Source organism: Pongo pygmaeus, chromosome 20 (genome assembly GCF_028885625.2).
Source record: "Pongo pygmaeus isolate AG05252 chromosome 20, NHGRI_mPonPyg2-v2.0_pri, whole genome shotgun sequence".
NCBI classification, from domain to species: domain Eukaryota; kingdom Metazoa; phylum Chordata; class Mammalia; order Primates; family Hominidae; genus Pongo; species Pongo pygmaeus.
Window position 1 is genome coordinate 3,203,558 of NC_072393.2, and position 265,511 is coordinate 3,469,068.

The 265,511-nt window shown below is 56.0% G+C and overlaps 9 protein-coding genes and 1 non-coding gene across 19 annotated transcripts; 5 read left to right on the forward strand and 5 right to left on the reverse strand.

The window, feature by feature from the left end:
- Positions 1–31,769: 31,769 nt before the first annotated feature.
- On the forward strand, positions 31,770–140,585 carry NFIC (nuclear factor I C). Of its 5 annotated transcripts, none has more exons than XM_054461792.2 (11): positions 31,770–31,924; positions 53,723–54,254; positions 95,979–96,050; positions 104,271–104,345; positions 105,006–105,129; positions 105,805–105,929; positions 120,525–120,650; positions 124,025–124,209; positions 125,305–125,458; positions 127,932–128,017; positions 134,164–140,585. In XM_054461792.2, exons 1-11 carry the CDS (start codon positions 31,922–31,924, stop codon positions 134,179–134,181), a joined length of 1,500 nt encoding a protein of 499 aa, XP_054317767.1. In that variant the 5' UTR covers positions 31,770–31,921; the 3' UTR covers positions 134,182–140,585. The 5 variants fall into 5 exon arrangements, with proteins under 5 accessions (XP_054317767.1, XP_054317770.1, XP_054317769.1 ...); XM_054461791.2 differs by lacking the exon at positions 31,770–31,924 and adding an exon at positions 38,755–38,889; XM_054461793.2 differs by lacking the exons at positions 31,770–31,924; positions 125,305–125,458 and adding an exon at positions 38,756–38,889.
- A 6,632-nt stretch (positions 140,586–147,217) lies between these two features.
- Positions 147,218–154,045, reverse strand: SMIM24 (small integral membrane protein 24). The gene is made up of 4 exons (XM_054464982.2): positions 153,890–154,045; positions 152,302–152,413; positions 151,903–151,962; positions 147,218–148,219 (listed from the first exon to the last, which is right to left on the reverse strand). The coding sequence occupies exons 1-4, from the start codon at positions 153,954–153,956 to the stop codon at positions 148,066–148,068; spliced, it is 393 nt and encodes a 130-aa protein (XP_054320957.1). The 5' UTR covers positions 153,957–154,045; the 3' UTR covers positions 147,218–148,065.
- A 1,542-nt stretch (positions 154,046–155,587) lies between these two features.
- On the reverse strand, positions 155,588–156,941 carry SMIM44 (small integral membrane protein 44). The gene is made up of 2 exons (XM_054461805.2): positions 156,702–156,941; positions 155,588–156,551 (listed from the first exon to the last, which is right to left on the reverse strand). The coding sequence occupies exons 1-2, from the start codon at positions 156,901–156,903 to the stop codon at positions 156,304–156,306; spliced, it is 450 nt and encodes a 149-aa protein (XP_054317780.1). The 5' UTR covers positions 156,904–156,941; the 3' UTR covers positions 155,588–156,303.
- A 6,729-nt stretch (positions 156,942–163,670) lies between these two features.
- DOHH (deoxyhypusine hydroxylase) lies at positions 163,671–178,747 on the reverse strand. Of its 2 annotated transcripts, XM_054462045.2 has the most exons (6): positions 178,571–178,747; positions 173,235–173,720; positions 169,301–169,646; positions 166,785–166,861; positions 164,974–165,211; positions 163,671–164,519 (listed from the first exon to the last, which is right to left on the reverse strand). In XM_054462045.2, the coding sequence occupies exons 3-6, from the start codon at positions 169,572–169,574 to the stop codon at positions 164,200–164,202; spliced, it is 909 nt and encodes a 302-aa protein (XP_054318020.1). In that variant the 5' UTR covers positions 169,575–169,646; positions 173,235–173,720; positions 178,571–178,747; the 3' UTR covers positions 163,671–164,199. The 2 variants fall into 2 exon arrangements, with proteins under 2 accessions (XP_054318020.1, XP_054318019.1); XM_054462044.2 differs by lacking the exon at positions 178,571–178,747 and having other exon boundaries at positions 173,263–173,393.
- Positions 178,748–178,993: 246 nt separating this feature from the next.
- Positions 178,994–209,602, forward strand: FZR1 (fizzy and cell division cycle 20 related 1). 2 transcript variants are annotated; one of them, XM_054462047.2, is made up of 14 exons: positions 178,994–179,199; positions 195,641–195,743; positions 198,513–198,638; positions 198,765–198,828; positions 198,904–199,031; positions 199,616–199,698; positions 200,208–200,391; positions 202,114–202,179; positions 203,037–203,139; positions 203,234–203,418; positions 203,734–203,967; positions 204,612–204,716; positions 205,739–205,840; positions 206,114–209,602. In XM_054462047.2, exons 2-14 carry the CDS (start codon positions 195,675–195,677, stop codon positions 206,153–206,155), a joined length of 1,491 nt encoding a protein of 496 aa, XP_054318022.1. In that variant the 5' UTR covers positions 178,994–179,199; positions 195,641–195,674; the 3' UTR covers positions 206,156–209,602. The 2 variants fall into 2 exon arrangements, with proteins under 2 accessions (XP_054318022.1, XP_054318023.1); XM_054462048.2 differs by having other exon boundaries at positions 178,995–179,199; positions 205,739–205,831.
- On the reverse strand, positions 193,916–193,984 carry LOC129021292 (small nucleolar RNA SNORD38). Its single transcript, XR_008496016.1, has one exon. It is a non-coding gene; the product is annotated as a small nucleolar RNA SNORD38 (small nucleolar RNA).
- A 744-nt stretch (positions 209,603–210,346) lies between the features above and the next one.
- Positions 210,347–215,589, forward strand: TEKTIP1 (tektin bundle interacting protein 1). Its single transcript, XM_054462055.2, has 4 exons — positions 210,347–210,566; positions 214,605–214,843; positions 214,933–215,058; positions 215,207–215,589. Exons 1-4 carry the CDS (start codon positions 210,484–210,486, stop codon positions 215,386–215,388), a joined length of 630 nt encoding a protein of 209 aa, XP_054318030.2. The 5' UTR covers positions 210,347–210,483; the 3' UTR covers positions 215,389–215,589.
- On the reverse strand, positions 215,585–228,682 carry MFSD12 (major facilitator superfamily domain containing 12). 2 transcript variants are annotated; one of them, XM_054462049.2, is made up of 10 exons: positions 228,196–228,682; positions 222,424–222,634; positions 219,552–219,696; positions 219,277–219,459; positions 218,890–218,982; positions 218,707–218,799; positions 217,676–217,846; positions 217,495–217,589; positions 216,247–216,377; positions 215,585–216,119 (listed from the first exon to the last, which is right to left on the reverse strand). In XM_054462049.2, the coding sequence occupies exons 1-10, from the start codon at positions 228,491–228,493 to the stop codon at positions 216,097–216,099; spliced, it is 1,443 nt and encodes a 480-aa protein (XP_054318024.1). In that variant the 5' UTR covers positions 228,494–228,682; the 3' UTR covers positions 215,585–216,096. The 2 variants fall into 2 exon arrangements, with proteins under 2 accessions (XP_054318024.1, XP_054318025.1); XM_054462050.2 differs by lacking the exon at positions 217,676–217,846 and having other exon boundaries at positions 228,196–228,636.
- A 15,119-nt stretch (positions 228,683–243,801) lies between these two features.
- HMG20B (high mobility group 20B) lies at positions 243,802–249,952 on the forward strand. Of its 2 annotated transcripts, none has more exons than XM_054462054.2 (10): positions 243,802–243,880; positions 244,177–244,232; positions 244,578–244,686; positions 245,268–245,471; positions 246,413–246,533; positions 247,142–247,188; positions 247,436–247,508; positions 247,775–247,990; positions 248,844–248,976; positions 249,382–249,952. In XM_054462054.2, the coding sequence occupies exons 2-10, from the start codon at positions 244,195–244,197 to the stop codon at positions 249,392–249,394; spliced, it is 954 nt and encodes a 317-aa protein (XP_054318029.1). In that variant the 5' UTR covers positions 243,802–243,880; positions 244,177–244,194; the 3' UTR covers positions 249,395–249,952. The 2 variants fall into 2 exon arrangements, with proteins under 2 accessions (XP_054318029.1, XP_054318028.1); XM_054462053.2 differs by having other exon boundaries at positions 243,803–243,880; positions 244,037–244,232.
- Positions 249,953–256,172: 6,220 nt separating this feature from the next.
- Positions 256,173–265,150, forward strand: GIPC3 (GIPC PDZ domain containing family member 3). 2 transcript variants are annotated; one of them, XM_054465777.2, is made up of 6 exons: positions 256,173–256,708; positions 257,375–257,560; positions 257,696–257,876; positions 260,925–261,037; positions 261,314–261,408; positions 261,522–265,150. In XM_054465777.2, the coding sequence occupies exons 1-6, from the start codon at positions 256,484–256,486 to the stop codon at positions 264,895–264,897; spliced, it is 4,176 nt and encodes a 1,391-aa protein (XP_054321752.2). In that variant the 5' UTR covers positions 256,173–256,483; the 3' UTR covers positions 264,898–265,150. The 2 variants fall into 2 exon arrangements, with proteins under 2 accessions (XP_054321752.2, XP_054321753.2); XM_054465778.2 differs by having other exon boundaries at positions 261,314–261,395.
- The last annotated feature ends 361 nt before the right edge of the window (positions 265,151–265,511 follow it).

Consider the following 265,511-nt stretch of genomic DNA (forward strand, 5'->3'; position numbering starts at 1 on the left):
GTTGCCCAGGCTGGTCTGGAACTCCTGACCTCAAGTGATCCACCCGCCTTGGCTTCCCAAAGTGCTGGGATTACAGGTGTGAGCCACCGCACCTGGCCCTGTATTAACTTTTGATAGATATTCAACCTACAAATAGGAAAGTGTATCTAGTATAAAGGTACACCTCAAAAATTGTCCCAAACCAAACACATTTATGATTTGTGTAATCAGGTCCCTGAACTCATCAAGAAAAATAATATTTCTGCTTCCCCCACCACCCACAAAGTCACCCTGATCCTCCCCCTTGGTCTCTAACTTTCCCATGGTTAAGCACTGGCTCGATTTCTCTCTTCATAAATTAGTACAGGGCACAGTGGCTCACATCTGTAATCCCGGCACTTTGGGAGGCTGAAGCAGGAGGATCACTTGAGGCCAGGAGTTAAAGATCAGCCTGGGCAACACAGTGAGACCCCAAAACATAAATATATGTTTATCTCAGACATAAATAACAAAGTAAATTAATCAATCAGTACTACCCACTGTGAACTACATGTACACTAAATCCCATAATGACAGGATTTTTTTTTTTTTTTTTTTTTTGAGATGGAGTCTGGCTCTGTCGCCCAGGCTGGAGTGCAGTGGCGTAATCTCGGCTCACTGCAAGCTCCGCCTCCCGGGTTCACACCATTCTCCTGCCTCTGCTTCCTGAGTAGCTGGGACTACCAGTAGATGGGACTACAGGCACCTGCCAACACGCCCAGCTAATTTTTTTTTGTATTTTTAGTACAGACGGGGTTTCACCGTGTTAGCCAGGATGGTCTCGATCTCCTGACCTCGTGATCCGCCTGCCTCGGCCTCCCAAAGTGCTGAGATTACAGGCGTGAGCCACCGCGCCCGGCCATGACAGGCTTTTTGTCCTCAGCATAAAGCTTGTAAGATTCATCTGTGTTGTTAAATGTTTTTGTAGGTTGAGTGTCAGCAAATCTTTTCTTGTAAAAGGCCATATCGTAAATATTTTAGGCTTTGTGGACCAGGCAGTCCCTGTTGCAGCTACTCACCTCTGTCCCTGTAGTCAACAGGCGGCCACAGACAGTATGTAAGTGAGTGGGTGTGGGTGTGTGTACCAATAAAACTTTATTTATAAAAATAAGTGATGGGCTGTGTATTAGTCAGGGTTCTCAAACAGAACCAATGGGGAGTGTTTGTGTGTGTGAGAGAGAGACAGAGAGAGAGTGATTTTAAGGAATTGTTGGGTGCAGTGGCTCACGCCTATAATCCCAGCACTTTGGGAGGCTGAGGCAGGAGGATCTCTTGAGCCCAAGAGTTTGAGACCAGCCTGGGCAACATGGTATCCCATCTCTACAAAACAACAACAACAACAACAACAAAACCGTAAAATACATTTGCCAGGTGTGGTGGTACACACCTGTAGTCCCAGTTAGTTGGGAAGCTGAGGCAAAGTTGACCCTAGGAGCTCAAGGCTGCAGTGAGCTGTGATCACACCACTGCACTCAAGCCTGGGTGGCAGCACAAGATCCCATCTCAAAAAAAATAAGAAAAGAAAAGAAAAAGAAAAAACAATTGGTTCACTTGATATGGGGGCTAGCCAGCCTAAAACTTACAGAACAGGGCATCAGGCTAGACACTCAGGTGAGTCAATGTTGCAGGCCGGGAGCGGTGACTCACACCTGTAATCCCAGCACTTTGAGAGGCCAAGGTGGGTGGATCACCTGAGGTCAGGAGTTCAAGACCAGCCTGGTCAACATGGTGAAACCCTGTCTCTACTAAAAATACAAAAATTAACCGGGCAGCCGAGGCACAAGAATCATTTGAAACCTGGGAGGCGGAGGTTGCAGTGAGCTGAGATTGCACCACGGAACTCCACCCTGGGCAACAGAATGAGTCTCTGTCTCCAAAAAAAAAAGAAAAACAAAAACCAAAAAAAAAAAAAAGAAAAAACGAAAAAACAGAAAGAGAGTCAGTGTTGCAGTCTTGGGTCCAAAAACTGTAGGGCAGTCCCCGCGGTCTGGAAACGAGGACTGTTTTTTTTTTGATGGAGTCTCGCTCTGTCACCCAGGCTGGAGTGCAGTGGCACGATCTCGGATCACGGCAAGCTCCACCTCCCGAGTTCAAGCGATTCTCCAGCTTAGCCTCCCAAGTAGCTGGGACTACAGGCACACGCCGCCACGCCCGGCTAATGTTTTTGTATTTTAGTAGAGACGGGGTTTCACTGTGTTGCCCAGGCTGGTCTCGAACTCCTGAGCTCAGGCAATCGTCCGCCTCGGCTTCCCAAAGTGCTGGGATTACAGGCGTGAGCCACCGTGCCTGGCGAAATGAGGATTTTTATGTCCCAGTCTTGAGGCAGAATTCCTTCTTCTCTGGGAAACCCTGAATTTTGCTCTTACATCCTTCAACTGATTGGACAAAGCCCACCCATATTACAGAGAGTCGTTTCCTTCCCTTAAAGGCAACTGACTCTAGACATTCAGCACATCTGCAGAATACCTTCAGAGCAAAACATGCAGATGCCTGTTGGAGCAAACAAACGGGCACCATGGTCTCGCCCCATGGCTCCATGCAATCAACCATCACAGTCTGGATTTGATCCGGGGCCATGGGTTGACAGCTCCAGTGTCCACGTGTTCCTCGGCTTAGGATGGGACCATGTCCTGATAAACTCTTCATAAGTTAAAAATATCATAAGTCAGCCAGGTGCGGTGGCTCAGGCCTGTAATCTCAGCACTTTGGGAGGCTGAGACGGGTGGATCACCTGAGCTCAGGAGTTCGAGACCACCCCAATCAACATAGTGAAACGCTGCCTCTACTAAAACACAAAAAAGTAGCCGGGTGTGGTGGTGTGTGCCTGTAGTCCCAGCTACTCAGGAGGCTGAAGCGGGAGAATCACTTGAACCTGGGAGGCAGAGGTTACAGTGAGCCATGATTGTGCCACTGCACTCTGGCCCAGGTGACAGAGTGAGACTCCGTCTCAAAAAAAAAAAATCATAACTTAAAAATGCATTTAAGCTGGGTGCAGTGGCTCATACCTATAATCCCGGCATTTTGGGAGGCTGAGGTGGGAGGATCACTTGAGGCCAGGAGTTAAAGAGCAGCCTGAATAACATCATAAAACCCCATCTTGGCCGGGCACAGTGGCTCATGTCTGTAATTGCAGCACTTTGGGAGGCCAAGGCAGGCGAATCACCTGAGGTCAGGAGTTTGAGACCAGCCTGGCCAACATGATGAAACCCTGTCTCTACTAAAAATACAAAAATTAGCCAGGCGTGTTGGTGCACACCTGTAATCACAGCTACTCAGGAGGCTGAAGCAAGAGAATCACCTGAACCCCGGAGGCAGAGGCTGCAGTGAGCCAGGATCGCCCTGCTGCACTCCAGCCTGGGCAACTGAGTGAGACTCTATCTTTAAAAAAAAGAAAAAGAAAAAACGTATGTTAGAATCATCCGTCTTCGTTTCCTGGGCCTTCCTTAACAAAGTAGCACAGCTTGAGTGGCTCAAACAACAGAAATGTATTTCCTTTTGGTTCTGGGGGCTAGAAGTTCAAATTCAAGGTGTTGGCAGGGTTGATTCCTTCTGAGGGCTGGCAGGAAGAGTCTGTCCCACCCTTGTCTGTCCTTGACCTGTAAGATGACGCCTTCATGTACACATGACGGTGTCCCTAAGTGCATGTCTGTGTCCAAATTTTCCCCCTTTTTATAAGGACACCAGTCAGTTTGGATTAGGATCTGGACTAATGGCCTCATTTTTTTTGTTTGGTTTTTTTTTTTTTTTTTTTTTTTTTTAGACGGGGTCTCGCTCTGTCACCCAGGCTGGAGTGCAGTGGTGTGATCTCGGCTCACTACAAGCTCTGCCTCCCGGGTTCACACCATTCTCCTGCCTCAGCCTCCCAAGTAGCTGGAACAACAGGCACCCGCTACCACGCCCAGCTAATTTTTTGTATTTTTAGTGGAGATGGGGTTTCACTGTGTTAGCCAGGATGATCTCGATCTCCTGACCTCGTGATCCACCCACCTCAGCCTCCCAAAGTGCTGGGATTACAGGCGTGAGCCATCGTGCCTCGCCTCTAATGGCCTCATTTTATTTTGATTACCTCTGTAAAGGCCCTGCATCCTAATAAAGTCACCTTCTGAGGTCCTGGGGGTTAGGACTTCAACATATGAGTTTGGGGGCAGCACAGTTCAACGCATAATCACCCTGTTGTCCATGTGGCTTTTTTTTTTTTTTTCATTCCTGTTTCCACCCATTCTAGTGTGGATGTTCATTTCATTAGTTCCAGTTCTGGGCTCTCACAGATAAAACTGATATGAACATTTCCATGCATGTCTTTCAGTATATAGATGTGCCCTTCCTTCCTTTCTTCCCTTCCTTCCTTCCTTCTTCCCTTCCTTCCTTCCTTCTTTCCTTCCTTCCTTGCTTCCTTCCTTCTTTCCTTCCTTTCTTCCTTCTTTCCTTCCTTCCTTCCTTTGTTCCTTCCTTATTTCCTTCCTTCCTTCCCTCCTTCCTTCCTTCTTTCCTTCCTTCCTCTTTTCCTTCCTTCTTTCCTTCCTTCCTTCCCTCCTTCCTTCCTTCCTTACTTTCCTTCTTTCCCTCCTTCCTTCCTTTCCTTCCTTACTTTCCTTCTTTCCCTCCTTCCTTCCTTTCCTTCCTTACTTTCCTTCCTTCCCTCCTTCTTTCCTTTCCTTCCTTCCTTTCCTTCCTTCCTTTCCTTCTTTCCTTCCTTCCTTTCCTTCCTTCCTTCCCTCCTTCCTTCCTTTCCTTCCTTACTTTCCTTCCTTCCCTCCTTCCTTCCCTCCCTCCCTCCTTCCTTCCCTTCCTCCCTCCCTTCTTGCTCCCTTCCTTCCTTTCCTTCCTTCCTTCCTTCCCCTTCTCCTTCCTTCCTGCCTTCCTTCCTTTCCTTCCTTCCTTCCTTTTCTTCCTTCCCTCCTCCTTTCCTTCTTCCCTCCCTCCCTGCTTCCCTCCTTCCTTTCCTTTCCTTCTTTCCTTCCTTCTTTTCCTTCCTTTCCTTTCCTTCCTTCCTTCCTTCCTTCCCTCCCTCCCTCCTTCCTTTCTTCCTTCCTTCCCTCCTTCCTTCCTTCCTTTCCTTCCTTCCTTCCTCTCTCCCTCCCTCCCTCCTTCCTTCCTTCTTTCCTTCCTTTTTTTTTTTTTTCAGATGTAGTCTTGGTCTGTCTCCTACCCTGGAGTGCAATGGCACAATCTCAGCTTGCTGCAACCTCCGCCTTCCGGATTTAAGCCATTCTCCTGCCTCAACCTCCCGAGTAGCTGGGACTACAGGCACATGCCCAGCTAATTTTTGTATTTTTAATAGAGGTGGTGTTTCACCTTGTTGGCCAGGCTGGTCTGGAACTCTGGACCTCAAGTGATCCCCCCACCTTGGCCTGCCAAAGTGCTGGGATTATGGGTGTGAACCATCATGTCGGCTGGCTTGCTTGCTTTTCTTTCTTTCTTTCTCTCTTTCTTTCCTTCTTTCTTTCTTTCTTCTTTCTCTTTCTTTCTCTCTTTCTTTCTTTCTTTCTCTCTTTCTTTCTTTCTCTCTTTCTTTCTTTCTCTCTTTCTTTCTTTCTCTCCTTCTCTCTCTTTCTTCTCTCCCTCTCTCCTTCCTTCCTTCCTCCCTTCCTTCCTTCTCTCTCTCTCTGTCTCTTTCTTCTTTTTTGAAATAGGGTCCTGCTCTGTGGTCCAGGCTGGGGTACAGTGGCATGACCATGGTTCATTGTAGCCACAAACCCTGGGATTCAAGTGATCCTCCCTCCTCAGCCTCCTCTCAGCCTTCCAAGTAGCTGAGACCACAGGCATGTGCCACCATGCCCAGCTAATTTTTTTCTTTTTTTGTAGAGTCGGGGTCTCACTCGTTATGTTGCCCGGGCTGATCTGGGACCCCTAGGCTCAAGCAATCCCCCCAACTGGGCTCAGCCTCCCAAAGTGCTGGGATTATAGGCGTGAGCCACTGTACCCAGCCAAATGTCCCCTTTTCATTAGGACACTGGTTTTTGGACCAGGGTCCCACCCTACTCGGGGATGATGTCATCTTAACTAACTCCATCTGCAAAGACATTACTTCCAAATAAGGTCACCTTCTGAGGTCCTGGGTGTTAGGACTTCACCATATGAATTTAGGGAGGCGCAGTCCAACTCATAACCACCCTGTTGTCAATGTAGGGGGTTATTTTTCTTTTTCTTTCTTTTCTTTTCTTTTTTCTTTCTTTTTTTTTTTTTTTTTTTTTTTTTGAGACGGATTCTCGCTCTGTCACCCAGGTTGGAGGGCAGCGGCATGATCTCAGCTCACTGCAACCTCTGCCTCCCCGGTTCAAGCAATTCTCCTGCCTCAGCCTCCTGAGTAGCTGGGATTACAGGCGCCCACCACCACGCCCGGCTAATTTTTGTATTTTTAGTAGAGATGGGGTTTCACCATGTTGGCCAGGCTGGTCTCAAACTCCTGACCTTGTGATCCGCCCACCTCGGCCTCCCAAAGTGCTGGAATTACAGGCGTGAGCCCAGCCGGGGGGTTCTTTTTCATTGCATCCATTCTCGTGTGGATCTTCATTAGGTTGCTTCCAATTTGGGGCTTTTATGAGTAAAGTGACTATGAACATTCCCATGCATATCTTTTGCTATATAGATATGCCCTTCCTTCTTTTTTTTTTTTTTTTTTTTTTTTTTTGAGACAGGGTCTCCATCTGTCACCCAGGCTGGAGTGCAGTGGCTCAGTCACAGTTCACTGCAGCCTCAACCTCCCAGGCTCAAGCAATCCTCCCACCCCAGCCTCCAGCCTCCTGAGTAGCTGGGACTACAGACACTTGCCATGCGTGGCCAATTTTTTCTCTTCTCTTCTTTCTCTTCTCTTCTCTTCTTTCTCCTCTCTTCTCTTCTTTCTCTTTTCTTTTCTTTTTTTAGACATGGGGTCTCCCCATGTTGCCCCGGCTGTTCTCGAACTCCTGGGCTCAAGTGATCCTCCAGCTTTGGCCTCCCAAAGTGCTGGGGTTACAGGCATGAGCCACTGCATCCAGCCCAAGCATTGTTAATAGGGCTACATACAACATAGGTGAAGTTCCTGCACACAGTGGGACCACAGAGACGCTGTCATCATTTGTGATTGGCTCAGGGAATCAGGCAATGAATTGCCCGTCGGAGAAGACAAGGAATAGAACAGAGGGAAGAGAGAGATTAAAGGTTAAAAGCACTGGGCGCTGTGGCTTACGTCTGTAATCCCAGCACTTTGGGATGCCAAGGTGGGCAGATCACCTGAGGTCAGGAGTTGAAGACCAGCCTGGCCAATATGGTGAAACCCTGTCTATACTAAAAATACAACAATTAGCCAGGCATGGTGGCATGTCCCTGTAGTCCCAGCTACCCAGGAGGCTGAGGCAGGACAATCGCTTGAACCCAGGAGTTGGAGGCTGCAGTGAGCCAAGATTGTATCACTGCACTCCAGCCTGGGTGACAGAATGAGACTCTATTTCAAAAAAAAAAAAAAAAAAAAAGGCTGGAGGGAGCTGTGTGTTGCCTGACAGGTCCGCGGGGGACAGAGATCCCTCCTACCCACCTGTTTCCCCCTAGTTCTGTGCCAGTGGGGTCCACAGGGATATCAGGAGTAGCTGCTGGTGGGTTCAGTTGCTTTCGAGGTGCTGGGGACAGGTGGCTGCAGGCAGAGTGAGTGAACTGTGGGGTGGACCAATACAAGGGCCACCTTGTGGGGTAGTTTGGGGGGCTATCTGGGTTCAGGGAGCCTCCACAGCCCCGTCCCTGCCTCCCAGAGCAGCAGGTACCTGCCTGGGGACAGTGGGCAGCCAGGCCGGGAGCTAGGGGGTTGGGGAATCCAGCTACTCTCTCATCCAGTCCCAGCTACTGCTGCTGGCCAAGGCCATGACCTTTCTCCCAGATCTTGGAGCTGAGTAACAGTTACTGGAAAAATAAGTTGGCCATCTGGGGGTGGCTACAGCCCCATTCTCTTGGGTCCCCAGCCTGGCTGCTAGAAGTGAGGGTACCAGGGCTGGGCTGTCTGTCCCATACAACAGTACCATAGCCACCGATGTGACCAGGCGGGGTACCTCCTCCCCGTCACACTCTATCCCCACCATGCCACACTTCCCCCGGTGCAGGGGCCTGAAGTGACAGCCCCCCCTCCCATACCCGGACACCCAGGAAGGCGTGATGGGTGGGTGGAGAAAGAGTCCCGGGCATCCCTGGCAGCCCTGAATGTTTCCTCTGGTCCCAGTCTCAGAGACGCCCATGCCTGGGAAGAGCAAGTCAGCAACTCGGCCCAGAAGGAGCCTTTGACAGCGAGGAGGGTTGCATTTGAATTTCAGCTCTGTCACTTTTTTTGCAGGGTGACTAAGCAGATCACTCCTTTTCTCTGAGCCTCAGTTTCCCCCTCTGGAAAAATGGGAATAACGAAGCACCCTCCTGGCCAGTTTTGCGATGCTCAAATGCAATACAGTTGTGCTGAGTGTAAAGCGTGGTCCTGAGAGGGCACTCAATACACGTGAACAGTTCAGCCCTCAGTTCTCGAAATATGTTCAAGGTACCCGCTGAGGGTCCAGCTCTGCCCTAGACACAGGAGATCTAGCAGCAAATAAAAGGGACACAGACACCTGTCCTTCTCGAGGGTTTGGGACTCCAGGGAGAGACACAAACCATGAATTAAAATGTTAATGTCCAAGAAGGATGAATGCTATAAAGAGAAATGAAACTATCGTTAGATCTTATTATTATTGTGACTGTTACTGTTGATACCCAATTGATCATGATTATAGCCCTGATTCCAGCTTCCACAGTTATTGGAGGCATGCAATTATTTAGCGCCAACTGTGTACCAGGCTCCAAATACCTATAGCCCCACAAAATCATTTCCCAGAAGAGAAACCAAGGTCTCAGGTCTGTCCAAGGTTGTGAGCTGGCTGTATAGGGCACGCCTGGGAGTGGATCTGCCAGATGGCATGATTCCCGGACCTGCCCCCACCTCCCAGGGGGAGCTGGCATCCTCCCAGCTAGACCTGGCCCCCCCTTGGAGCTTCCCCAACCTGGGGATACAGAAGGGCCCCCACGGGGAGGGAGGCAGGCAGGGCAGGCAGTGGGACAGAGCAAGGAGGGAGCAGGGCGTCTGCCACCCGCCCCCACGGCTGCCTGGGAAACGCCAGGGCCTAATCCTGGCTCAAGAGGACACGTTGTACCAGAGATTATATAAACCGACCTCTCCCTTTGTTTGTTTAATTCTTTCAGGCTTTTTCCCTCATCCTTCTCTCTTTAATCACTCTGCCAACGGGGCTGGGGGTGGGGTGCTCTGAGCTAGGCCTCTTCCAGGAGGGAGGGGGCTGCAGACCCAGCACCCCCGACTCTGGTCACACCCCTACCTGGTTTCCCAGCCACCCAGCCCTGCTCCTCCCCCAACCACACACACCAAGTCCTGCCAGTGGCAGGGGCGTGGGGCTGGACAGGCTTGGCCAGTGGAGTGAGTCTGAGAGGCCAAAGCCAAGGGCACTGAGTCAGGCTTGGACTCTGCTGGGCCCCTAGGATGTGGCTTCTCCACTTGGCACTCAGCTTCCTCTTCCAAAAAAATGGGATCCCTGTGGTCCCAACCCCCAGGTTGTTGAGAACACGCCCATGCAAGGAGTGAGCATGGCCCATGGTGGATGCCAGGTGAGAGCCGCTGCCTGCCCCCAGCCCACACTGCAGACACCCAGGGAACAGTTTTGCCCTCAGACTGGCTCTGGAGCACTGTGGCTATGGTGGCCAATTGGGCCTCCCAGATGTCCACGATACCCGGTGGGTGCTCTGATGTGGAACACTGGGCACCATCACCCAGAGAGGGCAACCAGGGGTGTCCGGCTTTGTGCTCACCCACCGCTGACCCCGAGCCTGGCCCTGGCCCTCACCGAGGCCCAGTATTTCCATCTGTGTCCTGGGGAGGCCAACACGAACCTCCCCACCATGAGGGCAGTCCACCCACAGAGGGGCCTGGGTTCCCATCCTGACCCCTCCTTTACCACTTCTGCCACCCTGTGCTGCTTGGTTGCTCTGTGCCTCCATTTCCCCATCTGTAAAGTGGGGATCATCATAGCAGTCAGACCCCCCAAGAGGATTAATCGTGTTAATCCTTATAATGCATTTATTCTTAATTTATATTACTTTTTTTTTTTTTTTTTTTGTAGAGATGGGGTTTTCCCATGTTGCCCAAGCGGGTCTTGAACTCCTGGGCTCACGTGATCCACCTGCCTTGGCCTCCCAAAGTGCTGTGATTACAGGCATGAGCCACCGCACCTAGCTATGCATTTTAGAACAGACCCTGACATATATTAACATGAAAGTATCTGCTAACTAAAATAAAATAACAACAACAAAAATAAGTAAAGAAATGGCCGGGCGCAGTGGCTTACGCCTGTAATCCCAGCACTTCGGGAGGCCGAGGCAGGTGGATCACCTAAGGTCAGGAGTTCGAGACCAGCCTGACCACTATGGTGAAACCCCGTCTCTACTAAAAATACAAAAATTAGCCGGGCATGGTGGCGTGCACCTGTAGTCCCAGCTACTCGGGAGGCTGAGACAGGAGAATTAATTGCTTGAACCCGGGAGGCGGAGGTTGCAGTGAGCTGACATTGCACCACTGCACTCCAGCCTGGGCAACAAAGTGAGACTCAGTCTCAAAAAAAAAAAAAATTTAAATTTAAAAAAAAAGTAAAGAAAGAATCCAGGCCCATTGCACACATGGGAAACTGAAGTTGATGTTCCCAAAGCAAGTCAGAGGCAGGGCTGGGAGCTGAGAAACCAGGCTGGGAACCTCTCACCCTACACCCCCATGGAGACCAGTGGAGGGAGGCTGGGGGCGGGGGACAGAGAACTGAGGTCATGGTGCCAGGTCCCAAGGGGCCCAGGCTCACGTTCCTGCCTGATGGCTGCAAGCTCCCAAACATCCCACTCCGAGCCTCTCCTTCCCTTCTGTGTACGACAAGCCCCGGGTTGGCACAGGGTGGGCGGGGTGTCGGGGCGCCCGGCCACTCCCAGCCCTTTACATAACCTGCGGCACAGCAGGAAATCAAAGTGCCAACAACTGCCTCCTCAGTAACCGACAGGCTCCCTCTGTAACCGACTTCCTGTCGTTACCCACCCACCTTGGGTACCAGCTGCCTGCTCCCTACCTCCAGTGGCAGACGGATCCCGTCCCTGACCCCGGGGCTTCCTCCCCAAGGAAGGGCCCCCGTACCCTAGGCTGCTCCATCATGTGACCCTGAGCCAGTGTCCAGCCAGCTGTGGCCTCAGTTCTCCCATCCAGATGTGTCCCTGGTCTGCCAGGACCGTCACCCTGCTCCTTTCAGCCACTGGCTGGGAGACTGCATACTGGCTGCCCCCGACCTGAGGCTGGAGGTCAGAGGGCAAAAGGCAAAGGCCAACAGTTTCCCTTTTTTTTTTTTCTGAGACAGAGTCTCGCTCTGTTGTCCAGGCTGGAGTGCAGTGGCACTATCTTGGCTCACTGCAACCTCTGCCTCCCAGGTTCAAGCGATTCTCTTGCCTCAGCCTCCCTAGTAGCTGGGATTACAGGCATGCGCCACCATGCCTGCCTAATTTTTTTTTTTTTTTTTTTTTTTTTTTTTGTATTTTTAGTAGAGACGGGGTTTCACCATGTTGGCCAGGCTGGTCTTGAACTGCTGACCTCAACTGATTTGCCTGTCTTGGCCTCCCAAAGTCTTAGGATTACAGGTGTGAGCCACCATGCCTGGCTGGAATTCCCTTTTTTAATTAATTTATTTATTTTGAAACAGAGTATCACTCTGTTGCCCAGGCTGGAGTGCAGTGGAGCGATCTCGGCTCATTGCAACCTCTGCCCCCCAGGTTCAAGCGATTCTCCTGCCTCAGCCTCCCGAGTAGCTGAGATTCCAAGTGCACGCCACCACGCCCGGCTAACTTTTGTATTTTTAGTAGAGACGGGGTTTCACCATGTTGGCCAGGCTGGTCTCGAACTCCTGGCCTCAGGTGATCCACCCGCCTCGGCCTCCCAGAATGCTGGGATTACAGGCGTCAGCCACCGCACCGGCCCAGAATTCCCTTTTTAGAGCGAGAGAAGCAGGAGTTGCCTCTCACATCGAGGGAGGGAGACTCTGGTTCTTTAGGGCTTTTCAAAGCTGTGGGTAGGCGGTAGAGGGCGCCCCCCACCCAATGGTGCAAAGAGGAGACCCCAGCCCTGCCCTGGAAGGGAGTGCGGGATTGGGGGGAAGGTCTCTGGGGCAAACAGCCACAGTCGTATGACTGTCCGCATTTTATAGATAGGGAAACTGAGGCATTAAGCAAGGCCGCCATCTGCCCAAGGTCCCGTGGTCTGTAAGTGGTAGAGCCAAGATTTGAACCTCTGAAGACAGGGGTGTTGGTGGAGGGGTCAGGGAATGGGACCTCCGTGGGCTCTGTAGGGCTGGAAATCACAATATCTCTGCACAGACATGGGTGACGTTCCCTTCCGTGCTGTGACCCCTGCCAGGCATGTTAGCGAGTTCCTCTTAGACAGATGGAGAAACTGAGGCCCGGAAAACAGGAGCAGCTTGGGCAAGTTCATTCATGGGATATAGTGAGAGAGGCTCGGCTGGGGAAATACCCTCAGCTGGGAGGACTCCAGGACCTGCAGGCAGCATCGCCACCCTTCATATCGCCCACCTTGTGAGGTCCTAGCACTCCAGGCCTCAGTTTCTCCATCTTTGAAGGGATAGATGCCGGAAGGCTGTGACTGCGACCTTGGAGGCTGGCTCCCTGGGGCTCTGCCAGGCTGCGCATGAGGGCCTGGAGTGTGTGGGCAGGCTCTGGAGAGCCAGGTGATGCCTGTGCCCACACCCACGGTGCCAGGCCTACGGGACAGAGGGGCTGGGGTTGATTCTTCTGCCACGCTCTGTGGTCTCCTTTCCCTACTGGGCAGGGCCAAGCTTGGTTCCACGTCTTCATCCAAAGCTGCACAGCACGCGAGCGGGAAAACCAGGGCCAGCTCAGCCAGCTCCAAAGTCCAGCTCTTTCCACGGTGTCCGGAGGGTTTCAGAGAACTCAGGGCACTAGCTCCCTGGCCTGGAGCCCCAAGGCCCATGGGCAAAAGGCTGCATTTTCCTGAGCCTCAGTTTCCCCGTCTCCCACAAGGGCCATCATCCACCTGCTCATTGCTCTGCGTCTTTTTTTTTTTTTTGAGACGGAGTCTCACTCTGTCGCCCAGGCTGGAGTGCAGTGGTGCGATCTCGGCTCACTGCAAGCTCCGCCTCCCGGGTTCACACCATTCTCCTGCCTCAGCCTCCCGAGTAGCTGGGACTACAGGCGCCCACCACCACGCCCGGCTAATTTTTTGTATTTTTAGTAGAAACAGGGTTTCACCATGTTAGCCAAGATGGTCTGGATCTCCTGACCTCGTGATCTGCCCGCCTCAGCCTCCCAAAGTTCTGGGATTACAGGTGTGAGCCACCACACCCGGCCCCAAAGTGCTTCACTTTTAAGAACAAGTAATGTGTCCAGTGAGGGAGAAACATTGGGTAGATGTCCTGCTCCATGGATCGTCAAACCCAGGAAGTGCTACCAGCTGTCTATCCCTCATCCCTCTTGCTGCTGGGCTTCTCCTCCCCAGCCGTGTGGAAGATTGGGAGGGAGGGTTGTAGGGGTGAGCCCAAACAGACCCTGAACCACATCCTGAGCAAGCCCCACCTCTTGGGAGAGCTGCAGGAGGGGTTGGGGGCTTGACTCAGCAGAAACACAAGCAGCAGCCTCCACGCTTGGGATCTGAGTCCCACCATGTTGCCCTGCACGGCCTGGGTGAGAGTGTGAGGGGACCTAGGAGCCTGCGTGTTGCATGTGGCCAGGGATCCCTGGGACAGACCCCTTCCTCTCTCAGCCTCAGTTTTCCCATCTGTAAAATGGGACAGGCCAGGCGCGGTGGCTCACGTCTGTCATCTCAGCACTTTTGGAGGCCGAGGCGGGTGGATCACCTGAGATTAGGAGTTCGAGACCAGCCTGGCCAACATGACAAAACCCCGTCTCTACTAAAAATACAAAAATGAGCCAGGTGTGGTGGTGCATGCCTGTAATCCCAGCTACTCGGGAGACTGAGGCAGGAGAATAGCTTGAACCTGGGAGGCAGAGGTTGCAGTGAGCCGAGATTGCAACACTGTACTCCAGCCTGGGTGACAGAGCGAGACTCCATCTCAAAAAAAAAAAAAAAAAAAAAGAATAACACTGGCTTTGGGGGCTGTGTGCAAAGAGGTGACAATGACAATCAATCCCAGGTGAGCCATGGGGGGCTGAACCAAGGAGGCTCTCCCTGCATCCAACCCAGACGTATTGATCACACACCTACCATGCCCTCTTGTCGAACCCAGGGCAGCCTGGAGAGGTGGGTACAGGGGTCACCAGGCAGAGGACAGAGAGCCCAGGGGCAGGACAGAGACACTGAAGCAGAGGGAGCCTGAGTTGGCCTCGGACTCAATGTGTGACCGTGAGTTGGTGCCTCAGTTTACATATCTGTAAAATGGGGTGAGAAGTGGCTGTCAGGAGTCATAAGATGGGACTCATCTGTAAAAGTGCCTGGCACATGGTACATGCACAATAAACGTGTCATTGTCCTCGTCTCCTAACACTGTAACGAGGATATTTATTCATTTATTTATTTATTTATTTATTTATTTATTTATTTTCGAGACAAGAGTCTCATTCTGTTGCCCAGGCTGGAGTGCAGTGGCGCGATCTTGGCTCACTGCAATCTCTGCCTCCTGGGTTCAAGCCATTTTCCTGCCTCAGCCTCCCAAATAGCTGGTACTACAGGCGCATGCCACCATGCCCAGCTAATTTTTGTATTTTTAGTAGAGACGGGGTTTCACCATGTTGGCCAGGCTGGTCTCGAACTCCTGACCTCAAGTGATACACCTGCCTCAGCTTCCCAAAGTGCTAGGATTACTGGCATTGCCACCACACCCGGCCATGAGGATAAATGAAGCCTGCCCTATACTCAGGAGACTGAGGTGGGAGGATCACTTGAGCCCATGAATTCAAGGCTGCAGTGAGCTATGATCGCACCCCTATGCTCCAGCCCAGGCGACAGAGCAAGACCCTCTCTCTACAAAAATTAAAAAATTAGCCAGGCGTGGTGGTGCATTCCTGCACGCCTAGTTACTTGGGAGGCTGAGTCGGGAGGATCTCTTGAACCCAGGAGTTCAAGGCTGCAGTGAGCCATGATTGCACCACTGCACTCCAGCCTGGGCAAGAGAGTGAAACCCTGTCTCTAAAAAAGGCCAGGCGCGGTGGCTCACGCCTGTAATCCCAGCATTTTGGAAGGCCGAGGCGGGGGGATCACCTGAGGTCAGGAGTTCAAGACAGCCTGGCCAACATGGCGAAACCTCATCTCTACTAAAAAGACAAAAATTAGCCAGGTGTGCTGGCGGCCGCCTGTAATCCCAGCTACTCGGGAGGTTGAGGTAGGAGGATTGTTTGAACCCAGGAGGCAGAGATTGCAGCGAGCGAGATCATGCCACTGCACTCCAGCCCGGGCGACAGAGTGAGACTCTGTCTCAAATAAATAAATACTAAAATTAAAACATTTTAAAAATGTAATAAAAAGCCAGCCCTCTGAAGGACTGGCCCATCGTAGCAAGTCAATAAATGTTTGTTGAGTAAATAACAAAAATAATGACGCAGCTCCTTCCTTGGGCATGATGTCTTCCCGTTTCCGAAACTGCTAAATTTCTGCAGCTGGGTTCTCAGCACTGTGGACATCTGGGCCAGATCGGCATGTGTGTGTTGGGGAATGTGCTGTGCATGGCGGGAGGTTGCGCAACATCCCTGCCTCCACCTACTGCATGCTAGCAGCAACTCCCCCCACCCACCCACCCCTGTCCCAGTCATAACAACCAAAAATGTCCCCAGACATTGCCAAGTGTCCCCTGGGGGGCAGAATTACCCCGCTGAGAACCACTGCCCGGCATCGTGGTTACTGTTCAAAGTTCCCATTTAACAGAAGAGAATAAAGGCTCAGAGAGGGGCAGGTCTAGCGCAGGGTCACACAGCACAGTGGGGAGGAGCCAGCTTCTGCGCTGGGCATGACTCTGCGCATAGCCGAGCAGGGGTTGGGGCCAACAACCCCTACCATGCCAGGGTTCCAGGAACTGCCAGCAGGGGCCCAGGCCATGCCACTGTTGCAAAATCTGAGGGCGGCATGCCGGCAAGCCTGAGCAGTTGCCACGGCCTCAGCCCCGCGGGCACCGCCATGAAAGAAAAATGCAACTCACACCTGGGCACCGGGACAACCGGTGGAACCTCAGGCGTGGGACGGCTGCCGGAAAGCAGGGCCCAATCAGAGATGGCTGCCTTGCTGTGTGGCCTATCAGAAGATGGCTGCATATGTCCTGGCCAATGAGAATGTCCCAGTGAGGAAGGCCACGCCCCCCAAGTGAAGCCCATTGGCCCCATGAAAGGGCTTGAGGTGGGTCCCTTTGGTCCTAAAATTACTTCTTCACTCTGTTGGTTGCAGACGCAGGTCAGCTGATGCTTCCTGATGTGTGGGCACTGAGGGTCGATCTGGGAGAGCAACCTTCTCAGAGGTGTACCGCCCAGACTGTTACCACCTAACCAGAGCCAGGATTCTCCTTAACATTTCAATGTCACTTATTAAACCTTTATGCATTTATTTATTAAATAGAGACAGGGGTCTAGCTATGTTGCCCAGGCTGGTTTCGAACTCCTGGCCTCAAGTAGAATTCCCACCTTGGCCTCAGATTCCCAAAGTGCTGGAATTATGGGTGTGAGCCACCACGACCTCCCTCATTAAACATTTATTGAGCACCTGCTATGTGCTAGTCACTGAGGATGTGAAGATGAACAAGGTGGATGTAGAGAAACAGCCACATTGGAGGAAGGGCATTCCAAGCAGAGGGAACAGCCCATGCAAACAGCCTGGGGCAGAATGGCACCTGATGTTTTGAAGGAACAGCGAGGAGACCCATGTGGCTGCAGCGGAGGGAGGAGAGGGAGAGAGGGAGGAGGCGAGAGCAGAGAGGGACAGGGTGGGTCAGGCAGGGCTTTGTGGCCCTCGGGGAGGACTCTGTCTCCTGGAGGGCAGTGAGGAGCCATGGAGGGCTTTAGGCAGTGGGGGGATGTGTTGTGGGAGTAGAGCTAGGTCCTTTCCCTCTCTGAGCCTCAGTCTCCTCATCCATCAAATGGGGGAATGAGAATGCCTACCTGGGGGCTGGATGCAGAGGGGAGGGAAGAACCCCGCACAGTGGCCGGCACATGGCAGGTACATAGCTCCCACCAAGGTCCAGCCTCGTCATAGCCCGCCTGGACCTGTGCCATCCCCTCCGCCCGGATGCTCCCACTCCCACTCTCGCCCCTCCATGGCCTGTCCTCCCTGAAGCAGCCAGAGGGCGCCTGTGAACACCCAAGTCAGGGCCCATCCCTCCTCTGCCCACAGCCCTCTACGGCTCCCACCTCCCTCAGGATCAAAGCCCAAGTCCTCCTTGCAGCCTACAAGGCCCTGTACAACCTGTTCTCTCCCCTCCCTGCCCTCCCCTCGCCACTTACTCCTTGTCACTCTGCTCCAGCCACACAGGCCTCCTCGCTGTTCCTCCAACACGCCAGGCGCCATCCTGCCCCAGGGCCTTTGCACAGACCTGGAACGCTCTTCCCCCCCGACCCACCCCCCACCCTGCTCCCCATGGCTCCTCGCTTGCCTCCTTCAATTCTCAGCTTCTTAAAATTGCACCCTTGGCCGGGCATGGTAGCTCACGCCTGTAATCCCAACACTTTGGGAGGCCGAAGGGGACGGATCACCTGAGCTCAGGAGTTCAAGGCCAGCCTGGCCAACATGGCGAAACCCCATCTCTACTAAAAATACAAAAAATTAGCCGGGCGTGGTGGTGGGCGCCTAAAATCCAGCTACTGGGAACCTGAGGCAGAATTGCTTGAACCCAGGAGGAGGAGGTTGCAGTGAACTGATACTGTGCCATTGCACTCCAGCCTGGGTGACAGAACGAGACTGTCTCAAAAAAAAAAAAAAATTGCACCCTTAAGCCGGCCCCACTCACCTCCCTCTTTCCCTGGCCTCCTTCCCTCAGTAGGACTCAGCAGCACGCTGTCCACTTTCCTTCCGTGTCCTGGTCACTGCCTGTGTCCCCCGTCTGATTATCAGAGCGACGAGGGCAGGAACTTTCTTTCGTTCTTAGTAGCAGCAACCTCAGAGCCCAGAACAGGGCCTGGCACACAGCAGGTGCTCAATAAATGCGGGTGCATGAATTGCTGAAAGGCGGCTGCTATTATCCTTATCCCCTCCATGTTCCAGATCAGTCCCTGTCCCCCTTTTTGCCCTCCTTCTCCCACTCCAGCCACCCTCCCCAGCCCTGGGGGAACCCCAGAGGTCCTTTGGGTGGGAGAGGGAGGAGCAGGTAGGACCAGCCACCTCCAGCAGCCTTCAGCCCCTCGTCACACCAACGGCCAAGCAGGAGTCCCAGTGCTTTTCTTCTTGAATCAGAGGAGGGGGCATAAGCCCGGCAGTGGCCATGCTTGTGTAGGGGGAACTTCATGCCACAAGGTTGCCTGAGCTCAGTTCTGGCCAGGGGCTGTCCTGTGGGATGGCTTCCCTGGAGATGGTGGGGATGGGTCTATGTGGGTGGGTGCAGAAATGCCGCGGGGTCCCGACCCCACACTCAACCTGTAAGCCCAGCTCAGACCATCTTGGTGCGGGAGGTAGGCAAGGCCCCGGCGAGCCCCCTCTTTCCCTATTTCTGGCCCAGGGTCCCCGCCTTTAGCTCTGGACTCCACCAGCAAAACCCCAACGCCACGAGGTTTTCAACGATGAACAGATAGTCACAGGCGGTGGGGGTGGGGGCCGAGCTGAGTCTGAGGGGACCCAGGGTCTCTGGAGCAGTCCTGCTGCCCTCCCAGTGGGGAAACTGAGGCAGGGTGCCCCCCCCCATGCCCCTGTGCCTGGGGCTGGGAAACCGGTGCCATCCTCGGAAGATCCCCAGAGCGGCCACGTCATAGTTGGCGAGGGCAGCTCTGGGGAGGGCGAGGTTCGGGCCCACTGCCATGTCAAATTCCTCCCGGGAGCGGTGGGGGAAGGAGAGGCAGTGCTTTTTTTTGTCTCCCCTGCATCCTCACCCCCACCAACTCCGCGACAGAATCAAAAGGAGGAGAGAGAGAGCTGTTAGCAGGAAGAAGGAATTGGAGCCAAGCCGAGGCTGGGCTCACCCTGAAAAATCACACTCTGGGCGGGAAGAGAGGACAGAGGCTCTTCCACCCCCTTTCCAGCATTTTGCAAAGGCGGAAAGAGGGTGGCCCGCTCAAAGGGCATCAGACGTGGCCTTCACGGCCCGCAGCTGGCAGCTGCCACCTCTCCCACGAGTGGCGCGACAGGCTTTCTACCTCCAGACCTCAGCTTGGGCTGTCCTCTCCTCCTGGAATGCCTTTCTCATCCACCTCAGTCTCCTCCCAGGCACCACCTGGGATCTGGACTGCAAGTCCCCATGGACCTACAAGGCCAAGAAGAGTCGCGTTGCAGCCTAAGGCCAAAATAAACCCCAAAATCAGTAATATGTAATTGATCTTTATTTAAATATTGGTACTTCATTCATTCTGGATCTTCTGCAATCACTTTTATTCTTAGAAAGTTTGTGTTAAAACATGAGTTATCAGTTGGGTATGGTGGCCCCACCCACCCAGCACCCAGTGTCAACCCAGCACTTTGGGAGGCCAAGGCAGGAGGATCGCTTGAGGCCAGGAGTTCAAGACTAGCCTGGGCGACATAGCAAGACCCCATCTCTACAAAAATTTAAAAATTAGGCGGGGCACAGTGACTCATGACTGTAATCCCACCACTTTGGGAGGCCGAGGCAGGCGGATCACTTGAGGTCAGGAGTTCGAGATCAGCCTGGCCAACATGGCGAAACCCCGTCTCTACTAAAAATACAAAAATTAGCTGGGTGTGGTGGCGGGCGCCTGTAATCCCAGCTACTCAGGAGGCAGGAGAATAGCTTGAACCCAGAGGCGGAGGTTGCAGTGAGCCAAGATTGCACCGCTGCATTCCAGCCTGGGAGACAGAGCGAGACTCCATCTCAAAAAAACAACAAAACAAAAAAAGAGAGAGAGAAAATAAAATAACTCCAGGGAGGGGCAAGGGCTATGCGTATCTGAACTCTGTCCCAGCCCGTGGAGCTGCGCAGGGACGGAGGGGCCCCAGGCACAGTGGGGCCGGCTGCACCAACCTGGTCATCGATCTTTGTTCCGGGAGCTTCAGCACTGAGTTTTCAGGGAAGGCACGGCTGCCTGGGTTCCTTCCTAGTGCCGGAGCCCACTCTCAGGGGCACGACCCCAGCAGATCCGGCCACACCAGCGGTCCCGTCATGTGACCTTGGGTGACCCCTTTCCTTCATCTGACGCCTCCTCTATCAAACAAGGTAATAAGGGCTCCCCTGCCTGGCCTGGGGCTGTCTGTGCACAAAATGGGATAATTGCCAGAACCCATGGCCTGACTACCTAAGCTGTTATTAAGGCTGCAGACCTACCTGTGGGCCTCAATTTCCTCATCTATAAAATGGGCTTAATCATACCTGCTGCTGTTAACCTCTCAGGGCTCTGGAGGATCAAGGGGCACTGAGGATACCTTGCAGAGGAAATGTCTGAAGGCCGAGCAAATTCTGCACAAGTGGCCACAGCGGCTTTTCTTGTGAGGTTGCCTTCCCCCCACCCTCAATTTGTATAACGTCCCTTGCTGAAGTGTGGAGAAAGAGGAAAAAATATAGCAAACGAACAGGCAAGAAACAGCCAACACAGCCACAGGCATTGTTGCTTTTTTTTCTTTCTTTTTTTGAGACAGAGTCTCGCTGCGTTGCCTAGGCTGGAGTGCAGTGGCGAGATCTTGTCTCACTGCAAGCTCCACCTCCCGGGTTCCAGCGATTCTCTTGCCTCAGCCTCCCAAGTAGCTGTGATTACAAGTGCGTGCCACCATGCCCAGCTAATTTTCGTGTGTTTTTTTTAATAGAGAGGGGGTTTCACCATGTTGGCCAGGCTGGTCTCGAATTCCTGACCTCAGGTGATCCACCCGCCTCGGCTTCCCAAAGTGCTGGGATTACAGGTGTGAGCCACCATGCCCAGCCCATTGTTGCAATTTTAACACCTCTGTTCTCCTGTTCCCGAACCTCATCCCTCAGTTTCTTTCTTTTTTTTTTTTTTTTTTTTTTTTTTGAGATGGACTCTTGCACTGTCGCCCAGGCTAGAGTGCAATGGCACGATCTCGGCTCACTGCAACCTCCACCTCCTGGGTTCAAGCTATTCTCCTGCCTCAGCCTCCCGAGTAGCTGGGATTATAGGCGCACGCCACCACACCCAGCTAATTTTTGTATTTTTAGTAGAGACGGGGTTTCACCATATTGGCCAGGATGGTCTCGATCTCTTGACCTTGTGATCTGCCCACCTTGGCCTCCCAAACTGCTGGGATTACAGACATGAGCCACTGTGCCTGGCCATCCCTCACTTTCTTTTCCTGCTCTTTTTTGCTACTAAGAGATAGAAGGTAGAGCCATTGGGGCTTAAGGAGATGGGCTTTATGAGTCAACTTGCCCAAATTCAAATCCCAGACTTAACACTGGCTGTGTGGCATTGAGGAAGTGCCTCAACTTCTCTGCGCCTCAGCTTCCTCATCTGTAGACTGGGAATGATACTATTAGGTTGGTGCCAAAGTAATTGCAGTTTTTGGTCAGGCACGGTGGCTCACGCCTGTAATCCCAGCACTTTGGGAGGCCGAGGTGGTGGATCACAAGGTCAGGAGTTCGAGACCAGCCTGGCCAACATGGTGAAACCCCGTCTCTACTAAAAATACACAAATGAGCCCAGCGTGGTGGCACGTGCCTATAATCCCAGCTACTTGGGAGGCTGAGGCAGGAGAATCGCTTGAGCCCTGGAGGCGGAGGTTGTAGGGAGCCAAGCTCATGCCACTGCACTCCAGGCTGGGCAACAGAGTGAGACTTCATCTCAAAAAAATAAATAAATAATTATTATTTGGTAGAGACGAGGTTTTCCCATGTTGGCCAGGCTGGTCTCAAACTCCTGGCCTCAAGTCATCTGCCCGCCTTGGCCTAGTTTTGGTATTTTTATTAGAGACGAGGTTTCACCATGTTGGCCAGGCTGGTCTCGAACTCCTGACCTCAAGTGATCCGCCCGCCTTGGCCTCTCAAACTTTTTACTTTGTTTTTAGTCATGAGGTCTGCCTCTGTTGCCCAGGCTGGAGTGCAGTGATGTCATCATAGCTCACTGGAGCCTCAGCCTCCCTGGGCTCAAGTGATCCTCCCTCCTCAGCCTTCTGAGTAGCTGGGACTAGGGGTGCACTCCACACACACAGCTAATTTTGAAATTTTTTGTAAAGATGGGATCTCTCTAGGTTGCCCAGGATGATCTCAAACTCCTGGGCTCTAGTGATCCTCCTGCTTCAGCCTCCCAAAGTGCTAAAATTACAACTATGAGCCACCCTGCTCGGTTTTGTTTTTTTACATTGTTTAGTGGTAGAAAGAAGTCAAAAGAATACTTTGTGACATGTGAAAAGTACATGTGATTCACATTTCAGTGTGTGTAAAGTTTGATTGGCACACAGCCACGTTTATTCATGCCCATGCTGTCTATGGCAGCTTTTGTGCACTAGGGCACAGCTGAGCAGGTGCAATGGGGATGATATGTCCTGCAAATATGAAAATATTTATTCTCTGGCTCTTTACAGAAACAGTTTGCCCACCCCTGAGTTAATGTATCATGAGGACTTTGAACAATACCGGGCACAAAATGTGCTTGGTATTGTTATTCAAAATGTGTTTCAGGCCAGGCGTGGTGGTTCACTCCTGTAATCCCAGCACTTTGGGGGCGTGGTGGTTCACTCCTGTAATCCCAGCACTTTGGGAGACTGAGGAGGGCAGATCACCTGAGGTCAGGAGTTCGAGACCAGCCTGGCCGACATGGTGAAACCCATTTTAATCTCTACTAAAAATACAAAAATTAGCCAGGTGTGGTGGTGCATGCCTGTAATCTCAGCTACTCAGGAGGCTGAGGCAGGAGAATCACTTGAACCCATGAGGCAGAGGTTGCAGTGAGCCGAGATCGTGTTGCTGCACTCCAGCCTGGGCGACAGAGCGAAACTCCATCTCAAAAAAAAAAAAAAAAAATGTGTTTCAGGCTGGGCGAGGTGGCTCATGACTGTAAACCCAACGCTTTGGGAAGCCAAGATGAGAGGATCGTTTGAGCCCTGAAGTTCAAGATCACCTTGGACCACAGAGCAGATACCACCTCTACAAAAAAATTTTTTAAAATTAGCCAGGTGTGGTGGTGCATTCCTGTGTAGCCCCAGCTGCTCAGGAGGCTGAGGTAGGAGATCCCTTGAGCCCAGGAGGACAAGGCTGCAGTGAGCTATTATTGCACCACTGCACTCCAGCCTGGGTGACAGAGCAAGACCCTGTGTCAAAAAAGAAATGTACAAAGGTAAAAAAATATATATATGGTTGGCCAGGCGCGGTGGCTCATGCCTGTAATCCCAACACTTTGGGAGGCCGAGGCGGGCAGATAATGAGATCAGGAGATGGAGACCATCCTGGCTAACACCGTGAAATCCCGTTTCTACTAAAAATACAAAAACAAAATTAGCCAGGCGTGGTGGCGGGCGCCTGTAGTCTCAGCTACTCGGGAGGCTGAGGCAGGAGAATGGAATGAACCCAGGAGGCGGAGCTTGCAGTGAGCCGAGATCATGCCACTGCACTCCAGCTTGGGCTACAGAGCTAGACTCCGTCTCCAAAAAAAAAATATATATATATATGGTTCATACAAAAATTATATCCTATGTTGTTCCCTATAAACATCCCATCATCATTATGTCTCCCAGACCACTGACAATTTTTGGAAGCCTCACTCTGCCATCTCATGAAATGTCCTCCACAGTCCCCTACTATTGGACACTTAAGCTGTTCCCAGTTGCTAAGACGGAGCTGCAGGGACAGCCTCTCGTTTTAAGCTAGATTTGCTTTTATGTAACAATCACTTCTATGTCATTCACTATGTGTTAAGTCCTATCTCTGGGCACTTTGCAAATATCAACTTATTTCATGCTCACTCCAACTCCCATAAACTCCCCATTTTGCAGATGGGAAAACGGAGGATCTGTAGGTTGAAGTGACTTGCCTAGGGTCACGCTACCAGGATATGAACTCAGGCTGGACAGGTCCTGTCCGTGCCCTGAGACGCCTTTCTCCTTCCCTACAGTAGAGACCCAGGAGCTAAATCACTCTGTCAAAGGGGAACAAAAATTCTTGCCGGAAGTGGTGGCTCACGCCTGTCATCCCAGCACTTTGGGAGGCCAAGATGGGTGAGTTACTTGAGCCCAGGACTTTGAGACCAGCCTGGGCAACATGGTGAAACCCCATCTCTACTAAAAATACAAATATTAGTTGGGCATGGTGGTACATGACTGTAGTCCCAGCTGCTCAGGAGGCTGAGGTGGGAGGATCGCTTGAGCCCAGGAGTTGGAGGCTGCAGTGAGCCATGATGATCCAACTGCACTCCAGCCTGGGCAACACAGTGAGACCCTGTAGAAAAAGGAAAGAAAGGAAAGAAAAGAAAGGGAAGGAAAAGAAAGAAAGCAAATGATCATGCAATGAATTTTACAGAAATGCACTTGGTAGGGGACCCATCCCATTCCTCAGCCTTTGACCAAGAAGCATATGTTTTTATTTTATTTTAATTAATTAATTAATTGATTTTTTGAGACGGAGTTTTGCCTTGTCGCCCAGGCTAGAGCGCAATGGCATGATCTCGGCTCGCTGAAACCTCTGCCTCCCAGGTTCAAGCGATTCTCCTGTCTCAGCCCCCTGAGTAGCTGGGATTACAGGCATGTGCCACCACGCCCGGCTAATTTTTGTATTTTTAGTAGACACAGGGTTTCATCATGTCGGCCAGGCTGGTCTCAAACTCCTGACCTCAGGTGATCTGCCCGCCTCAGCCTCCCAAAGTGCTGGGATTACAGGCATGAGCCACCACACCCAGCCTATTTTATTTATTTTTGAGACAGGGTCTCACTCTGTTGCCCAGCCTAGAGTGCAATGGCATGATCATAGCTCGCTACAACCTCTGCCTCCCAGGCTCAAGCCATCCTCCCACTTCAGCCTCTGGAGTAGCTGGGACCACAGGTGTGCACCACCATGCCCAGCTAAATGTTTGTATTTTGTGTACAGACGGGGTCTTGTCATGTTGCCCCAGCTGGTCTTGAACTCCTGGCCTCAAGCAATCCTCATGCCTTGGCCTCCCAAAGTGCTGGGATGACAGGCATGAGCTACCACGCCTAGCCAGAAGCAAATATTCATATAAAAGTTCCTCCATGAGGCCGGATGTGGTGGCTCACACCTGTGATCCCAGCACTTTGGGAGGCCGAGGCGGGCAGATCACCTGAGGTCAGGAGTTTGAAACCAGCTTGACCAACATGGCAAAATCCCGTCTCTACTAAAAATACAAAAATTAGCCGGGTGTGATGGCAGGTGCCTGTAATCCCAGCTACTCAGGAGGCTGAGACAGGAGAATCGCTTGAACCCGGGAGGCAGAGGTTGCAGTGAGCCTAGATCGGGCCATTGCACTCCAGCCTGGGTGACAGAGCGAGACTCTGTCCCAAAAAAAATACATAAAAGCTCCTCCAGGAAGGTTCCCAGCAACTTTGTGAGAGTCCAGGACTGCAAACACCCCCTCTGCCATATCTAATTGTAGGTCAGTGGGCAAGTAAATCATCATACATCTATACAGTTCAATCCCCATCCCCAATAAAAGAATGTACAGTCAGATCTCAGATAATGATGCCGAGTGAAAGACGCCGGACACTAAGAATGCCGCTGGCCCCAGCTATGCTCATCTGCTTCCTTATTGCCTATGGCTGCTTTTGAGCTGCAGCGGCAGAGTTGATGAGTGAGTTGCTTTGAATAGTTAGTAACTCTCCAGGCCTCAGTTTCTGCATCTGCAAAATGGGGGTGACTGCTGGGCACGGTAGCTCATACCTGTGTTTCCAGTGCTTTGGGAAGCTGAGGCAGGAGGATCGCTGGAGCCCAGGAGTTCTTTTGAGACCATCCTGGGCAACACAGGGAGACCCTATGTCTACAATTTTTTTTTTTTTTTTTTTTGATGCAGAGTCTTGCTCTGTCACCCAGGCTGGAGTCCAGTGGGGCGATCTCAGCTCACTGTAACCTCCGCCTCCTAGGTTCAAGCAATTCTCCTGCCTTAGCCCCCCAAGTAGCTGTGATTACAGGTGCCTGCCACCACCACCACGCCTGGCTAATTTTTGTATTTTTAGTAGAGATGGGGTTTCATCATGTTGACCAGGCTGGTCTTGAACTCCTGACTTCAGGTAATCCACCTGCCTCAGCCTCCCAAAATAGTGAGATTACAGGCGTGAGCCACCATGCCTGGCCTACAAATCATTTTTTTTTTTTTTTAATTAGCCAGGAGTGGTGACACACCTGTGGTCCCAACGGCTCAGGAGGCTGAAGTGGGAGGATCACTTTAGCCTGGGAGGTCGAGGCTGCAGTGAGCCATGATCATGCCATTGCACACCAGCTGGGAGACAGAACAAGACCCTATCTCAAAAAGTAATAATAATTATTATTATATATGTACATATAATATATAATACATATAAGAGATTTTTGAAAATTATGTTGTTTTAGAGATGGAGTCTCACTGTGTTGCCTAGGCTGGAGTGCAGTAGCATTCATAGCCATGATCATAGCACACTACAGCCTGGAACTCCTGGGCTCAGGTGATCCTCCTGCCTCAGCCTCCTGAATAGCTGGGACTACAGGCCTCAGCCACTGCACTAGGTCTTTTATTTATTTATTTATTTATTTATTTGAGATGGAGTCTCACTCTGTCGCCCAGGGCAGAGTGCAGTGGCATGATCTTGGCTCGCTGCAATCTCCGCCTCCCAGGTTTAAGACATTCTCCTGCCTCAGCCTCCCAAGTAGCTGGGATTACTTCGAACTCCTGACCTCAAGTGATCTGCCCACCTCAGCCTCCCAAAGTGCTAGTATTATAGGCATGAGCCACTGTGCCCGGCCATTCTTGCCTTTTGCATAGAACAGTCATAAATATCCTGGGTCATGTTTCCTGTGGATATTTATCTAGGAGAGCAAAGGCTATGTTATTTGGTGCATGCATGTTCAGCGTTGTGGCTGATGTCGGTCTGTCTTCCAGAGAGACTGCAGTGTGGAAGAGCTTTGTGTATCCATGGCTTCTGACACTTGGTATTGCTGGACATTTTAAACTAAGGGGGCAGTGAAATGGGAATAAAATGAGGCCTGTGACTTTATCATACGTGTCCTGGATTCCTAACAACGTTGGACATCTCTTCATGTATTTGTCGGATGCTCGTGTTTCCTCTTTTGTAATATGCCTTCTCAGGCTTTGCACTTATTTATTTATTTTATTTTATTTTATTTTATTTTATTTTTTTGAGACGGAGTCTTTTTCTGTCACACAGGCTGGAGTGCAGTGGCGCGATCTCGGCTCACTGCAAGCTCCACCTCCTGGGTTCATGCCATTTTCCTGCCTCAGCCTCCTGAGTAGCTAGGACTACAGGCTCCTGCCACCACGCCTGGCTAATTTTTTTGTATTTTTAGTAGAGACGGGGTTTCACCACGTTAGCCAGGATGGTCTCGACCTTCTGACCTCATGATCCGCCCGCCTCGGCCTCCCAAAGTGCTGGGATTACAGGCCTGAGCCACCGCGCCCAGCCTGCACGTTTTTCTTTTGAGTGGTTGTCATTTTCTTGTTGGAACTTCATTCTTTTTTTTTTTTTTTTTTAAGAGATGGGGGGGGCGGTCTCACTATATTGCCCAGGCTGGTTTCAAACTCCTGACCTCACATGATCCTCCTGCCTCACCCTTCTGAGTAAGGAACTTGATTCTTTTTAAAAGCCTGTATGAAATTCCACTGGAACGTTTTCCTATTCTTTACGGCTTGCATTCTCAACAAGGACAAAAATTGGTTCATGGCAGGGGAAGGGGTGAAAAAAATCTTACTCTTTTAATGTAAAAAACACAGCAAAACACTGATATACATATAGTATATAGGCAAATATACAGGACATCTATGTTACTAAATTTTCATGTGGGGTGATTAGGAAAAAAATGTCTAAAAAGATCTGTGGGGTGATAATGACAAACAAGGTGTTTTTTTTTGTTTTGTTTTTTGTTTTTTGTTTTGAGACAGAGTCTCGCTCTGTCGCCCAGGCTGGAGTGCAGTGGCATGATCTCGGCTCACTGCAAGCTCTGCCTCCCGGGTTCACACCATTCTCCTGCCTCAGCCTCCCAAGTAGCTGGGACTACAGGCACCTGCCACCACACCTGGCTAATTTTTTTGTATTTTTAGTAGAGACGGGGTTTCACCGTGTTAGCCAGGATGGTCTCAATCTCCTGGCCTCGTGATCTGCCTGCCTTGGCCTCCCAAAGTGCTGGGATTACAGGCGTGAGCCACTGTGCCTGGCCTCTTATTTCTTTATTTTGAGACAGTCTCACTCTGTTGCCAGGCTAGAGTGCAGTGGTGTGATCTCAGCTCACTGCAACCTCTGCCTCCTGGATTCAAGTGATTCTCCTGCCTCAGCCTCCCAAGTAGCTGGGACTGCAGGCACCCGCCACTATGCCAGCTAATTTTTGTATTTTTTGTAGTGATGGAGTTTAGCCATGTTGGCCAGCCTGGTCTCAAACTCCTGACCTCAAGTGATCCACTGGCCTCAGCCTCCCAAAGTGCTGGGATTACAAGCGTGAGCCACCACACCCGGCCTCTGTTGATTTTTTGAGACAGGATCTCACTCTGGAGTGATCTGCCCAGGCTGGAGTGCAGTGGCGTGATCACAGCTCACTGCAGCTTCAATCTCAAGGCTCAAGCAATTCACCCACCTCAGTCTCCCACGTAACTGGGACTACAGGTGTGTGCCACCACGCCCAACTCATTTTAAAAATTTTTTGTAGAGGTGAGTTCTCACTATGTTGCCCAGGCTGGTCTCAAATTCCTGGCCTCAAGCGACCCTCCCACCTCTGCCTTCCAAAGCACTGGGATTACAGGTGAGCCACGGAGCCTGGTCCCATATATATATGTTTTCTCAAGTTTCGAATAAACTCCCAAAATTTAGACCATAAAATCTGAGCCTGTCTTAGGCCTGTGCCACACAAGCCAAACTGCTTTTTACAATTCATACACCCATTCAAGCAATGATGAAAATGCCTGTTTCACCACATCCTCACCAGCGCCGGGTTTTATCCATTTACAAATCTGCAGTGACTTTGAGGAGTGCTAAAACATGGCAGATTCTTATTGTTTTTCCACCTTTCTTTGGTCTCTGTAAGGCTGAACCTTTTAAATAGGTTTGCTCATCAGGCTGTCCCTGGGGAATGTTCTAGAGTAGAACATCAAGTTGACCCCTATGGAAAAAGGGGTCCCTTCATGTAGAGGGGTAGAAATTTAGTTGTGTTGTAGCCTATAGTTATGCAGAAAGAAGAATTTGCAAGCAGTGCACTTGGATATGTAGCCTAGGGGAATTTCCAGCAAGGTGTTGAAAGCGCAGCCTGGTTTCTTCTCTCTGCTTGTTATAAAATGTGAGAGGAAATAGACAGATTGAGGGAAGAAGTGTGAAGTAAAAAGGAACCAGGACTTGATGATCTGGGAAATTCTAAGCCCATTCAGATCACAAAAGATGCTAAAATTAGATGCTCCCGACCATCACTACTTCTCAGCTCGGTGACCTCAAGCGAGTGTCTAAACCTCTCTGAGATTCAGTTTCCTCGTCTGTGAAATGGGCTTGATGGTAATAGCACCCACTTCAGAGGGCTGCGGTGAGGGGTAAGTGAGTAGCTTCATGTCAAGCACTTCACGCAATGCCAGGCAGGTGCAGGGTTCGTAGGGAAAGTAATGGGTGAGAGGCACTATTACATCAGTGCTCCACTGTCCCTACACCCCTCATTACTTCCTGGCTGCTATCAACCCATCCCTCCCCTCCCCTCCTCACCCCCAGGTACCTAATTCCCCGAGGCAGGGGAGCGGGTGAGGATTCAACCTGCGGATTAGCAGAGGCCGATTAGAGACAGGCAGGAGGGGGAGAGAGGAGGGGGGTCTCTAACCCACTAACCCTTCCCTTGCCGGTCCTGCCTCAGGTTTGCGGGAGGGGTGGGGGCCTGCAGAACCTCGGTGCCTGCCACACCCCTGGAGAAAGCATTAGGGTCCCTGCTGGTTGACCCCAGGTTGACCACTCTCTGGGCCTCATTGGTTCCTTCTGAACTATGGGGCGAAGACTGCAGAAATGAAATGGGAAAGCCTCAGTGTCTGAAGATGAGGGCACAGGGTAAATGCCTCAGGGCTGGCTGATACATCCTTCGCGTAGACAACACTTACTGAGCACCTACCATGTGGGCAGAGCTGCTGGCATCACCGTCGCCTAGAACTGCTCAGCTCCCAGAGTGCCAGACTCAACTTCCAGAACCCCCAGACTCAGCCATCGCTCCGAAGGGGCGCTCCGGGAACTGATTCTCCTCCCGGGGTGCCACCTGCTCCCACCCCACCCTGGCGTCCTCCCTGGGGGAGCAGGGAACCACTCTTCCAAAGGGGTCCCTGAAATCCTGGATCCTCAGTGTGTGTGGTGGGGGGCTGGAACTAGGGAAAGACAGACAGAAGGGCCATAGCAGAACCCCTTTCACCCGTCAGGTCGGAGCAACACTCCCCCCCCCCACCCCCTGCAACCTCCCCCAGCTGCGCCAGACGCAGAGCCAGTGGGGGCGAGGGGGCGGCGCCTACTCTGCGGCTGTCAGAGGAGGGGGACTGCGGGAGAGCGCTTGGGGGGGGCGCTGCGGCAGCCGGTCCCAACCCGAAGCGGCTCTCGCGGCAGGGGCGGGGGCGCTGACCCACCTCGGCCCGGCCCCTCCTCCGCTGCGGAGGCCTCGCCATTAATCCTGACCGGGGGAGGGGGCGCCCGCTGCCCCCCACTTCCTACGGGGCCCGCTGCGAGCGCTCCCCCGCCGCCCCTGCCTGGAGCCCCTGCGGGACCCCCAGGGGACCCCTGCCCCCAGGTCTGTCGCCCTCGGTGTCGGAGTCTCTGTCTGTGTCCCCGTCTGTCCCGTCTCCCTGCTGTGCGTGTGTGTAGCCGCGTGTCCCCTGGACACCTGCAGTCACCGGCTAGGGCGGCTTGGGGGGGGGTCCCGGGGGTCGGCGCGTGGGTCCCTCTGAGGTCTGGGTGTCTTTCTGGGACTGTGCGTCTGTGTGATCTCGGGGTGCCAGCCCCACAGGCTGCGTGCGAGTGTGCGTCTGTGTTGACCTCCTGCAGAAGGTGTGTGTCCCAGATGCCCCACCGGCTTCGAGCATGGGTCCCCGTGTGCCCGGCGGACACCCACGGGCCGTGTGTCCGTCACACGCTGTAGGCGCCGCGCGTGGGGATCTCTGCGCGTGTCCGTGTGCGGTATGTGTGTGTCCGTGGCTGAGTCGAGGAGGCCCGGCCCGCCGGTGTCCCCGAGTCGCCTGCGCGCGAGTGTGTGTGTGCGCGTGTGTGTGCGCGCGCGCCGCGGCGAAGGTGGATCCGCTCGCTCCGCAGCGAGCCCGGCCGGGGCCCCGCGACCTGCAGCCGCCGCCGCCACCGCCGCCGCCGCTCTCCGGGCCTCCCCTTGTGCGGGCCGGGCCGGGGATGGAGCCGCAGCCGGAGCCGCCGCAGCCGGAGCCGCGGCGCGGAGCAGCCTGAGGCGCGGGCGGCGCGCGGGACCGGGGGGAGGGCGGGCCGAGGGGAGGGTCCTGCGGGCCGGGGGGGCGGGCGCGGCGCGCCCCCTCCCTGGCGCGCTCGCTCCCTCCCCCGCGCGCCCTCCCTCGCCGCCTCCTCCCGCCGCCTGCGGCCCCCCCTCGCCGGGGACCGAGCGCGCTCGCTCAGGCGCCGGCCTCGCCTCCTCGCAGCAGCGCCATGGTACGTCGCCGCACCCACTTTCGTTTTCGCCCGGGGACTTTTTGGGGTGGTGCGTGGGCTCCGGGCGAAAGTTGCAAGATCTGGGGGGACGGGGGCGGGGGCCGCCCGGAGGAGGGGCTCGAGGCGGGGACCCCCACTCGCCAGTCGCCACGGGACCCCTACCCATGATCCCCCCCCCCGCACCCCGGCTGGGGGCGGAGCTGGCGCGCGGGGCGCCGCGGGAGACCCCAAATGGGGGGCCCCTCGCAGGCGCCGCGGAGTTGGCGGGGAGCGCGGGGCCCCCCGGAGAAGGCCCCCGCAACCTCAGGCCGGGCCCCCGCCCCCTCCCCGGGCCAGACCCCAGGCGGGAGGGCGCGGCCCTGAGCGCACGACCCCCGAGCGCGCAGTCCGTGGGGGAGCCCGGGCCAGGGAGGGGGCGCACGGCGGGACGGCGCGTGGGGCGGGGGTCGCGGCGGCCCCCGCGGGGTGCCCCGGCCCGGGCGAGCGCGGCGCGCCAGCTAGCGGAAAATGGCCGCTGCGGAGAGGGGCGGAGAGCGCGCCGCGGCCGCCGCCGGGCGCCTTGAACTTGGAGCCGGGCGGGCGGCCGCGCTCGGCGCCGCGCAGGAGCAGCCGCCCCGCCTGCCCTCGCCCCGCCCCCCGCCCCGCCCCTTGGCAGACCCCGGCCCCGCTGCCGCGCGCGCGGTGTCCCCAGCTGGGAGGGACCCCCGGGTCTCGGCCCGGCGCGCCCCAGGCCCGGGAGCGGCGGTGCCTGCACTCGGGGTTCCGGTGTCCGGTCGACTGGCGTCGGTGTCGTGCGCACCTCGAGGGGTGCGTGGGAGCCCCTGCGCTCCGTAACGGGCCGGCATTGGCGTCTGGGGGAGCGTCTGGGGTGTGCGCGGCGGGGTGGTAGTGTACCTGCCTTGGGGCCGCGGGTCCCGGCGTGTCGGCTCCGCCGCTTTCTGTGTCCGCGTGTGTCTGCACATCCACGTGCTGGCGTGTGTTGTGTTGTGAGCGCCGCCCGCATTGTGCAGCTGCGGGACACTTGTGTCTTTGGATAACTGGGCGACTGTGCGCGCGTCCCTGTGAGACGGTGTTGTGAAACTATGGCTGGGCTGCGTGTCCGCGGAGCCGCGTGTCCCTGGGTGACCGTGGGGTGTCCCCGTGTGGGTGTGTGGCGGTTGGGGGGGTCGCCAGGGAGTGGAGAACTGTCGAGTGGCCGCGTTCCAGGGGGCAGTTGGGTGCCGCTTGCAGTGTGCGAGTGACTGGCTCTGAGCGCCCCCCTAGGGAAGGGTCTGCCTTCCACTCCCGGCCTTGCCTCCCCCAGTTCCCTTTTTCGTGTAACTGGGGACTGCCTGGGCGGCGGAGGAAGAGCGCTCCCTCCACCTTTTCAAAACTCTGTCCCTTTATCTACCCCCTACGTCCCCTCCACTTCCCCCAGCCTTCGGGGGTCCCCCGTCTGCTTGGCTCGAGGGGGTCCTGGCTGGAGGTTCGGGCGCGAGGTGGCGCCGGGACGCGATCACTCGGCACGCAGACGTCGCTCGCCAGGGGTTGCGCTTGCGCGGGGACCTGCCCCGAGGGGGCGGGGCGGCAGGGGTTCCCCCCTCCCTGAGAGGCCGTGGAAGTCCCGAGGGGTGGGTGGTTACAGCAGCACAGGGGTTAGGACGAGCCCGGGAGGTAGCCAAGGAGACCCCTATTATCCTATGCTGGAGAGAGCCTAGGGGCACTGGGACTGGTCCCGCAGTCCCGCCTCCAGCACTTGCCCCCAATGGACCAGAGGCCGTGGGCACAGAGAGCTGTTTTCTCACCTCCAGGGAAATCCCCGCCGCTCCCCACCCCCACCCCACCCCCAGTGCGTTTGATATAATTTTCTAAATATAAAAAGCCCAAGGCCAGGCTGGTCTCTCTCGCTTTCTTCTTGACATCCCATCATGGGGGGCTGTTTGGGATGTCAAGAAGGAGAGAAAACCCTCCCACAATGACACAGAGACCTCCCCCAACAATACTCAAGGTCATTCTCGGGTTGTCACCATCCCCCACACCCACTCCCAGCCTCAGACTCACAGTACTCTCCCTCCGCACTCCCGGAGGGACGGTTGGACGCCCTGGCCTTCAGCACACGGCATGGCCCTCTGTCCCCATTTTGGGTCCTGTGCACAGTGGGACACACGTGCATGCAGTCATAATTACACACACACACACACACACGACACTCCCTCACGGTGCCTGTGTCTGCATGACTCTGCACACACAACCACACAGAGACTCATAGGCCTGTCTAGAGACAGACGTCACACACACAGGCGTGCACAGACACACACGGGCAGACGCACTCATAGACACAAACACCGCACTTGCGGAGAGGTAGACAACCACATCTCACCCTCCTGCCCTTCCCTGTCCCCACCGCGTTTCTGCAGGGCCGAGAGCCTAGCCCTGGGCAGAGCTGGTGCAGGAGGAGCAGGGAAGTGGCGTGCTGTGTGTCATTGTGATGGTGCGTATGTGACTCTGTGTGTGCCTGTATGGGAATACCAGGGGGGTTCCACTTGTGGGTGTGTGTGTGCTTGTAAGAGTGTGTGGTTTTGTGTGGAGTGTGTGTGTGATTGTGGACAAGTGCCCACGTATTTGTGGTTGTGTCTGCACTTGTGTGGGGGCAGCTATGTCCATGTGTTGTGCTTGTAAAGAAGCGTCCTGTGGGGAGTTGGGAGGGTGTGTTTGTGGCTGTGTGTGTGCCATGTGGGTCGGTGTGTGTGTGTGTGTCTCTGCTCACCCCTCTTTGAGGAGGTATTTGAGGTCGGGTGTGGGGAAGGCTGTGATGATATATGGGTCTGTTTTTGTGTGAGTCTGTGCATGTATTTGTGTCTTTGAGTGTGTATGTAGCTGTGTGTCGTGTGGAGTCTGTGTCTGCAGCTGTTTGAGTCTGCACGATGTGTGTCTGTGGGTCTCTGTAGGTTGTAGTGTGTGGTGTGTGTGTCTACCTGTACCAGCCTCAACGGCCTGTCTGACCTTTGACTACTCGACTTTAACATCCCTTTCTATAGCCTCAGTTTCTCATCTGTAAAATGGGACCACATGGGACCCTTGCAAGGTTCCTGGGGAGCTGGCATTGTGAGCCCCTTGCTGAGCAGGTGCGGGGCTAGGGGAGGCTGACTGCACACTGCACTGCTGTATAATCATTTGCCTGCAAGATTATGCCCTTTATTATCTGGCTGTGGTGGCTGTGGGGTTACCATGGGGGGCTGGGGGTTCCTGTCTACCCTGCCTGAGCTGCTCTGTGAATTGCATTCAACTTTTTAAGTTTTCCTTTAATTACTGAAGCCATTAGTGATCATATGAAGAGGATACAACTGTATCCAGAGGAAAAAAATCCGACCTTTCTGATCACCCCCATTCCTGGGTGGAACCCCACTCCAGAATGTTACCATCTATATAGTTGGAGCATTTGCAGGAGTGAGAGATACACATTCTTATAGAGGATACATGTGCATATGTGTATATTTCCATAAAGGATGTACTTGTGGAAATACTTGTGTATTTCCATAAAGGAGATATATGTATATGTATGTGTGTGTGTATGTATATATATATATGTTTTTTTTTTTTTGAGACGGAGTTTTGCTCTGTTGCCCAGGCTGGAGTGCAATGGCATGATCCCAGCTCACTGCAACCTCCACCTCCCGGGTTCAAGCGAACCTCCAGCCTCAGCCTCCTGAGTAGCTGACATTACAGGCACCCTCGCCCATGCCCGGCTAATTTTTGTATTTTTAGTAGAGACGGGATTTTGCCACGTTGGCCAGGCTGGTTTTAAACTCCTGACCTCAAGTGATCTGCCTGCCTCGGCGTCCCAAAGTGTTGGGATTACAGGCGTGAGCCACTACACCCGGCCAAAGGAGATGTGTGTGTGTGTGTGTGTGCGTGTGTGTGCATCTGTGGGTATGTAAAGGATACTATGTATATTTTTATAAATACATGTGTACTCTTTAAAACCCTAAATGAGATCTTGAATTTCCTTGCTGGGTCTACAGCAGTGGGGTCTCAGCCAGGGGTGATTCTGTTCCCATGGGATACTTAGCCATGTCTAAGGACATGTGTGGTTGTCACGACTCGGGGGTGCCCCTGGCATGGAGTGGGTGGAGGCCATGGACTCTGCTCAGCACCCTGCAGTGCCCAGGACAGCCCCAACCCAGAGAGCGATCCAGCCCCAGTGTCCACAGTGCCGAGGGGGAGAGCTCTCCAGCTTCCTGTCCCCCCACTTGTCTCTTGGGGACATTATGAGTTGGGAGCCGCTGGTTTTACTCAGCTGCATAGTGTCCCGGCCTGTGCTGGGATTACTATACCGGTTCCCCACAGATGGACAGCATGGCTGCCTCCAAATTGTGGGCATTAGTTTTATAGGTGGCAGTCAACTCTTTTGTGCTCCTGTATCTGGGACAGTTACAGAGATGCCGAAGAGTGAAATAACTGTAGAGAGAGTGCTTTGAAAAAAAAAAAAAAAAAGAGCCAGATTGTGCTGGAAAGTGCCAGGAGCTAAATCATGCACCCATCTTCTGGGCCCTCCACACGCAGGTCCAAATCTACCAATTGTCTTTTTAAAGAAACTACGATGTACAGTTCCCTGTTGTAACCACGAGCAGGTATTTGCTGACTTGCCTACAACCTTGGAGGGTTATGAGCTGGCGTCGCCCCATTTCACGGAGGGAGAGCCGAGGTGCAGAGAGATGAAGCTGCTGGCTGGAGGAGACATAGACCCAAGCAGGGACCCTGCACTGCAATTTAGGGAACCAACTGTGTGTGCTGCGGGGGGCCCTTCCCACCCAAACTGGGATATACGCTGCTGTTCGTACACTTGCAGAAGCTTCTCCCTGCAGCTACCACCACCAATAATATTCACACACCCTTCCCACATGCTATGTAAAGACTCCAACCTTCCCCACCTTCCAAGATGCGTCCTGTTACCATAGTCATTTTACAGATGAGGACACCGAGGTTCCAAGAGGGGCAGTCTCTGCTCTCTAAACTTCACCTTCCAAAGGATTCTAAGCTGCTGAATGAAGGTTGCAGGCAGGGTGGTCTGTACAGGGGAGGGAGGGTGGAAGGCTCGGGGTCTGGAAGTCTAGGAGGATTGTCTGAAGTCAACTGCAACTTTTAAATGTCTGTGAATTTTAGATTTCACCCTATATGTGTCCCTAGCGTGTTTTAATAAAATATTGCTTCACGTTATATTAGTATGTGGATTTCCAGATACACTTCTTACCATTTAATTCAAATGTTCCCCACAGCTGCACAGTGGGTTTAAAACACACAGACACACACGCACATTTATGGAGCGTTTGCGATGTACTAAGCACTGTTTGAATAATGTCACCGTGATGCAGAGAGGAGCCTGTGGGGGGCCTAGGGAACCTACGCTCCAGGAATTCTGCTCCCTCCTAGTTTACCTGTCAGGCCCTGGGCAAGTGGCTTCCGTTCTCTGGGCCTCAGTTTCCTCTCCTGTAACGCCTGAGGATAATGGGTGCTGGTATCTTCTGTGCCCCTGGGCCTGGGGCACCTGCCCCATCTTGGTGAGAGGGTATCATTTGTCCTTGGGAAGCTCAGAGAGATGAGGTGAAATGGCCAAGCTTTCTAAGAATGTGTCTTTAGTGGACATTTGACCGAAGGTCAAGGCTCTGCTAAGGTCATTGTCCTTATCCCCAGCAATCCCACAGGATGGGCACCTTTAAGCCACTTTATAAGGGAGAACCTTTCGGGTGGGAATGAGAAACACAGCAGCCTCTGAGCTAGCCTGGGAGGATCCAGGGAGTGAACCGGGGGAGGGTTGGGGCCCTGTCATCAGATGCCCTGGGGGCTCAGACGGAGGCAGGCCAGGTCTCTGCCCTGTTATTCTAGAAGGAGAACAGAATGTGGGCTCCGGGGCCAGATGGCCTGGCTCCAAGCCACACTTGCCATACCTCAGTCTTGAGATCTGTGAAAAGGGCACACCCCTGAGGCAGGTGGAAATTATTGGATACCCAGGGGGAGGCTGCAAGGGTTTATCTGGCCAGCTGGAGATCCCGCCTGGACGCTGTCCTCCTGGGGTGCTGGAGAGACACTCAGGCGAGGCCACCCCGCCCCTGCCCCTTGGGTGCTGGGTGAAGAGAGCAAATTCTGGAGCCTCCCGTGTTAGCCTGGGCCCTTCTGGCCAAGGAAGGGACGGCTGCACACAAGCCCCTGTAGCTGGGGACCCGCAGCCCCTGCCTGGCTCTGGGGGGAGAAGGGAGCCAGGGTGCTGTGGGACCAGCTCACCGTGCACCCAGGGTCGTACATCTTTAAGGGGAAAGAGGCGCGCTGGCCGGCCTCTGCGCACGTCACTTCTTCATTCCTTCCCTCCCCCCCTCCGGCTCGTTCCTCCAACTTCCCGGCCAGCTCGGGGGTGATGGGGGGGGTGGGGAGGGGGGAGCCTTAAAAATCCACCTCTGGCCCCTCAATGTCCAGAAACAACCCAGTCCCCCCTCTCCGCTTGATCCGATTGGGGGTCACCCTGCAGTCCTGGGGTCCCGGTCTAGTGCCCTGGGGCATTGCGTAAATACGGGAGGGGGGGTCCTGAGACGTCGGGGGAGGCTCTCCTTTCTCGCTCGCGCCCTTTTTTCCCTCGTTTCTCTGAAAGTTGGGTGTTGAGAAGTGGGAGGTTCAGGGTGGGAGGGTGTCAGAGGGTAGAGAGAGAGACAGAGAGACAGAGACGGGGGAGAGAGGAAGAGAGAGACAGAGAGAGAGACAGACGGAGGGAGAGAGGGACAGAGAGCGAGGCGGGTGGCGCGAGAGAGGGAGAGCAGGAGGAAGGAGGAGGGAGATCGAGGGAGGAGGCGGCGAGGAGAGCGCGCCGGCCGCGGGGCGGGGGGGGGCGGGGGGGTGGTTTGGAAAAATGACTCAGTAAGTTCAGCGCGCCCGCTCCGGCCGGCCCTGCGCCTCCCGCCGCGCCCGGGATGTATTCGTCCCCGCTCTGCCTCACCCAGGTACGGTCCTCGCCCAGCCCCCGCCGGCGCCCCCGCGCCCCGTGCCCCGCGCCCCCCGCATCCCAGCCCCGGAGTTTTGAAGCCGAAGGAGGCGGGACGAAAAAGGCGCGCGTCCCTCCCGCCATCCCTGCCCGGGATGCCCTCCGCGCCGAGGGCTGGGGTCCGGTGGGGGGATGGGCAAGCTGGGGCACCCCCCCCCACCCTTACCTACCGCGGACCCCCTACGCGGGACTCCCGCCCAGCCCCCCCACCCCCAACTCTCGGGACCTCTCCCGGATGTGGGGCTTGGTCTGCAGATTTGCGCCCCCCCCTACTCCGACGCACTCCGCACCCCCGCCTCGACACTCGGAAAGGTCGGGGTGGGGGCTGGCCCCCCTCCAGCAAGGGCTCTGCGGGAAGCCCCCCGCCTGCCTCTGAGAGGAATCTAGGGGGTCGTGATTGCACCCTGGGTCTCCCCAGCTGGAGAGAAAGGGACCTCTCATGTGTTTCCCCCATGTCCCCCCACCAAGGTTGTGCGGGCCACCCTGGCCCTCGGCCGCCTTTCCCCCGTTATTGGCCCACGTGTGCATGGAGGGGGAGGGGGTAGAAGAAGTTGGAGGCCCAGGAGGGGGAAGGGTGCTCTGGCGGCCCGGCTGGGTCCCCCCCCCTTTGCAACCCCCCCAGCACCGTCCCGGTATTTTCGGTATTTTCGCTGCATCGATTCTGGATTCTGGATTCTGGATTCTGGAGCCGCCGCCGCCGGGAGGAGCGGGAGGCCCGGTGCTCTGGGTCTGGCCCGGGCACTGCGGCGCTGCGGACGCCCTCGCCAGCCCGGCACCTGCCCCTGCCCCTGCCCCCTCCCCCTCCCCCTCCCCCTCCCGTAGCCTCTCACCCCTGGCCGCACTCCCAGACTGCCCCGGGGCCGAGCCTTGTGCAATGGCCGAGGGGGTGTGTGGGGAGGGGGCGGCTCCCCCCGGGGACTCCTTCCAGCCCAGGCTCCCGGGGACCCCGAGGTCTGCAAGTTCCGTTTTCTAGACCGCTGCTTTCCTCCATACGCAGTGTTCTGGAGAGGTTCTGGAGAGGCTGGAGAGGTTCTGGCCTCAGTTTCCCCTGAAGTGACGTGCGGCTAAGGCCGGTTCTGGAGAGGGGGCAGTATGGCGGGCAAACTGTAAAGTCCCGGCACGTGGGGGGTGCGATTCCAGCGAGGGCCAGGCTCGTCTTAAGGAGCACTGTGTGGGGAGTATATGAGTCCCCGGCTTCCGCCCCAGGGCATGGTGCAGCAAGGGACCCCCCACGCCAGGCATGGTCCTTGGTAGGGTCTTTCTCACCGGCCCCCTGCAGCTGACAGGGAATGTGGGAGCTGGTGCTGAGGGGGTCTGAGGTCTGTCCTACCTGTGATCCCCTGAGTGACCTTGGGTAAGTCCCTGTCCCAGCCTCAGTTTCCCTTTCTGAGCAGCTTTGGGGAGGGGTTCCCGAAGAAAGCATCTCTTTGAAGTTCTCCAAGAACAACTAGGGTTTGAGTGGGCACGCTGTGTGACCTTGGGCAGGCTTTGAAGTCTCTGGGCTTATGGGGTGACTGAGGTGTCCCCGCTCTGTCCTCGCCAGCTGGAAGGAGCCATTTGGGAGGGCTGAGCGGAGGGGAGGCTGTTCCAGGCTGGGGAGGTTGGAAGGCTGCCTGTGCACCCTGGAATTCCCCCATCAGGGCTGGTTGGGAGACATCCTGGTTGCTGGGGAGGGTTGGGGGGTAGTAAGAACCCCAGTCCAGGCTTTGCCTCAGAGAATTGCTAACTCGGCCTCAGTTTCTCCAGGAACAGGGCAAGGACCAGCCAGGAGGGCTGTCTGTGGAAACCAAAAAACGGAGAGGCTAAAAACTAAAAACTATCCAGGGGTGCTGCGTGCAAGAGACAGAGATGAGAAGACAGAGACGGGCAGAGACGGAGGCAGACAGCTCCCAGGCCAGGATGGGGACAGCGAGTCCCAAGTGCAGGGGGCTCCCTCCTCCCCTGTGATTCTCCCCTCTGCCCCGCCGTCCACCCCAGCCCTGGAGTGGAGCTGGGGACCCCCTTTCCAGTTTCTCTTCAGCCTGAATGTAATCCCCACTGCTCCCCCAAGGCCCAGCCTGGTCTGGGGTAGCCAGCGGGGCGGGCTGGGGGACTCAGAAGGACCCTGAGTGCCCCATGCAGGAGCCTCCCACCCAAGTCCTGGCTGTCTGACTCAGTTTCCCGAATCACGTCCCCTCCGTTTCTCTCATCTTGGTCTCTTTTTGTCTATCTTTATCTCTGTCTTTCTCTCTGTTTTGCTCTGACTCTGTGTGTGTGTGTCTGTTTCTCCCTGTCTCTCCATCTCTGTCTGTCCCTGCCTCTGTTTCACTCCCAGTCACTGTTGGTCTCTTTCTGTCTGTCTTTCTCATCCTCTGTCTCTCTGATGTCTCAGTCTCTCCCACTGTCTCTGTCTCTTCATGTCTATCTCACCATCCCTTTCTCCTCTTTGTCTCTGCACGTCTCTTTGATGTGTCTCTGTCTCTCTGTCTCTCCCTCCCTTTGCCCTCTTTGTGTGTCTCTCCGACCTGTCTCTGTCTGTTTCTCTGTCTCTGTCTCTCTGCCCCCTTCCTCTCTCTCTCTGTGTTTCTCTCCAATATGTCTGTCTCTTCATCTCTGTCTCACCTTCCTTTTCTCCTCTCTCTGTCTCTGCATGTCTCTCCTTACTCCTCTCTCTCTGTCTCTCTCTGTCTGTCTCTGTCTCTGGGCCTCCCTCTCCCCCTTTTCCCGGCTAATTTTACAACCTGAGCCCAACCGAAAATAGCTCTCTTTTAGCTGATCCGACCCGCATCCTTCTCGGGAGCCGAGGCTGGCGAGGGGTGGGGGGCATCTCGGTGCCAGCCCGCTCTGTGCCACCCGGGCCCGGCCCGCCGAGGGGGGAGTGGGCGCTGGCGGCCCTGGGGCATTCTGGGAGCCCCGGGCTGGGCTCGGCGGTGACTCAAGCGCTTTTTCACTTTTACTCTTAAGAGGAACTGTGTGGAGCCCGTGGCTCCCATAAATCCTGCCGGCGGGAAGGCCGGCCTCCCCGCGCCTGCTCTGGGCCTCCCTCCCTGCCTCCCTCCCGCCGGCGCCACCGCCACGTTAGTTATTCCGGGTTTGGGGCCAAGTGCCTCTTGGCCGCAGCGTGGCGGGTTCCCCGGGCCACCTCCATCCCGCCACCGGGTCCCTGCCTCATTCATTCATTCTTTCCTTTATTCCTTCGTCCCATGCCCTCTCGGAGTACAGTGTGCTTTGCTGCCATTTCTCCAGCAGGGTAACTGAGGCTGGGAGAGGCTGTCCTCCCACCCCAGACCCCCGACCTTTGTTGGATTTTCTAGATCTTCCTTAAGCATCTCCTGGGCCCTGGGGATAGGTGGGGGTGGGGGAGGCAGCAGGGTCCAGGCCCAGTGTAGGTTCTTAGAGGGAGCTTGGGGGGTGCCTACCAGGAGCAGGGGGCCTGCAGCCCCTCAGTACTGGGAGAGGGGCTAAAAGTCAGAGAGGGCCAGGGCCTGCCTGAGGTGGCACAGTGGGGCTGGCAGAGCTGGGGTTCAGGCCATTTTCCATCTGGCGGCTTGGGCAGGTGGGCGTTCTCTCCCCGTGTACCCCCGACCCGGGGCCTGGTGGCCTCTGATTCACTCTCTACAAGGCGCCACCACTCTCCCGGTGTATCTCCCTCTCGGTCTCTCTGTGCATCTCTCTCTGTTTCTCCCCCTCCTCTCTCTGCGGCGGAGGTGCCTCTGCGCGCCAGGGCCAAGCGCCCTGTAAATCACCAAAGCTGGGATTCTGGCAGAGTCAGCGTTCTCCTCTCTCTCTCTCTCTCTCTGTCTCCCTCCCTTTCTCCCCCCATCTTGCTCGTTTCTCCTCTCTCCTTCTCTTTCTCTCTCCTCCTCTCTCCCCCTTCTCTCTCCCTCTCCTCTGTCTCCCTTTCTCTCTTTCCCTCTTCCTCTCTCTCTATCTCTCCCCGTCTCCCTTCTCTCCCTCTCTCCTTCTCTCTTCTCTCTCTCTGTCTCTCTCTTTCTCTCTCCCTACCTCCCTCTCTCTCTGTTCCTCTTCTTCTCTCTCTCTCTCTGTCTCTCTGAGCTGGTCTCCCTCCCTGTCTCACACCAAATGGATGGGAAACAGTGCCTGGGCTTCCTGCCCCGGCCACGGCCCACCCCCCACTCTCCTGCGTGTGTCCACGCTGACCTCACCTGGGTGCCGGTCTGCCCTGCAACACACAGTGTGCCGGCACCCATGTCCTGACCAGGACACATCCATGACCACACACTGGGCGCACATGCGTGCACACTCCCTGACACCCACACGGACGAGGACACAGCTCTGCCTGCCTCGGATCTGCCCTGATGGGGATCACCAACACACAGACCTAGAGTGCCCCTCGGATCTGCCTGAAAATCTTGCTCAGGAGGCTCCAAACCCAATATAGTACCAGGTGTAGAGAAGGTGCCAAATAACTGCTATAGAGTGGTGCCAAATAAGTGCTGCTGTGCTTGTGATTGTTGCTAAACTAATTCCCCTCTTTCCTGACTCTGGTGGGTGACCTGCCCCCACCCCCGGACTGTTTCTTGCCCTGAAATGAAGTCAGCAGAAACCCCCACTTCCTCGGGGCTGCTCAGATTCAGGGAGGCAGCACAATTTTTTTTTTTTTTTTTTTTTTGAGGTAGAGTCTCGCTCTGTCGCCCAGGCTGGAGTGCAGCGGTGCGATCTTGGCTCACTGCAATCTCCAGGGAGGCAGGACATTTCTGAGGTCCACACTGCAGGGCTTGGTACTCAGTAGGTGCCCAATAAATACCTGTTGCGTGAATGAATGAATGAATGAATGAATGCTTTTAGTTGAGAGCCGGGACTTTGGTCTTCCCGAGCCTCCATTTCTCCGCCAACATAAAATAAGAAACATAATGGCACTTTCCTCAGAGATATCGAAGTACCTTAGTCCAACACCTGGTATACAGTAGGTGCCAAATAAGTGCTGCTGTGCTTGTGGTTGTTGCTAAACTAGTAATTGCATTGAACACCCCAGAGGCATTTTCCAATTTCCCTCCCTTCCCTCTGTGTGTATTTGCGCAGCGTAAGCCCAGCTTTGGGCTGGATGACAAGGACAGTGGTGACCTGGAAAGGCCCAGGCTCAGACCCCTCTCCACTGTGGCATTTCTGTTAGTCTTTCTTTTCTTTCTTTTTTCTTTCTCTCTCCTTCCTTCCTTCCCTCCCTCCCTCTTTTCTTCCTTTCTTCTCTTTCTCTCTCTCCCCCCCCCGCCCCAGAGTCTTGCACTGTAACCCAGGCTGGAGTGCAGTGGAGTGATCTCAGCTCACTGCAACCTCCGCCTCCTGGGTTCACGCGATTCTCCTACCTCAGCCTCCCAAGTAGCTGGAATTACAGGCACGCGCCACCACGCCCGGCTAACTTTTGTATTTTTAGTAGAGACGGGGTTTCGCCATGTTGGCCAGGCTGGTCTCAAACTCCTGACCTCAGGTGATCCACCTGCCTCAGCCTTCCAAAGTGCTGGGATTACAGGCATGAGCCACTGTGCCCGGCCTCTGTTAGTCTTTTCTCCCTGCCCAGCCCTGTCCAGGGTCTCCCTGAGTTTGACCCAGCCCTGTGTGGGTACCAGCCTTCCTTACACATGGGGGTGCATGGATGAGGGGGGTCCCAGAAGCAGAAGATGGGAGCATTGCTTCAGTGGTCTGGATGCTGGAGATGCTAACAGATCAAGGCTGTGCCCTTGTGGGACTGACAATCTAGGCCAGGTCGGAGGCGGGCAGGAAACAAGGTGACCAGGACTCCTTGAGGATGTGGCGTGCGACCGACCTCGGGGATCAAACAAGGGGAAGGGAACCACGTGGGACTCGGAGAGTGTGCACGGTGCAGACCAGGTGTCACTGGACGCTCTGGCCGGAGACTGTTTGCTCAAGAGGCCCAGGAGTGGGGGGTGGGGTGCCAGGAGGCGCAGGGACCAGTCCCAGCTCAGTTCCTTCCTGACTGTGTGACTTGGGTGGAAGATTTCATGCCTCAGTCTCCTCCTCGAGGTAGTGGGTACAATGATAGTGCCCACTTTCATAGTAGGCTTTTTTTTTGTTTGAAATGGAGTCTCGCTCTGTCGCCCAGGCTAGAGTACAGTAGCACAATCTGGGCTCACTGCAACCTCCGCCTCCCGGTTCAAGCGATTCTCCCGCCTCAGCTTCCCAAGTAGCTGGGATTGCAGGTGTGTGCCACCGCACCCGGCTAATTTTGGTGTTTTTAGTAGAGATGGGGTTTCACCATGTTGGCCAGGCTGGTCTTGAACTCCTGACCTCAGATGATCCGCCCGCCTCGGCCTCCCAAAATGCTGGGATTACAGGTGTGAGCCACCATGCCCAGCCCCCATTTCGTAGTAGACGTGATAGCTCAGCAAACGCTCAGCCTCTAAGAGGTACAGCCTCGCTCCCTGCCTCTCTCCTCCACCTCCAGGCCCCTCTGGCTCAGCCCTCATTGTCCTCCCAGAACATCAAGGCACAGAGGGAAGTAGGGGACCCAGGGTTCATTTTGCTGACTCACTGCCTTGGCAGAGAGTTTGAACCCTGTGGACTCAGTTTACCCAAATTCCTCACTGTGGCCCACAAAGCCCTGCCCAACCTGTCCTTGTCCCCTCCTCAACCCTCCCCTCCTCTCTCTTTCCCCCTTGCTCATTCTGCTCCAGCCACATGGGCCTCCTCGCTGTTCCTCTAACACGCCAGGTGTGGTCCTGCCCCAGGGCCTTTGCACGACCCATTTCTCCATCAGAAAAGCTCCTGGCCTGGAGTGCCATCTCTCAAGACTTTGTTCAGGTGTCTCCTCCTGCAAGAGACCTTCCTGGACCACCCCAAGCTAAAAAACACCCACCACCCCAGAGATTCTCTGGTCCCTCAAACTCTTAAATTTCTTCAGAGCCCTTTGCCCAACTTGACGTTTTATTACATATTTTGCTGATTTTAACCATCCGTCCCTGCCCCAGATCTGGATCCAGGTGAGGGCCGAGCCCAGGTCCCTGCCAAGTCCTCGGCACCGTGCCTGGGACCGGCATGCAGCAGGCACTCACTAAATGTTTGCTGAGCAACAGAATGAATCTTCTGTCTCTGGGAGCCATTCACATGTCCACAGGCTGTGATTCTCTGAGCCAGGGGAAGGAGCGGCCCAAGGTTAGAGCCTGACGCTGGTGCCTGATGGGCCTGGGATTGTCCGTGTGACCATGGACAAGTCATCCGACCTGGAGAAGACGGCATTAGAACTAGGGCTTTGAAGTATGCGTAGAAGTTTGGGATAAGTGCTAAGTAGGTAATGAGCTAGATTCTCATGAAGGATTGTTGAGTCACTTTTACTTGGAAACTTTTGGTTTGGAAATTGGAGTTTCATGTCCTGGTTTGCCGGCCTGGACTTTCAGGGTGTGAGGAGCACAGGGAGGTGAGTGAGGGGCGCCACCCAGTGCGTGCATGGTCATTCAGCAAGGTCTTGGGTCCAGATGTCTCTCTCCCAGCTGCTGCTGCTCTCTTTGGCCAGTAAGTCCCAGTGGGCTAAGCTGGGGTTTCCAGGAAAGACCTGGCCTTGTTCCCCTTCTCCCCATCACCTTGCAAGGAACAAGGTCACCAGGCAAGCTCCCCTGTCTCCAGCAGGCTGCAATATTCCTTTCTGCCCATTGTACAGAATGACAGACTGAGGCTTATCTGAGGTGATCTGTTCCCCAGCCATTCAGATGGTGAAAATAGACATTACTGTCACCCAGCCACCTTCTCCGACAGTGGGTGCCTCAACTCTGGGCCTCAGGATTGGAGACGGGGAGGTGATAGAACTGGATGGTCCTGGCTAGATCTGGGAAACCCTGGGTTGAGGAGAAAAGGCTGCTTGAAGGAGGGGACACTGGAGATAGGGCGTTGAGGGATGTATAGGAGTTTGTGAGGATTTTCAGTATCTAGCTTGTCTTGGTTATCTCTTTTGCCAGTTGGGCCTCTGAGGGCAGTAGGAGGTCCCTGGGGAAGAGGCCCTGGTTATTGCAGGTCATGTGGGACAAACAGAGTGACAGCCGGCCAACCGGGCCCTGCCTCTCACCTGGTCTGATCCCCTGGGGAGGACAAGGGAGGATGGGGCAGCAGGTCCATGACCCAGTTACAAGCTGTTTGTCTTCCTGCCTCTGTAACTAGCCGGGGTCACCACTGACGTGGGTGCCCACCCCTGCCCGCCTCCCTGGCACCTGTCCCCGGAAAGGGCACAGAGAAGGAGAGGAACATAGAGAAGGGAGGGGCAGTTAGGGAGGCAGAAGGGAACTCAGATCTAGGAGGGGCCAGATGAGAAAAGGAATTCAGAGGAGAGGGGAAGTGGGGAGGGGGAATTCAGAGAGAGAGGGGGGTTGGGGAGAGAAGGAGTTGGGGGGACAGTGATCCCTGCCCCCATCATGGATGCCCCTGTCCCTTCCAGCAGCCTCTTATCACAGCCCCAGTAAGCGCCAGAGCTTGGGTGGCAGCCACAGCCCCAGCTGGACACCATTGTCCGGGCCTCCTGCCCACCTGGCATCCCCTCCACAGGCAGGTCCTGCGCCTCTATGGATCCTCTCTGCCGCATCGCCCCCACCGCCCCCACTGCCCGGCTTCCCTGGCCAGACCATCTGGGCTCTGGTCCCAGCTCTGCTGACCGGCTGTGTGACCCTGGACAAACCGCTCCCCATCTCTGGGTCTCATCCAGTCAGGGGCAGGGACGAGACTGGACAGGGCCTGGGCCGGGCCCCCTCCACCTCCCCTTTGCCTTAGCAGGTTGGCTGGGGAAGCGGGGGCAGCGGAAAAGGGCCCTGAGGTCCGGTCCCCGCCGCAGCTGTTACGGTGACTCACGCTTTGGGGGACATTGGGGTGGGGGAGCTTCGCTGGTACAAGCTGACTCTGGTCTCACTGGGTGGGAGGCTATTTTCAGAGCCTCAGTAATAGGTGAAATCTGATGTCCCACCCCTCCCCCCCGAAGCACCTCACGGCCGGAGGTGGCCCAAGGGGACGTGGAGCACAGAGCAGGGAGGGTGATCTGGCAGCGGCTGCTCTGCCCATCCCGGCCTGGAAATGGGACCGAGTCCAGCCACATCCGCTGGCACACACAGTGGGAGTCCAGGGTCAACGTCTCCCTACCTTCCTGAGACCCCAATCTTACAGAGAACAGGCTGTTCTCAGAAAGGGACCCGTGGCCTTCCAGGGGGTCAGGGCCCTGGTTCTTATCCTCACACTGGCCCCGAGACCCTGTGGGACCTCAGCCAGGTCTCCGCCCCTCTCTGAGCCTTAGTTTCCATGCCACGGAACACGCAGCGGGGCCTCAGGCTGTTCCCTGCTTCCTGGAAGATTGTCTGCAATCAAAATGATCATTGCAGCAATCATGTCCATAGTAATGAAAATACCCCAGCGTCCTGGAGGGGCCGACGCAGGAGGATCGCTTGAGCCCAGGAATTCGAGACCAGCCTGGGCAACATAGCAAGACCCCCATCTCTACTAAAAGTACAAAAATTAGCTGGGCATGGTGGCGCACCTGGAATCCCAGCTACTTGGGAGGCTGAGACATGAGAATCGCCTGAACCCAGGAGGCAGAGGTTGCAGTGAGCTGAGATCATGCCACCGCCCTCCAGCCTGGGCAACAGTGTGAGACACTGTCTCAAAAAAAAAAAAGGAAAGAAAGAAAATATCCCAGTGCCTTGGGAGGCCAAGGTGGGAGGATCACTTGAGCCCAGGAGTTTGAGAGCAGCCAGGGCAACATAGTGAGTGAGACTCCATCTCTGCAAAAATAAAAATTAGCCAGACATGGTGGTTTGCACCTGTAGTCCCAGCTACTGAGGAAGCTGATGTGGGAGAATTGCTTGAGTCCGGGAGTTCAGGGCCCAAGTGACCTAAGACACTGTACTCCAGTGAGACACCTTTTTTTTTTTTTTTTTTTTTTTTTTTTGAGACGGAGTCTTGCTCTTGTTGCCCAGGCTGGAGTGCAATGGCATAACCTCGGCTCACTGCAACCTCTGCCTCCCTGGTTCAAGTGATTCTCCTGCCTTAGCCTCCCGAGTAGCTGAGATTATAGGCGCCTGCCACCATACCTGGCTAATTTTTTGTTATTTTTAGTAGAGATGGGGTTTCACCATGTTGGCCAGGCTGATCTCAAACTCCTGACCTCAGATGATCCACCCACCTCGGCCTCCCAAAGTGCTGGGATGACAGGCGTGAGCCACCACACCAGGCTGAGACCCCCATCTCTTTAAAAAAAAAAAAAAAAAAGGTAATAAAAATCACAATAGCCCCAGCACTTTGGGAGGCCGAGGCGGGTGGATCTCGAGGTCAGGAGATTGAGACCATCTTGGCTAACACAGTGAACCCCCATCTCTACTAAAAAAAAAAAAAATACAAAAAATTAGTCGGGCATGGTGGCAGGTGCCTGTAGTCCCAGCTATTCGGGAGGCTGAGGCAGGAGAATGGCGTGAACCCAGGAGGCGGAGTTTGCAGTGAGCTGAGATCGCATCACTGCACTCTAGCCTGGGTGACAGAGCGAGACTCTGTCTCAAAAAAAAAAAAAAAAAAAATTCCAATAGCAATGTAAGTTGTAATGGTAACAATCATCTCATCATTAATAACAATGTAGTCCTTTGAAAGCTGGGGGGAGGAAAACAGCTTTCTGTGCTAGGAAGGGATCACCCCTGTCCGAAATGCCCAGCCCAGCCTGGTCAAGGCAGGGAGATGGAAAGGCAGTTTTGCTTCTCTTTCTCTTCTTGTTCCTTGAATTTATTCCACCTTGAGGCTGAGAAACCAGGTCCCGGATGTTTTTAATTTGTTTTATTTTATTTTTTATTTTTTTAGAGACAGGGTCTTACTCTATCCCCCAGGCTGGAGTGCAGTGGCACAATCACAGCTCACTGCAGCCTCGACCTCTGAGGCTCAAGTGATCCTCCCACCTCAGCCTCCTAAGTAGCTAGGACTACAGATGTGCACCACAGCAATTATGCCCAGCTAATTATTTTTGTAATTTTTAGTAGAGACGGGGTTTCGACATGTTGGCCAGGCTGCTCTCAAACTCTTGGGCTCAAGTGATCCGTCCACCTTGGCCTCCCAAGTAGCTGGGACTACAGGCGCGCACCACAAAAATTATGCCCAGCTAATTTTTGTAATTTTTGTAAAGATAGGGTTTTGCCTGCTGGGCACAGTGGCTCACGCCTGTAATCCCAACACTTTGGGAGGCAGAGGCAGGTGGATCACCTGAGGTCAGGAGTTGAAGATCAGCCTGGCCAACATGGCGAAACCCCATCTCTACTAAAAATACAAAAATTAGCTGGGCATGATAGTGTGTGCCTGTAATAGTATGTGCCTGTAATCCCAGCTACTCAGGAGGCTGAAGCAGGAGAATCTCTTGAACCTGGGAGGCGGAGGTTGCAGTGAACCGAGACTGTGCCACTGCACTCCAGCCTGGGTGACAAGAGTGAAACTCTGTTTCCAAAAAAAAAAAAAGAGAGATGGGGTTTCGCCATGTTGCCCAGGCTGGGATTGAACTCCTGGGCTCAAGTGATCCACCCACCTCAGCCTCCCAAAGTTCTGGGATTATAGGCGTTAGCCATAGTCCCCAGCGGAGATCCCAAATGCTATGCAGACTCGGTTTCCCTTGCTGGAAAATAGGAAGAATGGGAGGGGCCTCCCCACACCCAGACAGGGAGCCAGGGGCCTCCCACTGCCCCACATTTCTCTCCAAGGGGGTGCTGTTATTTTCGTGGGGAGGTCAGATGAGTGCAGGTTCCAGTCCACCTCTGCCCCCCATGGCCGGGTTCCCCCTCAAGGCCTCAGTTTCCTCATCTGTAGCATGGGTGTTGTGACTGCGCTCAGACACCGGTTCATCATGATTTGGGAGTAGGTTGAAGTCCCAGCTCTGGCCCAGTCTCAGCGCCTTCCCAGCCCTCGGATTTTCCATCTCCAGGATGAGTCTGCAGGGAACGGGGTGGCCCCTCTCCCCAGCTCTGAACCTTCGTGGCTGAGCGTCTGCTTCTCTCGTCTCAGTTTCTGTATCAGCATAGTGGGTTCATGGAAAGGGGAAAGAAGGGAGAGGACTCTACCCAGGATCTCTCCTCCCTCTGATTAATCCTGGTGCACTTGGATCTCTTATCTTTTGATGCAGAAATCTCCCCACCCTTCCATCAGCCCCCAACCTCCAGGCGGGCCTAGTGTCTGCCTGTGGACCTCAGCCAAGCCTGTCTGTACATCTGCTCTATAGGAACAAGCTTTTGTAGTCAATTTTTGTTTTTTGTTTTCCCAAGACGGAGTCTTGCTCTGTCACCCAGGCTGGAGTACAGTGAAGCGATCTTGGCTCACTGCAACCTCCGCCTCCCGGGTTCAAGCAATTCTGCCTCAGCCTCCCAAGTAGCTGGGATCACAGTCATGCGCCACCACGCCTGGCTAATTTTTGCATTTTTAGTATAGACAGAGTTTCACCATGTTGGCCAGGCTGGTCTTGAACTCCTGACTTCATCATCTGCCCGCCTCGGTCTCCCAAAGTGATAGGATTACAGGCATGCACCACCGCGCCCCACTGGATTTTTTTTTTTGAGACAGAGTCTCACTCTGTCGCCCAGGCTGGAATGTAGTGGCGAGCTCTCGGCTCACTGCAACCTCTGCCTCCTGGGTTCTCCTGCCTCAGCCTCCTGAGTAGCTGGGACTACAGGTGTGTGCCACCATGCCCAGCTAATTTTTGTATTTTTAGTAAAGATGGGGTTTCACTATGTTGGCCAGGCTGGTCTCAAACTCTTGACCTCAAGTGATCCGCCTGCCTCAGCCTCCCAAAGTGCTGGGATTACGGCGTGAGCCACTGTGCCCAGCCTCATTTTTTTTTCTTTCCTTTTTTTTGAGTTAGGGGTCTCACTTTGTCACCCGGGCTGGAGATCAATGGTACAACCTTGGCCCACTGCAGCCTTGATCTCCTGGGCTGAATTGATCTTCCCACCTCAGCCTCCCAAGTAGCTGGGACTACAGGCATGCATCACCACGCCTAGCTAAGTTTTGATTTTGTAGAAATGGGGCCTCGCTATGTCATCCAGGCTGGTCTTGAACTCCTGGGCTCAAGCATTCCACCCACTGTGGCCTCCCAAAGTGCTGGGATTACAGGTGTGAGCCACCATGCTTGGCCACTGACCCTAGTTTTTTTTTGTTTTGTTTCCTTTTTGGGGGGACGGAGTCTTGCTCTGTCGCCCAGGCTGGAGTGCAGTGGCGCAATCTCAGCTCACTGCAAGCTCCGCCTCCCAGGTTCACGCCAATCTCCTGCCTCAGCCTCCTGAGTAGCTGGGACTACAGGCGCCCACCACCACGCCCAGCTAATTTTTTTGTATTTTTTTAGTAGAGACGGGGTTTCACTGTGTTAGCCAGGATGGTCTCAATCTCCTGACCTTGTGATCTGCCTGCCTTGGCCTCCCAAAGTGCTGGGATTACAGGCGTGAGCAACCGTGCCCAGGCTTGTTCTTTTTTTTTTTTGAGACAGTGTTTCACTCTTGGCACCCAGGCTCCCAGGCTAGAGTGCAGTGGCGCAATCTCAGCTCACTGCAACCTCTGCCTCCCAGGTTCAAGCGATTCTCCTGTCTCAGCCTCCTGAGTAGCTGGGATTACAGGTGTGCTCCACTATGCCTGGCTACATTTTTTTGTATTTTTAGTAGGGACGGGATTTGCCATGTTGGCCGGGCTGGTCTCGAGCTCCTAACCTCGGGTGATCCACCTGCCTCGGCCTCCCAAAGTGCTAGGATTATAGGTGTGAGCCACCGCGCCCAGCCTTTTTTTTTTTTTTTTTTCTGACAGTCTTGCTCTGTCGCCTAGGCTGGAGTGCAGTGGCACCATCACAGCTCACTGCAGCATTAAACTCCTGGGCTCAAATGATCCTCCCACCTCAGCCTTCCAACTAGCTGCGACTACAGTTGCAAACTACCATGCCTGACTAATTTGTGTTTTTCTGGTTTTGTTTGTTCGTTTGTTTTGTAGTGATGGGGTTTTACCATATGGCTCAGACTGGTCTCAAACTTCTGGGCTCAAGAAATCCTCCCTCCTCGGCCTCCCAAAGTGCTGGGATTACAAGCGTGAGCCATTACACCCAGCCCAACCCTAGTTGCAATAGGCAGAGAATAGGTCCCTGACATCTTTGTTCTCCCAACCTCAGTTTTACCCGTCTGTACAATGGGTTGTCCATGAGCCTCCACCTGGCCCCCTTAGCTTGCTCCGTCTGCATGCTGGGGTTCAAGATAGGTCCTCCACGGCTGGGCATGGTGGCTCACACCTGTCATCCCAGCATTTGGGGAGGCCAAGAGCCAAGGCGGGCGGATCACGAGGTCAGGAGATCGAGACCATCCTGGCCAACACGGTGAAACCCCATCTCTCCTAAAAATACAAAAATGACCCGGGCGTGGTGGTGGGCACCTGTAATCCTAGCTACTCGGGAGGCTGAGGCAGGAGAATCGCTTGAACCCGGGAGGTGGAGGTCGCAGTGAGCCGAGGTTGCGCCACTGCACTCCAGCCTTGGCGTTAAGAGCAAGACTATGTCTCAAAAAAAAAAAAAAAAAAAAGATGGTCCTCCACAAACTTCCACCTTGATTTGTGCCTCTCACATAGTCCAAGTCTCAGTTTGCTCCTCTGGGCGATGGGTTCTTGCAGGTCCCTGATAAACTTCTCCTGGGTCCCCGGGGCCTTCTGTGTGCCTCCGGTGGCGTGCACGGGTCTGCAGCGACCCCCTGCCCACCTCTGCCGAGCCCCTCCCACTCTGCGGGTCTGTCCAGGGCCCCTCCGACCTCAGCCTTCGGGGCCGGGCAGTGGGTCCTCCCTCTGCGTCCCTGGCGCCCCTGACCTCTCGCCTCTCCGGCCTGCAGGATGAGTTCCACCCGTTCATCGAGGCCCTGCTGCCTCACGTCCGCGCCTTCGCCTACACCTGGTTCAACCTGCAGGCGCGGAAGCGCAAGTACTTCAAGAAGCACGAGAAGCGGATGTCGAAGGACGAGGAGCGTGCGGTCAAGGACGAGCTGCTGGGCGAGAAGCCCGAGGTCAAGCAGAAGTGGGCGTCGCGGCTGCTGGCCAAGCTGCGCAAGGACATCCGGCCCGAGTGCCGCGAGGACTTCGTGCTGAGCATCACCGGCAAGAAGGCGCCGGGCTGCGTGCTCTCCAACCCCGACCAGAAGGGCAAGATGCGGCGCATCGACTGTCTCCGGCAGGCGGACAAGGTGTGGCGGCTGGACCTCGTCATGGTCATCCTGTTCAAGGGCATCCCGCTGGAGAGCACCGACGGCGAGCGCCTGGTCAAGGCCGCGCAGTGCGGCCACCCGGTCCTGTGCGTGCAGCCGCACCACATCGGCGTGGCCGTCAAGGAGCTGGACCTCTACCTGGCCTACTTCGTGCGTGAGCGAGGTGAGGTGCGGCGGCCTGAGCGCAGCGGCCAGAGGGGAGGGTGTCTGATGGCGGTGACACGGGGCCAGGAGGGCCTGAGGGAGGAGGCCGGTGCGTGTAGGTGTGATGTGGTGGTCTGAGAGGGGAAGTGGGCCTTGGAGAGTGCCCAATGGGGGTGACACGGGGCAAGGAGCATCTGAGGGAGGAGGCTGCTGGGTATAGATGTGATGTGGTGGTCTGAGAGGGGAGGCGAGTCTAGGAGAATATCTAAAGTAGGTGACATGGCACAAGGAGAGTCTGAGAGAGGAGGCCAGCGCATATAGATGTGATGTGGTGGTCCAGGCGGGGCAGCAGGCCTGGGAGAGCATCTGATGGGGGTGACATGGTGCAAGGAGGGTCTGAGGGAGGAGGCTGGTGCGTGTAGATGTGACGTGGTGGTCCAAGCGGGGAGGCGGGCCTGGGAGAGCGTCTGACGGGGGGTGACATGGGGCAAGGAGGGTCTGAGGGAAGAAGCCAGCATGTGTAGATGTGATGTGGTGGTCTGAGGGGGGAGGCAGGCCTAGGAGAGCATCTAATGCGAGTGACATGGTGCAAGGAGCGTCTGAGGGAGGAGGCCAGTGCATGCAGGGCCCAGGGTGGCTGCTGATGGGATGTGGAGGTCAGATGGAGGAGGCAGGCCTAGCAGAGGTCTCAAGTGAGAGATGGTACAAGGAGGTTTTTTTGACGGAGGAGGCAGGTGGGCTGTGGCGCTCCAGTGGTAGAGGCAGGATCTCACCCTCACGTCTGAGGGAGGAGGCAGGAAGGCCCTTGAGGTCTCGGGGATGAGAATGTCCTAGATGGTCTTGGACGCAACGGACAGCCTTGCTGGGAGCAGCGGTGAGGAGAGGAGAGGGACAGGCCATCCCAGCCCTCCGAGGAGAGTCCGGAGAGTCCTGGCACCACTTTCTGTGAATGCTTGTTGGTTGATTGACTCTCAGACCATGCCAGCAGAGGCCTGATGAGCCTGGCCCTGCCATCGGGGTGTTTGCCGGTGGTCAAATGCCTGATGTTGAGACCAGCAAGCTTTGTGGGGGTGAGGAAATCCAAGGCGGCTTCCCAGAGGAGGTGCAGCTGAGCTCAGCTCTGCAGGATGGCCAGGCCACAGTGAACAAGGAGATGCCCCAGGGGGCCTGGCAGGAGCGTGGAGGTGACAGGCCTGATGCCTGTGCCTCTGGTCCCGGTGCTAAGAGCAGGGTTGGTCCTGTAGCTTCTTGGCTGTGTGGCCCTCTTGGACTTCAGTTTCTCCTGCCTGCCAAATGGTGGAGATGATCAGAGTCCGTAGCTGGATGGGGCTATGGGAGGTTCCAGAAGATCATGCGTGTAGCCACGTGCGAGGTGTCAGCTGCATCCCAAGACTGGAGTGGGTGCACAGCACACCCCTGCCATGCCCATCCAGGCCGTGTCTGGAGCACGCATGAACCCCCACACACCCAGGGGCTGCCAGAGCACGTGGGACGGGTGTACACCAGACGCAGACCCACGCAGGTCACCAGCCCAGCCCCAGCCCAGGCAGCACTCTATAGAAACAGGCAATTGCACAGCCTGAGAGGGAGGGGCATTTGCCGGAACAAGGGGGACCCTGGGGCCAGACCGCGCATGCTCCAGACATAGCCCTTCTTTTCCCCAGCTGTATGGACACATCCCTTTTCTGTGCCTCAGTTTCCTCCTTGGTGCAATGGGAGGAACAGCCATGCCACCTTCTAGAGCTGGCACAAGGGTGAGACAGGGTCATGGGTTCCCAGGCTCTAGGGTGTGTGGAAGAAGAGCAGGGCAGAGTTACCCAGTGTTTTGTTTTGTTTTGTTTTTTCCCTGGAGACAGGGTCTCGCTCTGTCACCCTGGCCGGAGTGCAGTGGTGCGATCTCGGCTCACTGTAGCCTCGACCTCTCAGGCTCAAGCGATCCTCCTGCCTCACCTTCCCAAGTAGCTGGGACTACAGGTGCACACCACCACACCCAGCTAATATTTTATTATTATTATTATTTTTGTAGAGACAGGGTCTTGCTATGTTGCCCAGGCTGGCCTCAAACTCCTGGGCTCAAGCCATCCTCCCGCCTTGGCCTCCCAAAGTGTTAGGATTACAGCAGGCTAGAGCCACTGCACCACACCAGTTACTCAGTCTTTTTTTTTTTTGGAGATGGAGTTTTGCCTGGTTGCCCTGGCTGGAGTGCAGTGACGCAATCTCGGCTCACTGCAATCTCCACCTCCCAGGTTCAAGCGATTCTCCTGCCTTTGCCTCCCCCAGTAGCTGGGATTACAGGTGCCTGCCACCATGCCTGGCTAATTTTTGTATTTTTAGTAGAGACGGGGTTTCACCATGTTGGCCATGCTGGTCTTGAACTCCTGAACTCAAATGATCCACTGGCCTCAGCCTCCCAAAGTGCTGGGATTACAGGCGTGAGCCACCGCGCCCGGCAGTTACCCAGTCTTGATCTTGATTCTTTGACCTTGACTTTAGCGTCTCTCTCCTCCCCCACCCCCACTGATGAGCAACAAACCTGCTGGGGTTGACTGTGAGGGGGCACTGGGGACGGTGGGGGCAGAGAGGTGGGCCAGGCGACTGCCTGTTGGGAGCAGGGGCCACCGTGGGGACGGAGGTGCTCATCGTCACACAGGGCCAGACCTCTCTGCCACCACACATCTTCCTCACCCGGGGCCCCGCCCCCACCTCCTCCACGCTGAGCTGATACAATTTTGAAGCAGCTTTCTGCTGCAGTCAGCACAACCTCTGGGCGCCTCCCCACCCCCACCCGGCCCCTCCCGCCTCTGCTCAGCAGGCAGGCCTGTGCCCCAGGTCAGGTTGGCCTCTCTGAGTGAAGGCTGCACCGTCCCTCGCCCCCAGCCTGCCCCCTTCATCCCCAAGGGAATCCCTGCTTCAATTGGCCCCAGCAGGCCACACCCTCCCCCAATTGGTCCCAGCAGGGCACACACCCCCCCCAACCCTCCCACCTGCCACTGCGGGTGCTCCAGCTCCTCATGGGGGTAAGAGCTGGGCCTGGACTCCAACCCTAGCTCAGCTGCCCACCGGCTGGGTGATCTGGGGCCAGTCACTCACCCTCTCTGTGCTTCATTTCCTTGTCTATAAACTAGGGGGCTCAAAAATGGTTGCCTTGTGGGAAATGTCAAGTGCCCAGGGTGAGGGCTCAGTAAACCACCCACGAGGCATCGTGAAGACCAGGCACTAGGCACGGGGCTAGGGCCCTTGATGGTTATCCTTACCAACATTATCCTCTTCGGGACTGGTTTGTTTGTTTGTTATTGGTTTGGTTTGTTTTTTTGGTTTTTTTTTTTTTGGTTTTTTTTTTTTTTTTTTTTTGAGGCAGACTCTTGCTCTGTCTCCCAGGCTAGAGTGCAATGACGCAATCTTGGCTCACTGCAACCTCTGCCTCCCGGATACAAGCAATTCTCCCGCCTCAGTCTCCCGAGTAGCTGGGACTACACATGCCTACCACCACACCTGGCTAATTTTTGTATTTTTAGTACGGATGGGGTTTCGCCATGTTGGCCAGGCTGGTCTCCAGCTCCTAAGCTCAGGTGATCCACCCACCTCGGCCTCCCAAAGTGCTGGGATTACAGGCGTGAGCCACTGCAACCGGCCTTGTTTTTTGTTTTTTGCAGAGATGGGATATCACTATGTTGCCCAGGCTACTCTCGAACTCCTGGGCTCAAGTGATCCTCCCGCCTTGGCCTCCCAAAGTGCCGGGATTACAGGTGTGACCCCCTGCGCCCGGCCCATCCTCCTCATTCTGATTATAATCTCCCACTGCCAGACCTTTCCTTATGCATTCCTTGGACATAGGATGTCTTTCCCATATGGAAAACCCCAACTCCGGCTGGGTGTGGTGGCTCATGCCTGTAATCCTAGCACTTTGGGAGGCCAAGGCAGGTGACTCTCCTGAGCTCAGGAGCTCGAGACCAGCCTGGGCAACATGGCAAAACCCCATCTCTACCAAATATACAAAAAATTAGCCACCTGCCTGGCTGGAAATTCTTTCCCATTCTCACAGCTGCCCTGTGAGGCAAGGATCATTGCTGTATGCATTTTTTTTTTGGGGGGGGGGGGTAGGGTCTCACTCTGTCGCCCAGGCTGGAGTGCAGTGGCGCGATCTTGGCTTACTGCAACGTCTACTTCCTGGGTTCAAGCGATTCTCATGCCTCAGCCTCCCGAGTAGCTGGGATTACAGGCGAGTGCCACCACACCTGGCCGATTTTTGTATTTTTAGTAGAGATGGGCTTTCACCATGTTGGCCAGGGTGGTCTGGAACTCATGGCCTCAAGTGATCCACCCGCCTCGGCCTCCCAAAGTGCTGGGATGACAGGCGTGAGCCACCGTGCCCGGCCTGTTGTATGCATTTTACAGAGGAGGAAACAGAGGCTCAGAAGAGGGATCTGACCTGCTGGGGTCACACAGCCGAGACGGGGCCAGGTAGGATTTGGACCCACAAGCAGCTTCTGCCTCTGCCCTGTCCTTGATACCTGCCTCATCCTCCGTTAATGTCAGAAGGGGATGGGTGGAAATTGTGGTGTGTGAGGGGGCAGTCTGCTGGCGTGGTGTGGTCACCTTCTGGCAGGGTCGTGTGAGGACCCCACAGGCTGAGGTCTTATGTAGGGTCCCCAGGCTGTGGCTGGCCTCCAGGCCTCAGCGCTGATCCCAGTGGTTGTCACCCTAACAGCAGGAAGACTGGCCACCGGCTTCCTTTTCTGAACCGAGAGTCCCCTTGGCTGTGGAGCGTCCCGGCCCAGCCAGAGTGCAGTGTCTGGCTTTCATTGGCCCTGCTGAGCAGCTGAGGCCCTGGGATAGAGGGAGAGGGAGGGACGGGCATTAGGCATAGGGCCTTGGCTGGCCTCTTGGAGGGGTGCAGGGTGGATGGTGGTGGAGGGGCACCTGCCACGGGGCTGAAAGGAGCCACCACTTGTAACATCACAAGTGAGAGAGGGGGCCGGGCGCGGTGGCTCACACCTGGAATCCCAGCACTTTGGGAGGCCGAGGCAGGCGGATCACCTGAGGTCAGGAGTTCGAGGCCAGCCTGGCCAACATGGTGAAACCCCATCTCTACTAAAAATACAAAAATTAGCCGGGCGTGGTGGCGGGCGTCTGTAGTTCCAGCTACTCGGGAGGCTGAGGCAGGAGAATTGCTGGAACCTGGGAGGTTGCAGTGAGCCAAGATCGCGACACTGCACTCCAGCCTGAGCGACAGAGTGAGACTCTGTCTCAAAAAATTAAAATTAATAAGAAGAGGGTGTCAGGGAACGGCAGGAAAACAAAGCAGGGAGGGACATGGAGGGGGGCTGGGGGCCACTCTGGATGGGGAGGGCTTCTCTGAGGAGGCATCTTTGAGGTGAGGCTTGAAGGGGATGAGGGAGTCTGGAGAGGCTGGACGGAGGGAGCAGTGGGGGGGTTACAGCCAGTGCGAAGGCCTGGAGCCCAGGAGCAGCACGTGCTGCTGGCTGGGATGTTCAGGGGGTAGTGAGTAGCGAGGGCCGTCCTGTGGCCTTCCAGTGAGGGTGACCAGCCGGGGGTGGGGCGGGAGAGGGTGACCCGGGTGCTCTCCGACCTGCCACGTGCTGGGGAAGGAGCCTGCAGGAACCAGGGCCCAGAGAGGGAAGCCGCCTGCCCGCCCAGGGCCTAAACCCAGCCAGGCCTCCCCGCCCCCTCTGGCAGCCCAAGAAATCTGAGGCGCGGGTGGGCACCGTGCCAGGGCTGGGTGGGGGAGGGGCTGCCAGGCCCGCCCGCCCCAGCAGCTGCCAGCCCGCCCCGAGCCGCCAGCCCAGATGGTGCCCATCTGCTGACGCCGCCATGGGCCAGCCTCCCGTTCCCGCCTTGCGTCATGCCAAGCTCCTGCAGTCCAGCGCCCAGAATGGTGCAGTGGGCAGAGCCCGGCCCGGGAAGCTCACAGCACGCCAGAGAGGCTGCCCCGGGTGCCCTGGAGAGGGTGGCAGGAGAAACATGGGAGGGGGAGGTCCCCAGCGCTTCCTGGATGGAATTGGGGAGCAAGGACCCCAACAGCGATAATGATGGCGGCAAACACACATGGAGTGCCCTCTGTGTGCCAGGCTCCAAGGCCACTGCTCACCCTAACTGGTTTAATTCTCTCCCCCATCCAAGCAGGAAGGGACTTTGGCCTTCTCTCGTGTTCTAGTGGAGGAAGCAGAGACCCAGAGTCTTGGACAAGAGTCATTTGTCCAAGCTCACAAAGCTCCTCAGGGGCAGAGCCAGAATGAGAATCCAGAACCCCTTTGAAAAAGGGATTGAGGCCAGGCGAGGTGGCTCCCGCCTGTAATCCCAACACTTTGGGAGGCTGAGGCAGGAGGATCACTTGAGGCCAGGAGTTCGAGACCAGCCTGGGCAACATAGCATGACCACGCCCCACCCCCAACAAAATTTTTAAAAATGAGCCAGGTGTGGTGGTGTGTACCGGTAGTCCCAGCTACTCGGGAGGCTGAGGCGGGAGGATGGCTTGAGCCCAGGAGTTGGAGGTTGCAGTGAGCTGTGATCCCACCACTGCACTACAGCCTGGGTGACAAGGCAAGACCTTATCTTTAAAAACCGTTTTTTTTAAATGTGTGATTGAGGCCAGGTGTGGTGGCTCACACATGTAATCCCAGCTACACAGGAGGCTGAGGCAGGAGAGTCGCTTGAACCTGGGAGGCAGAGGTTGCAGCCAGCTGAGATCGCGCCACTGCACTCCAGCCTGGGTGACAGAGTGAGACCCTGTCTCAAAAAAAGGGAGGTGGTATTGAAACCCCTTAAACCTCTTTTCAACAACAAACTAAAAGTGCCCTTTGAGGTTATCTAGTGGAAGCCACACCCTCTGAGTCATACAGATCATACAGTGCAGGCCGTGCACACTCAGGGAGTAAATGAATGAATGAATGAATGAATGAATGAGGTGAACCCTATGGAAGGGGACCAAGCCTGGGGCCAGGGTGTCCATAAAGCTCACCCTGAGCTTGATGGCAGGAGAAAGGTTCTTAACCTGGGAGTGAGGGGCCTGGGTCAGCCACAGCGCCGCCCTGGTTTGCTGTGTGGCTTTGAGAAAAGTCCTGCCCTCTCTGGTCTGGGGTTGAGGGGAGTGGAGGGTGGGAAGGGGCGGCCTTGTGGGCCACAGACAGGAGCAAGCCAGGTCTTCACTGAAAGCCTCCCGTCCTCTTCTGTCTTTATTGATCTTCATCCCGGTTGTGGGTGCTGCACTGGGGAGAAAGGCCATGAGCTCAGGTGACGGTGCCTGTTTATTTGTATGATGGACAGAATTTGTGTTCCCGTGTGCTCCAGGCAGTGTGGGGCGCATTCTTCTCTTTGAGCCTTAGTTTTTGCCTCTGTAGAATGGGAAGAATCAGAGCTGTGCCCGTTGCATTAAAGATTGGAGTCAGTGGTCTCTGAGAAGCATACAGGAGGCACTCAATAAATGCTCATTTCTGGCCAGGCGCAGTGGCTCACGCCTGTAATCCCAGCACTTTGGGAGGCCGAGGCGGGTGGATCACCTGAGGTCGGGAGTTCGAGACCAGCCTGACCAACATGGAGAAACCCCATCTCTGCTAAAAATACAAAAAATTAGCCAGGCATGGTGGCACATGCCTGTAATCCCAGCTACTCAGGAGGCTGAGGCAGGAGAATCGCTTGAGCCCAGGAGGAGGAGGTTGCAGTGAGCCGAGATTGCGCCATTGCACTCCAGCCTGGGCAACAAGAGTGAAACTCCGTCCCAAAAACAAAACAAACAAACAAAAAAATGCTCATTTCCTCCCTGGATTCTCTCCCCAACCCCAGGAGGGAAGGAGGGAGGTCCCAGTGCCGCTGTAAAACCCTAGACCTCCTTTTCCCAACCCAGTGAGCCAGTGGGGGCACCAGTGACCCAGGAGTGGCTGTCGCCAGAAGCTGGACCGAGTCACCCTTTCCAGGTGTCTGGACAGCAGAGGGGTGGAGGGGTTCCTGGCAGCAGCAGCCTGGTATCCCCCCAGGGCTGGGCAGCCAGGTGTGCCAGCCGTCTGTCTGTGCAGAGAAGGTGGCTGCCGGGCATGAGTCGCAGACGCCAGCTGATGGTGTATTTATAGCAACGGCAGGAGTCCGCGGGGCACACATCAGTGGTAAAGAGGGACGGGCAGGTGGGGGTCCAGCTCCCACAGCAAACAAGAGCCCACCAGGACTGGCCAGGGAGCTGAGCAGAGTGTCAGGGAGAATGACGGGCATGTCGTGCAGCCGGGAGGCTTAGGATCACACCCCTCGGCTCAGGAACTGCGTGATGTTTGACAAGTGACGTTGCAGCTGTGGGCCTCAGTTTCCTCCCCCATCAAATGGGGATGATAATAATCCTGCCCACCTAATAGGGCTGCATAGGATCCAATTAGTGCATGAAAAGCGTGAGGACAGGGCCAGGTATACAATAAGCACTCAAAAGTGATTTGTTGCCTAAAAAAGGGAGGGAATCCCAACATGGGCTACAATGTGGACACATCTTGAGGATGTCACACTCAGTGAAATAAGCCAGACACAGAAGGACAAATCCTGTGTGATTTCACTCCTAGGAGGTCCCTAGAGTCGCCAAATTCACAGAGACAGAAAGTAGGATGAGGCGTGCCAGGGGCTGGGGTGGGGGCTGGGGAGAGAGTGTTTCATGGGGACGGAGTTTCAGTTTGGGAAGATGAGAAGATTCTGGAGAGGATGGTGGCAATGGTTATACAACCCTGTGAATACGCTTAACGCTGGGTTAATGCCACTGAACTTAGAAATGGTTAAAAGAGAGGCAGGAGGATTGCTTAAGGCCAGGAGTTCGAGACCAGCCTGGCCAACACAGCGAGACTTCATCTGTACAAAAAATTTAAAAATTATCTGGGCGTGGTTGCACGCACTTGTGTTCCCATCTACTCAGGAGGCTGAGGCAGGAGGATCGCTTGAGCCCAGGAGTTTGAGGCTGCAATGAGCTATGATCACACCTCTGCATTCCAGCCTGGGCAACAGAGCAAGACCTTGTCTCAAAACCAGAACTACCACCCCCTCCCAAAAATGGTAAATTTATGTTATCTAGATTTTACTACGATCTAAAAATGTAGTTCTAGTTGTGAATAATGACAATAACAAGTAATAATGTTATATCTATGGCTGGCTGTGGTGGCTCACGCCTGTAATCTCAGCACTTTGGGAGGCTGAGGCGGGAAGATCACTTGAGGTCAGGAATTCGAGACCAGCCCGCCCAACATGGTAGAACCCTGTCTCTAATAAAAATACAAAAATTAGCCAGGCATAGGCCAGGCACAGTAGCTCACGCCTGTAATCTCAGCACTTTGGGAGGCTGAGGCAGGCAGACCACGAGGTCAGGAGTTCGAGACCAGCCTGGCCAACATAGTGAAAACCAGTCTCTACTAAAAATACAAAACCTAGCTGGGCGTGGTGGTGCATGCCTGTAGTCCCAGCTACTTGGGAGGCTGAGGCAGGAGAATCGTTTGAACCCGGGAAGTGGAGGTTGCGGTGAGCTGAGATTGCACCACTGCCCTCCAGCCTAGGCAACAGAGTGAGACTCCGTTTCAAAAAAAAAAAAAAGTTATATGTGTAACAATGTAATAATTAGTAACATGTCATATATAATCATGGAACAATAACCAAGAAAAATAGTGTCTGCGGTAACAGCACGTAGTTATTATTGTCATTATCATGATCGTCATCACTGTAGTTCTCGTCCAGCTCTGCCCTGCAGACAGCTGTGTAACCCTGGGTGAGTTTCTTGCCAGCTCTGTGCTTTACTGCCTCATCTGTGAATTGAGCATAGGGGGTGCCTAGCAATTTAAATGAGATAATATCCCCTTTTTTTTTTTTTTTGAGATGGAGTCTTGCTCTGTCACCCAGGCAGGAGTGCAGTGGCATGATCTTGGCTCACTGCAACCTCCAACTCCCAGGTTCAAGTGATTCTCCTGCCTCAACCTCCCGAGTAGCTGGGATTACAAGCTCATGTCACCACACCCGGCTAATTTTGGTATTTTTAGTAGAGAGGGGGTTTCACTATGTTGGCCAGGCTGGTTTCGAACTTCTGACCTCAGGTGATCTACCCACCTTGGCCTCCCAAAGTGCTGGGACTACAGGCGTGAGCCACCGCACCCGGCCTAAATGAGATAATATCTATGAAAAAACTAACCCTTTGCACGTGATAAGTGCTGGGAACTGGTGGGCTCTTTGAGGAGTAGGTCCTTCCACCACCCCGCAGATGCCCCTACGCAGCAGAATGCTGGTTTCTGCATGAATGCATTTGCGTGGGGACTCCTGAGACAGCCCCTAAGGGAGCCCTCATTCACCCGGGTGGGGCCCGGCCCTCCCAGAGCCAGTGGGAAGGGACGGCGCCTTGTTGCACCTGTGATGCCCCCCGTTATGGCTGGGCTGCAGTTGTCACCCTGGCCCTGTGCCTGGCAAGCCAAGGGGAGGCTGAGGGCAGCTAGGGACAGCTCTGTGCCCACAGTCCCCTCCAGCCAGCTGCCAGGCCAGCCCCCTCCCTCCAGCTGGGTGTGGGCAGGAAGTCACAGATGGTCAGGGTTGGTGAGGGGTGAAGCAGGGGGCATTTGGGGACACCGGATGTCTTGTCCAGATGGGGAAACTGAGGCCCAGAGAGGGGCGAGGCATTGCCCAGAGTTGCCGAGGAAGGGCCTTGGCTCTTGTCCCTTCTAAGTCCCATCTTTATTGTTATTTTTTATTTTTTAGAGACGGAGTTTTGCCCTGTCGCCCAGGCTGGAGTGCAGTGGCGTGATCTCGGCTTGCTGCAACCTCCGCCTCCTCAGTTCAAGCGATTCTCCCGCCTCAGCCTCCCAAGTAGCTGGGATTACAGGTGCCCGCCACCATGCCCACCTAATTTTTGTATTTTTAGTAGAGATGGAGTTTCACCATGTTGGCCAGGCTGGTCTCGAACTCCTGACGTCGTGATCCACCTGCCTCAGCCTCCCGAAGTGCTGGGATTACAGGTGTGAGCCACCGCACCCAGGCTGAGTCCCATCTTTAGGTCCGCTTGGCTGTTCCAAGTCCACCTGGAGGGGTGGTAGGGCCAGCAAGGAGGGACCCTAGGGTCTCAGGGCAGAGGATCTGCCGGAGGAGAGGGAGAAGGGGGTTCTGAGGGGAGGAAGACGCGAGAATCCCAATGCTGAAGTGGTTTCTAGATTCTCCAGGGCATGAGTCCTGAAATCCCCAAGGCCTGAGTTCTAGAATATCTTCCACTGGGGTCCTGACCACACAGGTGATTCTAGAATTCTCCTAGGTGAGTTCCAGACCCAGAGATCCAGGAGAAATAGAATGTTGGCCGGGCGTGGTGGCTAACACCTGTAATCCCAGCACTTTGGGAGACTGAGGAGGGCAGATCACTTGAGGTCAGGATTTCAAGACCAGCCTGACCAACATGATGAAACCCGGTCTCTACTAAAAATACAAAAATGAGCCAGGCGTGGTGGCGTGAACCTGTAATCCCAGCTACTCTCAGGAGGCTGAGACAGGAGAATCGCTTAAACCCAGGAGGCAGAGGCCACAGTGAGCCGAGATCATGCCACTGTACTCCAGCCTGGGCAACAGAGTGAGACTCTAACTCTTTTGCCCAGACTGGAGTGCAGTGGTGCAAACACAGCTCACTGCAGCCTTCAACTTCCAGGTTCAAGCGATCCTACCACCTTAGCCTCCCAAGTTGCTGGGGCTGGGATTACAGGCACATACCACCATGGTTGATTTTTTTTTTTTTTTTTTTTTTTAGTAGAGATGAGGTCTCACTACGTTGCCCAGGCTGGAGTGCTGTGGTGGAATCATAGCTCACTGCAGCCTCAACCTCCCAGGCTCAAGTGATCCTCCTCCTTCAGCCTCCCAGGTAGCTGGTAGTATAGGCGTACAGCACTACACCTAGCTGATTTTTTATTTTTATTTATTTATTTATTTATTTACTTTTTGAGACGGAGTCTTGCTTTGTTGCCCAGGCTGGAGTGCAGTGGCGCAATATCGGGTCACTGCAACCTCCACCTCCCGGGTTTAAGCGATTCTCCTGCCTCAGCCTCCCGAGTACCTGGGATTACAGGCGCCCGCCACCACACCGGCTAATTTTTGTATATTTAGTAGAGACGGGATTTCTCCATGTTGGCCAGGCTGGTCTCAAACTCCTGACCTCAGGTGATCTGCCTGCCTCGGCCTCCCAAACTGCTGGGATGACAGGCATGAACCACCGCGCCCGGCCTTATTTTTATTTTTCATAGACAGAAGGTCTCACTCTGTGGCTCATGCTGGGATTTCAGGCTCTTTGAGCTTTCTTCCATATTGGTTAGGGCTGGAGCGGGACTTCACTGTGGCGGGAGGTATTTGGGCTCAAGGAGAGCAGTTGTGGGGACTGGTGGTGACCCCCAGTTACTGTCTGTTGTGCTTTGGACACCAGGCATGGGAAGCCTGGCTGTAAGTAAGTGTGTGTTTCCAAGAGGCTGTTATGGGGCCTCGGGCACATCCTCACTGGGTCTGGATCCCAGCCTGTCTACCACCAGCCGTCCCTTCTGGTGGGCAGAGCTATGTGAGAACTTCCCACAGGGACACCACGGCCGCTCGTAGCCCAGAGCTTACAGAGCTTTGTTCAAAGGCAATGGCCCGGGGCCGAGCACTGCGGCTCACACCTGTAATCCCGGCACTTGCAGAGGCCAAGGTGGGTGGATCACCTGAGATGAGGAGTTCGAGACCAGTCTGGCCAACATGGCGAAACCCTGTCTCTACTAAACATGCAAAAATTAGCCAGGCGTAGTGGCACATGTTTGTAGTCTCAGCTACTCGGGAGGCTGAGGCAGGAGAATCACTTGAACCCAGAAGGCGGAGGTTGCGGTGAGCCAAGATCATGCCATTGCACTCCAGCCTGGTGACAGAGTGAGACTCCATCTCAAAAAAACAAAAAAACAAACAAAAAAGCAGTGGCCGTCATGATCGGTTGTGGCATCTAGCGGGAGGCAGGGGTGTCTGCATGTGTGTTTGGGGTGCATTGTGGGGGGACTGCAGGTGTATTGAGGGCTTACCAAGTGCCTGGCTCATCTGAGCCCTCCGGAAACTACATTGTTGGCCACTACCTCACCGTCTCACAACCACCCACTGAGGTCGGAATGATCATTAACGGCATTTAACAGATGGGGACACTGAGGCCCAGAGAGGCAAAGTCACTGGCTTGGCCCAAGGTCACATAGCTAAGGAGCAGAGTCGGGATTTAAATCCAAGCCTGGGAGATCCCAGGGCCCACAGTGGGCACCACATAAAGGGGCTGTTTGGGGTATGGCAGGGACTGCCCTGGAACGTTCTGGATCCTGCCTTTGGGCCTACAGGGCTTTGGTGCCGGTGAGCGGGCCGCAGGTTCAGCTGGCTCAAGGAGGAGCTTCGGTGCTGCAGCTGGGCTGGGGGCTGGGCCGGCCTCAAACCCCTGGACCTGGGAAATCAGGGAGGTGTGAGCTGCATCTAAGGTCAGATGTCTCTGGGCCTCTGTCTCTGTCTCTCTCTCTCTACCTCTGATTCTCCCCAAGCTGCTTTGTCTCAGTCCCTGTCTATTCCCACCCCACCTCACCATCTCTCCCAGCCTTGCGAGTCTCCTCCCAGCCCCCCATCCCACCCAGTGGGCTGCCCGGAGGTGGCGGCAACGGGGCAGCTGAATGGGCCTCTTGTTCCTGGCCACACCCGCCCCTTGGGGTCACCCTGGGACATGCCCAGGCAGCGTGGCTACCTTAAAGGGCCAGTGCCCAGAAAGAATGTGAGCGGGGGAGGCTGCGTCCACTCCCAAATCCCACCCCCTCCCAAAGGTGGACCACTCATGTGTCTGACGGGGGTGGGGAGCTGTGTACCTACACACCCTCGTGGCTTGGAGGAGGCCTGTCTGGAGAAGGAGATGTGATAGGGTTTGGGTTTGACCTTGGATAAATCCCTTCATCTCTCTGTGCCTCAGTTTCCCCATCTAGATCAGGGGGCTCCTTGGAGCCACCCCTGTGGGTTGCTGGGCAGATGGCATATTATCTGGGATTTTGCACACAGTTGACGCTCTTCCTGTGCCCACTGTGCATTGATAGAGCACCTGCCGTTTCAGCCCAGCATTCATCCACTGTGCAGACTTGGCAATTCCTTCTTCACCTTGCTCCGTGCCTCAGTTTCCCCAAATGTAGAAAGAGGCAATGGCTGTCTTAGCTTCACAGAGAGCTATGCAAGGATTGAGTCGGTTTGTGGAATTAGAGGGTATTAGGGAGAAGGGCCTGAAACACTGCCAAGTGTCACCTCCACTGGTGCACTTATTGAGCACCAGCTGCATACCAGGCCTTGCTGAGGAAGCCTCACTGCAGAGGTTGCAGTGAGCTGAGAGGGGAAGGCCACCCAGCCTGGATCTCACTCTGGTGTCATTGCCTCCTCCCTCTGCTCAGGGCTGTGCAGCTTCAGGCTGCTCCCCTGCCCTCTCTGGGCCTCAGTTTCACCTTCAGAGCAATGGGAACAGCCCCATCCTTTCACACACTGGAAACCATCACCTTCTCCTGCCTGAGAGGGGGTTGTGCTGTCTCTGGGAATCCCAGGCATCCCCCAGACAGGAGTCAACCCAGAGGCCCTCGGACCCGGGCTGTACCCTGTGACTGCTCCGGGCGGCTACAACGCTACCGTGCTCCAGGCCAGCCCCACAGACAGCCCGGGACAGGTTGCTGCCGGATGGACAAGCCTGTGCCTCGCTGCCTTATGTAACCAGTTTATGCAAGGGCAGCCGGCCCGCTTACATAAGGGGAGGCCGGGCCAGCACCCAGCTGGGGAGGGGGAGGCTCTTAAAGGGACCGGTGTCCCCCGCGGCTCCCTCCACGGGCACTGGTGCGAATTCATAGGCGAGCTGCGGACTCCACTCTCAGCAAGGCCATTAATGTCATTATGATTATCTTTGTGGATGTTGTTTATCATCACTATATTCCTTCCCCAGGGCGGGGGTTCAGCTGAGCGGAGGACCACGCCCAGCGCTTGGGCAGAGGCTTGGGCTGTGACGCTGGCTCTGGGTGTCACCTGGTTAAGTCCCTGTCTCTGAGCCTCAGCCTCCCCTTCTGCACAGTGGGGCAGTGCAGGAAGGCGTGAGGTCCTAGAGGGTCCTGGCCCTGCTGCCTGTTCAGTGTGTGGCCTCAGGCAGTGGCATCCCCTCTCTGGGCGTCAGTTTCCCCATCTATAAAATAGTGCCTGCTCTGTGGGGTTGCTGAGGGAGAGTCGATAAGACACATTAAGAGTTTACATGCCCGCCGGGCATGGTGGCTCACACCTGTAATCCCAGCGCTTTGAGAGGCTGATACAGGAGGATCACTTGAGGCCAGGAGTTCAAGACCAGCCTGGGCGACATAGTGAGATGCCCATCTCTACAAAAAATAAAACTTAGCCAGGCATGGTGATGTGTGCCTGTAGCCCCAGCCACTCGAGAGGTCGAGGCAAGAGGATTGCTCTAGTCTGGGAGGTTGAGGCTGCAGTGAGCTGTGATTGGGCCACTGCACTCCAGCCTGGGTGACAGAGCAACACCCTGTCTCAAAAAATAAAAATAGGACGGGCATGGTGGCTCATGCCTATAATCCCAGCACTTTGGGAAGCCGAGGCAGACGGATCACTTGAGGTCAAGAGTTCCAGACCAGCCTGGCCAACAAGGGGAAACCCCGTCTCTACTAAAAATACAAAAATTAGCTGGGTGTGTGGTGGGAGCCTGTAATCCCAGCTACTGGGAAGGCTGAGGCAGGAGAATCATTTGAACCTGGGAGGTGGATTATAGTGAGCCGAGATCGTGCCACTGCACTCTAGCCTGGGCGACAGAGCAAGACTCCATCTCAAAAAATAAATAAGTAAATAAAAATAGGCTGGGCACAGTGACTCACACCTCTAATCCCAGCCCTTTGGGAGGCTGAGGCGGGAGGATCACTTGAGCCCAGGAGTTTGAGACCAGCCTGGGCAACATAGCAAATCTGTCTCAAAAATTGTTAAAAACATAAAGAGTTTAGGACAGCACGGAGCACAGACACTGTCAACACTCATCCAGTGGAACCACTTTGCAGCCAATAAATATTTAGTAAGCTCCTACTGTATGCCAGGCACTGCTCCAGGCCCTGGGATACTGCAGTGAACAGGACAGATAAAAATTCGGCCCTGGCCAGGCACGGTGGCTCACACCAGTAATCCCAGCACTTTGGGAGGCCGAGGTGGACAGATCATGAGGTCAGGAGATCGAGACCATCCTGGCTAACATGGTGAAACCCTGTCTCTACTAAAAATACAAAAAAAATTAGCCAGGCATCATGGCAGGCGCCTGTAGTCCCAGATACTCAGGAGGCTGAGGCAAGAGAATGGTGTGAACCTGGGAGGCGGAGCTTGCAGTGAGCCGAGATCACGCCACTGCACTCCAGCCTGGGTGACAGAGCGAGACTCCGTCTCAGGAAAAAAAAAAAAAATCCTGCCCTGGTGGAACTCACAGTTTGGTTCAGGCGATGGGCAAAGAACAAGAAATAAATGTCAGTTTAGGCTTAGCGCAGTGGCTCACGCCTGTAATCCCAGCACTGTGGGAGGCCGAGGCCGGCAGATCACCTGAGGTCAGGAGTTCGAGACAAGCCTGGCCAACATGGTGAAACCCCGTTGCTACTAAAAATACAAAACATTAGCCAGGCATAGCGGTATGCACCTGTAATCCAGCTACTGGCAGGGGCTGAGGCAGGAGAATCACTTGAACCCGGAAGGTGGAGGTTGCAGTGAGCCAAGATTGTGCCACTGCACTCCAGCTGGGGCCACAGAGCGAGACTCCGTCTCAAAAAATAATAATAATAATAAAAAAAGAAATAAATGTCAGTTTAGTGATAAGGACTATCAAGAAAAATAAAGAAGGCCAGAGGAAAAGAGACGGATGGGCTGTGCTGGGGAGGTCCCTGAAAGGCTGTCCGAGGACCTGACATTTGAGCTGAGACCTGAGAGGTGAGGAGGAACCAGTTATATGAAGAACTAGGGGAAGGCGTTCCAGGCAGAGGGCACAGCTGGTGCAAAGGCCCTGTGGCAGGACACACCTGGCACTTTGGAGGAACAGTGAGGAGGCCCATGCGGCTGCAGCAGAGTGAGGAGAGGAACTGAAGGAGGAGGGGAGGGCAGTTTGTGCAAGGCCTGGTGGGCAGTAGGAAGGACTTGGGCTTTGACCCCAAGGCAGGTGGGAGCCATAGAGGGCTATGGGCAGAGGAGGGACCAGCCCTGACTCAGGTGCTCACAGGCGCCCTCTGGCTGCTGCAGGGAAGACAGACTCGGGGGGGTGAGGGCAGGAGCTGGGGACCAGGGCAGAGTGGACCGCCTTGGTGCAAGCAGGCGGTAGCAGGGACAGAGGCAGAGGAGGGGGCAGAATCCAGATCAACTCCGACGGCGTGAGGATTCAGTTGCTCACCTGGGTCGTTTATACCTTATCTGAGGCTGGCCCTTGCTCTCCTTGCCCCGTCTCCTGCCTGCAAGCCGCACCTGCCTGGGCACATGCAGAGAAGGGAGCGGCACAGCACTGGGCACGCCTGGGAGCTCTCCTGCAATCAGGACTTTGTTAGCGGGCAAGCTGGGATATGGGTCCTGGTGCCTGGGAGGCCTGTGGGGCTCTGGGCTCCTGCCAGGGTCCCAGCCCCAACCCAGGTACACCACCCACATGGCAGAGTTATTCTCTTTTTTTTTTTTTTCTTTTTTTTAGAGGGAGTCTTGCTCTGTCGCCCAGGCTGGAGTGCAGTGGTGTGATCTCAGCTCACTACAACCTCCGCCTCACGGGTTTAAGCGATTCTCCTGCCTCAACCTCCTGAGTAGCTGGGACTACAAGTGTGCACCACCTCACCCAGCTAATTTTTGTATTTTTAGTAGAGACGGAGTTTCACCATGTTGACCAGGCTGGTCTCAAACTCCTGAACTCAAGTGATCCAACCGCCTCGACCTCCCAAAGTTCTAGGATTACAGGTGTGAACCACCGCACCCAGCCTATTCTCATTTTCTGTTTTTGAGACGAAGTCTCGCTCTGTCACCCAGGCTGAAGTACAGTGGCACGATCTCAGCTGACTACAACCTCCGCCTCCAGGGTTCAAGCAATTCTCCTGCCTCAGCCTCCCGAGTAGCTGGGACTACAGGCATGTGCCACAATAGCCAGCTAATTTTTGTATTTTTAGTAGAGATGGGGCTTTGTCATGTTGACGACCAGGCAAGTCTCGAATGCCTGACCTCAGGTGATCTGCCCGGCCTCAGCCTCCCACAGTGCTGGGATTACAGGCTGGAGCCACTGCACCCAGACGTTCCTTCCTTTTAATGTCTCCTCCTTCCACTCCCCCATGTACCATCTCTCCTTGTCTCTCTTTTTCTCTCTGCTTCATCCCTCCCTCTCAACTTTCTACAAATATTTATTGAGCACTTAGTCTGTATCAGGCCTTATTCTAGCCACTGAGGGCACAACAGAGATCTAGACAGACAAAGCCTCTGCCCTCAAGGAGGTGACATTCCACTGGGGAGATGAGCAAACACCCATGCAGTCACTAAGCAACTAAGCAAATCCATAGGCAATCACTAACCTCCTCTGAAGGAAAGAAAACAGAAGGCTGAGACTGAGGGTGGCCAGAGGCTGCTTGAGGTGAAGGGGCTCAGGGTAGACCTCTGAGAAGGGAACATTTGAGCTGAGACCAGGAGAGATCTCAAGAGAGAGAGCAAACAGTTAGCTGTTTAGACAGAGGGAACAGAATGTGCAAAGGCCTTGAGGCAGGTCCGGGCCAGGTGCATTGGAGGAACAACGAGGAGGCCCCTGTGGTTGGAGCAGAGTGAGTGACGGGGAGAGAGGGAAGAGGGGAAGGCAGAAAGGGGACAGGACAGGTTGTGCAGGGCCTGTGGTCCTAGTCCTCCACTTTGAATACTCCCCCAAATCTCTTAATGTTCCTCACATTCCTTTCCCTGACAAGCATTTATTTTGCACCTGCTGTATACCAGATCCTATCAGGAGAATCCCAAATAGTCATGCAACAAGTTCATATTGGGTGCCTACCGTGTGCCAGGCTCTGCTGGAATAATCACACTCATTTGGCTGCAAGCATTTATTGAGTGCCAGCTGTGTGAAAGCATTTATCGAGCACCACCTGTGTACCAGGCTCTGGGGAGAGAGGCCACATGAAAGCTTGGGAAGGAGAAAGTTTCCTTCCACCCCCTTTCAGGTTTGTGCCCTCTGGTTTCCAGCCCCCTCCCACATTCAAGGCAACATTTAAACCTCTGGGTTCAAGTTCCGTTGTCCAACTGCGTGGCCGTGAGATCTGGGGCATGCCCCTTCCCCTCTCGGATCTTCCGTTTACCCCTTTGTAAAGCAGAACACTCCACAATCTGATGTGATTGCAACTTGACATCTACTTTTTGCAGCAAGGGAAACTGAGGCACAGAGCAGGGCGGAGATGTGTCTACCTCTCCCTCCCCAAGACAGACTGGCATGGAGCCTATTCTCCTGACCCCACGCCAAAGCCAGGGCGTTTGGTATTTTGTTTTTTCTTGGAGGCCCAGAGAGGGGCAGGGCTTGCCTGAAGCCACACAGCACCAGGCAGGCCTCGGAATTGCGGAGAGCCCTCCCCTGGGCGCCTGCCCAGGCTCCCGCGCCTTCCTCCTGCCTCCTTTGGCTGGGCCGCCAGCCTTGCCTCCCGTCCCCCGGACTCCCCGGGGGCTGCCCAGTTGGAGACGCGCCCCGAGAAATATCAGAAGGAAGGGGAAGCCGGGAGGGGCCTCCGCCTCCTCCCGCCACCCCCCGCCGCGCCCGGCCGCCCCCACCCGGTGCCCGACATTGGCAGAGAGTGTCCTCGGGCGCTTCCGCCTGGCCCTGCCTGCCTCGTGTGGCCACTGATCCCTTCCGGAGCCTCTCCATGGGGACGCCCTGTGTGCGCTCAGCCAGTGGCACATGTGGCTCCCGGGGCTCCCTTCTCCACCCCTCAACCCCCGGCCTGCTCCTTTCCCCCCATCCCTTCCGGAGCCTCTCCATGGGGACGCGTGCGTGTGCGTTCAGCCCGTGGGCACATGTGGCTCCCAGGGCTCCCCCCGAGGCCTGCCCTTCTCCCCCCGACACAGCCGCCGAGCCAGGCCTGCCAGGAAGGTGTTGGGAGTGGGGGGGCGGGGAGGCCTCAGCCTGGCGGCTGGAGAAGCCAAGAATTTGCTCCAAATGTAAACAGCGGGTTATTTTCAGTCCACTCCCCCCCACCCTGGGTGGCGTTGACACATTTGACATTGGCGGGACCGGGAGGGGGTGGGGGTGAGGGTGTGCGTGCGGGTATTTTTAACCTTGCTCCTCACATCCCTGGAGTGGCTGGTGCCGAGTGGCAGATAATGGGAAGGGGGCGCGGAGGCGTGGGGAGCCCTGGGTAGCCGTGCGCGGGTGGGCGCTTGGCAAGGCCGCCCTGCTGTTGGCACCACGTGTTTAACCCCTCAGAGGCTGCAGAAGGGCTGGGGGAGGTGGCCCAGGGCCCAGGGGTGCCCCAGAGGCTCCCTCGTCACCTTCTCCTAGTGTCCCCCCACCCCCACCCCACCCAGGAGGGCAGGGCCGGGTGCCCGAGGCCGGTGCCAGCCTGCGCCGCCCAGACCTACAAAATGGCCGCCAAGGCCCGAGAAACATCTGGAACAGGGGAAGGGAGAGGCGAGAAAATGGCCGCCAGAGGGATGATGTCATGGGCGGCGTGGCCTCCCAGAGCGTCCCCAGCACGGGGCGAGTCCCTACCCGCAGGCCTCCGAGCAGGGGCCCTGTGGCCTCCAGGGACCTCCAGACCCACTGCCCAGGCCGGACACCCGCAAAGAGTGACACCGGGGTCCCCAGGGGTCCCCAAAGGCGGCCCCGAGACCTGGGGGAGGGCGAGGCCAGCACTGGGCCTCCAGTCCCAACAGCCCGATGCTGGGGACAGTCCGGGGGCGGTGGTGGCCGCTGACCTGACCCGCAGGACACCGAGGCGTCCACCAGCGCCCGGGAGGGCCCGGAGCCAGGCCATGGAGCCGGCGGGGGCTGAGTGGAAAGAAAAAAGAAACTTTTCTTTGAAAGTGATTCCGAAGCAGGTTGGCTCGGGCCCAGGCGGCCCGGCGGCAGGGGAGAGGGAGATGGAAAGTATGGGCCAGACTTAAGGAACGCAGGAAGGACGAGGCCGGGGAGGCCCGGGGTGGAGGCCGGCGTCCCGGAGGGCACCCCGTCCACGCCTCTGCCTCTCGGGCCCCCTAGGTCACATCCAGATTTTCCTCCCTGTCCCTGGGGCGGGCGGGGAGTGCGGAGAATATCTATGGGCTTGTGTTTTTTCCTCCTTTGATTTGTCCAGACAGGCTGTGGACAAGGGCTGGGCGGGGGTTTTAGGTCATCTGCACTGCCAGGATGTGGAGGCTCAGAGAGGGAGAGTGCTTTTAGTGAGGACACACAGCACTGGCAAAACTGACAGCTGCTTCCCTCCTTAGAGCACCTTGGGGAGGAGGAAGTTCTCTATGGAGGATCAGGGTCCGTATTGGAATTCCTTTCTATTTTTAATTTAATTAATTAATTAATTTATTTATTTATTTTTGAGACGGAGTTTCACTCTTGTTGCCCAGGCTGGAGTGCAATGGCACGATCTCGGCTCACTGCAACCTCCACCTCCCAGGTTCAAGCGATTCTCCTGTCTCAGCCTCTTGAGTAACTGGGATTACAGGTGCCTGCCACTACACCCACCTAATTTTTTTTTATTTTTAGTAGAGACAGGGGTCTCACCATGTTGGCCAGGCTGGTCTCGAACTCCTGACCTCAGGTGATCTGCCTGCCTCGGCCTCCCAAAGTCCTAGGATTATACGTGTGAGCCATCACGCCCGGCCCCTTTTTCTTTCTTTCTTTCTTCCTTTCTTTTTTTTTTTTTTTGAAACAGAATCCTCCTGCTCTGTCACCCAGGCTGGAGTGCAGTGACTTGATCATGGCTCACTGTAGCCTCGACCTCCTGGGCTCAAGCAGTCCTCTCATGTCAGCCTCCTGAGTAGCTGGGACCACAGGCACGCACCACCATGCCCAGCTAAATTTGGGTTTTGTTTGTTTGAGATGGAGTCTCACTCTGTTGCCCAGGCTGGAGTGCAATGGTACGATTTTGGCTCACTGCAACCTCCACCTCCCAGGTTCAAGCGATTCTCTTGCCTCAGCCTTCCAAGTAGCTGGGATTACAGGCACCTGCCATGATGCCCTGCTAATTTTTTTGTGTTTTCAGTAGAGATGGGGTCTCACTATGTTGCTCAAGCTGGTCTGGAACTCCTGACCTCAAGTGATCCGCCTGCCTCGGCCTCCCATAGTGCTGGGATTACAGGCATGAGCCACCGTGCCCTGCCTATTTTTTTTTTAGAAATAGGGTCTCACTATGTTGCTCAAGCTGGTCTGGAACTCCTGGCCTCAAGTGATCCTCTTGCCTTGGCCTCCCAAAGTGTTGGGATTACAGGCGTGAGCCACTGCGTCCAGCCAATTCTGTGTGTTTTTCACTGCTCTGTCACCAGTACCTAGGACAGGGCCTGGTACACAGTAGGCGCTCAAGACGTGTGTTGGATGAAAGCATCACAGTTTTCTCCTGAGGCTGGGGTTTGCACAGATGCTGGCACAGGATGGGGACAGAGGCTCGGGAAATGCAAAGCAGGTTGCAACGTAACTGGACACACACGGGAACTCTGTGGTCACATTTCTCCGAAGGGATGTGAGGAGGCGAAAACTCAAACTTCCCTCACTTCAAGCGCAGATTCTGTGCCGGGAGCTGTGGACGATACACCACATTTGAACAGAAGCCTGAATAAAGCAAGAGAGTGAGCCAGGCAGGCATTTGCAGGGATGGTGTTCCAGGCAGTGTGCACAGCCCGTGCAAAGGCCCTGAGGCAGGACCGTGCCTGGTGCATTGGTGGAACAGTGAGGAGGCCTGTGTGGCTGCAGCAGAGTGAGCGAGGGGGAGAGAGGGACGAGGGGAGGAGGGGAGGCAGGGGGCAGAGGCAGGCTGTGCAGGGCCTTGAGTGCCATGGGGAGATGGGGAGAACTTGGACTTTTAGATATTTGGTTTTTTGTTTTTTGTTTTTTGTTTTTGAGGTGGAGTCTCGCTCTGTCACCCAGGCTGGAGTGCAGTGGTGTGATCTCGGCTCACGGCAAGCTCTGCCTCCCGGGGTCACGCCATTCTCCTGCCTCAGCCTCCCGAGTAGCTGGGACTACAGGCGCCCGCCACCACGCCTGGCTATAGTTTTGTATTTTTAGTAGAGACGGGGTTTCACCGTGTTAGCCAGAATGGTCTCGATCTCCTGACCTCGTGATCCACCCGCCTCGGCCTCCCAAAGTGCTGGGATTACAGGTGTGAGCCAGCGTGCCTGGCCCAATTGTTTGGTTTTGTTTTTGTTTTGTTGTTATTGTTGTCGTTGTTTTTGAGATGGAGTCTCGCTCTGTCACTCAGGCTGGAGTGCAATGGCGCAATCTCGGTTCACCGTGCCCTCCTCCTCCCGGGTTCGAGCAATTCTCCTGCCTCAGCCTCCTGAGTATCTGGGATTACAGGCATGCACCACCACGCCCAGCTAATTTTTGTGTTTTTTAGCAGAGACGAGGTTTCCACCATGTTGGTCAAGCTGAGCTCGAATGCCTGACCTTGTGATCTGCTTGCCTTGGCCTCCCAAAGTGCTGGGATTACAGACGTGAGCCACCGCACCCGGCTGAAGTTTTACATATTTGTAGACCCAGACACGGTCCGGGGTGCTGGGGACTAGAACAAACGTTTGCAGAAAGGGCTGGGGAGGGTGTTCCAGAGAAGGAGATGTCAGAGCTGGGCTGCGAAGTATGGCTGGAGGTTTCCTGGGAGGGAGAGAGGCAGGGAAGACGGCATAGCAGGAGCTCAGAGGACTCAGGCCCAGGTCACGCGTATATTCCATTGCCTTCCAGGACAGAGAAAGTTGAACCTTCACCGGGTAATGTTTAAAAATGGCCGGTGACACCCAGTAGCTGGGAATTCCAGGGCCTGGCTTTGGTTCTCTCTTTAGCTGGCTGAGGTTGGGAGGCGGACGTGGCAGCCGGCAGAGCCAGCAACATTTGGAAGCCGGCTAGCGTTGGAAAATCAACCAGGCGAGCTCACGGTGGCGGCCGATGCTGGAAACCTGGGCTCTGTGAGGTCCAGCAGTTGCCCTGCTGGGGCCCAAGTGGACATTCTAGGCCTTCTGACAGCCCGTCAGGTTTTTAAATAAGTGTGATTATGGTTTCAGCAAGTCCTGTCCTTTCTACAGCCAAAAGATCAATTCAATATGGCCACTCCATGCAATGCTGGGCCACCCCTGCTGGGCCAGGGTGTTGTGTTCAAGCCAAGATTCCCAACACCTGAGAGTCCAGAAGTCACTCGGCAGTCAGAAGTTTTTTTAAAAATTGCTTTAACTGTGGTCAGACACACATCACACAATTTTTTTTTTTCTTGAGACAGGGTTTCACTCTGTCACCCAGGCTGGAGTGCAGTGGCACTATCGTAGCTCACTGTGCAGCCTCAAACTCCCAGGCTCAAGCAATGCTCGCACCGCCTGAGTATCTGGGACCACAGATGCAGCGCGCACCACCACACCCAGCTAATTTTTTTTTTTTTTTTTTTTTTTTGAGACGGAGTCTTGCTCTGTCACGCCATCTCGGCTCACTACAACCTCCGCCTCCTGGGTTCAAGCAGTTCTCCTGCCTCAGCCTCCCGAGTAGCTGGGACTATAGGCGACCACCACCACACCCGGCTAATTTTTGTATTTTTAGTAGAGACAAGGTTTCACCATATTGACCAGGTTGGTCTCGAACTCCTGACCTTGTGATCCCAAAGTGCTGGGATTATAGGTGTGAGCCAGCGCCCCTGGCTGACATCCGGCTAATTTTAAAAAATATTTTGTAGAGATGGGGTCTTGCTCTGTGGTCCAGGCTGGTCTCGAACTCCTTGCCTCAAGCGATCCTCCCACCTCAGCCTCCCAAAGTGCTGGAATTATAGGTGTGAGCCACTGTGCCCAGCCCAGAGACTTTTGAAAGTCTAAAATGGATTGTATCATAGGTCACATCACTCCTCTTCCCACTGCAGGATAAAACCCGGGTTTCTCACTGCAACGCACACGGCCCCGAGTGGTCCTGCTCCCCTCTCCGTTCCTTCCTCTTTCCCTTGCCTACCAAGCTGTAGCCTGGGGTCTGTCTCTGCCCTTCACGCATCCATCTTCATTCCTGCCCCGTGGACCTTGCCCTTGTCACCGAACCTGCCTGGAACGCTTTCACCCCAGCTCTCCACACGGCTGGGCTCCTTCTCCTGCTGGAGAGTCACCATCACGTCCTCAGAGAGGTTCTGCCTGAGTCCTCCCTCCAACGCCGCCCCCAAAGCCATTCTGCCTTCGGCCAGTTTCATTGCCTCCGTAGAACCTAGAACCATGTGAAATGATCTGAGGCTTTCTCCGTGCGCTGGTCCTGCCTGTCTCCCTCCCCACTTGCTTCTCTGCCATCCCCGCAAGGCCTGGCAGAGTAGTAGGTGGTCAGTAAACACCTGTTCCGTGAGTGCCGGGTGTGCGTTGACCTCCTAGTCACCAACGGTGGAAGCTTCAGCCACCGGACACAGCGAGTTGTCCCTTGCAAAGGGGGTGGGTGCTCCCGGGCGGGAAGGGTGGGGCCAGAGCCCATGGCGATGCTTTTGTCATGAGCTAGGATGGACTGAATTTGGGCTCGTGGCCACGGACAGGAGAGAACAGTTTGTCCGTGCCGTCCGTGCCATCCAGCGTGCGTGGCTGTTGTGCATCATGTGTTTGCTTGAGCAAAGGCTACAGGGTGCAGTGACATTCCTGGCTGTCCATGACACCTCACGGACCTGGGAAGTCAAGAGACCTGGCTCCCGGCCAGATGAGGGTGTCATTTGAAATACAATTTGCTGGCCGGCTGCGGTGGCTAACACCTGTGTTTCCAGCACTTTGGGAGGCAGAGGTGGGAGGATAGCTTGAGCCCAGGAGTTTGAGACCAGCCTGGGCAACATAGGAAGACTGCGTCTCTATTTTTTTTTTTTTTTTTTGAGACGGAGTCTCACTCCATTGCCCAGGCTGGAGTGCAGTGGCGCGATCTCGGCTCACTGCAACCTCCGCCTCCCGGGTTCACGCCATTCTCCTGCCTCAGCCTCCCGAGTAGCTGGGACTACAGGCGCCCGCCACCACGCCTGGCTAATTTTTTTTTTCGTATTTTTAATAGAGACGGGGTTTTACCATGTTAGCTAGGATGGTCTCGATCTCCTGACGAGGCGTGATCTTCCCGCCTCGGCCTCCCAAAGTGCTGGGATGACAGGCGTGAGCCACCGCGCCTGGCTGCGTCTCTATGTTTTTGAAAAAAGAAGGCCAGGCATGGTGACTCACGCCTGTCATCCCAGCACTTAGGGAGGCCGAGGCAGGTGGATCATTTTGAGGCTCAGGAGTTCGAGACCAGCCTGGGCAACATGGCAAAACCCCATCTCTGCTGAAAATACAAAAATTAGCCGGGTGTGGTGGGCGCCTGTAGTCTCAGCTACTTGGGAGGCTGAGTCAGGAGAATCGCTTGAACCCAACAGTCGGAGGTTGCAGTGAGCTGAGATTGTGCCACTGCACTCCATCCTGGGCGATAGAGTGAGACTCTGTCTCAAAATAAATAAATAAATAAATATTAAAAATTAAAAAAAGAAATACAATTTGCTCTCCAGAACCAGAGCCTCTCTTACACTAGCAAGTGTGTGGTTATCCATGCTACGTGGTGCTGAAAGAGCCATTTGTGTCTCTCTGAGAAGGAGCTATTTGAGGAACATCCTGAATGAGGGGAGAGAATGAGCCATGCAGATAGCTGAGGGAACAGTGTTCCAGGCAGAGGCGCAGCCTGTGCAAAGGCCCTGAGGCAGGACCATGCCTGGTGTGTTGGAGGAACGGCGAGGAGGCCCCCGTGGCTGGAGCAGAGTGAGGAAGGGGAGACAGGAAGGAGGGGAGGGCAGGGAGGGGACTGATCGGGCCGGGCAGGGCCTTGTGAGCCACGGGGAAAAGGTGGGCTTTTCCCCACAAAGAAGATGGGAGCCATGGAGGGCTGCGGGCAGAGGAGGGGTAATGTTCATTTAACTCCTGGAGCTTGGCAAAATGCTATCATCAAAACAGACTTTATCACAAAACCTATAGCTTCCCCTCCGTAAGCTCCTCTGAGCATAGCAACAGAGCTGTAAGGTAAGGCAGCGATTGGAAACGCCCGCTTTATAGATGAGCGGAGAACCGCTGGAGGTTGGAGGCTCCTACAGAGGAGGTGACTGGTGCAGGGCCAAATGGCCAGATTGTGCTGTGGCTGGAACTCCATCGAACACAGGTTTCAGGGTGCAGCCCTCGTTTCCATAAGATACCCCGAAATCAGACAAGTCTGGGACTTGCCACCTCTTCTTTAAAAACCCCAGTGCTGTTTTTGTTTTTTGGTCTTTTTTTTTGAGATGGGGCTCCCTCTGTTGCCCAGGCTGGAGCGCAGTGGCTCAATCATAGCTCACCCACTGCAGCCTCGACCTCCTGGGCTCAAGCAGTCCTCCTGCCTCAGCCTCTTGAGTAGCTGAGACTACAGGTGTGCACCACCACACCCAGCTAACTTTTTTTTTTTAAGTAGAGATGGGGTATCCTGTGTCACCCAGGCTTGTCTCGAACTCCTGAGCTCAAGTAATCGTCCCTCCTTGACCTCCCAAAGTGCAGGAATTATAGGTGTGAGCCACCACGCCCAGCCCTCCAGTGCTTTTTTTTTTTTTTTTTTTTTTTTTTGAGACAGAGTCTTGCTCTGTTGCCCAGGCTAGAGTGCAGTGGCGCGATCTCGGCTCACTGCAACCTCTGTCTCCCGGGTTCAAGCACTTCTTCTGCCTCAGCCTCCCGAGTAGCTGAGACTACAGGCATGCACCACCACGCCTGGCTAATTTTTGTATTTTCAGTAGAGACCAGGTTTCACCGTGTCAGTCAGGCTGGTCTCGAACTCCTGACCTCCAGTGATCTGCCCTCCTTGGCCTCTGGGGATTGCAGGTGTGAGCCACCACTCCCGGCCCTCCAGTGCATTTTAAAGGCTCCGAAAAGAAAAGTCCTACATTGTCCTGAAAACTCCTCAGTGATGCTGAACCTTTTTGACCTGTGAACCCCAGGTTTGGGTAAAGTCTGCTCACATCCGGCGGCACACCCATAGGAAACCCCCAGCCCGGCTGTGAGGAGCATGAACTTTGATTCACCAGGTCCTTGGCCTGGCTTTAGTTTCTCCTGTGTCTGTGTTTGCTTGTGCAATCATGAATATATATTGACCAGCACCAGGTGCCAAATTGAACAGTTTGTCCGTGCTGTCAGTGCCATCCAGCGTGCATGGCTGTTGTGCATCATGTGTTTGCACTGGACTGAGCTCAGCTGCAGAAAGCAGCACATTTCAGAGGGTGTCTACCAGGCCAGGAGAAAACACACAAACCGCAAACATTTTAAAGCTTGTAATCGACATCGTATAAAATTTGAAAAGATGTTCATTTATATGTTTTGTTTTTGTTTTCTTAAGACAGGGTCTCAGTGTCGCCCAGGCTGGAATGCAGTGGTGCGATCATAGCTCACTGCAGCCTCGAGCTCCTGGGCTCGGACGATCCACCCACCTCAGCCCCCAGAGTAGCTGGGACTGCAGGCACAGGCCACCATGCCGGGCTAATTTTTATATTTTTGTAGAGACGGGGTCTTGCTCTGTTGCCCAGGCTGGAGTGCAGTGGTGTGATCTCAGCTCACTGTAGACTCAAACTCCTGGGTTCAAGCAATCCCCACCTCAGCCTCCCAAGTAGCTGCGACTACAGGCACGTGCCCCCATGCCCAGCTAATTTATTTTTAGTTTTATTTTTGCTAGAGAGGGTGTCTCCTTATGTTGCCCAGGCTGGTCTTGAATTCCTGACCTCAAGCAATCCTCCCGCCTCGGCCTCTCAAAATGCAGGGATTACAGGTGTGAGCCACTGTGCCCAGCCCGTTCATATGTTTTAAAGAGAGGTGCAGACAAAACTGGGTTGGTGCATCCACATCCCTCTCTGTGTGATGTTGGGTAATTTGCTTACCCTCTCTGGGTATCCTGGAGATTGTCAGCCCCAGCCAAAGATGGTTAAAAGGCATTGAACAACACCTAGGGCAGAGCCTGACATCTGGAGCTCATTAAACCATCTGTACATGCAGATGTCGTTATAATTATTATCAATGCTATTCTCTCACTCCACACCCCGACTCCCACCTCAGTGGGCCCAGGTGGGGGTGCTCTGAAATTTCTCTAGCTTGGCTGAGCGGGAGGGGCTGGGGTTCTGCTGGAATAAAGCACAGAGGAGGAAGCCTTGAAGGATTTGTTCTGTCCCAGCTGTCCCCAGTATCACAGTTAGCCACACGGATGGCAGAAGGGACCTTTGACAGTGGACACACGGGCTGGAAGGTCCCAGCCTGGGGCTCACTGCAATCTCCGCCTTCCAGGTTCAAATGATTCTCCTACCTCAGCCTTCCGAGTGGCTGGGATTACAGGTGTGTGCCACCACACCCGGCTAATTTTTGTATTTTTAGTAGAGATGGGGTTTCACCGTGTTAGCCAGGCTGGTCTTGAACTCCCGACCTCAGGTGATCCACTCGCCTCAGCCTCCCAAAGTGCTGGAATTACAGGCATGAGTCACCGTGCCTGGCCTTGGGGCTTTATCTGACTGGCTAGAGAATGGGATTCAAACACCAGGAATCATTCCAAACCGCCAATGAGAAGGAGCCCTGGAGTGAGGGGAACTGAGACCCCTCCTAAAAGAATTTACAGGGTGTCACACAATCAAAATTACAGCAGAGGCTCAACTGTAAGACGCCAGGGTAGCTGATCATTGGTTCTAGACCCATCACTACCAGCTGGTGTTCTGTGAGTTTGAAGCCATTGCTGTCTAGCTTTGTGCCTCAGTTTCCCCAGCTGGCGATTACCGTCCCCCATATGGGGACGGTAATCACGTGTCTGCTGCAGAGGAGTTACGAAGATTTGTGAGGCAATGGAGGCAACATTTGCAGCCGAACCTACTCAAGGGAATTACTCACTGCGCATTAATTTGTTGTTTTTTGAGATGGAGTCTCGCTCTGTCGCCCAGGCTGGAGTACAATGGCACAATCTTGGCTCACTGCAGCCATCCCCCGGGTTCAAGCAATTCTCCCGTCTCAGCCTCCAGAGTAGCTGGGATTACAGGCACGCACCACCACGCCTGGCTAATTTTTGTATTTTTAGTAGAGACAGGTTTCGCTATGTTGGCCAGGCTGGTCTCAAACTCCAGGCCTCAGGTGATCCTCCCGCCTCGGCCTCCCAAACTCCCTAGCACTTCGGCGATTTGAAATGACCCTCTTGATTTATTTGCTGACTTGTTCATTTCCTGTCGTGTTCCCGTTAGAACATCAGTGCCTCGAGGGGAGGGATTTTTGTCCATCTCTGTCACCGCTGTGTCCCTTGGGCGTCTGGCATCTGGGTGGCTCTCTGCAATCTGCTTGCTGAGTGATCAAAGGAAAGAACTAATGGCAATATAGTGCAGCTCCAATGTACAGATGAAGAAATCCAGGCTCAGAGATGTGGAAGTACTTGCCCAAGGCCACACAGCCGGAAGCCCGCCAACTCTTTTAGTAAAGGGCCAGTGACACTGTAAACATTTTAGGCTTTTAGGCAGGTCACATGCGGTCTCTGTTGCCTATTTTTTCTTTTGTTTATAACCCTTTAAAAATGGAAAAGACAGGCCGGGCGCGGTGGCGCACGCCTGTAATCCCAGCACTTTGGGAGGCCGAGGCAGGCGGATCACGAGGCCAGGAGTTCAAGACCAGCCTGACCAACATGGCAAAACCCCGTCTCTACTAAAAATACAAAAATTAGCTGCGTGCCTGTAGTCCTAGCTACTCTGAAGGCTGAGGAAGGAGAATCACTTGAACCAGGGAGGTGGAGGTTGCAGTGAGCCGAGATCGCGTCACCGCACTCCAGTCTGGGAGACAGGGCGAGACTGCATCTAAAATAAAATAAAATAAAATAAAATAAAATAAGGAAAAGACCATACTTAGCTGACTGTGCAAGAACAGGCAACCCCTTCTAGTTTGCTCGTCTAATGTCAGAACCCACGAACTGATTCCAAAACCCCCTCCACAGAGAATCTAAAATGCTGCGAACCCTAACTCTGTGATGCTGATCTAATAGTCCTTAGTTTGTTTTTTTTGTTTTTTGTTTTTTTGTTTTTATGTTTTTTGAGACAGAGGCTCGCTCTGTGGCCCAGGCTGGAGTGCAATGGCGTGATCTCGGCTCACTGTAACCTCCACCTCCTGGGTTCAAGCGATTCTCCTGCCTCAACCTCCCAAGTAGCTGGGATTACAGGTGCCTCCCGCCACACCCGGCTAATTTTTGTATTTTTAGTAGAGACGGGGTTTCACCACGTTGGCCAGGCTGGTCTGGAAATCCTGACCTCATGTGATCCACCCACCTCGGCCTCCCAAAGTGCTAGGATTACAGGTGTGAGCCACTGTGCCCTGCCAAGTGCTTAGTTCTTTAGTCTGGAGTGCAGTGGTACGATCTCGGCTCACTGCAGCCTCCACCGCCCAGGTTCAAACGATTCTCCTGCCTCAGCCTCCCGAGTAGCTAGGACTATGGGTGCACGCCAGCACACCCAGGTGTTTTTTTTTTTTTTTTTTGGTACTTTTAGTAGAGATGGGGTTTCACCATATCGTCCAGGCTGGTCTCGAACCCCTGACCTCAAGTGATCCACCTGCCTCGGCCTCCCAAAGTGCTAGGATTACAGGTGTGAGCTCTACCACGCCCTGCCAAGTGCTTGGTTCTTTAGTCTGGAGTGCAGTGGTACGATCTCGGCTCACTGCAGCCTCCACCTCCCAGGTTCAAACAGTTCTCCTGCCTCAGCCTCCTGAATAGCTAGGACTATGGGTGCACGCCAGCACACCCAGCTAATTTTTTTTTTTTTTTTTGGTACTTTTAGTAGAGATGGAGTTTCACCATATTGTCCAGGCTGGTCTCGAACCCCTCACCTCAAGTGATCCACCTGCCTCGGCCTCCCAAAGTGCTGGGATTACAGGTGTGAGCTCTGCCATGCCCGACCAAGTGCTTGGTTCTTTCTCGACTCAATCCTGTTTTGTTCTACACAGGTCAGGTCTGCCTCCACTCCCCCCACCCCATGCTCCACCCATTGGCCTCTGAAGCCCAGAGATGGGCAGGGGTTTGTCTGAGACCACACACCAATAGGGGCAGCAGAGGAGGATGGGAACCCAGATCTGGTTCCCTCTCAGCCTACACCCCTGTAGCCCCCCAACCCCTGCAAACTTGTTATTTAAGCCTCCTCATTACAGGGATTTGGAGCCGAGGAAGTCCTGCTGCCTTCTAGTAAATGCTCTCCCTAGACAGCAATCTTTGATGGAGGCTCTGGGAGAAGTTGTTCAGTGATGTGCATTTATCGAGCGCCTACTGTATACCTGGTGCCAGTATAGGGTTGGGTGGAAGGGTCTTGTCCACCTACAGTGTTTCACAACCCTTTTTTCTCCCCCATTATTGCCTTCCCCAGCCAGGCGAGGTGACTGACACCTGTAATCCCAGCACTTTGGATGGCTGAGGCAAGAGGATCGCTTCAGCCCTGGAGTTTGAGTTCAGCCTGGCCAACATAGTGAGACCTCATCGCTACAAAAAAATGTTTTTAAAAAATTAGCCAGATGTAGTGCCACAAGCCTGTAGCCCCAGCTACTTGGGAAAGGAAGGCGAGAGAATCACTTGAGCCCAGGAGGTCGAGCCTGCAGTGAGCTATGATGACGCCACTGTGCTCCATTGTGGGCCACAGAGTGAGGCCCTGTCTCAAAAAAAAAGAGCCCTTTTAAACATTTTTTCCCTAATCACTCCCCTGTGAAATTTTAATAGCATAGGTACATTTTATATACCTATATATATAAAAAAGTACCTATGCCATTAAATATATATAATATATATTATATATAGGTATATAAAATATATATGTCATATAGATAGGTATATAAAATGTACCTATATGGCCTGTAGGTATATAAAATATACTTACGCCATTAAATATATATTTAATATACAAATATATGTGTTTTTTTCTATACTGTAACAACATATGTCTGTACATTATTATTATTATTATTATTATTATTATTATTATTTTTGAGACAGAGTTTCACTCTTGTTGCCTAGGCTAGAATGCAATGGCGTGATCTCGGCTCACTGCAACCTCCACCTCCCTGCAACCTCCGCCTCCCAGGTTCAAGAGGCAATTTTCCTGCCTCAGCCTCCTGAGTAGCTGGGATTACAGGCATGTGCCACTACGCCTGGCTAATTTTGTATTTTTAGTAGAGACGGGGTTTCTCCATGTTGGTCAGGCTGCTCTCGAACTCCTGACCTCAGGTGATCCGCCGCCTCGGCCTCCCAAAGTGCTGGGCTTACAGGTGTGAGCCACCGCGCCCATCCTACATTTTTTTAAAAACATAAAATTCTGGCCACACATGGTGGCTCACACCTGTAATCCCAGTGCTTTTTTTTTTTTTGAGACGGAGTCTCGCTCCATCGCCCAGGCTGGAGTGCAGTGGCGCGATCTCGGCTCACTGCAAGCTCTGCCTCCTGGGTCCACGCCATTCTCCTGCCTCAGCCTCCGGAGTAGCTGGGACTACAGGCGCCCGCCACCACACCCGGCTAACTTTTTTTGTATTTTTAGTAGAGACGGGGTTTCACCATGTTATCCAGTATGGTCTTGATCTCCTGACTTCCTTATCCGCCCGCCTCGGCCTCCCAAAGTGCTGGGATTACAGGCATGTGCCACCACGCCCGGCCTAATCCCAGTGCTTTTGGAGGCCTAGGCAGGAGGGTCACTTGAGCCCAGGAGTTAGAGACCGGCCTGGGCAATATAGTGAGACCCCCATCTCAAAGCAGAACAACAACAGAACTTCTGAGCTAGACAGACAACTTTGCTTTCAATCTGACACCAGCTTTGGGAAATACACTCTGCGCACTGGGCCTTGGTTGACCAACCTCACAAATTGTGCAGATTTAATCAGATGGGGTCAGGAAGTGCTAATTCAGCACAGAAAAACTCAGCAGATGGAAGCTGCCTACTGGGGTCTGGGGAATCTTGGAGCCGTGGAAGTTAGCCAGCCTTAGACATTATGCACTTTATACACATCTGCTCAGACCGAAAGAAGGTCCATTTTAAGGCTGGGTGTCTACTAAGTAGGTGGAGGAGGAGGAATTATCCGTGCCTCTTTTTCTTTTTTTTTTTTTTTTTTAAGTCTGGCTCTGTCGCCCAGGCTGGAGTGCAGTGGTGCGATCTCGGCTCACTGCAAGCTCCGCCTCCCGGGTTCATGCCATTCTCCTGCCTCAGCCTCCCGAGTAGCTGGGACTACAGGTGCCCGTCACCACGCCCGGCTAATTGTTTTTTGGGTTTTTTTTTTGTATTTTTTAGTAGAGACGGGGTTTCACCATGTTAGCCAGGATGGTCTCGATCTCCTGACCTTGTGATCCGCCCGCCTCAGCCTCCCAGAGTGCTGGGATTACAGGCGTGAGCCACCGCGCCCGGCCGCCTCTTTTTCTTTTCTTCCAGTTTTTCATGGAAGCAGCCAGGGCAACACAGTGCACTAGAATATTCCTCACTGATGGCAAAATAGTCTGTGCTGTCCAACTTGGTCACCACCAGCCACATGTGGCTCTTTGGTGCTTGAAATGTGATTTGTGCAACTGAGCAACTTAAAATTTAATTTTCTTTCTTTTTTTTTTTTGAGACATAGTCTCGCTCTGTCACGCAAGCTGGAGTGCGGTGGCTCCATCATAACTCACTGCAACCTCCACCTCCCAGGCTTAAGCCAGTCCTCCCACCTCAGCTCCCCGAGTAGCTGGAACTACAGGCATGCCACTACACCCAGCTAACTTTTGTATTTTTTGTAGAGACGGGGTCTTGCCATGGTGCCCAGTGTAGTCTGGAACTCCTGGGCTCAAGTGATCCTCCTGCCTTGGCCTTCCAAAGTACTGGGATTACAGGCATGTGCCACCACGCCCCGCCTAATTTTATTTCAGTGTAGCTAACTTAAATGTAAAAAGTCATATGTGGCTGTGACTCTCATACCGATGGCTCTAGAACATGAGGAGTTTTCAGGAGCCAAATGATGGAAGAATGGTCAGCAGGTGGTTGAGAAATATTCCCAGGTTTTAGAGATGATTTAAAATGAGACGGCTGGCTGGGCGTGGTGGCTCACACCTGTAATCCCAGCACTTTGGGAGGCCGAGGCAGGAGGATCACTTGAGGTCAGGAATTCAAGACCAGCCTGGCCAACATGGCAAAATCCCGTCTCTACTAAAAATGCAAAAATTAGCCAGGTGTGATGGCAGGAGCCTGTAGTCCCAGCTACTCAGGAGGCTGAGGCAGGAGATTTGGTTGAACCCGAGAGACGGAAGTTGCAGTGAGCCGAGATCGTGCCACTGCACTGCAGCCTGGGCGACACGGCAAGATTCCATCTAAATAAATAAATACATAAATACATAAGATGAGACAGCCAAATAAAAAGGAAGGAGATTCTGACCAGGCTACTCACATGGGTGAACCTTAAGGACATTAAGCTCAATTAAGAAAAGCCGGACACAGAAGGACAAATCCTGTGTGAGTCCACTCCTAGGAGGTCCCTAGAGTTGTCAGATTCATAGAGACAGAAAGTAGGTTGGCGGGGTCAGGGGGTGTCAGAGGCTGGGGAGGGGATGGGGAGTGAGTGTTTCACGGGGACAGAGTTTCAGTTCGGGAAGAGGAGAAAGTTCTGGAGAGGATGGTGGTGATGTCTGCATAGCCACTGGAATGCATTTAATGCCACTAAGCTGTGCATGTAAAGATGGTTCAAATGGTAAATATTATGTATGTTTTACCACAATAAGAAATTAAATTAAAAATTAAAATGAAATGGCATATATTTATAGCATATTATTTTTGAAACTACACTAATTTTGGCCAGGCATGGTGGTGCTCACCCATGGTTCCAATTACTCTACAGGCTGAGGTGGGGGGATTGCTGGAGCCCAGGAGGTCCAGGCTGCAGTGAGCCATGATTGTGCCACTGCACTGCAGCCTGGGTGACAGAGCAAGACCCTGTCTCAAACACAAACAAAATTAGGCCGAGCACAGTGGCTCACACCTGTAATCCCAGCACTTTGGGAGGCTGAGGCACGCGGATCACTTGAGGTCAGAAGTTTGAGACCAGCCTGGCCAACTTGGTGAAACCCCATCTCTACTAAAAATACAAAAATTAGCTGGGCTAATTAAAATTAGATTAAAAAAATTAGATTACAGGTGGCACACACCTGTAACCTCAGCTACTCAGGAGGCTCAGGCAGGAGAATCGCTTGAACCCGGGAGGCAGAGGCTGCAGCGAACTGAGATCACACCATTGTGCTCCAGCCTGGGCGACAGAACGAGACTCCATTCCAAAAAAATAATAATAATAATTTAATTAAAAAACACATAAATTCCTAGGACTATAGGAAAAGAAGAAAACTTCCTTAACCCAAGAAAGGCAGCTACAAAACCCCACAGCTAACTCCGTACTTAGTGGTGAGAGGCTGGATGTTTTCTCCTGAGATCAGGAACAGGACAAGGACATCACTTTCCCCATTTCTGTTGAACATTGTACTGGAAGTTCTGCCAGACCAATAAGGCAAGAAAAGAGGCTGGATGTGGTAGCTCACACCTGTAATCCCAGCACTTTGAGAGACCAAAGAGAATGGATCGCTTGAGCCCAGGAGTTCCAGACCAGCCAGGGCAGCATCGTGAAAACCCGTATCTACAAATAATACAAAAATTAGCCAGATGTGGTGGCATGTACCTGGGGCCCCAACTACTTGGGAAGCTCAGATAGGAGGATGGCTTGAGCTCAGGAGTTCAAGACTGCAGTGAACCGTGATTGTGCCACCTTACTCCAGCCTAGGTGACAGAGCAAGATCCTGTCTCAAAAACAGAGAAGAAAAAGAGATCAGCCTGGCTAACATGGTGAAACCCCATCTCTACTAAAAATACAACAAAAATTAGCTGGGCGTGTGGGCGTGGTGGCGCGTGCCTGTAATCCCAGCTACTCGGAAGGCTGAGAATTGCTTGAGCCCGGGAGGCAGAGATTGCAATGAGCTGGATCGTGCCACCGCACTCCAGCCCTGGCAACAAGAGAACAAGAGTGAGATTCCATCTCAAAAAAAATTAAATTAAATTAAAAAATAAAAAATTTAAAAATTTAAAAAAACAAGTACAAAATAACACCATCAAAGACAGTAACAATAGCAATATTAATCAAATAGCAATAGTAGTGAAGCTGCCCTCTGCCTGGTGAAGCGCTTACTATGGCAGCCATGATTCTGGGAGTTTTATTAATAATTCATTCATCACCTTTTTTTTTTTGAGATGGAGTCTCACTCCGTCGCCCAGACTAGAGTGCAGTTGGCCCGATCTGGGCTCACTGCAAAATCCGCCTCCTGAGTTCAAGAGATTCTCCTGCCTCAGCCTCCTGAGTAGCTGGGATTACAGGTGCCCACCACCACGCCCAGCTAATTTTTGTATTTTTAGTGGAGACGGGGTTTCACCATGTTGGCCAGAATGGTCTTGAACTCCTGACCTTAGGTGATCCACCCGCGTTGGCCTCCCGTAGTGCTGGGAATACAGGCGTGAGCCACCGCGCCCAGCCAGTGTTTCATTCATTACCATCTTGTCCCTCATAAACAGCTTCCAAGAGAGGGTGCTATAGTTGTGTCCATTTCACAGATGAGAAGAGTGAGGCGCGAATGCATCCGAGGCCCCATTCCCTGGCTGCCCGATTCGCAGGCTCATGCCGGGAGCCACCGTGGGGGCCTGGCACTTAGTAGGTGCCCAAGAAACATTCTCCCTTCCCAGGGAAACACCCGGACGCCAGCTGGGCATTGCAGCCTGCTGAGACGCCAGCTGGGCACTGCAGCCTGCTGAGTCTGTGTGGGCTCTGGTTCCGGAAGAGGGTCCTGTGCCCACGGCCTGGAGCCTGGACGGCCGGCTGCCCAGGCTGGGTCCTTCCCAACGTCAGGGCCACCGGTGCCCAGCCTTGAGGCAGTCCAAAGGGAACTGGCCAGCTCCGAGGGGCCGCTGGCTGCCCCAGCCTGGGATCGGCTGCAGGGCTTGGGGCCGAGCTGGGCACACTCCCCTCAGCTGCTGTCCGGCCCAGATGGCCACGGCTGGGGCAGCCTAGCTGGATGAAGGGCTTCTCTCATCTGCTCCTCTGTTTCCTGATGAGGAAACTGAGGCACCGGGCCTTGCTCCTGTGCCGTTTATGGCATCTTTGGTCTTGGCAATCAGTGGGTGCTGGACACACACTGTGTGCAAAGCCATTAGCACAGCGCCAAGCTAACTCCGGAGGCTCCGTGCACTAGGAAATATCATTGCTTTGATCATTCCCACAGCAACCCTGAGAGTAGTCTCCATTTATTTTGTTAAAACAAGGTCTTGCTCTGTCACTCAGGCTGGAGTGCAGTGGCATGATCACAGCTCACTGCACCCTTGACCTCCCAGGCTCAAGTGATCCTCCTGAGTAGCTGGGACTACAGGCGCCTGCTACCATGCCCAGCTAATTTTTTCCTTTTTTTTTTTTTGAGATGGAGTTTTGCTCTTGTTGCCCAGGCTGGAGTGCAATAATGGCGTGATCTCGGCTCATCACAACCTCTGCCTCTGGGGTTCAAGTGATTCTTCTGTCTCAGCCTCCCAAGTAGCTGGGATTACAGGCGTGCGCCACCATGCCCGGCTAATTTTGTATTTTTAGTAGAGACGGGGTTTCACCATGTTGGTCAGGCTGGTCTCGAACTCCTGAGCTCAAAGTGATCCACCCGCCTCGGCCTCCCAAAGTGCTGGGATTACAGGAGTGAGCCACTGCACCTGGCCTATTTTTTTGTATTTTTTGTAAAAGCGGGGTCTCACTATGTTGCCCTGGCTGGTCTCGAACTCCTGGTCTCAAGCGATCCTCCCGCTTCGGCCTCCCAAAGTGCGGAGATTACAGGCATGAGCCATTGTGCCACTGCCCCTGGCTTAATCATCATCTCATTTTGCGGATGAAGAAACTCAGGCCTTGAAAGGAAAGTGAGGCCGGGCGCGGTGGCTCATGCCTGTAATCCCAGCACTTTGGGAGGCCGAGGCAGGCGGATCACCAGGTCAGGAGATCGAGACCATCCTGGCTAACACGGTGAAACCCCGTCTCTATTAAAAATACAAAAAAATTAGCCAGGCATGGTGGCAGCCTGTAGTCCTAGCTACTCGGGAGACTGAGGCAGGAGAATGGCGTGAACCCGGGAGATGGAGCTTGCGGTGAACCAAGATCACGCCACTGCACTCCAGCCTGGGCGACAGTGAGACTCCGTCTCAAAAAAAAAAAAAAAAAAGAAAAAGAAAGGAAAGTGACCTGCTCAGGAGCACAAAGACCCGGGGGCTCTCGGAGACAGTACTTGGCTCAGGTGTCTGATCCCAGCACAAAACTATGGATAAAATAACCCTGGTGAAAAAGCCCATCACGGGGCCTGGGAGGGAGAACATTGCTTGTGGTTCTGACCCACAGCTTTCCTCGTCTATGAAATGGATACAGCCAGGCACGGTGGCTCATGCTTGTAATCCCAGCACTTTGGGAGGCTGAGGCGAGAGGATCACTTGAGGTCAGGAGTTCAAGACCAGCCTGACCAAAATGGTGAAACTCCGTCTCTACTAAAAATACAAAAATTAGCCAGGCGTGATGGCGCACGCCTGTACTCTGGAGGCTGAAGCGGGAGAATCACTTGAACCCGAGAGGCGGAGGTTGCAGCGAGCCGTGATTGCACCACTGCGTTCCAGCCTGGGAGACAGAGTGAGACCCTGTCTCAAAAAAATAAAAATAAATAAATAAAATAGAAGAAAGTAATAATGGGGTAGACTCTCTCGTGATTGAGGTCTCCAAATGCCCTCAAGTGCTTCAGGAGTATCCTCTCCTCACTACCTCCCAGCTCTGATAAGGCCTGGGCAATGTTTGTGCCCACGTGGAAGATGAGACACAGGCTCAGGACAGTTAGGCGACTTGCCTGAGGTCACACAGCGATTGCATCCTGGCCTTGAGGTCTGGTGGGTGGGCAGGAGGGGCGTGATTCTTTTCCCGTGGCTTTCAACGTTGGTTCCTGCCACCTTCGTCTTTGACCTGGGTGATCCATGGGTGGGGCTGGGGAGGGGGGTCTGCCTGGCTGGGCTTGTCACCTGCCCCCCAGCTTCAGCCCTCCATAGAGGGGTCAGGGCTCCAGAGGGGGCGGATGTGACTCGTCCTGCATCCAGGCTGCCAGAGCCGATAACGCTGAGCTCAGCGTCTGTCTGCCTGCGCGTCTGCCAAGGAACCTAATTATTTTTAGATAAGATGGAGGGGTGGGCGCCGGGGCAGAGGGAGCACCCAAGCCAGGCGGGCAGTGGGAGCGTCGCCCATCACAGAGACCACCCCTCAGCCTCCTCTCTCTGTGATCCCTGAATGGCAACCCAGGACTAACAGCCGGGTCCCTGGGACTACAGGGGCAGAGGCTGAGGCTAAGGGACGTGACGTCTCCAGGACTCACCTCTCTGGTCCTCAGTTTCCCCATCTGTAAAACGGACATAGTGATAGACCTCCTGCATAGGGCTAAGGCGGGGCTGAATGACTGAACCTCATTTTATTATATTTATTTTATTTTATTTATTTTGAGACGGAGCCTTGCTCTTGTCGCCCAGACTGGAGTGCAGAGGCATGATCTCCGCTTGCTGCAACCTCTGCCTCCCGGGTTCAAGCAATTCTCCTGACTCAGCCTCCTGAGTAGCTGGGATTCCAGGAGCGTGCCACCATGCCTGGCTAATTTTTGTATTTTTAGTAGAGACGGGGTTTTGCCATGTTGGCCAGGCTGGTCTTCAACTCCTGACCTCAAGTGATTTTCCTGCCTTGGCCTCCCAGAGTGCTGGGATTACAGGTGTGAGCCACCGTGCCTGGCCGTTTTGTTTTATATTTTTTGTTGTTTAATTTTATTTTCTGAGATGGGGTCTTGCTATGTTACTCAGGCTGGCCTCCAACTCCAGTCGCCCAGACTGGAGTGCAGTGGTGCAATCCTGGCTCACTGCAGCCTCCGCCTCCGAGGCTAAAGCGATTCTCCTGTCTCAATCTCCCAAGTAGCTGGGATTACAGGTGTGCACCACCACACCTGGCTAGTTTTTGTACTTTTAGTAGAGATGGGATTTCACCATGTTGGCCAGTCTGGTCTCAAACTCCTGACCCTGACCTCAGGTTATCTGCCTCCCTTGGCCTCCCAAAGTGCTAGGATTACAAGCGTGAGCCACCGTGCCCGGCCCTAACTTCATTTTACAGATGAGGCTCAGAGAAGGCAAGCGACTTGCTCAGGGTCGCACAGCAAGAAAGTGGCACAGCTGGGATTTGAACATCAGTCTGTTAAGACTCCAGGTGTCTAAGTTCTTACCCATGACTGAGGAGCCCTTGCAGAAGCAGAGGGCTTACCCAACATACAGGTACACTGGCGCTCACAGGGCCTAGCTGGTGTTTGCAGGGTGCCTGGCCAGATGTCCGTGACCCTCTAGGGCAGCAGCCAAAGGAAGGGCCCAAACAGAGACCCCGGGGCCTGGGTGTGTTTCGGGGCCACTGTCTGTCTCCACAGCACCGGCCCAGCTCAGGACTGGGGCCACCAGCATCAACGCCTCGTCTGCTCCTGGGATGGGGTCTCTGTGACATCACCGATGTTTCTTCCCTCTCTTTGCAGACGCAGAGCAAAGCGGCAGTCCCCGGACAGGGATGGGCTCTGACCAGGAGGACAGCAAGCCCATCACGCTGGGTGAGTCTGGGGGCAGCGTGGCGGCGAAGGGCGGAGGGCACAGCCCTGTCCTCGTCTTTTATTTGGGAATCATTTTCTTGGCACCACTCAGTTTACAGATGAGCAGACTGAGGCTTGGAGAGGTTTAGGGGCCTGTCCAGGGGCTACCAGGGAACTGGGTTGGAACCCACGACTCTGAGCTCCCAGCTTCTGGGCTCTGAGGTGCTCACCCCATGGGAGACCCCGGAGGGTTCTACAGTCCCATGGGACGTTTGGGGATTTTTGTTTTGTTTTGATTCATTTATTTATTTTGAGATGGAGTCTCGCTCTGTCATCCAGGCTGGAGTGCAGTGGCGTGATCTTGGCTCACTGCAACCTCCGCCTCCTGGGTTCAAGTGATTCTTCTGCCTCAGTCTCCCAATTAGCTGGGATTACAGGTGCATGCCACCATACCCGGCTAATTTTTGTATTTTTAGTAGAGACGGGGTTTCACCATGTTGGCCAGGTTGGTCTTGAACTCCTGACTTCAGGTGATCCACCTACCTCGGCCTCCCAAAGTGCTGGGATTACAGGCATGAGCCACCGTGCCTGGCCTGTTTGTTTGTCTTAGAAACGGTCTCATGCTGCTGCCCAGGCTGGAGTGCAGTGACACCATCCTAGCTCACTGCAGCCTGGACCAGCTGGGCTCAAGTGATCCTCCTGCCTTAGCCTCTCAAGTAGCTGGGACTATAGGTGTGCACCACCGTGCCTGGCTATTTTTTTTTTTTTTTTTTTTTTTTTGAGATGGAGTATCACTCTGTCGCCCAGGCTGGATTGCAGTGGCGCGATCTCAGCTCACTGCATCCTCCACCTTCTGGGTTCAAGCAACTCTCCTGCCTCAGCCTCCTGAGTAGCTGGGACTACAGGTATATGCCACCACGGCTGGCTAATTTTTGTATTTTTAGTAGAGATGGGGTTTCACCATGCTGGCCAGGCTGGTCTCAAAACTCCTGACCTCGTGATCCACCCACCTCGGCCTCCCAAAGTACTGGGATTACAGGTATGAGCCACCGTGCCCGGCTTTTTAAAAAAATTTTAAATTGTTTTTGTAGAGACAGAATCTCACTATGTTGCTCAGACTGGTCTCAAACTCCTGAGCTCAAGTGATCCTCCTGTCTTGGCTTCCCAAAGTGCTGGGATCACAGGTGTGATCCCACCCAGCCCTCATGGGGTGTCTAATAGATGGGTAGGACAGTGTAATTCTATGTTGTAGGGATAGGAAGTGGGAAAATTTACCTCACTTAGACCAGAGCAGTCACTTCCATCCTAGCCCCCAGCTCCTGCCCTTGTCCCCCACTGTTTGTCCTTCTCACTATGGCCAGAGGACGCCTGTGAGCCCCCAAGTCAGGGCCCATCCCTCCTCTGCCCACAGCCATCCATGGCTCCCACCTCTCTTGGGGTAAAAGCCCAGGTCCTCCCTGTGGTCCACAAGGCCCTGCACAACCTGTCTCATCCCTGCCCTGTCCTCCCCTCCTCCCTCTCTCCCCCTCTTCCACTCCCAGCCACACAGACCTCCTCGCCGTTCCTCCAGTGCACCAGACCCAGTCCTGCCTCAGGGCCGCTGCACATTCTGTTACCTCTGTCTAAACAGCTAACTAACTGCTCACTTGTTCTCTCCAGATCTCCCCTGGTCTCAGCTCAAATGCCCTTTCTCAGAGAGGTCTACCCTAAACCCCTTCAGCATATGCAGCCTCTGGCCACCCTCAATGTTTTTTTTTTTTTTTTTGAGACAGAGTCTCGCTCTGTCGCCCAGGCTGGAGTGCAGTGGCGCAATCTCGGCTCACTGCCAACCCCACCTCCCAGGTTCACGCCATTCTCCTGCTTCAGCCTCCCGAGTAGCTGGGACTACAGGCACCCGCCACCACACCCATCTAATTTTTTGTACTTTTAGTAGAGACGGGGTTTCACCATGTTAGCCAGGATGGTCTCGATCTCCTGACCTTGTGATCTGCCCGCCTCAACCTCCCAAAGTGCTGGGATTACAGGTGTGAGCCACCGCGCCCGGCCTGGCCACCCTCAATCTCAGCCCTCTGTTTTCTTTCCTTCAGAGGAAGTTAGTGATTGCCTATGGATTTGCTTAGTTGCTTAGTGACTGCATGGGTGTTTGCTCATCTCTCCAGTGGAATGTCACCTCCTCCAGGGCAGAGGCTTTGTCTGTCTAGATCTCTGTTGTGCCCTCAGGGCTTAGAATGGGGCCTGGTGCAAAGTGGGTGCTCAATAAATACTTGTAGAAAGAAAGGAAGGAGAGAGGGAGGGATGAAGCAGAGAGAAAAACACGAGAGAGGATATATGGGGAGAGGAAGGAGAAATGAAAAAGAAGGAAGGGGCCGAGTGCAGTGGCTCACGCCTGTAATCCCAGCACTTTGGGAGGCCAAGGCAGGTGGATCACCTGAGGTCAGGAGTTCAAGACCAGCCTGACCAACATGGTGAAACCTTGTCTCTACTAAAAATACAAAAATTAGTCGGGCATGTTGGCACACACCTATAATCCCAGCTAGTCGGGAGGCTGAGGCAGGAGAATCGCTTGAACCCAGGAGGCAGAGTTTGTGGTGAGCCGAGATTGTGCAGCCTGGGTGACACAGTGAGACTCCGTCAAAAAAAAAAAGAAAAGAGAGAGAAAGAAAGAGAAAAAGAAGGGCCGGGTGCGGGGGCTCACGCCTGTAATCCTAGCCCTTTGGGAGGCTAAGGCAGGTGGATCACCTGAGGTCAGGAGTTTGAGACTAGCCAGATCAACATGGAGAAACCCCGTCTCTACTAAATATACAAAAATTAGCTGGGCGTGGAGGCACATGCCTGTGATCCCAACTACCTGGGAGGGGGAGGCAGGAGAATTGCTTGAACCCGGGAGGTGGAGGTTGCGGTGAGCTGAGATCGCACCATTGCACTCTGGCCTGGGCAACAAGAGTAAAAACTCTATCTCAAAAAAAAAAAAAAAAAAGGAAAAGAAAAAGAAGGAAGGGGCCAGGGCGCAGTGGCTCACACCTGTAATCCCAGTACTTTGGGAGGCCGAGTCAGGTGGATGACCTGAGGTCAGGAGTTCAAGACCAGCCTGGCCAACATGGCGAAACCCCATCTGTACTAGGAGGACACAGGAGGCTGACGCAGGAGAATTGCTTGAACCCGGGAGGCGGAGGTTGCAGTGAGCCGAGATCACGCCACTGCACTCCAGACTGGGGGATAGAGTGAGACTCTGTCTCAAAAAAAAAAAAGGAAAGGAAAAGAAGGAAGGAAGAGAAAGCGAGTGGGTGAGGCCTCCTTCTTGGAAGGACCGGAACAGGCGTGCACAGGGAGGCTGAAAGGTTCTCGGAGGTTCACAGGCCTGAGGCCACTCCTCACTGGCCCCTGGTGACTCCTCCGTCTGTGACCCGGGTCCTCCTCGGCCTCCTGTGATCCCCAGACGCCTCTCTCCAAGCCAGATGTTGGAGGGAGGTGGGGGCAGCGGCGCTTGGCCTGGTCCCCTGGGGAGCTTGGGCGTCTGGTAGAGGAAATCACGTCCTCCCAGCTCGCCAGGGAGTCCCCCAGAGATGGAGCTGAGCAGGCGCTGCACAAACAGGAAACCCCGGTGGGGGGAGGCGGAGGGGGCGTGCTGACACCAGCTGGCCAGCTGGGTCAGCAGGAAACGGCTCTGGCCACTTCTGCTGGACACTCGGGGGCCACCGCTCTGTCCTCTTCAGAATGTGTGGCCCTGAACCTCCCAGCGCGGGGCAGGGTTCATTGCCTTCACTCAGCAAATGACTGTAACCGGGGGCCGGGTGCGGTGGCTCACGCCTGCAATCCCAGCACTTTGGGAGGCTGAAGCGGGAAGATTGCTTGAGCCCAGGAGTTCAAGACCAGCCTGGGTAACATAGCAAGACCCTATCTCTACCAAAAAAAAAAAAAATTTATATATATATATACATATATATGTGTATATATGTATATATGTGTATATATATATATGTATATATATATGTGTGTGTATATATATATATGTATATATATATAAATTAGCCAAGCATGGAGGTGCATGCCTGTAATCCCAGCTACTTGGGAGGCTGACGCGGGAGGATCGCTTGAGCCCAGGAGTTTGAGACCAGCCCGGGTAACATAGCAAGACCCTGTCGCTACAAAAAGTAATAATAATAATACAAAAATTAGCCAAGCGTGGTGATGCGTGCCTGTAGTCCCAGCTACTTGGGAGGCTGAGGTAGGAGCATCACTTGAGCCCAGGAGTTCGAGGCTGCAGTGAGCTATGATTGCACCACTGCACTCGAGCCTGGGCAACAGAGCAAAACTCTGTCTCTAAAAAAGAAAGGAAAGATTGTAACAGGGGGACTGGCGGGGGTTTGGGTCTGCAGAACTGGACACAGCCCTGAGCTCCCTGCAGCCCGTGCTGCCCCCTGGGGTCCGGGAAAGGAACTGCTCCCACCGCCACCCAAAAGCCAAGAGCCTGTCCCACCTCCAAACCGACCAGGCTCCCTGGCTCTTTCCGCTCCAACCCTGCTGGCCTGCAACTTGCCAAGTGCATTTCTACCCTGGGGGCCTTTGCACGGGCTGTTCCCAGTGCCGGGAACATCATGGCCCTCAGGGAGGTGATGAAACATCATCCCCATCAGAGAAGCCAACAGTCACGGGGCGGTTGCCAGGCGCTGTTCTTGGAGCTTTGCAGATTTTAACAAGTTCCTTCCTCTTATCCAGTCTCATCTTGAGGTCTGTAAAATGCCACCATCTCGGTCAGGCTTTTCTCTGAGCCCTGGGTGTAAAATAGCCTCCCTCCCCACCCTAGCTAGTTCCCCACCGGCCGCCTGCCTTACCACAGGCTGATGCACCTCGCATTTGACTTAATGAGCTTTTAATTTGTAGTAAAATGTGCATAATGTACAATGTATCATTTTAGCCATTTTTAAGTGTCCAAGTCAAAGTGCACTAAGTACATTCACCTCTATCTAATTCCAGAAACTTTCTTTTTTTTTTTTTTTTTTTTTTTTACCCCCAGGCTGGAGTGCAGTGGCGCAATCTTGGCTCACTGCAACCTCCACCTTCCTGGTTCAAGCAATTCTCATGGCTCAGCCCCCCAAATAGCTGGGATCATAGGCACACACCACCACACCTGGCTAATTTTTTGTATTTTTAGTAGAGATGGAGTTTCACCACGTTGGCCAGGCTGGTCTCGAACTCTTGACCTTAAGTGATTCTCTCACCTCAGCCTTCCAAAGTGCTGGGATTACAGATGTGAGCCGCCGAGCCTGGCCTAATTCCAGAACATTTCATCCCCCCTAAAAGAAACCCCATCCCCATCAGCCACCACTCCCCGTCTCCTCTCCCAGCCCTGGTGCCCACGCATCCCCTTCCTGTCTCTCGGGCTTGGCCTGTCCTGGACATTTCAGAGAAATGGCTCCCGCCTGTAATCCCAGCACTTTGGGAGGCCAAGGTGGGTGGATCATGAGGTCAGGAGTTCGAGACCAGCCGGACCAAGATGGTGAAACCCCGTCTCTGCTAAAATCCAAAATTTAGCCAGGCACGGTGGCAGGTACCTGTAATCCCAGCTACTTGGGAGGCTGAGACAGGAGAATCGCTTGAACCAGGGAGGCATAGGTTGCAGTGAGCCAAGATTGTGCCACTGCACTCCAGCCTGGGCGACAGAGTGAGACTCCGTCTCAAAAAAAAAAGAAAAGAAAAGAAAAAGAAAGAAAGAAATGGCATCACACACTGTGTGGCCTTTTGTGTCTGGCGTCCCTCACTAAGTGATGTCCTCAAGGTGCATCCATGTTGTAGCCTGTGTCAGAGCCTCGTTCTTTTATTTTTATTTATTTACTATTTTTGAGATGAAGTCTCACTCTGATGCCCAGGCTGGAGTGCAATGGTGCAATCTCGGCCTGTAGCTGGGACTACAGGCGCCCGCCACCATGCCCGGCTAATTTTTGTATTTTTAGTAGAGATGGGGTTTCACCATGTTGGCCAGGCTGGTCTTGCACTCCTGAGCTCAGGTGATCCACCCACCTCAGCCTCCCAAAGTGCTGGGATTACAGGCGTGAGCTACCGCTACTGCGCCCAGCCCAGGGCCTCATTCTTTTTCCTTTTTTTTTTTTTTTTTTTTGAGACAGGGTCTTGCTCTGTCACCCAGACTGGAGTGTAGTGGTGCAATCACAGTTTACTGCAGCCTCAACCTCCAGGGCTCAAGCGATCCTCCCACCTCAGCCTCCCAAGTAGCTGGGACTACAGGTGTGCACCACCACGCCCAGCTAATTTTTGCACTTTTTGTAGGGATGGGGTTTCGCCATGTTGCCCAGGCTGGTCTCAAACTCCAGGGCTCAAGTGATCCACCTGCCTTAGCTTCCCAAAGTGCTGGGACTACAGGCACACGCCACCATACCCAGCTAATTTTCGTATTTTTTGTAGACACAGGGTTTCGCCATGTTGCCCGGGCTGATCTCAAACTCCTGAGCTCACGAGATCCACCCACCTCAGCTTCCCAAAGTGCCGGGATTACAGGCATGAGCAACCACGCCCGGCATCCTTTTCACAGCTGAGTCCTATTCCAGTGTGTGGATAGACCACGCTGTGTTTATCTCTTCATCTTTTGAAGGGATATTTGGGTGGCTTTCCAGTTTGAGTTGTGGTGAACAGTGCTGCTAGGAACACTCGTGGACTTTTGCTGACCTATTAATCTTGGCTGCTGTCTGTCGCTCACACTGGACTTTGAGTCTCACGGGGGCAACTGCTTCCGTCTGTATCATCTCCTGCTGTGCCGGGGCCCAGCTCAGAATCAGACACTGTGGATGCTTAGTAAACGCCTGTTGAGTCCATGAATCCCTCCTACAAGGACGTCCGAGGGCAGGACAGGGCTGTCTCCAAGCTGTCTGAGGTTGGCCAAGGCTCCCGACCTCTCGGGGACAACTTCGATTTCCAAATCTGTGAAATGGGTCCAAACCACTCCAGTCAAGAGAGGACAGTCTCCCTTCCTTTGATATTAGGTAGGAGCAATGCTGGGGACACTGGGGGTTTTAACTGTGGCTTGTGGGCCCCCCATTCAACCCCCCATTTTAACTGACCCATTGCTGGGTGCCAAGCTCTGGTCTAGGCATGAAGGACACTGCAGGGTCGGGGCAGACAGACAACTGCCCACATGGACCTCCCAGTCTGAAGGAGAGAAGAACAAGAAGCCAGAGTATCTCGAAGGGTGACAGTGTGCAAAGCAAGCCAGCCGCCCCTCCCAGGCAGTTGGATGCAGATCTCACGACAACCCCGATGGTGGGATTGATGGTTTCACTTTTGCGATTAGGGAAACTTAGAGGCTGAGAGAGGGAAAGTGACCTGCCCCAGATCACACACCGAGGCAGGCGATGGAGCCGATGTAAGCCCAGGCTTCTGCTTTCCACTCATTTTGTTGTTGTTGTTGAGACGGAGTCTTGCTCTGTCGCCCAGGCTGGAATGCAGTGGCGCGATCTCGGCTCACTGCAAGCTCCGCCTCTCGGGTTCACACCATTCTCCTGCCTCAGCCTCCCAGGTAGCTGGGACTACAGGCGCCTGCCTCCACGCCCAGCTAATTTTTTTATTTTTAGTAGAGATGGGGTTTCACTGTGTTAGCCAGGATGGTCTCGATCTCCTGACCTGTGATCCTCCCGCCTCGGCCTCCCAAAGTGCTGGGATTACAGACGTGAGCCACTGCACCTGGCTCCGCTCGTTTTTTAAGAGAGGGTGTCGCTGTTTCCCAGGCTGGAGTGCAGTGGCACAACAGTGGTTCATTGCGGCCTCCACCTCCCAGGCTCAAGTGATCCTCCAGCCTCAGCCTTCTGAGTAGCTGGGACTACAGGCACGGACCACAACACCTGGCTAATTTTAACACTTTTTATAGAGATGGGGTCTCACTGTGTTCCCCAGGCTGGTCTTGAAGTCCTGAGCTCAAGCGATCTCCTGCCTCGGCCTCCCACAGTGCTGGGATTACAGGCATAAGCCACTGCGCCCGGCCTGCTGTTCACTTGAATGCAGCATTCCACAGCATGGGGGAACCCGGATGCAGGCTGTGTGAAGGCCCACGCTGGACAAGGACCCCCCAACGGGGCCTTCCCCATCAGACTGGAGCTGTCATTCCCCCACTGCACGGCATGGACAGGGGGAACGCCCAGGCTCGGGCCAGCCCCCAGGAGTCCAGGCAGCCCTGGAGTGTGGGGAAGGGAAATAGGCCCGGCTCAGCCCACTGACCTCGCTGTCTTCCTGTTCCAGACACGACCGACTTCCAGGAGAGCTTTGTCACCTCCGGCGTGTTCAGTGTCACTGAGCTCATCCAAGTGTCCCGGAGTGAGTGTTCCCGTCAGCGCTGAGCTGGGTCGTGGAGAGGGGAGGGGGCCACAGGGAGGAAGGAGCCCACCCCCCTCACCCTACTCCTTGTCCTTTCCAGACACCCCCTGTGTCACTAAGCCAAGGTTCCTAGAAAGGGAGGTAGCCAGGCCCTTCCCAGAGCCCAAGGTCAGGGCTCCCTCCCACCTCTCCAGGAAACAGAATCTAAATGCTGGATGGCAACTAAGGAACCTTCTGCCCCAGCATCCCTCTTCCTCCCTGGGGCCTCCATTGTCCTGTCCCAGGAGACCCCAAAGGACCCCGCCCCTCCTGTCCCCTTGCTTTCCCAGCACATTCCATCACACACCATCTGAATCCCACCCAGCGAGTCCTGGGCGCTGTCCTTCTTTAGCCCTGACTGACACCTTCCCTGTCCAGATCAGCAGAGCCTGGCCTCCAGCTCTGGCTACGCCTCTGCCTCACAGTGTGCTCTTGGCCTCTCCCCACGGCCTTGGTCCTCTGATCCACAGAATAAAACTGGTTTCAGCCACCCTAGGAACCGGGCCAATATGGGAAGGGGGTCCCCCTTTGGACTGCACCCAGTGGCTTTCCCTACCTCTCTAAAGCAAACCGCAGCACTGGGCACTGCTTCCTGCCTCACTCTCCTGTCACCCTCTGCAGCACCTGTGGTGACCGGAACAGGACCCAACTTCTCCCTGGGGGAGCTGCAGGGGCACCTGGCATATGACCTGAACCCAGCCAGCACTGGCCTGAGAAGAACGCTGCCCAGCACCTCCTCCAGTGGGTAAGTACCCAGGTCCCCACCTCTGGGCATTTCACAACCCCATTCATCAACCCATCCCCTCTGGCCTGAGCTGACTCATTCCTCTCCCTGGAATACCTCTTTTCACGATTCACCTGGCCTGAGAAACTCCTACTCATCCTTCAAAACCCAGCCAGCCCCACGTGCCTCTTCCCCTAGCCCTGACAGCCCACCATGGGCTCCCCCAGCCTCAAGTCCTGCAGACTCAGCTAGCCCTTAGGACCCTCCCCACCCAGAAGAATGCAGACACAGGTTATTGCTGAGATATGCTTTGTGACCTCGAGCAGGTCACATTGTGTGTGCCTCAGCTTCCCCATCCATAAAATGGGATCATACCCCTAACAGGCAGTTCTGAGGACTACAGGTGGCCAGGGGATTAGCCAGGCTGCCTAGGTTTTGGTCTCCACCATACTAGCTTGGTGTTCGACCTCTGCTGAGTCCCTCCCTGCCTCTGGCCCAGGTGTCCCATCCAAGCAATGGACATGTTGGAACAGGCGTTCATAGGGAACGGGCTGAACGCCCGCACCTCCCGCGATCTCTCGCAATACTACCGCCCTCACCCCGCCCACTTAAGGACCGGAAGTAGCCGGGCCCGCCGTCGCGCCCCCCACCCCGCGTCTCCCTGGTAACCAGCCTCTCCCCTCCCTCGCCCATAAGGAGCAAGCGGCACAAATCGGGCTCGATGGAGGAAGACGTGGACACGAGCCCTGGCGGCGATTACTACACTTCGCCCAGCTCGCCCACGAGTAGCAGCCGCAACTGGACGGAGGACATGGAAGGAGGTAGGGCTGGTGGCGGGGGCGGAGCCGGCCTTCCGGTCGGAGTTACCGCGGCGGGAACTACGTCTTCCGGCAGCCACTGCGCGGGCGCCGCGGAGCAGGAAGCCGGCCTGGAGCCGCGGGGCCTCCTGGGAATTGTAGTCGCGCCGAGCTGCGCTTGGCTGGAAGTACGGTCCGGGTTCGCATTCTCGGATCTCTTTGGTTCCGCTGAGGCCAAGGAGGGCAGAGACTGTCCCCTGCCTGACTTTCCTGCCCTCCAGCCGTGAATGCCACCTCTCTGTGGGGTCCCCGAGCTGCAGGATGCACTCAGTAGTGACTCTGATCAACAGGGCGCCTCCTCCTGGGATCTGTCATAGAATCCCTCGTCTGTAGGGACCCTGTTTGTCCTCTTCCCCTCTAGAAGGTCCTGAGATGCCGGATCCCTTCTCATTGGGGTCCTTCTTGAAGTTACTTTTTTTTTTTTTAACCAGGTTCCCATCTCCATGGAATCTTCTGGTTCTGTAGGAGACTCGTCTCATTTCTGTAGGGTTTCCATTCCCATGGCGTCCTTTTCTAGGAAGATTTTATCCTCTTGCTTTTCTGTCTTCAGAAGGGTCCTCTCTGGGGTGTCTTTCTTTTTTTCTTTTTTTCTTTTTTTTGAGATGGAGTTTCGCCCTCCAGGCTGGAGTGCAATGGCGTGATCTCGGCTCACTGCAACCTCCGCCTCCCGGGTTCAAGCGATTCTCCTACCTCAGCCTCCCAAGTAGCTGGGATTACAGGCATGCACCACCACGCCCAGCTAATTTTTTCTATTTTTAGTAGAAACGGGGTTTTGCCATATTGGTCAGGCTGGTCTCGAACTCCTGACCTCAGGTGATTCGCCTGCCTTGGCCTCCCAAAGTGCTGGGATTACAGGCATGAGCCACCGCGCCCGGCCTGTTTTTGTTTGTTTGTTTGTTTGTTTTTGAGATGGAGTCTCGGTCTGCTGCCCAGGCTGGAGTGCAGGGGTGCAGTCTCGGCTCACTGCAGTCTCTGCTTTCCGGGTTCAAGCGATTCTCCTGCCTCAGCCTCCCAAGTAACTGGGATGACAGGTGCGTGCCACCACACCCGGCTAATTTTTTTATTTTTAGTAGAGACGGGGTTTCACCATGTTGGCCAGGCTGGTCTCGAACTCCCGACCTCAGGTGATCCACCCGCCTCGGCCTCCCAGAGAGCTGGGATTACAGGCGTGAGCCGCTGCGCCCAGCCTGGAGTGTCATTCTTACAGATTCTTGTTCTTTAGGGTCTGCAGCTTCACAGGGTCTTTTTTCCATTGAACGCCAGCTCCTTGGGATTATATGTGTATTTCGTGTCTCTCCAAGCGCTTTCTCTAAAGATTTCCCTTACTTGGGGTCCCCGTCTCCACTACAGTTCTCATCTAAAGAATCGCTTTTACTCTAAGGTCCTGCTCTCAGGCCGGCCGGCACCTGTGACTTTCAGGAAACTCTGCAAAATGGCCTGTGGGCTTGTGTTATGCTGGAGAGGGTGTCCCTGGCGTCCATCCTCAGATTCGCAACCGACTTCGTGCCCCTAAATTTTACAAGCATTGCTCTGTGCAGTACCTTATCCTCAAGGGCCCCAGGGGGCAGCCCAGTGGATACATACGTGGGGTCTGTATTCCACCTGTCGGGGTCCATAGCTCAGCCCTTACAGCCTTCTGGTGACTGCAGCTTTCTGAGGCTCCCTCGCCCTGCCCACTTAGGGACCGAGTCTCGTCATCTGTAAAATGGGGGTGTTAGTACCTGTAGTACTGCTTGCCTGGGGTTGTCATGGGGATTAAGTGAATTAATACATCTCATGTCCATAAAACAGGCCTGGCACATAACACATAGGCACCCGATAAATGTGGAAATTTGTGGCTTTTATTTTTGAGACGGTCTCACTCTAGCCGGGCTGGAGTGTCATAGCACAATCATGGCTCACTGCAACCTCAACTTCCCAGGCTTAAGCAATCCTCCCACCTCCGTCTCTTGAGTAGCTGGGACTACAGGCAAATGTCACCATGCCTGGCTAATTTTTTTTTCTTTTCTTTTCTTTTCTTTTTTTTTTTTTTAAAGAGATGGAGTCTCGCTGTGTTGCCCAGGCTGGTCTCAAACTCCTGGGCTCAGGTGATCCTCCTGCCCCAGCCTCCCGAAGTTCTGGGATTATAGGCGTGAGCCATTGCCTCCAACCAGATTTGTTTCGTCTCCATTCTTCCTCTCTCCTCCCTGTACCCATGGGGCCTACTTTCTTTTTTGAGACAGGGTCTTCCTCTGTCACTCAGGCTGGAGTGCAGTGGTACAATCACAGCTCACTGCAGCCTCGACCTCCCAGGCTCAAGTGATCCTTCTGCCTCAGCCTCCCAAGTATCTGGGACTGCAGGTCCATACCGCCATGCGCCATTAATTTTTTTTTTAATTTTTTGGTAGAGATGGGGTCTCACTATGTTCCCTAAGCTGGTCTTGAGCTCTTGAGTTCAAGTGTGATCCTTCCTCCCACCTCGTCCTCCCAAAGTGCTGGGATTCCAGGTGTGAGCCACCATGCCCAGCCCCTCTTTTTTTTTTTTTTTTTTTTGAGATGGAGTCTTGCTCTGTCACCCAAGCTGGAGTGCAGTGGCAAGATCTTGGCTGACTGCAACCTCTTCCTCCTGGGTTCAAGCAATTCTCCTGCCTCAGCCTCCCAAGTAGCTGGGACTACAGACACCCACCACCACGCCCAGCTAATCTTTATATTTTTAGTGGAGACGGGGTTTCACCATGTTGGCCAGGCTGGTCTCAAACTCCTGACCTCAGGTGATCCACCCGCCTCGGCCTCCCAAAGTGCTCAGATGACAGGTGTGAGCCACTGCGCCCGGCCACCTGTAGGATTTTTAGAAGCAGTATAACATTAGGATTAAGAGGTCAGATTCGGGCATTGGAGAGACCTGGGTTCGGATCCCAGCCCTGCCCGTGTCCAGCTCTGTGTGCTGTGTAACCTGGGGCACATCACGTAACCTCTCTGAGCCTCAGTTTCTTCATCTCCACAATGGGGGTGATGTGAATAATAATTGTTCTTTGGGAGCTGCGGGAGGAGGAAGGGTAGGATGTGTGTGAAGCAACCGTCTGGCCCATGCGACATACCCGGGAAACGGGAGGTCATTGTCATCCACATCTTTATAACATTCCTGTCTCTGGCCGAGTGCGGTGGTTCACGCCTGTAATCCCAGCACTTTGGGAGGCTGAGGCAGGTGGATCACGAGGTCAGGAGATCGAGACCATCCCGGCTAACACAGTGAAACCCCGTCTCTACTAAAAATACAAAAAAAAATAGCCGAGTGTGGTGGCGGGTGCCTGTAATCCCAGCTACTCGGGAGGCTGAGGCAGGAGAATGGCATGAACCCGGGAGGCGGAGCTTGCAGTGAGCCGAGATCACGCCACTGCACTCCAGCCTGGGAGACAGAGCAAGACTCCATCTCAAAAAAACAAAAACAAAAACATTCCTGTCTCTTTCTGGCACTCTTGGACGCATCTGGTTGTGACATTTCAGGTGCTAAGGCCCCTCCCTTCCACAGTGTGGGCTCCCAGAGCGGGAACATTCCTAGAGGGTCTCCATCTCTCAGGGGACCTGTCTCAGTACTTATGAGGTTCTTTTTTTGTTGTTTGTTGTTTTTGTTTTGAGATAGAGTCTTGCTTGTTTTGAGAGATCACGCCAGTGCACGCCAGCCTGGGCAACAGAGTGAGACTATGTCTCAAAAAAAAAAAAAAGTCACTTCTGTTTCGGTTTTTCTTTTTTGAGACGGAGTTTCATTCTTATCACCCAGGCTGGAGTGCAGTGGTGCAATCTCGGCTCCACCTCCTGGGTTCAAGTGATTCTCCTGCCTCAGCCTCCCGAGTAGCTGGGACAACAGGCGCGCGCCACCACAACCAGCTAATTTTTGTATTTTTAGTAGAGACAGGTTTCACTATGTTGGCCAGGCTGGTCTTGAACTCCTGACCTCAAGTGATCCGCCCGTCTCAGCCTCCCAAAGTTCTGGGATTACAGGCGTGAGCCATGGAACCCAGCTGTCACTTCTCATTAACTCTGTAATTGATGAGGATGTCAGAGTGTAAATTGCATGCTAATTAAAGTGAAAGATGAGCCAAAGCAACCCTGAGAGGAAAAATTGTAGCTTTAAGTCTATTTATTAGGAGAGGAGAAAGGTGGAAAATAAAGAATCTAGCTTTCAACTGAGAAAACTCAAAAAGAAAACATTTTAAGAGAGAGGAAATGTCAGAGTCTCTGGAGCTCAGTCTGACTTTTCTGCCCGGCTGCTCACCAGCAACCCCTTCCACTGGGGAAAGAGGTGGTAGCAATGGGGAAGGACAAAGAGGAAGCCCCCACCAGCTTCTGCTCTGTGATTGGGAATCACAGAGCTAGCAGGGAATGTCAGAGGAGGTCTGTGCTCCTGCAGCTTCCACTTGATTACCTCAGGGGACGGCAAACTCACTCCCTCCTGAGGGTTTCATCCTCAGTGTAAAGCCCTCCTGTGTGCTGGCCCTACCTGAAGCCCTGGGAACACAGAGATGATCCAACCCACTCTCGTCCCTACCTTCCAGGGGCTAACAGCCTAGTGAGGGAGATGGGTTTTTATCCAGGTCACTACAGCCCAGAGGAGGAGGCACAGAGGACAGTCGGGGGCACAAGAGGACCCTGATAGAGCTTAGAAGAAAAGGGAGGACTTCCCCGAGGAGGAGAGTCAGGGTGACAGAGCAGTGAGGAGCTCGGACAACTGGCTTCTCTGCTTCTCCAGCTGTGTGACATTTGGCAGGTTCCTTAACCTCTCTGCCCCTCAGTTTCCTCTGCTATATGATCAGGTTGCTGGCCGGGTGCAGTGGCTTACAATTGTAATCCTAGCAACATGGCAAGACCCCATCTCTACTTAAAAAAAAAAAAATTAACATCGCATAGTGGCGTACACCTGTAGTCCCAGCTCCTTGGGAGGCTGAGGTGGGAGGATTGCTTGAGACGGGAGGTCAAAGCTGCCCTGAGCTATGATCATGCCACTGCACTCCATCCGGGGCAAAAGAGAAAGACCCTGTCTCAAAAAAAAAAAAAAAAAAAAGGCTCACCTGTAATCCCAGCACTTTGGGAGGCCGAGGCAGGCAGATCACCTGAGGTCAGGAGTTCGAGACCAGCCTGGCCAACAGGGTGAAACCCCATCATTACTAAAAACACAAAATTAGCCGGGTGTGGTGGTGGGCACCTGTAATCCCAGCTACTCGGGAGGCTGAGGCAGGATAATCACTTGAACCCAGGAGGCGGAGGGTGCAGTGAGCTGAGATTGTACCATTACACTCCAGCCTGGGCAACAAGAGCGAAACTCTGTCTCAGAAAACTCTGGCTTGATATCCCAGTGAAGAGAAAACACTGGAAGAATTTTTTTTTTTTTTTTTTTTTAAGTCAGAGTCTTGCTCTGTCGCCCAGGCTGGAGTGCAGTGGTGCAATCTCGGCTCACTGCAAGCTCCGCCTTCCGGGTTCATGCCATTCTCCTGCCTCAGCCTCCTGAGTAGCTGGGACTCCAGGCGCCCGCCACCATGCCTGGCTAATTTTTTGTATTTTTAGTAGAGACGGGGTTTCACCATGTTAGCCAGGATGGTCTCGATTTCCTGACCTCGTGATCCGCCCTCCTCGGCCTCCCAAAGTGCTGGGATTACAGGCGTGAGCCACCGTGCCCAGCCAAACACTGGAAGAATTTTAACACCCGTGGCCCAGGGCTGGACTTTACGTAAAGCACGCAGTTGGGGCGTGAGAGCTGGGTTTATTATTAATTCGCGGCTAAGCTACAACTGGGATGATTTAAGTGGATTTCTCCACAGGGAAGATGATGGGAGGGCAGTCCCAGAAGGGAGAATCGTGGTTTCAGGAGCTGCACTGTGGATGTTTGGGGCCAGATCATCCTCTGGGGCGGGGCTGTCTTGGGCACTGTTGGGTGCTGTGCAGAGTTCGTGGCCTCTACCCATGCCATGTCAGGAGCACCCCCCAGTGGTGACAACCGTAAATGTCCCCAGACCTGGCCAAATGTCTCTTGAGGGCAGAATCTCCCCTATATATAGCCAGTGGCATATGCAAAGGGCCTAAACGGAATGGGGAGAAGGTGCATGACCCCTGGTCTGGGCCACTCTTTTGTTTTTCTTTTTTTTTTTTTTGAGACGGAATCTCTCTCTGTCGCCCAGGCTGGAGTGCAGTGGTGCGATCTCGGCTCACTGCAAGCTCCACCTCCCAGGTTCAAGCGATTCTCGTGCCTCAGCCTCCCGAATAGCTGGGATTACAGGCGCCCGCCACCACGGCCGGCTAATTTTTGTATTTTTAGCAGAGGCGGGTTCTCACCATCTTGGCCAGTCTGGTCTGGAACTCCTGACCTCAGGTGATCCACCCACCTCGGCCTCCCAAAGTGCTGGGATTACAGGCGTGAGCCACTGCACCCAGCCTTTTTTGTTTTGTTTTGTTTTGTTTTGTTTTTCCCAAATAGTGACTTGCTCTGTCACCCAGGATGGAGTGCAGTGGTGCGATCACCGCCCACTGGGCTCAAGCCATCCTCCTTCCTCAGCCTCCCAAGTAGCTGGGACTACAGGCACTTGCCAGCACACCTGGCTATTTTTTGTACTTTTTGTAGAGACAGAGTTCCCTGTGTTGCCCAGGCTGGTCTTAAACTCCTGGGCTCAAGCGATCCTCCTGCCTCCACTTCCCAAATTGTTGGGATGGCAGGTGTGAGCCACCACACCCGGCTGGCCACTTTTTCTCTATGTCCCTTCCCAACATTTTAGTCCCAGACAGCCCTGTGGAGGTGACTGGCAGGCACCTCATTTTGCAGAGGGAAACCCTGAGGCTCAAAGAGGTGACGTCACCTGCTCCAGGTCACCCCAGCGGCAAGCGAGTGCCCAGGGACACAGAACCACTTGGCCGTTCCCAGCGGCCCCACTCAGGGCACGTCGCTCTCTTTGTTTCATAGGGCATCTGTGATGTCCTAAGCCGGGTTATTTCCCCTCCCCGGCAACACTCTGTGAGATCAGGGCTGCCCCTGACCATCAGTTGACAATTGGGGAAACTGAGGCCCAAAGGTCCCACAGCAAGGAAGGAGCAGAGCCCCGAGCTTATGCCCAGTGCTTCCTGGGCCTCTCTCCATCGGCGTGGCCTGCATCAATAAACATTTCACAGCCTCTGAAGTCCCAAGGGGGATGCCTCGGAACAGGCCTGGCTCCTGGGCTGGAGCGGGGTTCTTGAGGTTCCCAGTGGGGCCCAGCTGTAACCTCATTGCTGGACTGAGGCAAGAGCCAGGGGGCCCAAGGGAAGGGCCAGAGGGGCGGGGGGCACGGGGAGGGCTGGAGGGGCTAGGGGCACGGGGAGGGCCAGGTTTATTGTTGCAGCCTGCAAGGCTGTCCCAAGCCGGGTGCCTCCGCAGAGGGAGGACAGAAAACAGGAACCCAGGCAGGCAGGGTCTCTCCCGAAGGTGCCCTTGGCCCCTGGCCACCACCCTGGGATGCTCCTCCTCCTCCTCTGCATCCTCCCCCGCCTCCTCCTCCTCCCCCTCCCTCTCCCCGCCCTGTCCAGCTTCCTGTCTAGACAGCCCCCAATTAGCCGCTCATTAAGGGGGTTAAGCTGATTAGAGCAGCTCTCCCTTCCTCGGGCGGCCTTGGGGCCTTTTCTCCCGGGCAGTGCTCAGCCAGTCCCCCACCCTGAGGCTCACAGAGGTCTGGGGGGATCATGCCAGCCCCATGCTAGGCAAGACCCCCACACCACGCCTCCAGGCCCCACATTCCAGCCTCTAGGCTTTGCCCGCTTGGGGCCTGGGCCAGGAGTGCCCTTTCTCCTGGCCACCTCCTCCCGAGGCCTCCCTGCTTACCCGGCTGCGTGGGGTGGAGGGAAGGTGCCTTCGAGCAGCCTCCACTGTGCTTTGTTTTTACTGCTTGCGTAGCTTCCCCTTGAAGGCGACACAGGTCCCGTCCACAGGCGGTTATTACACAGGGCGGGGCAGGCAGCCCCCATCCATTCCTCTCCTCTGTCACCCCGGGCTTCCCCCATCCCTTTTTTTTTTTTTTTGAGTCAGAGTCTCGCTCTGTTGCCCAGGCTGGAGTGCAGTGGCATGATCTCGGCTCACTGCAGCCTCTGCCTTCCAGATTGAAGCAATTCTTCTGCCTCAGCCTCGCAAATAGCTGGGACTGGGACTACAGGCGCCCGCCACCACGCCCAGCTAATTTGTGTATTTTTAGTAGAGATGGAGTTTCACCATGTTGGCCAGGCTGGTCTCGAACTCCTGACCTCAAGTGATCCTCCCGCCTCAGCCTCCCACAGTGCTAGGATGACAGGTGTGAGCCACCGAGCCCGGCCCGCCCATCCCTTTTTTTAACCCCAGGGTGGAGGCTAGTGCAGTGTGGCCTGGGGAGGGACAGAGTTGGGTTCCAACTCCACCTCCACCCCTCCTTGGCTCTATGGCCTTAGGTGAGTGACTTCCCCCATCAGGCCTCAGCCTCCACATCTGTGAAATGGGCGCAGCTCCTGTAAGCTCTGCACGGGGCAGCTGTGAGGACCACATTAAGAGAGGAGGCTAGTGCCTTCACAGAAGGTCCTCACCCAGGGCGATGCTGCCCCACCCCCAGGGACACTGGCCGGTGTCTAGGGACATCTGTGGTTGTCACAGCTGGGGGTGCTCTTGACATGGAGTGGGTCGAGGCCAGGGACGCTGCTCAGCACCCTGCAGTGCCCAGGACAGCCCCTCCCCAGAGAACGAGCCAGCTCCCATGTCTACAGTGCTGAGGCTGAGAAACGTGTATTAATTATGTGGAAAAAAACTCAGGCTGGGCATGGTGGCTCACACCTGTAATCCCAGCACTTTGGGAGGCCAAGGCTGGAGGATCACTTGAGCCTAGGAGTTTGATAACATAGGGAAACCCTGTCTCTACAAAAAAATACCAAATTAGCTGCACGTGGTGGCGTGTGCCTGTGGTCCTAGCTACTCGAGAGGCTGAGGTTGGGAGGATCGCTTGAACCCAGGAAGTCAAGGCTGCAGTAAGCTATGATTGCACCACTGCACTCCAGCCTGGGCAACAGAGTGAGACCCTATCTCAAAAAAAAAAAAGAAAAATAAAAAAGTCTGCCCCCTGCTCACACCAGAATAAACTCCCAGTGTGGCAGACGATGTGTAAACCAGGGGGACCCCCAGCTCCTGGGACTCACCTCCTCTCTCCCTCTCCACTCAGGGTGTGGATTTCAATGTGTGCAGCCTCCTGGGACCTCAGCAGGCAGAGGATCATGGGACGCAGAGTCTCTTGGGGGTCTGTGGAATCCTCTAAGACAGGGGGTTTTACCTAGGGGTGATCCTGCCCCCAGAAGACACCGGGTGACATCTGGGGACATGTGTGGTTGTCACGACTACAGGGTGGTCCTGGCATGGAGTGGGTCCAGGGACACCACTCAGCACCCTGCAGTGCTCAGGATGGCCGCACCCTAGAGAATGATCCGGTCCCAAATGTCCACAGGGCCCAGAGGAGACCTTGGTGCACTGTCAATGCCCAGTGGTTACTGCTGTCCTCATCAGATTCATGCCCTGCATCGGGGCCTCTGTCCACTCCACACACTCTGTGTAGGGCCCCTCCTGACCCTGGACCCTAGAGACCCAGCAAGAGTGGGCCTTGGCCCCCTGGGGAAGCTGGCATTTCAGTGGGAGATGGGCTTGTTTGTTGAGCAAACAAATGGCTGCTCCGACGGGGTGATGAGGGCCTTTTGTCAAATACAGAGAGGATGTCAGATGGGCGTGTGTGACAAATGGCTGCTCCGACGGGGTGATGAGGGCCTTTTGTCAAATAGAGGAGGTCAGATGGGCGTGTGTGACAAATGGCTGTTCCGACGGGGTGATGAGGGCCTTTTGTCAAATACAGAGAGGAGGTCAGATGGGTGTGTGTATTAAACAGACGGGAAGAAGCTCTGATGGGGGAGCCCTCGGGCCTGCATCCTCCTTACAGTCAATATTCTCAGACGGGGCATTCAGGATGTGGGGAGGGGCATATGGATGTGTTCCCTGAGAAGAAGGATGGCGACTGAGATGGGCAGGGGACGCACTTGCCCGCTGGCTGAACAGGGAGGTCCCACAGGGGTCCCAGGCATGCCTGCTGAACAGACAGAGGGTGCTTAGAGGCGGGGTGCAGAGTCAGTGTCTGCAGAGCCTGCCGGGAGCATGCCGGCTTATTCTTTCTCGCAGTGCCTGGGCTGTGCTCCCCCCTCCTTCCTGCCCTGCCCTGGCTCCCGCTGGCCCCATCTCGGGAAGCTCTAGCGGTGTCTGCAGGGATGTGGCGGCCGGGGGTGGAGTCTGAGCCAGACTATTTCCATCCAGGACAAGCTGTTCTAGGAAATCCTCCTAAGTGAGCGTCTGACAACCCTAACCTCGTTCCCGCCGTGGCCCCGTCAGCCCCTGCACACGCTCACACACACACGCTTGCACACACACATGCATGCATGCTTGCAGACGTGTACATGTGCGTGCATGCACACATACATAGACATGAACACGCATGCGCGGGCATACACATCCATGCATACATTCACGTGCACACACGTGTGCGCATTCACACACATAGACACGTGCACAGATATGAACATGCATGTGCAGGCATGCACACGTGCACATATGCTCACATGCGCACACAAACATGCACACACACGCAGCTATGCATATGCATGCAGGCATACACGCATACATGCACGCACACACGTGCACAGGCACACACATGCACACACACGTGCCGACAAGAGCAGCCTGGCCTCCCCGGCTCCAGGCCACCCTCATTCCTGCCACATCCTCCTGCCCTGGAAAAGCCTGGGCCTGGCTGCTGGGGCCCAGCTTGGTCACAGACTTCATGGCATCCCACTGGGCAGTGGGGCCTCTCTGGGTGGCTCAGCCTCGATGTCCGAGGCCTCAGGAGTGTCCCCCGTGAGTGTTCACAGGCTGGGCATGAGTGGAGGTGTCATCCTTCCTGCTCCCCGTGTGGGTGTCCTGGGTGCCAGCCTCCTCCAGAGCCAGGTGTTCCCAGGTCCCCGGGAACTGCTGACCTGCTTCTGGGGTGTGTCCCGGTGACACCTTCACTCCTCACAGCATGGTGTGTGCAGGGCCGTGGGGACAGCTGGTTCCATAACCACAAAAGCAGATGAAGAGCTGCATGTCCCCCCACAGCTGGGTCCTGGATCTGGGCTCCCCCTGGGCTGCAGCCGTCAGAGAGGATGGAAGTTCCCTGAGTGGTAACCCCATTCGGGGAAGGATGCAGCGATGCTGGGAGGATGGAGGAGGTGGGGACAGGGCTGGGGAGGGGCTGTGCCACACATCCTCACTGTTTCTCATCAGGGCATCACCCAGGGACAGCAGGTCACATCTGGGGACATCCATGGTCGTCCCCACTGAGGGGCGCTCCTGGCACGGAGTGGGTGGAGGCCCGGGATGCTGCTCAGCGCCCTGCAGTGCCCAGGACAGCTCCCTACAGAGGCCGATCTGGCCCCCACATCACAGTGTTGAGACTGAGAAATCCTGTGTGAATTATTTGGAAAATATTGAGTTACATCACTGCTCACACCAGACACCAGGAGAAGCTCCTGACAGGGCAGATGGTAGAAACCAGAGGGACCGCAGCTCCTGGCATTCCCCTCCTCTCTCCCTCCTCACTCCATGTGGATTTCAGTGCGTGCAGCCTCCTGGGACCTCAGCAGGGCAGAGGATCATGGGACGTAGTCTCGTGGAGGGTCCATGGGATCCCCCAACCCAGAAGGTCTCACCCACAGGTGATTCTTCCCCAGGGTACTTTTGGTGATGTCTGGGGACATCTGTGGTTGTTACAACTGGGGGGTGCTCCTGGCATGAAGTGTGGTGGCCAGGGATGCTGCTCAGTACCCTGCAGTGCCCAGAAGGGCCCCACCCCAGAGAACGATCCGGCCCCAGTGTCCACAGTGCCCATCTGAGAGACCCTGGAGGTAAGGAACTCCAAGGGCCAGGTCGAAGGGAAGCTAAACTCATCACCCTGTTTGGATGGTCTCAGTAGATATGTTTTACCTTAAAAGAAATGTAAAAATCCTTTCTAAAAATGTGGCTGTCTGGGGCATGCCTCCCTGAGATTCCATTTCCAGGGATATGGTAGGGCCCAGGACACTGCATTTCTCAGGCAAGATGTGATCCTTAGCCCTCACTTGAAAAAGCTTCCCTGGGGCCAGGCACTGTGTCTCACGCCTGTAATTCCAGCACTTTGAGAGAATAAGGCAAGAGGATCCCTTGAGCCCGGGAGTTTGAGACCAGCCTGGGCAACATAGCAAGACCCCATCTCTAAAACGAAAAATTGCCTGGACATGATGGTGCATGCCTGTGGTCCCACCTACCTGGGAGGCTGAGGTGGGAGGATCACTTAAGCCCAGGAGGTTGAGGCTGCAGTGAGCCATGATTGTGCCTCTGCACTCTAGCCTGCGTGACAAATAAATTGGCCGGGCGCAGTGGCTCACGCCTATAATCCCAGCACTTTGGGAGGCCAAGGTGGGCGGATCACCTGAGGCCAGGAGTTTGAGGCCTGGCCAACATGGTGAAACACTATCTCTACTAAAAATACAAAAATGACCCGGGTGTGGTGGTGGGCGCCTGTAATCCCAGCTACTCGGGAGGCTGAGGCAGGAGAATCGCTTGAACCTGGGAGGTGGAGGTTGCAGTGAGCCGAGATCACGCCACTGCACTCCAGCCAGGGTGACAGAGGGAGACTCTATCTCAAAAAAAAAAAAAAAAAAAGACGCAGCCCCAGAAGGCCAGGCATTTCGGCTCCAGAGCTGGGACTCCACCCCAGTCTCCTGGAAATACCCAAAATGGCCCTCTTTGGGGCTCTGTGTTCCCACTTCATTTTGAAGACAGGGTGAAAGTGTCAAGGGGCACCCTGTCATCTCCCCACTCACCCCAAATAGCAGCAGCAGCAGCGGCTCCTGCAGTAACTAACATTCTTTGAGCTGGGTGGCTGACGTTCCCTCGGAAAGCAGGGCTGAAGGCATCCTCAGAAAATGCCCCGATGCCCAGGGATCTGGGACGGCCGTGGGCTTCACCTGCACAGGCACCCCTGGCCCAATCCTCACAGCCACCACTCCCACACTGCTTCCAGTGGAAATTCCAGAGCTTTACAGAATCCCCTGTTTTATGAAAAGGGGTGGACGTGGCAGCTCACCCCAGGTCGCACAGCCCCATGGCCAGCCAGGGTTTGAACCCTGGACCACCTACTTCCCCCACACCCAGGGGCTTTCCATGGGGGTGCCTGGAGGGGGAGGGAAGCTGATGTTTGGTGGGTGAGCCTCCCTGAGTCCATCCATCAGTTTTTTGTTTGTTTACTTGCTTGTTTGTTTTTGAGACAGAGTTTCGCAGTTTCATTCTTGTCGCCTGGGCTGGAGTGCAATGGCGTGATCTCGGCCCACTGCAACCTCTGCCTCCTGGGTTCAAGCGATTCTCCTGCCTCAGCCTCCCGAGTAGCTGGGATTACAGGTGCCCACCACCACACCCGGCTAATTTTTGTATTTTTAGTAGAGACAGGGTTTTGCCATGTTGACCAGGCTGGTCTCAAACTCCTCACCTCAGGTGATACACTTGCCTCAGCCTCCCAAAGTGCTGGGATTACAGGCGCGAGCCCCTGCACCCGACTATCCATCTGTTTTTTGTGTTTGAGATGGAGTCTCGCTCTGTAGCCCTGGCTGGAGTGTAGTGGTGTGATCTCGGCTCACTGCAACCTCTGCCTCCCAGGTTCAAGCAATTCTCCTGCCTCAGCCTCCCAAGTAGCTGGGATTACAGGCACCCGCCACCACACCCACCTACTTTTTGTATTTTTAGTGGAGACAGGGTTTCACCGTGTTGGCCAGGCTGGTCTTGAACTCCTGGCCTCAAGTGATCTGCCCACCTCAGCCTCCCAAAGCACTGGTATTACAGACGTGAGCCACCGTGCCCGGCCTCCATCTGTTTCTTCATTCGTTGATTCACTGAGGAAGGTGTGAGGGGCTGAGCTGCTGAGTTGGGGGCTGTCGGGGCTTTTGTCCCAGGCAGCCTGGGAGGTAGTGAGGCCCCTGTCTGCAGAGGAATGCCAGCAAGTCACTGCAGAGGGTGGATGCACCTCATTTCAGCCCCAGGGAGGCTCCGTTCCTTCCTCCCGCGTGGATGAGGGAAGGCAGAGCTGAGCTGGGGCTTGTCTGTGCGCCCTTAGCCAGTCAGGGTCTAATTGGGCTTCGGATCTGAATGTCTCTGCCCTCCCTGCCGCCTTCTCTAGGACTCGGGTGACTCCTAGGTGATGGGGCAGCCCTGAGCCTTCCCCATTTCTCTGGAAGGAGAGTAGGCGAGGGCCGGGAGTGAGGCCCAGGGGCACGTGTTGATACCCAGCTCTCCATCCCCTGGCTGTGCTGCCCTGGCCAGCCCCTTTGCTCTGAGCCTCCGTTTACTCCTCTGCGTAATGGGCTCACAGCCTCTCCCCCTCAGGATTCTGGGAGAAGAGGAGGCGGGGTGATGAGGCTTCCTATCCCTTCAGAGGCTGGCTTTGGGGAAGGTCCAGGGCTCCTGGGGTGTGACCAGCTTATGACTCTCTCGTCCCATCCCCTCCACAGGCATCTCGTCCCCGGTGAAGAAGACAGAGATGGACAAGTCACCATTCAACAGCCCGTCCCCCCAGGACTCTCCCCGCCTCTCCAGCTTCACCCAGCACCACCGGCCTGTCATCGCCGTGCACAGCGGTAAGCGCCACAGGCCCCTGGTGGGGAGGGGCGGCGAGCCCTCTGATCAGGCCTCTCAGCCAGGGAAATCCCACTGGATGTCTGACCATGAGTCCTATTGCTGTAGCCTGCTAGGTGGGCAAAAAACTATAGAGGTGCCATAGTGGAGAGCGCCCAGGGCCTTGTTCCAGCCCGGCTGAGAGGTTGGACTCAGTCCCTTGGGGCCTCAGTTTCCCCCCTGTATAACAAAAGGCTGCAACCTAACTTCACCTCACTTCCCTCACCCCCGTCTCAATCTAATCCGTGCATTCCAACCCCAGGCACTGATGGACAGGCAGGATCAGAAGCTGCCAATGAGGCCAGGCACAGTGGCTCACGCCTGTAATCCCAGCGCTTTGGGAGGCTGAGGCGGGTGGATCATCTGAGGTCAGGAGTTTGAGACCAGCCTGGCCAACATGGTGAAACCCTATCTCTACTAAAAATACAAAAATTAACCAGGCGTGGTGGCATGCACCTGTAGTCCCAGCTACTGGGGAGGCTGAGGCAGGAGAATTGCGTGAACCCGGGAGGCAGAAGTTGCAGTGAGCAGAGATCGCACCACTGCACTCCAGCCTGGGCAACAGAGTAAGATTCCATCTCAAAAAAAAAGGCTAGGCTCGGTGGCTCATGCCTGTAATTCCAGCACTTTGAGAGGCCGAGGCAGGTGGATCACAAGGTCAGGAGTTCAAGACCAGCCTGGCCAACATGGTGAAACTCCTTGTCTACTAAAAATACAAAAATTAGCCGAGTGTGGTGGCATGCGCCTGTAGTCCCAGCTACTTGGGAGGCTGAGGCAGGAGAATCGCTTGAACCCAGGAGGCAGAGGTTGCAGTGAGCTGAGTTCACGCCATTGCACTCCAGCCTGGGTGACAGAGCAAGACCCTGTCTCAAAAAAAAAAAAAAAAAAAAAAAGGCCAAGTGCAGTGGCTCACGCCTGTAATCCCAGCACTTTGGGAGTTCAAGGCGGGCGGATTACGAGGTCAGGAGATCGAGACCACCCTGGCTAACACGGTGAAACCCCGTCTCTACTAAAAATACAAAAAATTAGCCGGGCGTGGTGGCGGGCGCCTGTAGTTCCAGCTACTTGGGAGGCTGAGGCAGGAGAATGGCGTGAACCCGGGAGGCTGAGCTTGCAGTGAGCCAAAATCGTGCCAGTGCACTCCAGCCTAGGCGACAGAGCGAGACTCCATCTCAAAAAAAAAAGAGAGAGAGAGAGACATCTCCACCTCAGCCAGGCACAGTGGTTCACACCTGTAATCCCAGCACTTTGGGAGGCTGAGGCGGGTGGATTCACCTGAGGTCAGGAGTTCAAGACCAGCCTGGACAACATGGTGAAACCTCGTTTCTACTAAAATACAAAAATTACCTCGGTGTGGTGATGCGTGCCTGTGATCGCAGCTACTCAGGAGGCTGAGGCACAAGAATTTCTTGAACCTGGGAGGCGGAGGCTGCAGTGAGCCGAGATTGTGCCATTGCACTCCAGCCTGGGCAACAGAGCAAGACTCCATCTCAAAAAAAAAACAAAACCAAACAAAAAATCACCTCCCGTGGTTGCCATTGGGATTAAGGGGGGTGAATTGTAGGAAGCCTCAAATATTGCTTACCACCCCATGTTCCAGTGATAAAATATTCAGTTCTTTACACAGTCATGCACACAGAGAGGCAGACCCAAATCAAAGCAGCCATTTGGGCCAGGGGTCAGCAAACACTGGCCCACTGGTTGCCTGTTCTTACAAATAAAGTTTTATTGGCACACAGCCACGACCACGTCTTTGTATATGTCCCGTGGCAGCTCCCACCCTGTCTTGGCAGGGCTGAGTAATTACAGCAGAGACCACGTGGCCAAAAGCCAAAAATATTTACTATCTGGCCAGAGGCTGGGGAGACGGGGGAGTGACTGCTATAAATAGTGAAAATACTAAAAATCACTGAACTGTTTAGAAAGAGGAAAAGGCAGGCAGCACAGTAGAGTATGACTCAGCCACGAAAACGCACGAGGCTCCGACGCAGGCCACCTTGAGGATGCCATGCTCAGTAAGAGAAGCCAGACAAAAAGGCCACACAGCATGTGATCTCATTTGTATGAAATGTCCAGGACAGGCCCATCCACAGAGGCAGGAAGGGGATGTATGGGTGCTGGGGCTGGGGGAGGAGGTGAAGAGTGACGGCTGATGGAGATGGGATTTCTTTATGTGCTAGAATTAGGCTGGGCACAGTGGCTCATGCCTGCAATCCCAGCACTTTGGGAGGCTGAGGTGGGTGGATTGCTTGAGTCCAGGAGTTTGAGACCAGCCTGGCCAACATGATAAAACCTCATCTCTACTAAAAATACAAAAAATTAGCCAGGCGTGGTGGCACACGCTGGCAGTCCCTGCTACTCGGGAGGCTGAGGCAGGAGGATCACCTGAGGTCAGGAGGTCGAGGCTGCAGTGAGCCATGATCATGCCCCTGCACTCCAGCCTGCGTGACAAAGCGAGATTCTATCTCTTAAAAAAAAAAAAAAAAAAAAAAAAGATCACTATTCAGCCATTTGCAGAAAGAGCTTGCCAACCCTAGGTTTATAGTGTAGACCGTGGGGCCAGATGGGCTGGGTTCAAATTCCGGGTCTGCCACCTGATGCCGTGTGGCCCCAGGCAGGTGACACATCCCCTGAAAGCCACCCTGTCATCCTCTGTTAAAAAAAAAAAAAAAAAAAAAAAAAAAGACAAGGCCAGGTGCAGTGGCTCACGCCTGTAATCCCAGCACTTTGGGAGGCCAAAGTGGGTGGATCACCTGAGGTCAGGAGTTCGAGACCAGCCTGGCCAACATGGTGAAACCCCATCTCTACTAAAAATACAAAAGTTAGCCGGGCGTGGTGGTGTGCACTTGTAATCCCAGCTACTCGGGAGGCTGAGGCAGAATTGCTTGAACCCAGGAGGTGGAGGTTGCAGTGAGCTGAGGTCATACCACTGCACTCCAGCCTGGGTGACAGAGGGAGACTGTCTCAAAAAAAAAAAAAAAAAAGGCCGGGCTCAGTGGGTTACACCTGTAATCCCCGCACTTTGGGAGGCCGAGGAGGGAGAATCGCTTGAGCCCAGGAGTTCGAGACCTGCCTAGGCAACATAGCAAGACCCCCACCTCTACAAAACTAAAAAAATAAAACACGAGGATAATATCACAGCCCCAGTGGGGTTGCCTTGGGAGTCGGGGAATTTGGGTGTAAATGTGGTCAGTGCTGCTGGGTTTTTTTGGTGGTTATTATTACTAAACGCATTGAGATACAGGCAGGAATCATACCCACAGACACACAGTCACACGGTCACAGAGCAGACCGGCTGGAGCCCCCAAGTAACCCCCGCTTCCCACTGTCTCCGCAGGGATTGCCCGGAGCCCACACCCGTCCTCCGCTCTGCATTTCCCTACGACGTCCATCCTACCCCAGACGGCCTCCACCTACTTCCCCCACACGGCCATCCGCTACCCACCTCATCTCAACCCCCAGGACCCGCTCAAAGATCTTGTCTCACTGGCCTGCGACCCAGCCAGCCAGCAACCTGGACCGGTGAGTTGGGCAGGGCGCGTTCGGGCCTCTCCTGGCGGCTCCAGGTGACCTCCCAGGGGCCACGTGCTCACCTGAAGGCACAACCTCTGCTTAAAAGGGTCTTGAGGACTCGGCTCTGAAGTCCCCTCCTCTGTCGTGCTGGGAGGCAGCTGGATTGGGTCAGAATTGAGATGCTTTCGGATGTCAGGGTTTCAGACACATCATGTTGCACCCTGTGGGGTCTGGGTAGCACCCGTAGGTCCCAGCAACTGCGTGAGTCATACTCATGTTAACACAAGGCAGGGAGGGACTGGGCATAGCGGCTCACGCCTGTGATCCCAGCGCTTTAGGAGGCCAAGGCGGGAGGATTGCATAAGCCCAGAGTTCAAGACCAACCTGGGCAGCATAGCGTGACCCAGTTTCTACAAAAAAAGTACTTCAAAATGAGCCAGGCATGGTGGTGGGCGCCTGTAGTCCCAGCTACTCAGGAGGCTGAGGTGGGAGGATCGCTTAAACCTGGGAGGTCGAGGCTGCTGTGAGCTGTGATTGTGCCATTGCACCCCAGCCTGGGTGACAGAGCGAGACCCTGTCTCAAAAAGAAAAAAAGGTTGGGGGGCGAGGGGCAGGAAGAAATTGATTACAAAAAAACCACCAAACTCAGTTCGAGCAAGACAGCGTTTGCCAGACTCCACAGGAAGCTTTGGATGTTCAGAGCTTTTCGGACTTTGGAACCACGGGCCAGACCGTGGATGATGGTGGATGATGGCGTGCTCGCAGTGAATTAGGAAAAATGCAGAGAACCTGCTGTTAGGAGGCGGTGGCACTGTTTGGAAGGAAATCAGTCAAGTTGGCGTGCAGGGGGTTTACAGAGGAGATGCAGTGAGTGTGGCCCCAGTAGTGCCAGGCTTTGAGTGACACCAGCAAGCGGGCATCCCCAGGCCCCTCCACCTCCGGCCGTCCTCAGACCCACCAAACCCGCCATGGTCACACCCGCGCCCTGGCCCCCCAGCCTGCCACCCCGCCTGGGCCGTGCACAGAGCCGGGGGCGGCCGGCGCCAGCAGCCCGAGGTAGAGGGGGAGCCCACCCCTTAACCACATGTCTCTCTGTTCCCCCAGTTAAATGGAAGTGGTCAGCTCAAAATGCCCAGCCACTGCCTTTCTGCTCAGATGCTGGCACCTCCGCCCCCGGGGCTGCCACGGCTGGCGCTCCCCCCTGCCACCAAACCCGCCACCACCTCCGAGGGAGGAGCCACGTCGCCGACCTCGCCTTGTAAGCACGCGGGAAGCGGTGCCCTGGTGGGGCGGATGTCCGCAGGGGAGCCTGTCCCCTCCCCAGCTCCACTGCCAGGTCAGAGGTCAGGCCCGACCCTGCGGGGCCTGGCGAGTTTGGTGGGTCTCCGGAAAACAGCCCAGGGGCCACGTGGTTGGGCCCATGTAGGGCTGAGGCAGCCTTAGGGGCTGGCCGGACCAAGCCACGGGCCAGGGTGAGAGTCCAGGGTCTGTCCCCTTTGCCGAGTCACCTGGGGGACCTCGGTGCCCGTCGTGGGCCATCAAAAACCCTCCCTGGTGTGTCAAGCAGCTGACAGTGGACACGGATCTCACAGTGGCGGCCCGAGGGCCAGGCTCGACCCCCAGACTGTTCTTTTGTTTGTGGAAAAGGAGAATCGGTTGTTATCATTTTAAAATCAGGACGTTTTACATAAACATTTCCAGAGTTCTGGCTTCTTGGGGGAGAAAGGAGCTACACCAGGCCCAGTTCCTTTGGGTGACCTGGGCTGGACCACACCTTTAGATGGGACTCTCTTCGCATGTCCACCTGACCCGGAAGCCCCTGGGTTGGCAGCTGCTGCACCTTCTAGACTTTTCCGCTCTCTGGATGTGGTTCTGGGTGGCCGCTGGACGGCCCCTCGGTCCTAGCATCCCTGTCCTGAGGTCCACCCCGTTCGTCCGCAGTGGCTGTACCCCCAGACTCTCCCCACGACGCCCATGCAGGCGTGGGCGGGTCACACACCTTCACAGGGCGCCAGACGTCTCTGAACCCAGAGGCCTCTCCCCATGGACTGCATCTGCCCCTCACCCCGCTTTTTGAGCATCTCTGTCCCTCACTCTCCAAATGAGACCCCGCACCCCACCCAAGCAGTTGGTGGCCGCGGTTCCTTCTAGGTGCCCTCAGCTCCTCTTCTCCCTGCCCCGGCGTTCCTCCCCCCATCCCCACTGCGTGCCAGAACCTGGGCTGCCTGCCCATAAAAACAGGCTTCTGATCACTGGCCGGAGGAGATCAGCCCCAAATCCACCCTGGGCTGGAATCCCGCCTCTGCAGCTCTCTCGCTGTGTGACCTCAGGCAGGTGTCTTCCCCTCTCTGAGCCTCAGTTTTCTCAGCTGCAAAATGGGTTCGCCTTGGTGCCCAATTCACAGGGCAGTGGGGGACAAGCCGGTGACCTGGGTCAGGGAGGCAGAGAGGACATTCCGTGTGGCGCCTGACGCTGTGTGGTGTCAGGTGGCTGTGGTCATTCTTGCCAGCTGTCCCTGCCTGCTCATCTGTGAAATGGGAGCATTGACTGCATAGGATCCAGTCAGGGCTCAGTGGGATCATGCCCAGAACCTGGTATACAGTAGACACTTAATAAATGTAGGATACTGCATAGGATCAGCTCAGGGCTCGGTGGGATTATGCCCAGAGCCTGGCATACAGTAGACACTTAATAAATGCAGGATACTGCATAGGATCCACTCAGGGCTCGGTGGGATTACGCCCAGAGCCTGGCATACAGTAGACACTTAATAAATGCAGGATACTGTGTAGGATCCATTCAGGGCTCGGTGGGATTACGCCCAGAGCCTGGCATACAGTAGACACTTAATAAATGCAGGATACTGTGTAGGATCCACTCAGGGCTCGGTGGGATTATGCCCAGAGCCTGGTATACAGTAGACACTTAATAGATGCAGGATGCTGCTTAGTATCCACTCGGCTCAATGGGATTATGCCCAGTGCCTGGCATACAGTAGACACTTAATAAATGCAGGATAGGCATGGATTCCACCCCACTTTCCCTGCACCGGGGCTCTTAACTGCAAATCTACCCCTACTTCTCCCCATAAGCCTCGCTGCCTCCAGCTCCCCCCAACCCCAGCCAGGACAACTTGGGGACCACGGCTGTTGCAGCTTCCTCTCCCCCTACCTGGGTCCCGGCCTGTCTGAGGCCCCCATCCCTGCTGTAGCACGAGGCCGTGAGTTACTCACACGCCGACAAAATATAATTGCTGAGACTGAAATATAAATATGCACATCTGTATGTATGCACACACCCAGCCCTCCCTCTGCCCTCTCTGGGAGGAAGATTAATAAATAAAATACCCTCAATAATTCATGCACCCCGCGCGGAGGCAGCCCTCAGTGGCAGGACCGGGCGGGCACTGCACACGCTGAATAATTCATGGGCGGTTTTGTGAATTACAGAGCCATCCTGCCTTCCCTCTCAGCAGACACCCAGCTCACATGGGCGATCTCAGCCATGACCCCCGGGCCCCTCGAGTCAGGATCCCCGCCTCCCAAGGACCTTGGGCCTTTCAGGGGGGCCCGGTTCAACCGGGGGAGGGCGGCAGGCTCGGAGGCCCCAGGCACTGGGTGCAGAGGCCCGGCTGTGTGACGCCTGGCGGTGGCCACCCTCTCTGGGGCCAGGGCCGCCCCGGCTCCCGCAACCCCTCGCTAATGGGCTCTCGGTCTCTCTCCTCCCTGCAGCCTACTCTCCGCCCGACACGTCCCCTGCAAACCGTTCCTTTGTGGGATTAGGACCAAGGGATCCTGCGGGCATTTATCAGGCACAGGTAGGGGCCGAGAGGCCGGCTGGTGGGGCGGGAGGGGCAGGGCAGAGGGGCTGGCCCGGGGGGCTCAGGGCGAAGAGGGCCTGCTGGGTCCCACGCCACACCCCTGGCACTGGGGCGCCAGCCTCCCACACCCCACCTGGGCCTCGAGCCCCCACCTGGCTTCTCCCTGAGGCCAAATTTCCCTCCACCTTGGTCCTGGGGGGATGGGGTGTGGCCCCAGACTCAGCCTGTGGGGTCCCCCAGGGGCATCTCTGGAGACCATCGTGGTAGAGCTATGGGACCAGTGTCATTACCACCTGCTTCCCATGGTATAGATGGGAAAACTGAGGCCCAGAGAGACAAGGGGGTCTGCCCAGGGTCACACAGTACATCAAGCTCCCCCCCAGCCTCCATCCCCCATCCATGCCGAGGCCTAGAGGGACCACGGGGTGGCTGGGGGAAACCGAGGCAGCCCATGGCGGGGCATGGGGCCTCCCAGGACAGCATCCAAGCCCCCATCCCAGGCTTCAGCCCACATTAAAGCCAGTATGAGGGGTCGGGGCGGAGAGGCTTTGCTAGCAGGAGAGACAGGATGGGGCAGGGGCCGGCGTTCATGTTCACGTTGATGTTCGTAGTCACATTCATGTTCAGACGGCTGCAGCTGAGTGAGCATGGCCGGGGTCCCACCGCCCCTAGAAGGCAGGCAGGCAGGTGGGCGGTTGACAGGAGGCTCAGAGAGGGGAAGTGAATTTCCTGAGGCTGCACAGTAGTCTAGGGAGTGGGGGTGTGGGAGGGCAGCCTTAGCCCCAGGCCCAGGTGTCCCACCCCGCACCCCCATAAGGGGCTCTGTGTAGGCCAGGAGTGTGTGAGCGTGTCTGCGGGTTATGGGTAAGCGGCTGGACCTTTGAGCCTCCGCTCTCTCCCCGGTTTGTGTTGGGGAGAGGGTTGGAGGATGTAGGAGCAGCTGCCACAGGCCCGGGAGGTCCAGACGCAGAGAGAAACGAGCTCTGGACTACCCGGCGGCCACAGAACTGCAGAGCGTGGAGATGTGTGGGGTCCCCAGGGGCCGTGTTCAAATCTTCTGGCCACTGAGGGAGGTTTCCTGCTGCAGAGCCCACGGGCAAGGGTCACAGGGCCTCCCCGGGACCCTGCGGGGCTGTCCAGGCTGAGCGGACGGGGGCGGGGGAGGGGACATGGCATTCCCCCTCCCTCCCTGTGCTGGGTGCCCAGGACACCTGTAGGAGGCCCCTCCCTCTCCTCCCAGGCTCCACAAAACCAGCCGGAGGAGGAAGCAGGGATTGAGGCTGCTTCTCCTCAGTTCAGAGGAGACCCGTGTGCTATAGGTGGAGGGAATCCTGGGTCAGGAGCTAGGGCTCCAGCCCAGTGCTGGCTCACCCACTCTGAACCTCTGTCTCTTCCACTGGCCTTGGGCACCCACACCAACAGCCTTTGAAGGGCACTGGGGGACAGAAAGGGCACCGAAAGGTTCAGACTTCCCCACACCCCCTAAATATTAAGCCCCCTGCCTTGCACCCACAGAGCCCCGGAGAGGGGAGTGACTTGGTCAGGGTCCCCCAGTGAGCAGACGTCCAGGACTCCTCGCTTTGGGATTTGGGCCCCCTATGGCCAACCTCTCCCAGCCTGGTGCTGATGGAGCCCGGTCACCCCCACCCCACATCTCTTCCTGCCCCTGTGGGAGGCTGGGAACGTCTTAAGTGGTTCAGAAACCAAAGCTAATAAAAGCTGCGGTGGGAGGAGCCCAGCCCGCTTAGCCCTTCCCCAGCCTCTGCCTTGGACCAAACTCTCTGACCAGGCCCTCCCGCCAGGGCCCGGGACCCTTCTCTCAAACTGCGCTGGCTCCAGCCCCACCCCACCCGAGCCTGGGAGGGAAGGGAAACTGAGGCAGGCAGGGGTGGCACCTTTCTCAGCATCCCTCTCTTGACTGGCTGGACCCCTCTGGGGACCCAGAAAGGGCGGGACCAGGGCTGGCAGAATGGGGTATAGGGGGGCACTGGCAGGGGGCTCAGCATAGGCAATGGTACGGGTCGGGGGTTGGGGAACCGGCTGGAATGTGAGAGAACTCCGGTGGCAGGGGCCAGACAGATGATGCGGGCTTTGCTCTGGGGTAGTGGGGAGCCATAGAAGGGTTTAGAGGGAGGGAGTGGCCACCCGCCAGGCCTGGGAGTCAGAACTTTCTGGAGCACAGAAGGGAGGTGACACATTGTCAAGAGGCTCTCAGGGGAGCATGGGTTCGGGGGAAGGCGAGGTCCCCAAACTGGGCATCCAGGGAGCACAGGTCTGGGGAGGACCCCATTGCTGCTGCCCTGACTGGACTAAGAGCACCTGGGGTGAGGCCGGACGCCGCCGCCTCCCTGCAGACCCGGGAGAGAGGGAGGGAAGAAGCAGTGAGACCCCGCTCTCCCCTCTCCCCGCTCCCGCTCAAAGGGCCCTGAGCTCAGAGGCCTCTCATTTCCGATTCTGGCCAGTCAGCACTTCTGCCTCCGCCTCCTCTATTCCTGGCGGATTTGCTTCCCTCTGCCCCGTCCTCCCCCAAAGCCTGGGTGGGCGCGCCTTTCCCTCTGCCTCTCCGGCTCCCGACAACCCCCAGTCCATGGACTCTCCCCCATCAATATCCCTCCCCATGGTCTGTGCTAATTGATCTCGCCCTGGTCAGTTACCCACCCATCCCCCCATGTCCTTCCCTATCAATCCCCCCACAGTGAGGCTGGGTGGCTCTGATGCCCCGGCCCCTCCCCTCTGTGATGTCCTCCACGCCCCTACATTTCTCCTGCACGGGAGCCCACGTAAGCAGGTGGGTAAACCGAGGGTGGGGGGCAAGGCGGGAGTTGAGCCGCATGCCGGGAGCCACACAGGCGGCTGCAGCCAGGCCAGCAGGATACCAGAGCCCAAACCTCACCCTTCACACCCGCTGCCTCAGTCTCCCCTCAGCTGAGTGGGAGGATGTGGAGTTGAGGGTTCCCCCACCCCACCCCCGCCCCATTGCTGGGGACACAGCCAGGCAGGAAGGGGAGGGGAGGGAGGAGGGAGGAAGGGCTGAGGGGAGGCTGGTCCACCACGGGAAGGGTCACGCCCAGAGTCTGTCGGTTGCCAACAGAAACCAGACATGAGGTAATGGCCAAGATGAACTTGAACTTGGCTGGAGGTGGGGCGCTGGGAACCACTGTGGCGCCAGTTCGATGGGCTGGCCCAGTGGCTGCCTGGTTGGAGGGGCTCTGTTGAATGATTTGCTGCAGGGGTGGGGGGCGGCCCTGCCTCTAACCTCAAGTGGGGGAGTGGAGGGGTCTCCCCAGGTCCAGAGGCACAGCCCTCCCCTCACAGTCCACCCTGGATGCTCCATCTGGGGTTGGAGTTTGCGTTTCCAGGGCAGGGGTCTGGACAGCAGCTTCTCTGCAGAGACTGAGGCCAGAGCTGTCCCCAAATGACGTGACCTTGGGTACAGCCCCATGCAGACCTCCCCTCCCTTAGCCTCGGTCTCCCGCCTCTGGGAGGTTGAGAGTCATCCTCAGCCCCCCTGTGCTTAGTGAGCTTCTGTGGGGTGAGGGGGGGCCATCCGGGGGACCTGTGACAGGATGGGCCCTGGACGCCCTGGACAGTGCTCAGAAGATGCCAAGGGGGTCCTGAGAGGCAGGCGAGGGGGTTGGCCCTGGGCAGGAGCAGAAGTGAGAGCCAGAGCCAGACAGGCCTGAGTTCAAGCTCCCACTGTGCCACTTGCATGCTGGTGACCTCGGGCAAGTTCCTTGACTTCTCTGGGCCTCACTTTCTTCACACAAAACAGAGCAGGGGAGGGAGACCTACCCCCTCCTTCGTGGGGGTCCTGGGGGTATCATTAAAGAGGAGAATTTTGTTTGGTTTTTTTTCGGTTTTTTTTTTTTTTTTTTGAGGCAGAGTCTTATGCTGCCCAGGCTGGAGTGCAATGGCACGATCTTGGCTGACTGCAACCTCCGCCCCCTGGATTCAGACGATTCTCCTGCCTCAGCCTCCCGAGTAGCTGGGATTACAGGCATGTGCCACCACGCCTGGCTAATTTTTGTATTTTTTAGTAGAGATGGGGTTTCACCATGTTGGCCAGGCTGGTCTCGAACCCCTGACCTCAGGTGATCCACCCACCTTGGCCTCCCAAAGTGCTGGGATTACAGACATGAGCCACCGCGCCCAGCCTCTTGTTTACTTTTTAAAAACATTCTCAAGGCCGTGTGCGGTGGCTCATGCCTGTAATCCCAGCACTTTGGGAGGCCAAGGCAAACGAATAAACTGAGGTCAGGAGTTTGAGACCAGCCTGGCCAATATGGAGAAACCCCGTTTCTACCAAAAATACAAAAATTAGCTGGGTGTGATGGCACATGCCTGTAATCCCAGCTACTCGGAAGGCTGAGGCAAGAGAATCACTTGAACCCGGGAGGCAGAGGTTGCAGTGAGCCAAGGTCGCACCACTGCACTCCAGCCTGGTGACAAGAGCGAGACGCTGTCTCAAAAAATCAACAAAAAAACTCTTTATAAAGTAAACAAGGCAGCTGAGGTGGTGGCTCATGTCTGTAATCCTAGCACTTTGGGAGGAAGGAGTTCAAGACCAGCCTGGTCTACATGGTGAAACCCCATCTCTACAAAAAACAAACAAACAAACAAAAAACTAGTCAGGTGTGGTGGTACATACCTGTGGTCCCAGCTACTCGGGAGGCTGAGGTGGGAGGATCACTTGAGCACAGGAGGTGGAGGCTGCAGTGAGCTATGATGGCACCACTGCACTCCAGCCTGGGCAACAGAGCGAGACCCTGTCTCAAAATAAAATAAAATAATAAATTGGCTGGCCACAGTGGCTCACGCCTGTAATCCCAGCACTTTGGGAGGCCAAGGTGGGCAGATCACTTGAGGCCAGGAGTTCAAGACCAGCCCGGCCAACATGGCGAAACCCGGTCTCTACTAAGAATACAAAAATTAGCTGGGTGTGGTGGGGCGGGCCTGTAATCCCAGCTACTTGGGAGGCTAAGGCACAAGGATCACTTGAACCCAGGAAGCGGAGGTTGTAGAGAGCCAAGATCATACCACTGAATTCCAGCCTGGGCAACAGAGCAAGACTCTGTGTCATAAATAAATAATAAATAGAGAAGAAAATAATTTTTAAAATATAAAATAAAGGCCAGGCAGAGTGGCTCACGCTTGTAATCCCAGCACTTTGGGAGGCCGAGGCGGGCGGATCACAAGGTCAAGAGAGTGAGACTGTCCTGGCCAACATGGTGAAACCCCGTCTCTACTAAAAATACAAAAATTAGCTGGGTGTGGTGGCGGGCACCTGTAATCCCAGCTACTCAGGAGGCTGAGGCAGGAGAATCGCTTGAACCTGGGAGGCAGAAGTTGCAGTGAGCCGAGATCATGCCACTGCACTCCAGCCTGGCAGCAGAGCGAGACTCCGTCTCAATAAATAAATAAATAAATAAATAAAATAGTATAATAAAGTAAGATTGAGTTCCAGACTGGGAGCGCTGGCTCACACCTGTCATTCCAGCACTTTGGGAGGCCAAGGCAGGTGGATCACTTGAGGTCAGGAGTTTGAGACCAGCCTGGCCAATATGGTGAAACCCCATCTCTACTAAAAATACAAAAATTATCCAGGTATGGTGGTGGACGCCTGTAATCCCAGCTACTCGGGAGGCTGAGGCAGGAGAATTGCTTGAACCCAGGAGGCAGAGGTTGTAGTAAGCCAATATCACGCCATTGCACTCCAGCCTGAGCAACAAAAGCGAAACTCCATCTCAAAAAATAAAATAAAATAATAAAATATAAAATACAGTTCCAGATAAATGGATCCTTTTTTTGTATAAGTATATCCCCAGTGTTGTATGGGCTAGACTTATACTAAAAGAATTCTGTGTTAACCAGAACTCCAGTTTCACTGGGCATCCTGTATTGTGTCTGGCAGCCTTCCTCAGAGACAAAGTCACTTGCCATGGGTCACCCAGCAGGTTGTTAGAGCCTGGGATGGGGAAACTGAGGTCACAGGGTTGCAGGAGGTGGGGGGTGAGCGTGGGAAGAGGTAAACCATGTCTGCAGCAGAGTCTGACCCCTCGACTTCTCTCCCTTTCTCTCCCTCTCTCTCTCTCTCCCTCTCTCTCTCTCTCCCTCCCTCTCTCTGTCGCCACTGGGCCACTCAGTCCTGGTATCTGGGATAGCAAAGGTCTTCTTCCCTCGCCCCTTCTCCATCGTCCCAGGAATCCCAGGGGGCAGCACAGCCGCCCCCGGCCCACGTTTTCGGTGGAAAATTAGAGTGAACAAGAACACCCCTGCCGACTCCCAGCCCGGCGGAAAAGACAAAACACATAGACGCACACACGCAGGAGGAAAAGAAAAAACAAAGGAAAAAGAAGAAAAAGAAAAAATAAAAACCCACCCAAGCAAGAAGACAAAAGGTAAAGACGCAACGTTTCCAACTCTCGGGACGCCAAGGCCGCAGGACTGGAGGGCCAGGCCCCGCCACCCCCACTGGAGACCCGGGACAGGGCGTCTTCCTAAATTAATTCATCTCCTCTCCGCCTGCTGCTCCGGAAGGACAGACGCCGGCCACCCGCCCGCGCCCCGGAGGCCCTGGCTCTGTCCGGAGACCAGGTGAGCACAGCCTGGAGCCTGTGCCCAGGGCCGACAGGCGCGACACCCAGCAAGGCCACCTCTCCCCGGGCCCCCGCGCCTCTGCCGGACACGGACCGGCCCCTCACCCCCCACCGAGGACGCCGCCACTGGGGGGAAAGGGAGACACAGCGGACCCCGGCCGCAGAGGCGGGCAGGGAGGGGCAGGCAAGTGATGTTGTCACGAGGGTGCGTGGCGCTTGCCAGCCCTGGCCAGGGGAGGAAGCGAGGCCCAGGCACCTGCTGCCCCTCGAGGGGGCCCTGCCTGCCGTGGGGCCTCCCCACAAGCCCCTCCCAAAGCGCCGGCCGACTCGCTGTCTCGCTGGGGACTCTTTCAGCCCTCGCGCCCGCCCGTTTGGGAGGAGAAGTCTCTATGCAATTGGCCCCGGCCCCCCCACCCCCCACCCCCGGCATAGGAGGCCCCCCCACCTCGCCCGGCTCACACCCGCAAAGGGAGGGACCCACATTGCACACACTGTAAGAAATGCACTTTCCGAGGAAGGGGATGGGGGAGCCGGGACACCCAGAGCTCCCTGAGTTGGGGGTGCCCGTCTGGAGCGCCCCCATCAGCCCCTGGCGGTGGGAGGTGAGAGCGAGTGGTTTAAGTGCCTGATTCCCACCACCCGCCCCCCCCTTTGTCCAGCTGGGACACGGAATGGCCACGGGCCTCCTCCCCCTCCCCTCCAGCCCCTCCACCAGCCCCTCCAGTCAACCCTCATCGCCGTGCCCCACCAGAGCTAGAGAGATGGGGCCCCTGCGTGGCCCGAGGGGCAGAGCTGGGCGTCACCTCCCAAGCGTCCTGCCCTGCCGGGGCGCGGGGGTGGGCTCTGGGGAAGCCGGTGCGCCCCCCACGCCTCCGCTGCCAGTGCCTTACATTCTGGAGCGACCCCCCTCCCTGGTGCCTCCCAACGAAGGGGGACCGCCGTTTGCACTTTCATCGCCTCCCCCCCGACGCGGGGCCCAGCTGGGGGACGTGCATCACGGCTGGGCCCCCAGAGGAGAGAGGAGGCCGACGCCAGCGGTCCCCGCTCGGAATGGGGAGGGTTTTCGGGGGGTTTGGCGTCGCACCTCGGGGCCCCCCCGCGGCCGTGTAGGGGGCCTCCCATCTGCTAAGCGTTTTTCCGTTGAGCCGCTCCAAAAACACTAAGCTGGGGACGCCAGGTGCCCCCTCCACCCCGGCTCCCTGGCCCCATCCACACCTCCACCCCCACCCCAGGATCGCCATCTTTAGGGGAGGCCTGGGAGGGGGTGTAAGGTGTTTTAGGGCCACCGAGCTCAAACACAAGGACCCCTCCCCGGCCCACCCAGCCCAGCCCCAACTGACCTCCATGCCTAGGGAAAAACTCCCCCCACCACGGCCCCCTCCCCCGACCCAGGCCAAAGCCAGGGCAGGTCTCTGGGTCTCACCTGCTCCTAGCCTCACCCCCCAGCCCCCGACAACCAGACTCTCCTCCCAAACTAGCTTCAGGAGCTTGGCGAACCCGCTCGCTCCTAAAGAGAAAGACCCAGGACCCTTCCCCATCACCCCCAAGAGAGGTTCGCCATCCTCTGGCCTCGAGCCCTTGGTCCGTCCGTCCGTCTGTCCTCGGGGCCCCGCTCCCCCGGTGGCCCTTGGGGATCAAAGCGTGAGCCGCTCTCCAGAAGGGCGGGCGGGGGAGGGGGTGGTCGGATTGTGCCATTGGGGTATCCGGAAGCTTCTCAGCCAGGGTGGGGGTCGTGGAGTGGGGGAGGGAGGCCAGCCGGGCTCCCGAGGGGTCAGGGCGCGACGAGAACCAATTCTTTACCTAACTTTGCATGGTGCTTAGTCAAGGACTCCTGCGACCTGGCTCCCGAGGTCAGCTGGCGGCGCTGACACACATGCATGGCAGATTATCCCTGGCTCTATCTCCCTGTCCCTCGCCCCCTCCACCCCCCACTTCCTCTTTAAAAAAAAAAAAAAAAAAAAAAAAAAGATACAAAAAAAACCTTAAAAAATATTCCATGTTTCCTAATTTGCACGAAATTTTCTACCACAAGATGTGCCTTGCCTTCCAAGAATAAGTATTACCTTTAAACAATATCAGCGCACACACATAGCTGCATGTTCTGCTCGTGTAGTTAAAAAAAAAAAAAAAGACAAAACAGTGACATGAAATAAAAAATAAAAATTGAAAAGGGATGTATTTCTATTTGTAAAAAAATAAATAAAAAATAAGAAAGTGAGAATCTAAAAAAAAAAAAAGGAAGAAAAACCACGCTAAAAATCAAGCCACTGAAAACAATTGCCCCCAGGTCTACCCAGCCCCTGGCTGTCCTTGATCCTGTCTCCCCTCCTGCTGTATTCAGGGGTGCCCCCTGGTGCTCAGCCTCTACCACCCCCAAGCCTGCTCTCGGGTACCCAGAGGGGTCATTTCTGAATCCCCTGCCCAGAGGACAGACCTCCGGGGCCCAGCTTGGCTCCGGGAAAGGGCTCTCCTCTCTGATTGGTCCCTAGGCCACAGGCCGGCCCCCAGACACCATTCACCGACCCACTGCAGGCTGTCCCTCCAACCATGGGGTGGCCACCCCACCCGCAGCCAGACTCCCCGCTCCCCACTTTTCATGCAGGCTGGCATACCCCTGGCTCAGGGTCAAATGCTGTTCCACACCCACCTCAGAGGCACCCCCTCTCCCCTGCCCCGTGCACCCCCACCCTTCTTGCCAAAGGACCTCTTTTCCCCTATCCGGAGACCACCCCAGGTGGCATTCTCTCCCACCCTCTCCTTTGTCCCCCATCCCCTGTCTCTGTCTTCCAGCTGTGAATATGAAGGGTATCCGGTATGAAACAAAAACAAAACCTGATATATGCAATATCTGTCTGTCTGTCTGTACCCACGGGCCTGGCTCAGCCATTGGAGGCCCAGCCGAGGGTCCGGCGGGGCGCAGGGACAGCCAGGCGGCACCGAGTCACAGGCCGTGGTCTGGTGGCTGACCATGCTGTTGTCTTGTCCTTGATTTTATTTTCTCTTGTTCCTTTTTCTTTTCTTTTTGTTTTTAACTCCAGCTTCCTTTGCTTTTTGCTTGACCAAAGCTAAGACAATAGCCAGATGGTTAGTGGGGCAGCCAGGCAGGGAGGACCCAGGGCTGGGATTCTCCAACCTTAGGCCATTCCTGCAGCCCTCACCACCTCCAGCCCCTCCAAGCATCTCGTGTAGGGACCCACGCAGATGGTCCCATTCATTCACCATTGCCCCCAACCCCGGGATTTTGGGTGGTCTCCACAGCCACCATCATACAGTCATCCCGTGTTTTCTTCCAAAAAGTCACCTCAGCAGTCTCCCCAGGGGACACAGAGGGAGAGCCCAGACCACCACAGCTGGCCACAACATTGCCCTTAAGTAACATCCATTGGCCAGAGAGCCCGGGCTGGCTGTGCACAGCATCCATGTAGCTGATTTCTAGCTTTTTTTTTTTCTGCCCCCCTCCTGAGCAAATCTGTCTTGCCAGGGAACTGGGAGCAACTGGAGGCAAAGGGAGTGGTGGCCCCATCACTATCGAGACCATCACGTCCCTGCACAGCCCACACCCGGGGGCCCAGAGTCCTGGGCTGGACGCCACCCTTCTCACCCCGAGCTTGCCTCCTGGGCTCGCTTGACACCTTGGCTGAGTACAGCAGGCAAAAGCCCATGCCGGGCAGCATGTTTAGTTCTCCCCGCCTCCCCGTTTCTTGGAAAAGCTACAGGGTCCCTGTAGGGCAAAATTCCCAGGCGCCTTGCTGCAGACAGAGTAAGACAAAAAACACCAGGAAGCAGGATTCCATGCCCATCTCTGTAGTTTGGGTTCACAAAAGGGGGTGCCGTCATCCCTGGGTGGAGGCGGGAGTGTTGGTTGTTGTTTTTTTTTTTTTTTTTTACATTTATGAAACTGACATCTTCTCAAATCTTGTCCCACCCCCCTCTTGAAGCCCCCATCACCCACCCCTGCTATGGACACCACACCTATGCCAGGCACCCCCCCACCCCAGTCTCACTCTGGGGTCTGCCCATGCTGTGGGAAAGAATAGGGAGGCCTCCCAAATATATGCAAATTGTCCCCATTCCGTGGGGGCACCTGACAATGACCTGGGTGGAGATGGAGCATGGAGGAGTAGGAAGACCCAGCCCTATTTGACTGGGGAGAGGAGGATCTGGAGTCCTTCATGCCCAGGTCTGGAACCCAGGTTCTGACCCCAGGGCCCCACCCTGGGCTAGACAATCAGATCCCAAAGGAATGCCAAAGGGGACTCGCTTGGGATTGCCGCTTAGGAGCCAGACCTGGGTCCCCCTGCAGGTCCCCAGGCAGCAGACAATTCCACCTTCCCTGCCCCAGGACCTTGAGAGACAGCAGCATCCCAGGCACAGACAGACTTGGCTGCACCCCACTGTCCCTTGCAAGACAGGTCCTGGAACCAGGAGCAACTGTCCAGCCCTCCAGAAGAGACAGCAAGCAGGCCCCCCTCCCCACTCTGACCTCCCCAATGGTACTTTGGCCTCCAGTGTAGGGCTATACTATACATATATATATATATAAAATTTTGGAATTTGTTTCTCATAATACAGAATATACAGTGGCTACCTTTTATCTTGGTCTGGATTCTCTCTCTGAGACCCCGGATTTTACTTTCTCTTTGGAGGGTGCTGGGACATACATCTCTCAATCCAGCTTCCTCCGCATCCTCCCGTCTTTCCCCATTTCTGCCACGTCAGACACTTCCTGAGAGTCTCACCTCCAAACTGACACCGCTGCCCATCCATTGGTCAGTGGTACAGAGTGTGGGGTCAGTCCACCACCCTTGACCTCCCCGCAGGGCGAGGTGAGGAGGCGGACCCAAAGCAGTACCAGCAGGACTTGTTGCCAGTGATACCAAAACAGACTTTTCCCAAGCAGTGCCTCACATGTCTGCTGATGTGGCTTTGGGATTCTCCTGCCCCACCCCCCGTCCCTGGCAGCCCCCTCCCCGAGGCTTTGCTCACACCTGAGACAGGAAGGAGGAAGGTGATCCCACAGGAATAAGGGCCCTGGAGAGGAAGTCATGCACCCCCAAGCCACCACCCCCCAGCCTTCCACACACATCTCCTGGCTGGAAGAGAGCCCGCCGAAATGGGGACACGGGCTGCCCCGGCCCCTCAACTGCATCCATACCCCATCCTCTCCTCTTGGGTCCCAGCCAGGCCCCCCCAAAACCAAAGCCGCCTCAAGTCCAGGGGTCCCAGCCTGTGCCCCCAGCTTCCTGCCCACCCAGCCCCGAGCATTCTCACACAGAGAAAGAACAAGCAAAGGCTCCGGTGGGACAGGATGGGGCAGGGCATACAGTGGGGGGTCGGGGAGCAGCTGAGAGGAGGGAGGGACAAAACAAAACGTTTTCCTTTGGGTTTTTTTTTCTTTATTTTTTTCCCCCCTTTTCTCTTTGGGTGGTGTTGCTTTTCCTTTCCTTTTCCCTTTGAGATTTTTTTGTTGTTGTTTCCATTTTGTATTTTACTGATATCACCAGGATAGTTTACTCTCCTTCTAGCTTTCTGCTTACCGCACACCAGATAACACACACATACACACCCACAAAAATGCTCATGAACCCAATCCGGAGAAGGTTCCAGTGGGTCCCCCGCCCTCCCCTCCTCCTCCTACTTCTCCTCTCGACAGCGAGGACAGGAGGGGGACAAGGGGAACCCTGGGCAGACCCGCCGGCTCTCCCCCCACCCCACCCCGCCCCTCACATCATACTCCAATCATAACCTTGTATATTACGCAGTCATTTCGGTTTTCCGGACGCGCCTACCTAAGTACCATTTACAGAAAGTGACTCTGGCTGTCATTATTTTGTTTATTTGTTCCCTATGCAAAAAAAAAAAAAATGAAAATGAAAAAAGGGGGATTCCATAAAAGATTCAATAAAAGACAAAAAAAAAGAAAAAAGAAAAAAATGTATAAAAATTAAACAAGCTATGCTTTGACTCTTTCTGGCTGTCCCGGGTCCTCTTTTCCAAGTCCCGTGTGGGTTGCTCTGTGTCCTTTGGAAAGGTGAGGGGCAGAGGCTGCAGGGAGCTGGGGGGGACCCCCAAGCCCCGTGGATGGGCAGGCTGGGATTCTGAAAGCTTCAGATCAAGTGTCCCCCGGGGGCATTAGACAATATCTGGGGACATTTGTGGTTGCCACGACTGGGGGATGCTCCTGGCGTGGAGTGGGTGGAAGCCAGAGACACTGCTCAGCATTCTGCAGTGCCCAGGACCAAGATTCATCCACACAAGACATCCACACAAGACATCCACAGTGCCTGGTGCGGAGAGACCTGCTTTGATTGTTTGGAGGGGAAAAAAAATCAGAGTTGCTCCCTGCTCACAGTAGACACCAGGGTAAGCTCCCAATGGGGTGGATGACAGGAACCAGGGAGACCTGCAGCTCCTAGGGTTCTCCTCTCGCTCCCTCCCCACTCGGGGTGTGGATTCCAATGTGTGCAGCCTCCTAGGACCTCAGCAGGGTGGAGGATCATGGGACGCAGTCTACTGGGAGGGTCCATGAAATCCCCTAACCCAGGGAGTCTCACCCAAGGGCGATCCTACCCCCCAGAGGATACTGGGTGATGTCTGAGACATCCGTGGTTGTCATGACTGGGAAGTGCTCCTGGCATGGAGTGGGTAGAGGCCAGGGATGCCACTCAGCACCCTACAGTGCCCAGGATGACCCCACCCCAGAGACTGATCCAGTGCCCATGTCCACAGTGCCCGGGGGTGGGGGAGACCCACTTTAGATGGTGGCTTTGAATGAGCCTCTGAGGCCAGACCTGTCCCAGCAATGCCCCTGGAGGCTGTAACCTCTTCTCCTTTGTAGGATGGGCCGTTTCACACCCCTTAGCCTTTGCTCATTCCTGCCTCCCCATCTGTGCAGACATTTCACCCTGGTGTCCTCTTCCGCCAGGTAGTCTTCCCACCTTTCTCCAGCCTGGTTCCCTCCCCCAGCAGTCTCAGAGCTATCGGTGAATTCCATGAGGCATCTACGGAGCACCCACTCCGTGCCAGGCACAGGGGATTCCGTCCCCTCCCTTGTGCCTTGGAGTAATCCAAGCCTGGCACACCGTCGGTGCTCAATAAATGCACAAAATAGCTTCTCTTGCTACCTGGCAAACTCCCAGTCATTGAGCAAAGATTTCCTGAGCATCTCCTGAGTACCAAGCCCTAGGACCCAGCAGTGAACAAAACACTCAAATTCAGCTCCCCTCTTGGAGCCTACAGCTTCCTCCAGGTCAGGAAAAACAGTGAACAACAAATGGAAGTGGCCGGGTGCAGTGACTCACACCGGCAATCCCAGCAATTTGGGAGGCCAAGGCAGGAGGATTGCTTGAGTCAAAGAGTTCAGGACCAGCCTGGGCAACATAGTGAGAACCCATCTCTACAGATAAAAAGTTAGCTGGGCGTGGTGACACACCTGTAGTCTCAGGAGGCTGAGATTGGAGGATTGTTTGATCCCTGGAGGTTGAAGCTGCAGTGACCTGTGATTGCACCACTGCTGTCCAGCCTGGAGTGCGGCAGAGCAAGACCCTGTTTCCAATCAATCAATCAATAAAATAGAAGTAAAAGGGCCAGGCGTGGTGGCTCAAGCCTGTAATCCCAGCACTTTGGGGGTCCAAGGCGGGCGGATCACAAGGTCGGGAGATCGAGACCAACCTGGCTAACATGGTGAAACCCCGTCTCTACTAAAAATACAAAAAACTAGCCGGGCGTGGTGGCGGGCGCCTGTAGTCCCAGCTACTCGGGAGGCTGAGGCTGGAGAATGGCATGAACCCGGGAGGCAGAGCTTGCAGTGAGCCGAGATTGCGCCACTGTACTCCAGCCTGGGCGACAGAGCAAGACTCCGTCTCAAAAAAAAAAAAAAAAAAGATGTCAGAGGAGGTAAGTGATGAGTAGGCCAATGAACAAAGGAAGGGTGGGGAGTGGTCCCATCTAGACAGGTCTGGAGGGAGGGAGGGAAGGAGCATCCTGAAATTCTGGCAGAAGTCACAGCTCTTGCAAAGGCCCCAGGGCGGGACCATGCCTGCTTCAATGGAGGAACAGTGAGGAGGCCTCTGTGGCTGTAGCAGAGTGAGGAGAGGGATGGAGGGAGGACTGGAGGGGGCAGGGAAGGGACGTGGCAGGTCATTCGGGGCCTTGTGGGTCACAGGGAAAACTTTGACTTTTCCCCTGAAGGAGGTGGGAGCCATGGAGGGCTGGGGCAGAAGGATGGGCCCCAACATGGTTTCGATACACCCTCGGCCAGGAAGCCTTCCCCACCTGCCCCAGCAGAGCTTCTACCCCCAATCCCTCCTGCCCCAGCCCTGACCACTCAGGGGGCATGACCGTGTCCAGCTCTGTCCCCTCCAGCCCTGGGGCCCCTCCCACACTGAGATCAGAGGGGAAGGAGGCTGGGGCCCGGGAGAATCAGGGGTGTGAGAGGGGCTGGGTGCGGTGGCTCACGCCTGCGGTCCCAGCACTTTGGGAGGCCAAGGCACTTGGATCCCTTGAGGCCAGGAGTTCGAGACCAGCCTGGCAACTTGGTGAAACCCCATCTCTACTAAAAATACAAAAATTAGCCAGGTGAGGTGGCAGCGCATGCCTGTAATCCCAGCTACTCGGGAGGCTGAGGCACAAGAATCGCTTGAGCCCAGGAGGCGGAGGTTGCAGTGAGCCAATATCTCACCACGCCACTCCAGCCTGGGGAACAGAGTGAGACTCCAAAAAAAAAAAAAAAAAAAAAAGGTGTGAGAGGAGACACAGGTGTGGTAGCTCACACCTGCAATCCCAGCACTCTGAGAGGCGGGAGGATCACTTGAGGTCAGGAGTTCGAGACCAGCCTGGACAGCACGGTGAAACCCTGTCTCTACTAAAAATACAAAAATTAGCCGGGTGTGGTGGTGCACCCCTGTAATCCCAGCTACTCAGGAAGCTGAGGCGGGAGAATTGCTTGAACCCAGGAGGTAAAGATCACACCACTGCACTGCACCCTGGGCAATGGAGCGAGACCCTATCTCAAAAAAAAAAAGAAAAATAGCCAGGCATGGTAGTGCATTCCTGTAATCCCAGCTACTTGGGAGGCAGAGGTGGGAAGATCCCTCGAGCCTGATAGGTAGAGGATGCAGTGAGCCAAGATCGTGCCACCGCACTCCAGCCTGGGTGACAGAGCAAGACCCTGTCTCAAGAAAACAACAAAATGAGTATGAGAGGCTATTTATTGAGGGGGGCTGAGATGGGGCCCTCCATCCTGTCCCCCACTCCAAAACCCCAAGAGACCCCAGGTTGAGCCAGAAAAACTCTCTTTGCCCCATGAGCTCCTTCCATCCTACCCACAAGACCACAAGGCGATTCTTTTTTGCAAATGGGGAAACTGAGGCACAAAGAAGCGAGGTAGGGTGCATTGACAGGGCAGCAGGCACAGTGCGTCCTCCCTGACACGGCCCCATGCCGCTTCCTGGTGACAGGCACCGAGGACACCGAGGATGGGGGGTCCGAGGCCCCTTCTCACATCCCACTTCCAACTTGGGTGGCCCCCACTACTTTCAGCAGCGAGGTTTTGGCGCCCCCTTGTGGACAGGCCGGGGACCCCACCCCCACCCCCCCACCCCCACCCCCACCCCCCCCACCCCCACCCACCTCCCCCATCCCAGTGCCTCTCTGCAGCGGGAAACGGGGTCTCCAGCCAGGCCAGAGGAGGCTTCTTGTAGAGCAGGGGTTGAGCCGAGGTCAGGGGGTCTCAGCTGGAGTCAGGGGATCAGCCGGGGCTAGGGTGGAAACTCAGCGGGGTGGAAACTTAGCCTCCCCTTGGATCTTACGGAAAGCCTCGGTCGTGTCCAGCCCTTGGCCCCGGGGTGATGAGATTCCTGGCTGGGAGGTGAGGGCTGTCCCAGTACTGCAGGCTGTTGGGTTGGTCACCCCTGACTCCCCACCTTAAAACGGGGGCAGGCTTCTGACAACCCAAAATGCCCCCGCAAAAAAATTCCAAATGCGACCGGGTGCAGTGGCTCATGGCTGTGATCCCAGCAATTAGGGAGACCAGAGATGGGAGGATTGCTTGAGGTCAGGAGTTAGAGACCAGCCTGGGTAACATAGCGAGACCCTAGCTCTATCAAAAAATAAAAATTAGCCTGGCACGGTGGCTCACAACTCTAATCCCAGCACTTTTGGAGGCCAAGGAGGGTGGATTGCTAGAGCCTGGGAGTTCGAGACCAGCCTGGGCAACACGGCGAAACCCCGTCTCTACTAAGAACTTATACATTAGCCAGGTGTGGTGGCAGTCGCCTGTAATCCCAGCTACTCAGGAGGCTGAGGCATGAGAACTGCTTGAACCTGGGAGGTGGAGATTGCAGTCAGCCGGGATTGTGCCACTGCACTCCAGCCTGGGTGACAGAGGGAGACTCCACCTCAAAAATAAAATAAAAAAAATAGCTGAGTGTGCTATGTGCCTGTGGTCCCAGCTACTCAGGAGGCTGAGGCAGCAGGATCGCTTGAGCCTGGGAGGTCAAGGCTGCAATGAGCTATGATGGAACCACTGCACTCCAGCCTGGGCAATAGAGCAAGACCCTGTCTCTACAAAATATTTGATTTTTTTTTTTTAATTTCCAAACGCCCCCTAGTGGAGAAGTCCTGCCCCCTGCACTCCAGCCTGGGAAACAGAGTGAGACCTTGTCTCAAAAAATAATAACCATCCTGGCTAATACGGTGAAACTCCATCTCTACTAAAAAATACCCAAAAAATTAGCCGGAAGTGGTGGTGGGTGCCTGTAATCCCAGCTACTCGGGAGGCTTAGGCAGGAGAATCGCTTGAACCCGGGAGGCAGAAGTTGCAGTGAGCCGAGATCACGCCACTGCACTCCAGCCTGGGCGACAGAGCGAGACTCCATCTCAAAAAATCATAATAATAAAAATTTAAGGCCGGGCGCGATGGCCCACGCCTGTAATCCCAGCACTTTGGGAGGCCGAGGCGGGCGGATCACGAGGTCAGGAGATCGAGAGCATCCTGGCTAACACGGTGAAACCCCGTCTCTACTAAAAATACAAAAAATTAGCCGGGCATGGTGGCGGGCGCCTGTAGTCCCAGCTACTCGGGAGGCTGAGGCTGGAGAATGGCATGAACCCGGGAGGCAGAGCTTGCAGTGAGCCGAGATTGCGCCACTGCACTCCAGCCTGGGCGACAGGGCGACTCTGTCTCAAAAAATAATAATAATAAATAATAAAATTAAAAACAAAATAATAAAATTATTTTTTTTTTGGTAAAGACGAGTCTTGCTGCGTTGCCCAGGCTGGTCTTGAACTCCTGGCCTAGAAGTGATCCTACCCTCACTTCCCAAAGCACTGGGATTGCAGGGATACTAGTTATTTATTGAGGATTTTTCACCCCCTAGTGGATGGTCTTAGAAGAGTTCTCCAAGGGAAGCTCCCCACCCTCTGAGCTGGATCCTACCAGAACCCCAGCCCCTGCCCTGGGCCCCAGAACAAAGCCACAATGCCAGCCTTTATCAAGGTCCTCATTAAGAAATGGGCCAGGCTGGGAGCGGTGGCTCACGCCTGTAATCCCAGCACTCTCGGAGGCTGAGGCGGGCGGATCACCTGAAGTCAGGAGTTCGAGACCAGCCACGACCAACATGGAGAAACCCATCTCTACTAAAAATACAAAATCAGCCGGGCGTGGTGGTGCATGCCTGTAATCCCAGCTACTCGGAAGGCTGAGGCAGGAGAATCGCTTGAACTGGAAGGCAGAGGTTGCAGTGAGCCAATATCGTGCCCTTGCGCTCCAGCCTGGGCAACAAGAGCAAAACTCCATCTCAAAAAAAAAAAAGAAAGAAAAAGAAGGAAAGAAAGAAAAGAAGAAAAGAAAAGAAAAGGGCCAGGAGCGGGGACTCACACCTGTAATCCCAGCGCTTTGGGAGGCCTAGGCAGGTGGATCACCTGAGGTCAGGAGTTCGAGATCAGCCTGGCCAACATGGTGAAACCCCGTCTCTACTAAAAATGCAAAAATTAGCCAGGCATGGTGGCGGGCGCCTGTAATCCCAGCTACTCGGGAGGCTGAGGCAGGAGAATCACTTGAACCCGAGAGGCAGAGGTTGCAGTGAGCCGAGATCGCACCACTGCACTCCAGCCTGGGCAACAAGAGCGAAACTCTGTCTCAAAAAACAGAAAAAAAAGAAATGGGCTGGGCATGGTGGCTCATGCCTGTAATCCCAGCACTTTGGGAGGCTGAGGTGGGCGGGTCACCTGAGGTCAGGAGTTCGAGACCAGGCTGGCCAACATGGTGAAACCCCATGTCTACTAAAAATGCAAAAATTAGCCAGGGGGTGGTGCACGCCTATAATCCCAGCTACTCAGGAGGCTGAGGCAGGAGAATCACTTGAACCCAGGAGGCAGAGATTGCAGTGAGCTGAGATTGCACCACTGCACTCCAGCCTGGGCGACAGAGTGAGACTCTGTCTAAAAAAAAAAAGAAAGAAAAGAAAAAGGTCCTCATTAAGAAATGGTCATTGTGGCCAGGCTGAGGCTGGAGAATTGATTGAACCTGGAAGGCGGAGGTTGCAGTCAGCCGAGATCATACCATTGCATTCCAGCCTGGGTGACAGAGCGAGACACCATCTCAAATAAAAGAGAAATGATCATTGTTCAGGGCAAGGTCCAGGGCCTGGAGAAGGTGAGGGGAAGTGGGAGAACAGAAACTGGGAAAAGGAAGTGCTAGTCCCTTTCCAAGATATTGCAGGGCCCTGGGGCACCCCCCACCCTCCAAGATACAGCTCCCAGGAAAAAAGTCACGTGCCCCAAAACACGGTGAGGTGGGGGAAGGAGCAAAGATTTGCCTGGAGACGGCGCTCAGGGCTCAAAGTCCAGGGCTCAGGACAGCAAAAAACCAGATTGCCGGGGGAGCGTTTAATCTGCCCAGGGCGTCTGGGCACCTGTGCAGCCTGAGCCTCCATATCATCTGCCCAGCCATCGCCCCCAGCCCCAAAAGCAGCCTCCTTCCCCAGAGGTAAACTGAGTCCCAAGAGATGACAGGAGCCCTTCCAAAAGGCCCTTACGAATGCTTTAATGCAGGCCATCGGGAAGCAGCTCTCAGCTGGGAGTGGGTGCTTGGGAGAGGGGAAGTTCTGGTCAGTAGACATCAGGCAGAGAGAAAAGAAATCAGGCAGTGGGTAAAAGCAGGTGGAGCCATGAGATCATGGAGGATGCGGGTGTCTCCTCAACCAGGGATGCTCTCTGAGTATAAGAAGAATCACCAGGCAGGGACCAAGCTTAGGAAGAGGGGTGCATGAAAACCATGTTTGCCCAGAGAGCCCCCATTGAGGGAGGTGGGGTGGGTTCCAAGCCTTCTTCACTTGATAATACTGTATTCTGAATCCCAGATGGAGTCATTTCACGGGCTTCAAGTCCAGGGCATTGCTTTTAGGGGGCATCTCTGGGGGACTGCCTGGAAGAGGCAGCCAGGAATCTTCACATGGCTGTGTTCTTTGCTCTCTCATGGTCTTCGGGCTCTTTTTCCTCCAGATCCAGTCCCAAGTTGTTCTCTCCTTCCTTCGCTGCCTTTTTCTCCTTCTTCCTCTTCTCTTCTTTCTTCTTGGCCTCTTTCTTCTCTCTCTTGTCTTCACTGTAGGTATAGAAAGGCCCCAAACCATAATAAGAAACAGAGACACTCCTATTTAATGGCCATTCACTGGAGCCAGCCCACATGATGAGTGTTTTACAAGTGGTATATCAGCGAATCTTCAAAACAACCCTAACTACGCAGCCTCATGATTTCCATTTCACAAAGACAGCAACTAAGACTCAATTGCTCCATGGAGGGATGGATGGATGGATGGATGGATGGATGGACATAAGCCAAAGGGCCCCTGTTGCCTCTTGGGACTCAGTTTACTCCTGGCGAAGGAGGCTGCTTTTGAGGCTGGGTGCAGTGGCTGGGCAGATGATATGGAGGTTCACGCTGCATATCATCATTGCAACTAAGACTCAACTGCTCCATGGATGGATGGATAGATGGGTAGGTGTGTAAAGAAGTTAGGGAATAGATGGGTAGATGAGTGGATGGGTGGGCGGACAGTGGGTGGGTGGATGGATGATGGATGGGTGTATGGATGACTGGATGAATGGGTGGATGGCTAGGTGGGTGAGTGGTTGGAAGGATGGTTGGATGGGTGGGTGGGTGGATAGATGGATGATGAATGGATGAGTAGACAGATGAATGGGTGGGTGGATGGGTGAGTGGATAGTTGAGTGGGTGGACGGATGATAGGTGGATAGGTGATGGATGGATGGTGGGTGAATGGATGGGTGGGTGGGTGGATGAGTGAATGGGTGGATGAATGGATGGATGAGTGGGTGGATGAATTAATGAATGGGTGGGTGAACAGATGGGTGACTGAGTGGGTGAATGAGTGGATGAGTGAGTGTGTGGGTGGGCGGATGATGGCTGGGTGACCGATGGATGGTGGATGGATGGATGATAGATGGATGGGTGGATGGATGAATGAATGGGTTGGTGGATGAATGGATGGATGGGTAGGTGGTTGGATGAGTAGATAAGTAGTTACATGAATGGATTGCTGCATGGAGGTTGAATAAATGAATTGGAAGATAAATGGATACACTGCAGGAAGGAGAGAATGATGGATCAGTTGATGGGGGGATGGAGAATGGAGAATGGGTGGATGGGAGTATAGATGGATGTATAGATCAATGAATGAATGTATAGGTGGATGGATGGATGAGTAGATAAGCAGTTAGGTGAATTGATGGTTGCATGGAGAGGGGGACAGATTAATAAGTAGATAAATGGATGAATTGGAGGAAGAAGAGAATGACATATCAATGGATAGATAGATAGAGGATGAATGAGACTGTAGGTGGGTGGATGGATCAATGAGCTAATGGATAGGTAGACTGATGGATGGACAGTTGGAGAGTGAAGACTGCATAGTTCGATGGATGCATAGATGGGTGGGTGGGTGTGTCAGTGAGTGGACAGATCAATGGGCTAATGGTAGGTGGACTGATGGATGGGTGGTTGGAGGGTGAGGACTGCACGGGCAGACCGATAGATGGATGTACAGGTGGATGGTTGGGTGGATGGATGGAGGAATGAAAAAGGCAGAAAGGAAGCTACAGGTACAGGTGCACAGGTGGGATCCAGATCCCCCAGTACATCCTGGGAGTAGGAATCATATTTTACTGGGGCTGAGCCAGGTCTTAGACAAAGCCACCACTCACGTCCTCTCCCTCAGGCACATCTTGGACTCAGCTGAGACTCTCCCAGCCAGGCTGGTCACCTCCCAGCTCCCACTCTCCTACTCCTGTCCCCAAGCCTTTGCCCAAGACAGAGCCCCCAGCCCTGGAAGGATGGATGGATGGATGGATGGATGGATGGATGGATGGATGGATAAATGGGTAGGTGGATGGATGGCTGTGTGGGTGGATGAGTGAGTGAATAGATGGGTGATGGATGGATAGGTGATGGATGGATGGATGGATGGGTGGATGGGTGGGTGGGTGGATGGATGATGGACTGATGGCTGGATGAATAGATGGGTGGGTGGATGGACGGTGAATGGATAGCTGATGGATAGATGGGTGGGTAGATGGATGGGTGTGTGAACAGATAAGCGGGTGGGTGGATGGGTGAGTGGGTGGATGGGTTGGTGAATGGATGGGTCGGGGGGTGGGTGAGTGAATAGATGGGTGACGGATGGATGGATGGATGGATGGATGATGGATGGTCAATGGATGGATGGTGGGTGGGTGGATGGGTAGGTGATGAATGGATGGGGGGTAGGTGATGGATGGATGAGTGATGAATGGATGGGTGAGTGGGTGGATGGGTTGGTGAATGGATGGGTGGGGGGATGGGTGGGTGAATGGATGGATGGATGGATGGATGGATGGATGATTGATGAATGGATGGGTGAGTGGGTGGATGGGTTGGTGAATGGATGGGTGGGGGGATGAGTGGGTGGATGGATGGATGGATGGATGGATGGATGGATGGATGGATGGATGGTGGATGGTGGGTGAATGGATGGTGGGTGGGTAGATGGGTAGGTGACAGATGGATGGGTGATGAATGGATGGGTGAGTCGGTGGATAAGTGGTAGGTGAATGGATGGGTGGGTGGGCAGCTGGGTGAGTGGATGGATGGATGGATGGATGGATGGATGGATGGATGATAGACGGATGGTGGGTGGATGGATGGTGGGTGGGTGGATGGGTAGGTGATGCATGGATGGGTGATGAATGGATGGGGGGTGATGAATGGATGGGTGAGTGGGTGGATAAGTGGTGAGTGAATGGATGAGTGGGTGGGCAGATGGGTGAGTGAACAGATGGGTGATGAATGGATGATGAATGGATGGATGATGGATGGATGGATGGTGGGTGATGGATGAATGGGTGAGTGGGTGGATGGGTGATGGATGGATAGGTGAGTGGGTGAATGGGTGATGGATGGATGGGTGAGTGGGTGAATGGGTGATGGATGGATGGGTGAGTGGGTGAATGGGTGATGGATGGATGGATGAGTGAGTGGGTGAATGGGTGATGGATGGATGGGTGAGTGGGTGAATGGGTGAGTGGGTGAGTGGGTGAACAGGTGAGTGGGTGAGTGGGTGGATGGGTGAGTGGGTGGATGGGTGAATGGGTGAGTGAGTGAGTGGGTGAATGGGTGAGTGGGTGAATGGGTGAGTGGGTGGATGGGTGAGTGGGTGGATGGGTGAGTGGGTGGATGAGTGGGTGATGGGTGGATGGGTGATGGATGTCTGCATCTCTGAGCCCTCTGTGGGAATCCTCGGGTTGGGAGACAGTCAGAGCCATAGGAGACACTGAGTCCAGGTGGGTCACCCATACCTAGGCCTTGTACAGACACCTACACAATCCTACACCACAGTCTTCTTCAACAGGTATTTATTAAGCACCTCCTGTGTTCCAGGCCTAATGCTGGGTATGAGGACACAGCCAGGACCAAAGCTAAGTTGCCTACACAACTGGAAGGCACCATGTAATGTCTCAAAATTAGTGAATGACTAAGACAGTTCCACTGGTGATAAGTGTGAATCAGCCTTGGGGCTGGGGACAGTGTCAGGAAGGCTGGTGGCCAGGCTGGAAACCCCTGAGTAGGGACTGGAGGAGGAGAAGGAGCTGCCAGAAGACACAGGAAAGGTGAAGGTCCCAGGGCAGGAATGTGTTTGAAGGATTCAGGACGGTAAGGTCATCTGTGCACACCCCATTCCCCCACCCCGAGGAGGGGCTCACACAGACCCCCGACACCGGCACGCATAGTACCTCTGGTCCTGGTATAGGTTGGACTCCATTCTGAACGTGGTCTCCTCCTCGTCCTCAGCCCTGCAGAGATAAAGGGAAAGGTGGGAGGGGGCGGGAGGGGAGTAAGGGGGCGGTAAAGGGAAGGAAGCAGTGTGACAGCCTCAGCCTCTGTCTCAACCTCCCAGCCGGGGCTCATGAACCCCAGGACGCAGGGAAGGGCTGGGCTGCCGGGCTGGTTGTCTTGGGGAGAGGGGCGGGTGCAGGCCCGGGGTCTGGGCTCTGAGAGTAGGGGTTAGAGGAGCAGCAGGGAAATGGGAGACCTTCGGACTTCGAGGCTGGTGATGGGGGTACCAGAGAGGGTTGGGAAGCTGGGGGTGGGGGCAAGGCTGTGGGGGCAGTGGGGTGGGGGCGGGCGCCCACCTGGCCTTGGAACACCAGAGGCGGTTGGCCAGCAAGACCAAATAGACGATGAACAGGAAGCCGACTACCGCAGCCAGGCCCACCAGCCACGGCTTCAGGCGATGCTCCGTGGCTGCAGGAAGTTGAGGAGGTTCGACTCAGAGGAAGGACAGGGCAGAAGACCCCCATTCCCCCACCACCCTAGCAAGGAGAGAGAGAAGGTCACCGGGGGTGCTCCAACAGAGGGGGTATCGGAAAGGGACGAAGCTTCAGAGACCTGGATGGCGTAGGGGGATCGGGAGGGTTTAGAGAGGGGGAGGGTACCTTACCAGAGTGGGAGGGAGCCTGGGGGCCCAGAGAGGGGAGGGGCTTATAAAAGAAGGGGGGCTTAGAGGGGACGGAGTTTACAAATCAGAAGGACTCAGAAGGGGCGGGGCTTATTATGCAGGCGGAGGCTCAGGGGGAGGGGCTTATAAAGAAGGAACTCAGAGGGGAGGGGCTTATGACAAAGGAGGGGCTCAGGGGTGGGGTTTATAAAGGAGGACAAGCTCAGAGGAGGGGCTTATGAAGGAGGAGGGGGCTCAGATGGGGAGAGGCTTGTGAAGAAGAGGGTCTCAGATGGGGAGGGGCTTATAAAGAAGAGTCAGGGGGGTTGGGGCTTACAACAGAGGAGCTCTTGGGAGGAGCTTATAAAAGAAGGCAGAGGCTTAGAGGGAGGGGCTTATAAAGGAGGAGCTTAGAGGGGAGGTGCTTATAAGGGGAGAGGGTCTCAGAGTGGGAGGGGCTTATAAAGGAGGCAGAGGCTCAAGAGGAGGGTCTTATAAAGGAGAAGGAGCTCAGAGGGGAGGGGCTTACAACAGAGGAGGGTCTGTAAAGCAGGAGTGAGAAGGAGGGGCTTACAGAGGAGGAAGAGGCTCAGATGTGGAGGGGCTTGTGAACTAGGGGGCTCAGAGTGGGTGGGGCTTGTAGAGGAGGCAGATGTTCAGGGGGAGGGGCTTATAAAGGAGAACGAGCTCAGAGGGGAGGGGCTTACGGAGGAGGAGGGACTCGGGGAGGGGTTTATAAAGGAGGGGGAGTGAGAAGGAGGTGCTTACAAAGGAGGAAGGGGCTCAGATGGGGAGGGGCTTGTGAACTAGGAGGCTCAGAGGGAGAGGGGCTTATAAAGGCAGAGGCTCAGCGGGAGGGGCTTATAAAGGAGGAGGAGCTCAGAGGGGAGGGGCTTACAGAGGAGGAGGGGCTCGGGGAGGGGTTTATAAAGGAGGAGGAGTGAGAAGTAGTGGTTTACAAAAGAGGAGGGGGCTTAGATGGGGAGGGGCTTGTAAAGGAGGCCGGAGCTCAGAGTGGGGCCGAGCTCAAGGCGGGGGTTCAGCCAGGTGTGCTCAGAAGGGCTGGAGAGGAGAAAGGCTCAGCTGGGCGGTGGGGGAGGGCCCTTACAGAGGAAGGCAGAGGGAGGCCGGGCGGGACTGCGGGGGTTGAGGAGGGCCTCCAAGCCACTCTTCCTTTTCTCCCTGCCCCCTCTCCTTTTTCTCGCCATGGAAAATTGGGAGATGGTGATCACCTGACCAACTCCCCCATCCCACGACGCCCCCTCCCGGCCCCCTGCACCTACCCTGCTGGGCCTCCGCCTGGGAGAGGAGCAGAAACTCCAGCACCAGAAGGGCCCCCAGGGTCTCCATGACGGTCGAGCGAGCCAGCAGTCAGCCAGCGGCGGTCCCGGGTCAGCGTCCACAGGTTTGGTGTGGGCGAGGCCCTGCCTCCCCGTGATAAGGCACAGGCGGTCCCGGGGCGGGGGATGCCTGAGACCTGGGAGCGGGGCCCGCCCCTGGCACCATCTGGTTGAGCATCCTGCCCCTCCCCTGCCAGCTCCTGCCCCATCGCTCTCCCTCTGGGAGGCCAGACTCTGGACCTGTGTAACAATTAACTGAGGGAGTCCCTCCTCCCTGCACCCTGCCCTGGGGACCATCAGCCTCAGGGCCACCCCCTCGTGATCCCTGCTGCAGGGGCTGAGCTGAGATGGCTGTGACCTCCCGTCCCGGCCCAGGCCCCCTGCCACTCTGGACACAGGGGGAACTCACAAATACAACTGGAATATCTTAAGAAGTGTGCGCCCGCCCGGCGCCTCACGCCTGTAATCCCACCACATTGAGAGGCCAAGGCGGGCGGATCCTTGAGCCCAACCTGGGCAACTTAGTGAAGCCCTATCTCTACAAAAATAGAAAAATTAGCCAGGCGTGGCGGGCACCTGTAGTCCCAGCTACTATGGTGTGCTGAAGTGGGAAGATCACTTGAGCCCAGGAGTTTGAGGCTGCAGCCAGTTATGATCGCACCACTGCACTCCAGCCTGGGTGACAGAGGAAGACCCTGTCTCAAAAGAAATAAAAAAATAGAAATAAAGCGTCACCAAGGCCGGGTACGGTGTCTCACGCCTGTAATCCCAGCAGTCTGGGAGGCCAAGGCGGGAGAATCGCTTGAGGCCAGGAGTTCCAGACCAACCTCCTCCTGTCTCTAAAATAAAAAATGAAAAACTTAGCTGAGCATGGTGGCCTGCACCTGTAGTCCCAGCTACTCAAAGAGACTGAGGTGAGAGGATCGCTTGAGCCCAGGAGTTCGAGGCTGCAGCGAGCTACGACTGCACCACTACACTCCAGCCTGGGCAACAAAACAAGACCTTGTCTCTAAAAGCAAATTTGAGAGTCAGCTTTTGTGCTCTCAGAGTACACATGAGGCTCCGTGCTCGGCAATTTCACAGATCGCATTTCCTTTTCTTAACACCCCATGAAATGGTGCCAGTCTCGTGCACAGCCCAGGAAAGTCAAGGTCACGCAGCAGGTCTGACCTGGTGATTTGAAGCCGGGTCTGCCTCGCCCCCAGCTTATCCTGCCTCGCCCAGGCTTTTGGCCCCTGAGGACCCACAAGCAGCCATGGGAGCACACAGGGACAGGAAAGGTGTGCAGAGGCCACATGCTCCGTCCACCTGCAAACTTAGACGCTCTCACGTGGGGATGCCCGGGAGGGCTGATGACTCAGGCTCCAGGCTCTCCTGTCCTCAACCTTGGTCCCTCGGCTGATTAGATAGCGGGCCCTGCCCGAGCGAAGGGGGACCCCGCCCCAGCTGACACGGGAGCAGCCATGGCCCAGATGAGCGGTAGGAAGGCCCTGCGTCATCGCACAGGTGTTCATGGAGCGCCTGCTGAGTCGCTGTCACTTCCTGTCTTCCAGAGGTCTGCGGATGACCACTGAGCAGACCGGCCACTCAGCAGGACGGGGCTCACACATCCCAGCCCCAGGACGGCCACAGGTCTTCTTGAACCAGCCAGGCAGGCATCTATTAAACCCTGACTGTGTATCTTGTGCAGGGCTTGGAAGGGAAGGAGGCCTTGGTGCTGTCTGGGAGCTCTTGGTCTGATTAGAAGTCAGGACCACCCCCCAGAGACAAGCAGACCCAGCAGCCAAGGTGGGGGCTGGAGAAGACTTGGAGGTAGCGGAGCCCAGCAGAGGGGGTGGGGGCGGGACCCTCCTTGGAGATCCTGCCCTCCATAGTCAGTCAGTTGCCTGGGCTTTTTCTGAGAAAAGCACTCTGTACTCTGAGGCCTCGGGGAAGCCACTTCATCACTGCGTGCCTCGGTTTCCCCATCTGTGAAATGGGGGTGATCAGTCCTACCTTGGAGGATTAAATGAGATACTGCATAGAAAAAGCCTGCTCTGCACAGCAGCAGGTACTCGCTAAGCACTCGGTAAGGTTGGCTGATAATATTACAACATTTTAAATCGCCCTAGTGTTTCTAGTTCACAGTTTGCTGACGGCTTGGCTGAGGCTGAGGCTGAGCCGGGTAGGCTCTGAGTATGTGAAAGTCGCCAGCGTCCAACCCCCGGAACCTGCCGGCTGGGAAAGAGAAACCTGTCCGCTGGGAAGGAGAAAGCCGTCCGCTGCGACCGGGCAGCTCAGGGTTTGCAGAAAGGGCTCCGGCGCGCATAAGTTCTGTCTACACGACCGCCAAAGCGTCCGGAACCCAGATTCAGGATTCAAGTTGACATCAGCTTCCAGAAGGAGCTTCGGGATGGGGGGTCCTTGAAGGCAATGGAGGGGCGGCGGGGCTCCGGGGGAGGCGGGGGTTCAGAGGGGGCTCCCTCCCCACCCCCGCCGGCGTCCTCCTCGCCCTGCCAGGCCAGGGCCAGCTGCAGGTCCAGCCCCTCCAAGTCCTCGCCGGTCAGGCTGGGGCGCAGCTCCCGGGGTGCGGCCTCCTGGTCTGGCTTCGGGCCAAATGCCCAGTCTGCGGCAAGGGAGCTGGTGAGGCAACTCCCTGGCCCCGGCCACCCTCCTCTGTCCCCTCCTCAGCTAGGAGAAGCCCTTGGATCCCCTGACCACCCACCCAGGGTGACCCAGCATCAGCCCCGGCTGGGTTTCGGTGGGGGCAGCTCACCGGCCAGGTCGTGGGCGAGGTCTTTGATGAGGTGCCCGACGATGGCGTAGGCGACGGCCACCACCACCAGCGCGGCCAGCAGCAGGTACAGCACGTACCTGGGCAGGCGGATGCTGTCCAGGGGCGGCGGCCGGTACTCCTCGTACAGTGGCGGCGACGGGCTCCAGCCCTCGGCCTCCCCCTCGGCCGCCAGCCCCGGCATGGTGTCCGCCGGGCACAGGGGAGGCCCGGAGGTGACCCACACAGCGGAAGTATTAAGGGGCTTTGAGCTAAGAGGATTGGGTGGCTGCCCCACGGCCACCATCTGCCTGGGTTAATCACATTGTAAATCACTTCCGCCCACCCGCAACCTACCTGCTCAGCCCCAGCCACGACTCTGCCCAGCCATCCCCATCTCGGGGACTCCGCACCTGCGCTTCCTTCTCCCAGGAACGCCCTGCCAAGATTTCCTCATGGCCGGCTCATTCTCTTCTCTTCATTCATCTTTTTAATTCTTATTATTTTATTTTATTTATTTAATTTTTTTTGAGACGGAGTTTCACTCTTGTCACCCAGGCTACAGTGCAAAGGAGAGATCTCAGCTCACTGCAACCTCCGTCTCCCGGGTGCAAGTGATTCTCCCACCTCAGCCTCCGGAGTAGCTGGGATTATATGTGCCCACCACCACCACTACAGGTCCTCGCCACTGTGCCTGGCTCTTCATTCATTCATCGAACGTGTGTTGAGCAGTGACTATGGCTGGGCACTTTCTTAGGTGCTGGGACACAGCTATGAGTAAGAAAGACCAGGCTGGGCACAGTAGCTCATGCCTGTAATCCAAGCACTTTGGAAGGCCAAGGTGAGCAGATCACTTGAGACAGGAGTTTGAGACCAGCCCGGCCAACGTGGTGAAACCCTGTCTCTACTAAAAATGCAAAAACTAGCTGCGCATGGTGGCGGGCGCCTGTAGTCCCAGCTACTCGGGAGGCTGAGGCAGGAGAATCGCTTGAACCTGGGAGGTGGAGGTTGCAGTGAGCCGAGATCATCCCACTGCACTCCAGCCTGGGCAACAAAGTGAAACTCTGTATCAAAAGAAAAAAAAAAAAAAGGAAAAAATAAAAAAAGAAAGACCAAAACCTGACACTCCAGGGAGGGAGATGGATGCTAAGAAAGAAACATAACCTTAGAGTAAATGATATATTAGGTTAGAAAAGGAGGTGTGGCTGGGCGCGGTGGCTCATGCCTGTAGTCCCAGCACTTTGGGAGGCTGAGGCAAGAGGATCACTTGAGCCAGGAGTTCAAGACCTCCCTGGGCAACATAGCAAGACTGCATCTCTACAAAAACTTTAAAAACTAGCCAGGCGTGGTGCGTGCCTGTAGTCCTAGCTACTCAGGAGGCTGAGGCGGGAGGATTGCTTGAGCCCAGGAGTTCAAGGCTGCAGTGAGCTATGATTGCATCACTGTACTACAACCTGGGTGACAAGAGTGAGACTATCTCAAAAAAAAAAAAAAAAAAAATAGTGCTGCCAAGGCATCACTGAGGAGGGGACATTTGAGCAAAGACCTGGAGGAAAAAGGGAACCAGCCATGGGAGATCCAGGGGAAAGAGAGTTCCAAGCAGAGGGCTCAGCTTCTACAAAGGCCCTGGGGCAGGACTGTGCCTGGCGTGTTGGGGGAACAGTGAGGAGGCCAGTGTGGCTGGAGCAGAGTGAGCCGGGGGAGTGGGGGGGAGGGGAGGATGGGGAGCTGTCAGGGCAGGTCCTGCAGGGCCGTGTAGACCCTGAGGAAGGTGGGCGCCATGGAGGGCCGTGGGCAGAGGAGAGACGGGTCTGGACCCAGGTGCTCACAGGTGCCCCCTGGTGGCTACTTTTGGGAGAACAGACTGTGGGGGCCAGAAGGGGAGCCAGGAGGGGACTGAGCTCGTCCTACTGGAAGGAAAGTAGGCAGATTTGAGATGGACCTTTTTTTTTTTTTTTTGAGACAGGGCCTTGCTCTGTCACCCAGGCTGGAGTGCAGTGGTGCAGTGGTGGGATCTTGGCTCACTGCAGCCTTGTCTGCCCAGGCTCAAGCGATCCTCCTGCCTCAGTCTCCTGAGTAGCTGGGACTACAGGTCTGTGCCACCACACCTACCTAATTTTCTGTATATTTTTAATAGAAACAGGGTCTCACTGTGTTGTCCAGGCTGCTCTTTAACTCCTGGGCTCAAGTGATCCTCCTTCCTCAGCCTCACAAAGTGCTGGGATTACAAGCATGTGCCACCGCACCCAGCCTTGGGATCATTTTTTCATTAACCAAACCTGTTTTTAGACTAAATGCCTGCAATGATGGTGTTGCCATTTCCTGAGTTAGGAACACTGCAGAGGAGAAACCTGGGGAGAAACACAATGAATTCCAAGCAGCCAGGGGCCAGGGAACCAGGACAAGGCAGTAGGAGGTGATGGTGAGGAAGACCTGGGTTCAAATCCCAGCTCTGCCCGTCACAGCATGATCTTGGCTCTCCAGGGTTCCCTAGCTTCTCTCTACAATGGGATGGGTAAAGTTTCCTGGGGTGTTGGGAGGAGGAAATGCAACAATGTGTAGAAGTGTGAGCCTTCCCGGGCGGGCGTGGTGGCTCATGCCTGTAATCCCAGCACTTTGGGAGGCTGAGGAACGCTGATCACGAGGTCAGGAGTTCAAGACCAGCCTGACCAACACGGTGAAACTCCATCTCTACTAAAAATACAAAAATTAGCCAGGCGTGGTGACATGCGCCTATAATCCCAGCTACTCGGGAGGCTGAGGCAGGAGAATCACTTGAACCCGGGAGGCGGAGGTTGCAGTGAGCCGAGATCGTGCCACTACACTCCAGCCTGGGTGACAGACCGAGACTCCATCTCAAAAACAAACAAACAAAAAAAACTGTGACCCTTGCTGGGCACAGTGGCTCACGTCTGTAGTCCCAGGGACTTGAGAGGCTGAGGCACGAAGATTGCTTAAGCCCAGGAGCTGGAAGCTGCAGTGAGCTAAGATTGTGCCACTGTACTCCAGCCTAGGTGACACAGCTAGATCTTGTCTCTACAAAAAAGGGGGTGGCTTTTTATTTTTATTTTATTTCATTTCATTTCATTATTTTGAGACAGTCTCTCTCTGTCACCCAGACTGGAGTGCAGTGGCGCGATCTCGGCTCACTGCAAGCTCCGCCTCCCGGGTTCACGCCATTCTCCTGCCTCAGCTTCCCAAGTAGCTGGGACTACAGGCGCCTGCCACCACACCCGGCTAATTTTTTTTTGCACTTTTAGTAGAGACGGGGTTTCACCGTGTTAGCCAGGATGGTCTCGATCTCCTGACCTCGTGATCCACCCACGTCAGCCTCCCAAAGTGCTGGGATTACAGGCGTGAACCACCACACCCAGCGAGGGTGGCTTTTTATATTTGAGTTTTGTTTGTTTTTGAGACAGAGTCTCGCTGTGTCACCCAGACTGGAGTGCAGTGGCATGACCTCCTCACTGCAACCTCTGCCTCCCAGGTTCAAGTGGTTCTCCTTCAGCCTCCCAAGTAGCTGGGACTATTTTCCAGGGTTTTGTTTTGTTGGTGGTGGTGGTGGTGTTGGTGTTGGTGTTGTTTTAAGACTCCGTCTCCCTGTTGCCCAGGCTGGAGTGCAGTGGGGCAATCTCAGCTCATTGCAACCTCCACTTCCCAGGTTTAAGCAATTCTCATACCTCAGCCTTCCAGGTAGCTGGGACTACAAGCATGTGCCACCATGCCCAGTTAATGTCTGTATTTTTAGCAGAGACAGGATTTCACCATGTTGGACAGGCTGGTCTCCAACTCCTCACCTCAAGTGACCTACCTGCCTCAGCCTCACAAAATGCCGGGATTACAGGTGTGAGCCACTGTGCCCAGCTTTTTCTTGTTGTTTTAAAAAAATTACAGCTGGTCTGTGCTGATGGGTAAAGAGAGGAAACCAAGGAGGCAGGAGAGAAAAGGGGGAATGGCTGAAGTAATGGCTGTGAGTTGATGAGAAGGACCAGGAGTTGGTGAGCAAAAGAGGTGGCTCAGGCAGCCAATGTTGCATTGGAAGGTGCCACCTTGGAAGTGGCTCCTTCAGCCCCAATTGAGCCTTCAGATGAGGCAGCCCTGGCCGACAGCTTGACTGCAACCTCATAAAACACCCAAAGCCAGAAACATCCAGATACGCTTGCTGCTCCCAGACTCGTGACCCACAGGAAAGGTATCTGTCTTCTTTCCTCTATCGCTGGGGGTTTTCTTGTCTTCTTTATTTAAGATGGAGTCTTGCTCTTGTCACCCAGGCTGGAGCGCAATGGCACGCGATTTCGGCTCACTGCAACCTCTGCCTCTTGGGTTCAAGTGATTCTCCTGCCTCAGCCTCCTGAGTAGCCGGGATTACAGGTGTGCACCACCACACCCAGCTAATTTTTGTATTTTCAGTAGAGATGGGGTTTCACCATGTTGTCCAGGCTGGTCTCGAACTCCTGACCTCAGGTGATCCACCTGCGTTGACCTCCCAAATTGCTGGGATTACAGGAGTGAGCCGCCGCATCCGGCCTTGTCTTTTTTTTTTTTTTTTTTTTTAAGAGATGGGGTCTCACTATGGTGCCCAGGCTGGTCTTGAACTCCTGGGCATAAGCGATCCTGCCTTGGCCTCTAGAGTAGCTGGGACTATAGGCATGTGCCACCGCACTCAGGTCTACTTTTCTGTCTCTATAAGGACACTGGTCATTGGATTTAGGGTCTACCCTAAATCCAGGATGATCTCATGCTGAGATCCTTAACAACACCTGCAAAGACTCTATTTCCAAATCAGGTCACATTCATGGGTACCAGGGGTTACCACCTGGACAAGCCTTTTGGGGGGACACGATTTGACCCAAGTCCAGCTGTTTGAAGTGGCTAAGGAGTAATTTGTTGCACAGCCATAAGGATCTTAGGTAAGTCTTGGCTAGCGGAACCAACAGTTCATCAGCCAGCATTAGCAGGCAGGAGGGGAGGCAGCATGCACGGCACGGGGACAGGCAGGCGGGCACAGCTGTTGCTGGGGGTGCGCGGAAGGTCTGTTTGATTTTTTCACTGAAGCCGAAAGCAAGGTCATCAGCTGAGTGAGGATGAGGGAGGTTGGAGGCCAATAAGAAAGTGACAGAGAGAGCAGATCGCAAGAGAGAGAGCCACACGGAACCACAGTGGAATGGATGTTGGCTGCTCAGGAGGCTGAGGTGGGAGGATCACTTGAGCCTGGCAGACAGAAGTTGCACTGAGCTTAGATCGAGCCACTGCTCTCCAGCCTGGGCAACAGAGCAACACTCTGTCTCTAAAACATAAACAAGATGGCCAGGCACGTGGCTCATGTCTGTAATCCCAGCACTTTGGGAGGCTGAGGCAGGCGGATCATGAGGTCAGGAGATCGAGACCATCCTGGCTAACACAGTGAAACCCCGTCTCTACTAAAAATACAAACAGGCCAGGTGCGGTGGCTCACACCTGTAATCCCAGCACTTTGGGAGGCCAAGGCGGGCGGATCATGAGGTCAGAAGATCGAGACCATCCTGGCTAACACAGTGAAACCCCGTTTCTACTAAAAATACAAAAAATTAGCCGGGAGTGGCAGTGTGCGCCTGTAGTCACAGCTACTCGGGAGGCTGAGGCAGGAGAATGGCGTGAACCCGGGAGGCAGAGCTTGCAGTGAGTGGAGATCGTGCCACTGCACTCCAGCTTGGGCAACAGAGCGAGACTCCATCTCAAAAAAAAAAACAAAACAAACAAAAAAAAATTTAGCTGGGCGTGATGGTGCATGCCTGTAATCCCAGTTACTTGTTAAGCTGAGGCAGGAGAAATGCTTGAGCCCGGCAGGTGGAGGTTGCAGTGAGCCGAGATCACACCTTTGCATTCCAGCCTGGGTAATAAGAGTGAAATCCCATCTCAACAAAAATAATAAAATAAATTAAAATTAAAATTAAAAACCTACAATCAAACATGTGACTTCCAGGCAGGTTTCTCAACCTCTGCACTCATTTGGGGCTGGATCATTCTCTGTTGTGGGGACCGAGTGCTGGAGGGTGTCTTCCAGCATCCCTGGCCTCCCCCGACTACCTGACTAGATGCCAGCTGCACACCCCCACCCCCCACCCCCCCACCCCATGACAAGCTAAACTGACGCCTGGGGGCAGGATCCAGCGCTCCAGTGGAGAACATGGCTCAGTGGATAACATGGCTCAGTGGATAGTCGGTTCCCGTTGCGTTTTGCCTCCTGTCTTCTGGTTTTGGCCTCTCTGGCTGCAGACCAGCTCTGCACCTGTGATTCTACCGCTATGCCCATTTTACAGAGAGGTAAGTGGGCTGTCTGCAGCCACACGTGGAAGGGCTGGGGGAGCCGGCAGAGGAAGCCATGTCTGGGCTCTCAGCTGGACCACAGAACCCCTTCCACTGTACCCACAACAGGAGCTGGGGGAAGATGGGGGTCCGGGAAGGGCCAGGCTGAGGGCTGTTTCCCCAGAGCCCCCTTGGAGGGAGTTGGCTGGGCAGATCTGACCAGGTAACCGCACATAAAACAGGTGCAGGCCTGCCTGTCGCTGATGGTGGCTCAGTGTCAGTGGCAGGACAGATCCTAGAGCCAATGGCTGCAGATACAACCATCTCCCCGCACCCCCCCCTCCCCCGGCCCAGACACCACACACTCTTGGGGAACGTTCCCTGAACGTTCCCCTCACCCAACACACTCAGAGGAGTCAATGCCACCCCTCCCTCCCTCCCTCCCCTCACCCAACACACTCAGAGGAGTCAATGCCACCCCTCCCTCCCTCCCTCCCCTCACCCAACACACTCAGAGGAGTCAATGCCACCCCTCCCTCCCTCCCTCCCCTCACCCAACACACTCAGAGGAGTCAATGCCACCCCTCCCTCCCTCCCTCCCCTCGCCCAACACACTCAGAGGAGGCAATGCCACCTCTCCCTCCCTCCCACGCTCCCCTCACCCAACACACTCAGAGGAGTCAATGCTTGGCAAAAATAATTTAATATTCCATCTGGGCAGCGCTCTGAGGTCTGCTTGTCCCTCCCTGGCCCCTGTGCCCTACCTGACCCACTCAGGGACCACCACCCCGTCCCTACCCAGGCCTCAGGGTGGGGTAGTCAGAGGCCCCCAGACCCTGCGCCCCATTCCTAGTGAAGCTGAAGCCACCATAAGGCCAGCCTCTTCCCAGAGCCCCAGCTCTGCCCCTGGCTCCCCTCGCGATCCTCCCTTATCCTGAGCCGGGCATCCCAGAGCCTCCCGCAGAGTCCCACCCCAAGCCTGGAAACTTCCACCCTACAGCCCTTCGCCAGGCCCCGAGGAGCAGTCAGGGGACTCAGGGAGTTACAGCACAACGGCAGCTCCTCGGTCCCAGACGGAGGAGGGGGACAGCAACCGTGCGCCCCACAAGACACAAGCGATGACACCGTTTCACACACACTGGTTTAGACGCCAAAGCTCTGCGGGGGAGGAGCGGCCCTCAAGAGTCCTCGGGGAGCCCCGGGTGAGGGTGGGGCCCTAGGAGGGGGCCCCGCGCAGCTGCTCCAGGCCGTCGGCGTACTGGAAGGCCCGCCCGGTCTCGTGCTCATACATGTCCAGAGCCACTTCGCAGCTCTCACGCACCACGCGCTCTGGGTCGTCCGCGTGAGCCTGCAGCGCGGCCAGGCAGTCGGGCCGGGCGATGGCGCCCAGGGCCTCCGCGCACTCGTGCCGCACCATGGGGTTCTCGGCGCACCGGGCCAGGGCGGCCGCCAGCTGGGGCACCGCCGCCTCGTGCTGCAGCTGTCCCAGGACGTAGCCGACCTCGTGGCGGAAGAGGGCGCTCCCACAGTGCAGACCTGCAGGGGAGAGGGACACTCGCTGGGGCCAGGAGGAGTGGGGAGGGGAGCTCTGTCTTTTCTTTTTTAAGACATGGGGTCTTGCTATCTTGCCCAGGAAGGTCTCAAAGTCCTGGCGATCTTCCCACCCCGGCCTCCCAAAGTGCTGGGACGACAGGCGTGAGCCACCACGCCCAACCTGGGGTGTTTTATCTTGAAGACACCCCTGCCCCCAGCCCCAGTGATTAGGGCTGCCCAGGGGAACTGACCGCAGCTATGGGGGCGGGAAAAGCTGGGAGCTATGGGGACCAAGAGGGACGCTTGCACGGGTTCTTAACAGGCCCCATGGGAAATGGTTGGGGCCAGGCCCGGGATGCCGTTCCCGGGGGCAGGCAGCGCCCCACTGCACAGATGCCATCACTGAACCTCACAGCGAGGCACTGCCCAGGACCCCACCCCAGAAGCCCCTCCTCACCCTCGGCCAGCGCCAGGGCGGCCTCCTCGCCTCCCGCGTTGCGCAGGGCGAACATGGCGCGGTATCGCTCGAAGAGCGGCCGGGACTCGTCCAGCAGCGCCTCCCGCAGGCGCCCCACGTCACGCTCCTCAGCCGGCGGGGCAGGGTCCACGGAGAGGTAGGGTCCCGCCGCCGGCTCCCCGCCGTGCTGCTGCAGCCACTCCAGCCTGCGCACGGCCAGCTGGCAGGTCTCGGCCACCTGCGGGGAGGGATATCAGGCAGCGGGTTGGCCCTGGGGGGTCGCAGGGGCCCTTCCCCACCCCCCGGGATGGCAGCTTAGCAGGGGAGAGAGACACTGGCAGGGTGACTAACCCATCATTCCAGGCAGGAAGTAAGCCAGCAGGGGTGGCTGACTTGTGAGTGACCGGGGGACTGGAGGGTTGGGGAGGGCCTCAGGGAGGAGGTGATGTGGAGGCAGAGACCTAAGCCAGCTTAGGGAGGAAGTCAGGTGGAGACCCGGGGATGGGGAAGCAGCGGTGCAAAGGCCCTGAGGCAGGACCCTGCGGGAGGGGTGAGGGCCAAAGGAACATGTGCGGCCCCGCCTGACTAGGTAAGGCCTGCGGGCCACTGTAAGGACTTGGGATTTTGTCCTAAAGGTGATGAGATATCGTGAGAGCTTTAAGCATGGAACAGAACAGCAGAATTGAGTGTCACACGTACCCCCTGCTGCCCCGGAGGAGGAGAGACTGAGGGTCGGGGTGGGATGTGGACGAGAAGTGGCAGGGGAGAAAGGAACACGCATGTCCGTGGCGGCATAACTCATAACGGCTAAAAAGCAGAGACAATTCAAGCATCCAGCCACAGTAAGTGTACACGGCATGGGCCATCACAGTGAGTGGACACGGCATGGGCCGTCCACACCACGGAACATGACTCAGCCACAAAAAGGAACGATGGGGCCGGACGAAGCGGCTTATGCCCGTAATCCCAGCAGTTATAGAGACCAAGGCAGGGGGATCGCTTGAGCCCAGGAGTTCAAGACCAGCCTGGGCGATAGAGCGGGACCTTGTCTCCATAAAGAAAAAACTAATAAAATAAAAATTTGTTTCATTTTTGGGCCAGGCGCAGTGGCTCACGCCTGTAATCCCAGCACTTTGGGAGGCCGAGGCGGGTGGATCTCGAGGTCAGGAGATCAAGACCATCCTGGCTAACATGGTGAAACCCCGTCTCTACTAAAAATACAAAAAAATTTGTTGAGCGTGGTAGTGGGCACCTGTAGTCCCAGCTACTCTGGAGGCTGAGGCAGGAAAATAGCATGAACCTGGGAGGCAGAGCTTGCAGTGAGCCGAGATTGCGCCACTGCACTCCAGCCTGGGCAACAGAACGAGACTCTGTCTCAAAAAAAAAAAAAAAAAAAAAAAAAAAAACAAGAAGAAATGTTAGAAGGTAGCAGGAGATCCCTGAAGAGGTCTGGTGGGCCAGGGCAAGGTATCAGAGGTAGAGGGCACTGGGTGGGTTCAGAGGGGTCTTGGCAGAGGGACTGGACGTGGGGGTTCAGAGAAAGGGGGTCAGGCCGGCTCAGGGGCTCAAGGCCCGGGATGGAAGTGGGTGAGCAAAGCTGGTTGTCGCCATTTTGCCAAATGGGGCGCAGCAAGTGTCTGTCTGGATTGTCGCCCTCGCGTCCCTCATCCCTGGGGCATCCTTGGCCAAGTGGTCGCCCTGGCAACCAGAGATGGGGAGGGTCTACTGCTCCAGGTCAGGGCTGGGGCAGGGCTGGGCAGGGCTTCCCAGGGACCCGAGACTGGCAGGGAGACAAGCGGGGGCCTGGTTACCTCGATGACGGGGTCCGAGGAATATTGCTTCAGGAGCTCCAGAACTTCCGGGTCCCCGATGGCCCCCAGGGCCTCCCCTGGGAAGAAGCAGCCGGAGAGCTCATGTTGGTGGGGTGGATGTGTGGAAAGTGCCCGGCTACCTGTGTGACCAGAGGACACCCCTCCCAGGGCTCTGCCCCTGTGGGGAAGCCCCGCCTCTGTCCACGACTGATTGGAGCAGCAGTGGGTACAGGCTCCCCGCTGGACCAATCAGCATCCCCTCCCTAGAGCAAGGCATTGCCTGGAACCACACCCGGCTGCCGCTCTGAGCAAAATGGACCCCATCCCGGCCGTACCATGAGACAGGGAGACAAGTATATCCCTACAACTCGGGATTACAGCTGACAAGCAACTCCAAGAACCCAGGAGGTCGGGGTTGCAGTGAGCTATGATCACACCACTGTACTCCAGCATGGGCGAGAGTGAGACCCTGTCTCAAAAAAAAAAAAAAAAAAAAAGCCCAAAACAGGCCGGGCCTGCCGGCTGGAGACTCCAGAATTTGGGGCCACTGGGGCTACACTTAGGTGGGTTTGGGTACAGGGGCAAGTGCAGGCGTCGCAAGCCCAGGTCGAAGCAAGGCTGGCGGCGGCTCCCCGTAGAGCCCTGGGTGTAGATGTTCCTTGAATTTTCTCAGAATCGAGCTCAAGGGCCCTGCCTGTGAGGCAGCTGAGCTGGTGGCTTTGCCTTTCCTGTTGCGGTTTGCGTTTGTGCACCTGCCTGGCAGGCTCCCTCTGCCGGGAAAAGTCCCGTATGCGCCAACACACGCTCTGTGTCAGGCACCTCCCACGTACTAATTGCAAATGAACTCACTGGTTACAGAAACACAGTCCCAGTGGCACAGATGCACCAACTACCTGCCTCACTGCCTCACTGGTCTCCTTTGCTGTCTAGGTCCCTCGCTACAACAGTCTTTTTTTTTTTTTTTTTTTTTAAAGCTTCGCTCTTGTGACCCAGGCTAGAGTACAATGGCGCGATCTCCACTCACTGCAAACTCCGCCTCCTGGGTTCAAGTGATTCTCCTGCCTCAGCCTCCCGAAGTAGCTGGGATTACAGGCGCCGGCCACCACGCCCAGCTACTTTTTTTGTATTTTTAGTTGAGACGGGGTTTCACCATGTTGGCCAGGCTAGTCTTGAACTCCTGACCTCGGGTGATCCACCTGCCTCAGCCTCCCAAAGTGCTGGGATTAGAGGCGTGAGCCAACGCAACCGACCTGAACGGTCCATTTTTTTGAGACAGGGTCTCACTCTGTTGCCCAGGCTGGAGTGCAGTGGCGTGATCATGGCTAACTGCAGCTTCAACCTCCCTGGCTCAAGTAATCCTCCTGCCTCAGCCTCCTGAGTAGCTGGGACCACAGGCGTGAGCCACGATGCCTGGCTTGTATCTGTATTGTCACTGTTTTGTCTCTTACATACATGACAGAGCCTGGCATACAGTAGGTGCTCACTAAATGTGTGTCCAATGAGTGGAGTAAATCTAATATACATTAGGGGTTGGGGATCTATGGCTTGTCGCTTGTTTTTATATGAGCAAAGAATGGTTTTTAAAACACTTTTAAGGGTATAAGGCTGGGCGCGATGGCTCACGCCTGTAATCCCAGCACTTTGGGAGGCCGAGGCAGGTGGATCACTTGAGGCCAGGAGTTCAAGGCCAGCCTGGCCAACATGGCAAAACCCATCTATACTAAAAATACAAAGATTACCCAGGCGTGGTAGCACACACCTGTAACGCTAGCTACTTGGGAGGCTAAGGCAGGAGAATCGCTTGAACCCGGGAGGCAGAGGTTGCAGTGAGCCAAGATGGCACCACAGTACCCCAGCCTGGGCGACAGAGCGAGACTCTGACTCAAAACAAACAAATAAATGGTTTAAAACAAAAAATCAAAGGGATAGTACTTCCTGATGGGTGGAATTTATATGAAATTCAAATCTCAGCATTTACAAATGAAGTTTGTTTTTTGTTTTTTTACAGACGGGATCTCACTCTGTTGCCCAGGCTGGAGTGCGGTGGCGTGATCTCGGCTCACTGCAACCTTGACTTCCCAGGCTCAAGCGATTCTCCCGCCTCAGCTTCCCAAGTAGCTGGGACTACAGGTGCATGCCACCATGCCTGGCTAATTTTTGTGTTTTTTCTAGAGACAGGGTTTTGCCATGTTGCCCAGGATGGTCTTGAACTCCTGAGTTCAAACGATCCACCTTCCTGGGCCTCCCAAAGTGCTAAGATTACAGGCCTGAGCCACCGCCCCCCGCCCAGTTGAGGTTGTCTGGGCACACAGCCTTAGCCATTTGGTGACAGACGACCTACGCTGGCTTTATTGAGTCGCTGTCTGGCTGCAGAGCTGCAGGTATTTACTATCTGGTGCTTTATGGGGCAGTTGACCACCTCAATATTTATCCCCTGAGTGAGGACAGGGACACGTGGGGTCATGAAGAAGTGAGGCAGGAGGGAGCAGCTGCCTGGGACACAGACAGGTGCTCACCTGCCTCATGGCGCACCATGGGCTCCTGACGGGTGTCTTGCAGCACGCCCACCAGCACGGGGATGGCACGGGCATCCTGCATCTGGCCCAGGCAGTAGGCCAGCTCGTGCTTGAGCAGGGCGGAATCGTCACCGAAGGCCTGGCTGATCCAGGCAATGGCGCCTGGGCCGCCGAGCCCGCGCAGCGTGAACAGTGCCCGGAAGCGGGCCTGCAGGGGCTGCTTGGGGTCCACCAGCGTCTGCCCGATGGCATCCACCTCCTGCTCCGTCACCATCGTGCTGTCGATGGGCCCTGGCCTTCCACAACCCTGCTCAGGCTAAACCTGGAGACACGGGGATATAAGAACCTATGGCAGAAAAATGAGAGCCCAGGTTAGAAGCCCCCTTCACCAGTGCATTGGCTTGTTCCTAGGACCTGGGTGGGGCAACTTCCTACCCACTGACCAACTTGAACATCTGTGCTGAAAGCTCAGCTCCAACCCCCCTACTAGCTGTGCAGCCTTCCATAAGTTGCTTTCCCTCTCTGGGCCTCAGTCTCTGCACTGCCTCTCGCCTATAGGCCTATCAGAAATGACCTCCACCGTCTGCTCTCCACACAGCAGCCAGAGGGACAGCTGACCCGCAAAATGGCCCTAGCAATCCCCACCCAATATTCAAGGCTTTATATAGTCCCCTCCCACTCGGAACAGGGCTGACCCATGTGAATGCCAAGAAGATGGAAAAGAGCAAGACTTCCAAGGTTAGGGCATAAAAGGCACAACAGTCTCACCCTTGTTCTCTCTCTAGGGGAAGCCAGTGACCATGTTGTGAGGATGCTCAAGCAGTCTTTTGTAGGGGCCCACGTGGCAAAAAACTGAGCCCTCCCACCAACAGCCATGTGAGAGAAGTGGGCTGGCAGCAGCTCGTCCAGCCCCAGGCGAACCTTCAGATGATGCAGCCCCAGACTGTCTCCACTGAGGCCTTACCAGAGGCCAGACCCAGAGCCAGCCAGCTAAGCCAGGCCCAGAGCAACTGTGTGCGACACTGTTTACTGTTGTTGAAGGTAACCAAGTATGTTTTTTTGTTTGTTTTTTGTCTTTTTTTTGAGACAGGATCTTGTTCTGTTGCCAGGCTGGAGTACAGTAGCATGATCACGGCTCACTGTAGCCTCGAACTCCCAGTCTCAAGTGATCCTCCTGTCTCAGACTCCCTAGTGGCTGGGTCTACAGGCACACACCAGCATGCCCAGATAATTTTTTTTTTATTATTTGTAGAGATGGGGTCTCACTTCTATGTTGCCCAGGCTGGTCTCCAACTCCCAGACTCAAGTGATCATCCTGCCTCAGCCTCTCAAAGCATTAAGATTACAGGCATCAGCCACTACACCCAGCCATTATGGGGATTTTTGTTACACAGCATAGATAACAGATTCAGAAGTACTTTCAATATGTAAACTGACCATATCACTCCCTTGCTTAAAATCCTCCTATGCCTCCTCACTCAACTACTTGACAGTCCCAAAGGCCCTTCATGACCGTCTCCCATCACCTCTTCCCTCTCTAGCTCTGCTCCAGCCACACAGGCCTCCTCGCTGTTCCTCCAACACACCAGGCCCAGTCTAGCCCTAGGGCCTTTGCATTTGCTGTGATCTCCATGAGGAACATTCTTCCCTAGATGTCCCCACGTAGCAGGCCAGGCCTCACTAACACAGGCCTCCATAACTGTTTCAGCACTGACTGAGTGGTTAAGTTAAACATTAAAAGCTAAAAGAGCCAGTGCCCTCATACAAAGGCTGTAATGTAACAAAAGCCCACCAAGAGTTTTGCCCAGGCCTTTCCTGGGCCTTAAGGCATGACAAGATAATGAAGGAATTTTTTCTTTTTGAGACAGAGTTTCGCTCTTTTGCCCAGGCTGGAGTGTAGTGGCATTATCTCGGCTCACCACAACCTACGCTTCCGGGGTTCAAGTGATTCTCCTGCCTCAGCCTCCCGAGTAGCTGGGATTACAGGCATGCACCACCATGCCCGGCTAATTTTGTATTTTTAGTAGAGACAGGGTTTCTCCATGTTGGTCAGGCTGGTCTCAAACTCCCAACCTCAGGTGATCCACCCGCCTCAGCCTCCCAAAGTGCTGGAATTACAGGCTTGAGCCACCGCGCCCAGCCAATAACGAAGGAATTCTTAACGTGACCCATTTAGGATTAAACAAGTTTTACTGGGTGTCTGAAGAACTCCCCAAACCTCCATGATTTAGCAGGAGACAAGATAAGGGTGATCACCCCAGCACCTGGACCCATTTAGATTAAGTAAATTTACTGAGGTTCCAAAGGAAAGTCTTCAGGATTCAGATCTTAATTATAGATTAAAAGAAGTTAGTCACTTATTTCTTTAGATGAATGCACACTTACATGTAGATGTATAGCTTAGAAGGTATATAAGCTCTGGAAAACTTTGTCACTTTGAGTTGGTCTGGTGATATTTTCCAGGCCTTCTCCCTGTAACTGGTTACAGAAATAAAAACTATCTTCCTCCCCAGTTAATCTGCATCTCGTTATTGGACCACGAGAAGTAGCAGCCCAAACCTCAGTTTGGTCCAGGAACACCCGTGCTCATCCTCTTGCTTTCCTGGGTCTCCAATGTCACTTCCTCATGGAAGCCTTCCCTGATCACAATGGACAATGTTACTCTTCCATCTCTTTTCGCTTATTCAGCTTTATTTTTCTCCATGGTGCCTAAGACTCCTAGATATCATATTGGAAAGTATTGGTTTAGTTGCTTGTGATTGGTCTTATCCCTCATTAGAATAGAACTCTGAAGGCTGGGACTGAGTCTATCTTGGTCACTATTGTATTCCCAGCACTTAGTGCAATGACCTGCACGCAGTAGGGCCTCAATAAAAACAATAACCGGCTGGGCGCGGTGGCTCACGCCTGTAATCCTAGCACTTTGGGAGGCCGAGGTGGACAGACCATTTGAGTTCAGGAGTTCGAGACCAGCTGACCAACATGGTGAAACCCCATCTCTACTAAAAATACAAAAATTAGCTGGGCATGGTGGTGGGCACCTGTAATCCCAGCTACTCGGGAGGCTGAGGTAGGAGAATCGCCTGAACTCGAGAGGCAGAGGTTGCAGTGAGCCGAGATCGTGCCATTGCACTCCAGACTGAGCGACAAAGCAAGACCTTGTCTCAAAATAAATAAATAAAATGAAAACGATAACCGTGACAATAGCAGCTGACACTTATGTAGCATTTGCTACGCGTCAGGCACTCCATGCTCTTTACATTCATTAATTCATTCGATCTACATCACTACCCTATGAGGTATTTACTAAGATTGTCCCTATTTTACAAGTGAGGAAACTGAGGCACAGTTTGGGACTGTGCTTGGGAACTTGCTTTGGGAGCAGCGTGAAGAGTTAGGAATCCAGGAAGTCTGGCTCCAGAGTCGGGCTCTAAACCACCAAAGCTTTGTTGAATGACTTAGGATGAAAGAACACAGCCAAGGAGGGGAGAAGGGACCCCTCTCTTTCCTCCACATCGGCTGAGAACCTGGCGGATGCTTCATCTCAAGACAGGCAGGCTATGGCATGCTGGCAGCCCTCTCTGGTTAACAGTGGCGTCAGCAAGGCTGCCTGGGCTTGACGAGGGCAGTGTAGCCACCCAAGCACAAGTGACCATCAAAGGAGAGTGACACCTTTCAAGAGGGGTCATCAGAAACCAGAGGCCAGGCCTGTGCGAGCTGGCAGGGCACTGGGGACCATCGAGACCCAACCGTACGACATAGGAGCTTCAGGACGTGAGGCGGGCACTCTTTCATGTAAAAAATCCCAGAGGAAAGAGATCGCCGGGACTCGAGACCCCTTAACCCGCCCCATCCACAGTCAACGAATCCCTGAGACCAGATTCCCTAACGAGGCGCTCCCGGTGCCACCGCCCGCCAGACCCGGGCCCCGCACCGTGATCGCCGCCTCCGGGACGCCTCACCGAGCTCTGGAGACTCAGGGCCCGTCGGCCCGGTCAGTTTCCGCAGGCGTCTCTGCCACCACCGCTTCACCTGCCGCGACGCTCGCAGTGCTGTGTGGGGGCCGCCATTTTCTCGCCCACGTGACCGTGCCGGACGGCACCAACGCAGCCCCGGGGGAGACCTAGTGAGAGGCTCCCGTGCAGGAGGGAGGCCCGGAAGCCCGAGTCGGTGCTGGTGCCACAGCTCATGCAAACACAGGAACAGTATTCCTAGTGCATTCCTCGGGGAAGGGGACGGGCAACGTATGCCCTTTCATGGGAAAAAATTATCTCCAACCTCCCCACTGCGGTACAAGAAGTGAGACTGGTTTGTGCCAATTCAGCGCCGAGCCTGGGCTGGCTAGAGACGGAGCATGCGCAGTGTTTCTAGGCGTGGTCAGACTGCAGAGGTGTGGCCAATGGGCTCACGGAGCTCGAACCTTAAGTAGGTGAGGAATAAAAAAGGAGGAAATGCAGTCGTTCATTCATTCATGTATGTAATAAATAGTACATGACCTTGAGGACAAGAGAGCCTTCAGCCCTTACCCTTGTACGCCTCCCAGTGTTGTTACAGAGACAAAAAATAACACGATAAGTAAATGCAATACCTATTAGATGGTGAAAAAGGCTAACGAGAAAAAATTCGGTAGCCAAGGGCGGTGTATGTATAGGGTGTGCAGTTTCAGGAAGGGTGGCCAGAATCTGAGGTGGTGACATCTGAAGAAAGACCTGAAAGAGGCCGGGTACGGTGGCTCACACCGGTAATCCCAACACTTTGGGAGGCCGAGGTGGGTGGATCACTTGAGGTCAGGAGTTCGAGACCAGCCCGGCCAACATGGTGAAACCCCCATCTCTACTAAAAATACAAAAGGCTTCAGCCTCCCGAGTAGCTGGGATTACAGGCATGCAACACCACACCCAGCTAACTTTTTGTATTTTTAGTAGAGACAGGGTTTCATGATGTTGGCCAGGCTGGTCTCAAACTCCTGACCTCAGGTGATCCACCTGCCTTGGCCTCCCAAAGTGCTGGGATTACAGGCCTGAGCTACTGTGCCCTGCTTGCAATCTCTTATTTTTAAAATGTGGGCGATTGCCAGGAGTGGTGGCTCATACCTGTAATCCTGGCACTTTGGGAGGCTGTGGGGTGAGAGGATGATCGGTTGAACCCAAGATTCCAAGACCAGCCTGGGCAATGTGGTAAGCCCCTGTCTCAACAGAAAAAAAAATTTTTTTAATTTGGCTGGGCACAGTGGCTCAGCCTGTAATCCCAGCTACTTGGGTGGTTGAGGCAGGAGAATCGCTTGAGCCTGGGAGACACAGGTTATAGTGAGTTGAGATCCTGTCACTACACTCCAGCCTGGGCAACAGAGCAAGACTCCATCTCCAAAAAAAAAAAAAAAAAATCAACTGGGCATGGTGGCCCATGCCTGTAGGCCCAGCTACTCAGGTGGCTTGATAGCTTGAGTCCAGGAGTTCAAGGATCCAGTGAGATGTAATCACACCAATGCATTCCAGCCTGGGTGACAGAGTAAGACCCCATCTCAAAAAAAAAAAAAAAAAAAAAATGAGCAATTAATAAAAAAACATGGCTAGGCATGGTAGCTCACACCTGTAATTCCAGCACTTTGGGAGGCCAAGGCGGGTGGATCACTTGCAGTCAGGAGTTTGAGACCAGCCTGGCCAACATGGTGAAACCCCATCTCTACTAAAAATACTAAAATTAGCCGGGCCTGGTGGCGGGTGCCTGTAATTCCAGCTACTCAGCAGTCGGAGGCAGGAGCATCACCTGAACCCAGGAAACAGAAGTTGCAGTGAGCCAAGATCGTGCCACTGCACTCCAGCTTGGGTGACAGAGCGAGACTCCATCTCAAAAAAATAATTAAAGAAAAATTAATGAAAAAACATAAAATGCTGTGCATAGCAAAGAAATCCCTTTGGAAGGCCAACTTCTAGTTTAAGACAACGTTCACAAATACTTATTGAGCAACTACTGTGTGCTGGACAGTGTCCTGGGCACAGAGGACACAGGACAAAACAGACACAGTGTCTGGCCTCATGGAGCTGACACCCCCTTTTTTTTTTTTTTTGAGACGGAGTCTCGCTCTGTCACCCAGGCTGGAGTGCAATGGCACGATCTCGGCTCACTGCAAGCTCCACCTCCTGGGTTCACGCCATTCTCCTGCCTCAGCCTCCCGAGTAGCTGGGACTACAGGTGCCTGCCACCACGCCCGGCTAATTTTTTTGTATTTTTAGTAGAGACGAGGTTTCACCGTGTTAGCCAGGATGGTCTCGATCTCCTAACCTCGTGATCCGCCCGCCTTGGCCTCCAAAAGTGCTGGGATTACAGGCGTGAGCCACCGCACCCGGCCCACCCCCCTTTTATTTTTTTAAATTATCGTATTGCCTTCCTATGTGTTGGAAAACTGACTGCAGATAACAGGCATCACTGCAGCCCTCAGCCACCTTGCGAGGACGTCATCTCAACATGTTTGTGGCTCAGGCTGTTTACAGAGGACTTCCCGTGGACCAGGAGCTGTGCTGACTCAGGAAGGCTACAAGGGCAGGGTGCCAGGTGTGATTGGCCCCAAGGATGCTCCCCGGGAGGAGATAATCCCAGGGTGCAGGACGCAGATATGGAAGCCTCAGCCAAAAGCAAGGCCTGTGTAAGTCAGGGAACTTGGCATCTGGCCTCTGCAGACCTGCGAGAAACTGATAGCACAGAAGAACCAAGTCTGCGTCTTCTGTTCTGCGTCATCTGCGTCCTCTGGGATTGAGCAAGTCCCTGGGGGGCGGAAGTCTGGAATCCAGGTGTCTGCAGAGATGTGGCCTCTCTGGAGGCTCCAGGGGAGGATCCTTCCTGCCTCTTCCAGCTTCTGGGGGTGGCTGCCAGTCCTTGGTGTTTCTCAGCTTGTGGCTTCATCACTCCAATCTCTGCCACTGTCAGCACCTGGCCTTGACCCCTGTGTGTCTGTCTCTGTGTTTCTGTTAGAATCTCCCTCTCCTCTCCTCTCTTTTATTTTTATTCTTTTGAGAGAGAGTCTTGCTGTATTGCCCAGGCTGGAGTGTAGTGGCGCGATCTCAGCTCACCGCAACCTCTGCCTCCCAGGTTCCAACATTCTCCTCCCTCAGCCTCCCAAGTAGCTGGGAATACAGGGGACTGCTACCACGCCCAGCTAATTTTTGTATTTTTAGTAGAGATGAGGTTTCACCATGTTGGCCAGGCTGATCTTGAAGGCCTGACCTCAAGTAGTCTGCCCGCCTCGGCCTCCCAAAGTGCCGGGATTACAGCCGTTAGTCACTGCACCCAGCTCCTCTTTCAGATCTTTATTAAAACATCATCTTTGCAATAAGAGCATCCCCGAGCACTGCATCTGAAACTGTAACCTCTTGCCTCCTCCTTTTCCCTGTTCTCTTTTCTCCTTAACTCAGCTCCAAAGGGGAATTTTTTTTTTTTTTTTTGAGACCGAGTGTTGCTCTGTTGTCAGTCTGGAGTGCAGTGGTGCAATCTCGGCTCACTTCAACCACCGTCTCCCGGTTTCAAGCGATTCTCCTGCCTCAGCCTCCCCAGAAGCTGGGATTACAGGCGCGTGCTACCACGCCCAGCTAATTTTTGTATTTTTAGTAGAGATGAGGTTTCACGATGTTGACCAGGATGGTCTCGATCTCTTGACTTCATGATCCGCCCTCCTCGGCCTCCCAAAGCACTGGGATTATAGGCGCAAGCCACTGCGCCAGGCAAGAACTTTTCAAATAACAGCTGTATTGAGATATAGTTTACATACTATACAATTCATCCGTGTAAAGTGATAATTCAGTGGTGTTTAGTATATTCAGAGTCGGGCAACCATCATCACATCAATTTTTTTTTTTTTTTTTTTTTTCCCGAGACGGAGTCTTGTTTTGACGCCCAGGCTGGAGTGTGGTGGCATGATCTGGGCTCACTGCAACCTACACTTCCCGGGTTCAAGTGATTCCCCTGCCTCAGCCTCTCGAGTAGGTGGGACCACAGGTGCGCGTCACCACACCTGGCTCATTTTTGTATTTTTAGTAGAGATGGGGTTTCACCAGATTGGCCAGGCTGATCTCGAACTCCTGACCTCAAGTGATCTGCCCGCCTCAGCCTCCCAAAGTGCTGGGATTACAGGTGTGAGCCACAGCTCACGGCCATCACATCAATTTTAGAACACATCCATCAACCCCCAAAAATAAAGTCCATTCCAGTCACTCCTGATCCCCCTCTCCCAGCCCCTGGCAACCACTAATCCACTTCCTGTCTCTATGGATTTGCTGATCTGGACATTTCCTATCAATGGAATCACTCACTATGTGGTCTTTTGTATCTGGCTTCTTTCACTGGGCACGATGCTTTCGAGGTTCATCCAAGTTGTAGCCTGTGTCAGAGCCTCATTGCCTCACATTGCAAAACACCGTGTCATTGTATGAATGGAGCATTTTCCCTTCATCTGTTGATGTACATTTGGGTTGTGTGCACTTTGTGGATGTTATGAATAAAGCTGCTATGCACATAAGTGTGTGAGTTTTTGCGTGGATGTTACATGTTTATTTCTCTTGGGTAGATACCTAGGAGTGTTACTGCTGTGTCATGTGGCAATTCTACGTTTAACCTTTTTTTTTTTTTTTTTTGAGACTGAGTCTTGCCCTGTTGCCTAGGCTGGAGTACAATGGTGCGATCTTGGCTCACAGCAACGTTTGCCTCCCGGGTTCAAGCAATTCTCCTGCCTCAGTCTCCCGAGTAGCTGGGATTACAGGCGCCTGCCACGGTGCTCGGCTAATTTTTTGTATTTTTAGTAGAGATGGGGTTTCACTATGTTGGCCAGGCTGGTCTCGAACTCCTGACCTCAGGTGATCCACCCACCTCCGCCCCCAAAGTGCTGATTACAGGCGTGAGCCGCCGCGCCCGGCCCATAATTTTTTTAAAAATCTGTTTTTTGTTTTTTTTTTTTCAAGACATAGTGTCGCTCTGTCATCCTGGCTGGAATGTAGTGGCGCAATCTCGACTCACTGCAACCTCTGCCTCCTGGGTTCAAGGGATTCTTCTGCATCAACCTCCCGAGTAGCTGGGATTAACTCCGTACCTCAGGTGATCCGCCCGCCTCGGCCTCCCAAAGTGCCGGGATTACAGGCTTGAGCCACCACACCTGGCCTAAAAACCTGTTTTGTTCCCTGCTGTCTCACTGGGGCCTGGAGGAGCAGCACTTAGGAGAGCAATGCAGGTTTGTTGAATAAATGAATGACTCAGCAGTGACGTTTGTACGTTCGGCACACGCACCTGGTGTTGGGTCCCATCTGCGCTCATTAGGCGCGACGTCAATGCCGCACTGAGGTGTGCCTGGCTTCGATCTACCCTAGGAAGGGTCTGCTCTGGGGCGCCCCATTCCGCGACTGTCCCCAATGGGAACCACACCCTCCATCTACCAGAGCCATTTCTGCAACGTCTAGCACCCCGCCGGTCCTCTTCCGGCCGCGGTTGCCCTGAGCAACGCGTGGAGCCGCGCTTCCTGTATTGATTTGAATCGCGGGAGACGTCACGTCCTCCCGAGATGCCCAACGCGCGCAGGCGCAGCCACTCGGAGTGGGCAGGGCCTGGCTGTGTGTTGGGCAGGGCCTGGCGGTGTGTGGGGTAGGCGGGGGGCGTGGCCGCGATTCGCCGCGCGCCGGCGTGGGGGCGTGGTCGGGTTGCGGGGGTGCGCGCGGCCGGCCGGGCGCGCGCGGCGGAGGGAGGGAGCCGGGAGGTAGCGGAGGAGCGACCGCCGCCATATTAGGGACCGCGGAGCCCGGGATCCCGTCAGCGGCGGCCGCGGCCGGGCCTGCGGGAGCTGCGGAGGCCGGAGGCGGGCGCTGTGCGGTGCCAGGAGAGGCGGGGTCGGCGGGAGCCAGCGAGCGACGGGAGCGAGCCAGGTGAGGCGGCCGGGGTCGGGGACCCGCCCCCCGGGCCCTAGGCGGCGGAGCTTGACTGCGACCCCCCAAAACCGGGACGGCGGGGCGGGCTGCGACCCCCACCCCAGCTCAGGCCCCTCCAGGAGCCCCCAGTCGCCTCGAATGCCGCCTCCCAAGCCGAACTAGGCCCGGGTGACCTTAGCATCCCCGTCTCCCGAGTTAACACCCAAATCCGAGCGTCCCCCCCACGTCGGGGCCTGCCGTGACCCCTACCCCGAGCCACCTGTAAGTCGTGACCTCCCCGCAGCCGCCGTCAGCGTCCACCATTGTTTTTAAAATAGGCTGAGCTCTGCACCCCCAACCAGGCGACCCCACTGCGCACCCCTAGAACAGCAGACCCCGCCTCCTAACCTGGGTGATTTCTCCCTGGCCTGTCATCCCCGGGACTTCCCAGTTCAGACCCTCCCAGCTTGGGTCCTGCCCACATGAAGCCGCCCCCCATCGCTGAGCCTGTGGTGTGCGATGGCTCGCCCAGGCCTCAACCAGCCCCTCGCCCCAGGAAAATGCAGTCCCAGCCCGGGACACCCGGAAACCTGTGTCTGTGGTCACTGTTGTGTCCACCAGTCCCTGCAAGCACGGGTTGAGTGCATGGATGTCCCCGTCTCACCTCGTCTCGCTGATTTCTGCTCCCCCACCCTCCCAGCGTGCCCCCTGCCAGCCTCCATTCCCCCCAAATCCGGCTCTCCCACCAAAGCCTCAGACGAGCTATCCATGCACAAGCCCCTCCCTCCTCCGAACTGAACCTCCGTCCTGCGTCCTGGCCCGTGTCTTCTCCAAACGCAACCCTGGCCATCTCGGATCCCCAGCATATGGAGTGTGTCCCCCATTCAGAGCCATTTTACCCCTACTCAAACCCGTGACACCCCCTCCCCCTCTTCCACCGTCCAGACCTGTCCCCACCCCACGGCCTGAGACCCCCGATATGCAGATGTTCAGCCTAAATCTGTTTTGTCTTTTCCCCTGTTTTCTCCACCCCAAACTCATCCTCTGGTTCAGGGCGCCTCTCTGGTTCAGATTCCCCCGCCCCGCCCCAGTCTACCGGGCGATGACCTCATGCCTCTCCGTGGTGAGGCCCCCACCCCAACCTATATGCTTTGAAGGAGGGTGATTTACCTAAGGGAAAACCATCCACCCAGGACACACACCACCAGCATGAGGGCAGCCTGCGGGGACTTTGAAGTGAAGGCGGGGTGGTCTCTCTCGGCGTGGGGGTGGGGATAGAAGCTGACGGCATCACCTAGGTTTGGTCTCTGGAGTGGATGTGTCGGGGGCCGTCTGTCATGCGGAATTCCGCGTGGGCCTCCTGTGTCAGGGGCCCGTGTGTTTTGGCGACACCCGATTGTCATTTCCTTCGGAATCCCAAGTGGAGGCAGGTGTGCTGGCCATTGGCCGCTGCCCGGCGCCTTGAGAGGAGTTGGGTTGCAGAGGGTTTTGCTAAGGGAGCAGACACTTGCTCAAAGGCAAGCCCCGTGCTTTACTGGGGAGGGGTATCTTGGCAAGGTGGTGCCCGCCAGTTTGCGCCTGTGACTTGCTTCCCAGGTCAAATTTCAGAACCTGTGCCCTGGCTGCAGGCAGTGGTGGGGGTGGAGGTTTGGGTGGGGGTGGGGGCTTGGGGTTTGGAGGAGGAGTTTCTAGAAACAGACAAGCCGGATTGGTCTTCAAGGTGGGGCTACATTGATTTTCTTTTTTTCTTTTTTTTTTTTTTTTTTTTGAGATGGAGTTTCAGCTCTAGGCTGAAGTGCAGTGGCGTGATCTCGGCTCACTGCAACCTCTGCCTCCCGGGTTCAAGTGATTCTCCTGCCTCAGCCTCCTGAGTAGCTGGGATTACAGGTGTGCGCACCACGCCCGGCTATTTTTTGTATTTTTAGTAGAGACAGGGTTTCACCATGTTGGCCAGGCTGGTCTCCAACTCCTGACCTCAGGCGATCTGCCCTCCTCAGCCTCCCAAAGTGCTGTGATTACAGGCGTGCGCCACCGCACTTGGCCTTACGTTGATTTTCAAACCACCTACTGTTTAATGGGGTTTCTGGTAGAGGGGTTTTGTAGACTGAGAACTTCTGGGTTTGGGAGGCCCAGAATGGAATTGGTTCTGAGGACCTTTTGCTTGGTGTCACTTAGAGGGGAGAGGATGGAAAGTCTGTGTGTGTAGGGCCGCTCCCAGGGACTCCTGGCAGAGGTGAAGATCCAGGGGCTTGGTCTTCTAGGAGCTCACCGATCCCAGCCCTGTCACTCCTTTCTCCTGGAGCAAAGCTTTCCACCGCCCGATTCTGTCCCCAGGGGACACTTGGCAGTATTTGAGCCAGGGATGCTGCTCAGTGCCCCACTGTGCCCAGGACGGCCCAGTACAGAAAGCAGCCTGTCCCCAATGTCTGGACTGTGAGCCCCGTGAGGGCAGTGAGTGTGCCTGCCTGGTCCCCGCTCTGCCCCCGGCCTGCGCAGTGCCCTGGGCTGTGTGGTTGCCCACAGCGGGCCCCCTGTTGGCGCTGCCACAGGGACCCAGGCACCTGCCAGCAGGAAAGGGAGTGTTTGACCTCATCTCTCTTCTGCCTCCGACACCTCCCTTTGGTCACCAGTGACCTGCTCGTCAACTCCGCCTGTCACTGCCTTGCCCACATGTTCTCCCCAGCCACTGGACTCAGCACAGAGCCAGAGCCCCTTCCTGGGCCACTTATGTTCTCGTCCAGGGACGTTCATGTCCCCAGCAGCCCCACGTCCCTGTGTGCCTTGGCAGGTCCCTGTGTGCTTTGTGTGCCTTGGCCTTCCTCTGCCTCAGTGTCCTCATTCATGGATGGGATGAGGGGCACACAAGCAGCCTGCCTGGCTGCGCCTCATTCAGTCACTCAGCCGCCACTGACCACGAATGACACGCCTCCCCCACAACGGTGAACACCCCCACTCTCTCGGCTTCCTACTCCGTCTGGTTCTTCCTTCAGGCTTCTTCACTGGCCCTTCTTACTTTCTTTATTTAATTTTTGCTCGTAGTAGCTTTATTTGGATACACTTCTCCTGCTGCACGATTCACTGCTTTAGAGCGTGCAGTTCCCTGGTTTTTTATATGTTCACAGGCTCGGGCCGCCATCACCTCTGTCCAATCCTAGAGCATTCTCATTACCTCAGGAAGAAACCAGCCTTGACCCCATCAGCCGCCACCACCTGTCTCCCCTGCCTCTGTGGCTGGGCCTGTCCTGGACATTTCATAGAAATGGAATCCCACATTGTGTGGCCTTTTGTGTCTGGCGTCTCTCACTGAGTGTGATGTCCTCAAGGTGCGTCTAGGCTGTGGCCTGAGTCAGAGCGCTGCTCTTTTTCGTGGCTGAGTCATGTTCCATGGTGTGGAGGCACCGGGTTTTGTGCGTCTCCTTATTCAGTGGATGTTGGTGCTGTTTCCAGTGTCTGCCTGTTGTAAGTCGAGCTGCTGCGAAGAGGCAGGCGCTGGTGGTTGTGTGGCGACCATCCTTGTTGCTCTCTGACTGAGGCGCTGGTGCCTCCTCTCGCCGGCTGATCGTGTCTGATGGTGTCACCCCCATGCAACCACCGTGAGCCCAGCTCTAGAGACCTGCCTTCCAACCTTTCCACCTTGTCCTCCTGCCCCCAGTATGTCCCTTCCACCCCACCCTTCCCAAATTGCTGCACGGTTCTGATTTTTTTCTTTTTCTTTTTTCTTTTTTTTTTTTTTTTTTGAGATAGAGTCTCACTGTGTTGCCTAGGCTAGAGTGCAGTGGCACAATCACAACTCACTGCAGCCTCGACCTTCCAGGCTCAGGTGATCTGCCCACCTCAGTCTCCTGAGTAGCTAGGACTCCAGGCGCGCCACCATACCTGGCTAATGTTTGTATTTTCTGTAGAGACGGGGTTTTACCATGTTGCTCAGGCTGGTCTTGAACTCCTGGGCTCAAGTGATCCTCCTGCCCTGGCGTCCCAAAGCTCTGGGATTACCAGCGGAGCCAGCATGCCCGGCCACACTGCTGGGTTCTAGAGAGCGGCAGGCCGTTCAGATTCCTGTGCCGTTTTGCACACGTTCCCTTCTGTTGTGAATCTTCCTCTCTCCCAGATCAGATTTGGCCTGGGAACCTCTATATTCTCATCCCCACCAGCCTGCAGGCCACTGGGTCAGTGGTGGAAGGATGATGGGAGCAGAGCGGGGGTGGGCAGTGGGCATCTGTCTGCTTTCACCGGAGGGCTGAGGAGTGTGGGAGGCCAGTGCTGGTCTGTTTGCCCTGGGGAGCAACTCTTCCACTTAAGGATCCCCCTCAGGATCCTCCTCATCCATGCATTCCCCACCTGGGTGACTCCACCCCCACAGGACACTGGGCAACATCTCAGGACATCTGTGCATTGTCACAACTGGGGGACGCTCCTGGCATGGAGTGAGTGGAGGCCAGTGATGCTGCTCAGCGCCCCCGCAGGGCCCAGGACTCGCCGCCATAGACAGCGATCCGGCCCAAATGTCTGCAGCGCTAAGGTTGGGGCCCCCGCCCTGAACTCCCCAGACTGGGTTTCTACTGCTACCGCCTCACCTCGTCTGGGACCCGTGGGTGGGAGCTGCATGAGACAGACAGAGATGCAGAGATGTGCAGGCCTCGGGAACCTGATGGCGCTCCATCCGATCCTGAGAGGCTGCAGGCGTGGTGCTACACTGCCTTCTTCCTCACGTGGGGCACTGCAGCCTTTTGTGCTGCCGCAGACCCAGGTGTCTTTTAGGTCTGAAGGTGTCATCAAGTCAGACAGGGCTGTGGGTACTCGGTGGTACCAGGAGGCTGGAGATGAGAAACCCTCGGGTCTTTTACCTGCAGGCACCATTTGGAAATGTGGAGAGCAGTTCTCACCGGAGTGGGCCGGAGGTGGGAGCTGCCCCCCACACAGGGAAGATGGTGAGAGCTACTGGCCGAGAAGACCCTGGGGATGCTTCTCGTCCACTCTAGACTCGTTGTTCACTCTAGACTGCCTGCCGGCCTGGTGCAGAGGCTCACGCCTGGAATCCCAGCACTTTGGGAGGCCTCAGCAGGAGGATTGCTTGAGCCCAGGAGTTCGAAACCAGCCAGGGCAACATAGGGAGACCCTGACCCCCATCCCTATATTTTAAAAACAAGAAAAGAAAAATAGGCTGCACACCCAGTGGGGGCAGCAGCTCGGCTCTGCTTTGCGGCGCCTGGGTCAGCACCTAGAACCCACATGGCACATGGCTGGTTGGTGGGGAGGCGTCGGCTGGCAGGTGGCGGCGTGAGTAAATGAATGAATGACGTGCACGGGGTGTATTCCCGGGGCCCAGGCACCGGCCTCCAACAGTAACTTGCCTTGCTATGGCTCACACGGGCACCCTGGAAGGCGCACTGTCCCCTGCTGAGGGTCTGGGCCCCACCCTTTTTTACCTGGCTACTCTTGGCTGTGTCTGCGTTTGTAGAGGTCAGAGGCCGCCAGCTCAGCTTGTTCTTCTGCAGGTGGGGGTTGCTCCCTGCAGAGATCTCTGTGCCTCAGTGGTCTCTCCGCTAGGCCCCAGCTCTGGTTCTGGTCCAGAGTCCACCTCTCCCCTGTGTCAGTCCACCCCTGCAACCACGGCCACCTGCCCCAGGAGCCCCATTTCTCTGACGTCCTCCCTCCTCTCTGAGACTGATGGGGGCAGCATGGGAGGAGATAAGTGTCATGGTCTGTGGACAGGAGGTCACTGGGGCAGCATCCTGGCTGCCAAGGCACCACCATGCCCAAGGACAAAGGAGCAGGGAGCAGTCTGGGGACCCGCGTACCCCTGTCGTGAGTCCCAGGCCCAGCCAGCATCCACTGAGCACCTCCGGGGCCTTGCGTGCACCTGTCATGAGTCCTGGGCCCAGCCAGCTCTCACTAAGACCTTCTCTGGGTCATGCCGGGTGCCTGCTGCCTCGTAGACCTCGTGCCTGATTTCACAGCTTCCTAGGCAGGCAGTGTTATCCCTGCTTAACTGATGAAGAGACTGATGTCCCAAGAGGTGAAGCTGCCCAAAGCTTCGTGGCCAGGAAGGGTTGAAGCTGGGACTCAAAGACTGGGCTGATCCTGTCGAAAGCCCGCACTCTTTCTGATGGACCCTGCTAGAACCTTTTCATGGGACTTGGTTTACTTTCATGGGAGGGCACAAGGAAGGTTGGCGATAAGAGTGTCTGGGTGCTTTGCCCGCCTTGGGTCCCTGGAGCTGCAGGGCCAAGGGCCACGTGTGCTGGGTGGCGTGGTGCTGGTGGGGGGCTCACGTGCTCTGACAAGGCCATCTATGCGGCTGGCACGGCTGCCCCCTTAATCGCATCATGACACCGAGGGCATCCAAATGTGACCCGAGAGAGCCATCTAGAGTCCTCTTCTGAGGAGTGGCTGAGGAGTGGCTGGGAATGAGATTAGTGGGATGAGGTGATGCTTGTGAAGCCATGTTTCATAAAGGACACTCATGGGCACAGGGCAGGAGGCAAACCCCCCAGAAACTCCCAGATCCAGTGAGAGTGGACAGTGGATAGCTGGTTGACCCCCCATTTTTCTGTGGGGGGTCTTTCTTATCTGCTGCTTCTCCCCAGCCCCGCAGAGGATGGCTGGACATCACGCCCAGGCACCTAGCACAGTCCTTTGCCTTTCACACGAGGAGGGGGCTCCCTGGGAGGGCAGCTAGGCCAGGGCCTCACAGGTGGTCTGGGGGCACCTGGGACCCGTCAGGCAGGAGCACTTTGCAACTTTGCAGGGGTTGGGACCTGTGAGGGCTGTTAGCCAGCCCACTCCCTGGCTCTGTCACCGCCATCCAGCAACTTTGCAGGGGTCGGGACCTATGAGGGGCTGTGTCCCGGCCCACCCCCGAGCTCTGTCACCACCATCCAGTGATCCTTAGTCGGAGGCCTCCTGCTGGAACCACTCTGCAGAGACTCCAGCAGGAGGCAGTGCCTTGCAGCTTCCCCGTGGGCAGGGCCGGGCCAAGTGCTGAGTCTAGGGCACCTCGCCTCCTGGGGCAAGGGCCAGGGAGTGGGCACAGAGCCAGACCCAGACTGGCTGGATTCACGTCCCAGCTCTACCCTCGCCAACTGCATGGGGACCTTGAGCAGAGGGTGCTGTCCCAGGCCCCAAGATGCAATGGCGCCTGCCCGCCTGCTGTCCCGAGGACATTCAGTCAAGCACACTGAGTGCTTCCAGCTGTGCCAGCCGGTGGGCACGGGCAAGGTTTGCCTCTGTCCTAGCCCCACATATGTTCCGATGCTCTGCCCCTGGGCCAGGAGCCCGCACGGGATGTGGCGGCACCCGTGAGGCTCTGGTCGGTGTTCCCTCCTCCCTTACCTGCTCCATGTCCCCTGTGGGTAGCAAGTGCCGCCTCACCTGCAAGCTGGAGTTACCCTTACCCAAGGCGGTCCTGCCCAAGTGTCCACTGGGCCAGGGTGGGGGGACGCCCTGATGTATACCATAGGTGGCGCGTCCAGACCATAATCAGCCCCAACACATGAGTCATAAAAGATTCGTCATTGGGATGTTTCAATTCCTTTTGTCCGTTAAAGAGCCTGAAAAAAATATGAAAACAGTGGGGACCAGTTTTCCCAGCCAAGCAAGGCGTTGCAGGAGTAGGAGCTTGGCTGAGCCTCCAGGAACCAGAGTGCTGTGTTCCTGAGGAAGATCCAGCACCAGGGGAGACCTTGGGGGCTTTGCACCGGTGCTGCTCCCAGGCCCTGTCTACACGGCAGACAGCCCCTCACGCTTTGCGTCCCCACTCAGGGACACCTCAAAGTCGAGCCTGGAGACAAATTGTGCCATGTCATTGGCCCCCACAAACAGTGCCTCATCGGCTCCCTTTCCTCCTCTCCCCACTGGTGCAGTGGAGATGGGGCTGGGGTGCCTGGCCATACTCTCCAGGTCTCGCTCATTCAAGCCACTTCCCTGGTTTTGCCCTAGAGCAGGGTCTCTGCCCCTGCACCCTGTGGACATTGGGGCCGGATCCTTCTACGGGGTGCAGCCGTCCTGGGCACTACAGGGTGCTGAGCAGCGTCCCTGGCCTCCACCCAGTCCACGCCAGGGGCACCCCCAGTCATGACAACCACAGATGTCCCCAGACATCACCATATATCGTACCCTGGGGGCAGAATCACCCTGGTTAAGACCCCCTGGGTTATGAGATTCCATGGACCCCCAAGAGACTCTGCGTCCCATGATCCTCTGCCCTGCTGAGGTCCCAGGAGGCTGCACACATTGAAATCCACACCCTGAGTGGGAGGGAGAGGAGGTGAATCTCAGGAGCTGGGGTCCCCCTGGTTTGTGCTGTCTGCCCCATCAGAGGCTTATTCTGGTGTCTGATGTGAGCAGGGGCCGACTCCATTTTTTTCCACTTATTTATCCCAGGGCGTCTCCCTCTGTACGGGGGCCCTGTCACTGTTTTGTCAGGTGACTGGGTCATGCCCATTTCCCAAGGGAACAGGAAGAAGCTCGGAGACTGAAGGCTTGCCTGGGACAGTGGCAGAAGGGGGCCTCCTGGCTCTTCATTCTGGGGCCCAGGGGGTGAGAGGTGGATCTTCCCTATGAGCTGGCCCAGTGGGTTTGCAGGACCCACAGGGCAGTGCCCTGCCAAGGGGATGGAGCAGCAGAAAGCCCGGTGGCCCAGGGCCCGGGTCCACCACCCAGACCAGGGCAACCAGGCTGCAAGTGTCGGCCACACAGGCAGAGCCACAGCAGCATCCCCACCAGTCACCCCTGGGCCAGGGACGAGAACCTCTGCAGGGCCTGGTGGAGCACGAGTCATTCACTGATTCACTGCTGATTTGCAGCAAGGGTCCAGGTTGCTGCTAAACTCCCTCGATCCGGTCTGAGCGTTTCCACACGGCCACACATGTTGTCTGTGCTCAGGAATCACTCAACAGCAGCTTAAGATCCTGATTTCTGTCTCCTCTAACCTTTTATGATGAAACCTTCCGAGCATCCAGCAAAGGAGTGAGAATGTGGTGGTGCCCGGTCTCATCCGGAGCCTGCCTGGCCCATCTCTGCCCGTGGTTTATTTTTTTGAATACCTCACAGTTCACGTGATACAGAATTCTAGAAGTACAGGCCGGGCGCGGTGGCTCACGCTTGTAATCCCAGCACTTTGGGAGGCCGAGGCAGGCGGATCACGAGGTCAGGAGATCGAGACCACCCTGGCTAACACGGTGAAACCTCGTCTCTACTAAAAATACAAAAAATTAGCCAGGCATGGTGGCGGGCGCCTGTAGTCCCAGCTACTCAGGAGGCTGAGGCAGGAGAATGGCGTGAACCAGGAAGCGGAGCTTGCAGTGAGCCGAGATTGCGCCACTGCAGTCCAGCCTGGGTGACAGAGCCAGACTCCGTCTCTAAAAAAAAAGAATTCAAGAAGTACAAAATGAGGTGCCAGGATAAATAAGGCTTCTTTCCTCCCTGATCCCTGTCCTCTCCTTCCTCTCCCCACCTACCCCATGACCAGCCGCTTTTCGAATCTTCTGGCAGCAGTGTGCTCTGCATGGCCGTTTTTCTATGCAGTGGGTCTCACAGCCTCTTCCGCCCCCTGTCTGGTGGCCTCTTGCATCTTCCACTCTGACGAGCTGCTGCAGTGACTCCATCTCTGCACACACGCACGCGGAGTTTCTAAGGATAAATTCTTAGAAGTAGAAATACCGCATCACAGAGGATGTGCATTTTTTAAACTTTGGAAGCAGTTGCCAAATTGCCTTCCTTTGAAGCCGTAGCAGTTTGTGGCTTCTGCCAACCATGAGTGCATGTGGCTGTCTCTCCCCACGCCTGGGATGGTGAGGCCGAGTCCCCCAGCCCGCAGCCTCCCCCGTCTGACGGGCGGGAGGGTGGTGTCCTCAGTTGGATTGGCAGCTCCCGACTGCGAGGGAGGACTGGTCCTTTCCCAGTGCGGTTCGTTGGTGTCCTTTGCTACTTTGGGCTCTCCTGTGGGTGGCAGGTGCTTCCCCCAGTTTGTCATCTGTTTTTTAACTGTGTTGGTGGTGTGTCTGCCCTGCAGACTCCCAATTTTCCCGGTGTTGAATTCCACAGCCATGTCTCTTATGGCTCCTGGATTTTGTTCTTCTTGCAGCGCAGCTGAGTGAGGGGCTTAGAGGGGTCGCTGGGGGTCCCGGAGCTGAGCTGAGCGCCGCTAGCAGCACCAGGCAAGTGTCCAGGTGAGGTGCCCTGGGAGGCCCCAGGCCCGGGACACAGGACCCTCCAGATCTCGGAGGTGGGAAGACAGTCTGCACACTCGCCTTGTGCACCCCTGCCCTCACTGCAGGGACAGACAGGAGCTGGGTCTCAGGCTGCTGGGCAGGCCTGGGCCCTGTGGTTTTGCCCACCAGCCTTGGGCAGCGTGAGTGAGTTGTGTGGCCAGTAGACTGACAGCTGCCACCCGCCTGGCAACGTTTGGGCCATTGGCTCACAGCGTCTCTGTTGCCCCGGAGGGCTTGTCAGGTGCAGCCATGTGCTGCTGGGCAGTGATGTGTGCCAGGGGCCGTGTGCAGCTGCAGCTGGCGCCCTGTGTATTTGCTTTCAGTGCTGACTTCAGGGCAGCATCAGTGTTCTGGGGAAGTGGGGGATGATATTTAGCCAATCACAACCAGACTCTGCCAGCATGTGCCTCAGCGCATGCGGTTACCGCCGCTGCTGCCAGTCACACTTGTTTACATTCTTTCATTCTGGAAAAATGCCGGCTGGGCGCGGTGGCTCACACCTGTAACCCCAGCACTCTGGGAGGCAGAGGCAGGCAGATCGCTTGGGCCCAGAAGTTCGAGACCAGCCTGGGCAACATGGGAAGCCACCATCTCTACAAAAAATACAAAAAGTGGCTGCATCTGGTGGAGTACGCCTGTGGTCCCAGCTCCTCCAGAGGCCGAGGAGGGAGGATCACTTGAGCCTAGGAGGCAAAGGCTGCAGTAAGCCATAATTGTACCACTGCTCTCCAGCCTGGGTGACAGAGTGAGACCCAGTCTCAAAAATAAAAATCCTGGCTGGGCGCTGTGGCTCACACCTGTAATCCCAGCACTTTGGGAGGCTGAGGCGGGTGGATCACCTGAGGTCAGGAGTTCAAGACTAACCTGACCAACATGATGAAAACCCCTCTCTACTAAAAATACAAAAAAATAGCTGGGTGTGGTGGCGAGTGCCTGTAATCCCAGCTACTTGGGGCAGGAGAATTGCTTGAACCCAGGAGGCAGAGGTTGCAGTGTGCTGAGATTGCACCACTGCACTCCAGCCTGGGCAAAAAGAGTGAGACTCCATCCCAGAAAAATAAATGAATAAAAATTTTAAAAAGATAAAAACTCCAAGGCGCTCCTGTTTGTCCACACTTAGGTCTCTGGAAATGAATTGCATCACCAAGGTCTCTGTGTGAAACAAGATAAACAAAAAAGGGTCACCTGAAATGCTGTGATTTGTAACTAAACTAAGTTCTTTTTTTTTTTTCTGAGACAGTGTCTTGCTCTGTTGCCCAGGCTGGAGTGCAATGGTGCAATCTCAGCTCACTGCAGCCTCCACCTCAGCCTCCTGAGTCCTGGTACTATAGATGTATGCCACCACACCCAGCTAACTGTTTCTTTTTTTTTTTGAGACAGAGTCTCACTCTGTCACCCAGGCTGGAGTGCAGTGGTGCGATCTCTGCTCACTGCAACCTCCGCCTTCCAGGTTCAAGCGATTCACCTGCCTCAGCCTCCCGAGTAGCTGGGATTACAAGCATATGCCACCATGCCCAGCTAATTTTTATTTTTTAGTAGAGACGAGGTTTCACCATGTTGGCCAGGCTGGTCTCGAACTCCTGAGCTCAGGTGGTCCGTCCACCTCAGCCCCCCACAGTGCCTCTGTTTGTATTTTTTGTAGAAACGGGGTCTCGCCATGTTGGCTGATCTCAAACTCCTGGTATCCTCCTGCTGTGCCTGGCAGCTAAGTTCTTTAACGAGTAAGATTTGCATTACAAAGTTTTTCCGTTGTTGGAGAAGGCCTGGCCAAGGGTGCTGAAGGTACAGAAGCCACAGAGGCTCCCACCAGGACATGGGAAGGGCTGGGCCTCACCCGCAAAGTCAGATCTGGAGCAGGGGCGGTGCTGGCATGGAATGCAGTCCTGGAGCCGTTCCGCTTGTGCCTGCTGTCCCGTGCCCATGGGTCCCTCTGCGAGGTGCCAGGTCTTGGGGAGACTGTCCTGTGCTGGGATTTGGAGTCTGCTGGTGCCGTTGTCCATCTTGCTTATACTTTGGCAGCTGGTCGTTGGGGGCCATTTTTACAAATCTGCTTCCTTTAGCGGGCATGGTGGTGCATGTCTCTGGTCCTAGCTACTCAGAAGGCTGAGGTAGGAAGATAGCTGGAGCCCAGGAGGTGGAGGCTGCAGTGAGCCATGATCAAACTACTGCATTCCAGCCTGGGCGACAGAGCGAGAGACCCTGTCTCCATAAAAAAAAAAATGTTTCCTGGCAGCACATGCCACCACCTGGAATGCTTCTCCACCAGCTTGATTTTCTCCCACTGCCCCCTCCGGTAGGGAGCTCACTCCAGTCGGTGGGTGGGGTTGTGGCCCTCTCGTTGGGAGGGCTCCGTTCATGTGTGTTGGTCAATGAATGACCCTCCCCACCACATCCAACACAGGATGGGGCTGTCAGAAGTCAGGGGCCATGGGGGCACGGAGAGGAAAGAGAGAGGGCAGGGCACCCCATGCGGGGCTGGGCAGAGAGAGGGCCTCCAGGACTGTGGGGAGCATAAGTGTCTGGGGAAGCCCCGTCTACACCTGCCACCCTCTGAAACATTCAGTCACACCTGCAGAGTCCCTGCTGCCCTGCAAGGTGGCCTAGGCACAGGTCCTGGGGTCAGGACCCTACGGCCCTGGCAGTCCGGATCATCACTGCCCTACAGCAGCTGCGTCTACGTGGTGAGTCGCCTGCTGGCTGCATGGGGCTTGCGAAGCCGCCAGTGCTGGGCGACCTGCATGGAGCCAACGGTGGTGGCTGATACACCCCAAGGAGGGCAGAGGGCTGGCCTCCCTCTGGTCTCAGATTTGCTGGACTTGAACAAGTTCCTCGCCGCTTGGCTCTGGGACTCCTGGAGTCTGAGCAGCGGCTCCCTCACCCCTGCACTGAAGCTCAGTGTTTGGGTCCTGCCTGGTTTTTGGTGTGCCAAGGGGTACAAGCTACTGTCTGGGCGATGCTGCCTGTGAAGCTGATGTTTCCAGCTGTCCTCCCCAACCATGGCCACGGCTGACGTCCTCTGTGGCTGCACGCACCACCTCTGCACGGCCTGGACCGAGCACTGCACTTCCAACGGAGACCCCCCCGCCCCGGGAGCCCCTGCCCCCAGGGTGGGGTTTTCATGCCACAGTACTGCTTTTGCAAGTGGCCTCTGCTCCACGGTTTCCTTTCTGTAAGTGCTGGAGGATCTGTGTAGATCCCCCTTCATCTGCGAATCGGTCCCAGGGGGCCCCACACCCACAGCTCTCCTGGGGCTCAGGATCTGCGTAGATTCCCTGTTCATCTGCAAATCAGTCCCAGGGGGCCCCACACCCATAGCTTTCCTGGGGCTCAGGTCCCTATAGCCCCTCTGGCTCCAGGCTCGGGAAATTGTCCCCCAGAGGCTGTCTTCACTGAGGACCGATGCTTAGGCCTCTCCTCATCCTGGGATGGCCAGTGCTGGCCCAGGAGTGGTCGGGTGTGGTGGGGACACATGGGCCTTTGGGGCTGCGGGAGGCAGCTGTGCCCTGTGGAGAACCACTGGGGACTGTGGGTGGGGAGAGGCCAGTCTAGGCGAGGGAGAAGGGGGTGGGGAGGAGGCTGGTGACGTGACCTGGCCCCAGTAGGGGGCAGGCTGGAAGGAGGGAGAGCTGCTGGCCATTGCTCTGTGGCCGCATGGGTCACCCTTTGGGCCCACGTGCTTTGGGCTGAGCCACGTAGAGAACCCTGGGACTTCTGTGTAGTCGTGGGCATTGCTGCCCTGCACTCTGCCTTCGTGTCCTCATCTGCACAGTCGGCGGGCGCTGGCACCCGTCCATGAGGCCTTGCAGAGGGGACATGAGATAAGCCACGAAAACCCACTACCACAGGACTGTGGGCTGCACGCTCCTGTCCCTCAGAGCCTGACTGGCCCCATGCGGCCGAGCCAGGGACCACATGTGTCCCTTGACTGCGGGCCCAGTCAGCGCTGCCTGCGGGCTCTTGCAGAAGAAACAGCCGTGAGGTTGATCCTATCTCCAACCCCAGGCCGGGAGCTCGTCAGAGGCCGCCTGGGGCTGTGGAGGTAGCAATCAGGCTGACTGCCTTCGTATCTCAGGACAGAGTGGTGCTCGGGATGACAGGAGCAGCACCAAACCCGCATGGGTCTGTCCCTACCTGGTGACGCAAGCCAGTGCATGCCTCAGGTGTCTGTTTCCTAAAATGGCAGGTGTCGCTTCCGCCCTTCTGGTCTCTGTGAGTCAGCCTCCTCCAGGGCCCTCCCAGGTCTTTTGTGTCTGGTGTCTCACAGGGTGCAACGTCCTCGGGGCGTGTCCACGCTGTGGCCTGGGTCAGAGCCTTGCTCCTTTTCATGGCTGGGTCGTGTTCCGGTGTGTGGAGGGCCGCGCTGGTTCGTCCCTCACCTGTTGATGCGTATGTAGGATTTTGCCGTCTTTTGGCTGTTGTGAATTGTGTGTCTGTGAGCATTTGTGTACCAGTTCCTGTGCCTTTCCTGTTCTCCTGGGTGTGCATCTAGAAGTGCTGGGTCACGTGGTAACTGTGGGTTTCTCTTGCTTAGACATAACTTTATCATCACTTAACGTTAGTAGCAGAACGGGACAAAGCTTTCATCACTGACAGAGACTCTGTGTTTAACAATTGAGGAACTTACCTGCCAAAGAAGTCACCAGGCCCTGGGGAGAGGGATGGGGAGTGAGTGTTCCATGGGGACAGAGTTTCAGTTTGGAAAGATGAGAAAGTTCTAGAGATGACCATGGTGGTGGCTACACAACCACGGGAATGTGATTAACGCCACTGAACTGTGCGCTTTTTTTTTTTTTTTTTTTTTTTTTTTTTTTTTGAGACAGAGTCCCGCTCTGTCACCCAGGCAGGAGTGCAGCAGCACGATCTCAGCTCACTGCAACCTTCACCTCCCGGGTTCAAGCGATCCTCCTGCCTCAGCCTCCTGAGTAGCTGGGATTACAGGCATGCGCCATCACACCGAGCTAATTTTTGTATTTTTAGTAGAGACGGGGTTTCACCACTTTGGCCAGGCTGGTCTCAAATTCCTGACCTCGTGATCCACCCGCCTTGGCCTCCCGAACTGTTGGGATTACAGGCGTGAGCCACCGCGCCCAGCCAGAACTGCACACTTAAAACGTGGTCAAGATGGTAAACTTTAGGTAAATTTTTTCACTTTTTTTTTTTTCTTGAGACAGAGTCTTGCTCTGTCACCCAGGCTGGAGTGTAGTGGCATGATCATAGCTTACTGCAGCCTCAAACTCCCAACCTCAGGCGATCCTCCCACCTCAGCCTCCCAAGTAGCTGGGACCACAGGTGCGTGCCACCACACTTGAGCCCAGGAGGTTGAGGCTGCAGTGATCCGTGATTGTGCCATGGCACTACAGCCTGGGTGACAGAGGGTGACCCTGTCTACAAAAGGAACCGCTGTATTTACAGACCAGCAGCCTGCATATGGCCTCGGGCTGTGGTTTGCTGGCCCTGGTGGGAAGAGCGTTGTTCCTAGGCCACCTTGTATCTCCATGGCCTGCATGGACCTTCACTTTGTTCTCGTGCAAACCCCCTTCCTGCCTCGGGCTGTGCATCTCTCTCTGGAACGTTCTTTGCGGTCTCCTCACCGCCACTTTTCTTCACACCTCAACATAAATGCCACCCCCTTGGAGGGGACTTCCTGGTTTGGCTGAGCCTGGTCCCATGTGGGCTCTGCATGGGCCCCTGGATGTTACCTTGGTTGTAGCTGAGTGCGGATGTGGCTTGTCCACAGGAGGCTGATGTCCCTGGAGCTGTGACTTGGTCTACCTGGGCCTGGACCCACGTGGCTGGCCCGGGGCCTGTGCGTGGCCAGCTGTTGCACACTGCCTTAGAGCTGGTGTGGCTTGTTGAACCCCCTTGCAGACGCACACGCACGTGGGTCCCCATGGCTCCTCGGGACATGGAGGCTGCTCACGCTCAGGGAAGAGTCCTTGTCAGGACCTCCAGGACTCTTCCCAGCCCCCGCCTCCCTCCTGGGGCCTCCAGGGCAGAAAGCCCCTTTCCCAGGCAGGAGAACAGGGTGTGGGGATATACAGGCTGGGAGGGTCTGTGGGCAGCAGCCGAGGCCCGGGTTGGGGGAGCCTCACCTAGGATGAGGCTAGGGCTGGCAGGAGATCCCCACAGAGGAGCCAGGAGGAGCCTACAGTCACTCTGGCTCCCAGGGCCTGGAGGTGCAGGCGAGCCCCGTGGTCTCCGGGCAGCCGGCCCTGCCCCACTCACCTCTCCTGCCCTTCCCGCTGCAGGCTAACCTTGCCGCGGGCCGAGCCCTGCCTCGCCATGGACCAGGACTATGAGCGGCGCCTGCTTCGCCAGATCGTCATCCAGAATGAGAACACGATGCCACGCGTGAGTGCCCCCGCCCCGTCCACCACGGTGGCCCCCCTCCCCCAGCTGCCTCGGCCCTGGCCAGCAGCCTCAGGTGCCCCCACTGTCGCTGAAGCCCCACGGACTACTCAGGTCTCAGTCCCCCAGGTCACACGGGGCCTCCGCCTCCTGGGCTGTCAGGGTTGCCGCCACCCCCAGGGCCGTAGTCAGAGCCCAGCGGGGCTTGGATGGACGAGGAGGCAAAAGGCCTAGAGTGGTGGAGCTGGGGCGGCCGCATGGGTGGCCTGCAGAGCCTTTAGGGAGACCCGTTCCTGTCTCCTAGCCCCAGGCGCATCTGGAACCCTGTGAGATTTGGGGGGCCCTGGCTTTGTCCTTCCTTGCGCTCCATCCTGCCTTCCCAGCCTAGCCGTGTTTGCCTTGCCCTGGGCTGCGGGCAGGCCACTGGCCACACGGGGTCTCAGGGCTGGCGGCTGCTCTGTGACAGCCACATCCCTCACCTGCCTCCCCACCCAACTCCTGCGGGGGCAGAGGGGCCAGACTCCTGTTGCTGTCTACAGAACACGAAGCCTGGGTCGGAATAGCATCAGGCTTAGCCTGGACGGCCACCAGTCCCTGCCCTGTAACAGACGCCCGAGCCATCGTTCTCAAAGACGAAGTTGCCATTGTCCCGAATCCCTCCCCCATGGGCTGGCCTGCACAGACGCGTCTGAGGGGCATGGGCCTTTGGGGAGGGGCTGTCCCAGCGCGGCTCCCTCAGTGCCAGCAACCTCTGTGCCCAGGCATTGGGCTAGGCCTGGGGCAGGCTCACCTTCAAGGCTTCGTTCAGCTTCAGATCCCAAAGCCTGGGTCCCGGGACCTGCGGGAGCCCAACACAGCCGCCTTCTCCCCCTGTGCAGTGCGGCCCCCACAGGGCAGAGCCAGGGAGGCAGATCCAGGATCGTGCGTGATGTAGCAGGGTCCCCATTGGTAAAGGGACAGGGCCACTGCAGAAGAAAAGTGGTGTAGAATTAGAGGGGTCTTTGCGATCTCAGGGATTTCAGAGAGAGAGAGGCATAAATACAGGGGTGTCTGTTTGCACAGAGAGGGTCTGGGCACCATGGTGCCCAGCAGCAGGAGCAGCCCTAGTGCCGGCCCTCGGTCTCCAGAGCGCTCTTGGGGCTGCCAGGAGGACAGTGGGAGCCTGAGCGCCCTGTGTGCCTGCGGGCCCAGCAGTGCGTGGGAGGGCGGGGCGCAGTGCGAGGACCCAGGACCCTCCATCCAGTGCACTTTGAGTCTCACGGATGCAGCCAGGCCAGGGTGTGAACGGGAGATGGGGGAGGAGCGGGCATTGGCAGTTTTGGGAGAGCTCCCCACACACCCATCCTGCCCCGCACTCACCCAGCACAGCCTGGACTTTATGACACAGAACCACCTTCAGACCCAGACGGAGCGCCAGGCTGCGGAGAGACAGCCCTGGAACCCTCCAAAGTGTCAGGGCCATGACTGCGTCACAGGCTGGGGGCAGGAAGATGTGACAGCAACCCTGTGTTTCCTGGGACTCCACCAGAGAGGCTGCAGACGGGGCCCACGCAGCACTCGTAGAACCTCTCCCAGTCCTGGGGGGCCAGAGTCGGAGGTCACGGTGTGGGCAGGGCCGAGCTTCCTCTCAAGGCTCCAGGGGAGGACCCTTCCTGCCTCTCCCAGCTTCTGGGGGCTCCTGCTATCCGTGGCTGTGACCACGTCCCTCTGGCCTCTGCATCTGTCCTGGAACCATCTGCTTGTGTCTCTGTGTCCATGTTTTCCTCTTCTTATGAGGATGCTTGTCATCAAATCAGGGCCCACCCTAATGGCTTCCTCTTGAGTATAATCACATCTGCAAGAAACTCGTGTCCAATCAGAGTCCCATTCCCAGGTAGCGGGGCTCAGGACTTCACAGTATCTTTTTGGGACACCGGTCAGCTGATAACAGACCCCTCATAGAAAAAGGACGGCACGGGGACAGTCAGTTGGGGTTGGAGGGTTAGATGGGTGTTGTGGGCGGCAGGAGATGGGGATGAGGGGGGGCCACACTCCCAGGTGGTTCTGGGCACAGCTGTTGCGTGTGTTGTGCCGTCAAGGCCTGTGTCTGTGATCATCTAGAAACTGAATGCATGGCACCCACGCGGCGCTGGGAGGGCAGTTGGGGTCTCGTGCTCCCTGGCTCTGTCCCCTCCGCCGTGGCCCCCATTCCTGCCATTCCACCCCGTCCCGTGGCCCTGCCCTCTCCACCCTCCTACCTGGCAGCGTTGGGAGGCTGAGCCTGCCCATGGGCCTGGCATCTCCCGGAGGCTTCTGGCACAGAAATCCCTGACCACGAGTGACCACGAGTGACTGTGTGGCTCCACCCATTGGGTTTTCTTTTTTTTTTTTTTTTGAGACGGAGTCTTGCCAGGCTGGAGTGCAGTGGCAGGAGCTCAGCTCACTGCAAGCTCCGCCTCCCAGGTTCACGCCATTCTCCTGCCTCAGCCTCCCAAGTAGCTGGGACTACAGGCGCCCGCCACCACGCCCGGCTGATTTTTTGTATTTTTAGTAGAGACGGGGTTTCACCATGTTAGCCAGGATGGTCTCGATCTCCTGACCTCGTGATCCGCCCGCCTCGGCCTCCCAAAGTGCTGGGATTACAGGCGTGAGCCACCGCGCCCGGCCCACCCCTTGGGTTTTTAAGATCAAAGCCCCCTTTGCTTAGTGGCCAGAGGCTGAGAGAGGCTGGCCTGGGGGCGCTCTCGGGGGGCTCTCGGTGCTGAGAGCAAGCCCTCTGCTGATGCCCTTCAGGTTACGGAGATGCGGCGGACCCTGACGCCTGCCAGCTCCCCAGTGTCCTCGCCCAGCAAGCACGGAGACCGCTTCATCCCCTCCAGAGCCGGAGCCAACTGGAGCGTGAACTTCCACAGGATTAACGTGAGGGGCCGGCTGGGCAGGAGATGGGACCCCCCGGGAGGCCCAGGGCCCCTCCTGCCCTCCTTGCTCTAGGGCTGGGAACAAGCAGGTGCCTCGACCCCTCCCTCTCTGCTCTCCTGCCTGCAGGAGAATGAGAAGTCTCCCAGTCAGAACCGGAAAGCCAAGGACGCCACCTCAGACAACGGCAAAGGTTAGGGTCCCAGCCCATCCGCCCTGCAGGCCCCCACCCTGCCTTGCCCTGCCTCACTGTGCTTGATGCCCGCAGACGGCCTGGCCTACTCCGCCCTGCTCAAGAATGAGCTGCTGGGTGCCGGCATCGAGAAGGTGCAGGACCCGCAGACTGAGGACCGCAGGCTGCAGCCCTCCACGCCTGAGAAGAAGGGTCTGTTCACGGTAAGCCTGCGGCACCCCTCCCCGGGAGCTGGCTCCCAGTGGCAGCCTCCCCGGGCACCACCTCTGCCTCCCCGAGCCTGGTTCTTGGGCCCAGCCATGGCTTAGCCCCCATGCCCTGACCCTGCTCCTTAGCCAGGTCAGGGACCCTGGTGCTCTGGGATCTGAGGCTGGAGGCCTAGCAGGTAAACTGGGACGTGGGGGTGCAGGAGGAATCCAGGCTCAGCCTCTTGGGCTTTTTCTCCCCACACCAGTGCTACCTGGGGTCCCGAACACCCAAGTCGGTGGGGGTCCTGCCCACAGGAGGCAGCACTGAGTCCTCCCACAGGGCCCCGCTCTGTCCACATGATCCAGGAGCTCGAAGGCAGGATCACACAGAGCCTGGCTTGGGTCCCTCGAGAGAGGGCGGAAGGGGTGGGGGTCCACAGTCCCTGCCAGGAAGGCGCCTTCCTGTTTACAGCTGCTCCAACAGAGTCTCAGCACCTGCCTTAGGGCTATGAGCTGTACCAGAAGCGTGGGCTGCTGGGGGGCTCTGAGGGTCCTGCGGCCTGGGCGTGCGCTCAGCTGGTGTGTCCCCTGCTCCACAGTATTCCCTCAGCACCAAGCGCTCCAGCCCCGATGATGGCAACGACGTGTCTCCCTACTCCCTGTCTCCCGTCAGCAACAAGAGGTGGGTCCCAGCTTCCTCTGCAGCCCTGTCCCTGCGGGTCCTGGTGGGCGAGGCTGAAGGGGGTTTCCCAGGGCATAGTGGCCTGGAGCTGTGACTGTGTCCTCCCCCAGAGTCCTTAGAGTGGAGGGGGCCCAGCCCCCCATGAGGCCATGGTCAGTAATAGAAGTGTACGCCAGGCCTAGAGCAGTCCAGAGATCCCCTCACCAAGGGCACACCATGGCCTGGCAGTGTTGGCCTCAGACAGGGGGCAGGGTAGTCAGGAAGGGCTGCCTGGAGGAGGTGTGGGCAGCAGAGCCAGCACAGCTGTGGAAGGGAGCCCAGGACAGCCAAACACCCAAGGGTGAAGGGCTGTGGGACTGTTCCCGGGTTTAGGATCACATGGTGGCAGCGGTGATTGGAGGGGCCGGACTGGGCTCCTGGGGCTGGCAGGGGAGGAGATACTTCCCATGCGTTTGCAAGAGGTGACCCAAGTGCCTTGGTTCACGGATGCCACGTGGCCACCTCTGCAGCCAGAAGCTGCTCCGGTCCCCACGGAAACCCACCCGCAAGATCTCCAAGATCCCCTTCAAGGTGCTGGACGCGCCCGAGCTGCAGGACGACTTCTACCTCAATCTGGTGGACTGGTCGTCCCTCAACGTGCTCAGCGTGGGGCTGGGCACCTGTGTGTACCTGTGGAGCGCCTGTACCAGCCAGGTGGGTGCTGCGTAGGGTGTGCATGTGCATGGGGGCCTCCCCAGCTCCCAGCAGACCTCAGCGTACCCACCGGGATCCGGGGACCATCAGTACGAGCCAGGCGTCTGCCATGGCCCTCCTAGCTGGGGCCTCCCAGCCTCCCAGCCACAGCCCTCCCAGCCACTACCCTCCCAGCCCTCCCAGCCATGGCCCTCCCAGTCAGGGCCTCCCAGCCACGGCCCTCCCAACCCTCCCAGCTACAGCCCTCCCAGCCACGGCCCTCCCAGCCAGCAGTGGCATTTGCAGCAGCATGGGGTCCCCACTGGAGCCACAATGTCTGTTCAGCTCTATAGAGAAGAAGAGACAGTTGTCCCAGCCTGGCTGAGCCCAGGGGCCACTATGACCACCGAGTGGCTGCTGTCCTGGCGTGGCCTCTGGGCTCACGGGGCCTGCTGGTCCCTACAGGGAGCCTGGGTTGCTGGTGCAGGGCAGCAGCAGACACTGCCTGCTGGGGTGAGGGTTTCAGGGATAACGCCATGCAGGTAGTTTCGGGAGAGTGAGGGTTGGCGCCCTCCCTGCAGCCTATGAGCTGCTCCTGCCGGCAGCGTCCCACACCCTTCTGGGCCCTGCCCTCACCATTTGAGCGTCCTCTCCCGGCAGCAGGAGCCCTGCAGCTCTGGGCAGCTTCCTCCCATCCTCTGCTCGTCCCATACAGGCTCTCCCTTGTGTGTGTGTGTCTCCCCTGTATGTGTGTGGCAGGCTTGAGCCTGCCAGGTCCCAGCAGTGACCAACCCAGCGACCCTATGGGCCTGGAGTGATGAGAGTGAATGAGTGGATGGGAGAGTGGATGGGTGTGTGGATGGGTGAGTGGGTGGGAGAGTGGATGAGAGAGTGGATGGGAGAGTGGATGAGGGAATGGATGGGTGAGTGGATGGGAGAGTGGATGGGAGAGTGGATGAGGGAATGGATGGGTGAGTGGATGGGAGAGTGGGTGGGTGAGTGGATGGGTGCGTGGATGGGAGAGTGGATGAGAGTGGATGGGAGAGTGGATGAGGGAGTGGATGGGTGAGTGGATGAGGGAGTGGATGGGTGAGTGGATGGGAGAGTGGATGAGAGTGGTTGAGGGAGTGGATGTTTGAGTGGATGGGAGAGCGGATGGGAGAGCGGCTGAGAGTGGTTGAGGAAGTGGATGGTTGAGTGGATGGGAGAACGGATGGGAGAGTGGATGAGAGTGGTTGAGGGAGTGGATGGGAGAGTGGATGTTTGAGTGGATGGGAGAGCGGCTGAGAGTGGTTGAGGAAGTGGATGGTTGAGTGGATGGGAGAACGGATGGGAGAGTGGATGAGAGTGGTTGAGGGAGTGGATGGGAGAGCGGATGGGAGAGTGGATGGGAGAGTGGATGGGAGAGCGGATGGGTGAGCGGATGGGTGAGCGGATGGGAGAGTGGATGAGAGTGGTTGAGGGAGTGGATGGGAGAGTGGATGGGTGAGTGGATGGGAGAATGGATGAGAGTGGTTGAGGGAGTGGATGGGAGAGTGGATGGGTGAGCGGATGGGTAGGCGGATGGGAGAGTGGATGAGAGTGGTTGAGGGAGTGGATGGGAGAGCGGATGGGTGAGCGGATGAGAGTGGATAGGAGAGTGGATGAGAGTGGATGGGTGAGATAGTGGAGGGGTGAATGTACACATGGATAGACTGGGGCTTCGAGACCAGCAGCAAAGCTCACACTGACCTCTGCCTCCAGGTGACGCGGCTCTGTGACCTCTCGGTGGAAGGGGACTCAGTGACCTCCGTGGGCTGGTCTGAGCGGGTGAGTGCAGAGGGCTTGGCCTCCACCTGGGAGATCTGATGGGGCCCTTGACAGTGTTGGGGGCCTTGAAGACCCAGAGGGTCTATTGCGTGGCCTGAGGTCGCCTGTGTCCAAGCATAGGTCTGTGTCCCCCGCTGTCCCCGGCCTTGGTGTGGTCCTGATAGAGGGAGTAACAGGGATGAGCAGGCACCCACCAGGCCCCTAGAAAGGATGGCAGGTCCAGTGGGGAAATAATGCCCCAGTTCCTTCCATAGGACCTGCCCACCTGGGACTCGCTCCCCTGGAGCTCCATTTTCCACTCAGGGTCGAGTGGGCTTTAGTTCCACTTTAGATTATGATGAAAACATCTCAGCAGCAACTTTGAAGCATGTCATGGGGAGGATCTGTGCCCCTCACCCAGAGCTGCCCAGGGCTGCCCCTAGCGCTCGTAACCGCTCGCGTGTCCAGGCGTGTGCGCTCACCCTCCCTCCATCCATCATAGATTTTCATGTGCCGCAAAGTCAGTTGCAGACAGCAATGCATGTTGCCCAGCTCCTGGGCATGTGTGGAATCTGGAGCTCGGTGTCTGCAGTTTCTCCTTCCCTCTGTGTGAAATGTCCATGTGGGAAGGTCTACGTACCCTGAGTCTTGGCTAGACTGTGACAAACCCAGGCGCAGTGTGTGCGGGGCGTGCCCGCCACCCCAGAATGTGCTGAGAGGGGTTTACGCTTTTTCCGAGGGGTCGAGCATTCAAGAGTCGTTAGGGAGACTGTCCCAGAGCCCTGGTTAGGAGAGAGCCTGGCGCGACCAAGGCCAGGACAGGCACAGTCCCCGGGCCAGACCTGACACCAGTGCTCTGCCTGTGCCTTCCATCCTAGGGGAACCTGGTGGCAGTGGGCACACATAAGGGCTTTGTGCAGATCTGGGATGCAGCCGCAGGGAAGAAGCTGTCCATGTTGGAGGGCCACACGGCACGCGTCGGTGAGGAGCCCGGGTCCCGTGGCTGGTGAGCTCCCCGAGGCCCCAGCTCCGCGAGGGCAGGAGAGGCTCACCCCCGCTTCCTCCTGGCCTCCAGGGGCGCTGGCCTGGAATGCTGAGCAGCTGTCGTCCGGGAGCCGCGACCGCATGATCCTGCAGAGGGACATCCGCACCCCACCACTGCAGTCGGAGCGGCGGCTGCAGGGCCACCGGCAGGAGGTGTGCGGGCTCAAGTGGTCCACGGACCACCAGCTCCTCGCCTCGGGGGGCAACGACAACAAGGTACCCCCGCCCAGAGCCTGGGCTTCCCCTTCCCCAGAAGCCGCACCCCTCACGCTGGCAGGAACGGAAGAGCCCGGGTTGGGGCGGGCGCTGGGCCCACTCCACAGCCATCAGCAGGGCCCCAGGCTTGTCCTTCCTGCTCAGCCAGTCCTGCCCTGTGGCACAGGGTGACGAGCGTGTGCCCCCAGGGGTCCTTGAGGGAGCAGCAGGAGGGGTGTGGGGTGGGGTGCCAGGGCAGGTCATCACACCTGTGAGGACCGGCCTATGGGACCACAGGGCTGGGACAGCCCTGGCCTCACAGCCCCTGTCCCCCAGCTGCTGGTCTGGAATCACTCGAGCCTGAGCCCCGTGCAGCAGTACACAGAGCACCTGGCAGCCGTGAAGGCCATCGCCTGGTCCCCACATCAGCACGGGCTGCTGGCCTCGGGGGGCGGCACAGCCGACCGCTGTATCCGCTTCTGGAACACACTGACAGGACAACCGCTGCAGTGTATCGACACGGGCTCCCAAGTGTGCAATCTGGCCTGGTCCAAGCATGCCAACGAGCTGGTGAGCGCGGGCGGCCCGGCCTCCCACCAGGCCTCAGGATGTGCGTCCTGCCGGCCCCTTGCCTGCCATCTGAAAGCAGCCTGTGGGGAGATGGGTCAGAGTTGCTCTGAAGGGAGATGGGCGAGGGAAGCCGAGCGGGGAGGCAGGGAGTTGTGGGGAGCAAGGCCCCTGGGCCCCATCAGGGCCTCACCTGGGGCAAGACCTGGGGCCTCTGGGCCCCCGTCGCAGCCACACCTGGCGGCTCTGTGAGGAGCCGGGGAGCTCCCATGGCTGCCTCTGCTTAGACGGGAGGCCCAGGATGAAGCGGGCTCCACTGAGCACCCTGGCCTGCTCCAGCCACTCCGGGCGCGTCACCAGGACAGTCTCAGGGATGACTTGCAGGCGGGCCAGAGGAGCTGTGGGGCCCTGTTTGGGTCCTTGTTGGGCTCCAGCCTTTGGCGGTGGGTGGAGGGGTCCACCTGTGGCCCCCACGCCTCCCAGACAGACTCAGGTGGCAGAGCCGCATCCCAGCATCCCCTGCTCCTCCTGGGCTGGCTGGTGGCTCTGAGCTCTCACATGGGCTCAGGCGGGTGCATGTGAGGCAGCAGGCACAGCACCCGGCCTCGTTGCCCCTCACCGACCGCAGCGTCCCCTCCGCCCTCCAGGTGAGCACGCACGGCTACTCACAGAACCAGATCCTTGTCTGGAAGTACCCCTCCCTGACCCAGGTAGCCAAGCTGACCGGGCACTCCTACCGCGTGCTGTACCTGGTGAGTTCACGCCAGGCACTTCAAGGTGCCCTGGGATTCTGGACAAACTGCCATGGCCGCCCCAGAGCACCCTGTCCTGTGTTCTTAGGGAGGATGGTGTGCAGATCTAAAACCCCGCGGGACCCAGCACTGGGGCTGGCTGTCAGGGCATCTGGTGCTGGTTGTATTTGCCAGCGTTGGAATGGGCTCTACCGAACTCCCCAGCCCTGCAGGTGCAGGCCCTGTCCTCCTGGAGGACCTCAGCTTCTTCATTTGTTTATTTTCCCCAAAAAGAGGGGTGAAGAGGAAAGCCAAAAACAACTCACAGCTGACCACTCAGATGACCCTGTGAACGTCCTACACAGTAACTGTGTGCACGTGGCTGGAAGGGGGCCAGGAGGTGTCCTTGTCCCCATGTGCCCTCACTTGCCAAGATTTTGTTTCTTCCCTGAAAAACATGTTCTATGCTTTCATCCATGCATCTGACAGTCCCTCATCTGCGCAGAGTTGATGAGCCCCTCTTGCAAGGGGGTGTCCTTTGTGTTTTTGCAAAAATGCTCCAACCTTGGCTAGGTGCGGTGGCTCACGCCTGTAATCCCTGCACTTCAGGAAGCCAGGGGGGGAGGATTGCTTGAGCCCAGGAGTTCGAGACCAGCCTGGGCAACATAGCAAGACCCTGTCTCTACAAAACTTTTTTTTAAAATGGGGTGTGATGGTGTGCACCTGTAGTCCCAGCTACTCAGGAGGCTGAGATGAGAGGATCACCTGAGCCCAGGAGGTCAAGGCTGCAGTAAGCCAGGACTGCTCCACTTCACACTCCAGCCTGGGTGACAGAGCCAGACCCCATCTTAAAATTAAAAAAAAAAAAAAGGCTCCAACCTTGGTTTCTGCTCGTGGTGGCCCCGGCCTGCCCCTCCCTCCTGGCTCCAGAGTCTGGGGGGCCCAGCCACCCCACACCTTGCTCCCCTCTCCTTCAGTCCCCCAGCACTGTCCCGAGGCACCTAGAGGCCCAGAGACATGGGGTGCTTCCCTCCTGTTCACAGGCAATGTCCCCTGATGGGGAGGCCATCGTCACTGGTGCTGGAGATGAGACCCTGAGGTTCTGGAACGTCTTTAGCAAAACCCGTTCGACAAAGGTAAAGTGGGTCGGTATCAGCGCCACTCGCCCCTGCCCCAACCTGTCCCAGGGTCATACCTGTCCCCACTGTCCTCGGGTGTACCCTCCTCCGGGTTCCTCCACTTCCAAGCTTCCCTCACCTCAAATTCTGGGTCATGTGTCGGGGGCAGTGTGGCAGGCCGAGGCTGAACTGGCACCTCCCAGCCCCTCAGGACCAAGCCCCAAAGCCTTGGGTTCCCTCCAGGCAGCTTCCTCCCTGGGCCTGCGGCTCAGCGCATCTCCCATCCCCATGTGTCTGCAGGAGTCCGTGTCTGTGCTTAACCTCTTCACCAGGATCCGGTAAACCTGCTGGGCAGGACCGCACCACGCCAGCTGTCCAGAGTTGGAGGACCCCAGCTCCTCAGCTTGCATGGACCCTGCCTTCCCAGCGCTTGTCCCCCGAGGAAGGCGGCCGGGCGGGCGGGGAGCTGGGCCTGGAGGATCCTGGAGTCTCATTAAATGCCTGATTGTCAACCATGTCCACCAGTATCTGGGGTGGGCACGTGGTCGGGGACCCTCAGCATCAGGGGCTCTGTCTCCCTTCCCAAAGGGCGAGAACCACATTGGACGGTCCCGGCTCAGACCGTCTGTACTCAGAGCGACGGACGCCCCCTGGGACCATCACTGCCTCCGTCTGTTCATCACCTGCCTACCGGAGCCGCATGTTCTTCCTGGAACTGCCCACGTCTGCACAGAACAGACCACCAGACGCCAGGGCTGATTGGTGGGGGCCTGAGACCCCCGGTTGCCCGTTCACGGCTGCACCCCACCATGTCAAACCCAAGACCAGCCCCAAGGCCAGACCAAGGCATGTAGGCCTGGGCAGGTGGCTCGGGGCCACTGGCGGAGCCAGCCTGTGGATCCAGGAGACAGTCCCCACCTGGGCTTCACGGAATCCTTGCAGCCACCTCTGCTGTCACTGCTCGAAGCAGCAGTCTCTCTGGAAGCATCTGTGTCATGGCCATCACCCGGCGGTCAGTGGGCTTCAGATGGGCCTGTGCATCCTGGCCAGGCGTCACCCTCACACCGGAGGAGAACATCTGCTCTGGACTCGTCACCCCAGGAGAACTGAACCCGGACCTGCTCACTGCCCTGGCTGGAGAGGAGCACAACAGATGCCACGTCTTTGTGCATTCGCCAACACGTGCCCTCACAGGGCCAGCGTCCTCCTTCCCCGAGCAAGACTTGCGTCCCCCGTGCCTGCTGGGTGGCTGGGTCCTGTGGAGGCCAGCGGCGGTGCGGCCCCCGCCCCCAGGCTACCTGTGTCTTCGCCTGTCCTGTCCACCAGCGCCAGCAGCCGTGGGGAAGCCAAGGAGACCCAAGGGGTCCAGGAGGTGGGCGCCCTCCATCCTTCCAGAAGCTTCCCAGGCTCCTCTGCTCCTCTGTCTCGTGCTCCCAGGCCGCACAGCAGGCAGGGAGGGAGGCAAGGCAGGGGAGTGGGGCCTGAGCTGAGCACTGCCCCCTCACCCCCCCGCCACCCCTTCCTATTTCATCAGTGGGGACGTGGAGAGGGTGGGGCGGGTTGGGGTTGGAGGGTCCCACCCACCACCCTGCTGTGCTTGGGAACCCCCACTCCCCACGTCCCAACATCCTGGTGTCTGTCCCCAGTGGGGTTGGCGTGCATGTGTACATATGTATTTGTGACTTTTCTTTGGATTTGTTTTGTGTTTTTGTTGACCAGTCCTGGAAATGTTTGAGGCTAGACGGGGAAGGGCCAGGACCCACCCACTGCTCCTGGGGGACGGGGTCCTGGTTTTAAAGCCCCGTCATTTCAAGCGGGTCGATCTTCCACATTCACTGGAGAGACTCTCCCCACCTCTGTCCGGGTGGGGCGCGGACCCCTCGCTGCACGCCTGCGCAGGGGGTGCTGGTGCACGTGGCAGTGTGGATTTCCAGCGGCCACGGTCTTACTGTTTCAAGGTTTTAAAATAAGAAAACCAACCCTGCCTTCGCCCACGCCCGCCCCTGCCCACAGCGGCCCCTGCAGTTGCCAAAGAGCCACCTCGTCGCTGTGGGCGTCAGGGCTTGGCCGGCTCAGTGCACAACCCACAGTGGCCTTCAGAGGCTCCTCCTGGGACTGGGAACCGCCGCGGGGCCAGGCGGACGGCATGAGGTTTGTGTTGGGGCTGGTTCTGCCCATGCTAGGGGGCGGGGGAGCTCCCAGGACAGACCAGCCTTGTGTCTCATGTAATGCAGTGACGCTGTCATTAAACACGTGGATTCATGTGTGGCTGGGGCCGGCTGGCTCTAGGTCCCCGGCTCGGGTGGGGTCACACGGTCCTGCCCTAGAGCCCCCATCTGGCCCTGGAGCTGCAGAAGGAGCTTCTGAGGGGCTTCCCAGGCCTGCATTTCACAGATGGGGAGCTCAGCCCTCGAAGGCCGCAGAGACCCCTCCCGGGCCTGTCTGCCAGGGTCCTGGCACGGTCCTGCAGGGCCAAGGACTGGACTCCAGGCAAGTCCCTGCGCTCCAGCTGGACGGCCCTGTTCCAGGAGGAGATGCTCGGTTGACACCATCAGGGAGGGTGGGCACTGCTGGGCTGAGTTCACCCCCAGGGCTGGCCAGATGGGGCCAGGAGGGACAGAGCAAGTGGGGTGAAGGCCGTGGTGGGAGGGGCCTATGATGATGGGCCAGGGCTCTTGTAGAAATGGGGGATTTGGTTCCCCACGGCCCAGGACAGCCGAGAGGAGGTGGAGGGGCCCCAGGGGAGCGTACGTCAGGCCTTGCGGGGCCCGGGGGCCACTCAGCAGCGCTGGGGCAGGTGCCTCTGCTGTCAACTCCACCCGACAGACAGACCAAGGCCAGTGGGGCCATCGCTTCCTGGGGCGACCCTGGCAGTGGCTGGGAGATGCCCACATGGAGGGGGAGGCTGACCAAGGGCCCGGCAGGGCGGGCTGCAACTTTTCTGTTGATCCTGGAATGTAGCTGGTGCAGTGAGAGGGAAAGAGAATTGAAAAACTCAGGCTGCCACAGGTTCTGCGGTGAGAGGTGCAGGAGGCAGGAGCCTGGAGCCTGGCCCAGGGGGTGCTGGTGCCTCCCCGGGGTCTGGGAGGAGAGAGCAGGAGGAATGGCTGGGAAGTGGCTGAGGGAGCCAGGAGGCCCCAGGTGGTTTTGAGGCTTGCTCTTGCGTGGTGCCTGAGAAGAGGGTGAAGGAGCTGGGGCAGGCCCCATCCTGGGCATTGGAGATGATGAAACCGAGCAGACCTGGCCCATGCGGAGCTGGCATGGGGGGCACAGCCCAGAGACAGAGGAGCTTATGAGGAAGTGAGGAGGTGGCGTCACAAGGGCGGGGAGGGGCCCTGGGGAAGGGCGGCCTTGGATCAGAGGCTCACCACAAGCCTGGCATTTCAGCCAGGGCTGGAGGAGGCAGGGACACCTGGGTGAGAGGCAAAGGGCACAGCCATGCAAAGGCCCTGGGGCAGGACGGCACCTGGTATGCGGGAGGAACAGAGTGAGGAGAGGAGGGCAGGGCGTGCAGGGCCTTGTGGGCCTCAGGGAGGACTTGGGCACTTACCCCGAGGGAGTGGGGCTCCTGGGTGTGTGTCCAGATGGGAAAGGCAGGGTCGTATCTGTGGGGACCTGACACGGGCAGGGGAAGCGGAGACCAGGGTGCAGGCTCCGCCCCCACCCAAGGCCGGGCCCAGCCAGAGGGAGGGGCAGGGCAGGAGGTTTCTGGATGTTTGTTGGTTTTTGTTTTATGTTTTTGTTTTGTTTTGTTTTTTTATTGTGGAAAATACAAAATCTATCATCTTACAGTGAGGTGGCGTTCAGTACCTTCACCACGCCGGGCAGCCACCCTCTCTGATTCCAGAACATTCTCATCACCCAGAAGGCAGCCCTGTCCCCATTATGTCACTTAGTCACCCCCAGGTCCCCCTCCCCAGTCCCGGCACCCACGAATCCCCTCCCTGCCTCTGTGGATCGGTCTGTCCTGGACATTTCATAGAAATGGGATCACAGCGTGCCCTTCTGTGTCTGGCGTCTCTCACTGAGCGTGACATCCTCAAGGTGCATCCGCGCGGTGACCTGGGTCAGAGCTTCGCACCTCCTTGTGGCTGAGTCTCGTTCCAGCGCGTGGGTGTGTGGGTGTGTGGGTGCGTGGGTGGCCGCGCCGTGCTGATCCCCTCACCCTCACTGGGTGTTTGGTGTTCTCCACCTCGGGCTGTCACAAATCGTGCTGCTGTGAGGCACCGCGTGCAGGTCTCATCCTGGGTGTATTTTACAAAAGGACTGGATGTGAGTGGGTGAGGTGAGAGGAGCTGGCGTGACAGGTGCCTGCGCCCCCGGCCAGGCACTGCCTCCTGCGATCGAAGGTGCAGGGGGAAACAGAAGCCCCTCAAGGGGGTGTGGAGATGGAGAAGCCAGACCCCAGGTGGGGGGTGCGTAGAGCTGGGGGCTCAGGGCCACGGACCCCACCTGGCAGTGGCCCTGGCCTTGCCCACCCACACTGTGTCACCCCCAGTTGTTAAATACTCAGAACGACTGTCCAGCCCTCCCCTCCCTTGAGGCCACCTCACCCCGCAGCGGGGAGGAGGGAGTGGTCAGCGTGGTTGCCGAGACACTGGGTGGCCTTTATGCTGTGAACAGTGGCCTCAGAGGCTTTCCTGGCAGGAGCCCCGGGGACCCAAGCAGACATGCAAACCCTGAGGCAAGAGGCTGCCCGGCCCTATGTCCCCTCGGGGACCCTCGAGGCCAGCTTCCCAGCACCGCTTTACAGGTGAGCACCTCTCTACAGGTGAGCCCCTCCCAGCCCCTCCCTCCCTCCCTCCCTGGGTGTCAGGTTACATGGGGTTTGGTGTGGGGTCTTGCACGTGTCACTCGTTATTCCTAAAAGGCTCATGTGTGTGACGTCCCCTGCAGTTCTTCCTGTTCCCCTCCGGCCTGTGGCCGCTAACTGTGGGGGCCACAGACCTGGAGACAGGCCGAGAACAAATGTGTCTGTGGCCGTTTCCAAGGACTGCAAACACACTGGGAGCTTCAGCCACAGAAATGTCCGCCCTCTGAAATCCAGGCGTGTGCGGGGCTGGGCCCTTCTGTGGCTGAGAGAGTCTGTCCCACACCTCTGGCAGCCCGTGGTGGCTCTGGGCAACCCCAGGCACTCCTTGGCCCCCGGCGTCTGCTTCTGCCTTCTCCCGGCCTTCCTGTCTGCATCCAAGTTTCCCTCTCCTTATAAGGGCGCCAGGCACTGGATTCGGGGCCATCCTAACACGGGATGACCTCATCTTAGCTGCATCTGCTAAAACCATTTCCAAACAAGGCCATGTCCTGAGGCTCTGGGCAGATGTGATTTTGGGGGAATACCAGTCACCCCGATACAGTGTCTATTATCAATTGTTTAAACAATTATGGAATACTATGCAGCCATGAAAAAGAAAAGTGAAAGCCCTTTGCTCCATTTCCAAGGAAAGAAATTAAACCAAGATGGTGGCTGGGCATGGTGGCCTACACCTGTAATCCCAGCACTTTGGGAGGCTAAGACAGGAGGATCACTTGAGCCCAGGAGTTCAAGACCAGCCTGAGCAACATAGTGAGACCCATCTCTTTTCTTTTTTTTCCTTTTTTTTTTTTTTTTTTTGGAGACAGTCTAACACTGTTGCCCAGGCTAGGGTGCAGTGGCGCAATCTTGGCTCACTGCAACCTCTGCCTCCCAGGTTCAAGGATTCTCCCGTCTCAAGCCTTCTGAGTAGCTAGGACTACAGGTTTGTGCCACACGCCCAGCTAATTTTTGTTTTTTTTTTGTTTTGTTTTGTTTTTTTTTTTTTGGACGGAGTCTCGCTCTTGTCGCAAGACTGGAGTGCAGTGGTGCAATCTCGGCTCACTGCAACCTCCAACTCCCTGGTTCAAGCCTTTCTCCTGCCTCAGCCTCCCAAGTAGCTGGGATTACAGGCATGCGCCACCACGCCCAGCTAATTTTTGTATTTTTAGTAGAGATGGGGTTTCACCATGTTGACCAGGATGGTTTCGATCTCCTGACCTCATGATCTGCCCGCCTTGGCCTCCCAAAGTGCTAGAATTACAGGCGTGAGGCACCACGCCTAGCTGTGAGACCCCATCTCTACAAAAAATTAAAAAATCAGCCAGGCAGCCAGACGCAGTGGCTCACGCCTATAATTCCAGCACTTTCGGAGGCCGAGGCAGGCGGATCACCTGAGGTCAGGAGTTCGAGACCAGCCTGACCAACATGGTGAAACCCTGTCTCTACTAAAAATACAAAATTAGCCGGGCATGGTGGTTCATGCCTGTAATCCCAGCTACTCGGGAGGCTGAGGCAGGAGAATCACTTGAACCTGGGAGGCAGAGGTTGCAGTGAGCCGAGATCACGCCATCGCACTCCAGCCTGGACAACAAGAGCGAAACTCCGTCTCAAAAAAAAAAAAAAAAAAAAAAAAATCCAGGCGCAGTGGCTCACGCCTGTAATTCCCACATTTTGGGAGGCCGAGGCAGGTGGATCACGAGGTCAGGAGTTCAAGACCAACCTGGCCAAGATAGTGAAACCCCGTCTGTACTAAAAATACAAAAATTAGGCGGCTGTGGTGGCGGGCGCCTGTAATCCCAGCTACTCAGGAGGCTGAGGCAGGAGAATCGCTTTGAACCTGGGAGGCGGAGGTTGCAGTGAGCTGAGATCACGCCACTGCACTCCAGCCTGAGCGACAGAGCAAGACTGTCTCAAAAAAAAAAAAAAAAAAAATCAACCAGGCATGGTGGCACATGCCTGTAATGCCAGCTACTTGGGAGGCTGAGGTGGGAGGATCACTTGAGCCCAGGAGGTCAAGGCTGCAGTGAGTCGAAATCGTGCCACTGCATTCCAGCCTAGGTGACAAAGCAAGACTCTGTCTCAAAAAAAAAAAAAAACGAGGGTCTCGCTCGGTTGCCCAGGCTGGAGTGCAGTGGAATGATCTCGGCTCACTGCAACCTCTGCCTCCTGGGTTCTAGCGATTCTCCTGCCTCAGCCTCCTGAGTAGCTGGGATTACAGGCGCCCGCCACCACGCCCAGCTAATTTTTGTATTTTTAGTAGAGACGGGGTTTCACCATGTTGGCCAGGCTGGTCTCAAACTCCTGACCTCATGATCCGCCTGCCTCGGCCTCCCACAGTGCTGGGATTACAGGCATGAGCCACCGCACCCGGTGCGAGACTCTATTTCTATTTTTAAAAAAAAAATGGAGATGCAGTGAATGGGCTCCCGCAAGTGTGTAATAACGGGGGTGGGTGCATGTACTACCTGCTCCTGGGAGGAAACACCAGAAAGTAGTGAGTGGCAGGTGGGTACGGGGCCGACAGCAGGGGTGAGGGGCTCATTTCTCATTGAATATTCTGTGCTGTTTTAATTGCTTTTTTTTGTGTTGAGACTGAGTCTCGCTCTCTCATCCAGGCTGGAGTGCAGTGGCTCAATCTCGGCTCACTGCAACCTCCGCCTCCCGGGTTCAAGCTAATTCTCCTGCCTCAGCTTCCCGACTAGCTGGGACCACAGGTGTCCATCACCACACCTGACTAATTTTTGTATTTTTAGTAGAGACGGGGTTTCACCGTGTTGGCCAGGCTGGTCTCAAACTCCTGACCTCAGGTAATCTACCCGCCTTGGCCTCCCAAAGTGCTGGGACTACAGGCATGAGCCACCGCACCCAGCCAATTTTGTGCTGTTTTAATTGTGTTTTAAAAGCTACACGTGTCTTGCAATTCATTTCAAAAGGGTGAGGTTCTCCAGATCTTGAAATTGCCTTTCTAGTGGAAAAGCCGAGTCTATGTGGGGTCCCTCAAACAGGCTCCATAACTGACCAGGCTACTCCCATGTTCCATGGGCACCTGGGAGTCTAGTCAGGATTTAAGCCGAGTTCCTGCCATGAGAGCTGGAACTGGGCTTTCCGTGCAGGGCAGATGAGATTGTTTTGAACCCTGCCAGACTATCTTGGGGCCAGCAACCTTGTTCCCTGGGATGACTTCCTTGGGACATATTCCCAAGAGCAAGGTCAAAGCATAAAACATCTTTGAGTCTCTTGTCTTTTTGTTTGTTTTTGAGACAGAGTCTCACTCTGTTGCTCAGGCTGGAGTGCAGTGGCATGATCTCAGTTTACTGCAAACTCCACTTCCCGGGTTCAAGAGATTCTCCTGCCTCAGCCTCTCAAGTAGCTGGGATTACAGGTGCCCCCCCACCCCACACCATGCCTGGCTAATTTTCGTATTTTTAGTAGAGATGGGGTTTCACCATGCTGGCCAGGCTGGTCTCGAACTCCTGACCTCAAGTGATCCACCTGCCTCAGCCTCCCAAAGTGCTGGGTTTACAAGCATGAGCCACACACCTGGCCTAGTGGGTCCCCCAGTCTTCCCTGGGCCATGGCTCAGTGCCAGCCCCAGACTACTTCTTCCTGGTGCACCTCCAGGCCAGGGGGGCTTCCCGGAGGGAGGGACTTGTGGGTCTTGGAGGCTGGACAAGGACTGTAGGAACCCAGGAGTAGCCAGGGCCCTCATCCTCTCCCCTCCCTCTTCTCCAGGCAAGAAAAGCTGAGAACAGAAAGGTTTAGTGCTGACTTGGGTGCTTGGGGTGCAATGTGTGGGGAGACGGGGAGTCAGCCTCTCTCCTCAAGCACCCGCTCTGGGGTGAGGGGTCCAGGGCTGAAGGACAGACACTAAGTGGCAAGGGCGGGAGGCCCCACGCCGTGGGCCAGGCCTCTACATCGTCCACCCTGGCAGACATCGCAAAGGGGTCAAAGCACTTGCTGTAGACATGGGCTCAGTCTCTGCCCCCTGCCCACCCTCAGCAATGACTACCTGTCCCTGGAGGGTCCCTGCTGGCCACCAGCCATCAGGCAGGCCACACGCTGGAAGTACACGCCCATAGGATGGGACGCAGCCGGCCAGCTGTGGTACACAGGCCTGACCAACTCAGATGCCTGGGAAGCCTGGTACAACCTGCCACGGGCCCCGGCCAGCCCCTTCCGCGAGGCCTACAACCGCTGGCACGGCTGCTACCAACACCGTGAGTGCAGCAAGCCATCCGGTGAGTGCCTGCACTCCCCCCCCCCCACCCTGGGCACCGGGTCTGCCGGAGGGGGACAGGAATGACCACCAGCCCTCGCCCCACTGCAGCCTACACCCAGCACCTGCGGGAGACCGCCTGGCACGACCCCATCGTCCCTGCCCAGTACCAGGCCCCCAGCATCCGGTGGGGGAGCGCACTGTGGAAAGACAGGCCAATCCAGGGCAAGGAATATGGTGAGGCCAGGTGCAGGGCGGGTCCCTGGGAGGCCGGGGGGACAGGACCACCTAGGCCAGAGTGAAACTGCGCGGGGAGGCCCAGGAGCCCCTTGCTGACCAACGGCGAGGAGGTGGGGGCACATGGTGACCCAGGTCCCACCTACAGCGATCAACAGGAACCGGTACGGGGTGGAGCCACTGTGGAGGGCATCAGACTACGTGCCCTCCCTGTCGGCACCCCAGCGCCCACCCGGCACCGCCCAGAACTACCGGGAGTGGGGCCTGGAACCGTACTGCCCCTCCACCTGCCAGCGGCCCCCGCCTTCCCTCACGTCCACTCCCCGATAAACGCATGCTGCCAGGACGCATCCGCTGTGTCTCTGCACCCAGATGACAGGGCACTAACCTAGTCCCAGGGGACCAGAGGCTCCAGACAGAGGCAGACGCTGGGCTCGCCGGCCGCCCACAACCAGGACAGGGCTGAGATGCCCGGGCTACCCCTGCCCAGGGCCCCCCCCCCCTCCCAGGCAGACAGGAGCCAGGCCGCCGTCATCTCTTTATTTGCTGCCAGCAGAGTCCACCAAGCCTGCTGGGCAGCCCTGCTGCCCACCACGGCGGGGTTCAGGCCCAGCCCACCACCCCGTGGCTGAGTCTCCTCCAGGCCCAGCCGTCCTGAGGGGACCCTGGCAGCGTCTGGAGCCCCCCAGGCCAGAGGTGAGGGATGAACTGGACTGAGCTCAGGGTTAGGGTTCCCCCAGATCCTTCTGGGATTCCTACTTCCTGCTCCCTGCTGAGAGGGGCACCCCAAATCCTGCAGAAGGCTGGGATGGATTAGAGTTGAGAATGGGGTACCCTCAAAACCTAGGGGGTCCTTGCAAGCCCCTGGTGGGCATCCCTGCTGCCCTCCCCCAACCCCACTCCCGGGAGCTGGGTGAGGAGGGAGGGTGGGGGTCCAGAGAAGAGTGAGGGGCAGTGGCGGCTTCTCCCCAAGGCCCCAGGGGGCATCCTCGTGCGTCCCCGTAGTTCCCTTGCACAGGTGCAGGAGGCCGTCAGGAGTCAGGGCTGGGCGTCACGGTCCCCTGCAAGGGAGGGGTGGAAATAGCATTAGAGAGGGTGGGGTGGGGCCCATGCCCGCCCCTGCCCCCGCCCCCGCCCTCACCCTGGTGTGGTCAGTGTCTGGGGAGGGACAGGTGGGCCAGGACTCACAGCGTCGAAGGCGGATCGGCCACAGCAGGAGGCTGCAGAGACACAGGGCAGCAGCCACGCCCACGCCGCCCGTCACAGCCACCATGGCCCAGTGGTAGAAGCTCACGCAGGCCCTGCAGCAGAGCTCTGAGCTGTGGGCGGAGGCGGGGGATGAGTAGGCACCACGGGGACCCCCCCACCCAAGCTGAACCTGTTCCTCCCCTCACGCCCGACGGCAGCTCGGTCCTGTCCAAGCCAGGAGCTGGGGTCCCTGCAACTCCCTCCCTCCCGTCCCACACCCAACAGCTTGGCCAGCCCTGTCGGCCCTGCCTCCAGCATCCATGCCGAATTCACCACGTCTCCCTTCCCTGGCTCCCCGTGGTCCAGCCCCAGCCTGGCCCGCCTGCATCCGCCCTGGTCACAGGCTCCACCCTCTCCCCCACCAGCTGTCCTCCCAGCAGCAACCAGCAGAGGGCACCTGTGAGCGCCTGGGTCAGGGCCTGTCCCTCTTCTGCCCACAGCTCTCCATGGCTCCCACCGTCTTCAGGGTCAAAGCCCCTAAGTCCTCTCCATGGCCCACCAGGCCCTGCACGACCTGCCCTGTCCCCCTCCCCGCCCTCCCCTCCTCCCTCTGCTCCAGCCACACGGACCTCCTCCCTTTTCCTCCAACACAACACGCCAGGTGTGGTCCCTCCCCATTAGCCTGGAATGCTCTGACATCCTGCAGGTGTCAGGTCCACGTCACCGCCTCCAAGAAGCCCTCCCTGGCTTCCTGTCCTGGCAGTCCAGGCTTCTCTGAGTGTTTCACCTTTACACACCACCCACGCCGGTCCCACCCACACGTTCACCTCTGTGACTATTAACACGGCTGGCTCTGCCCCGGGCCCAGACCGGCTTTGGTTTCCAAGCCCGGGGCCTCTACAGGCGTGAATGCTGTGATACCGTGGTCTAGAACCATCTGTGTCTGAACCCTGAGTTCCGTGGGTCTGGGTTACACGGACTCGGGGCTCCCTTCCAGCTGGGCCCACCCCCAGTATATTTCTGTACGGTGTCTTCAGCACTGCACACACGGACCCAACGTTTGTTGAATGAATAAATGAAGTGCTCAGTGGAAGAAACGAAAGGTCTCCCCGGCCTATGACTCCCACTGGGGCAGGTGTCTTTGGTCCACAGCTGGATGCCCAGACCCAGAACACTGCTGGACACACAGCAGGCGCTTAATACCTTCTTACTGAACAAAAGAATGAATGAATGAACAGCGGCACTCACGGGCAAGGGTGCAGGCTCTGGATGGCCATGACTGCCAGCCCATTGGCCACCTTATCCGAGAAGCTCATGGAGCCGTACACGAACGCTCCGCTGTTCTGTGGAGAGACAGGCGAGGTGGTCAGCATGCACCCTGAGATATGGGCCCTGGCCTCCCCCACCCCAGCCCGGCTACCAGCCCTACCGTGTGGGGACCGATGAGGTCGGCCGTCATAGCCAGCGAGGTGACGAGGATGGTGGCACAGCCAGCACCCAGCAGCACAGCTGCTGCGTACACGGCCACACCCAGTCCCTCCGCCAGCGCCACCCAGGCAGCAAAGGCCAGGATCACCAGGAGGCCCGAGAAGTAGGTCATCTGCAGGACAGCTCCGGGGTCAGGCCCACGCCACTGGGTGCCCCCAAGCCTGGCGCTTGCCCTCTCTGGTCTTCAATCCGCCACCCCTACCCCCAACCCCAGCAAACAAGGCATGAGCTGGATGGTCCCTAAGGAGCCCTGGCTCTGGCCCTGGCCAAGTCCGAGGCTCTGCAGATCCGACATGCCAGAGCTGTGCTTTCTGTCCACGCCATAGCGGCTGGAGACACGTGGCTATTCTGCCTAAAGGCAGGTCAGTTACAACAAAAGCAAACGACGGACTCGGCTCAGTCCCCGCGGCCACATTTCAAGCCCTCAGTAGCTGCACAGGGTGGACAGAAAGCGCCAGAGCTCCGTGGCCGCTAGTGTATAAACTCGAGACACACAGAAGCCAGGATCCTAGAATTCCTTGTTCCCAGATCTGGGGCTGCTTTTTTTTTTTTTTTGGAGACAGAGTCTCGCTCTGTCGCCCAGGTTGGAGTGCAGTGGTGTGATCTCGGTTCACTGCAAGCTCCGGCTTCCGGGTTCACACCATTCTCCTGCCTCAGCCTCCTGAGTAGCTGGGACTACAGGCGCCCACCACACCCAGCTAATTTTGTTTTTGTATTTTTAGTAGAGACAGGGTTTCACCATGTTAGCCAGGATGGTCTCGATCTCCTGACCTCGTGATCCACTGGCCTCGGCCTCCCGAAGTGCTGGGATTACAGGCGTGAGCCACCGCGCCCGGCCTAGATCTGGAGCTTCTACAAGGCGGGAACTCGGAGGCCTGAGAGCATTCGAGGCTGAAACCCGGAGCGGGTGGGATCTCGGCTGCAGGGAACCCCGTCCTCTGTCCCAGCTGTCCCCGGTCCCCGCCCACTCACGTTCCTCCCAATGCACTTGTTGATGGGCTTCATGAGGAAGGAGGAGAAGAAGCCGCTGAGGTACATCACCAGGGGAATGGTCGCGATGAACTTCTGTGGAGGCAGAGGCAGGCACGGCATGTCAGTCATGGCTTGCCAGGCTGGGGCCGTCCCATCCCAGCATCCCCGCCCCAACCTGCTCACCTTGGGCAGATGGAGGGAGTAGGTGAGGTACATGGCCATGTAGGTCTGGGACAGGTTCACAATGAGCCTGGTGGCCATGTACAGCATGCCCACCTGTGGGTAGACAGACAGAGGGACTGGCAGGGGTCAGGAGGGCCTTCTCCACTCCCACCGGCAGGGGGCACTGGGGTCGGGGTGGGCGCCCTGCAGCTGGCATTTGATCCATTGGTAGTGACTGCCCAGTGCGGTGGGCCAGGGAGAGGAGAGCAGCACTTGATGAGTGATGTCTGCCCTGGGTGTGGGCTGCACCAGGGGCCGCGTGTGCTCTGGACGCAGCTGCCCCACAGAGCAAAGGCCTGGTGGGTGGGAGAGAAGGCCCACACCAGCCCCACCGCCCCCAGCACGCACCTGGTAGAAAGCCGGCTCCCGGAGCCAGTGCTTCCAGAGCAGCAGGGGCTGGGCGGTGGCAGGGGCCAACAGGGGGGTGTGCTCGCCTGGCTCCTCCACGTGCGGCCGGCGCCTCTCCCGGGTGCCCAGGTGGAACAGCAGTGAGAACACGGCGCCGACACCCACCACCAGCAGGGACAGGTTCTGGGGACACGGCAGAAGCGGTCAGTGGCGGCTGGCCCAGCCTCCACCCCTGGCTTGAGGACTTCAGGCGACCCACCCGGGCTCCAGCTCACCCGGAACACAGGCACGTCCTGGCCCCCAAGCTGGTCGCTGATGCTGATGTCCTGGGTGGGCTCTGCCCGCGACGAGCCCTGCAGGTGCAGCAGGAGCCAGGCGGCGCCGTAGACGGTGATGTTGGCCACCACGGTGAACGCATACCTGGCGGGCAGGCGGGCAGGGACTCAACAAGACGCCAGGAACCTGAGCCACTTCCTCCCCATGTGGCTGCACTGTCAGAGAGGCCTGGGGAACCCCTGACTGATGGGTGATTCCAACCACTGCCACACTGGGTGGCCTCCAGGAAGCCCGTGCTGGCCTCAGTTTCCCCAGCCTGTACATTATCTAACGCGGGACAGCTGTGACCCGCAGCTCCACCCTTTATGCCCAGGACCAGGGTGCGATGACTCGGCCAAGCGGAGTCCAGGCTACAACCCAAAAGTCTGAGAACCCAGAGACTCAGAAGCCAGAATTCTAGAATTCTTCTTCCCCAGATGCTGGGCTGCTAAAGGGCGAGGGCTCCCTGGTCTAGAAGCATCCAGGCCAGTCCCTGCCCGCAGCCCGGCCAGGCACGGAGCCCCCCCAGGGGGCCCTGGAATCCCACCACGAATCCGTCTCTTTCTGAAAGTGGGAACCATGCCACCTCCAGAAGCCACGTGAGCACAGCAGGAGGTCAGCTGGCAAAGCGATGGCACGTAGGAAGTGCCTGGGGTCTGGCCCCGGTCAGATGGGGCCCTCAGGGGCCCGGGGCATTGGGTAACCTGTGTCGTTAGTGCCTGCACCTCTGTCTCATGGCCATAATGGGGAACTCAAATCTGGGGGTGGGGAGGCGGCCAGAGTGGGTGGAGCTGGTGATACACAGGCAGATGTGGAGACAGCGGGCTCCCCCGACACGAAGGCGCTGTGTGGACCCTGGCTTTGGGCACCAGCTGGGGCCGAGTCTTCCTCTGGAATACGTGGGAGAGAACAGTTCCCACCTCCCAGCTCACAGGGAGGATTAAAGAAGTTGAGATTCATGTTAAGGGCCTAGAACTATGATGCCAGGCACACAGCAGGTGCTCAATACATCATCCTCATAACCAGAAGAACCTCTTTCAGCGCCTCTAGCAAGTTAGTGGATAAGCCGGGCACCCGCTGTACCCAGGTGTAACAGAAAGAATTCTAAGGCAGCCCCAGAGAGGCCTGCCCGACCCATCCCCTCCCTGTGGCGGCAGGACCTGTAAGTCCACCATGCATGTTACTCCCAGGACGTAGCCAGGACTAAGTGGCATTCTATAGCACAGGGAAAGGGACTTCGCAGTGTGTTATAACCAAGGACCTTGGTCAGCTCGGGTGTGTCCACAGGGAGATTACTGACCAGGCGCGGTGGCTCACACCTGTAATCCCAGCACCTTGGGAGGCTGAAGCGGGCAGATCACTGAGGTCAGGAGTTCGAGAACAGCATGGCCAACACGGTGAAATCCCATCTCTACTCAAAATATAAAAATCAGCCGGGTGTGGTGGCGGGCACCTATAGTCCCCAGCTACTCGGGGGGCTGAGGCAGGAGAATTGCTTGAACCCGGGAGGCAGAGGTTGCAGTGAGCCGAGATGGCGCCACTACACTCCAGCGTGGGTGACAGAGTGAGACTCTTGTCTCCAAAAAAAAAAAAAAACACACAAAACAAAAGGGCCAGGCGCAGTGGCTCACGCCTGTAATCCCAGCACTCTGGGAGGCCAAGGCAGGCAGATCACCTGAGGTCAGGCGTTCGAGACCAGCCTGGCCAACATGGTACACGGTGAAACCCTGTGTCTACTAAAAATGCAAAAAAAAAAATTAGCCGAGATCGTGCCACTGCACTCCAGCCTGGCTGACAGAGCGAGATTCTGTCTCAAGGGAGACTATTGTGGGTGAGCCTGGCCAAATCAGGCGATCCTTTGGGAGAGAGGGCTTAGGGCTTCCTCGGATCAGAGATTCTCCCTGCTGGCCTCAGAAGCAGCAGCCACCGTGATCTCCACAGGTGCAAGACGACAACTTCTGCCACCAACCACATGAGCATAGAGGAGGGACCGCCCCCAGCCGTCCATAAGACGCTAGCCCTGGGTAACCCCTTGAATGCAGGCTCAAGACAGACCCTGAAGCACAACAGCCCTCTCCCCCCAGCTCAGCCATGCTGGACTCCTGACCCCCAGAAACTGTGAGAGGAGAAATGTGTGATGGCCGAGTGTGGTGGCTCACGCCTGTAATCCCAGCACTTTGGGAGGCCAAGGCAGGAGGATCGCTTGAGCCCAAGAGTTCAAGACCAGCCTGGGCAATATAGTGAGACCTCCATCTCTACAAAAACTTTTTTTTTTTGAGATGGAGTCTCGCTCTGTCGCCCAGGCTGGAGTGCAGTGGCGCCATCTCGGCTCACTGCAAGCTCAGCCTCCTGGGTTCACACTATTCTCCTGCCTCAGCCTCCCGAGTAGCTGGGACTACAGGCGCCCACCACCGCGCCCAGCTAATTTTTTGTATTTTTAGTGGAGACGGGGTTTCACCGTGTTAGCCAGGATGGTCTCGATCGCCTGACCTCGTGATCTGCCCGCCTCGGCCTCCCAAAGTGCTGGGATTACAGGCGTGAGCCACTGTGCCCAGCCTACAAAAACGTTAAAAAATAGCTGGGTGTAGTGACACACTCCTGTAGTCCCAGCTACTTAGGAGGCTGAGGCAGGAGGATCACTTGAGCCCAGGAGGTTGAGGCCGCAGTCAGCCGAGATCATACCACTGCACTCCAGCCTGGGCAACAGAGTGAGACCCCCTTTCAAAAAAATAAACATAAAAGACTGTGTGGTCTCGAGCTGCCCAGTGCCACTGACTGATACTCGGAGCCGGGGCCCACCCTGCCCGTGGGGGAGGGGGCCCAGGCTCCCACCTGAGGGCTGTGAGCTCCACCTTCTCATGCTCGTTGGTGACGAGCTCCGGGATGAGGCTGAGGTGGGAGATCTGTGTGGAGGCCCAGCCAAACTGGAAGATCACGATGAACGGGCCGTAGTAGAGGAGGGCAGCCCACTCCGGCGTGGCCGCCCCACAGCCCAGGCAGGGGCTGAAGATGAAGGGGAAGGAGAGCAGGACGCAGACGGTGCCTGTGGACGGGCGGGGTGGTCAGTCACAGGGCCGTCCCGCACCAGCCAGGGCTCCTGGGGTGAGGACACGGAGGGAGGAGAGAGGGAAACTGAGGCGCAGATGGAGACGCCCCCTGCATGCACACAGTCACGCAGGAGCGAGGGTCTGCAACCGGGGTCCCCCAGGCTTATGGCCCCTGGTGACAAAAGGGGAATCTGATACCAGGTGCCTGGGCTCAGCCTGCAAGTCAGAAGAACCCAGGCGCAGGGGTCCCCCAGAAACCTGCCCCCCACAGGTGCCCCGGTTACAGCCGCAGCCTCCCCCAGCTCCTCCTCCTCGGCCACTATCAAACCTCCCATGGGGCCTCGGGGAGCGGGAGGCCCAGGTGGGGCTGGGCGGGGCTGGGCTGGACCCTGCCCTCCTTAAGCTCCGCCATCCCTGTCAGCTCCTAAGGTGACCACTCCCTGGAATGCTGGGGCCTCCTGGCCTCCAGGGACAGTCTGGAAATAGCACCCGCCCCCAACTGAGATCTGCTGTGGCAAGCCCTGGCTCTTCGCGTCCTCAGAAAAAACCCCTAAGATACCTTGGAACAAATGTAAGATCCTCCCCGCAGCCCACGGAGCCCTTTGCGACCTGCCCTGTCCCCTCCGTGCCCTGCTCTGCCCTTCCCTCTCTTCCCCTTCTCTCTCTGCTCCAGCCATGCAGGTCTCCTCACTGTTCCTTCAACATGCCAGGCGGTCCTGCCCCTGGGCCTCTGCATGGGCGTGCCTCTGCCTAGAGCTCTCTTTCTCGCACATCTTAGCAAGACCGGCTCCTTTTCACCTCTGGGCTCAACGGGAATGTCACCTCCTCGAACACCTCTCTCCTGGCCCCTGCTGCCCCTGCCTCTGCCTCCCCCTCCAGAGTACCCGGGAATTCTCTGTCTGTCTGCCGGCTTCCAGCCGGCTTTCCTCTGCAGACAGCAGCTTCCAAGGGGCCTTGGGAGACCCAGCATGGAACTCGGGCATTTCAATATCTACTTTTTTTTTTTTTTTTTTTTAGACAGAGTCTTGCTCTGTCGCCCAGGCTGGAGTGCAGTGGCGAGATCTCGGCTCACTGTAACCTCCGCCCCCTGGATTCAAGCGATTCTCCTGCCTCAGCCTCTCGAGTAGCTGGGACTACAGGCCCGTGCCACCACACCCAGCTAATTTTTGTATTTTTAGTAGAGACAGGATTTCACCATGTTGGCCAGGCTGGTCTCCAACGCCTGACCTCAGGTGATCCACCCGCCTCGGCCTCTCAAAGTGCTGGGATTACAGGCTTGAGCCACCATACCAGCTGTTACTTCAGTATCTTCTGAGTGAGTAACAATAGTGGCCCTGACACAGCCTGGAGGCGTGGGTGTCATTATCCTCATTTTCCATATGGGAAAATTGAGGCCCCCTAGAGTGAGGCTGAGCCAGGCTCCTTCCCTGCAGCCCTGCACGCCTCTCCTCCCAGCCTGGGGCACCTGGAAGGGCCCCTGTACCAAGCCTGGTGGCTGCACCTCCTTTCTCCCTCCAGGCCCTGGAGGTGACCTCATCCCCAGACCCTGGGCCCGCCCCCAGAGAACTGGAACTGGGAAGTGAAACCAAAACCAGCCTCTCCTGCTGGTTTCCCTGAACTAGGGCCTGGGAGGGTTTGCGCAGATTCCTGGGGTCCTCGGGGAGGTCATCCAGGGGCAGAGCATGAACTGTGGACTCCAGTGAGAAGGTCCCTTCCTGGCTGGACTCCCTGTTCCTGCTGGCCAGTCTGGGTTATCCATTGCTGGGGCCAGGCTGCCTGGCTGGGGGACCCCGGGCAAGTGACTGTGCCTCTCTAGGCCTCAGTTTTCAGAAAACAGGGATAGTGGCCAGGAGTGGTGGATCATGTAATCCCAGCACTTTGGGAGGCTGAGGTGGGAGGATTGCTTGAACCCAGGAGGTCGAGGCTGCAGTGAGTCGTGATCGTGCCACTGCGCTCCAGCCTGGAAGACAGAGCGAGACCCTGTCAAGAAAAAAAAAAAAAAAAAAGGCCGGGCGCAGTGGCTCGCGCCTGTAATCCCAGCACTTTGGGAGGCCGAGGTGGGCGGATCATGAGGTCAGGAGATCGAGACCATCCTGGCTAACACGGTGAAATCCCGTTTCTACTAAAAATGCAAAAAAAATTAGCCGGGCGTGGTGGTGGGCGCCTGTAGTCCCAGCTACTCGGGAGGCTGAGGCAGGAGAATGGCGTGAACCTGGGAGGCGGAGCTTGCAGTGAGACTCCATCTCTCAAAAAAAAAAAAAAAAAAAAGAAAAGAAATGAAACAGAAAGAGAAAGAAAGGAAAAGAAAAGAAGAGGCTGGGTGCGGTGGCTCATGCCTGTAATCCCAGCACTTTGGGAGGCTGCAGCGGATGGATCACCTGAGGTCAGGAGTTCGAGACCAGCCTGACCAACATGGTGAAACCCTGTCTCTACTAAAAATACAAAAATTAGCCGGGCGTGGTGGCACGAGCTTGTAATCCCAGCTACTCGGGAGGCTGAGGCAGGAGAATCGCTTAAACCCAGGAGGTTGAGGTTGCAGTGAGCTGAGATCACGCCACTGCCTTCCAGCCTGGGTGACAGAGCAAGACTCCGTCTCAAAAAAAAAAAAAAAAGAGAAAGAAGGGTAGTGAAAGTTCGTGCCCATGGCCGGGCACGGTTGCTCACACCTGTAATCCCAGCACTGTGGGAGGCTGAGACAGGCAGATCACTGGAGGTCAGGAGTTCAAGCCCAGCCTGGACAATATAGTGAAACCTGTCTCTACTAAAAATTTAAAAATTAGCCGGCTTTGGTGGCACGTGCCTGTAATCCCAGCTACTCAGGAAGCTGAGGCACGAGAATCCTTTGAACTCGGGAGGCGAAGGTTGCAGTGAGCCGAGATCCCGCTACTGCACTCCAGCCTGAGTGACAGAGTGAGACTCTGTCTCAACAACAACAACAAAAAAAAAAAAAAAAAGAAAGAAAGAAAGTTCCTGCCCCACAGGTTGCTGTGAGGATAGAGTTCATGTGTGGCACCAGCAAAAGCTCCGTCTATTCTGAACTCCTTCTGCTTCCGCAGCTTCAGAGTGAGGACTGTTCCTACCTTTTTCACAGCTGTTTCTGCTACTTGGAATGCGCCCCTCCACACACTCCTACCCATCCTTCAAAACCTCAAAGCTAATGTCCTTCCTTCTGAAGCCCATTTGTGCCATCTGCCCATTCACAGGAGTGTTTGTGTCTGACTCTAAGGGTCTTCTCAGGATTGGGGGGGAGCCCCCCAGGACTTGTTAAAGGGCAAAGTGAGTCCTTAGCCACCAGCCCCAGACTTGGGGGTGAAATACAGAAGTGGGTGCCATCGCCAGGGTGACCTTCACTCAAGTCACCTGCTCAGGCATCAAGAGCGGCTGCCTGGGCTTCTGCTCCCAACAGACCCTCTTTACCCTCCAGGCCCACGCAGGTGGCCCCTGACTCTCAGCTCCTGGGGCAGGTGCCCTCCCCGAGAAGGGGAAGAGGGGTGACGGTGGACGCCTTGGTGTCCAGTTGGACCACCCGTTCCCCGAGGCCTGTTTTGGAAAAACATAAAGCCTTCAGTTGCTTTTTCTGTTTGTTTTCTTGTTTTGGTTTGTTGTTTTTTTTTGTTTGTTTTGTGTTTTCTAGACAGACTCTCGCTGTGTCTGGAGTGCAGTGGCGCGATCTCGGGTGACTGCAGCCTCTGCCTCCCGGGTTCAAACGATTCTCCCACCTGAGCCTCCTAAGTAGCTGGGATTACAGGCGTGCGCCACCACGCCCGGCTAATTTTTGTACTTTAGTAGAGACGGGGTTTTGCCATGTTGGCCAGGCTGGTCTCAAACTCCTGACCTCAGGTGAGGAGGCCTCCCAAAGTGCTGGGATGACAGGGGTGAGCCACCGCGCCCGGCCCGCCCAGAAATTATCTTATGCGTCTGTCAAAGAGCTTATCCAACTATCATGATCAAAGAGGCATTTGGGGCCCTGGGCTCCGCTCAGCAACCAATCCCAACGTAACCAAAAAGGAAGGAACAGCCGGTCCGCTCCCTGTCTGCTGCCGCCTCAGGTACCCCGGGAATAGCCCGGACATAGGAAACATGAAAATCCAGTCCCCAAGCTGTGCCTGCTGCGGAGCCTGCCACCCTCAGACCACTGGAGATCCACTGCCTCTTGCAAAAAATGTCATCACCCAGATCCTGGGTCCAACCACCCAATCCAGTCATTGTTCCCAAGGGTGAGGAGGCACCCGCCTGCCCCTCCTGCCACCTGGAATTCCAAGAACTGAGCAGGATTCCTGGCCCTGCCTGCTGAAATGCCGCATGTGTCCCAAATGCCAGGACGCAGCCAGCACTTCTGTGAGGGCAAGAAGAGCAGGGAAGGAGGCCGGCTAATCTTCAGGCCCAGGGTCCGGGAGGGGAGAGGAGGGCCGCTGGGAGGCAGCCCTGCAGTCTTATCGATGGGCACTGGGGCAGGTTGACCCAGCCCATGACGCCAGCCTCCTGCCCTCCCAACAGCCCTCTCTAATCAGGGCACCTCCCCCAGACCTAGGGGGTCCCTGACCCTGGCCAGACAGATAGAGGCAATGCAAGAACAGGGCAGAGACCCCTGACCCTCCAGTCCTACCCAGGCAGCTCCCAACTCTCAAGTCCCGGAGCAGCACCCTCAAACCGTCCACGCACCAGGTCGCCGTGGCGGAACACACAGAGAGAGGAGGCTTTAGGGGGCCTGACTGTCCCTCAGCCATAGCTGTCCCAGTTGGTCACCCTAATAGACGAGCTCAGGCTAGACAGACTGACAGAGGAGGCGCTGAGCAGTCACCACCAACCCTCCAGAGGGGTCAGGGTGGCCTGGGGGGTCAGACAGACAAAGGCATTGACACTAGAAAGTCACGTAGTCAGATGGTGAGGGCCCTGCAGGTCAGACAGCAGCTATGAGGCAGACAGACAGGGAGGCTGGGCCAAGGGACAGACAGAGGGGATACGGGGCAGTTAAGCAGACAGATGGGGGAGGCTCATGGCTCAGGCAGATAGAGAGGCCCTGCACAGTTGGACAGATGAGGGAGGCACTGCACAGTCAGACGGGGAAGGCCCAGGCCATGGGGCAGAAAGATAGATGGGGGAGGCTGGATGGTGGGATAGGCAGGGGAGGCTCAGGAGTGACACCACAGAGGGGCCACTGGGTAGTCAGACGGGGGAGGCTCAGGCCACGGAACAGACAGAGGGGTGAAGACTCAGCTCATGGGGCAGACAAACGGGAGACTTAGGTCCCAGGCAGGCTGGGTGGTGGGACTGATGGAGGAGGCTCAGGCCATGGGCACAGATAGACAGACAGGGGAAGTTCAGGCCAGGGGACAGACAGAGGGGTGAAGACTCAGCTCATAGGGCAGACAGATACATAGGGGAGGTTAAGGCCGTGGACAGACAGTGCAGAGAAGCTCGGGCCACGGGACAGACAGACCGAGGGGAGACTCCGATCCTAGGGCAAGCAGACGGCGGGTGGCGGGTCAGAGGGAGGCTCCCGGGTCGCGGAGACTCGGAGGGGCTGCCCGACAGGTGGCGGGGCCGGGACTCTTACCGACCAGGTGCCAGGCCTTGCGCGGGCCGTAGCGGGCGCAGCAGCTGGCGGCGCGGTCGGCCTCGTAGCCCACGAGGGGTGTGCACAGCCCGTCGGCCACCTGGCCCAGCAGCAGCAGCAGCCCCGCGCCGCGGGAGCTGTAGGCGCGCACCGAGTGCAGGTAGAGCAGCAGGTAGGTAAACCACATGGAAGCGCACAGGTCGTTGAGGAAGTGGCCCACGGCGTAGCTCAGCCGCGCCACCAGGGACAGCGGCCGCGGGGACGGCGCCGCTGCGGCCGCTGGGGGTCCCGGGCCCATCGCGGCGCCGGGCACGCACCGCCCACCCCCGGGCTCCGCGGAGGGTACCCCGGCCAGGCCTTCTGGGGTGCCGTGCGGGGAGGCGCCGGGGACCCCCACACGCGCCGGGCACCCCGCACCCCGCGCCCCGCTCTGTTACGGCCGCGCCCTCACCCGCGTCAGCCGCATCCGCCCCACGCTCGACTCTGCGGCCGCCCGGCCCCAGAGCCGGGGGACTGCGCCGGGCGGGGCGGGGCGGGGAGGTTCCGGCGCCTGAGCCAGTCGGAGCCGCGCCCCGGGGAACCGCAGCCAATCGCCAAGGAGAGAGGGGCGTGGCCGCAGGGTTCGTTCCGCCTCTACGGCGGGCGCCCCCGCGGTCCTAGCGCCCGCCGAGTATGAGGGCGACCCCCGACCACGCAGCATGAGTGGCCGGCACCCCCATAGACTGGGGAAGGAAATGGACCAGAGGGCACCGCCGGCTCCCACCCAGACCCGGCCTCCAGGCCCGCGCCACCCCAGTCCACCCGGAGCTGGACAGCCCACTGCGGGCCGGGGTGGAGCGGGTAGGACGGGCTCTGGATTTGGGGTTCGGAGGAGGTCTCAGCCCGAGCTGGCCTCGGGGTCCGCTGACTTCCCGGCCTAGAGAGACGCGATCGGGCGCGGAGAGGACGCAACAACACTAATTAATTGGTTACTAACGGTAATGATGGGGGTAATCAACATAATGGTACCAGCTGGCCTTTAACGAGCGTTGCCTGCAAAGAGCCCCACGTGGTGGAGCAAATTTCACTCCCATTTTACAGGCGAGGAACAGAGTTGCCCGAGGCGCGCAGTGAGTCAGGTGCCTGTGACTCCCAGGCCTGTGCGCGCGACCCTCCCCCTCCAACCAACGTCCTCCCACAAACGGGTCACCGGACTGAGGGTTTCAAGTTCCTCCAGGGGGTGCGTGCGGTTCCCACTAACTCAGGCCCTACTCCTTCCAGCAGCATTTTCTCTTCTTTCCTCTTTTTATTTTAGAAACAGCGTCCTGAGACGGGCGCGGTGATTCACGCCTGTAATCCCAGCACTTTGGGAGGCCGAGGCGGGAGGATCACCTGAGGTCAGGAGTTTGAGACCAGCCTGGCCAACATGGTGAAACCCGTCTCTATTAAAAATACAAAAATTAGCCGGGCGTGGTGACGGGTGCCTGTAATCCCAGCTACTTTGGAGGCTGAGGCAGGAGAGTCGCTTGACCCAGGAGGCGGAGGTTGCAGTGAGCCAAGACCGTGCCATTGCACTCCAGCCTGGATAACAAGAGTGAAACGCCGCCTCAAAAAAAAAAAAAAAGAAAGAAAGAAAGAAACGGTCTTGCTCTGTGGTCCAGGCTGCAGTGCATTGGTGCAATCATGGCTTACTGCAGCCTCAATCTTCAGGGCTCAAGTAATCCTCCTGTCTCAGCCTCCCGGGTAGCTGGGACTACAGGCACGCATCACCACATGTGGCTAATTTTTGGATTTTTAATTTCGGAGAGACGGTGTCTCACTATGATGCTTAGGTTGAACTCAAACTCCTGGTCTCAAGCAAGCCTTCCACTCTGGCCTCCAGAAGCTCTGGGATTACAAACATGAGCCTCTGCATCGGGCGGGTCTCCAGCAGTTTCTTTCTTTTCTTTCTTTCTTTCTCTCTTTCTTTCTCTCTCTCTCTCTTTTTGAGATGGAGTCTCCCTCTGTCACCCAGGCTGGAGTGCTGTGTTGCGATCTCAGCTCACTGCAGCCTCCGCCTCCCGAGTTCAAGCAATTCTCCTGCCTCAGTCTCCCGAGTAGCTGGGACTACAGGCACCCACCACCACGACCAGCTAATTTTTGTATTTTTAGTAGAGATGGGGTTTCCCCATATTGGCCACGCTGGTCTCAAACTCCTGACCTCAAGTGACCCACCCGCCTTGGCCTCCCAAGTGTTGGGATTACAGTCATGAGCCACCGCACCCGGCCTACAGCAGTATTTTTAGACCTTGCAGTCTGCAGTGAGGTATGATTGCACCTGGGCAACAGCAAGACCCCAACTCTAAAACAAAACAAAACAAAAGGTCCTTGCAGTCTGGAAGGAGAATCGTTGGATCCAGACTTGGTTCCACTGATTCTGTGCTGCTCCACTTGGGACAAGTCTTTTTTTTATTTTTGTTTTCTGAAACAGAGTCTCGCTCTATCTCCCAGGCTGGAGTGCAGTGGCACGATCTCAGATCACTGCAACCTCCGCCTCCTGGGTTCAAGAGATTCTCCTTCCTCAGCCTCCTGAGTAGATGGGATTACAGGCGCCCCCCACCACGCCCGGCTAATTTTTGTATTTTTAATAGAGACAGGATTTCACCATATTAGTCAGGCTGGTCTCAAACTCCTAACCTCAGGTGATCCTCCTGCCTCGGCCTCCCAAAGTGCTGGGATTACAGGTGTGAGCCACTGCACCCAGGCTGGGAAAAGTCTTTTAACCTCTTGGAGCCTGGGTCTCCCCTGATCTAGAATGGGTACAGGAGTTATATAACTGGCCTGGCACGGTGGCTCTCGCCTGTAATCCCAGAACTTTGGGAAGCCGAGGTGAGAGGACTGCTTGATCCCAGGAGTCCAAGACCAGCCTGGGCAAAGTCCTGAGACCCTATCTCTACAAAAAATTTTAAAAATTAGGCCAGGTGCGGTGGCTCAAGCCTGTAATCCCAACATTTTAGGAGGCCAAGGTGGGCAGATCACTTGAGACCAGGAGTTTGAGACCAGCCTGCCCAACATGGTGAAAACCCATCTCAACTAAAAATACAAAAATAGCTGGGCATGGTGGCTGTGCCCGTAATCCCAGCTACTCGGGAGGCTGAGGCAGGAGAATCTCTTGAACCCAGGAGGACTGAGGTTGCAGTGAGCTGAGATCGCACCACTGCACTCCAGCCTGGGCGACAGAGCGAGGATCCATCTCAAAAACCAAACCAAAACAAAACCCAAGGCTCAAACAGCCAAGGGGTCCACAGCCCCAGCCGCCCATGGTGATGCGGGTCACACACTGTTTTATGAAAACCAGACTGAAAATGGGTGGGAGGGGTAAGGTCAAGGGACAGAACCTAGAAAGAAAGGAGCAGAGATAAGGGGCAGATGACTCGGGGAGATAAAGGGATGAGGAGAGATAAGAACCCCAATTCCTTCCTCTCTGTTTGGCACGTTCCCACTTAGAGTCCTCCTGGCACGTTCCCTTTTAGAGTCCTCTGAGGGAAATGAAAGATGACTTTTTGAAATATTAGCCTAGGGACCAGGGATCCTGGCTCCTGCCTGTAATCCCAGCACTTTGGGAGGCCGAGGTGAGGGGATCACTTGAGGTCAGCAGTTCAAGACCAGCCTGGCCAACATGGTGAGACCCCGTCTCTACTAAAAATACAAAAATTGGGCCGGGCATGGTGGCTCACACCTGTAATCCCAGCGCTTTGGGAGGCCAAGGCGGGTGGATCACAAGGTCAGGAGTTCAAGACCAGCCTGGCCAAGATGGTGAAACCCTGTCTCTACTAAAAATACAAAAATTAGCCGGGTGTGGTGGCGGGCGCTGATAATCCCAGCTACTCGGGACGCTGAGGCAGGAGAACCGCTTGAATCCGGGAGGTGGAGGTTGCAATGAGCTGAGATCGTGCCACTGCACTCTAGCCTGGGGGATAGACCAAGACTCCATCTCAAAAAAAAAAAAAAAAAAAAAAAAAATTACAGTAATTAGCCAGGCGTGGTGGTGGGCGCCTGTAATCCCAGCTACTCCGGAGGCTGAGGCAGGAGACTCGCTTGAACCCAGAAAGTGGAGGTTGCAGTAAGCCAAGATCGCGCCACTGCACTCCAGCCTGGGCGACAGAGGAAGACCCTGTCTCAACAACAAAATTAGCCAGGTGTAGTGGTGCACGCCTGTAGTCCTGGCTACTCAGGAGGTTGCTGTGGGAGGATCGCTGAAGCCCAGGAAACAAAGGCTGCAGTGAGCTATGATCGCACCACTGTGCTCCAGCCTGGGTGACACAGTGAGACTCACTCTCAAAACAAAAACAAAAAAACTAGCCTAATGTTTTTCCCATTCCTCATCTCCTTTCATCCCACAAGATCCCTAGGAGGTCTTACACCACTTCATGCTCTATTATTTTATTATTAATTTTTATTTTTAGAGACAGGGTATTGCTCTGTCACCCAGGCTGGAGTGCAGTGGTGCGACCATAGCTCACTGTAGCCTTGGCCTCCCGGGCTTAAGAGATCCTCCTGCCTCAGCCTCTTGAGTAGCTCGGACTACAGGTGCCTGCCACCACACCTGGCTAATTTTTTCGGAGATGGAAGTCTTGCTATGTTGCCCTGACTGGTCCCAAAGAGATGGGATTACAGACGTGAGGCACAGTGTGCAGCCTTCATGCCCCTCCCCCACTGCCTTTTTTTGTTTTTTTGAGATGGAGTCTCACTTTGTCGCCAGGCTGGCGTGCAATGGCACGATCTCGGCTCACTGCAACCTCCGCCTCCCGGGTTCAAGCGATTCTCCTGCCTCAGCCTCCTGAGTAGCTGGGATTACAGGCGCCCGCCACCACGCCCAGCTTATTTTTGTATTTTTAGTAGAGACAGGGTTTCACCATCTTGGCCAGGCTGGTCTCAAACTCCTGACTTCAGGTGACCCACCCGCCTCGGCCTCCCAAAGTGCTGGGACTACAGGTGCGAGCCACCAAGCCCGGCCCTTCATGCCCCTTTTACAGATAAGGAAACAGTTTCACACAGATGTGTCCTGTGGGCAGGCATGGGACTAACAAGAGGCAGATGTGGGATTTGAACTCAGCTCCACGTGACCTCTTTGTTTATGTGCTGGCTGCGGAATGCCACCTGAGTGTGGAGGAACAGGTGCCTCACTGTCCACTGCTTTTTCAGCCTCCTTTGTAGGTCAAGAACCAGGCACAATCCTGCCTCCCTTTGGGGCAGATCCAGCGGAGGAGGCAGGGTGTGGTCAAAGCGCCAACACATCTCTGCATTCTTGTCCTTTTGCTGTTGTTGTTGTGGTTGTTGTTTGAGACTGAGTCTTGCTCTGTCGCCCAGGCTGGGGTGGAGTAGCATGATCTCGGCTCACCGCAACCTCCACCTCCCGGGTTCAAGCGATTCTCCTGCCTCAGCCTGCCAAGTAACTGGGCTTACAGGCACCCGCCACCATGCTCGGGGAATTTTTTGTATTTTTTAGTAGAGACGGGGTTTCGCCATGTTGCTGTTTCACCATGTTATGGGTCGGTTCTCGAAATTCCTGACCTCCCAAAGTGCTGAGATCACAGGCATGAATCACCATACCCAACGTAGTTTATTTGTTTTTGTTTTTGAAAACAGAGTCTTGCTTTGTCACCCAGGCTGGAGTGCAATGGCGCAGTCTCCACTCACTGCAACCTCTGCCTCCTGGGTTCAAGCAATTCTGCATCAGCCTCCCGAGTAGCTGGGACTACAAGCGAGCGCCACCACCCCCGGATAATTTTTGTATATTTAGTAGAGATGATTTTCACCATGTTGGCCAGGCTGCTTTCGAACTCCTGACCTCAAGTGATCCGCCCACCACAGCCTCCCAAAGTGCTGGGATTACAGGTGTGAACCACTGCGCCCGGCCACCCAAAGTATTTTTGTTTGTTTGTTTGTGACGGAGTCTTGCTCTGTCCCCCAGACTGGAGTGCAGTGGCGCCATCTCCGCTCACTGCCAGCTCCGCCTCCCGGGTTCACGCCATTCTCCTGCCTCAGCCTCCCGAGTAGCTGGGACTACAGGCGCCTGCCACCACGCCCGGCTAATTTTTTTGTATTTTTAGTAGAGATGGGGTTTCACCTTGCTAGCCAGGATGGTCTGGATCTCCTGACCTCGTAATCCCCCTGCCTCGGCCTCCCAAAGTGCTGGGATTACAGGTGTGAGCCCCTGTGCTTGGCCACCCAAAGTATTTTTAAATTTTTTGTAGAGATGAGGCCTCATCATTTTGCCTAGGTTGGTCCCGACCACCTGGCTTCAAGTGGTCCTCCCGGCTCAGCCTCCCAGAGTGTTGGGATTATAGGCGTGAGCCTCGGCACCTGGCCTGTTTTTGTCCCTTTGAAGCCAGGTAATATTTCCTAGCCCTGGCTTTGTGGGGTGAGCAGGAACTAGGTCTGACCTCTTGCTGAGGAGCCCCAAAGATTCTGAAGCCCCTGCTTTTGAGGGGAGACAGGGATGACCCCTCCCAGTTCCCCTCATCAGGGACAGGGCTGGAGGAGTCAGACCAAGTAGGGCGGTTACATGGCAGGTGAGGAGTTGGGACATTACCCTGAGGTCACTAGGGAGCCACGGTCGGGGTTAGAGGGAGGGTGGGACTGAGTCAGATTAAAAAGTCCAGTGGGAGATGAGGAGCGGCTTCTTCCAAATGAAGGCCTCAGCTGCGTGCGTGGGGAAGACACAGGAGAGGACATGTGCCCCAACAAGAGTGGGGGTTGGACGTGGGGGTAAAGATCAGAGAAGGCCCTGTCTAGAGATGACAGGAAGGCATGATGAAAGCTCAGGCCCTCGGGGTAGGACAGAGGATTAAGAGAGATCCTCACAGCCTTTGATGTCCCCAGCCCATCACCGGCAGCCCCCTGACGCCAAGCCTGCGTCCCCCCTCCCCTGGCCGGAGATCGGATGTCCTGATGGCCGCAGTCCAGCCTCAGGGTGGGGTGGGGAATGTCAAGTACTGGAGGCTTCCTTGATCTTCTGTGACCCAGGCCTGGGGTGACAGAGGTTGGGGGGGCAGTGAGGGTTCCTGAGGCTGCATTGAAACTTCCTTAGATCTGAGGGTGGCCACGATGGAGGTGGGGGAGCAGGGGAGCAAAGCCAGGATCAAATCTGGGCAGTCCCTGACAAGCCACCAAGCTTCAGTTGCCCTTTCTGTAAAATGGGGGTGAGGTGAGAGTAACCGAACCAAACAGAACACCAGGAGGCTTCAACCACACAACTTGGCCGGGCACAGTGGCTCACGCCTGTAATCCCAGCACTTAGGGAGGCCGAGGCAGGTGGGTCACCTGAGATCAGGAGTCTGAGACCACCCTCGCCAATATGGTGAAACCTCATCTCTGCTAAAAATACAAAAAATTATCCAGGCCTGGTGGCGCATGCCTGTAATCCCAGCTACTCGGGAGGCTGAGGCAGGAGAATCACTTGAACCCGGGAGGCAGAGGTTGCAGTGAGCCGAGGTCTGGCCATTGCACTCCAGCCTGGGCGACAGAGTGAGACTCCATCTCAAAAAAAAAAAATTAGCTGGGCGTGGTGGTGGCCACCTATAATCCCAGCTACTCGGGAGGCTGAGGCAGGAGAATCGCTTGAACCTGGGAGGCAGAGGTTGTGGTGACCTGAGATCGCGCCATTGCACTCCAGCCTGGGTGACACAGGGAGACCCAGTCTCAAAAAAAAAAAAAAGGGTGGGGAGGGAGGGAAGGAAGGACGGACTCTTTTTTTTTTTTTTTTTTTTAGACGGAGTCTTGCTCTATTGCCCAGGATGGAGTGCAGTGGCACGATCTCAGCTCACCACAACCTCCACTTCCCAGGTTCAAGCGATTCTCCTGTCTCAGCCTCCTGAGTAGCAGGGATTACAGGTGCCCACCACCACGCCCGGCTAATTTTTTGTATTTTTAGTAGAGACAGGGGTTTCTCCACGTTGGTCAGGCTGCTCTCGAACTCCTGACCTCATGATCTGCCCACCTCGGGCTCCCAAAGTGCTGGGATGACAGGCGTAAGTCACTGCGCCCGGCCTCTTCAGTCAGTCTTTGCGTGACTCAGTCTTTGCCAGGCCCCTCCTGGCCTTAGGTCCTGTTCAGTATCTGGTCCCCCATTGCCAGAAGGAGCGCATTCTGTGAGTCTTGTGATTTACGTTTTAACGTTGATGCTGGTCAGTCCTTGCGCTGAGAGCAAAACGGGGAGGAGCTGTAACGAAGCGCGGTGACCTCCTGGCACGGCAGGGCCTGGAACTCAGAGCTTTTTGTTGTTGCTGTTGTGTTTTGAGATGGAGAGTTGCTCTGTCGCCCAGGCAGGAGTGCACTGGTGCGATCTCAGCTCACTGCAACCTCCGCCTCCTGGGTTCAAGCAGTTCTCCTGCCTCAGCCTCCCGAGTAGCTGGGATTATAGGCGTGTGCCACCACATCCAGCTAAGTTTTTTGTCTTTTTAGTGGAGATGGGGTTTCACCATGTTCGTCAAGCTGGTCTCGAACCCCTGACCTCAGGTGATCCGCCCGCCTCGGCCTCCCGAAGTGCTGGGATTACAGGCATAAGCCACTGTGCCTGACCAACCTCGGTACTCCTGAAGTTCGGGACCATATCATTTTTTGTGGTGGGGGCCGTGTAGGATCTCTGGCCTCAACCGCGTCGATGCCAGTAGCACCCCCCTAGTCCGACAATGAAAAATCTCTCTAGACATTACTAGGTACTTCCTGGTGTGACAGAATTGGCCCCGGATGAGAACCACTGAGCTAGAGCATTTTCTGTAACAGGTATTTGATTCTCCCTGGATGATCCCAGCCAGCAACGTCAAAAAGGTAGACAAAGCAATTATCCCACTTAACAGATGGAGAAACTGAGGCACAGAAGTTTGGTAAATTGCCCAAGTCCCACAGTTGAGGCTCAGATTGCTTCCCTGAGTTCCTGAGAGCCCGGCAGCAGTGGGGTGCCCCACCTCAGAGGCCTGAGATCCCTGTCCCACCAGCCCTGTGTTCTGCCAGCCCTGGGGCCAGGGGCTGCTAGGGGCAGTAGCTCTCTTTCGGCTTCCCTGTCGCCTTCTCAGGTCTCCAGCATCTGTTTAAGCAATGCCCTATATTAAATCACCTCTAGAAAAAGCCCCAGGAGGTTTGACATTGTCCATGGCCTGGGAGAACCAACCACACCCTGACTCTCCCTGGGTGGTGGAGAAAAGTCCAAACATCCATGTTGATTAATATCTATTACAAATTTAAGGTCAGGCACGGTGGCTCACGCCTGTAATCCTAGCACTTTGGGAGGCTGAGGTGGGCGGATCATGAGGTCAGGAGATCAAGACCATCCTGGCTAACACGGTGAAACCCCGTCTCTACTAAAAATACAAAAACTTAGCCAGGTGTGGTGGCGGGCACCTGTAGTCCCAGCTACCCTGGAGGCTGAGGCAGGAGAATGGCATGAACCCGGGAGACGGAGCTTGCAGTGAGCAGAGATGGCGCCACTGCACTCCAGCCTGGGCGACAGAGAGAGACTCCGTCTCAAAAAAAAAAAAAAAAAAATTTAATGGGGACATGTAATCCCAGCACTGTGGTACTGTGAGAGGCTGAGGCAGGAGGATCACATGAGGCCAGGAGTTTGAGACCAGCCTGGCTAACATGGCAAAACCTCATCTCTACTAAAAATACAAAAATTAGTCTCGCATGGTGATGTGTGCCCATAATCCTGGCTACTCTGAAGGCTGAGGCAGATGAATCACTTGAACACAGGAGGTGGAGGTTGCAGTGAGCTGAGACTGCACCACTGCACTCTAGCCTGGGAGCTGGGCAACAAAGCAAGACCCCATCTGTACAAAAATTAAAATAATCAGCCAGGTGTGGTGGTGCACACCTGTGGTCCCAACTGCTCAAGAGGCTGAAGCAGGAGAATCACTTGAGCCCAGGAGTTCGAGGTTGCAGTGAGCTGAGATCCCACGACTACACTCCAGCCTGGGTGACACAGCGAGACACTGTGTCTCAAAAAATAATAATAGTAAAAAAATACCCTTTATCTGAGAGATATTATTGAGTAAACAGAACTGGTTGCAGTTGAAGCTTACAGCATGAAGGCACTGGTATAATACACAGCAGAATAGGACCTCACATTTGTTTGCTTACTTTTATTATTGTTATTTTTTTTTTTTGTAGAGACAGGGTCTCACTATGTTGTCCAGGCTGGCCTCAAATTCCTGGGTTCAAGCAATCCTCCTGCCTCAGCCTCCCAGTGCTGGGATTACAGGTGTGAGCCACTGCACCTGGCCAGGACCTCACTTTATTATTTTTTTTTTTTTTGAGACAAAGTCTCGCCATGTCGCCCAGGCTGGAGTGTAGTGGCTCGGTCTTGACTCACTGAAACCTCTGCCTCCCGGGTTCAAGCAATTCTTGTGCTGCAGCTTCCTGAGTAGCTGGAGCTACAGGTGTGCACCACCACGCGTGGCTAATTTTTGTATTTTTAGTACAGACAGGGTTTTGCCATGTTGGCCAGGCTGTTCTTGAAATCCTGACCTCAGGTGATCTGCCCACTTCGGCCTCCCAAAGCGCCGAGATTACAGGCGGGAGCCACGACGCCCAGCCTATATTTTTATTTATTTATTTATTTACTATTTTTTGAGAGGGAGTCTTCCTCTGTCACCCAGGCTGGAGTGCAGTGGCACGATCTCAGCTCACTGCAACCTCTGCCTCCGGGTTCAAGTGATTCTCCTGCCTCAGCCTTTTGAGTAGCTGGGACTACAGGTGTGCACCCCCATGCCCGGCTAATTTTTGTGCTTTTACTTTTTTGTAGAATTTTTTTTTTACTGTGAATATATATTTTTTATTTGGTTATTTTTGTTTACAATTGAAACTCTGGGAATTCAAAATTAACATCCTTGCCCATGAGCTTCTCATAGACACCAGAAAAAGTTTCAACCTTGTGTTCCACATTGTTCTGCTGTGCCTTCTCCAAATGAACCTTTATGAGCCGGCTGCCATCTAGTTTCATGCAGATTCTCTAGAGTTTCAATTGTAAACAAAAATGACTAAATAAAAAATATATATTCACGTTAAAAAAAAAAAAAGAAATTTTTTTTTGTTTTTGAGACGGAGTCTCGCTTTGTCCCAGGCTGGAGTGCCGTGGCGGGATCTCGGCTCACTGCAACCTTTGCCTCCCGTGTTCAAGCTATTCTCCTACCTCAGCCTCCCCAGTAGCTGGGATTACAGGTGCCCGCCACCACACCTGGCTAATTTTTGTATTTTTAGTAGAGATGGGGTTTCACCATGTTGGCCAGGCTGGTCTCGAACTGTGGACCTCGTGATCCTCCCGCCTCAGCCTCCCGAAGTGCTGGGATTACAGGTGTGAGCCACCGCGCCTGGCAATTTTTGTGTTTTTAGTAGGGACAGGGTTTCTCCATGTTGGCCAGGCTGGTGTCGAATTCCTGACCTCCAGTGATCCACCCACCTCGGCCTCCCACAGTGCTGGGATTACAGGCGTGAGTCACCGCGCCCAGCCCACATCTTTATTAGGAGTACACACATGTGTACATGTGTAGGCACATGCTGTGGGTGGAATCATGTCCCCACAGAATGCACAGGTTGCTGTCCTAATCCCCAAGGCCTCAGAATGTGACCGTATTTGGAAAAAGGTCATTGCAGATATAATGAGTTAAGACATCATCATTGGGGTGGGCCCTGATGCAATATGACTGCTGTCCTTATCAAAAGAGGAAATTTGGGTACAGACACGCACATAGGGAGAACCCCACGTGAAGATGCAGGCAGGCATCGGGGTGTCACTCCTACAAGACAAGAAACGCCCAGGATTGCTGGCCAAAGCCAGAAACTGGGAGATGCCGGGGACAGATTCTCCCCCCGCCCTCAGAAGGACCCAGCCCTACCCACACCTTCCTCTTGGACTTCTGGCCTCCAGAACTGTGAAACAATAAATTTCTCTTGTTTAAGCCCCTCAGTTTGTCGTAATTATTACCTAGCAAACCAATGCAGTGTGGTGTGTGTGTGTGTGTGTATGTGTGTGTGTGTGGCTAGGAAAAATTTTAAAAAGAAATGCGGCCGGGTGTAGTGGCTCACGCCTGTAAGCTCAGCACTTTGGGAGGCCAAGGTGGGCGGATCATCTGAGGTCAGGAGTTCAAGACCCGCATGGCCAACATGGCAAAACCCCATCTCTACTAAAAATACAAACATTAGCTGGGTTTGGTGGCACGCGCCTGTAATCCCAGCTACTCAGGAGGCTGAGGCAGGAGAATCGCTTGAACCTGGGAGGCAGAGGTTGCAGTGAGCCGAGATCACGCCACTGCACTCCAGCCTGGGCAAATGAAACTCTGTCTCAAAAAAAAAAAAAAAAAAGGCCTGGCGCGGTGGCTCACGCCTGTAATCTCAGCGCTTTGGGAGGCCAAGGCGGGTGGATCACAAGGTCAGGAGATCGAGACCATCCTGGCTAACACGGTGAAACCCCATCTCTACTAAAAAATACAAAAAAAATTAGCCGGGCGTGGCAGCGTGTACCTGTAGTCCCAGCTACTTGGGAGGTTGAGGCAGGAGAACGGTGTAAACCCGGGAGGTAAAGCTTGCAGTGAGCCGAGACTGCACCACTGCACACCAGCCTGGACAACAGAGCGAGACTCTGTCTCGAAAAAACAAAACAAAACAAAAACAAAACAAAAAGCAATAAGCTGACAATAGGAAATGTAATGAAATTAAAGAGGTCTGAGCTGCACTTCCTTAATTCTGTACAAGTGAAATGGATGTGAACATGATTTGCATAATAAAAATTAATTAGAAAACCAAAGAATTATAAGGCAAGTCATCCTTAATGGAGAGCTTCCACTTCTAGGATCATAAATTGGTATACTGTTCCTGGCTTCATGCTATAAAAATTGGCAAATAAATCATAGTAATAAATGACAAAAAACAAACAAAAAGGCTGGGCACAGTGGCTCACCCCTGTAATCTAGCACCTTGGGAGGCCGAGACGGGCGGCCACCTGAGGTCAGGAGTTCAAGACCAGCCTAGCCAACATGGTGAAACCCTGTCTCTACTGAAAAAAAAAAAAAATTAGCCGAGCGTGGTGGCGGATGTCTGTAATCCTAGCTACTTGGGAGGCTGAGGCAGGAGAATCGTTTGAACTCAGGAAGAAGAGGTTGCAGTGAGCCGAGATTGTGCCACTGTACTCCAGCCTGGGCGGCAGAGCAAGACTCCATCTCAAAAAAAAAAATAAAATAAATAAAATAAAATAAACAAAATAAAATAAATGTTCAATTAAATTGTTATTGACTATGGCCGGGAGGGGGGGCTCCGCGCCCGGCCTCACCTAGACTATTTTTAAGTGAGCAGAGAGACACAGGGGAGGCCTGGGAGGTCAGACAGCTGATTAAGCAACAGAGCCAGGTCTGGCGTGTGGAACCGTCCAGATTCCAGGGCCAGCTCCCCTTCCTCAGCCCTGGGCTGCATCTTAGGACAACGGGCTTATTGAGACTTAACTCACATATAATGCACCCATTTACAGCATACAATTCCATGGTTTGTAATATATTTCCAGAGTCACGCAGCCATCGCTGAAATCAAATTGTAAAATACTTTCATCACCCAAATGAAAACCGCATCCCTCTCAGAGGTCATTCCCCACCCACTGGCACCCACGCGTCCCCCTCCTGTCTCTGTGGATGGGCCTTTCCTGAACGTTCTGATCACACACTGTGTGGCCTTTTGTGTCTGGCGTCTGTCACTGAGTGTGATGTCTTCAAGGTACATCCATGCTGTGACTTGTGTCAGAGACTCCTTTTTTTTATGGCTGATAATATTCTTTTTTTTTTTTTTTTTTTTTTTGAGACGTAGTCTTGCTCTGTTGCCCAGGCTGGAGTGCAGTGGTACAATCTTGGCTCAGTGCAACCTCTGCCTCCTGGTTCATGGGATCCTCCTGCCTCAGCCTCCCATGTAGCTGGGATTACAGGCGTGCACCACTATACCTGGCTAGTTTTTGTATTTTTAATAGAACTGGGGTTTCACCATGTTGGCCAGGCTGGTCTCGAACTCCTGACCTCAAGTGATCCGCCTGCCTTCCAAAGTGCTGGGATTACAGGCATGAGCAACTACACCCAGACTATGGCTGATAATATTCTGTTGTAAGGATATATCACATCATTGATCCATGCATCATTAGCGGACATTTGAGTTGTTTTCACTTTTTGGCTATTATGAATCACGCTGCTACTGACGCTTGTGTACACGCTTTTGTTTGAACACCTGTTTTCAGTTGTCTGGAGTATACTCCCAGGAGTGAACTGATGAATTGCATGGTGATTCCACATTTATTTAACCCTTTGAGGAAATGCCAGTCTGTTTTCCAAAGCAGCTGCATCTGCCTCCTAGACATTTGAAGGATTCAATGAATGTGTATTGAGCATCCACCATGGGCACTGCTGTGAACCAAACAGGCAGGCCACAGGGAGGAAGCCGACTTACGGAGACAAAAAAAAAATCAGAGAAGGCCTGGCTGAGCAGGTGACATTTGAGCGGACTTGAGGAAGAGGAAGTGGGCCGGGCGTGGGGACTCACGTCTGTAATCCCACCACTTTGGGAGGCCGAGGCGGGTTGATCACGAGGTCAGGAGTTCAAGACCAGCCTGGCCAAGATGGTGAAACCCCATCTCTACTAAAAACACAAAAATTAGCCGGGCGTGGTGGCAGGCGCGTGTGATCCCAGCTACTCGGGAGGCTGAGGCAGAGAATTGCTTAAACTCGGGAGGCAGAGGTTGCAATGAGCCGAGATCCAGCCACTGCACTCCAGCCTGGGCGACAGAGTGAGACTCCGTCTCAAAAACAAAAGAGGAAGTGAGCAGCCCCAACTTGGGCCAGAAGCCTAGACTGCTGCTGGGAGGTCCCTGATCCACCAGAGAGGAGCCTCCTGACCCATCCTCACGAAGTCCTTGCAATCTCCCTTCACCACCATCTTTCCCCAAATACTTCCAGCCCAGCTCCCAACCCCACCCCCTGCCTGACCCACACCCAGTTCTCAGCTTCGCAGCATCCCAGTCTCTCTGTCCTGGATATCGTGCGATGTCCCCATTGCACAGGAGGGAAAGCCGAGACCCCAGAGAGAGAGCAGCCCCTATGGCCAGAAGCCCTCGGATCCGGACGTCGGGGGCTCTAAACTGAGTAAATAAATAGGAAACTTCTCCGCTAGGTTTTGCAGGATGTTAAGAACAGGTCCCACCTTGTCCTAGGGCCGGGGGCTGCCTCGCAGGACCTTAACGATAGCAACCCGCCTCCGTCCCCATGGCAACCGGGGCGGGGCCCGACCCGGATCCGCCGGTCGCCCCATCCGGCAGCGGCTGGGAGTCTTGCCTTCAGAGAGGAAGGAGCAGTCCGCGCCTCTCCTACTGGCCCTTTAAGAGGCTCCGCCCGGCAAGTCCGCCACGCGCTCCCGATTGGTCCCGAGCGCGGCCGAGCGCAGCCGAACTTGACGCACCGCCCGCCGCCTTCCTTACCAACCTCCCACGCGGCTCAGCAGCCTCCCCAGCCAATCGCCGGCCGGCGCGCCGATCGGTATCTGCATGGGCACGCCCGGGGGAAAGGCCTCACCCAATGGGACCGTTCGCCGAGGCCTTCATTAGCATGCCGGGGGCGGGGAGGGGCGGGGCGGCCGGCGGGGGCGGGCTGCGGGCGGTTGGTTGGAGCGTCGCGCAGTCGGGAGGTCCGGGAAAGTTTCTTTGGAGGTGAAAACAGCCGTGGAACTCCGGGCCCTGCGAGGGGGCGGGGGTGCGAGGGTCCCAGGGCCGGGCCGGGGTCTTTCCTGGCCCGGGGGGAACCGGCCCAGGCCTCCCGGGGGGGCAATCGCCCAACAAAGGATTCTTGGGGCGCCCGCCCTCTAGGACTTCCCCGCCCCCGGATCCGGCCCCCCCAGCGCTCCGGGCCCGGCATCCCGGGGCTCTCCATCGCGGGGTACCACAGTTCGCGGTCTGCCATCGGGCAGCCCGGGCGCTACTCACCTCCGCCCGCGTCCATGTTCCAGGTCCGGCCCGGAGCGGCCATGTCCCACGGCCCCAAGCAGCCCGGCGCGGCCGCCGCGTGAGTGCACTGATCCCCTCCCCACGCTCTCGCTACCTTCCCGGCTGCAGCCCTAGCTCCTGAACCCCTGACCTACTACTCCCCCGCCGGAGTCTTGACTCCGCAACCTGGGTCAGGGGGCTTCTCCCTCCACCCAATTCTGCACCCCCCACCTCGGCCTCCAGTCCCTCCCAGGAGCCCCGCTTGTCCCACCTTCCCCGGATACTGACCCCATCAGACCCTGCCTCCTCGGGCTCGTGCACTCTCGCTGCAGCCCCGCCGTCGGGGGTCAAAACGCCCTGGGGTGGGCTTTTGTGGGAGGGGAGGTTCTAGGGACGGGGCTGACCGCGGTATCCTTGGCTCCAGGCCGGCGGGCGGCAAGGCTCCGGGCCAGCATGGGGGCTTCGTGGTGACTGTCAAGCAAGAGCGCGGCGAGGGTCCACGCGCCGGCGAGAAGGGGTCCCACGAGGAGGAGGTGAGTCCCTGCGCTGAGCTGGGGGAGGCCCCGGGCTCCCGCCCCAGCCTTAAAGCCCCGCCCCAGGCTGGATTTGAATTGCTTGTGGCTCCGCCCACAGCCCAGATTTTCCTCCGGAAGCTGAGACCCCGCCCCGTGCTAGCTGCCACGCCCCTGACAGGTCCTCTGCCACTCTAAGTCCAGGCCCCGCCCACCACACAATGCCAGCTCTGCCCACTATAAGGTCCCGCCCACTTCCACTCCTTGGGGGCGGCACCCTCCCCTTGGTCCTGTGGGCCGGTTCTCCAGCAAAAGCACGCCCACCAGGCAGAGGCCACGCCCACAACCGAAGTCAACACCACCCCTGTGCTCAAACCTCGGCCTATAGTTCCTCAGATCCCCTCACCCCTGGCCAGGGATCCCTCTAACCCACCGTGTCCTGACTGCTGACCGGGCCCTACCTCCATCTTTTCCGGGTTCTTCCTCCCAGCTAGGCCCCGCCCCCATCCCCGCCCATGCAGTATTAGGCCCCGCCCATGCCCCTCTGAGCCCCGCCCCAGTACGCCAGGCCCCCCTCCCAACGACGCAGCCCGGTTCTGCAGCCGGTGAAGAAACGCGGCTGGCCCAAGGGCAAGAAGCGGAAGAAGATTCTGCCGAATGGGCCCAAGGCACCGGTCACGGGCTACGTGCGCTTCCTGAACGAGCGGCGCGAGCAGATCCGCACGCGCCACCCGGATCTGCCCTTTCCCGAGATCACCAAGATGCTGGGCGCCGAGTGGAGCAAGCTGCAGCCAACGGAGAAGCAGGTGGGCGGGGCGGGGCGCCGAGCAGGGCCGGCGGGGTCCACGGACTACCCCCCAGTAGCCCCGACCCCCAAAGGATTCCACGTGCAGGGTTTTTCCTTCTGCCTGGAGAAATGCCCACCCATGACCAACTTTTTTTTTTTGTGAGATGGAGTTTTGCTCTGTTGCCCAGGCTGGAGTGCAGTGGCGTGATCTCGACTGACTGCAACCTCCGCCTCCCGGCTTCAAGCAATTCTCCTGTCTCAACCTCTCAGGTAGCTGGGATTACAGGCGCGTGCCACCACGCCCTGCTAATTTTTGTATTTTTAGTAGAAATGGGGTTTCGCCATGTTGGCCAGGCTGATTTCGAACTCTTGACCTCAAATGATCCGCCCACCTCAGCCTCCCAAAGTACTGATATTAAAGGCGTTAGCCACCGTGGCCGGCCCATGACCAGCTTTTGGGGGCGCGGCTAGCAAGAGGCAAGACAGATTGAAAACTGGATGAACAACAAAGATATGTCTAAGAAGTCAGGATGGGGCCTGGATTTTTTGCGAAACCCGATTTTCATATCATGTTAGTTTAAAAATTGCAAAAACATCACGGAAATGTAACAAAAGCCATCACTGCTTTGCATCCCTGTGAGATTTTAAAGAGAGAAACTGGTGCGGGAGGGAGTCCAGGCATCCGCATACGCTGGAGGTTGGGTTCCTGCCCATGACTCTGGCGTCTGGGAGTGGTTTGTCAGGGCTGGAGTTGGGGAAGAGTCCGGGGCATGGGAAGTGATGTGAGAGCTCGGAGGTCCCTGAGCAACAGGCTGAGGAGCAGGTTCTGTCTGCCTGGAGGGAATAGGGAGCTATGGAAGGTTCAGGAGAGGGGAGGGTGCTGTGAAAGCTGAGTGATAAAGATTGGGTCCTGGTGTTGGAGGCTTCCATTGCTTCAAGCCTTCTGGTGCTGCCCCCCAGCGGTACCTGGATGAGGCCGAGAGAGAGAAGCAGCAGTACATGAAGGAGCTGCGGGCGTACCAGCAGTCTGAAGCCTATAAGATGTGCACGGAGAAGATCCAGGAGAAGAAGGTCAAGAAAGGTGGGAGGGGTCGGGCGCGGTGGCTCACGCCTGTCATCCCAGCACTTTGGGAGGCCAAGGCGGGTGGATCGCCTGAGGTCAGACCAGCCTGGCCAACATGGTGAAACCCCCCCCCCCCCTACTAAAAATACAAAAATTATCTGGGCATGGTGGCGGGTGCCTGTAATCCCAGCTACTCCGGAGGCTGAGGCAGGAGAACTGCTTGAACCCGGGAGGTGGAGGTTGCAGTGAGCCAAGATTGCACCACTGCACTCTAGCCGGAGCGACAGGGCGAGACTCCGTCCCAAAAAAAAAAAAAAAAAGAAAAAGAAAAGAAAAATGAAAGGTGGGAGGGGCCGGTGCAAGCAGTTGGGGTCCTTCTCTGTGGGGTGCGACCTCAGCCCAGGTAGGACCTCTCTCCGTGGCGCACAGTCCCGTGGGTTGGGCGAGGGAAAGATACATAGCCAGACAGGAGTGAAGGGGGCTCACTCGGTACAGCGATGGGGGATGCCCAGACGCGGGGCACTCAGGTGGGGAGCTGGAGCCGGCTGAGCACCGCTGACCTAGGGTGCAGGGCGTGGTCTCTGGAGGCCTGGGAGGCTGACCCTGCCCTTCCCCTCCCCCACCAGAAGACTCGAGCTCTGGGCTCATGAACACTCTCCTGAACGGACACAAGGTAAGCGACCCTCCTCTCAATGCAGCACCTGGGGGAGAAAGGTCTGGGGGCTTCTAGAACCCTGAGTCAGAGCCAGTGCTCGCCCAGATGTGTGCAAGCAGGGGCGGTGCCGTTGCACCGTGGGGACGCTGTTGATTGTACTGCCACCGGTGTACCCCAGGAGACCCTCCGAGGCTTGGGGCACGCCCAGAAAGAGCGTGGCTGCCTCCTTCCACCAGCAAATTGCCACCTTGTCCCTTCGTCTTAGGGTGGGGACTGCGATGGCTTCTCCACCTTCGATGTTCCCATCTTCACTGAAGAGTTCTTGGACCAAAACAAAGGTGAGCGTTAACTGCGGTCCTGATTCGAACTCCGTGGAACTGGGTGGTGGAGGGGGGCGTGGGCCAGGAAGGCCCCAAGACTGGAGGAGGCGGATCGGGAGGTTCCCTATGAGCGTCCAGGCGCACGCTGTCGCTCCAGAGGCTGATGTGGAGCAGGAGGCAGAGGGCGCAGTGAGGGAAACCTGGGCAGGGGCACGTCCCGGGCAAAAGCCCGGAGGTTGGGGAGAGGGGATGCGCAGGCTTTGACCCCGCTCCCTCCGGCGCAGCGCGCGAGGCGGAGCTTCGGCGCTTGCGGAAGATGAACGTGGCCTTCGAGGAGCAGAACGCGGTACTGCAGAGGCACACGCAGAGCATGAGCAGCGCGCGCGAGCGTCTGGAGCAGGAGCTGGCGCTGGAGGAGCGGAGGACGCTGGCGCTGCAGCAGCAGCTCCAGGCCGTGCGCCAGGCGCTCACCGCCAGCTTCGCCTCACTGCCGGTGCCGGGTGCGGGCCACGCCCATCTCCCAGTCCCGCCCCGGTCACCCAGCCGCGCCCGCCTCCCCCCTCCCCCCTTGCCCCCTCCCTAGTCACTCGGCCCCGCCCATCGCCCCGTCCCCTCTTCCCCAGTCACCCGGCCCCGCCTATCGCCCCGCCCTCCTCACCCCCAGCTCCGCCGCCTCCCCGACCCCCGCACCCCTACCTCATAGCTCCGTCTGGTTTTTCCCAGACCATCCCCGAGCTCCGCTCCGCGCCCCGTTACTCGGCCCGGTCCCTGACCTCGCCCCCACCGACCGCGCCTCCCGGCCACGACCTCTCCCGACGCGTCCTCGCTTACTCGCTTCCTCCCGCAGCCCCTTTGTGCCCCCACCGCTCCCTACCGGCCCCACCCTCGCTGGCCCCTCTCCCTCGCCAGCCCCCGACCAGCCTGAGCACTGACCCAGCCTCCCCGCTCGCCACGCCACCTTCCCATTGACCCCACCTCCCCACGCCCCCATCACCCATCCCTCCCCACGCCCCGCTGACCCCGAGCCCCCTCCACCACCCCAGTCACGTCCCACGCGACCCCAGCCCCCCGGTGTCATCTCCACCTCCTCGACCCCGTTCCCTCCGTCCGTGACTGTCCTCAGCTGACCTTGGACGCCCGCCGCTCTAGCCCCGCGTCCCCACCCTGCCCCCGTCCTCGCCATCCTCCTGCCCCGGCTTACCTTAGCCCACCCTGCGCCCCTCCTGCGCTGGCCGTGTCCGGACCTCTGAGCGCCCGCGCCACCCGCCCTGAGTCACCCCCTACCTCTGCCCCTGGAGTCCCCGCCCCGTGACTCCCCGGCACCCTCGCCTGACCTTCCCGCCTGTCCCCCAGGCACGGGCGAAACGCCCACGCTGGGCACTCTGGACTTCTACATGGCCCGGCTTCACGGAGCCATCGAGCGCGACCCCGCCCAGCACGAGAAGCTCATCGTCCGCATCAAGGAAATCCTGGCCCAGGTCGCCAGGTGTGTGCCGGGCGAGGCGGGGCGGGGCCGGGGTTCAGGGCCCGGATGTGCCCGCCCTGGGGTTCCTCAGGTCCGCGAGGGCTGCTGGGTGGGACTCCGCAGCTTACTAGAGATCACCTCCCGGAGGGGTCTACCTGCGGTCGCCCCTGATGCACCAGTGCTAGGATGGCCATGGATGTTCTGCCAGACCCCCGGGCCGGCGGGACCCACTCGGGGGCACCAGAACTTCCCTAAAGCTTCTCAGGGTGGATCCCAGCGCCCGGTTAGATGGGTTCAACGCCTGTTCCCCAACCCTGGTATCTGTTGGAGCAGCTGATGGGCCATGGTCTCTGGGGTTCCCCAGGGCCGGGGTGGCGAGCCAGAGATGATGAGGGCCTCATCCTGGGCCCTCCTCTCTCGTTTCAGCGAGCACCTGTGAGCAGTGGGCGGGCCCACGATGCAGAGGAGAAGCTGTGGGCGCGGCCCTGCCCCACCCCACTCCGTGAATGAGAGGCTGGAGGTCCACCCTTTGGGGCCTGGTCCCATCCTGCACCTTGGGGGCTCCAGCCCCCCTAAAATTAAATTTCTGCAGCATCCCTTTAGCTTTCAATCTCCCCAGCCGCCTGAACCCAGAAAACGCACTCGCTGTGCGATACACCCAGAAGAATCGCACAGCCGAGGGTGCCCCTCCTCGGAGGACAGCCACACACTACACTGGCTCTCCGGGCCACCCCCGGGATGCAGGGCAGACGAAACCCACCCCCAGCACACGGCAGGACCCCCCAAATTACTACGGGGGGCTGTGCCATAGGCCATACAGGAAGCTGCCTTGTGGGGACTTACCTGGGGTGTCCCCCGCATGCCTGTACCCCAGATGGGTGGGGGCCGGCTTTACCCATCCTGCTCTCCTCCAGCCGAGGGACCCTGGTCGAGGTGGCCCCTTCTCACTGCTGGATCCGGACTTTTTAAATAAAAACAAGTAAAATTTGTGTTTTAAGCTTGTGAATGTGTAAGGTTGTTTGTGTTGGTGTGGCGGGTTCAGAAGGTGCAGCCTGGGCCCCCCATGACATCCCTGCTGGGGGCGCCAGGCCTGCTGTCTTTACCTCTTGCAAAGCCTCAGAGTTTCTCAGATAGGGAGACGGGAGCCCACACTTGCTGGGGTTCGCAGAGCAAGTCAATGGCAGGGCAGGTGTCTCCATCCCTTCCCCACCTAAAGTTGTGTATTGTGGGCTCAGCACACGTGGGAGACTTGAAGCACAGGGGACAGTCACGGCTGCTCAGTTCATCCTTCAACTTGTGTCTGCACAGGGGTTCAAGTCCACTTTGTAGCACAGTGACTTTGGGTGGGCCACGGTTTTGTTTATTGTGTAAAATACGCAACATAAACTTTACCATTGTAGCCATTTTGTTTATTTATTAGAAACGCGGTCTCACTCTGCCACCCAGGCTGGAGTGCAGTGGCCCAATCATAGCTCAATGCAGGCTTGAACTCCTGGGTTCAAGCAATCCTCCTGCCTCAGCCTCCCAAAGCCCTGGGATTATAGGCGTGAGCCACCATGCCTGGCCATTTTAGCCATTTTAAAAGGCACAATTCAGTGGCATTTAGTACATTCACGATTTTGTGCAATCATCACCTTTATCTAATCTCAATGCATTCTAATCACCCCCAAAGGAAGTCCTGTCCTCATCAACAGTCACTCTCATCCCCTCCCCAGCTCCTGGCACCCACACATCCCCTTCCTGCCTCTGTGGATTGACGTGTCCTGGATATGGGACCACACACTGTGTGGCCTTTTTTTTTTTTTTTTTTTTTGAGACAGTCTTGCTCCGTCACCCAGGCTGGAGTGCAGTGGCACGATCTCGGCTCACCGCAACCTCCGCCTCCCTGGCTCAAGCGATTCTCCTGCCTCAGCCTCCTGAGTAGCTAGGACTACAGGCGTGTGCCACCACACCCAGCTAATTTTTTGTATTTTTAGTAGAGATGGAGTTTCACCATGTTAGCCAGGCTGGTTTCGAACTCCTGACCTAGGTGATCTGCCCGCCTCCACCTCCCAAAGTACTGGGATTACAGGTATGAGCCACTGCGCCCAGCCTATACGTCCTTTTGTATCTGGCTTCTCTCACTGAGTGTGATTGTCCTCCAGATTTATCCACGCTGTGGCCTGTGTCAGAGCCTCATTCCTTTTGGTGGCTGAGTCATGGTCCAGTGTGGATTAATCCGCTGTATTGACCCATCTATCTGTCAAAGGACACTTGGCTATTTCTACCATTTACTTGTGAGTCATGCTGCTATGAACATTCATGTACGTGTTTTTGTTAGAATGCCCATTTTCCATTCTTTTGGAGATACAGATTGCTGGCAGTTCTGCGTTTGGCTTATTTTGTGTACGTGTGTGTGTGTGTGTGTGTGTGTGTGTTGCTTATTGAGAAAGCTTTCCAGGGACTTCTGTGTTTAATGGCATACATAAGACATCCTAAAAAATTCAGAGAATAATCTGAACCCCAGAACCTCTGAATGTGACCTTATTTGGAAATAGGGTCACTGCAGATATAATTAGTTAAGATGAAGTCATTACTGGAGTAGCATAGGCCCTAAGTCCAACATGACTGCTCTCCTTATAAGAAGATAAAATTTGGACACAGACACAGAGAAGAGACAGCCAAGTGACAACAGAGGCCGAGACTGGAGTGATGTGTCTAGAAGCCAAGGAACATCAAGGAAGGCCACCCACAGCCGGAAGCTGTGGACAACAGGAAGGATTCTACCCAGGGGCTCCGAGGGCCCTGCCAACACCTTCGTTGTGGAATTTTGGCCTCTGGAGCTGTGAGAGGATAAGTTTCTGTTGTTTTATGTCTCCCTGTTTGTGGTGCTTTGTTTTTGTTTATTTTTTATTTTTTAGGGGTGGGGGGGGGTCTCACTATGTTGCCCAGGCTGATCTTGAACTCCTGGCTCAAGTGTCCTCCTGCCTTGGCCTCCCAAAGTGCTGGGATTACAGGTGTGAGCCATTGTGTCCACCCCCATCCCACACTGCTTCTTCTTCTTCTTCTTCTTCTTTTTTTTTTTCAGACAGTTTCACTCATGTCACCCAGGCTGGAGTGCAATGGCACGATCTTGGCTCACTGCAACCTCCACCATCCAGGTTCAAGCGATTCTCCTGCCCCAGCCTCCTGAGTAGCTGGGATTACAGGCGTCCACCACCATGTCTGGCTAATTTTTTATATTTTAGTAGAGATGTGGTTTCACCATGTCAGCCAGGATGGTCTCGAACTCCTGACCTCAGGTGATCCACCCGCCCCAGCCTGCCAAAGTGCTGGGATTACAGGCGTGAGCCACCATGCCCGACAGCTTTTTTTTTTTGAGACAGGCTCCCACTATGTTGCCTAGGCTGGAGTGCAGTGTCGTAATCATAGCTCACTGCAGCGTCGACCTCCTGGGCTCAGGTGATCCTCCCACCTGGTTCTCGTGAGTAGCTGGGACCACAGGTGCCTGCCATCACTCCTGCCTAATTATTTATTTATTTATTTATTTTTTGTGAGACAGAGTCTCGCTCTATTGCCTAGGCTGGAGTGCAATGGCTGGATCTCAGGTCACTGCAACCTCTACCTCTCAGGTTCAAGCGATTCTCCCACCTCAGCCTCCGGAGTAGCTGGGATTACAGGCACTCGCCATCACGCCCGGCTAATTTTTGTATTTTGAGTAGAGATGGGGTTTCACCATGTTGCCCAGGCTGATCTCAAACTCCCGACCTCAAGTGATCCACCCACCTCAGCCTCCCAAAGTGCTGGAATTACAGGGATGAGCCACTGTACCCAGCCAATTTGTTGGTATTTGTGAGATGGGGTCTCACTATGTTGCCCAGACTGGTCCTGAACTACCGGGTTCAAGCGATCCATCCGGGTCAGCCTCTCAAAGTGCTAGGATTACAGGCATAAGCCACTGCACCCAGCTGTTTCTTTGTGGTTGAGACAGGATCTTGCGCTCTGTCACCCAGGCTGTAGTGCAGAGATGCCATCACAGCTCACTGCAGCCTATACCTCCTGGGTTCAAGCAATCTTCCCACCTCAGTGTCCCAAGTAGCTGGAACTACAGGTGCGTGCCACCACACCCAGCTAATTTTGTATTTTTTGTAGAGATGGGGTCTCACCTTGTTCCTCAGGCTGGTCTCAAACTCCTGGGCTCAAGTGATCCTCCCGCCTCAGCCTCCCAAAGTGCTGGGATCACAGTCAAGAGCCACCTCACCCCACCCAGTTTGTGGTGCTTTGTTACGGCCACCATGGGAGAGTCAGGCAACCCGATACTGCCAACCCCCCTCACTCCCCACCCCAGTTTCACCCTTTCCTGGCATAGGTACCACCACCTTAAATTTAGAGTTTCTCATTTCCAGGCAGGCCTGGAAAATACCATTTTGCAGCAGTTTTTTATTTAAAAAAAATTTCAGTATACAATTCAGTAGGTTTTGGTACATTCAAAAAGCTGTGTGGGCTGGGCACAGTGGCTCACACCTGTAATTCCAGCAGTTTGGGAGGCCGAGGCAGGCAGATCACTTGAGATCGAGAGTTCCAGACCAGCCTGGCCAACATAGTGAAACCCGGTCTCTACTAAAAATACAAAAATAGCTGGGGATGGTGGTGCATGCCTGTAATTCCAGCTACTTGGGAGACTGAGGCAGGTGAATCCCTCTCTCTCTCTTTTTTTTTTTTTTTTTTTTTGAGACGGAGTCATGCTCTGTCTATCCCAGGCTGGAGTGCAGTGGCCCGATCTTGGCTCCCTGCAACCTCCGTCTCCCAGGTTCAAGTGATTCTCCTATCTCAGCCTCCCAAGTAGCTGGGATTACAGGCACGTGACACCACACCCAGCTAATTTAATTTTTGTATTTTTAGTAGACATGGGGTTTCATCATGTTGGCCAGGATGGTCTCGATCTCTTGACCTTGTGATCTGCCTTCCTCGGCCTCCCCAAGTGCTGGGATTACAGGGGTGAGCCACCAGACCTGGCCTTTTTTTTTTTTTTTTTTTTTTTTTTTTTTGAGACAGAGTCTCACTCTGTTGTCCAGGCTGGAGTGCAGTGGCATGATCTCGGCTCACTGCAACCTCCGCCTCCCAGGTTCAAGCAATTCTGCCTCAGCCTCCCGAGTAACTGGGATTACACGTGTGCGCCACCACACCTGGCTAATTTTTGTGTCTTTAGTAGAGATGGGGTTTCACCGTGTTGTCCAGGCTGGTCTCGAACTCCTGACCTCAAGCAATCCACCCGCCTCAGCCTCCCAAAGTGCTGGATTACAGGCATGAGCCACCTTGCCCGGCCTTACATAAACTTTCTTACCTTGTCCAAACCCTCCTGCCACTTTCTTTTCTCTCCCCATGTTCAGTTTGTCAGGCTCCTCCTGGGCGGAGGCTGTGTCTGGCTCTGCTGTAGGGCCCGCCACTGCAGGCAGGATGGCTGTTTATTGAGCCAACATTCCTGGATAGGAATCTGATGGATATGTAGGTGTTTCTGACATTGCACTCCAGCGGATTTTTACCAACGCCTCCTGGTGCCTGGGGTCTCTTCCATCTGTGACCTGGACATCCGTTCATTCCTCACCAAAGATCACTGAACACCCGCTGTATGCCAGGCACTGTGCCCTGGACACTGGGCATGGGGACAGAGCAGGGGAACAGCCCCCACCCTCCTGGAGCTGACATTCCTCCAGTCCTGGGGACAAACAGGACGCAAGATGAAATGAAATATCAGCTGGGCGCTGGGGCTCAAGCCTGTAATCCCAACACTTTGGGAGGCTGAGGCAGGAGGATTCCTTGAGGTCAGCAGTTCAAGACCATCCTGGCCAACATGGTGAAACCCCCGTCTCTACTAAAAATACAAAAAAATTAGCTGGGCATGGTGGCAGGTGCCTGTAATCCCAGCTAATCAGGAGGCTGAGGCACAAGAATCTCTTGAACCCAGGAGGCAGAGGTTGCAGTGAGCCAAGATTGTGCCACTGCACTCCAGCCTTGGCAAGAGAGAGAGACTCTGTCTCAAAAAATAATAAAATAAAATAAAATAAAATATCTGATATGTCAGATGGTAGCTTTAAATGCTGGAGAGAGGCTGGACACAGTGGCTCACATCTGTAATCCTAGCACTTTGGGAGGCCAAGGCTGAAGGATGGCCTGAACCTCCTGGTCTTGAGTTTGAGACCAGCCTGGGCAACACAGTGAGATCTCAACTGTACAAAAAATTAATCATGTTTCTAAATTAAATTTTAAAAAATTGAATGCAGCCGGGCGCGGTGATTCATGCCTGTAATCCCAGCACTTTGGGAGGCCAAGGCAGGTGGATCACCTGAGGTCAGGGGTTTCAGACAAGCCTGACCAACATGGTGAAACCCTGTCTCTACTAAAAAATACAAAAATTAGCCAGGCATGGTGGTGCGCGCCTATAATCCCAGCTACTGAGGGGCTGAGGCAGGAGAATCACTTGAACCCAGGAGGTGGAGGTTGCAGTGAGCCGAGATCACGCCATTGCACTCCAGCCTGGGCGACAGAGCAAGACCCCATCTCCAAAAACAAACAAACCAAAGGCCGGGCGTGGTGGCTCATGCCTGTAATCCCAGCTCTTTTGGAGGCTAAGGTGGGTGGATTTCTGAGGTCAGGAGTTCAAGACCAGCCTGGCCAACATGGTGAAACCTGGTCTCTACTAAAAAATACAAAAATTAGCTGGGCATGGTGGCGCACACCTACAATCCCAGCTACTAGGGGGACTGAGGCAGGAGAATCACTTGAACTTGGGAGGCGGAGGTTGCAGTGAGCTGAGATCGTGCCACTGCACTCCAAACTGGGTGACAGAGCGAGACTCTGGCTCATAATAAATAAATAAATAAAAATAATAAAATAAAATAAAACAATGACCTCGCCTAGCAGAGGGTGAGTGTTCCAGCACCCTCAACTGTCCCTGTCCTTTTTTTTTTTTTTTTTTTTTTGAGACAGTCTCGCTTTGTTGCCCAGGCTGGAGTGTAATGGCGCCATCTCAGCTCACTGCAACCTCCGCCTCCCGGGTTCAAGTGATCTCAGCCTCCCGAGTAGCTGGGATTACAGGCGCCCAGCCACCACGTCCGGCTGATTTTTGTATTTTTGGTAGAGAGGGGGGTTTCACCATATTGGCCAGGCTAGTCTTGAACTCCTGACCTCAGGTCATCTGCCCGCTTCGGCCTCCCAAAGTGCTGGGATTACAGACGTGAGCCACCGCTCCGGGCCTGTCCCTGTCCTTATTTGTGGTCCCTGTTCTTCCAGGGTCCAGAGCTCAGGCCCCCCCTGATTGCGGGTATCCCCGGGGAGGGCGCAGCTGGCCCTGGCAGGGCCCGGACACCTGGGGCCCGACCCACCCCTGCGCACCCCGCGGTGTCGCCTTCCCGGGCGGCTCGGATTCCCGGATCCCCTTACCCGGGCGTCTCGGCTGTCGCGCCCTGGGCCGGGGGAGGGGAGGCTGCAGGAAGCGGCGGATCCGGCGGCGGCGGCGAGGGCCCGGGTGGGTGGCCGAACTTCTCCCGCCATGGAGGGAGCAGCGGCCCGGGAGGCCCGGGGGGCCGAGACCCCGCGCGCGTCTGAGCCCCCGCCCGCGCCCTCGGAGCCCCCGGCCGCGCCCCGCGCCCGCCCGCGCCTCGTCTTCCGCACGCAGCTGGCGCACGGGAGCCCCACGGGCAAGATCGAGGGCTTCACCAACGTCCGCGAGCTGTACGCCAAGATCGCCGAAGCCTTCGGGATCGCGCCCACCGAGGTAAGGACCCCGGACACCGGCGCCCAAGACCACCCGCCTGATGGAGTGAGGGGTAGGGAGCTTGGATCCTGGACGGAAGACCCCAGATCCCCGGATCCCAGACGTCGGAGTGGCCGCCTAATCCCCGGATCTCAGAGACCCAGCCCTCAGATTCCGGGGTGCCACACTCCAAGGGGCCCCCTTTGCACGCTCTGCGCAAAAGATGGGCAGGTCTTAGGGCTAGCGGACCCCTAGATATTCCAGAAAATCCTCTGCGCAGACCTAGCTTGGAGCGGACCCCAGCCCTCGGGGAAGCGCCTCTGTGCTTCCTGGGCGTAGCTGGGGTCTGGGGTTCCAGATGGCCCCCTTAGAGATGGGAAGTCTGAGGCCGCCGTGGGGTTGAGGGGTTCCTGGGCGTTTTTCCAATCCGGGTTCGTTTGGTTTGCAGCCCCCAGGGGGCGCCAGCAGATTAAACCTGGAGGTCTGGGGGCTGGAGGTCCCGGGGTATGGAGAGGGGTCTCCACCTGCTGGAAGCCTCCTTCTCCCTACTCTCTGTGTTCTGGGGGTCCCACGCCCTGCCCTTTCCCATGGGCTGGGATCCTGGTTGCTGGGGGCAGGGGCCTGCGCAGACAGGGTGGCTGCGTGGGGGGATGCATGCTAACTCTGGGCTCCTTCTCCCCCGGGAAGATTTTATTCTGCACCCTCAACAGCCACAAAGTGGACATGCAGAAGCTCCTAGGGGGTCAGATAGGCCTGGAGGACTTCATCTTTGCCCACGTGCGAGGCGAGACCAAGGAGGTGGAGGTCACTAAGACAGAGGACGCTCTGGGGCTGACCATCACGGACAACGGGGCTGGCTACGCCTTCATCAAGGTGCCCGGGAGGGGGTGGGCGGGTGGCTTCCTGGGGTCCAGCAACGCCCCCCCCCCCCACTCTGGGTCGACGTGGGTTCTGCGGATTGGAGGCGGGTGGCTGGGGTTGCCCGCCAGCGACGCTGGATCCCTGCAGAGAATCAAGGAAGGCAGTATCATCAACCGGATCGAGGCAGTGTGCGTGGGTGACAGCATCGAAGCCATCAACGACCACTCCATTGTGGGCTGCCGCCACTACGAGGTGGCCAAGATGCTCCGGGAGCTGCCCAAGTCCCAGCCCTTCACCCTGCGCCTGGTGCAGCCCAAGAGGGCCTTCGGTGAGGCGGGTGGGCCGGCGGGAGCTCTTCCCGAAGTGCGTTCTACGGATGCCTGGGGTGGAGGAGGGTCGGGGATGGGACGGGCTGGAAGGTTCTAGGTGCACCCGCTGCGTGACAAGGAGCTCCTGGCAGGGTATCAGAAACTCGTAGGTAGTTTCTATTAATAGATTGTTATGGAGTCAGCCTGTGGGGGAGGGGTGGGGGAGAGACTGGGTAAAGTGGAGTAGGAGGAGGATGCGTCCAGAACCACTTTGTAGCCCGGCTGGGAGACTTTTTATTTATTTATTTATTTTTATTTTTATTTTTTTTGGAGACGGAGTCTCACTCTGTTGCCTGGGCTGGAGTGCAATGGCGTGATCTCAGCTCACTGCAACCTCCACCTCCCGGGTTCAAGCAATTCTCCTGCCTCAGCCTCCCAAGTAGCTGGGATTACAGGCACCCACCATTGTGCCTGGCTAATTTTTGTATTTTTAGTAGAGACGGAGTTTCACCATCTTGACCAGTTTGGTCTCGAACTCCTGACCTCAGGTGATCCACCCGCCTCGGCCTCCCAAAGTGCTAGGATTACAGGTGTGAGCCACCGCGCGCAGCCTGGGAACTTTTAAAGCAGTGCTTTGAGGTCATGGTGGATTCTAGAGAATGAGAATATGAGAAAAAAGTTTTCTTTCTTTTCTTTTGTTTTCTTTTCTTTTCTTTTTTTTTTTTTTTTTTTGAGACAGAGTCTCGCTGTGTCACCCAGGCTGGAGTGCAGTGGCTCCATCTCGGCTCACTGCAAGCTCTGCCTCCCGGGTTCACGCCATTCTCCTGCCTCAGCCTCACGAGTAGCTGGGACTACAGGCGCCCGCCACCACGCTGGGCTAATTTTTTGTATTTTTAGTAGAGACAGGATTTCACTGTGTTAGTCAGGATGATCTCGATCTCCTGACCTCGTGATTCGCCCACCTTGGCCTCCCAAAGTGCTGGGATTACAGGCATGAGCCACTGCGCCCTGCATTTCTTTTTTTTTTTTTTTTTTTTTTTGAGACGGAGTCTCAATATGTCGCCCAGGCTGGGGTGCAGTGGCGCAATCTCAGCTCACTGCAACTTCTGCCTCCCAGGTTCAAGCGGTTCTCCTGCCTCAGCCTCCCGAGTAGCTGGGATTACAGGTGTGTACCACCATGCCTGGATAATTTTTGTAGTTTTAGTAGAGATGGGGTTTCACCATGTTGGCCAGCCTGGTCTCAAACTCCTGAGCTCAGGTGATCCACCCGTCTCGGCCTCCCAAAATGCTGGGATTACAGGCGTGAGCCACTGCGCCTGGCCGTGCCAGCTAATTTTTTTTTTTTTTTTTGAGATGGAGTCTTGCTCTGTCGCCCAGGCTGGAGTGCAGTGGCGCAATCTCGGCTTGCTGCAAGCTCCACCTCCCGGGTTCACGCCGTTCTCCTCCCTCAGCCTCCTGAATAGCTGGGACTACAGGCGCCCGCCACCGCGCCTGGCTAATTTTTTGTATTTTTAGTAGAGACAGGGTTTCACCGTGGTCTCGATCTCCTGACCTCATGATCCACCCTCCTCGGCCTCCCAAAGTGCTGGGATTACAGGTGTGAGCTACCGCGCCCGGCCCGTGCCAGCTAATTTTTAATTTTTTTCTTTTTTTGAGACGGAGTTTCACTGTTGTTGCCCAGGCTGGAGTGCAATGGTGTGATCTTGGCTCACCGCCACCTCTGCCTCCCAGGTTCAAGTGATTCTCCTGCCTTAGCCTCCCAAGTAGCTGGGATTACAGGCATGTGCCACCACACCCGGCTAATTTTGGATTTTTAGTAGAGATGGGGTTTCTCCATGTTGGTCAGGCTGGTCTCGAACTCCCCACCTCAGGTGATCTACCCGCCTCGGCCTCCCAAAGTGCTGGAATTACAGGCGTGAGCCACTGCACCCAGCCCATTTTTTTCATAACTAGACTTTCTCAATGAAGAAAGCAGTGTATTAATTTACACATTAGCACATTCTCCTCATCTAGCCATGGGTTGGCCCTTTGGATAGCGTTGTTCTATAGAACAAAGCCAGAGGTTCTAGAAGTGCCCCAGCACACATGGAGAGAGATCCCAGGGAGAGTGAGCTGTATGGGATTCTAGAATCTGCCCTGCTGTGGCTGTGAACTCCAAAAGCCATGCCTAAAAATAGAGTTTAGGCGGGGCGTGGTGGCTCACACCTGTAATCCCAACGCACTCTAGCCTTGGGTGACAGAGCGAGACTCCGTCTCAAAAAAAAAAAAGAAAGAAAGAAAAAAAAAAAAGGCTGGGTGCAGTGGCTCATGCCTGTAATCCCAGTACTTTGGGAGGCCAAGGCGGACAGATCACGAGGTCAGGAGTTCAAGATCAGCCTGGCCAATATGGTGAAACCCTGTCTGTACTAATAATACAAAAATTAGCCAGGCGTGGTGGCACATGCCTATAGTCCCAGCTACTCAGGAGGCTGAGGCAGAAGAATCGCTTGAACCAGGGAGGTGGAGGCTGCAGTGAGCCGAGACTGTGCCATTGCACTACAGCCTGGGTGACAAAGCAAGACTCCATCCCAAAAAAAAAAAAAAAAAATCAAGCTTAGTCTGAGACTAAACCCAGCTCTAGAGCCCAGGCCAGCTCTGAGACCAAGCCCTGCTCTTAAGTCCAGGCCAGCTCTGAGACTAAGTGTGTTTCTAGCAGCTCAGCCCTGACACCAGCCGGGTTCTGGAACCCAGACAAGAACATATCTAGATTGAGAATCCTACCACAAGGAGGGTCCCAAGCAGTCCCTTCTAGAGAAAGTCCCTAGAAGAGGGAGAGTGAGGGCATGGGACTGGGATGTTAGTTCTAAACCTGCTCCATTACAACACCTCATTCTGGACTTGTGATTTAGTTTGCTGGGGACGGGAAGTGTGGAATCTCGAATAGGTCTCTGGAGACTCGCCGCACAGACGTAAGGAGGACTTTGAAGGGGAGGAAGATTCTAGAAAGGCTCGGCTGTTGACCTCCCAGGGTTTACAAAGATGTAGCTCCACCCAGAACCCATGGCCATCTCTCACTCTGTTCCCTCCAGATATGATTGGCCAGAGAAGTCGGTCCAGCAAATGTCCCGTAGAGGTGAAAGTGACCAGCGGGAGGGAGACCCTGCGGCTTCGTTCTGGGGGGGCTGCCACAGTGGAGGAAGCGGTGAGTGAAGGGGAGGGGTTCTCTCCAGGCTTCTGCACCTGCAAGCTCCTCCACTGAGTCAGTGCGGCCTTGGGTAAGAACTTCTTCTCGGAGCCTCGGTTTCTCTGCCTGCAAAATGGGTCCTCATCGAAAGGTGGGGCAATGATGTTGGTACCAGCACTACTGACTCCTGTGAGGGTCCAGTCTGCTCTTCCCTTAGGGGTGGGGGTCGGGAGGGGGCTGGGCTGGAGGGCTCCAAAGCTTTTCACCCCTGACTTCCTTCCCGTGTGCCCCCAGCCCAGTGAGTTTGAGGAGGAGGCATCCCGGAAGGTTGATGACCTGCTGGAAAGCTACATGGGCATTCGGGACCCCGAGCTGGGTAAGGGGCCAGGGTAAGCCGGGGGGCCCTGGGGGGAGGGCAGCCTACGGGAGGAGGCAGGGGTCCCAGCGGGAAGTTGGGCGCGGGGAGTGCCCTCACTGACATCCCCTCCGGCACGGCCCGCAGCATCCACCATGGTGGAGACGTCCAAGAAGACAGCGAGCGCCCAGGAGTTTGCACGCTGTTTAGACTCCGTCTTGGGCGAGTTCGCCTTCCCCGACGAGTTTGTGGTGGAAGTGTGGGCTGCCATCGGCGAGGCCAGAGAGGCCTGTGGCTAGTCTGCCCTGGGGGCGCCCAGCACAGCCCCAGCCCGGAGCTCAGCCCCCTGCCCCGGCCCTGCTCCAGAACCCAGCCCAGATCAGAGGACAAGTTCCTCTCTAGAACCCAATCCAATTTGGAGCCCCAGCCCAACTCCAGAACCCAGCCCTTCTCTAGAATCCAGCCCAGATCTGAGGCCAAGCTATGGGCTAGAGCCCAGGCCAGCTCTGAGACCAAGCCCAGCATCGAGAATAAGCTCTGTTCTAAAACTCAGGCCAGCCCTGAGACCAAGCCCAGCTCTAGAACTCAGATGGGCTTTGAGACCGAGCCCAGCATTGAGACCAAGCCCTGTCCTAAAACTCAGGCCAGCTCCGAGGCCAAGCCCAGCTCTAGAACCCAGATGAGCTCTGAGACCATGCCCAGCTCCAGAACTCAGATGGGCTCTGAGACCGAGCCCAGCACTGAGACCAAGCCCTGTTCTAGAATTCAGGCCAGCTCTGAGGCCAAGCCCAGCTCTAGAACCCAGATGGGCTCTGAGACCATGCCCAGCTCTAGAACCCAGATGAGCTCTGAGTCAGAGCCCAGCATTGAGACCAAGCCCCGTTCTAGAACTCAGGCCAGCTCCGAGGCCAAGCCCAGCTCTAGAACCCAGATGAGCTCTGAGACCATGCCCAGCTCTAAAACTCAGATGGGCTCTGAGACCATGCCCAGCTCTAGAGCTCAGATGGGCTCTGAGACCGAGCCCAGCATTGAGACCAAGCCCTGTTCTAGAACTCAGGCCAGCTCCGAGGCCAAGCCCAGCTCTAGAACCCAGATGGGCTCTGAGACTAAGCTCAGCTTTAGAACTCAGATGGGCTCTGAGACCGAGCCCAGTATTGAGACCAAGCCCTGTTCTAGAGTCCAGGCCAGCTCTGAGACCAAGCCCAGCTCTAGAACCCAGATAAGCTCTGAGACCAAGCCCAGCATAGAGACCAAGCCCTGTTCTAGAATTCAGGCCACCTCTGAAGCCAAGCCCAGCTCTAGAACTCAGGCCAGCCCTGAGACCAAGCCCAGCTCTAGAACCCAGATAAGCTCTGAAACCAAGCCCAGCAGAGAGACCAAGCACTGTTCTAGAACTCAGGCCACCTCTGGGACCAAGCCCAGCTCTAGAACCCAGATAAGATCTGAGACCAAGCCCTGCTCTGAAGCCCAGGCCAGCTCTGAGATGAAGCACATCTCTACAATCCAGCCGAGCCCTGAAAACAAGCCAAACTCTGGAACCCAGACACATTTTAATACCCAGACCAGTTTGGAGACCAACCCCAGTTCCAGAATCCAGGCAAGCTGGGAGACCAAGCCCTGCAGGAAAACTCAAGCTGACTCTGGAATTCTGGACAGCTCCACGATGCAGCCACACCTGGACACTCGGTCTAGCTCCAGAACCCCAGTTAATTTTGGAACCCATGTGAGATTCATGAAACAGCCCAGCTCTGGAGCCCCAGCCAGCTCAGGATTCAGAGACAGCTCCCAAACCAAATCCTATTCGAGAACTCAGACCAGCTCAGAAACCCAGGTCCACACAGCCGCCCAGTCCAGATCCCAACCCCAGTTGCATCCAAGTGCCCATCCCCATCCTGTAGCCCAGTCCAGCTCCAGTGATGACTCCAGCTCTGAGACTGAGCCCAGCTCTAGAACCTCGCCTAGTGCTACAACCAGGCCCAACTCCAGGATTCAGACCAGCTCTGGAACCCCATCCATCTTGGAAGCAAGACCCAGCTCCAGCACACAGCTTGGTGCCAAGCCCCACTCTCCCTGCACAATGCAGGTCAGCTCTAGAATGCAGTTTACTTCCAGGACCCAGACCAATTTCAAGGCCTGGCCAAGCTCCAGAGCTCAATCCAGCCCAGGCACCGCACCCAGCTCTAGAACTCAGCTCAGTTCTGGAGCACAGGCTGGTTCTGAAATCCCAGCCAGCTCCAAAACACAGACAGTGGCTGAGACTCAGTCAAGTTCCAGAATCCAGCTAAGCTCTGGAGTCCAATCTAGTCCTGGGACCCAGGCCATCGCAGCAATAGAGTTAAGCTCCACAGCCCTGTCTAGTACCGACAGCAGGCCCAGCTCCAGGACCCAGCGCTGCCTAGGAGCTCGACCAGCCTCTGGGACTCAATTCGCCTCTAAAACCCTGCCAGCTTCTAGATACCAGCTCCAGACCACAGCCCCAGACAGCTCTGGTATTCAACTGGACTTTGGGAAGCAGACCAGCTCTGGAAGTCAGCCTAGCTTTGGAACTCAGCCCAGCTCTGGGACTCAGCCCAGCTCTGGGACCCAGATAAGCTCAAGAATTCAAGCCAGCTCTGGAAGTCAGCTTAGTTCGGGAACCCAGCTGATTTCCGGAGCCCAACCCAGCTCCAGAACTCAGACTAGTTCTAGAAATCAGCTCAGCTCTGGGACCCAGGCCAGTGCAAGAATTCAGCTCAGCCCTGGAGCTCATCTTAGCTCCAGAACCCAGTCCAGTCCTGAGACCAGGCTCAGCTCTGAGGCTCAGTCCAGCTCTGGAACCCAGATCAGCTCTGGAACCCAGTTCAGTTCTGGGATTCAGTTCGGCTCTGAAACCCAGACCAGCTCAAGAATTCAGCCCGACTCTGGAGCCCACCTTAGTTCCAGAACCCAGTCCAGCTCTGAGACTGGGCTCAGCTCTGAAACCCAGACGGGCTCAAGAATTCAGCCCAGCCCTGGAGCCCACCTTAGTTCTGGAACCCAACCTGTTTCTGGAACCCAATCCAGTTCCAGAACTCACACCAGTTCAAGAATCTGGCTGAGCCCTAGAAATGGGCTCTGCCCACAGACCCCTGGCCTTGACCCTAGAATCCAACTTGAGGCCCCTGCCCCAGCCCGACCTCGGCCCCCAGGCCCACCCCCCAGAGACCCCACCCCAGCCCCTAGCAAAGACCCCCAGCCTCTGCCTCAGCCCCATGATCAGGTACGTGGCATCCAGGCCAGCCTTGGCCCCATCCCAGGCTTACCCCAAGCCTCCTACCTGGCCTCCCAGCCACAGGTCTCCTCAACCCCGCAGAAGCCAGCCGTCTCTCCCAAGCCCTGGGTGGGACCCCAGAAGTCCACCCCACCCACCATATCTGTCACTCCTAGTCCTGCCCCCAGGGCAGCCCTCCTGAGTTCCCAGCTGTCTGAGTCCCAAGCTTTGGCGCCAGCCCTTTCCCCCACTCTGGGGGAGCCAGGGCCCTGCCCTTACCGCGCGGGGCCATAGTTTGGCTGTGACTTAGCCCTGGTTCATTTGGTTCTCGTCCTCTCCTGTCTCTCCCAGCCTGGGTCCCCCAGAAGCAGCAAGTGACCTTATTTCCCCAGCAGGCGGTGGTGGGGAGTGTGCGGTGGTGAAAACAGGGGCTTCACCAGTACTGGCTCAGATCCAGGTCCTTGGAGGGAAAAGGAGGACAGGAGATGGGTTGCACCGCATGTACCCTGAGGGCTCATGTTGAATAAAGGCACCTTCCATCTCTGCAGCCTGGTGTGTCATTTTGGGGGAAGTTTGGGGGAATGCAGAGATGTGGGGCTGGGGGGCTGGCTGAAACTATGGCAACACTGAATACCTCTTGAGCACCTACTGTGTACCAAGCACTTCATTAAGCACCACACAGGCATGAGCTTACGTGCCTGCATGCAACAGGTGCTCCACGAAGACCCAGCCATTGGTCCTTTCTACCAATATTTATTGAGCACCTACTATGTGCAAGCTGCTGTACAGAACACTGTGGTGTTTGAAAGGTTGTTGGGTGAACAAGTGAACAGTGGAGGAAACAGGGGCATCCCTCCACGCTTTTGCATCTCTCTCTCTCTCTTTCTCTGTTTTATTCATTTATTTAT

What these genes read in the sequence shown, in the direction of transcription:
- NFIC (XM_054461791.2), top strand. Translation starts at nt 38,860, where the DNA reads ATGTATTCGTCCCCGCTCTGCCTCACCCAG. An exon ending in GCTCATCCAAGTGTCCCGGA is followed by an intron (nt 104,346 to 105,005) that starts GTGAGTGTTCCC and finishes CACCCTCTGCAG; the next exon opens with CACCTGTGGTGACCGGAACA. An exon ending in TGTCATCGCCGTGCACAGCG is followed by an intron (nt 120,651 to 124,024) that starts GTAAGCGCCACA and finishes CTGTCTCCGCAG; the next exon opens with GGATTGCCCGGAGCCCACAC.
- SMIM24 (XM_054464982.2), bottom strand. Translation starts at nt 153,956, where the DNA reads ATGGAGACCCTGGGGGCCCTTCTGGTGCTGGAGTTTCTGCTCCTCTCC. An exon ending in CCAGGCGGAGGCCCAGCAGG is followed by an intron (nt 152,414 to 153,889) that starts GTAGGTGCAGGG and finishes AACTTCCTGCAG; the next exon opens with CCACGGAGCATCGCCTGAAG. An exon ending in CTCTGGTGTTCCAAGGCCAG is followed by an intron (nt 151,963 to 152,301) that starts GTGGGCGCCCGC and finishes TTATCTCTGCAG; the next exon opens with GGCTGAGGACGAGGAGGAGA.
- SMIM44 (XM_054461805.2), bottom strand. Translation starts at nt 156,903, where the DNA reads ATGCCGGGGCTGGCGGCCGAGGGGGAGGCCGAGGGCTGGAGCCCGTCG. An exon ending in CCTCGCCCACGACCTGGCCG is followed by an intron (nt 156,552 to 156,701) that starts GTGAGCTGCCCC and finishes CCCTTGCCGCAG; the next exon opens with ACTGGGCATTTGGCCCGAAG.
- DOHH (XM_054462045.2), bottom strand. Translation starts at nt 169,574, where the DNA reads ATGGTGACGGAGCAGGAGGTGGATGCCATCGGGCAGACGCTGGTGGAC. An exon ending in CCTCGGACCCCGTCATCGAG is followed by an intron (nt 165,212 to 166,784) that starts GTAACCAGGCCC and finishes CCCTCCCCGCAG; the next exon opens with GTGGCCGAGACCTGCCAGCT. An exon ending in CGCCCTGGCGCTGGCCGAGG is followed by an intron (nt 164,520 to 164,973) that starts GTGAGGAGGGGC and finishes TCTCCCCTGCAG; the next exon opens with GTCTGCACTGTGGGAGCGCC.
- FZR1 (XM_054462047.2), top strand. Translation starts at nt 195,675, where the DNA reads ATGGACCAGGACTATGAGCGGCGCCTGCTTCGCCAGATCGTCATCCAG. An exon ending in CCTACCGCGTGCTGTACCTG is followed by an intron (nt 204,717 to 205,738) that starts GTGAGTTCACGC and finishes TCCTGTTCACAG; the next exon opens with GCAATGTCCCCTGATGGGGA. An exon ending in GTTCGACAAAGGTAAAGTGG is followed by an intron (nt 205,841 to 206,113) that starts GTCGGTATCAGC and finishes ATGTGTCTGCAG; the next exon opens with GAGTCCGTGTCTGTGCTTAA.
- TEKTIP1 (XM_054462055.2), top strand. Translation starts at nt 210,484, where the DNA reads ATGCAAACCCTGAGGCAAGAGGCTGCCCGGCCCTATGTCCCCTCGGGG. An exon ending in TTCCCAGCACCGCTTTACAG is followed by an intron (nt 210,567 to 214,604) that starts GTGAGCACCTCT and finishes GCCCACCCTCAG; the next exon opens with CAATGACTACCTGTCCCTGG. An exon ending in TGAGTGCAGCAAGCCATCCG is followed by an intron (nt 214,844 to 214,932) that starts GTGAGTGCCTGC and finishes GCCCCACTGCAG; the next exon opens with CCTACACCCAGCACCTGCGG.
- MFSD12 (XM_054462049.2), bottom strand. Translation starts at nt 228,493, where the DNA reads ATGGGCCCGGGACCCCCAGCGGCCGCAGCGGCGCCGTCCCCGCGGCCG. An exon ending in CAAGGCCTGGCACCTGGTCG is followed by an intron (nt 222,635 to 228,195) that starts GTAAGAGTCCCG and finishes GCCCGTCCACAG; the next exon opens with GCACCGTCTGCGTCCTGCTC. An exon ending in AGGACGTGCCTGTGTTCCGG is followed by an intron (nt 219,460 to 219,551) that starts GTGAGCTGGAGC and finishes CCGTGTCCCCAG; the next exon opens with AACCTGTCCCTGCTGGTGGT.
- HMG20B (XM_054462053.2), top strand. Translation starts at nt 244,168, where the DNA reads ATGTTCCAGGTCCGGCCCGGAGCGGCCATGTCCCACGGCCCCAAGCAG. An exon ending in TGCAGCCAACGGAGAAGCAG is followed by an intron (nt 245,472 to 246,412) that starts GTGGGCGGGGCG and finishes GCTGCCCCCCAG; the next exon opens with CGGTACCTGGATGAGGCCGA. An exon ending in GTTCTTGGACCAAAACAAAG is followed by an intron (nt 247,509 to 247,774) that starts GTGAGCGTTAAC and finishes CCTCCGGCGCAG; the next exon opens with CGCGCGAGGCGGAGCTTCGG.
- GIPC3 (XM_054465777.2), top strand. Translation starts at nt 256,484, where the DNA reads ATGGAGGGAGCAGCGGCCCGGGAGGCCCGGGGGGCCGAGACCCCGCGC. An exon ending in GCAGCCCAAGAGGGCCTTCG is followed by an intron (nt 257,877 to 260,924) that starts GTGAGGCGGGTG and finishes TGTTCCCTCCAG; the next exon opens with ATATGATTGGCCAGAGAAGT. An exon ending in GAGCTGGGTAAGGGGCCAGG is followed by an intron (nt 261,409 to 261,521) that starts GTAAGCCGGGGG and finishes CACGGCCCGCAG; the next exon opens with CATCCACCATGGTGGAGACG.